We start from the raw sequence: 280,586 nt of genomic DNA, 5'->3' as shown, positions 1-280,586 counted from the left end.
AGTACCTCCATTAAAATAAATAAACCTAATTACCTCCCCCCTCAAAAAATAAAATTAATTAAATAAACAAAGAATGAGGAAATGTCCACTAGAAATATCAAAGACCCCTGAGTCCCTGAGAAATCTGGGGCCTGATGCAGCCTGTCCCTAGCTGGGCCCACAGGACTTCTTCACGGAGCACCCTGTGCACTGAACATTCGGTGCGTTCATCGCTGACCCTCTCACAGGCTGAGAACCCCCTGAGATAGTAGAACTGCTCCAGAGAAGCACATTTTCAAAAGTTTTATATCTTATCAGAACAAAGAACATTAAACAAATCAGGGATATATTCCTTCAAGGTTTCAAAAAAAAAAAAGACCAGCATTCACACAGCAAGTCAGTAGGGCCTCAACACCTGGGAAGAGAATCTTTCCATCAAAGGAGGACCAACACCGGCGTCCTAGGAAGGGAGGCATTTAATCTTTATTTTTAACATGGACTTTCTTTACTTCTGGTCAATGCACCCCTTTCTTTAATAACCAAAACATATGTACAATGTGTGTTCGATGGGCCACAAACAGGCTGATCTAATTAGCATCAAATTCGAGTTAACTCATGCATAAGGCAGAATGACTTCTGCACACCTCAATATGGGAAAATTTTCTTTCATCAACTGTATGAATAAACCACAATTTACCCATTTCTCCGCATGGAGATAGGCTATTTCCACTATTTTGCTATTGCAAATGTGTTCCTTACGTATGTCTCCTTGTGCACATGTTCACATTTTCCTAAGACAGACTTCAGGAAATGAAACTGCTGGTTCAGAGGTATGGGTTTCTTCAGTCTTTGTAGGCAGCGCTGAATTGCTCTCCAAAACAGGTGTCTGCCTTACATCCTCGTCTTCAGATGTCCTCTGCTTCTAGTCCTGGTGTGAGCGGGGGCTGCCATGACAGTGATCACCTGGACTGCCCTGTGACTGCCTGAGGAAATCCTAGAACCCAGACAGACACCAAGCCTGAACCTTGTGGGCAGCCCAGGGAAATGCTAAACTTGTAAACAGCCTCTGGAGGAACACAGGCACCACGAGCATTTTCTCCTCTCTGACCTCCAGTTCCTCCCTAATAAACAGGCTGTGAATTAGGAGGCAGGATGAGCCTGGAGGGTGCCTCACCCATAGATAGCAGTCCCTTTGCCTGACCTCCCTTCTGGCCGCTCTTCATCCTTGAGTCTTTGCTTCAGGAGGATCGGGACAGCCTGACCCACACTCTGCCGACAACCACAGGGTTCCTCCCTCTGGCTACAAGACAGCCCGCAGCCCCTTCTTAAGTGGCTCTGGGTGGCCCCACCCTGAGGGGGAGGCTCAGAGGACCCAAGCTGGAGCAGCTGAGGCTTGAAATGCAGGAAGAAAAGTGACAGATAAGGACAGGCTGACAGAGCACCCAATCCAGGTGCTTTTGTGGCCCCTCCCTCTCAGGTGGTACGCCCAGGTCACAGTCCCAAATCCTGGGTCCTGTGAAAGGGAAGCCCGGGCTACAGCCTCAAAGGACACCCTGCAACCCAGTCTGCTCATGGGGGTGGACTGAAAACCGCAGGCGCGGGACAGACATTCCCATCAGTGCTCCCTGGGCAGAGGCCCTTCGGGGTCGACGCACTTGTTTCTAGGCCAACGTGGAGAGGTCACTTAGTTCCTCTCTCCCTCCTCTCTCAGCACTTGAAGCTGGTGGCAAGGGCCCTGGAGTCAAATGCAGACTCCGACAAGTTCTAATAGAGGGGGTGACCTTGGGCAAATTACTTCACCCCTCTAAATTCCAGAATACCAATCTGTAAAGAGGGGAGTCGTCCTTTCTGCTTCATAAGGTTTCATCTAAACCAGTCAGATGTGGAGTGGCTAGAGATGTGTAGGTCATTTCCACGTTGAATAAAATAGAGAGAACGGGGATGCCCAAGATCTTGTCCATGTTAACTGGGGAACTTAGGATCGTAGGACCTCCCTCCACCCTGCCCAGAGGCAAAGCCTGGACACCTATTCCAGGAAGCCTGCCATGATTCCTCGGGAAAGGCGTCCAGCTCTTGTCATCTTTCAAGATCACAGTGCCCCAGGAGCATGCTTTTCTCTTGCAGCCTGGCCATCTACTACCTGAACTCAGTTTCCAAAAGCCTTTCCCGATCTAATGCCCAGCTGAGGAAGAAAATCCAAGCGGTGAGTCTGATGGGAGTTTTCAATCAAAAAAAAATGTTACGTTTTTGGTTTTTGCTGATTTGCCCTGTGAGCCTGTTATGGAGTCCAAGCTCATACTGCTCGCCACACGACTGGCCAATAAATTGAGAGCCAAGTTGTTGGGGGCAAGAAATGGCAACTTTATTCAGAAAGCCAACAAACCAAAAGGGTGGTGGACTAGAGTCTTCGAGAACAATCTTAACTCAATAAAATTCAGGCTGCTTTTATGTTAAGGGAAAGGGAAAGTGGGAGGGTTCACGATCAAAGGACAAAAGCAAAAGTGCAGACTTCTTGGAGCCACTTGACCTTCAGGGGAAGCATAACATTTCTTCTGCTTTCTCATGCAGGCTGGATGAAGGCTCTTGCAAAAGCTTCAAATTGTTAGCAGTTATTTTTAATCTACTATTTTTTTTCTCTTTTCTTTTTCTTTTTCTTTGTTTTTCTTTGCCTTTCATGGGGGTTTTTTGTTTGGTTTTTTCTTTCTTTTTTTTTTTTTTCTTTCTTACTCTACCCTTCTTCTCTCTGCTTATTAGCAAGTTTTCTGGGCCAAAAGCAAATTTATCTGTAATAAGTAGTAGCCATAACTAGCTCAGGACCGTAAGATGGGGACTTAATGAGCTATTTGGGCACAAGCAGCACTTCTCGAACATTTACCTCTGGGTGGGCAGGGCCGGAGGACATGAGCTCAAGAGTGAGGGAGGCAGTTCCCACGCGGTGTTAGTTCTGCTCTTCCTCGGCTACGAGCCCAATTGTGTTCTTTAAATGACTTTCTTCTAAACCAAATCCAAAACTAGCCGTATGCGAGGAAGCAACCTTGAGAGACCTGCATTTATATTCTGAGGGTATTTGGGAGTACATGACATTAATGACTTAAATTTTGAGAGGTTGCAGAAGTACAAGAGAAACTCAATGGATTCACCCAATGTTCATATATAATAAAAACCAGTACCCACAATAATTTTTACAGATTAAAACTAGTACTAGAAATATTAAAGAAAATAGTATTGTCAAAACGACATATTGCTCGTGCCCCACGGCCCAAGTTGTCACCTAAGTCCCCTCCATGCTCAGGCAGCCTGTCTCAACATCAGCTGACACCCTGACAGCCTCCGCTCACCCAGCCCCCACCCCGACCTCCTACACACGGTAAAGGGTGGACCCCAACTTTCCCTAAGCCCTGTCCTCCTGGCTTCCTCGCCTCCTCTTCTGGAACTTCTGGAACTTTCATCAGCCTCACTGCCAGTTCCCCACCCACAGTTCCTTCTGGTGCTCCCACTGTCCTCCTGCCCAGGTACAGAAAACCACTGAAGTACCACACTGGCAGAGTTCCTGTCCTGTCCTCCTCTGGCCAGATGTTCTTTCAAATGCTGTGCAAACCTGAGTCCCAGGTGCCTCTCCAGTCAGTGGTGGGGACCAGAGCCGGCAATTTAAGGTGATTGCCCTCTAGAGCTCACCATCCTGGGCTCTGAACCTCAAAACCCCATTTCCCTGCAGCTCCGTGAAATTGAGAAGAGCCACAAATCTGTCAAAGGCAGAGCCACAGCCAGAGATTCAGAGGAGACAGCTAATGGCAACTCCAAAAATTCCACCCAGCTCCAACTCCCCAAAGAAGGTAAATTCTATTTCATGATGGTTGCTTTTTACAAGGCTACCTGGGAAAGTATAAAGAGCATAGGCTGTGGAATCAGATGGATTTGGGATTGAAATCAGACATCTGACCGTATGAAGTCGGGCAGATTAACATAAGAGCAATCATAGCGCCGACCTCGTGGGATGGTGCAGATGAAATGAGATTATGCCTGTGATGTGCTTCACAGACTTCCTGGCATAGAGAAAGAACTAATGAATGTAAGCTGGTAGGAGGAGGAGGAGGAGCTGTAAAATGGGGGAAATACCAGGGATGTCTCCCCCATTCTATCCCCTGAGTCTCTCACTACATTTTCTAGGGTGACAGTTCCTTCTGTTCTTCGTTATTCTGTCTTCGTTTCTTGGATGATTTTGTCTTGTCTTCACTTTCCCTCCTGAGTCTGTCATTTCCCACATCATCTGCTCTTAATGTCTGGCTACTTAACCTGATGGAGGAGCACGATGGGTGTCCCACCCAGATCCCTTTAAGATGCTTGGAGGTTGGCTGACATGACTCGCAGCTGCCAGGGATGGAGGAGGTGTTTGTTTTCCACGTTGTTTTGAGTGTTTTCTTTGGAAAGAGACACGGGGAGATTTGCATCTGGGAGCCTCTACTCCCACCAGAACTAGTGTGTATTCTCTGAAAGAAGAGCAGGGCTGGAATAGCTGGAATAACAGGGTGAGAAAAGGCTGCATACGTTCCAAAGACGGTGTCACCAAGCTTCAAAGGGGAGTAGTCACAGACCACCTCTCTCCACCTTAGGAGTGAGGAGGGATCAAACTGAAAGAGACCAACCATCTCTGAGCAGATCCCGTCTTCCAAGGATTGCTCCTGTGTTAAAATTTAACAGAGTCAGTATCCTGTAATGTTGGCCTTGGATGAGGCTGTTGAATGAGATGCACAAGAAAAGGCTGGTAGTTTAGGAGTTAGACTTTTTAGTGCAGAAATTACTTATCACTGATTTGATGCCTTTACAAGACATCACAAGACTCTAGGAAACAGAACCAAGAAGAATTTAAGCCCATAGCACTAATTCCCTGAGATCCAGGAGTGCAGAAAGTGACTGGGGAGGCAGATTAGGAGAAACAAGGGCACCTGTGTGCAGACCTTTGTTGATCCTGGGATGGTACTGAAATAAACCACAGACAAGTGGATGTAGCCAAAAGAGGACAGGAGGTCTGTGTTAACACAGAACCTACTCCCGATGCGTCTCCAAAACATATGGAAGGCTTTTTAAAGCCACAGATGCTCTTGTCAGTAAGATCAGCTGCAGTCCAGCCATCGATGCCCTGAAAGACTGGTTCAGAGAGGAAAACCACTTAGTGTGGAGCTGAGGAAAATGTTTGAAATCACCTAATCACCTAGTTTTTCCCTATGGGGCAGGAAATGGAAAAAAGGTGATATTTTGTTGTAATATCACCAACAGAAACAAGATCAAAAATGAAATGGACATGTTTGGACACTGATGGAAGGGAAAAAAAATAGGTTTATAAAACATTTTCTCTGAGAAACCAGGAAACTTGCATTGGTTTGACAGTGGTCCATTGGTGTCCCCAGAGTCCCAGCATCCCTGTCTACTGCACTCACTCCTGTCCCTCCTCTTTGCTGGCTGCTGGTCTAAAGTTTGCCCCTCTCCAACTCTGAATGTTTGTTACAGATGTAAAGCTCTTTCCTTCGATTGTATGCTGATGAATCACCATTGCGGTATTTGATTTTTAAAGCAATGAAAGCGTATCTGAACACGTCGGTGGGACTAGGGTGTGGGGGAGTGCTGAGGAAGGTGGTCAGCCTTTAACCTAGAAAACTCCAGCAGCCTCTATTCCTGCCCTCATTTGTCTTCTCTTTCTTGAAGTATTCCCTAGAATGACACCAGCTGCTGTAACAGAAAGGCCTAAGACAGCTCATGGCTCAAACACAATACAAATGTACTCCTCGCTCAGCGTAAGGTCCAAATATGTTTCCACCTGATGGCTACTTTCTCCTCAAGGGATGATGTGGGGAGCCCTGGCTCTGTCCATCCTGTGACGGCACCTGCATCGAGCTGGGACGGGGAGGAGCCTAGAGGACACACATGGACCTGGTGCACATCAAAGCCTGGACTTTGGCCACAGATCACACCATCCACAATGGAAACTTACTCCATTTCTGTGGCCCAGGAACTGGGTTTGGTGAAGAACAAGCCAGGAATTGCCCCCAACTTGGAGTGAGGGGAGGAAGGAAACAGTGAGTGAAAGAGCTGGAAATGGATCTGAGTTCCAGGAGCACTGTCCTGGGGTTGATCCAAACAGCTTCCACAAGCCTTCCTCTCGTCATATCTGACCCTGGTAGCTGCCTGTGAGGCTGTTGTTATTATTGCTCCAATTTTATTCTCAAGAAAAACCAGGCTTAGAGAATCTAGCCTAAGAGCAGCATTCAAAGTCTAGTTCTCCAGCCAGCAGATCCTACTCGTCCAACACGTCTGTTTATGCCAAAGTTAGGTCAAAGTGCCCCTAGATGCCTGAGGGTGATCCCTTCTCACATCTCACATCTCACATCACCAGATCGGACTGAAATCTACCTACAGCACAGGGCAGCTCCAGAGAGGTCCAAGTCCATACCAGGAAGCTGTAGGGAAGCCTTGCACATCCTCATTCTTGTCTTGTTCATTTTCCAGGGACCATGCGTCACTCTGCCAGCCAAAGCCAGACCCTCAACCAGAAGGCACAGGGCCCTGGGGCCTCCAGTTCTGCGGGCAAGGCTGTGCCGCCCGCCTCTCAGCACCTTCCTATATCTCGGCCCCCTGGCGCCAGACCAGGCTCTGGCCAAGCCCGGCCTCAGGCTCATCCTTGGAGGTCAGCCTCTGGAAAGAGTGCTCAGAGACCTCGCCACTGACCACGGGGACTGGCAGAAGCCGCGTCCTGGGGTTAATCCTCAGGCCCCATCGGCTCACAGCCCCCAGTCGTTCTCTCTTCCTCTCTTCTCTCATCGAATGTGGGAACTTTGATTACTCGATCTCAGGCCTTGTTGGCTACCAAAACAGAAGGACCATGGCTTCATCCACCCTTTAGGAGGGCGGGGCCTCCCCAGTTCCTGGCTCAGGCGGCTTGGACCTGCACTCACAGCAGTTTCCCTCGGCTCCAGACTTTGCGGGGAGGAGCTGGGCCGGGCCCACCATCATAGGCTTTTCTCACGGAGCTCATGTTGGGACCCAGGCTTCTGCCAGCGCCACCTACTGGGCAAGGCTTGGTGGCTCCTGGGACCCTCAAGACGCAGGAAGCTTCCAGCGAGCTAGGAAGCTGGGTAGAGGAGGAGGGCATAAGTGAGAGGAGGGGTGTTGATGTAGGGTGCTTTACAGCTGGGATGCATCGTGAGAAAACAGTCTAAAGGTTCCCTTCATCCCTGCATTCTCGGGTTTGACCTTCCAGCTCATTCCATCTTAAAGCTTCGCTATTCAGCCTGTCCAGGGGTCATCAGGCATGAAAACCATTCTTCTTTCCTTCCTTCCTTCCTCTCTTTCTTTCTTTCCTCAACTCACCTAAGAATGACTTGAACTAGAAAGTCTATTTAACAGTTTCTCCAGAGAAATGTAACTGGTATCTTACTGGAATTACCCGAATCTGTCTGTGCATTCCGTACTGGAGGGAAATGAAACAGACCCCGAATCTTACCTGTCAGAGGCAGTTTTACAGGCTGATCTTTCATTTCTAATAACCTACACGCTCAATGTCCATAAGGAGCTCCACTGCACAGAGTCGTGTAGGTAGGAACACATTTCTAGTGAAGATCAAGGGGACGCCTGATCGCCCTGTGACTCACACACTCACAAAAACTGGAAGTGATGCACCAGCCAGTAGGCGGACCTGGGCAGGGTACCAAGTGCATCCATGATACTGGTGATCCTCGACTCACATAGGCTTTGTAGAGCCCCAGCCAAAGCTGGCGCACCAAAGTTCCACATGCTCTAGAAGGGACAAGAAGGAATAAACCCACCACACAGAAAGGAACATTAGTCTCTCTCGACTCCAGCAGAAAGTGGAGGAGAAAGTCTCCCTTGAGAACTTATATCCACAAGGCAGCCCTCACACAGAGGGTCTAAGTCCCCATGCCAGCTGTGTGTTTAAAAAAACTCAAATGGAAAATTTTAAGTGATCTTAAGTTAATAGTGCCTCCAAGAAAAGGGGATGGGTACAAAGAAACAAAAACCAGCCCAACAAGTAGAAAGCATATAAGACAACAGAAATAAATCAAAATATATCAAGAATCAAAATAAATGCAAATGGACCAAACCCTCCAGACAGAAGACAAAAATTATCAGATGGATATTTTTAAATTCCATGTGCTATTTCCAAAGGATACATTTAAAACCTAAGGATAGGGTGTGTATGGACTTTACCCCTTTTGGGTCCAGGAAATACAGTCTTCAAGGGCAAAATCACCAGGTGTGTGAGTGTAAGTTGGAATTGATTTTGAGTGCTGAGGATTCCTACTAAAGACAGCTGTCTGCAGTCTTGTGCCAGACTTGTGGAAAATGTAAAGAAAAGCCCAAGATCGTAGCTGGGCAGGTGAGGTATCTAGAGCGTGCCCGATCTCTCTACCGCTGACTGTGTCTGGAGAATGAGCCATATAAACCTAACCTCCAACTTCTATTGTGAAGTTTCAACAAGCATCTGACGCACGTGAGACTAAGTGCCACGCATTAGGCTGACTGCTCAGTGAGTAACAGATGTCAGCACAGACATCCTCAGGCTCGGCACTGAATGAACAAAGCTTTTCTCCTGGACTCCTGAATGATCTTCCTAGAATGCTTCCCATTCTTGCCTCTATCTAAAGCAATGTTGCATATATGTGTAACTCATTACCAAAGAATGTTGCAGGGTTTCTTTGGCCTAGGAATTGCTAGAAGCCTCTGAAATTTGATGTGAAAAATTCGCATCAAATGAGTACAGCGCCGCCATCTTGTGGTTGCTTCATGCAACTTCCTTTCCTGACGCTCTCCAGTCCCTGGTACATTAAACCGCACATTCACTTCCGCAGTAAAAACTCTGGGTTAATTTACACCAGAATGACACAGTGAGCCATAGGCTGCGCTAAGTAAAAGAGGAATGGATGCTGTAGTGTGTTGTCCTTCCCAATGGATGAACACAGAGAAAGAAAAGGCCCACGTGACTTTGCAAGGCTGGAGCCTGGAGCACCCCCAGGAAACCCGCAACTCCCGGTCGACTTGCTGCCCAGGCAGGACATCTTCCCAGCTGGAATTTGTTGGGAAATCTGTCTTGCATATCACCTTCCAACTACTCTCCAATCAAACACTGCTTTATGGAGAACGAGAGTCTCACCAGACCCAAGCCATTCATCCAGACTTTGTTCAATGTTCGAGGTCTTACCTACAGCCTTTAGTCTTGTGACCGACTAGTGACCAGGGTGAGTCTTACGTCTCTAGCAGTTTCTTCTCTTCTCTCTGACATTTGCTTCCACTAACTTTCCATCCTCCATCTCCAAATGACCTACACATCTTTCTATGAATACCTAAACTCCCTTCCAGCCATGAAGTCTTTCTCGGGAACCCTGGCCCGGACTGCTTCTGGTCAGCCTCTCACACTGCTGCACTTCCCCACTTCATTATTACAGTCTCTGAAGTAAGAGGTCATGGGTTAGTAGTAGCACTGCTTTTATTATCCTCCCAGGTCCCTGCATTGCTTATCCTCTTGCTTAAGATCTCTGCCCAAAATGTTGCCTCCTCACTGCCAGCCTCTGTAAAACAATGCAACATTCTTTAACACTTACAAACATTTGATGCATGGCATATTTTCTTGATTTTTGTCTCCCCCTGGGATGTAAACTCCATGTGGGTAGGGACTTAGTTTTGTTTATTACTGTATCCCCAGCACCTAAAAAGATATGTAGCATGCAATAGGTACACAAAAACTTTTTTTAAGTGAACGGAAAAACTGATTGATTCTGTAGCTTCTTGAACACCGACAGCTATTGCTAACTCCTCATCTGCAGATGTTAGACCACACAGTCTCCCAAGGTGCCCACTAACTCAAAACTTGCCTGTGTTCTCAGAGTCCCCAGAAAAAGACCAGCTGGATTGCACAGCTTAGTCTGGGTTCTGAGAAGGTGAATAGATGTAGCTCTGGGCTCATTTCTCTGCTCACTCCTCCCGCCACCCGCCACCACTCCAATCTTACTGTTAGTGAAGTGTCTGCAGCCTAAAATGAGTCTCCTGGGTCCAATACATGTAGAGTGATGCCAGCTCTCAGGGCCACACCAGCACTTACAGAACTAGGCTGAAGCTGACAGAAGCCGGAACAATACAACCACAGTAGGAAATCTGAGGTTAGGAAGCCCAACAGCTCGGGTACCAAAAATTGTTCTGATCAACAGCATCTTGCCTCCTCATCCAAAAAGTAAGTAATGTCCTCACCAGTGCAACATCAGATGCAACCATGCAGTGATGGGTGGCTGGGGTTTTTCGAAGAGAAAGAGGAGGAAATAACGCTTAGAAAGCCGCAATGGAACGCAAAGAGGACTTCAGCCTTTAATATCCATCTGAACAATGTATGGGTCATAGAAGCAATCATAATTGAAACTAGAATAAATTTGGAATTGAATTATCATGAAAATACTGCATATCAAAATTTGCAGAATACAACTAGAACAGCACTTAGAGGGAAACGCATATTGAAGAAAAGTTTCAATGAGCCAAACATCCATATTAAGAAATGAAACAGAGAACAGCAAAATAAAGCCAAACAAGTAAAAGGAAGGAAATAATAAATATAAGAGCAAAAACTAATTAAAAAGAAAATAAACATACAACAGAGACAATCAACAAAATCAAAAGTTCATTGTTTGAAAAGGTAAGATTAAATATTTTCTGACAAGACTGATGAACTAAAAAAGAAGATAAAAATAAATATTAAGGATAAAAAGATCACAACTTTAGATGCTGCAGGAAACATAATGTTCTCCAGTTCAAATTTACATTTTAGACTTTGTCGGCTACATATAGCCTTTGTTACATACTATTTTTTTTAAATCCTTTAAAAATATGAAAATCGTTCTTGGCTCTTGGGCCCTACAAAAACAAGCCATAGGTCAGATTTGGTCCCAGGGTCATAGTTTGGCTGACTCCTGCTCTAGGGGTGGGACACTCAGCCCAGTGCAATGGTCATACAGCACAGGAAAGCTAATCCATCATTCATGAGGGAAGGGCTAGGATCAAAGTTGCTCTGGTAATGAGCCTGGTCCTCCCTGCCTGTATGTGGCAGGCAGGTGATCCCAACAACCATGCAGTGAGGAAATACACGGTGTCACCTGGCATGGAACCACTAAAGGCCTGAAGTAAGGAGACCCAGAGCTCAGAGATTTTGAACATCTGGCTGAGATGAGTGTGTCTCAAAGGATAGAGTGCACAGGCCCAGGGGCCAGTCCCCAGCAGCATTTTACAGCAGGGCTTGATGGGGTCCCAAGACACAGCACAGGAACCTGAGCACAAAGAACTGAGATGTCCCCCCTTTTCCCTCAGCCAGACTATGAGAGTGCTCTCACAAACCCAGTGCCATCTGGAAAAGAGCTGGAGAGAGGACATCTGAAAGGCTCTTGGCAACACTGTTTAAATCAGAAAACAAACGAGATAGCAATCATTGGCAAGTTTACACAATGAACATATTTTCCAGGTTCTGATGTTTAATCAGTAAACTGTCCTTCTACTGCTACTAGAAGTTGGAAAGTGGAATGCATAACTGATTTACCATGTGAAACTCAACTGTTTAGAGATGCCCTGTCTACATGTGTAAGTTAATGGCTAAAGTGATAGAAATGAATCAGAGCAGCTGGATGTATAAAAAAAATGGGGTTTTAGTAGACTCTAGGGGAGGTGATGGGAGAACTGGGACTCAACCGATTAATAAGTAAAATGAAATGTTGTCGTGCTGTTTACTGATAAAGGGGACAAAAGAGCAAGATGAAAGTCCACTAACATTTGTTGAGTTCCTACTACATGCCAGGTACCACACCTGCGTCACATCTGGCCTCTAGTAGACGTTCAGTACAATGTTTACTGAAGGGATGAATGGCTCCTCCATCTTCATTCAGCAAAAGAAAGTTCAGAAAGGTTGGGTGATTGACTTAAGGTCACACGGTAAGTAGCAGCGCTGGAGTCTGAACCCAGTTTTGCTGACTGAGTAATATCTACTGCTGCTTAACAATGCATCCCAAAACTCAGTGAAGCTACCAAATAGCTCAAAGGGAAGGGAGGTATGGTCTTTGACATCACATGCCGCAGAGATGCCCATCCAGGTCAGGATTAGGAAGCATCAGGGGAGACAGTTTAGTAAAGAGAGGGAGGTAAGGAAGCTGAAGAAATATTTTTAATGTTCATGCCAATGTCTGCATCTAATCATAAGCCTTTCTGTCTTGCTAGCTGAAGTGCACTTTTCTTTAGCCACTTAAGTTAGCGAACTGCTTTAGCACAGTTCCTTTATAACCAGAGGACTCAAATCTATCCAAAATATGACTGTGGTCAACTTTGAGCTCAGTGACTCTCAGGCTTTTTCTATCTAATCCCCAGTAACGTGCATTTAAATAACATTTATATGCTAAATATATTTGTACCTGTCTATGTGTATGTTTATACATATGTATACGTATGAATGTTGAACCGAGACAAAAGTTTTACAAATCAATACTCCTTATTCTATGTAACATACTATTATTTCCTATATTCTTTCAACCTACTTTTTTTTAATGCTGGCCAGTAATGTCTAAGTTAATTCTGCAATTCATTAATGGATTCCAACTTCTCCTTTGAAACCCCCTACTGCAGGAGATAAACACCTGTAACCCCAGGAATATTTAGGATTAAGTATAGAAATAATGAGGTAAATCAAAGTCACAGCATCAATATTTTCCATTACATTTCCAAAACTTTTATTTAATTTGGCATTTATAATGTTTCGGAAAATTTAACATACTGATGTAGTAATTTTGGAACTTCATTCCAAAACGTAAAAAGGAGTAACTGATTCCGACTCATCATTGGAAGTGGGTACATGTAATAAAATTTAAGCACATTTGTAAGGAATATTGAGACTGAGACTTTAAGATTAATCAACCAATATTTTAAAATTTAACCTATTAGGTTTTAAGAGTGAGCTCAGTATTTGGATTTTGTCAAGTAGGTGAACTGCTTAAGAAGAAAATATCTTAAATTTATAAATGCACTTCAGCTATGGGAATTTAAATTATAAAAATCCCCTTAAAATATCTTTAAATTTACTAGCATATATACTATTTGTGGGTAACCAGGTTTTGTTTATTACTGTAACTCCACCATTAATTTTTATAGCAAAATTAATTTCAAAATAGTCGCCTGAGTGTCCAAAGCCGCCCCCGAGGACAGGGAAGCAGCTCCAGTTCACTCAGAACTAACCGGCGTTAAGAATTCAGGGCCCTTCCCCAGGGCCAGCAACACGTGGCCCGGCAAATGGAGCAGGATTCTGTCCAAGCAGGGGAACGAGAAACCGACCTAGAAGGAAGTGGGGTCGTCCTTCTTTCCTACTTCATCACCTTCCTCCCTCATTTAAAGTAAGTAAAAATATAACTTAAAAGCACAGAGCCAGTCACGAGGAATCACATTGCATCAGGGTCTGCCCAGCGCGCCCCAGGCCCCGCTTCCGCCCGGGTGAGGAAGGGAGGGCGTCCAGACCCCGGGCTCCGGAGAGGGATGACCACGAGCAGCAGGTGGGGAGGAAGGGGTCCTGGGGCGTGGGGTGCAGGGCGGGCACGGGTCGCGAGGTCCGCGGCGCTGCGGCAAGCGGGCTCCGCAAGTTTCCGCTGGGAAAGGTCGCCGCGGCCCGCGCTGGGCCTCCCGCCCGGATTTCACCCAGCTCTGCTGCCTATAATTTATATGATGAAAACATGAAGGACTGGACAGTTATCCAGAAAAGTGCCTTTCCAAACCGTTTGGCTGCCTGCAGGGCCCGGCCCGGCCCGAGCGTCCAAGGTAACCGCGCCACAGCGGAGACCGGAAAAGGCCAGCCCGCCCGCGCTCGCGCCCCAGCCTCGGCCCCGCGGGCCGTACCACCCCGGCGGAACCCCCCACCGAGGCCCGGAAAGGTATCGTCCCCGGCTTCTGATTGGCCGACGCCGCAGGGGCGTGGCCTCCGGAGCCCGGTTCAGCGCGCCAGAGCCTGCTCGCCGCAGTGCGAGCCGGGCCGGGAGCGAGCGCCATGGTGAGGAGTGGTTGCTGGGCGCGGGTGATGCGGAGGCCGTGATTCGGGCCTGAGTTTGGGCTGGAGCCCGAGCCGGGGCCGGGGTCTGCCCCGGGAGCCGGGCAGGGCGAACTCGGGGGCCCCGCTAACGCTTACGCCTTGTCTCCCTTTCTAGGTGCTGCTACACGTGCTGTTCGAGCACGCGGTCGGCTACGCGCTTCTGGCGTTGAAGGAGGTGGAGGAGATCAGCCTGCTGCTTCCGCAGGTGGGTGGACGCGGTGGCCTCAGCAACTGCGCCGCAGCCCCTCGGGCCGCGCGGGCCCCAGCATGCACTGCGCGCTCCCACGTGGCCGGCCGCGCGTTGTGGGGTGCGCAGGGCCCGAGGGCTCGGGACCAGGGGGTCCTCACCTGCATTTGTGATTAGAATCACATTAGGAGCATTTAAAAGCAAGCCTGAACGCCGCCCCATACCGAAAAAGCGGAACCGGGACTTAGGACCCATGATGCGTTCGGCTGGTACTTTCGTGGATTCAAGTCTGAGAGCTGCTGCTGCTTTACTGCGCCCTAGAGGCAAAAGCAAGGGAAGGAAACCACCTACTGTTTCTCCCCCCAGGTGGAGGAGTGCGTGCTGAATCTGGGCAAGTTCCACAACATCGTTCGTCTCGTGGCCTTTTGTCCCTTTTCCTCGTCTCAGGTTGCCTTGGAAAATGCCAACGCTGTGTCTGAAGGTGAGTTGGCCACTGAGTATTTTAGAGAGAGAAGCCGAGATGTAGTTTCTGCCACTCTTGTCCTCCTAGGCTAGGGAGCTTGTGATAATACCCAGTGGTACCTGATGTGAACAGGTTGTAATTTTAAATAGCCTTCACAGAGCTCAAGGTCTGGTGAATATGACTAAATGTTACATTTAAAGTGCACAATCCAAGATGTATAGGCTTTATTTCCTGAGGGCACTGTAATAAGTGGCTTTTTAAAAATTTTTTTAAATTTTAGTTTTGGGGGGATAGGTAATTAGGTTTATTTTTTAATGGAGGTACTGGTGATTGAATCCAGGACCTTGGGCATGCTAGGCATGCACTCTTATCACCAACCTATACCCTCGCCCTGATAAGTGATGCTTAAATGAAATCTCGTAGCTGGCAGAGGCTGGTAGGCTAAATCCAATCATGTAGTTCTCTACTTCTCTGTTAAATTGACTGGAAAGGGTGATTTTGATACCAAAAGCCAAGAGAAAGAGGTTAGGTCCTAGAAGGCAAATTGGATACTGACTACTTTGTACTGTAGGTATGCTTTAAGCTTTCATACTTCCGTTACTAGGCCAGAATCCTTTTCTTCCTGTGCAGGCTTTGCAGTGATGACGTGAATCTGTCAATCCCCTGAGTGTAATCACTGATGTCTCCATGTCTCTGAGCAAAGCCTGAAGGGGAGGGATATAGGCATGCCATCCTAGCATGCTCTGTGAGACCAATGTCAGATAGGTCTCTCAATCGACAGTTGAGGGGACAAGGATCTCTTATGATTTAAGCATCCTTCCGCATGTTAGTGGGAGCTCTGTTCTTTGCCCTGAGGTGTTGTTCATGAGGACCTCCGCCTGCTCTTGGAGACTCACCTGCCAGCCAAAAAGAAGAAAGTACTCTTGGGGGTTGGGGACCCCAAGATTGGTGCTGCTATACAAGAGGAGTTAGGATACAACTGCCAGACTGGAGGTGTGATAGCCGAGATCCTGAGAGGTGAGACCACCCACTAACATTCTTTGGAGGGGTGGTAATTAGGTTTATTTTTTAACGGAGGTACTGGGGATTGAACCCAAGACCTTGCACATGCTAAGCATGTGCTCTACTGCTGAGCTATGCCCTTCCCCCCATCTAACATTGTTGACATTTTGGGGTAAGGGTCTTCCAGAACTTGTTAGGGTGCTTAAGGTTGCTTCTGAGAAGCCCTCCTGTTTGGCTGGTGCCCATGGGTGCAGGAGCTTGTTCAGAGTCCTTTTTCCTTGCTCACAGTCTTGCCTTCCTCCAGGAGTTCGTCTGCACTTCCACAACCTGGTGAAAGGTCTGACCGATTTGTCTGCTTGCAAAGCGCAGCTGGGGCTGGGGCACAGCTATTCTCGTGCCAAAGTTAAGTTTAATGTGAACCGGGTGGACAATATGATTATCCAGTCCATTAGCCTTCTGGACCAGCTGGATAAGGACATCAATACTTTCTCCATGCGTGTCAGGTAAAGTGCAGGGGCAGCCCCTGAGAAACAAGGTTTTTGGTCTGTGGTTTAGCTAATTCTGAATCCTGAGATCAGGACTGGCTCCTGTGGGTAGAACCTGTGGGGTAGGGCTGGGCCTCCTGGTGCTTACCACAGGCTGTGTTCTTACACCGACTGTATAGAAAGAGGAGGCAGAGTGAATCCACCCCATGTACACCTCAGCCCAGGCCCTTTGCCTGGTCTGTATTGTGAATGGGGGGACATGGAGTTAAGGTTTTGGATCTATCTTGTTCCCTTTCCTCCGGGCAAAGAGTAGGTATGGAGAGGGCTAGGCTGTAGCTTTATTTGAGACGTGGCAGCTGGGCCAGGGAGTGATTGTGGCTCGTTGCAGGGAGTGGTATGGGTATCATTTTCCCGAGCTGGTGAAGATCATCAATGACAATGCCACGTACTGCCGCCTTGCTCAGTTCATTGGAAATCGACGGGAGCTGAATGAAGAAAAGTTGGAGAAGCTGGAGGAGCTGACAATGGATGGGGCCAAGGCTAAGGCTATTCTGGATGCCTCGAGGTCCTCCATGGGTCAGTACAGAGCCTGGCAGCCAAAATAAGGTACGGGGCTCTGAATACCTGGCTCCTGCATTCACACTTGGTGTCCCTTAGGCATGGACATATCAGCCATTGACTTGATAAACATCGAGAGCTTCTCCAGTCGTGTGGTGTCTTTGTCAGAGTACCGCCAAAGCCTACACACTTATCTGCGATCCAAGATGAGCCAAGTAGCCCCCAGCCTGTCGGCCCTAATTGGGGAAGCGGTGCGTCACGGGGAACACGAAAATGGGGGATTAAAGAATTACCGTGCATATTCATACTGTTATACTTGCTGACCCGTCATATCTTCCCCAGTTGTACTTGATGGGGAGGAGGTGAAGCAGGATTACACAGTTGGTAGGTTGGCAGTTCCAATTCCTCTAATTCCTTGGCTCTTTCTCCAGGTAGGTGCACGTCTTATTGCTCACGCTGGCAGTCTCACCAACCTGGCCAAGTATCCAGCATCCACAGTGCAGATCCTTGGGGCTGAAAAGGCCCTGTTCAGGTACCAGTGAGGGCACCTGCCCACACTCAGGTGCCACTTCTGGTGCCCATTGCTTGTTTGGGGATCACGGTGATGGCTGACCAGGGCTCCCTGACCTATACAGGCCTCTGCTATGGGGGTGATGGCCAGTCCTGGTGTCTGAGTGATTCCCTGGGCCCAGCAAAGGGACCAAGTTTCCAGGTCAGCGACACCACTGGATGCCTTCCATCTGCCTCTGGGAGCTGTGGGTTGGCATGAGGTGGGGTAGAGACCCAACCTGGCCTGAGGCTCACTCTGGAAACTGGAGGGAGAAGGAAGGGGAGGCGCTGCCTTGGCTAACAGGGTTGAGATTTCTGATCTTAAACGTCTCCACTGAATATTCTTCTCCCAGAGCCCTGAAGACAAGGGGTAATACCCCAAAATATGGACTTATTTTCCACTCTACCTTCATTGGCCGAGCAGCCGCCAAGAACAAAGGCCGCATCTCCCGATACCTGGCAAACAAATGCAGCATTGCCTCACGAATTGATTGCTTCTCTGGTATGGGTTGGGGGGGTTGGTGGTTGGAGGGAGGGGAGGCCGACTACCTTAGCAGCTTCTACAATGATGGCAATATTTTTCGTCAACAGCAGTTCACCTAGTGAGTGTTGATACACTGGGTCTGAGTGGAGCTGAAGGTAGAGGGAACACTGGGGGTGGGGACTCTTTTGTCACTTTGCAGCCTGACAGGCTTTGTTTACCCACATACACATACATCCAGAGGTGCCCACCAGTGTATTTGGGGAGAAGCTTCGAGAACAAGTCGAGGAGCGGCTGTCCTTCTATGAGACTGGAGAGATTCCACGAAAGAATCTGGATGTCATGAAGGAGGCGATGGTGCAGGTGAGTTTGAGCTTTGCTATGTGGGGGAGAAGCAATGCTGGCTGTTGGAGGTGATGAGCTCTCTTAGCCTGACCTTGCAGAGTGGAGGCAAAAAAACTGATTTAATGAGCCTGATCCAATAAAGCCAGGAGAAGCCCCAGAGCCAAGGTTCCTGAGAGCCTTTTCAGCACTTTTCTTTGGCCAGGCAGAGGAAGCCGCTGCCGAGATCACTAGGAAGTTGGAGAAACAGGAGAAGAAACGCTTGAAGAAGGAAAAGAAACGGCTGGCTGCAATGGCCCTGGCTTCTTCAGAGAACAGTAGTACTCCGGAGGAGTGTGAGGTCAGTAGGCAAGATTCTAGGTGTAGGATTTTCAACAGCAGAACAAAGGATATGCCACCTCAAGTCATGGTCTGGAGTGCAGGCTTTTGGACTGAAATAAGGACCTGAAACCTGAAACTATGTCTTGATTCTATACGAAGGATATAGGTGCTGAGAGAGCTCACTCAAGAGCCCAGGGAGCTGGTTGTAGCAGCACTGTTCCTTGGGCGAGTGTGTTCTGTCCTCTGCTGCCTCCCAGGAGTCCTCAACCAGGAGTAGTGTAAATTCCTGCTCCGCTTGTTCTCAGATGTGTCCAGAGGTGGTAACATTTCATGGTGATGAGGGCAGGGAGGTCTCCATTGAACCATTCTCCCTGGGCTTGTCACAGTACCCAATTTGCCAGTGTTCTGGGGTCCCCTCTGGAACCTTGCATGGTGGGGTTTTCTACTTGATGGGCTTAGGTCATTGTGTGTTCTCTCCACCCTCCAGGTTAGTCGGTGGGGGGCGGGGGGGCACTTCCAGGCCTATATCCATACAATTAAAAATCCTAGAAACAGTGGGCAATTTTAACACCACTTCCACAGTCTTTCTGCCCTGATTACTTACCAGCTGGAGTTTCAGTGGGGGGGGGGTGTTCATACAGTGAATGACACTGCTCCATGTGCGTTTTCCCCTTTCCCCCGTCAGGAGACAAGTGAAAAACCCAAAAAGAAGAAAAAGCAAAAGTCCCAGGAGGTTCCTCAGGAAAATGGAATGGAAGACCCATCTGTCTCTTTCTCCAAACCCAAGAAAAAGAAATCTTTTTCCAAGGAGGAGCTGGTTAGTAGTGATCTTGAAGAGACAGCTGGCAATGTAAGTCTTCCCAAGAGGAAGAAATCTTTCCCCAAAGAGGAACCGGTTAGCGACCTTGAAGAATCAGGAAATAAGAGTGTCCCCAAGAAAAAGAGGAAATTGTCCAAGGAGGAGACACTCAGCAGTGGACCTGAGGAGCCCGCTGTTGCCAAGAACAGTGGCTCCAAGAAAAAGAAAAAGCTCCGGAAGCTATCCCAGCAAGACTAGGATGGACATTTCCTGCAGAGTATTCCCCAGCCCATCCCCTATATCCCAGTAAATAAAAACAAGTTCAAAGTTCACAGTTGACATACCATGTTTTATTGAAAACACCTTACATGGGTGTGGGTGGGGCCTATGGGTAGGACAGGGCGCCAATAACAGCCTCAGTGAAGTCCTGGCAGGTGGCATAGCCACCCATGTCAGAAGTTCGAACCTGTAGGGGAGAATTGCAATCATCCCTGTGGCCTGAGCCCCACCCCTAACCCCACCACCACCTAACAGTCCCCTAAGGAAGCCAGCCCCAGACAACCTAGGCTCTGCCCATAAGGTGATTATGGTCTAGAGGTTTAAGGGCTCTTCTCTGGTCCACTGTACTGAAGGGAGGTGTGGTGTGGTCCTTGTGAGGTTGGAGGGAATAAAGGACTCTAGCCCCCATAGGGGTGCAGGTGGCCGATGACAGACTTGATGAAGTCAGTTGTGGTGCTGTAGCCGCCCATGTCTCGAGTCCGTACCTACAGCCACCACCGGCAACAGCCGTGGGGGAGAAGAGAAGAGAGCCCATGAAGGCGGAGGCAGGGCAGTGTGATGGAAATGGAATCCAAAGAGGGAAGACAAGGCCACAAAGAAGCAATGCAGCAGAGACGCAAGGAGGCGGCCAGGTTTAGAAAAGCAGACCAGTCCACTCCTGTCTTCTGAGGGCCAGAGCCACTAGTGAGCCCCACTGCGGCCTGGGTGAGGTGGGAGGCCGAGCATGAGTGAGATGGGAGACGTAGATCAGAGCCGGGAGGAGGATGCCGAGGAGGAAACAAGACCAGGTAGGAGCAAAGATGGCAGGGAAATGGCAGATGAGGATGGGCTTCCAGGTGTGGAGAAAGTGACACTGGTGCCTCATCCTGCCAACTCTTCTCCCTCTGCTCCAACATCCCCCCAGAGGAAAAGCTGCAAGTTCTGCATTAAGATGGCCAATTAAAGAGCCAATGGATGGAGCAGGAAAGAGAAAATAGCAGGTGGGAACCAGGAGGCAGAGGAGACCAAGAGGATGAAACAGCCAAGAGAAGGGAAATGAACAGCCCTGATAAGAACGGGGCAAGATCAGAGAGCAGATGCTCTGGGGACCCGGAGGGAAAAGAGGCCCCAACTCAGGTTCCCCAGAAAGTAGTGCTGAGGCCCTAAACCCCACAGCCTTTCTAAACTCACCTTGCCAACTTTGATCACCTTCTTCACCGCATCTGCAATCATGTTGGAGTGATGCTCGAGACTGTCAATGTGCACAGAAAGAAACTGAGAATCCCCGCTCCGTCGTGCCCGATTTCCCAACCTGTGCTCCCTGGGACAACACCCAGAAGCCTCCCACCCACCAGGACCTACTTAAGGTGTCGCAGCATGTTGGAAGCTGACAGCAGCATGGCTGTGGGGTTGGCTATATTCCTGCCCACCGCCTGGGCAAATGGATGCCGGGCGCCCTGTGGAGAGAAGAGCAGCCCAGAGTCACTGGGAGCAGACATTCTGCAGAGACTGCAGTCAGGAAAGGGCATTAGAAGAAAGGTCAGAGGCACTGGGAAGATGCAAGGGCTGGGGACAGGAGCAGGCCAGGATCACAAAGGAAGGGGACACACTGGGGGCGAGCTATCAGGGGGACCTGAGGTCAGAAGAAGGGCACACAGAAGGCAGAGGTGACCTCACTCACCATCTCAAAGACTGCGTACTCTGCACTGTAGCTCTCCCCAGGGACCACACCAGCTCCCCCAACCAGGCCGGCTGCCAGATTGTCAATAATGTTCCCGTAGAGATTGGGCATCACCAACACATCAAATTGGTAAGGATTCTGCACCAGCTGGTGGGGAGGGGGGCAAAATGGTGGGCACAGAGAACAGAAGTTAAACCCCACTTGCTGCCCTCACTCAGCACTGAGAACACAGACAGGGGAGGCCTCACCTGCATGCAGCAGTTGTCTATGATCATTGTCTCGAACTTAATCTTGGGGTAGAGTTCAGCAACTTCCTCGCAGCACTGCAGGAACAACCCATCCCCGAGTTTCCTGTCCATGAGCCAAAGGGAACAGACTCAGCCAAGAAAGTGCAGGGGGCTACCTTCCCAGGAACCCACCCCACACAAATCACATCCCTCACATGATATTGGCCTTGTGGACAGCTGTGACCTTGCTCCGCCCCTTCTTAGTGGCATAGTCAAAGGCGAACTTCGCTATCCGCTGAGATTTGGTTCGAGTGACAATCTTCAAGCACTCAATCACGCCCCTCGCACTCTGTGTAAGAGAGAGGCAACTAGGTGACACTGGAAAGGAGGCACAAAGGAGCTCCGCCTCTGTCCCACCTTCACCCCTGCCCTCACCTCGTGTTCCAGAGAGCTGTACTCCCCTTCTGTCTGCTCTCGAATGATCACCAAATCTAGATTGTTGTGTCGAGTCTTGTACCCAGGAAGTGACTTCACGTGGACTACATTGGCAAACAAGTCCAACTTACGCCTGGGGGTGGGGCAGAGTCATGAGCACTGTGCCTGGGGCCCCAGTACCCCCACTGACCACGGGCCCTCCACCACCTACCTCAGCCGCATATCATAGGAAGCTAGTTCCCCCTTATACTCCATTGGGGTATGGATCTTTCCTGCATAAACAGAATCACGGGGGAGAGCTGTCAGTCACAGGCCAAGCCCAGGGGAACCCAGACTGGCAGCCAATCCCCTCAGTGACATAATGCAACCCAGACTCCCATCTCCCACTCCCAAACAAGTGGCTCTTAAGTGCCTCTGGAGACAAGGGGCAAAGGAGAGTAATATACTTAGAGTGAGAAATATTTTGTCCACTGTTTTATTTTTAGTTACTATATTTCTATGTTGAAACTTTAAAATGACCTAAAAGGGGAAAAATTTCTCGTGTTACCAAAGAGCCTGGGTTCAAGGCTGAGAAACAATGCTGGGGATCTGTGACCCTTCTGGATGTTTCTGTGTCTACTATTTGACATCTTTCCAACAAACACTGAGTATCGACCATCTGTCAGGCACTAGGGATAGTGATCAAAAAACACAACACACAACTCCTGTCCTCAAGGGTCAAACAATGCTTTGGGGAAGACAGTTAATATGAAAGACATGATAAATACATGTGAAAGGTATTAACAACATGCCTAGGAGCACAGAGAAGAAATTCCCTCTGGTAACATCAGGCAGTATCATAGAACAGCTGGTACTTCAGCCAGAACTTAGGTTAAGTGAGTGTACTAGGTTGAATGGTGACCCCCAAAATGGTATGTTCATGGCCTAACCCCCAGAACCTGTAAATGTGACCTCATTTGGGAAAATAAGTGTCCACAGATATAATACGGATCTTGAGATGAAATCATACTGGATCCGGGTGGGTCCTAAATCCAATGGTAAGTCCTTATACAAGAAAAGGAGAAACAGATACACAGACACAGAGTGGAGAAAACCATAGAAGACGGAGGCAGAGATTGAAGTGATGCATCTACAAGCCAAGAAACACTGAGGAATGCCAGCGGCTGCCAGGAACCACCAGCAGCTGGAAGAGGCAAGGAAGGATTCTCCCCAAATCTTCAGAGGGAGCTCTGCCAACACTTTAATTTTGAGATGCTGGCTTCCAGAACTGTGAGAGAATAAATTTCTGCCATTTTAAGCCACCAGGTTTGTGATAATTTGTTACAGCAGCCCTAGGAAACTAACACAGGGAGGGAGGAAGGTTCTGGCAGGGGGCACCAAAAGGAGAACACTGTGGGCGGAAGGAAAAGCAGAAATCAAAATACATGTATTTGAAAACTAACACAGTCTGGTGGGACCAAAACACAGAACAAGTGTTGTAAAAATGAAGGCAGAAAGGCCAAGGGTCAGCTCATAAAGAACTTATTTTCCTACACTAAGGCTGGGCCTGGCAAAGTCATGCGGGTCTTTCCAAGAGAGGAGACGGAGAGAATGGACTGTAGGGGCAGAAGTGAAAGCCAAAAAAATCTAATGAGGCAATTACAGTAGGGAAGCAGAAAGAAAGACAAAAGAAAAGAGGCAGCTAGAAGTGGCATTCTAGAAACACAATTAGGACTTGATGGCTCACAATGTAGTCCCATGACAGACCCCAAATTCTTGGGGCCTTCCTGCGTAGACATGATCTCCCAACTCCTGGGTTCTCAAGGGAGAGGAACAAATGGCCACCAATCAGTGGTGGGAGCTAAGGAGAGTTAACGGATTAACATGTGCTGAGGAAAGCTTAATGAACTTTTATTCGTTAGATTTTAAATAATTCTTTCGGGATAGCAAGGTAGCACACATACCAATTATGGCCACTTTGTTCTCCTTCATGGAGCTCAGCACCTGCTCCAGCTTCTCCTCAGATGCCATATTCTGCACCTCGCTCAGGTGATGTTCCTGGAACTCCACTGGGACAGAGGCAGCCTTCAGGGACAGGTGTCAAAAATCACAGTCAGGATCGAATTAAGCCCTTTCCAGCCCACACCATCGTCCCTGCTGGCTGATTCCTCCAGGGCACTCACCTTGAAAACCTCCTTGACAGCGTGCATCAGCTCAGGCCCCACGCCGTCTCCAGGCAGCATAGTCACGGGAAAGGCGCCCTCCACCCTCACGTCCTCAGCCTGCGAACGGAGCCAGCAGAGAAAGAGCTGGGGCGGGGGCAGGCGTGCTGGGGGGAGGGAACGGGACGGGGAGGCGGGGTAGAGGCCAGAAAAGGAGGAGTGAGGGGCGTGGGCGAGACTGGAGCCCAACTTGCGATTACCTGGCTGCGCGAGGCGGCTTGCGCCACGGCCGAGGTGCACAGGCTCCTCCATGCTCCGGGGTTCGGGGCAGCGACCAGCGCCTACGACAAACACATAAGCCTGTGAGGTCGGGTCTGGACTCCTCAGATCCCGAAAACTTTTCTGAGCCCGGTACAGACCCGCCGCTCTCCCGCCCGCCCCGGCGTGCCCCGACCCTCACCCGGGTCAGCCAGCGGACGCCTCTGACGGCCGCCATGTCCTCCGCGGGAAGTCGCGTGGGAAGTGACGCTGGAAGCCGGCGCGGCCGGGGACCTCTATTTCCGGTCCGGCGCGGGTGCGCGCGCTTCTCTCTTTTCCTCCAACCGAAACCTCCTGCCCGCTTGTCTTCCTCCTCTTTCATCCTCTTCTGTTCACTCTTCCCCTAGAGGCTGATGCGACGCACGACCACTTTGTCAATTGCTTTATTTTCAGTTACCGTATGTAATTTATGTTGAAACTTCAAAACATCTAAGGAGATTTCATTTTTATCCAGCGAGGACCTGAGTTTAATAACAAGTTGAAAATCGGTATTGGGGAATCTGTCTTTTCTTAATGTTTTTGTGCCTACGTATTTGTCACTCTTTTAACCAATTTTCACTGAACAATGGTATGTCAGACACTAAAGGCATTAACAAATACCATACAGTCCGTGGGAGAAGGTGTGTGTGTCTGGTTTCTTCTGTCTCCTAGCCCATCAAGTTTCCTTGTGGTTTTATCCTATGTGTTCTTGTTCTTTGCTCTGTAAGTTATTTCCCTGATAGTATATCCCAGACCTGAACTCCCCTGAGCAGGCTCGTAATTGGAGACAGAAATTACTTCAAGCATGTAAGTGTGACTGAAAGAGAATTTCAGGCTGATTTTTTTAATTCCAGTCACGTGCTGTTTACAAATGACCTGCTTAAAACAGATGACAGAGGAGGATTTGCCTAAGCCAGTATTCTGGAAGTGTGGTTTTGGATCACTTGTCAGTTGTTTAAAATGTAGACTTATGAGGCTCACCCCAGACTTGCTGAATCTGAATATCAGGATTCAGGCCCCAGAAAATACATGTTTAACAGGCTCCCCTAGATGACACACACCACTAACTAGGTTCTTTGTGACTTGTATATCTCATCCATCCGAAAAGGTGCAGGGCATTCTCCCACCCAAGGGAGAGAATGCAGTCGTTCTAATTTGGGGGACTAAGCACAGTTTTTTCCACATTCTTTTAGGCAGGACATTCTCTACAGTTGTAGGGTGAAAAGATTTAAATTAGATAATAAAAGTGTAAGAAACTTGAACAAGGGGAAGCTATAGCTCAGTGGTAGAGTGCACGCTTAGCATGCATGAGGTCCTGGGTTCCATCCTCAGTACCTCCATTAAATAAATAGACCAAATTACCCCCAGGAAAAAATACATAATTTTTTTAAAGAAACTTGAACAAATGAAAAGTGCTGTGTAAGTGAAAAGCTGTTAATATTATAGCTAATATAATTTGTCAATGTATAATTAATAGAACATACTCCTCCATCTCCACAGTCAAAACTAGAGAGCAGCACCATCTTGCCTCCACACATTCCCTAGTCCCAACGTCCACACTCCATCTGCCGTCACCACCATTTTTCTCTTCCAACTATTGCTCTTTCTGAGGGAGAGAAAGTGGGAGATTTATGGTTTTTTGAAACTATATTTTCCATTACTTTAGGAAATTTAAGATGGGAAAGAAGAGAGCTATGCTATCTTGATCCAATCTCTGATCATGTAATTTTCATTCCAGAAAATACTCATTTTCTTGAGGGTAACTACAGCATTATTTCCATCCCTAAATTCTGCACAGATCTGACAAACAGCATCTGCTAGTTGATATAATGCCATGTGGCTGTCAAAAGGGTGAAAGGAACTGATGAAGTGTACCAGTTGACTCAGGCCGAGGAAATGGGATCATCACCGTCTGAGGCTGTTGTGTTCTTCCTGTGAACTTGGTGAGCTTTCCTGGACTTCAAGTCCCTATTAAGACATCTCTCACTGATACTACCTGAGAAGAGGGACATTTAGTCAGGACCCTTGAAAGATACCCTGAACCATACTCTTGGGAAGGTGAGAGAGGTTAAGCCATCTTATTCCTTCTAATTGTTAGGAAGCATATATGAGCATTCAGTATGAGGCTGGGTGACTTAAATGTCAGTTTCCTAGGCCTATAAATTCTCCAGTACAGGCATCCTAACCTGAGGTCCACAGAGCTCCAGGCATCCATAAATATAAATCAGTACCATGAACTTGGATGGGGAAAATCAAAAAATCACACCTTTATTCTCACTAGCCTCTAACTGAAATTTAGTGTTTCCTTTCATTATGAATGTAAAGTGAAGTCATAGTGCTACCTGTAGTTCCCTTAACTTTGCCACTAAGAGAAATTATATTTCATATCACATTTCAGTTGTGGCAGATATCTTGAAATATCATTTACTCTCATCCCTACTTTGACATTATTTAACCAAATGCTAGATTTTGTTATTGGATGCATTAATAAAGCAGCATTCATTGTACCATATTACAAAGTGAGTTTTAAAAAAGTATTATCATCATTATTACTATATATCAATATAATGAGTTTTCTTTGTAATGCTATTTGTTTTATTTTATGCATTTAAAGGCCCTTCTTAAGAAGAGGGCAGGGGATGGAGCTCAGCAAGATGTAGCCTCAGCTGGAGTCTACCTCAGCTTGTTCTGGGGAGATCTGAAGCAGGAATGATGTCTCAGGGTTGTCTCAATTTGAGGCAAGACTTAATAACCCTGCTTCAGTCCTGCATGGCCTATTCTTCCAGGCATCTCTGGCTCATGGAGGCTCCATCTGGCCATGGACAATCCTCCCAGGGAAGAGGGTAGCTGTGAGCAATTAATGACCAACACCTGAAGCATTTAGGGGACTGGATGCACCAGCTGGCAAAAAAAAAGAACTGGACAAGGCAGCTACTACCCCGCGGAGGTGAGAACAAACATGGTGCCCTGCGACACAATGAGGAGAGCAGGTCTGTTTGAGGAAGTGAGGTACAATGAGGAGTCGTGAGTAAGACTGGTTCAAGCTCTAGGGCTGGGAGAAATGGAGAGGGATTTCTGAGCAGTACTAAGGATCCTGTTGGAATGATGACCATGAATTTATCATGGTATGATTGTGTGTGATTTCATGGAGAAAGCCAACACTTGGGTTCATCGAAAGGTGTATTTTGAGGGGGGTGGGTATAGCTCAGTGATAGAGCGCATGCTTAGCATGCACAAGGTCCTGGGTTCAATCCCCAGTACCTCCAGTAAATAAATAAATAAACCTGGTTCCCCTCCCGCCCCCCCAAAAAACCAAAAAAAATTTAAAATGTGTATTTTGCCACAGAGAGGTACAAGGGGGTTGAGGGTGTTGGCAAAATGGGATCGGGAGGGAAGTGAAGACAGACAGAAGAGAGCTAATGGATAGACAGGTGGGAAAAGGATCAACAATCCCCAAACAGCCAGAGTGGTGCTCATGGGAGTCACTGGACACGTAAGATAGAGGGAGAGGCGGATGTCTCCACTAGCCGTTTTGGAAGTGGAGCGGATGCCAGTGATAACGAAGTTCCAGGTTTCCCGAAGAGAGCTCGAGGAGACCCCTGCATAGAAGGACTCAGACCCACAATACTGGATGTGTCATCTGTGTCACCGTGGGGGTCACCCAGGATGGTGCCATCGGCGGAGGCAGGGGAGAGGCTAGGATCTAGGTGCCAGAGTCTTCTCTTGATAAGCAAGAGCAACCAGGAGGTCAGAGATGGCAGAGGATGAGAAAGATGATGTCAGTGCCTGGAAGAGCCCGAAAGTAGAACTCTTTTTTTCCTGTTAATTTTAATACAAAATTTTGCTTGGGTATTTTTAATTGGACAGTAGGTAAATGATTACATTCCTCTTTTTTTTAATGTATAAATTATAAATAAGGCCAAAGTTTCTTACCACCCCAACCACAGCCCCAATCCTTTTGCCCTGTCTGCAGAGGCAGTTGTCTCCTTTGAAACCTTTTTCCTGTGCATGCACACTCTTTACACACACGCAATGTATGGTATTGTTTTTAGTGTATGGATGTGTGCTTCAGAATAAATCGTTTCATGCTCTATATACTTACTGTCTTATAATTTATCTTTTTCCCTCAACACAGTGTCTTAGAGATCCAAGATACCATGGTTTAGAAAATGAGCAGACTCTTTGTTTTATTTTGCTGAGTAGTATGTGAATTTAGTAAATTTATTGAGCCTTTCTCAAGTTGATGGATACTTAAGAGGTTTCTAGTTTGCTGTGTACATCTCTGTACGATTTCCTGTGTACGCATGATAAATGTTACAAAGTGCATCCAAAGCACCTGTATGTTTCCATTATAAATGTGTTCTGCTGCAATAAACAGATAACTCATTAAACAAATAAGGGTTATAGGGGTTTCCCCTCTCATTTCTGAAGGTAAGGAGTTACTGAAATTGGTCGTGCTGTGTATAATGCGCCCTGAGATCCAGGCTCTCAAACTTTTCACTCTACTGGCCTTAGTGTGTTGTCTGATATCCTCGTCCTTGGTGCCTCATACTCACCATATGAATGTTGCAGCTCTGGGTATCACTTCTGCATTCAGAGCTGGAAACGGGGAGAAAGAACAATCCCAGCCACAAATGCTCCTTCTTAGCAGAAATGTGAAGGCTCTCCCAGAAACACTCGCAGCAGATTTCTACTTAGGTATCACAGGCCAGAATTAGGCCAATGACCTCTCCTACTGCAAGGGAGACTGGGAGAGAGGGGAAGAGGTTTTTCCTGACTGGCTTAAACTAATTCTTCACACTCCGACTGCAACTATTTGGGAACACTGCCCGTGTGGCTTAACCAAACCAGTGTAATGTTGATGCAAATTAGATTTAACAGTCAGTCTTAAACTGGAATGACATGTGACCCATTGGGGTGTATGTTTGTATGTGGACCATGGAGTGTCTCTCTATTCGGAATGGGGATTACTTTTTGGCCCATCCATTGCCTCCTATAATTATTGGCATTGACATCAAAGATCAGCAGATTAGTCTAAAATTCACTGGTGAGAATTTTAATGGATAATAACCTGGGTTTAGACTATATCCTGGCTGTCTGAAATAGACCTGCTGATCCCCTCGGAACTTACTCACAGGTGACTGAGTCTGGGACCCTGGGTGGCCTGATAGAAGCCAATACTTCAGGTTAGCTTCATCTTGCTGCTTGAAGTTCTAGTGATAGTAGCCTGAACTAAATTCTGTCTGAGACAGACTGAGCAGCCCAACCTCTGTTGACTAGATTTATCAGAGTGACGAATGGAGTGGCATACTCATGAATATTAAAGTTCATCCAAGAATGCGTAGGGCCAATTGTTGAGACAGTTTGGATGCCATATGCCCTGTACACCACTGCACGTTTTTAATGGGGCACGCCAAGAATATAAGGCCCTGAACACTCTGCTTGTGCTGTTTCTCAGGGTTGTGTGTGCAGACAGCAACCTTGAAGAATGAAGTAATACCTCTCTCCAGGACAAAGAGCTTACTTATTGCCTTCTCTAAAAGAGATGGGCTCCCCATTCACGTGTTCCTCAGATGCAACACAAACCCACTGTATGCACAGCACCCACAGGGCTCCTCCGCATTGTCCCTGCAGGGCCTGGGGGCAGGGATGGGCAAGAGGGACTGGGGCGAACATGATTCCTTTGCTACTTGTGGCTTTGAGTCATAAAGTTCTTTGTCTCTAATCCAGGAATCTCATGTCTTCTGCCAGCATCCATGAAAACAGTAACGGGTTAACTTATTAGCTTGAAAATAGGGCAAAATCAAATTCAAAATACTTACATGTAGTGGGGTGAAAAAGAATAAACAGTAAATGCTGGAAAAGGCCTTGGGAGAAAGGATGTCCTGGGGTGTTGCCTTAGGATGCCCAGGCTGCCATAACAAAGTACCACAGACTGGGGTCTTCAACAAAGAGAGTTCTTTCCTTACAGTGCTGGAGGCTGGGAAGTCCAAGATCAAGGTGCCAGCCAATTCAGCTTCTGGCGAGTGAAACCAAGCAGGACCCCATGAAGCTTTCCTGGTAGCAGACCCCTCCATGTCCCCTGTTTCTTGTTTGCAAAAAAGAAGGCTCTTATCTCCCAGACTTTCCTGTATTCCCAAGAGCAGATCACTCATTTATGGTTCTGGAACCCAGGAGAGGAATATATTGACTGAGAGAGTTACCAGAGAGGCTGCTGGGATGTTGGAAATGGTTTATATCTTAATCTGGATGGTGGTTATATGGGTACATATGTGTATAAAAATTGACAGCAACCTTGAATTGTTCCCTGAGGATGCAACACAAATCCACTGTTTGCACAGCACCGACAGGACTCCTCCACATTGCCCCTGTGCAACTTAGCAGGGCAAGGTATATTTGTGCAATTTACTGTGTTATGCATAATTTAAAAATAAAATAACATTTTTTAAACTTAAAAAAAATTGGGCCTTGGGTCAAATTGATCATCCGTATATATTTCACTGACATGAAATGATCTTGCTAGTAGAAAGAACTGCCCACAGACAGCCTGGTGCAGAATATAGGACCCCTTCATCCATCACTCTTGTTCATATAAAGGGAGACTTCTATCACTGGGGCCCACACCGGGGTGTGCTCGAGTCAGCCTGCACGGGCTCTGGAGGAACTTACTGTGTCTGTCTCTTCCCAACATACTCAGTAACATCACGTTGGTAGATTGAACTCAGTCATGGTGGGAACCTATACAGCATGAAATTGGTAAGTGCTATAAATCAGGTTTATTTACTTATTTTTTTGAAAGGCAGTTGTTAAGCCCTTCTCATCACACTACTGGAATTTTCAAACCCCCGGCTCACCCACAAAGTAACAAGCTGAAGATAATCAGGTGATAAAATTTAATTACATTAAATATAATAATAGTTAGACAATCTTGTTGACTCCTGTCCTCCCAGTCCTTTCCACCATGTGGTGTGTTCTGAGAGCCTGGCTCCAACTGGCCGAGCATCACTGAAGAGTGAGAGGGAGAGGCCTTGATGCTCTCAGTCCCAGGAGCTAGCCTGGGTGACAGGCAGAGCAGGGATAGGTGACAGACGGTAGGTGTGCTGAGCCCACCCTGTGGGACCCCACTGACCCAATCCATCATGAGTTCCTGACCTCTACCACCCAGACAAGTATTCGTTCCACAAATATTTGTGCATTAGGCACTGTTCTGAACACAATGGATACAGAAGAGATGCAAAGAGCCAAAACTCCCCATCTGCAAGAGCTGCAGGCTGGTAAGTGACAGTCCATTTCTATTAAGATATATCTCTCTTCTGTTCCTCTCACTCCCCTTTGACCTGCCTCAGCTTGTCTTTATGATCTCTTATCTGACCCGTTCCTATCCAACTCTAGGTCCTAAGGGAAGATTTAAGTTTGGGGGAGTCTGAATCTTATACAACTGGGGGGGGGCTCTTTAAGAAGAAAAATACAACATTACAAATACACGACTATATATGAGCATGGGGACATATTGTAAGGAGCTCTTGGGCCTTGGGAAGGGCTTGTGTGGATGAGGATCCCTGAAGCTTAAGCCTCCTGGGGAGCCAGCCTCTGCCCAGTCCTCTCCCCACTTCACCCTGGACAAGGTAAACAATGGCCCCCGTCACCTACCCCCTCCACTTCCCTAACCTCTACCCACCCAGCTACACTTCAGGGGAGATGGCTTCCTTTCCTGATGACCCCACAACAATCAGAAAAGAAATTTGATCTTGTCTCATAAATTATACATATAAAATTAAAGTATGCACTAAATATGGCTGTTTACATAGTTTGATGAAGAAACAAAATGGCTAGGGTCATCCCCGAAGGCTTCTGGGTGGGCATGCTCTGACCCTCAGCCCTCCTCCCTGCTCACTAAATCCTCTACAATTGGAGGGGGGCAGAATATATATAAAATACATCAGATTTTCTGCCACTGCCTGTGGGTAGCTAAGGGGCAGCCTTCCGGGGGTAGTGTTGGTGCTGTTACGGCTTTAGGTTAGAAACCTGCAGGTCCTGGACCCTCTCTGAAGCTGGAAGATGAACAAAGGGTCCGCCTAGTGCAGATCGTGCTCCACCAGGGGCATGGTTCCCTTCCTCTTCCTCAGTGAGGATTGAGATGGAGACTGGTTGCCTTTGGGATGGTTTGTGATTGGTGTGGACAACTCGGAATATCAAGAGGACATGCAGCCTTGGCTCCAGCCCAGAGACTGAAGATGGGAGTACCACTCTCCTGCCAAAGTGTCCACCATTCTGGCTCCCACTGCATTGCTACTTAACATGGACCAACTCAGCCTACATGGATCCTAAGGCTGATGAACACCTGTAGTGTGGGTTTTCCTGAAGCAGTTGAGACCTCAGGAGGTGACACGGAGAAAGGCTAAGAGCTGGGGCATGCCCACCAGGAAACAACATGGGATGGCCCTAGCCACTTCTATTTCTTCATAGAACTATGTGAACAGCCATCTTTAGTGCATGCTTCAATTTTTAAATTCTTCCTACATTTTAATTCCCATCAGGGAGGTTGACTTGAAGCGCATCCAAGTGCCGACTTGACACTCTGGGCCCTCCAGGGGGCGCTAAGGCCCAACACACAGCCTGGCCAAGAGCGCTTCTGCTTAATGCGCCACTTTGGATCCTATTTCTATGGTGTTGCACCCCCTTCTGGAGAAAAAAAGACAGAAGTGGGGAGAGTTCTACTGATTTTTAAAATATTGTTTTAAGGCTAAGGCCTATGGGAAAAATTCCAAGCTCCTCAGCATGGCATTCTAGGCACAAGCATGATGCTCCAGGTGCTAAAACTTCTACCTTGAATCAAGTGCAGCAAACCCACTCACTCAGCTCTGCCAGTCTTTACAGATGCTGGTCCTTCTGCCCAAGACTCCCTTTGCCCCTTTCAGGCTCAGTCCTTCTTCTATGATGGTCCCAGGACTTGCCCCTACGTCTTTAGCAGCCCAGATCACTCTGGAGTGACACTGAGTGTTTTTACAAGTCTTCCCCACCACACTGTGGTACCCATAAGGGCACGGCCTGTGTTTCAGTCTTTGTTTATTCCCTAGCGCCGGGACCACGGCAAAAGTTCCTCCCATGGTGTGAGCTCAAGTGTCCGTGATGGAGAAGGATGAGGTCAGAGGCTCTGGGCTGGCTGTCTGGCATGAGCCTCAGCCTGGGCCAGAAATGACTGGCATTCTCGGCGGGCTTCGACCCAGCATCCTCTACCTGTGACCACCACCGCTCCAGCTCTCTGTGAACCCAGCTACAGCAGGCCCCCAAATTCCTTTCTCATGGAGAAGCTACAGCAGTTTGAGAGAAGAAATGTGTCAAAGGAACTAAGAAAAATAATACAAAATAAAAACACACACAGAGTTTCAAGAAATAGACTTGCTGGGTCTAAAGCAGAAACACTTACCTCTGACCCCCAGAGCTGACCCCAAATTTTCCCAATGCCTTTTACCTGCTGGGCCCAATGGGTACCCCTTGGTCCAGTGGCTCTAACCCAGAAGCCTTATTCTGGGGCTGCAGGCCCTGAGAAGCCTCAAACAGCATCCCAGTAGGGGTTTCTTTCTAATCTATATGGTTAAAATAGAATAGAAACCCACGCAAGTCAGGAGCCCATCCAGACTGGCCTCTGCTCAGTGCCACTTTCCTGGGTTGAGTGACTCCCCTTTTTGCCCAGGTTAATTCTGAGAACCTCTCCTCCAAATCTACCCTGGGAAGAGTCTTCTAGAACCATGAAGATCTGCAACACTAAAGCCTTTCAACCATCATGAAAAAGAATGTGGACCCCAATGCATCCCAGAGAAGAAAGGTGTTTCGCAGTAAAGGCATAGCAGCTGGGGGACAGCCGGAGTAGAGGCAGGAGTTGAGAGGTGGGACCTGTGTCTGCATTTGGGAAACAGTAAGCTCTTCTGTGTCAGGCAAGCAAGGGACTCGCACAGCAAGGGAATGGAGGGAAGGCTGGCAAGAGCATTCGGATCAGGCATCAGAGGGCCTAGACTGTCCCTAAACTGGGTCCCCAAATGTCTACTTGGGGAGCCACGAGAGACACTTGAAAGTTTCTAAGCACGTGATGGCCTGATTTTAAAAACTATGGCCAGAGGATGAAGGGTGATTGGGGGTGGACATCTTGGGGCAGGAAGAGAACTAAGGAGGCTGTCATCAGACCAGGGCAGATCCCTCTTTCAAACCAGGGTGGAGTCCAGTGGAGGACAAGTGTTTCATTGTTAAAGATATTCACTGTGGGCACTGGGTGGGGAGGAAGACGTGGAGGGCGAATCCTTAAGATTTGAGACAAAGAGGTGGCTGTGGGAGGGGCGAGGAAAATGCCAGAGATGAATTCCTGAGCCCCAAACCTGGTAGGCATCAGGAAGAGGTGCCATGGGCAGACACAGGGGAACCAGGAGGAAGAGCTGGTTTGTATGGACTGGGCATGAATATGGTCTGGGCACATGGAGATGAAGCACCCCAACCTCAGCTCAGGGGCGCAGCTACTTGAGAGAGGGCCGCTGTCTGGAAGCAAGTGCCCCCCTCCTCCCCAAGGGTCAAGCCCAGCTCTGTCCTCACCAGTGGATGTTCAGGACTGACAGAAGCAGATGGGGGCCCACCCTAGGACATCATTTCCTCAAAGATGGCCTCTGAGACTGTGGGAAAGCATGAGTTCTCCCGAGTGAAGGAAGGGGAAAGGGAGCAGGACACAGCAGGCTGGGGCATGGAGGGGTACACGAGGGGAGACAGTGTGCTCTGGTCACCAGGATGGTGTGTGGAGGAGGGGGTGGTGTGCAGAGCCCAGTGAGGCATGGGGGTCAGAGGGCCTGAGGCCGAGAGAAGAATAGACAGCAGCAGAGCTGGAAGGGAGCCAGACCACTAGGGCTGTAAGAGCAGCTCGCTGGGGGCCGGCAAGGCAGCCTCGGTGGAGTGCGCTTGTGGACTCTCTCAGAAACAGGAGGAGCTCCAGTTGGAGGAGGAGGAGGAGGCAGGGACAAAGGAGTGTTCTTTGAAGAATGGGGAGGTCTGAGCAGAGGAAAGGAGGATCCGCACGCAAACAGATCAGATGGGACAACATCAGGAGGTGCAGAAGATGGGACAAAGCAAAGAGGTCGCTGAGTCCACATGCTTCTCCGGATACAGGGGTAGAAGAGAATGGCTGAAAAGACCAAGAAAGGTTGAAAACCATGGACAGCTGAGAAAGACAGCAGGATTCTGCCAAGATTCCCTGTAATCTCTTCACTAAAGAAGAGGTAGGGTATCTGCGGGAAATTTCGAGAGCCAGATGCAGGTTTGAAGGTTGGACAGAGGGGTGGAGCAAGTATGGAATAGCATTCGGGGTTTCTCTAGAGCAAAGCTTCTCATAGGTAATGTGTATGCAAATCACCTGGGATCTTATTAAAAGGCAGGTTCGGATTTAGCAGGTCTGGGCTAGGCCTAAGCTTCTGCATTTCTAACAAACTCCTGCTTAATGCCAAAGCTGCTGATCCAGGGACTACATTGGGAGGAGCATGGATTTAGAGAGTCAGATAAGGAGATGGAATGAGACTGGCTTAACAATTCACTTTAAGGAGAGACCTACCTTTGACAATCTCACCTGGGATAAAAACAGACGTCTGGGTGGGAGTGACAGCCCTTGCAGGTGATGGAGAGGTGGGCATGGAGAGGGAAGGATGGTAGAGGACAGAGGTCAGAAGGAGGTGGGGTGCCTCTGGGATAGTAGGAGGCCCAGCAATGTCCCTGGGACCCATAATTTGGGTCCATGTTGGGTGGATCGCTAACTGCACACTTAGAGGCCCCCCAAAAGAGTATGGGAGTCAGTTGAGGCAAGAAAGTGGTATTCCTGGGGTGTCTGAGAGTGAAGCAGCAGGCTGGGCGGGCCACCCCCATGCTGTTCTGCAGGGAAGTGCTGGACTCATTCTGGGCTTGCTCAAAGCCCGGCCAGGATACACCAGGCCAGAATGTGGGGAGAGGGGCAGAAACGGCTCAGCCCTCAGGTCAAGGGTGGGATGGTTTCTGCGAGGAGCTAAGAAAAGGGGAATGAAATCAGAGAGGGAAGATTCTCTGGATGGGGAGAAAGAGGAAGTCTGAGTCCACAAGTATCCAACTTGTGTCAGAAATCAAGAGGTTTCTAAAAGGCACAGGTTGGAAACGATAATGCTTTAGTTTTAGGGAAGCCAGGGACTGGACTAAGGATGGCGAGTGCATCGACGCCGCTTGGCATATCTGGGGCCCAGCCTAAGAGGAAAAGGTTTGAGCCCTAGGCTGAGGTTAAACCGAGGTCAGGCTTGCCAGGGGAAATGCGGGGAGGGCTGCCAGGGCGAGCAATGAACACCAAGAGTAAAAGCTTGAAGGCGTCAAAATGAGCAGCAAGTGCAGGAACTGGGCGTCGGTGTGGAGAGTACGGTGGGTCTTGGGAGACGAAGATGAGTCGCGAAGAAGCCGGGACTTCGTCCAGTGGCGACCCGGAGGCAGTAGACGTTGCTGAGTGCTGCGCGGCACGATCCTCTAGCTTCGGCCGGGCTCCCCCGCCGCGCAGCCCCGTCTGCTCCCTGTCCCGGCCTCCTGGGCGCCGCCGGTCCCTCCGGTTCCTTCCCGTGGCCTCGGCCAGGCCGCAGCCCCCAGCCCCGGCGACCGACTCGCCAGGGTCCGCCCCGCCGCGGCGGCCCGGGCCCGGCCGCTCCTCCCCCGATGATGTCACGTCCCTGGCCGCCCCTCGGCCGGCCGCGCCGCCCCGCCCCCGCCTCCCCCGGCCCCCAGTCCCCTGGGCCCGCCCGCTCCCGCCATCCCTCCTCCCGCCCGCTCTCCCTCCCTTCGGCTCCCGCTCCCCCGGGAGCGGCGGCGGCGGCGGCGGCGGCGGCGGGATGGCCCGGGCCCGCGGCCAGGCCCGGGGGAGCAGCGGGCGGCGGCGGCCGCGGCGGGGCAGCGCGGGAACCGGGCCCCGGGGGGAGTCGGCCGGGCTGCTGCTGCTGCTGCTCCAGGTGCTGCCGCCCGGGGCTGCGGCAGGGCCGGGGCGCCGGGGCACGCGGGGAGCCGCCGCCGCCGCCGGCGTCTGCTGGCCCGGCGCTGCCCCTGCCTTTCCCCGGGACGCGCGACTGTTGCTGCTCCTGCCGCCGCTGCCGCCGCTGTCGCCACCGCCGCCGCCGCCGCCGCCGCCGCCGAGCTCCGCGCCCGCAGCCTCCGCCTCCCGGATGGTAATCAGCGCCCCACGCCGGCGCCGCGGGCGGGCGGGCGGGTGGGTGGGAGGTGGGGGCGGCGAGGGGGAAAGGGCGGGCAGCCCGGCGCCCCCGCCTCGCCAGAGGCAGCCCCCGGGGGCGCTCGGGCCCCCCCTCCGACGACCGCGGCCCTGGGCAGCCGCCAGAGCGCGCCTCTGGGGCGCCTCCGCGCGGACCGGGTCTCGGCTCCGCTCCCCGCCCTCCCCGCCCGCTCGCAGTTCGCCCGCCGGCGCTCAGGCCGCGGGGGAATCCCTCCATCTCCCCGCCCCGCGCCCCGGGAGGGGAGGGGACAGCGCCGGCGCTCGCGGACCCGCTTTCTCCGAGGGAGCGCCCTGGAGGCTAGCGCGCACTGAGCCACCGGGACTGGCGCTGCGCTCCTGTAGGCGCCCGGTGCCGTCGGGCGGGCGGAAGCAGCTGAGACGCCCGCAGCCTCGGCGGGACCGGATCCCCAGCGGTGGGGGCGCCCACCGACTGCGCGCCCTTATGTTCCCTGCTCAGGACGCTCTGCCCCGCGGCGGGCTGAACCTGAAGGAGGAGCCACTGCTGCCCACCGGCCTGGGCTCGGTGCGCTCCTGGATGCAGGGCGCGGGCATCCTGGACGCCAGCACCGCGGCGCAGAGGTAAGCGATCGGACGCGACCTGGCTCGCTCGGGTTGGACGGCTCCGCGCCGCCTTTGCTCAGCTTGCTGAGCTGCAGGAGTGAGAGGGTGGAGGGATTCCTAACTCTGGCCGGTCCCGGAAAGCTCTCGCGCCCACCCTGCCCTGAGCGCCTGTGATTCCTCCTTTGCTTGTGGGGCGGGCCGGGGCGTGGCTTCTGCCTTCACTCCCGGCTGTCCTGGCTCTGATTTCTGACTGTCGCTTGCGGGCCAGCCGTCCATGGCTGAGAAGGAGGTCTCCCGGCTACCCGCAGTCTCACAGCTGCCAGCCGTCAAGGAACTGCTGACCCCTCCTTCTCAGGCAGTCTAACTGGCCCTCCTTATCCAATTCCACTGATCTCTGCCAGGAAAGGCACAAAACCCAGCCCCCTTTCTGCTTTCCAACGCCCCTCAGAGTTGGAGGATGAGGATGTGCAGAATTGGAGAAGCGGCTGGGGGCTGAAGAGTGGGAAAGAAATGAGGTGGGCAGTTGGCTTGGCTGGAATGACTGGGGCTGAGAATGGGGCAGAGCTGCTCAGGTCCCCTCCCTCCTCCAGGTGTTTTTCTGGCAGGTCTTGCGGAAGGCAGGGGTCGCAGAAAACCCAAAACCCACGTTCATCCCCTCTGACTCCTTTGCAGAAGTCTGGGAAGGGGGCCTGGGTGGGGGATGGATTCCTGGATTTAGAAAGGAAGTATAAAGGTTTGTTGACCTGCCTCCCACAACACCTGGGATCCGGGCTTTTTTGTATCCCCAGTTGTGAGCAAGGGGAGCTCAGGTTTAGATATCCTACCTGGAGTTCTCAGTGGCTGGAACTAGGGAGGTGCTGCCTCTGCAGACAGCTGGGGCACCTGGGAGCTGGGCTTCCCAGAGCTCTCCCGCAGTCTGAAGAGGTTCTACTGGGGAGTTACCTGGACAGAACAGGCCTGGACACCAGCCACACATTCATATCCCCAATCTTGTTCAGGGGATACCACCTCACCCCTTAACAGACACACACCTTGTTTCATGTGCAAACAGAATGGTGTTCCTGCAACTCCAGTGCTTTCATGACTCGAGAGTGAGCGCCAGGGCCTCTGGACCTCACCTCTTCAGGAACAGAAAGGGTCTTGCCTCTGGATTAATTTACATACCTTTACTCATCATATAACTATATTCCAGAAAATAAAAAGGAAAACAGAAAACAAAACCCCACTTCTCTAATACAACTACTGTCAATATTTTAGTGTATTTCCTTCCCATCTTTCTTCCCATTAACATATTTTTTCCTGTGTTATACATACAATTCTGTATCCTGCCTGTTTTTCTGTGGGTTCTGGTTTTTTATTTAACTTGAGATGGTCAATTTCTTTGTCTTTTTTTCTCTACTACTGGCTGTGTGGTAAGAGTACGTGGAGAGTTACAATGGGGCCTCAGGGTTTAAGATTCCTATTTCTCTCTGACCCACCCCTCTGTCCCTGCCAGCAGGTCTGACAGGAGGGAATGGAGGGAGGGGTGTGGTGGGAAGGAGGCAGTGCCCTTATAGCCTGTGAGGGGGCAGGAAGTGTGGGGACAAGGCTCTTCCCCCAGGATCAGGTGTCAGCAGTGTTTTCTGCACTTGAGAAAGAGGTCTGGAGTGGGATGAGGTGTCCAGTCTGAGTCCCCAGGGCCACATCACGGGGACTCAGAAGGCCTCCCCAGTTTGAAGAGAGGCATATCTTCAGGCCTGGTCTGCTTGACATCTCTGTCTCAGACACAAGTTGGGAGCCCCAACACATTTGATTGCCTCTGGGCACCTCCTTCCTAGGGGAGCAAGCTACTCGTTTCTCCTCATTTTTCCCGAAGTGCTGTCATCTCGTTAGTTGGTTCTTGACCCCACCCCACTGCCAACTACCCCCACCCCACATCAGTCCTGCTCAGGTCTTTCCATCCTAAAACAGCAAGGACAGAAATTCCTTTCCCTGCCCCGCCCCCCTCTTCTAACACTGCCTGACTCCACTTGCCTGGGAGAACCCTCCCACCCCCCGGAGGGCTGCCTGGGGTCTGACAGCTGTCTTTGGTGCGCTCCTGGCCTTCACCCCACAGCCTCCTGGTTGTCAAGGCTCCCGGCTCTTCCCTCTGCAGTGCCCATGGCCAGCTCTTAACCATGACACACTCTTGTCCTCCATGACTTTCCACCCTGGCTGGAAGGTTAACCTCCCCTAGTTTACCACCTCGGCCTTCTAGCCCACTGCCCCAGCCTCTCACCATGTCCTCAAAACCTGGACGGGGGCCAAAGCAATATTTCCAGAGAACTTTTCTCTGATCATGCTTCTCCCCAATTAAAAACTTCAGGGACCCCTACTTCCTCCCAGGCATTCAGGATTCAAGACCCATCACAGTCTGACCCCAGACTTCCTCTCAGCCTCTGTGTGATACTTGGCATCCAACAGTGTCGCTTGAAACGGTTCCCCTGCCCCCAGCACCCACACACCCACTGAATAAAATCTTAACAGCCTCCAGGACTGCCCCCTCCCCGCCCCAGCACCTTCCCAGGGGAACTGTCCTTAGTGCTGTCCACGGATGCTTGTCACAGGCCACAGTCAGCTGTGCCCTGCCCTTCCCGGGCTTCCTCGCCCTGCCAGCCCACCCCTTCCTTTAGGGCAAGCATGGGAGCTTGTTCATTCTCGCATCCACAGCACCAGGCTCAACAAGCTCCAGCAGTCAGTAGTGGGCAACGAGTATCTCTGAAGGAAGCAGGACTTAGAAGCTTCCCAGATCCCTTTTGGTGGGGCTCCGCTTTCCACACTGCTGGTTTCCAGGATCTACCTGACCCCAGGAACCAGGTCCTGGAACAGCCGCTGCTTCCCAGCCTCATAATGCCAAAGTCTGACAGAAGATGGAGAAGGCCCCAAGCCTGCTAAGATCTGTGAGGGAGGCTCTGCCGACAGGAAGGAAAGTTCTGAGCAAAAGAAGGCTAGGGAGAAAGAGTGCATACCCATACACTGGTGGCAACAGGGACGGCGAGTGCCAAGGGCTGGCAGGTTCTTCCTAGTGGGGAGCTCTGCACAAGGACCCCTGGCCATTGCTGTGACTGGCCTTAAGCTGGGCCAATAGGACTTTATATCCAAGACCCATATTCCAGCTCTAGGCCACCTTCTCTGGACTCCCCTGCAGACCCACATCCTCTTGCTGGGGTGCTCAGCACAGAAGCAACTCTCCTCTCCTGACTCCCAGCCTTGGGAGACTCGGAGGATCCAGGTCAGCCCTCCCCATTGAGCTGGTCCCAGAACACTAGCAGGGCCCTATGAAGGAAGGCGGCTGGGGCTGCCTTTCCTGTAAGCAGCTGCAGGCTAGCCTCCCTGCTAGGAAATGCTTTTGTTTGCTTTAATAATTAATAGCCGTTCCTCAGGCTGGGACCTGGCAGGCAGGCCTGGGGGTGGGTGGCGAGGGGTGGGCAGAGAGAAGCAGGGTGGACAGGCTTTAGGCAGAATTGAGAGCAGGGGGAAGTGTGGGAGAGCTGGCTGGTGAGCTCCTTCTCCGCCCCCCTTGTCCAGGGACCTGGTGGCTGGGGCAATTTCTCGGAGCAGGTGAGCAGAGCCTCTGCTGGGCAGTGGGAGCAGGGGATACTAAGCAGCCGCAAAGCTCCCTCTCCTGCAGGCCCTTCTGGGCAGCTGCTTCTAGGCGCCAGGTCCTCCTCTTGCCCACACCATCACATCGTCGGAGTGGCTTCACCCCAGTGAGCTGCTACTTTTATCTTCCCAGGCTCTGGGCAGGGCTAGGCCAGTAGATCTCAGCTGGGGTCAGGGATACTAGGCCCTGCTTGAGGATTATGAGCAGTCCCAGGGGCCCAAGAGATGCCTGAAGGGAGAGCCAGGGCCAGCAAGATGCTTAGAAGAAGAGTAGATGCAGAGGAGAGGAAGGGGAGACATATGTAGGCATGCGAGGATGGGAGAAAGAGGAGCTGGATTTAGCAGAAACGGTAGGGGAATCTGAGACAGAGGATGAGATGAGGAGATGTGCACTTTTCCCTCCTTCCTCCTGGATGGAGGGATGAAAAAGAAGCCTCCCCACTGCCATCACTGTTGATCTCAGAGCTTCTCTCCATTTCCCCAGGTTCCCAGGTCGAGCAGGCCCTAGCAGAGGCATTGCTCAGAACTGCCAAGGCAGGCCAGAGTTAGAGGGTTGGGGGAAGGCAGAAGGCCTGAGGGTGCCTCTGTGGGGAGGCCAAAGCTCCAATCCCGGCCACTTGTCCTCAGTGGGGTTTGAGATGCTTGTTTTAAATTGCTTGTCTTAGGGGGAGGGTGTAGCTCAGTGGTAGAGCAAGTGCTTAGCATGCGCTAGGTCCTGGGTTCAATCCCCAGTACCTCCATTATAAATAAATAAATAAATAAATAAATAAATAAATAAATAAATAAATAAATAAAGTAATTAATTAATTAATTAATTAAAAAACCCTAATTAACCCCCCCAAAAAACAAAAATAGATTGCTTGTCTTTACAATAAGCATGTAGTTGAGGATGTGAAGAGTTAACGATGACCTTCTGAGAAGAGAGCAGAGCCAGACTGTAAGGAACCAGACAGCTGTGGCGAGATCCCGCAGGTGCTCGAGAAGGGTCCAGGACATCCTGCTCAGCCTTGCAAAGGAGTATCTCCAGGGCCCCTGGACGGTCCCAGCAATAGCAGCCAGATAACCGCGGCACCCCACATGCATCCCCTTGTGCTCTGGAGCACAGGCCACCTGAGCAGCTCAGGCTGTGAAGGTCAGGTTGCCCTTGGTGTTGACTTTCACCTGGATTCCCAGCACAGGACCCAGGAAGCCCACACATTCCCATGCTTGCTACGAAGCAGATGTCCTGCAGCCAAAAAATAGCTGCAAAGCTTTTGTGTCACGGTTGCATTTAATCTGGGGGCTATTTCAGAACAGAAGATGGGAAGGGGTCATTGGGCCATGGTAGAAATACAAAAATGAGCACTTTTTCCTCCCACATCTGGGCTCTTCGGTACAGGAGCAAATGCCCCGCCACCTCAACACCCTCCAGAGTGGATGGGAAAGTGTTTTGAACATTTTGGTTGAAGACAATCTTTTTAAGAAAGCAAGGAGATGTGTAGTTCATTTTGGAGTCTCACAAAAGTGGTTAATGTGGCTGTTTTCAGCACTCAGCTGCATTTATCTAGAAAAGGCGCATATGGGGCACGCTTTGTGCGCTAATCATGCTAAGTGAATGAGACATTTCTGAATTATATGCTCCAGCAATACGTGTACCAGGTGAGGCAGTTCTCATGCGTATCTGCCAAGCTGCACGCAGGCCCTTGGGCTGTAGCTTTGCTGGCTTCCAACACACAGCGGGCTTCTGGATAGTTGGTGGTTGGTACCCAACCCACATCCCCTGGGGACCTTTGGGAAAGGGTCTGCTTCACCTGCCAGCATCTGCCTCCTAAGACTTTCTTACACCACTAGAGTCTGCTCTGCCCACCTGCACACCAGATCAGAAGCACCTAAGAAATGACGTCTTGGAAACCCTCAGCCAATGACTGACTGGGGCTGGTGGACCAAGACCTCCCCCAGCCCTCTGATGGGATAGCTGAAGCACACGTTCTAGACTTGTTTCCAGAGCTGCAGCTGCCCACAGTGGTAACTCTGGGCTAACGCACCCATTAGGGACTCCTTTCCTCCCCTCTCACTCCCCATCCCCACCAGAGTTTCCTGGGATCACCTCCCACACAAACTTTATATATTTGAATCCCTGCCTCTGGGTCTGCTTCCCAGGAAACCCAGATTAAACACTAACCTGTGCAGACCGGGGCTCTCCTCCTGCCTCCCTTCTCTCTTTTAGACAAAGGATTCCTATCAATAGACATCCTCGCAGTTTCTCCCCACACCCCAGTGGTTGCCTTATGAACCTCACTTTGGAGACCACAAACTCAGAGACATCGGCCTTCATCCGCATCTCTGTCTCTAAGCCAGTATGGGAGCACAAGTCTGCTCCCAGGATGCCCCAGCCCCCTCTCAGACCTCTCCATGGCCCCTGGCTCTACCTTCTGAGTTTTTTGAGCATATCTATGTTTCTTTCTGTTCTTTAATCTTGGTTTGTTTTCTCATTACAAGAGCATCAGCTATTCCCAAGGGAAGAAGAGCAGAAGCCTCCCTTTTCCCCTCTCAACCCTCTCCTCTGGGGCTTGCAGCTCCGTTCACACACATGCAGTGGAGGTACCTGGGGGAACCAGGAGAAGGAAGGCACAGCCCAGACCAAAGCCTGGCACTGTAGCTGCCGGGTTAATCTTCACGTCATTCTCCGTCTCGTGTTCGTAGAAATACGAGGATGTCTTTAAACCAAACTTTTCCTGTTTCACCTGGGTCTTCTCACTTGTGCCTCAGGGGTAGGAACAGGGTCAGCAGAGGCATTCACAGAGCAGGTGTCATCCGGGGCGTGCCCAGCAGGGATCTTGCCCATTCTGCAGTCCTCTCCTGGTCTGCAGGGGCCAGGGCTGTTACTTATGTTGTTCTGTTGTTCATGACGGTGATCCTGTCCCAGAGCTGTAAACTAGCCACCTCTGTCCCACTGCCTTGCATGGATGGGCGTGAGCCCAGAGGGTACTGTGCCTCGAATCCATTAGGCAAGGTGGGGAAGGGAGGATGATGCTGGGCTGCCTCAGGGCAAGAGGGACTGAGCCTGCTCCCACTGTTGGGTAGGACACAGTGCACCCTCCGTGCCCCGCAGCTAGCAGCCCTAGATACTGGTCCACAGATCCCAGCAGGGGTGCCTGCTCCCTTTCCCCTCCCTGGGCCCCCCGACCTCTCTTCCTGGGAATCTGCTCCTGGGAGAGGGCAGGCAGGCCTTGTGCAGGGAGCTTGGCTTGGGGCTTAAGCCAGACTTCCCAGGTCTGGTCCTTAGGAGCCTGGCAGGAGCTGGCAGGCAGCTAGGATCCAGGACTGAGTGACATTTGCCAAGAGCGATGGATGGGAAAGGAAGCTCAGGCCAGCATCATGGGTTTACTCTTGGCCTGGGGAGTGCAGAAGCATCTGTGTAGAAAGTGGGTGTTGAGCAGTCCAGGGGACTGTGTTACTACTCAGCGTCCACCCCCCTCTAAGGCCTCTTTCTCTCTCCATACCCTCTCTCCCCACTCTCTGAGCCTTCCAGAGACCTTTCCTGGGCTAGATGACTGAGTAAAGGGCAGCGTGATTTGGGATGGCCCCACAGCCCACCCCCTTCTGGCCTTCTCTACCCCCAGGCGGTCCTGAAGCCTGTCCCTGGGGAGCCTCTCTCCCCCTAAGCTGGTCCTGGGGGCCCGGAGGGAGGAGTCAGGCTTGCTGCCTCATTAGCATATTCATCAACAGTAATCAGGGACCTGCTGCGATCAAAGCCCTCTTAGGGCTTCCCTGCCTCTTGGCAAGTGGAAAGCTGGAGGGTTGAGGCCTGGTCTTGAGAAGACTGTAAGCCTGAGGGGGAGGAGAAGGGAGGGACTGAGGGACGAAGAGGAGGGGGTAGGATGACCTGGGAGTAGAGAGAACCTCTGGTGAGGAGGAGAGGGTATTGATGGCCCCCTCCTCCTTATCTTCGTCAGGGACAAGCAAGACTCATCACTTTTGGCTCCAAAATCAGCATTTCACATGGCCCACTGAGGCTCCCAAGCAGACTTTCAGGAGGAAGAACAATGTTCATTTCATTGTGTATGTGTTTACTGCAATCTGTATGAATTAAAAACACAAACCTCTCCAGCCTGTGACATTTTAGATATTATGGCTTCGTATGCAGCCCAGTAAGATTTAGTTGACTTAAAATTATGTGAAGAAAAACATTAAGTAGTGATGCGTATGGCAGACGGTCACAGTGACACGTCCCCACTGGGACTCTGGTCTAGATGGCTCTCAAGGCAGTTACATCCTCGATCTCGCCTCTGCATCCCTGCAGCAGCCTCTCACTTTCCCACACTGTGCCCTCCCTGCCTGCAGCATCTTCTAAGCCCTGCCTCGCTTCAGAGCCTTCTGTTGGCCTTTAGTCTTGTTTCCCAATGTCTCTCCACAGAAGTACTCTGTACTCAAGTAACCATGGCATGTTAGTCAACCTTCTCTCTTCCCACTTCACTTTTTGAAATCTGTGGTCCAGTGACACTAACTCTCACATCCACAGCCATTTCTTATGCTGTTTGTTCTGCCCTTTTGCCTCCTCCTCCTGTTGAGCTCCTGTTCATCCCTCAAGGACCAAGGGAAAAGCCATCATCTCCGTGAAGTCTTCCCTTCACTTCTCACAGAATGAATGACTTTTTTCTTCCTTTGCTTTTATCATTTTTTATATAGTAACATCTTTCAGGGAGCACCCAACACTCTGTCTTGTGTTACTGCTCTCTGTATCTGTCCTCCCGCCCCTTCCAAGCATTTCACTCCAGCCCCACGTGGTACCACGTGACCAGTGCTTCGTATATCTTTGGGGTTCAGGGAATACTTGATGAATAGGGCTTGGTTCTTCTCCTCTTCTTGCTCTCATCCAGGCTTTGCTTCTGGGACTGGTTTCTGGCAAGGCCACACCAGAAGATCCTCCTGCCCAAGGGAGCCAGTGGCTGTCTTTCCCAAAGCATAGAGGCAGGTCCCTACACCTGGGGTGGGCATCCTCACCTTCAGCCATAACCCAGGGTCCAGGTTGAGCAGACTGGCGGCCCTGAGCCAGCTGGATGTCTCTGAGAGTCTGACAGACTTTGTCATCTCCCAGGCAATGCCTCAGGCTCAAGAGCACAGCTGTGAGCTGGGGTTCAGTGGGATATCTGTTCCCAAACTTCCCAGCTGCCCCTTGAGGCCCCAAAGGGCAGTTACAGGAGCCTCTGGTCAGTAGACGGGTCGCTTGTACATCTGGTCTTAGAGATCAGCCTTTCAAAATGCGAGGCCCGGGGAAGAGCCCGGGAAGGACCTGGCAGAGATGCCTCCGTTGCCACATGCTGTGCTGTTCGTTCCCACTGGAGCGGGCCTGAGTGACCTCAGGGCTGGGAGGCCTCTGTCTGGAGCTGAGATGGCCCTGGCAAGGGTGGAATGGGCCCGTCCAATTTCTTGCCCAAACTCTAGACACATCAGAGCCCAGTCCCAGCCAGCCCACACCCCGGGACAGAGGCAATGGGGTCTTTCTCCCAGGAGGGCACTGCCAGTGGTTTCCCAGCAACTCTTCTCCCACAGTGGCGTGGGCCTGGCACGAGCACATTTTGAGAAGCAGCCTCCCTCCAACCTCAGGAAATCCAACTTCTTCCACTTCGTGCTGGCCATGTATGACCGGCAGGGGCAGCCGGTGGAGGTGGAGCGCACAGCCTTCATCGACTTCGTGGAGAAGGACCGAGTGAGAGGCTCGTGGGCTCGTGGGCTGGCTGGGAAGGAACAGGGCGGGGGTGGGGAGGGCTTCAGGGATCCCCTCCCACTGGGGTAGACGATGGATCCGTGGTGGAGGAGCAGAGAAGGGGTAGTGAACAGATGGAGGGAGGGAGGAAGGTTGGTGGAGGTGGCTGGAGGATCCCTGGGAGCACCGAGCATCCTCCCCACCGTGTCCCCACAGGAGCCTGGGGCTGAAAAGACTAACAACGGGATCCATTATCGCCTCCGGCTGGTGTACAACAACGGTGAGTGAGGCCCACTGCCCACTGCCACAGCACCATTTGACACCCCGCTGACAGGGTGCAGGGCGCCTGGCTCCATCTGGGGAGGGTGTGGAGTGTGTTCAGTTATCAGAAGCCACAGGGACTCCCCATACAGCAAGCCCTCTCCGCCTTCCCACCTTAGGACTTCGGACAGAACAGGACCTGTATGTGCGTCTCATCGACTCCATGTCCAAGCAGGTGAGGCGGCCCAGGGGATGCTCAGGCCTGTCCAGCCCCTTCTCTGACCTCCATCTCCCATGCGGTCTGAGCAAGCATGCTTGGCCCTGCCTTCAACCCTTCCATGCCCCTCATCCCCACCAGACTAGCTCCCCCAGTTCTCACCACAGCCTGCAGGAGGAGGTGTGGCGTTTGCCCTGTGGACTAGAAGAAGGCAGTATTTGTACAGGCTTTGTGTCAGGTCCTGTTGCCTAGAAGTCCAGCTTAGATGGGGATCCAGGTGCACGTGACTTATTGAGAAGGGGAGAAGGTCTCAGAAGGGGAAGGAGGAAAGCAGGACAGAGCAGGGGATACTCAGCAAGGATGTGATCTCAGCTAGATCCACAGGGAGCCCTGGAGAAGGAATAGCACCAGAGGTGTTTCCCCTTGAGGCAAAGAGGCCAGGATTCTGTCCCCTGTCCCAGTCACTGGCTGGGGACCACTCCCAAAAGTACAGTGTAACCTTCCAGACATTTTCAGGTGAAGCAGCTCCTATCTGCTGAGAGCTAACACTACCGACAGCTAGGGGATGGGTGCGCTGGCCCAGTCAAGGGGACTGGGTGGGACCCCAGAGCTTCTACGGCAGACCCTCAGCACCCCCAGGGCAGCTGAAGCCCTGAGGGATTGTGCAGGGGCAGAGCCCCTAGCCTCGGGCTTTTCAGAGAAGTTGTGCCTGCTGGTAAGGAGCGGAGCTGAGTCTCAGGTGGGAAAACCAGGGGCCTGCAATGCAAGGTAGAGACTTGGACTTTCCCCCGCAGACGTCTCCTGGCAGCCCCCACCCAACCCCAAGGCAGAGAGAGAAATGGTGTTTTTCTAGAAAGCCCGTGGTCGCCATGGTGCAGGAGGCAGACCAGGCAGTAGCAAAGTGGGATGGCATGGGGGTCGGGTGTGGAAGGGCTTGGGGGATGTCCAGAGAGAGGGGGACCCCACAAAGGAGGGATGGCTGGGAGGCCCAGAGGTTATAAAGTGGGAAGCCAGATTCGCAGGTTGGGAAGCTCACTTCCTGCTTCAGGGCTGAGGAGAGGCTGGGAGACTGGTGGGAGGCTGATCCAACAGTCCAAGAGGCAGACTCCGGCCTGGCCTGGAGAGGTGATAGGGATGGGGAGAGAGGCTGAGGAGCTGGTGGGGCAGCCCAGAGGGACAGTGCTTGTGAGAACAGCGGGGCTGAGGGTGTGTCCACCTGCCTCCCCCCCTCCCCCGCAGCTGACTTTGGTCGAGGTCATCTGGGGACCTCCCTGGCCCCTGGGGCAGAACTGGCTCCGGAAAGAACTGCCTGTGGACAGACAGGATCTGTAGACCTCACGCCACTCTTGCCTATTCTTGGGGGAGGGGGTCCCGGTGTGGGGAGCCAGGCTCCCAGCTCCCACTTTGCCCTGCAGGCCCCCAGAGAGAGTTGTAGGGTGTCATCCTCCCTGGGGGCAGGGCCTGTCTCCCAGTACCCAGTCTGGAGAGGAGCCTCCGTCCCACAGTCTGCATCCTTCCCCTCCCCCAGGCCATCATCTATGAGGGACAGGACAAGAACCCCGAAATGTGCCGAGTGCTGCTCACCCACGAGATCATGTGCAGGTGAGAAGGGCTGGGTCACGTGCACCTTGCCCCTTGGCCACGTCCCCAAGGATTCCCACTGGGCCCTGCCCACCACCGCTGCCACCAGCACCCTCCCCACCCATCCCTAGGGAAGCCTGGTGTGGGGAGGTGATTAGGCAGGAGTGAGGCCCCTGGGCACAGTGCTGGCTGAGGAGAGGGTCCTTGAGGCCCCATTAGCCTGGCCTGTTTATGTGGCTTCTGCGAGTGTTTTTGTAAGAGAGGCCTCCCGCTGCTGCTGGGAAGCTTAACTAATAAAGCTCAGGGGAGGCCTTGCAGGGGAGGTGGGGGCAGGGCCTGGGCCCCTGGGTTAGCTCAGGGGCTGGAGGAGGAGACTGCTGCCTCTTACATGAACTTCAGGGCACCGCCTGGGCGAGTAGGGTGGAGGTGGGGGGACACAGCTCTCGGCTCCCCCTCCCCATTCCCCCAGAGCTCGGCCTTTCTAGGCAGGGGCCCCCCAGGAGATGCCAGTCAGACGGGGTCCTCCGAGGCAGAACCTCGTGCTTGGAAAAGAGAATAGTGTTCATAAATCTGGTTGGGACAGGCTGCCTTTGGGAAGGGTAGTGACCAGGAGGGGGCTTCTGGAGCGCTGATCGCACGGTATTTCTTGGTCTGGGTGCTGGTTCCACGGGTGGGTTCACTTTGTGATAATTCACGAGCTGCCTGCTTACATATGAGCTCTTTTCTGTAGGTAGAAAAAGTAGACAGTAGGTGGCTAGCAGCCTGCCCTTTCCTGGATCCTCCAGGAGCAGCATGCCTTTGGGACAAGGGTTTCCTGGCCAACCTTATCCCCAGGGCTGGCCTCTGCAGGTCCCTGTGAAAGACCCTCACCGCCCTTCTCCCCCAGACCCCTAGGAGTGAGTCCCTCTGGCCCAGAGATTCCATACTCAGAGACAGGAACTCAGCATCCTCACCCGGGGGCCACACACACACACACACACACACATACACACGTTGTAATCTCCCTCTCCTTCACCCCCTTTCCTCCTTCCCTCCCTCCTCCTCTTTCCTTCAGCCGGTGCTGTGACCGGAAGAGCTGTGGTAACCGGAATGAGACACCCTCAGACCCGGTCATTATCGACAGGTACTGCCTGGGGGAGGAGGGCTGGGCCCTGCAAGGCCAGGGTGGCTGAGATCAGCCACAGAGCACAGCGGTGCCCACCCCCGAGTTGGTGGCTCTGCGCAGAGAGAACGGCCCCCTGAGTGAAGCCCCTGGTGGCACACTTAGGAGTTGTGTTCCCTGATGGAAGGACCAGGACCAGGGAGGGCAGGGATGGGGAGTGGGAGAGGCTGCCAAGGCTGGAGGGGCTAGCCGAGCCTGGCAGGGAAAGTGGGGTCTAGTCCTGGTTCCACCTCCGTGAGTTGACTCTCTGAATGTCCGTTTCCTTTGTTTGAAAAATGGGGAAATACTTGGCAGGTTTCAGTCATAGGATGTCAAGATGATGCAAGTGAAAATGCATTCTCCCACCATGATTTTTAATTATTTTTTTGAATAGGAAATGCATATATAGGGTATAAAATCTGAAAGGTACCAGAGAGCAAATGATGAAAAGTAAGCCTGCCTCAGCCCTATGTAATGTACACACTCTTTTTTTCCTTACCTTTTTTTTTGTAACAATATATCTTACAGGCTATTCCCTATTGGAACATAAACCCTGCCTTATGCTCCTTTTAATGGATAAACCATTCACAAAGGGCAAAAATTCAAGAACTTTAAAAGAGCTGACAGCAAAGTGTCCCTCCTCTGCCTCTGGCCCATCCATTGCCCTCCAAATAAGCGAGCATTGTTACCCATTTCATCAGTATCCCTCCTGAGATGGTCTGTGCCAGAAAATGCAGGCTTATATTCTTTTTCTCACCTTTCTCTTTATTTTTATAAAATGGCATACTAAACATACTTTTTAAAACCTTTCTTTTTCTCTAAAAGATTTTATATATATATATACACACACACACACACACGTATATATATATCAGGGAGCTTATACCAGGACACAGTAAGTCTCCTTATTCTTTTTTTGCTATTGCAAAATATTCCATTGTATGGATGGACTATAGTTTCTTTATATAGTCTATTGCTGGACATTTCAGCAGTTTTCATTTCTCTTCAGGGGTAGAATATGCTGCCATGAATTACTTTGTCCATGTGTGAGTTTACATGAAGGATGATACAGAAGCACAATTGCTAGGTCAAAGGAGATACGCATTTCCACTTTTGATAGTTATTGCCAAGCTGCATTCTGTAGGGATTAGACCAATTGATATTCATACCAGCTATGCTGAGAATGCCTATGACCACGCTCTGGCCAATTAGTATGTTGTTTATCCATTCAACAAATAGTTTTTTAACTCTATTCTGTGCCAGGGTCTCTGCTGTGTGCTGTGGATTAAGCAGTGACCAAAATAGACCAAAAAAACCTTGTGTTGATGGGCTTACGGTCTAGCAGGGGAGATAGATATAAACTAACTGAATGAATAAAATGTATAGCAAGTTAGACGGTGACAATATCTAAGGAGAAAAAGGAAGCCATCAGGGAAGATCAGAGAGCTCTTAGGAAAGTGATAGTGCAATTTCAGAGTATTTAAGGATGGCCTTGCTGAAAAGATGACATTCGAACCAAGATCTGAAGGAAGTAAAGGAGTCAGCCAAGTATGACTCTGGGGGAAGAATGATCTTGGCAAGAGTGTACCCGTCGTGTTTAAAGAACAGCAAGGAGGCCCGGATGACAGGAATCAGGGGGACAGGAGGAGACGATGTTGGGGATACACTAGGTGGGGCAGGAGGAAGATGAGACCATGAAGGGCCTCGTGGGTTGCACGGAGGCCATGCTTGTTGGCCGTTGTAAGGACTCTGGCTTTTATTCAGGATGACATGGAAGCCATTGAGGGTCCAAGAAGGATGGTCCAAAAAACATAGCTGGTTTATATTTTGACACGATTTTATCTCTAGTTCCTGTGTTGACAGGGACCTGTAGGAAGCAACAGTGAAGGGAGGTGAGATAGGAAACCATTGCAGTTATCCAGGGGAGATGCTGGAGGCTGTGACAGAGAGGGATGTTACAGAGGAGGTGGTGAGAAGTGGTGGGATTCTGGATACACTTCATAGGCAGAACAGATAGGATGTGTTACAGATGGGAAGACAAGGCAGAGCAAGAGAAGCCAAAGAAGGATCCAAGGCTTCTGACATGAGCATCTTTAAGGGATGGGCTCCTATTGACTGAGAAGGGAGAGATTTCAGGAGAAGCAGGTTTGGGAGGAGGAAGGTCAGGGCTTTGGCTTTGGATGTGTTATATTTAAGATACTCGCTAAACCTCCAGGTGGAGATGTTGAGAAGCAGCTGAAACCATGAGTGTGGATCTCAAGGGGAGGGTCCAGGATACGGAGGTAGATTTGAATGAATGAAATAACTGAGGGAACTAGTGTTGAAAGAAAATAAAAGTCCGAGAACTGCGTCCCAAGGTGTCCAGGGTTTAGAGGTCATGCAGATGTGGAACCAGCAAAGGAAAGTCAGAAGCCACAGCCAGGAAAGTAAAAGGAAAATCAGGGGAGTGGAGTGTCCTGGAAACCTCTATAGAAAACCTGTTCTGATAAACAAAATGTGGTGTAGCCATACTGTGCAGTATTATTTGGCCATAAAAAGGAATGAAGTACTGATACAATGTGGATGAACCTTGAAAACATTATACTACATGAAAAAAGTCACCAAAAAAACCCATGTTATATGATACCATTTATATGAAATGTCCAGAATAGGAAATCTAGAGAGACAGAACGTAGATACATGCTTGCTTAGGGCTGCAGGGTGTTTAATCAAGGGTGTGGCATGTTTTTGGGGTGTGTGTGTGTGTGTGTGTGTGTGTGTGTGTGGTGATAGAAATGTTTTAGAGTTGAAGGTTGTGATGGTTGTACATGTCTGTGAGCATACTAAAAACCATCAAATTGTGTACTTTAAATGAGTGAATTCAATGATATATGAATTGATCTCAATAGAGATGTGATTTTTTAAATGCAAAAAAAATATCAAACTATTCCAAAAGGAGGCAGTTGTCAGCTGCATCGAATGCTCATGGATATGAGAAAAAGACTAAGAATTAACCATTAGATTGGTGACCTCAACAAGAGCTATTTCAGTGACTAAAGGGGCAGAATCCTGATACGGGGATGTCTAAGAGAGAACAGGAGAAGAGAGATTAGAGACAGTGGCTAGAGGAACTCTGGAGTTTCACTCTAAAGAGGTCAAAGAAACAGGCTGGTGGCAGGAGCCCAGTGGAAGGCTGAGAAAAAAACATAGCTTGTTCATATGCGGATGACAAAAACCCAGGAAGAAATGGCAAAATGATGATGCAAGAGGTAGAAGGGGGAATTGCTGAAGCCACCATGTGTCCTCTAGTCAGCAAAGGGCAGGGCATCCCCTGCCCAGGTGGAGGACTGGTTTGAGCTGGGAGCCCAGATAAGTATCCATGGAAACAGCAGGGAAGACAGAACCTGGGTGTGGAAAGGGGTACATGGGAGTACCCAACAACACCCATGTACCCAACATAGGAGCTTGCCAACCTTCTTTTCTGATTGCTTTGTTTTCTCAGTGAGATGGGAGGATGAGGATGGAAAGGGTGTGAAATAGTTGTCCAGAAGAGTGCATGGACCATGGAAATATTCTGTGATTGCCAAGCGGCACTAAGGGCTTGCTTGGAGATTTGTGGTTATAAATTTAAAGTGAGACATTTCCCTAGCCACGCTGAGCCACATAAGTGCAGGTGCAGAACAGGTGAGTGTTTGCGTGTAGCCAGAGCGAGGGGTTTGCTAGGTGACTACAGGGAAACATGAGAGAGCAGAGAGTGAAAAGTGTAAGGGCTGTTTACAAAAATGGGGCAAGAAATTTAAGTTGGGTAAGGAGAGGTGCAGGGGAGAGTAAAGAGAAGGCATGATGAATGGAACACAGGTTATGATGGAGCCAAAGAATTACTGGAGTTTAGGTACTAGACAGAGGGGGGCGAGCTGGAGGTTAGAAGGTGGTCAGAGAGTGGGCTGTCTGTAGGTAGGATTATATGGAATTTGCATTTATTGGTAATGTGTAGCCAAGGGAGACTGGAGACAAGGTCACTGGAGGAGAGAGACTCAAGGAATGAAGAGGAGAGTGTGTTGGAAGAATTACCTATATTGATACTGAAATCCAGGAATTATGATTGATTTTAATGACTTTTTATAGATCCTAGAGACTGATCCTTTGTTGGGGAAGTAAATATCAAGTATCTTAATGCCGCTGAACTTATCAATCTTTTCCTCCTGGATTTTATTCTGTGTTTTATTTTAGAAATCTTTCTCTATGCTGAGTCATAAAGATAGTCTCCTATATTTTCTTCTAAAGAGTTCACAGTTTTTCCTTTCACATGTAAGTTAGTAATCCCTGTGGAACTAATTTGGGGGCATGGTGTGAATTAAGATATCAATGGACTTATTTTTATTTATGAATCACTAATTATTCTGTTATCATTTATTAAATAGCTTATCCTTTCTTACTGAACTGTGGTGCCATCTATGTCCTAAATCGATTTTCCTTCTATTTGCGGATCTGTTTCTAGACTCTTTGTTTTATTCCCTTGATCTATTTGATAATCTCTATGCTAACATGACATTGTTTGAATCACTACAACTTAATAACTGATATAGACAAGTGTATAGGGCAAGCCTCCCCTCCTCTCTTGTTCATCAGGGGAGCACTGGCTATTCGGCCTTCTGTGTTTCCATAAGAATTTTAGAATCCACCTATAAAGCTCCATTCAAACAAACACACGCACATCTTTGGGGGTTTTGATTAATATTACAATTAACTTATACATCAATTTGGAGGAGAATTCACATCTTTATGCTACTGAGTCTTCATCCATGAATACAATTTATCTCTCCATTTAGGTAGATCTTCTTTAATGCCTTTCAATAAAAGTTTATAATTTTCTCAATAAAGGCCACCTACACTTGTTGTTTTCATTCATTCAATAAGTATTTATTCAGCATCTACTATGTACCAAGCACTGTTCTAGGTTCTAGAGATGCCACAGTAAACAAAGCGGACAAGAATATCCATACTCATGGAGGGAGAAGAAACTGGGGAGTGGGCAATAAACAGTAATTATAAGTATGTTAGAAAAAATAAGTATGTTAGAAGATGATAAGTGGAATGAAAACAAATATATATACAGGGAAACATAAGAGGGCTAGAGTGGAAAGTGTAAGGGGTGTTTATATATATATATATCTGGGACATTATGCTGTAGACCAGAAATTGACACATTGTAACAGACTATTCTTAAATTGAAAATAAATAAAATGCTTATTCTCTGCACACTTGCAGGGGGTAAAAAAAGATGATAGGTGGAAAATACAGAGAAAAATAAAACTGATAAGAAATTTGGGGGTAGAGAAGGTGTGATTTTAAATGGAGTGGTCACAGTAGGCCAAAATAAGAAGGTGGAGTTTAAGGAAGGACTTGAAGAGGTGAGGGGATGAACCATTTGGATGATCAACTGTAGCTTATTTCTAGGTACAATTTATATTTGTATTGTAAATTGTATCTTTTGTTACGTCTTCTTTTTGTTGAGATAGAGAAATGCAATTGATATTTGCATGTAGATCTTTGTCTTTGGATTCGCTGTTTATTTAATTTTCCTGTAGATGCAGACATCTTATGTAAACAGTGACTTTAATTTTTCCTAGCCAATCTTTATGTATTTTGTTTCTTTTTCTCACTTTACTGCACTGACTAGAACCTGAAGTTCAGCCTTGAGAATGTAAACAGTGGTAATGGGCAGTCTTGTCTTGTTCTTTATTTTAAGGAAGTGTTTCCAGTGTCTCACCATTAAAAGTGTTGCTAACTATAACTATTTGGTAGCTATACTTCATCAGGTTAAAAACAGTTGGTATGAGAGTTTTTTATTTTTTTGTTTCTTTTTCATGGACAGATATTGAATTTCCCATGTTGCTTTCTTCTACATGTATTGCATTGATTATATGGCTTTTCTCCTTTAAACTGTAATGCACTGAATTTCATTCATGGATTTTTTTTACTACTGAACTACTCCTGGCATAAACCTAACTTGATGATGATTTACTATCTTCTTTATATGCTTCAGGATTTGCTTTGTTAATATTTAGGATTTTTGCATTTATATTCAACACTGATTGGCTTGTAATTTTCTTTTCTTACAATGTGTTTGTATGATTTTGACAATCAGCGGTATACCGGCCTCAAACAATTAGATGGGGCATGTTCTTTCTTTTACTATTTGCTGAATAAGTTTGTATGAGTTTGCAATAATTTGTTCCTTGAAGATTTCTTATAATTTGCTTTTAGTTTATGGGGTTGATGAAGAGAGGAGTTTTAAGCCATTTATTTAAATTTTAATGATCATAAGACTATTCAGGCCTTTCTGTTTTGGTGAGTTACATTTTTTTAAGGAATTTGTACACTGTACCTAAGTTTGCAAATTTGTTTCCATAACGTTTATAATGTTCTCTTATCTTTTTGGTCTCTGCTGTATCTTTAGCTGTGAACCTTTTCCATTCCGATATTAACTGTGTCATCTTTTTCTTTGATGAGTTTTGCCAGCAATTTTTCACTTTCACTAGTCTTTCCTAAAAACTGTCAGCTCTATCAGTCCTTTTCTGATGTTTTGCATTACATTAATTCTGCATTTATCTTCATTATCTCCCTTCTTAATTCTTTGGGTTTATTTTGTTGTTCTTTTCTCATTTCTTAAGTTGGATGTTTAGTTCATTAATTGTTGACCTTCTTCTTTACTAATGCTATGTCATTTCCTTAAAATACTGCTTTTCCTGTACCTCACATTATTATATGTCACGTTTTCATTATCACTCGGTTCCAAGGATTGTTAAATTTCCGTTATGATTTCTCTTTCAATACATGGGCTGTTTAGAAGTGTGTTTCCTTATTCTTTACCTGCAAATTAACTTTATGAGGTATAATTGGTATATGATAAAATATGCGTAAAGTATACAATTAGAAACGTTTTGACATATGTATACACTGACGAAATTATCACCACAGTTGAGATAATGAAGGTTTTCTTCATCCCTGAAAGTTTCCTCATGCCCCCTGGACTCTCCCCCTCCCTCCCCTTATCTTCATCCTCAGGCAAATGTTGATCTACTTTGTGTCATGGGAGATTTGTTTGCATTTTCTAGAGTTTTGTATAAGTGGAATTATACCATGTGTGCCTTTTTTGTCTAGCTTCTTTAGCTCAGTATAATTTTTTTCATTTCATCCATGTTGTTGTGTTTATCAACAGTTCATTTCTTTTTATAGCTGAATATATTCCTTTGTATGACTATAGCAAATGTGTTTGTGTCTTCATCTCTTGATAGACATTTGGATTGTTTCCAGTTTTTGTCTATTACGAATAAAGTCTTATAAACATTTATATATAAGCCCTTGTATGAGCAAGTGCAAAAAATAATTAGGAGTGGAATGGTTGTTGGATCATATGGTAAGTGTATACTTCGTAAGTAATTGCCTATTTTCCAAAGTGGTTGTACCATTTTACATTTCCCACCAGCAGTGTATGAGAGTTGTAGTTCCTCTACATTCTCATCAGCACGAGAATGATCTATGCTTTTAATTTTAGCCATTCTATTAGGTGTGCAGTGGTATCTAACTGTGGTTTTAATTTACATATCCCCAATGACTAGTGATGTTGAACATCTTTTCATGTGTTTATTTGCCATCCATGTTTTCTTGGGTGAAGTGTCTTTTCAAATTTTCCACCTTCACCCCCTCCTTTTTATTGTGTTATTTTTTTTATTACTGAGTTGTGAGAATTCTTTATACATTGTGAATAAAAATCAGATAAATATTTTGCAAAAAATTTTCCCAGTCAGTGGCTTGTCTTTTCATTCTCATAATTGTTTTTTGAAGAGTACAAGTTTCTAATTTTGATAAAATCCAATTTATAATTTTTTTCTTTTGTGTATTGTGCTTTTGGTGTCATAGCTAAAAATATCTTTACCTACCCCCAAGGTCACAGAAAATTTCCCCTTTTTTCCTACAAGTTTTGTATTTTTAAGATTTACATTTAGGTGTAGGATCCACTTTGAGTTAATTTTGTACATGAAAGAGAAATATGGATTCAAGGCGTTTTGTTTTGCAATACATACATATTCACCTGTTCCAGCATTATTTCTTTTAAACTTTGTACAAAATCAGTTGTTTATATATGTGTGGGATTATTTCTGGACTCTTTATTCTGTTCCATTGATTCTTTGGTCTAGCTTTTATGCCAGTACCACACTGTTTCAATTACTGTTGCTTTATAGTAATTCTTGAAATCAGGTAATGTAGGTCCTCCAACTTTGTTTCTTCTTTTTCTTTGCAATTCCATATGAATTTGAGCTAGTCAATTTCCGACAAGCCCATTGAGATATTGATTGGGATTACTTTGAATCTATAGATCAATTTGGGAAACTTGATATCTTAACAATATTGAGTCTTCCAACAGATGACCAAGGTAAATCTCTCCATCTAAATCTTTATTTAGAGTTTCCTCGATCTCTTTCATCAGTATTTTGTAGTTTTTGGAGTACAGATCTTTCACATCGTTTGTTCAGATTTATCCCTTAGAACTTCTTTATTTTGATGCTATTGCAAATGCTGTTTTAAATTTCAGTTTCCAATGATTTGTTTCTGGTATATATAAGCATGAATTTTTGTATAACTGATCCTGTAGCCTGCAGCCTTGCTAAAGTCACTTCAGTAGTTCTAGTAGCTTTTTAAAGAGTCCATCAGATTATCTTTATAGACAATCATGTCGTCTGCAAATAAAGACACTTTTCATTTATTCCTTTCCAATTGGGATGTCTTCTATTTATTTTTCTTGCCTGGATATACTGGCTAGACCTTCCAGTAGTACAATGTTAAATAGTAGTAATGGCGAAGATGGACATCTGTCTTGTTCCTGATCTTAGGTGGAAAGTACTCAGTCTTTCACCATAATGTATATATGTATTTATGTATGTATGTATGTGTGTGTAGCTATAAGTCTTTCATAGGTGCCTTTTATCAGGTTGAGGAAATTCTCTACTATTTTTAGTTACTGAGAGTTTTGATTTAACATCCAGAAATGGATATTAGATTTTGTCAAGGGTTTTTTCTGCATCTAGTAAGATGATCATTTTTTTTTTAAGTTTAATATGATGAATTACATCAGTTGGTTTCCTGAGGTTAAACTAACCCTACATTTCCCAGGTAAACCTCACTTGGTCATGGTGTAATATCTTTTTTATATATTGTTGGACCAATAATAAAATTTTGTTTAGAGTTTTTTCATTTATATTCATAATGAATATTTGTCTCTAGTTTTCTTGTAACTTTTTTGTAGGGTTTTGGTATCAGATATGCTGATATAATGACCTCATAGAATGAGTTGGGAGGTAGCTCCAATTCTTCAAATTTTTAGAAGCATTTGTGTGGAATTGTTATTACTTCTTCCTTAAATGCTTGGTAGAATTCACCAGTGAAGCCATCTGAGCCTGGACTTTCTTTGTGGCAAGTATTTTAACTGTAATTTCAATATCTCTGATAGATTATTCTATTATCTACTTTGTCTAGAATGAACTTCGGTAATTTGTATTTTTCAAAGAATTTGCCCATTTCTTATAAGTTGTTGAATTTGTTGGCATAAAATTGTTCATAATATTCTCTATCCATTTACTATCTCTAGAATCTGTAGTGATGTCACCACTCCTATTTCTGATGTTGGTAAATTATGTCTTCTCTCTCTTTTTTCCTGATCAGTCTGGCTACAGGTTTATGCTTTTTATTGACCTTCCAAAAGAACCCATTGGTTTCATTGATTTTCTCCATTGCTTATCTGTTTCCTATTTTGATATTTATTAGTTCTTTTTTTCTGCTTAGTTTTGAGTTTAATTTCCTCTCCTTTTTCTACTTTCCTAGAGTGGAAGCTGAGGTCATTGATTTAAGACCTTTCTTTCATCTAAAACAGACTTTTAGTATTATACATTTCTCCCTGAGTACTGCTTTAGGGTCATACCACAAGTTGTGATATGTTGTGTTTTCATTTCTATTTAATTAAAAATACTTTCTAATTTCCCTTTTGAGTTTTTTAACCCATGTACTATTTAGTTTCAAAAATTGGGGTATTCTCTTAGGATCTTTCCATTTTTGATTTCTAATTTAATTCAATCGTTATCAGAGAACACATACTTTGTATGACTTGAATGCTTTTGAATTTATTGAGACTTGTTTTATGGCCCAGAAAATAGCCTAACTTGGTAAATGTTTTACATGACTTGGGAAGAATGTGTATTCTGTTGTTGTTGGATGTAATGTTCTATAAATATCAAACAAGTCAAGTTAGTTGATAAGTGTTGTTTGAGTCTAGTATATCCTGACTGATTTTCTGCCTATTTTTTCTCTCACTGAGACTAAGGTACTAGAATGACCAACTGTTATTGTGGATTTGTCTGTTTCTCCAAATTGAGGCTCTATTAGTCTTGCTTCACTTAATTTGAAAAACTGTTACCAGGTACATAGATATATAGGATTATTATGTCCTCTTGTTTAATTGGCCCCTCTCTTATGAATTCATGAAATCTACTTTGATAATAATATTGTCATTCCAGCTTTCTTTTGACAATTATTAGCATGATAAATCTTTTCTACTGTTTTACTTTCAAGGCATTTCTTATAGACAGCATATAGTTGTCTTTTTTTTTAAATCTGATCTGATCATCTCTTCCTTTTAATTGACATATTTAGACTACTTACATTTAATGTGATTATTAATATGATTAGGTTTGATATTTGCTTTCTATTTGTTCTGTCTCTTTTTTATTCTTCCTTTTTTCCACTTTCAGATTATTCAGGGGTTTTTTATTATTATTCCATTTTATCTCATTTTTGGCTTATTAACAAACCTGTTTTGTTACTTTAGTAATTGCTTTAGGATTTAAAATACACATCTTTAACTTATTGCAATCTACCTCCAGTTATACCACTTCATGCTATTATTATGAATGTAATTTTTATATATTTTATATAATACAGAGTACATTATTTTCATTTAAACAATATTTTTAAAGAGATTTAGATTATATGAAAAACATGTTATATATTTATCCATATAGTTACTATTTCTACTGCTCTTCATTTTTTCCATAGATCTAGATTTCCATCTGGTGTTATTGTTCTTATGCCTGAAAGGCATCCTTTAAAATGTCTTATATTTTTTGAAAGATATTTTCACTGAGTATAGAATTATAGGTTGACAGTATTTTTTTATTGTTGTTTTTGTTAATGTTGTTTTAAGATGTTGTTCCACTGTCTTTTCTCTGCATTCCCAATAAGGAATCTGATACTATTGTTGTCTTTTTCCTCTGTACCTACCATTTCTTTTTATCTTTGGCTGCTTTTAAATTTTTTCTTTGTTATTCATTTTTAGCAATTTGATTATGATGTGCTTTGGGGTAGTTTTCTTTGTGTTTCTTGTGCTTGGAGTTCATTGATCTTTTTGGATCTAGGAGTTTACAGTTTTTGTTACATTTGGAAAGTTTTTTTTACCATTATTTCTTCAAAAAAATTTTTGACCCTCCTCCTTTGGGGACTCCAGGTACCCAGATATTAAAATGTTTGAGGTTATCCTGCAGCTCACTGAATCCTTTCATTTTCTTGGATTTTTTTTTTCTGTTTTTTATTTTGGATAGTTTTTGCTGCTGTGCCTTCAAGTTCATTAATCTTCTCTTCTGAAATATTTCATCTGTTGTTAATCCCTTCTAATATATTTTTCATCTCAGGCATTGTAGTTTTCATGTCTACAAGTTCGATTTGTATCTTTTTGATATCTTCCATGTCTCTGCTTGAATTTTTGAACATGCCAAATACAATTATAATAACTCTTTTAATGTCCTTTTCTGGTAATTCTAACATCTGTGTCTATTCCATGTCAGTTTCACTTGAATGGTTATTCTCCTCATTTGGGATCTTTTTTTGTGGGTGTATGCATGTTGGCATGCCTGTTGTGAATTTTTCCTTATTGTGTGGTGGATATTTTTGTATTCCTGTAAATCTTTGTTCTGCGATGCAATTAAATTACTTGGAAATAGTTTGATCTTTTTGAGTCTTGCTTTTACGATTTATTAGATGGGTTTGCAGCAATACTCAATCTGGAACTCATTTTTCCCCACTACTAACGTAAGTCATTCCTGAGTACTCTACCCATTGTCCCGTGGATTATGAGTTTTTTTCAGTCTAGCTAGTAGAAACAGGCATTATTCCCATCTCTATGAGAGCACCGACTGTTCCTTTTATTTCTTTTGAGTGATTCTTTCCTTGGCATTGGTTAGTTTCCTCCAAGGGGACCCTTCGCAAGTTTCTGATTTCCCTTTCTATGCACTTCTCTCATTTGTGAGACTCTCTCCTATGAGTCTAGCTACTGTGATCTCCCTGGATTCTCAATTCCATCTCCTCAACACTAGAAGTTTGTTGTGCTCTGTCTCAGTTCCCCATGCCTATGCTGAAGCCTGGAAACTCTCAAAGCAGTCTGCTGGGACATCTGTCAAATCTACCTCATCTATTACCCATCTTTCAGAGGTCACTGTCCTTTGTTGTCTAATGTCTCAGAAAATGTTGCTTCGTGTATTTTGTCTGGTTTGTTTTGTTTTCCGACCACAGATAAATGTGGTCTGTGTTACTCTATCTTGGCTAGAAGCAGAAGTGTGTTTCTTAATTTCCAAACATGTCATACTTTCCTAGTTATTTTTGTTACTAATTTCTAACTTAATTGTGAGTTCAAGTGGGTCTACCATTTTATATATGCCCACTATATCAGGGTTGTTAATTGTGTTGTTCAGATCTGTCTTCATTTATCTTTGTCTGCTTGACCTATTAAAAACAGAGAGATGAGGTTATAATCTTCAACATGAACTTTCAGCTTACCTTTTTAGGTTTAATCAGTGATATCCCACATAGATAAGCTAAAAGTTCATGTGAAAGATTAATATATAATTATGTATTATATATCTTATTGACTATTTCATTATGTATGGACAAGTTTTAAAATCTTATAGCTTCCTCCTGAATTGAACCTTTTATCAATATTGATCCTTTATTTGTAATAATATTTTTGCTTTAAAGTTATTTTATCTGATATTATTTAAAGGCTCTCTCAAGTTACTTTTGGTTATATTTGCCTCATATGCCTTTTTCCATCCTTTTATTTTCAACCGTAATGTGTCCTTATGTTTCAGATATTTCTCTTTTAGCAGTATATTGCTGGATTAATTTTTTTAATCTAGTCTATTTTTAACAGGTAAGTTTAGCCCATTTACTTTCCTGAGATTATTTATTTCAACTATTTTCTATCATCTTGCTTTATGCTTTCTGTTTATTCCACTTCTTCTATGTTTCTTTGTTTTCCTTCTTACTATTTAAAAATTGAGTATTTTGTTTGATATAGTGTATTTCTTATTCAACTTTTTCCCATTACTGGCTTAGAAGTTTATTTTCTTCATTTCTATGCTTTTAGTTATTACTCTTGAAATTTACAGTATAGTCTTAACAAAGTCATAATTCCTTTCCCAACTTATTTTAGGATCTTTGACGGTGTACTGGAGCTGGCTCATACTGATCCACACAAGCTAATTGTTAGCATCTTTTCTCAATCCTGTATTTAGTGACATCACATTGGTTGCTTGAAATCAGCCATGGTGGAAATCAACAAACATTATAAATCAGAAGGCTTTCCCTCTCTGGAATTGGTTGTTAAACATTTACCAGCACACCACTGATATTAGACCATTCTGTTACCCCTGCCCCATTTATAAGCCATGTAGTACAGATTTTTAATTGCTTTAAAATTCTACACTTTGTTATTATTCTTTTTGTTACATATGAACAATTTTTCTTTAGATTTACTAAGTTTTTTGCTCTACTCTTCCTTCTTTTATCTCACAACTTCTTCTGGGGTCATTTTCTCTCTTTCTGAAGTACATCTTTTAGGAGTTTGTACTTTAGTGAAGGTCTGTGGTGGTAAACAGCATACTCACTTTTGTTTTGCTATTAATGTCTTTATATCACTCTCTTTCTTGAAAGATGGTTTTCCTAGCAACACAATTCTAGATTGATAATTATTTTCTACTTAGCACTTTGAAAATATTTCCATTATTGCTGTTGAAAAGCACAGCACAGTTGGCATTCTATTGTGGGTAAACTCTTTCCCCTTTCTGTGTATAAGAACATCTCTTTGTCTTTGGAGTTCTTCAGTTTCATTCTGTATGTGTTCTGCAGTTTCATTCTGTGTGTAGTTCTGGATTTTTTGAAAATCCTGCTTAGTATTTGCTGACCTACTTGTATCTATGGATTTATATCTTTTATCACTGCTGGATAATGTTAGCCTTTGTCTAACATTACATCTCATTCATTTTCTCTCTTTTCTCATTCTGGCACTCCAAATGACACCCCAATTTGGACTTTTATTCTATCCTCCATATAGCCTAAATAACTTTATGTTTCTAACCTATTTTTCTCTTCATACTACATTTTGGGTAATTATTTTTATTCATCTTCCAGTTCACTAATTCTCTCTTTAGCTGTATCTAAGCTATTGTTTAATTCATCCAATGAATAACTTCTAATTTTGGTGATTTTATTTTTCATTTATAGAAGTTTTATTTAGCTCTTTTTCAGACAACTTGGGTGGTCGCTTGTTGCTTACTCATTTTTTAAAATTAACTTTATATTTCTTTAAAGTTGTTTTGCTTATTTGACATTTTGTATTTGGTAAGTGCAATACCTGAAGTCCTTGGGGTTCTAAATCTGTTGTTTATTATTTCTGCTGACTCTCATTCATGAGGCTTGTTTCTTGATTTGGTGTTTTTGTTGTTGTGGTGTAGTGATCATTTTAGCTCATATTTTATTGAATCAAATCAGGTCCAAAATGGGGTATACTTTCCTCTGGAAGGATCTGTGTTTGATTCTAACAATAATAGGAAGTACTACCCACCTGGGACCTTTTTGGATTCCTCCAGGGCCCTCCTCTGAGGTGTCTCTGTTCTCCCTCCCCATGTTTATATTGTCATTTGTCATAGTACAGCCTTACTATTTGTGTTAGCTTATAATTCATGGCTCTCACTCAGATTTTAACTCACTTGTTTTAGTTTTTAATATCCTTGGAGATTTTCCTTATTTTTTAGATAAAAGCTCAGGATCTAGTTGTAAGGAAGTCACTTCAAGATATGTAGTCTGCCATAATGCTGGAGGAGGAAGTCATCCATTTGGAATTTACTTTGGTGAAAGGTAGGAAATATGGGTCCATCTATATTTTTTCTGATAGCTGCTAGTTGTCCCAAGAGTGATTACTGAATAATCCATTTTCCCCCACCGATTGTAAGTATCACCCATGCTGCAGTCTAAATGTAATAGTGTGTATTTCTGGACTTCCCATCCTATTTCATCATACCTGCCATCTCTTTATTGACATGGAAATATGATGCTGTTTTAATTTGTGAAGATTTCTAACATGTTTTAGTACCTGGTAGATCTAATACTTCCTCCCCATTTCTCTTATATTTTCCCAATTATTCTTAATTATATTTTTGGTATTAACTTTACAATTAGATTGTTTAGGTCACCAAAAAATTACTTCCTGATGTCATTTTTTAAATTATGGTGAAAAATATGTAATATAAAATTTGCCATCTTTACTATTTTTAAATGTACAGTTCAGTAGTGTTTAGTATATTCACATTGTTGTGCAACAGATCTCCAGAACGTTTTCTTCTGGCAAACCTGAAACTCTATAGCCATTAGACAGTGACTCCCCATTTCCCCCTTCCCTTGTCCTGATAGCCACCATTCTACTTTCTGTTTCTTTGAATTTGGCTACTTTAGATACCTCATATAAGTAGAATCATACAATTTTTATCTTTTTTTGTAACTAGCTTATTTTTACTTAGCATAATGTTCATCCACGTTGCAGCATGTAACAGGATTTCCTCCCTTTATAAGGCTGTATAATATTCCATTATATATATAATACTCCATTATGTATGTATGTGTGTGTCTATAGTTTGTTTTGCTATTCCTCCCTTACTGCCTCTCTTGTGTTAAAGGTTCAGCATGTGTGTTGGGGCATACCTTCAGTTGCTCCAGCAGTTTACAACTTTGCCTTAACCTTTACTTCCTGCTTGTACAGGGTTTCAGGCTCAGCTGGAGATGAGAGACTAGGGCCTTCAGAGATCTTTCCTGTACGTGTGCTCTTCCCTGCATGTACACATGGCCTTCTAGACATCCAGGAATATATAAGAGCTTTTCAGAGCCCTCTATGAACATCTTATTCCCACTTTTTTCTTAAAAATTTTTGGCCAGACTCTTGTTTTCTCCAAACAATACATTGCCTCAAGCAACAGCAGTGTTAAACAACTGCCACTTGTTTTCAGCAAACACCCTCAGGATAGGGCATTTCCCACTAAGACATCTCTGAGTCAGGTCAAATAACAAGTCCTGCAAAGGGGGCTGTCAGACTAATCACATAGTGACATTTGGCTGGGAATACAGCTTGTTGAGAAGCTCCAAACTCAATCTGTCCCTTCTAGTGGCTACTAGGCCAACTACCATGGTCGCAAAGACTATTGCACAGCTGGGGAGAAGGGGATGGGAACAGGACAAATAAAAATACTGCAAAGCTCTCTGTTCTTACTAAGATTCAACCATTTTTCTTGAATAAATATTCCTTGGATTGTTGCAAACCTTTTGTTAATTTTCAGAGTTCTGAAAAAGTTGATTTTGACAGTTTTTGCCTGTTGTTCCTATTGCTGTGTGGAGAAATGGATTTTTAAAATCCTTGCTCTGCATTTCTCAAAGTTCTATTCCTGAAATTGATATTTTTAATCTAGGTACAGAATTTTACATTGTTCTCTGTTAAAAATGATGTAGGGGCTTCGGCACAGCATTCATCCAGTCATAGTAATCTTGAATCAGTGAGCACCTGCTGTGGGGCAGGCACTATGATAGATGCTTGGGAAAAGAGAAAGAAGTTTAAACAATAATTCCTGCCCTCTGAAAGCTTACAGAGCAGTTGAGGAGACAAAATATAATTACATAAGCCTTTACATAATGATAAAAGGAACTAGAGGACAGGGTAAGGCTTTAAGACAACACTGTGCAAAAGAACTTTCTATAATGATATAATGTTGTGTGCTGACTAATATGCTAGTCAATAGCCACATGTACCTATTGGGCACTTGAAATGTAGCTACTGTGACTAATGACTTGAATTTTAAATTTAATTTTAATTAACTCAAATTTAAATAACCCCTTGTGGCTACCTTATTGGATATCACAGCTCTAAGACTAAATATTTACGTGATAGGCCAGGATGACTGTGGTACAGAAGTGGGTAGGGAAGACCCCGTCCCATGGGAGGCCCACAGCCCTCCCCCTCTGGCTCCTGTGGGCTGCAGATACTATGGGCTATGGATACTCTCTGGCATGTAGTTGTGTCTGGTGCACAGTGGATATTGTACAGTGACACTGTTGAAATAGGTGGTGTCTGCCACCAGGCAGAGGTAAGCTCTAGTCTCCCCTGTTGTGGGCAATTAGATGCCAAGCCCTCGGTCAGACACAACCTGACAAATGCAATTTGATGAGAAGGGGTTGTGGGAGCTGCAAAGAATCAGCTCTCCTTCCTAGCCCAATGGTCAATGCAATGTTCACTGTTTTTCTCCACAGCCACAAAACAAGTTCACAGAGGCATCTGTCTCCTTCCATGCTTTTCACTAGGGTCTCTGTTTCCACACCGATGCTGCTTCTGTCTAGGGCCCATTCTGACAATTCCTCTTAGGGAACTGAGTTCCTAGAACCTCACTGCTTGGTCAGTGCTGAAGCGGGACTGAGGTTTTCCCTCTTGCCTGCAGAATGAACTGCATTTCCTTCCCCACTCTACCCCTTTCAGAGTGGGGAGCATTTGAGGGAAGGAGAAGCAGAAGGGGTTCATGAGAGATTCCCTCACGTGCCCTTGGGATCCTGTGGGCTGGGATGCCAGTCACAAGGATGAGGATCCCCCAAGTTACCCTTCCTTCAGAGCAAGGACTTATGGGAAGACATCTGGGCAGCTGAGGCCAAGCTCCCAGTCAGAGTGGCCCCCGTGCTGAGGCATGAGTGGAGCTGTGGTCAATGTCCCCAAAGGATATTGAAGGAAAGAGGGAGTGCAGACATGAGCAGACCTGGGGACTGTCAGAGGTGGAGTGGGAGGTGGCTAGTGAGTGAACTGTCTGCAATTTGATGATAAATTCTTACCCTAAAGGGCTATTCAGTGTTGAGGGACTCACACCAACCCGGACTGTCTCGCTGCCTTCGTCATATGACTTGAAACACAGTGTCACCTCCCTCAGCTTCAGTCTCTTCATTTGTAAAATGGAGCTAACTCTGTCTGGGATGCTATAAAGTTAGGTAAGATGCATTTATGCAGGGCCAGCATAGTGCTTGCTGCAGTATTATTTCACCCTCCACCCACCCTCACCTCAAATGATCACCTTCGAGAGTAAGTACAGCTGAGCCTAGACAGCAGCAAGGAAGTTCAGTTGGAGCCAAGGAAGGGCTTCCTGACTCTGACCACAGTTGGATGAGCAGGAGAGGAGTGTGAGCCTCTGCCAGAGCCCTGCGGGGTCTGAGCTGGGAATGGGTCCTTCTCTGAGTAGTTTGGGAACAACACTCAGCCTTCTGTCTGTTCTCTCTGCCTTGGGTCTCTTGGCGCATTGTGGAAGGTGCCAAGCCTTGCCAACTCCCACCTCTTCCTCACGTGACTTACAACTAGGGAGTGCCGGGGCCTCTGGCTTCAGAGGCTGACTCACCCACCCAAGGCCAGAGGAACACACAACTTCTTCTTCCTTCAGTCTCCGGACCCTCACCTTCCCCTTTACATCCCCAAATCACTCACAAGCACACCAGCCTTCCCTGTGACTTCCATCTGCCCATCCATTCCCCAGTCCCCCAGCCCTCCTATTTTTCCTCAATCCCACATCCTCTTCTGTTCTTCCCCTGGAATCCAATATTCTGCATTCAGAGGAACTGCCCAGGGCTGAGGAAACATGTAGGGGATGTGTGTGTATTTGTGTGTCCACACAGGGACAAAGAGGCTTCATGCTCAGGTGACCCACACTCCAACCTGTCCCTGAAGCACCACATGGGGTGCCCAGGGCCTCCCATCAGCATCCTCTTCGTCCCCCTTCCCCTCCCCTCAGGCCCCATTAGGAGAAAGTGGAGTCACCACCACTCATGGGCAGCTGGGGGCCCCTTAGCTGTCTCTCCACCTCCTCTCCCGCTCTCCTCAGGCCCCATGCCCAGCCCCGAGGTTTGGAGAGCCTAGTAAGTGCCCTATCAACATGTTAATCAAATTACTTAGGAGCTAAAATTGACGCTGTTCATTAATTATACAAGATTATGCTAATTGTGCATGCAAATGCATGCAGGGGAACAGAAGGTGTTCAGGCGCATGGTGGGCCATTAGCATAGAGGATGGGGTGTGGGTGCATTGGCATGCTAATGTATGCGCCCCAGCTATTTATAGTCCCCCAGCCCATCTGCACTGCAGCCACCTCTGCCCCACATGGGGATCATGGTGGGGAGGCCAGGTCCAAGCCTGGCAGGTGGCTATGGCCCTGGGGATGCTCAGCCTTGGCTGTGGCCCCAGGCCACGACCAGGAAGTAGCATGGGCCACCACCACTGGGGTGCCACCGCCACTGGGGCCACCCCCATTTAGGCTTGGACTATCACACCAGCCTCCTCATTCGCCTTTCTCTGGCCTAGGCCCTTTGGTGCCTAACTTTCCCTGGAAGCAAACTGACTCTTCAAAATGACACAGCCAATAAGGGACCCTCTGCTGAGTCTCCATCACCCACAGGATCCAAATCCTGCATGATTTGGTGCCCACTCCCTGAGGCTCTGGTGCATAGCTGTCCTCCTCGGTCTTGTCAGGCACCGCTGGGCACCAAGCATGCCATCTACCCTTGGCAGGACTGTTATTCCCTTTGCATGGAGGGCCCCTGCCTCTTACTTCTCTGTGAGGAAAAATGCCCTGGGTCCTCCAAGACCCCAAATGCCCATGATCACATGCAACTTCTAGGAACCCTTCCACCCCTCCCAGGCAGAGTGGCTGCTGCAGATTGCACTTGGCAAGTTATCCTGCCGGGCCCACCATTCTATCTTCTGGCTGTACTTCGAGTTTCTCTCTTTCCTGCTGGATTGTAAGTTCCTTAAGATCTTGTTCACCTCTAGATTCCACTGCTTGTCACATGGAAGGTGCTTAATACATCTTTTTTAATGGTTGTATTGAGGGAATGAGGGAATGAGGGGTCCAGCAGTTTGCATCCTCCTCTGTCCTTGAGCTGGGAGCAGGGAGCAGGGAGCAGCAGAGAGCCGAAAACTGCGGAGAGCACGGACCTTGCCCCAGATGTTCCATTTTCAGAGGCTCATGAGCCCAAAGGCCAGGTCTTTGGGGTGAAAATGAGTGGAGAGCCCCCTCTCCCATTTCCCCATCCCAGGCTTCAGTGCCAACTTGGCACTGGAAATAAATGTCTAGCTTTACTCTACCCTTTGCTCTCAATCTGTTTTCTCTCCCAAGCCTTCACAGGACACTTGTTTTGAACACCTGTCCCAACCCATGTATCTTTTGCATCACTTCCTCCTTCTAGGTCTGCACTTTGTCTGATATGGTAGCCAAGAGCCTCATGTGACTATTTAATTTTTAATATTGAAAATTTAGTTTCTCAGTCACACTAGCCCCATTTCAAGTGCTCAGTATGGTTAGTGGATATCATTTTTGGAAAAGTTCTATCAGACAGCTTTATAACCTAGATACCCTTGCTCCTGACAGTCCTGTAGCTTCAGGCGCCGTTGGGCTCAGTCCAGCTTTTTCAGGTCTTAACAGCTTTCTCTTTGTAAGTGCAGACATAATTTCAGCTCTCAGTAAGTATCTCACAGGGATGTAGTGAGGGAAAGGCTGGTAGAAAAGTTCTATACCTTGATTTCTTAGGATGAGATTCCTAGAAGCAGAGCTGGAGATGGGGAGTCTTGTGAAAGTGATTTATGGGAGGAGAGCTCTGGGGAGAAAAGGAGTCGGAGGCAGGACCGGGCAGGAGAAGGAGCTTAGCGAGGAGATAGTCTCAGCTGAAATCTAGCATCAGCCTGCTCCTTGGGGAGTGCTGAGTGTGAATAGCGCTAAGAGTTGGTTCTCCTTGTGACGTCAGTCTTTCTTCGGCTGTGGGCTGCTGGTGAGGAGCATATGCTTCTGGCTGAGGGCAATTCTCCCGAAGTGGGAGCAACTGTGAGTCCTTTACAGCCAGCACACCCAGCAGCTGCGCACTGAGGGGATCCAGCCAGGCACCAGTCCCCATGATACCTGGACCCAGCCTTCCAAAGAGCAGCTCCATGCCGCTCTCCTCCCCACCTGCTGAGAACCCAGAGCTTAACAGTGGGCTCACATCCATCACCTCCATATTTTCCTTTTCGATTGTCTCTAGAGTAACGCCACGTGCGAGGGGAGCTTTCCTTATGCAGTGGCATCACATCTGAGAAGTTATGTATAGGTCAAATGTTTGCACTTGAGTCATATTCAATCCAGCATTTGCTTCTTTGGTAGGGACTATTCCACTGACAAGGAAGGTTCATTTTAATTTCATCTTGAGTTGTGTTTACAGGGAGGAATGAAAAGCATTTATAGAAACGATTAGAGGGCTAGACTACGTTCAGGATGTGGCAAAGTAGGTGTTCGGTGAACTGCCCTTTCAGGTCCACCCTAGGCGTCAGGGTCCTAATGCGTAACTACCTCCTTTTAAATGCTTTATTAGCTGGATGACCACTGTTCACAGCCCTTCATCTGGTCTTTTATTAAACTTTTATTATGGAGAATGTTGAACATATGGGCAGAATGGAATAATGAACTACATCTGTCCTTCGCTGAACTTCAACAATGATCAACTCTTGGCTCATCTGAAAGTCCTGATCTTGAATCCTGAAAATCTTCTCAGACTGAGAGCAGCTGTCACAATAGCCAAAGGCCCAAAACTAGGGGCAAGGGGACCTGAGTCTCTCCTGTGCCCCCCTGATGCATTTGTAACCTTGAGGAAATCCCCATGAAGTGGCTAACCTGGGACCTGCATAGCTTGCGTGCCTCTCAGGGCTGCTTTTGAAGGAAAGCTTGCTGCACAGTCCTGCAGGGGCAGCCTTGTGGCTGAGGTAGGGTTGGACTCTGAGAACTCCACTTGGAGGGACTTTTCCATGACTCTTGTCAGTGTCTGTGGTTCATAAAGTCCCGGGTTTGTACCATGACTTTGGCGTTTACTGTGACTTTGTAGCTTATCCTTGCTGACCCTTGGTTTTCTCATCTGTAGAGTGGGAATGATTGCAGACCTACCCACCACCTCAGGATTATGAGAGGATTAAACCAGATAATGCATGTGGTAGGCTCTGCAGAATTCCAAGCACTTGCTAAATGCTCGATAGATTAGTTCTGGATCACTTAAAAATTTTTTTTCCATCATTTTGCCTTTTATTTGTAACTCATGCTTGCATTTACGGTGGTTTCTTCTAGTAATTCTAATAGCAGCTCCTAGCACTTGACCTTTCACTGAGGTCCAAATGAGGAATCTGTGCTCCTAGAGAGCCTCGTGGCCACAATAGTGTTGGCACTGGGCACAGGTCCTTGCCCCAGGGCAGGGGATATGTAAAATGCTCACCCTCACCCTCACCCTCTTGTCAACCAGCACTGCTGGCTTGGCCTCATCTTGCTTCCCCAGCCAGGGAAAAGGGGCTTCCCAGGCTTTCTCCAGCCCATAGGGCAGGGGGAGGAGGGGTGACGCTCGGAAACACCCCTCATCCAGGCTTGGGGAGTGGAGGTGCTTCCATGGCTACAAGCAGGATTTCACAGCCCCTCAACAACATGCACATTTTTTCTTGCCTTAGGTCCCTGTAGGGTGTCCCCCTACATCTCCCCCTCCCACTGGGTTCCCTGAGCCTCCCCATTTCCCAGCCCCCACATCTACCTCTGCACAGATGTGGTTTGGAAGATCTGCTGCCCCTCTTTCCTTTTCCCTAACTCCATTCTTATCCTTCCCAAACTGCTCTGCATTGTCCTCCACCCCTCAGTGTGGGACAAAATGTCACCCCATGATGCCAGCCTATGGAGAAGTCTCCTGGACTGTCCCCACGTTATCCTCCCACCCCTCCCTCCAGCCTCCAGGAGTGTGGATGGGTGTGTCTGTCTCCCAGTGGTAGGAAAAGAGGGGCCCAGAGCCCCCTTCCCGAAGCTGAGGGTAGCCAGGCACTGTTGGGAGGAGGGAGAAGTCGGGGCACTACTTTCGGTTCTCCTAGACCAGAGCGGAAGTGGTCCAACTCCAGGCCCCGTGATGCAGAATTTCTGAGACTAGCCTTGGAGGAGAGGACCTTTTGAGTGCTAGTTACCCTTGTTGAAGCATAATCTTCAAAATGTTAGAAATATAAATCTCATTCAAATTGTTACTGAGCATGTGTTGAAGTTTTCTGTAGCTTATTAATGAAGGAACCAGCAGGATGGCAAAGCTGGTTCCAAGAAGGCTAAAAGAAACTGACATAAACATTATATATATGGAGGGAATTGAGGGCGGAGGGAGGGAGGGAGAGAAAACAGGATATGTGAAAAACACCTGAATAAGAATGCCAAATTAGACACAAAGCCAGTTAATGTCCATAGGATAGTAAAATTATAAACCTTAGGGTTCATTTCTCTACCGAACAGAAATTATTTACTTCTCCCAACAAAAATCATTTGCATCTTATCAGTTTTCTGCAAATTAGCACCTAACTTTACAGAGTCTCACTCCAGTTAATAGCACATATGAGTTTTTTCCCCAAGAGAATCAGCTAATTATTAGGTGGCTTTGTTAACATAATACTCTGGAACAGCATAGTCCAATATAAATATAATGCAAGCCAATATGCATTTGTCACTTAAAGTTTTTTAGTAGCCTCATTTTATAAAACAAAAAGAAACTGGTAAAATTAATTGTGATTGTATATTTTATTTAACCCTAGATACCCCCAATATTATTTTGGCATGTAATCAATACCAAAAAATTACTGATGAGATATTTTTACATTCATTTTTCCTAAGTGTCTGAAAACCAATGCGTACTGTGCGTTTACGGTACACTGCAATTCAGACTAACCATATCGCAAGTGCCCAGTGCCGCGTGGGGCTAGTGGCTGCCTTACTGGATCCTTCGTCTCTAAAGCAGTGGTTCACGAACCTTAGGGTGCATCAGAATTACCTGCAGGGCTTATGAAAACGCAGATGGCTGAGCCCCACCCCCAGAGTTTCTGAGTCAGGGGGTCTAGGGGGCGGGGCCTGAGAGTCTGCATTTCTGTCAAGTTCCAAAAGGTGCTGCTGCTGCTGCTGGTCTGGGCACCACCCTTTGAAAACCACTGTTCCAGGATGACTTTGAAAGATCCCACAGTCATCTTTTTGCCTTATTTTCAAGTTGTAGATAATTTCGTTTAACAACCCTGAAGCTGGTGGTGGGGCCACAGGCTCTCTGCAGTGTTGGCATCAGCTTGGCCCCTGACTGGGCGTGTGCTGGCTGGGGGCAGCCTCACCGACTAGCAGCTGGTAGTGGATGAGAGTTTCAGCTGCTCCACCACCGAGGGTGCCGACAGTGTGCACCGCTGAGCTAGGGGCTCCGAGGGAAAGAAAAAGGGGAACTGACCCTCATACCACCCAAGAGGGCCCAGGCCTGTGTGGCTGCTGTTTACTCAATGCCACTGTGCAGATAATGCCAGCCAGACTCAGAAACTGGGATGTCGCCGGACAGACCCGCATAGATGGAGGCAGGGCTCTGGGGTTCTCAGGGAGGGGTGGTCTCCAAAGCCTAGAAAGGCCAGAAGAGTTTGGCCAGACAGGGAGTGGGAATTGGTGTGGACTCAAAGGACACATGCAAACTGTACTGGGAGGGGAGAGGCTGGGACACCTGCCAGGCAAGAGCTGTGGGAGGGGCAGATGAGATGGCTCCCCCAGGGATCCAGGACCCTGCAAGAAACAGCAGCCTGAGGCCTTGGGAGGCTGAAAACGAAGGCTGTCCCAGAGGCAGGACTGGAAGGCCCCTCAGCAACCATCAATTACTACTCCCCTGCTCCATGGATGAGGAAGGACCCCAGAGATGTGAAGGCATTTACCGCAGGCCACACAGTGAGTCGGGGACTGGAAAGCTCTCATGTCCAGCCCCATCCCACAGTTCTGCAGGTTTGGGAGTGGGTTGGGTGCAGTGGGCACGTGTGTGGACGTAAGGGAAGTGTACGTCCTTTTTGGGACACTCCCGTGCTTGTTGCATCATTGGTGATATCCAAGGGTTCGCATTAATCCCCTTCAGGACAGGGACTGAGTCCTATGTTTTGCCCTCTTCCTTCTAGCACTTTGTAAGGGAATCAGCACACGCATGTGGGATTTAAATGAAATGGTGTGCACCACCAGGGGTGTCTATACTCCACGTCATGTAAATGTGGGACATGCATGTGGTGACTGCTGTAGGCATAGGGGTATCTACACCACAGGGTGTCTTACAGGGACACAGGGAGTCACCGGAGTGTCCACACTGGGCAAGTGTACCATTTGGGAATATCTGAGGTATCTGTACCTTGGGGCGATCTACTGAGGTATACAGGGCATCTACACTGTGGTGACTACTGTTTGGGGGCATATAAGCTGTCTGCACTGCAGGACATCCTGGAGGGGTGGATAAGGTGTCTACACGTGTATCTGCTGTTTGGAGTCTTACGAGCACCTGAGAATGCTCAGCGGGGATGTATGGAAGCTCCCAACTACATGAAAGTATTCTTTGGGCGGTGTCCACCGTGGATGGAAGTGCATGCTGATGTAATGTCTCTATGGAGAGAGAACTGAAAGGGCTCCCAGAAGGGTACCCACTGTGTGGAGGAACCTGACAGGGGATGAGGATGAGAGGTAGGACCGAGGGGAGATACATCTCCTGGAAAGCGACTGCTGCCAACTCCCAACAAGGGGTGGCCCCCAGGGGACACCTCTGTCCAGGGGTGGTGCCCACCCCTCTCTGCATTTGGGCACCTCCTCTTTTGGGACTAAGCTTTCAGAGCCTGACACAGATTGTACTCTGGTTTCATGTTTGTAGAGTTTGGAGGCAACTCCAATAAGTAAAATGGACATAAATTTGGTGTTCATTATGGATGGCAGTTGGTGAATGGAGGAAGCTGCCTGGAGGAGCTCATAAAGGTGCCCAGGAGGCTGTGCCAGGTGCCTGGACCCCCATAGAATTTAGCCCTGCACACTACAGTGTGTAAAGGGCATCTCCCCAGATACTCACAGAGTCCTATAGGCGCAAAGGCAGATTATTGATAGTATCTTGAGTTAACTAAGAGTACAAAACCAGAGTATTATCCGCGGTTACATCACTGGGGGGTGGCAGGACCAGTCAACTGCCTGGAAGGACTGGAGGATCAAGTTCACATGTGTTTGTCTAAAAAGCAGTCACATCACTGCATACAGTGGGCTTTTCTCTAATTACTGGATGTGAGAAAGAAGATGTTCACTGTATCTGTGCGTGTGTCTGACAGGTACCCCATGTGTATATGGTGCTCCATGTGGTTAGGTTTTGCTGTGCGTATAATGGATATAGAGTGTACGTGAGGGAGATCTGTTTGGGGGAGATGTGCTGGGGCAGGGGGTCTGCTATGTGTGAGCAAGATTTGTTGGGGGGATGTGCTGGTGAAGGAGGATGTGATGACGGTACAATATTTGCAATGACTGTATTTCAGATAATTATATACAGCATAAAATGGTGTATTAATGTACATCCTCATGGTCTTTCTGTGCATGTACTGTGTAGGATGGGCATATACTGCGCACGAAGGTATAGACTCTGTGCAATTTGTGTTCCACGTGTGTTACGAGTATAGGCTGCATGTGGAGCACATATCGTATATGCTTCTACACGGTTGGACCCTGAGTCGTGGGTCTATGCTGTGATGGCTGTATCTTGTGAGGAGTCGCATATAAGGCAAAAACAGGGTATATGTAATGGAGCTACTGTTTATGACGCATATACAGCTTGTGGCTGATGGGTATACTTTGGGGGAAGGAGATGCCATGTGATATGGATGCTCTATATGTGTGGGCTTTTTCTATGACAAATATATATGGTGTGGGATAAGTTTACAGTGTGACCAGCTACCACATAATGGAGTATACATTGTGTACTGGGTCTAATGAGCACTAGGTATATATAGTATATATAAGGGACATATTCTTAAGGATGAATGTACTTTGTGTAGATGTGATGAGTATATACTTTGCGAGACAGTTAAGCACCGTGTGATGTATGCACTGTTGGTGGTGGAGGGGTGTTCTAGCTAGTGAAGTCTTCGCTGGGACAGGTCTACTGCATGTGTAACAGGTACCCTGTATGTATGCAGCTTATGGTGGGAACATAGGGTACGGGCCTGCGTGTGAGAGGGCGAGCCACCCTGCTGGGTGGGGGCATGGCAGGAAGCTATTGGATCTTCATCTGTTTCCAGAACCCCCAGACCCTTGAGTCCACTGACTCCTGTTGCAGGTTCTTCCTGAAGTTCTTCCTCAAATGCAACCAGAACTGCCTAAAGAATGCGGGGAATCCCCGAGACATGCGCCGCTTCCAGGTGGGTCCCCTGAAAATCTGCTCCTTCCTGATTGGGGGAGAAGCTGTGGCCCTGCCACCCTAGAAAAGGCCCCAGGGGCAGATCTCTGCTCAGACCAGTGGCTGGGGGCCTAGTGTCTGCTGGGGGTGGGGCAGCTCCGTCTCAACTTATGCTGGCTGCCAAGGGAGGCTTCATTAGAGTCCCACTTAAGGAGATGCTAATTGTGACATTTTTACATGATTAACGACCCAGCTAATTTGCATAGCATGAAGCAGAGAGCAGCTGCCCTTAGCGCATCCCCAACCTGCACACCCCTCCCAGTGAAGGGTAGGGGGGAGAAGGAGATAGCCCCAATTTGCTCCCAAGGCTGGGCAGGCTCCTGCTGATGGCTTCTCAGGCTAACGCTGCCAGCCCTGGAATCAAAACTTTCACCTCCTCTTGCCTAAGACCCATTCCTGCCTTGGAGCCCCAGGGACACAGCCTGAGGTGCATATGGGTACAAAAACTGTAGTTGCTCAGCCCCAGGAGTCAGAGATTTTTTTTCAGGGCTTTTGATTTTTCTAGCTCCTAGGGATCAGTTCCCCTGGGCAGCCAGAGATTGTGCATCCAGGTATGTCACCTGACTCAGCTGGTCCCCCTTCCACCAGCTCAGCCCCTCAGGGGCTGAAGCTCTTTCCCAAGCTGGTAGCCCTGAATTCCAGCATCCAGACACCAGCTTCGAGTTGCCAGTGCCCCATAGCAGTCCATTCCCTGGAGCCCCAGCCAGGCTGGCCTCGGCTCTCCCCACAGGTGGTGGTGTCCACGACGGTGAGCGTGGACGGACACGTGCTGGCCGTGTCCGACAACATGTTTGTGCACAACAACTCCAAGCATGGCCGCAGGGCGCGCCGCCTGGACCCCTCCGAAGGTCAGGACCCCCGGCCCAGCCCTGGCTGCCACGGGCCCAGCCAGCCCCAATCCCCACCTTGGTGCGGGCCCCTGACCTGGCTCCTCTCATGCCTCCCAGCTGCCACCCCCTGCATCAAGGCCATCAGCCCCGGGGAGGGCTGGACCACGGGCGGCGCCACCGTCATTGTCATCGGCGACAACTTCTTCGACGGGTTGCAGGTCGTGTTTGGGAACGTGCTCGTGTGGAGTGAGGTGGGCCACTCCCGCCAGTCTCCCTCCGGGCCTGGGGCTGGGCCCTCCCCTCGCCGGGTTGGAACCTGCAGGCCTCCCCTCTCCCCTCGCAGCTCATCACGCCCCACGCCATACGGGTACAGACGCCCCCGCGGCACATCCCCGGGGTAGTGGAGGTGACCCTGTCCTACAAATCCAAGCAATTTTGCAAGGGAGCCCCTGGCCGCTTTGTCTACACAGGTAAGGAGTCGGGCGGGGCAAGGGAGGCCCAGGGTTGCGGGAAGGAACGCCAGGCACACTAGCCCTGGCGGTGGCTGGGTTAGTGAGGATCTACCATGGCCACGCCCCTTAAGCCCCTGCTGGGCTCTTCCCACGCCCTACGACGCCTCCTCTCCCCCACTTCTTTCCCTGCACTTTTATGTTTCCCTCCCTGGCCTCCATCGCCTCAGTCCCCTCCTGGGCGAGAGCGCCCCCCACCCCCACCCCTCCCTGCCTGGACATTCTCTCCGCCTCGGTCTTTCTCGCCAGAACGACCCCGCCCACTCCATCTTCTGCTCCCCGGTGTCAAGAATATCTCCGCCGGGATGTTTATTTCAAAGATGTCCCCATATAGCTCGCTGCTCCCCGAATCTTCCCGGGGCTCTTGGTTCCTCCAAGTCACCCTAGGCTTCACTCTGCATGCACACGAACACACACACACTTACCTTGCACGAAGCCAGTCGAGAAGTTAACACAAGACAGGAGTGAAAGCCACTCCCTGAAGATAGGGTGTAATCCCCGATCCCGGCTGGGACCACTGGCCAGTATCCTCTCTACCTCCAGCCTCCGGCACTTCTCCCCATTCTCCCACCCTACCCAGCAGAAATTCACCAAGCTCTTTGCGGGGCACTGGACACTCATTAGTGATTCTACTTACTGTCGAGGAGCTCCAGTATGGAGTGGGGGAGTGAACACAGCATGGGGTGGGTGGAAGTTACACGGTGGAGGAGCTGGCTGTCAGAGAAAACCTCCAGGAGAGAGTGTGGGCTAAACTGCTAAGCTGGAACCACAGAGGTATTCGAATAAGGAGGTCGAGATGGAGAAAGAATGGCAAGTAGGAAGACTCAGGAATCAGTGCCTTATGTCTGAGGGGAAAAGAAAAGAAATTCATTACATCTCAAGTTGGAGGCAGAGAACGCAGGTAGTATTTTGAGGCCGGTGAGATAGGTCCAGGCTAGGCTACTGGAGGAGGAGAGGTTGGGGACTCCCAGAGCCTGGGCTGCTGCACCCTCCCCAGAGCCCTGGAAGCGGGTCAGCCCCTTCCCTGGGGCACAGGCATACCTCTAATGGTCAGGTGCTGCTGAGAGGCCGCGTGAGCTGTGATAAATGAAGATGGTTGGGGTTTTTTCTTTTTATATATATGTATACACACACATGCATACATACTTATATACATGTATATGTGTGTGTGTGTGTGTGTGTGTGTGTGTGTACACACACACACCCTACATACTTTACTCCTGATAAGACCAAATGCAGACAGAAAACTCTCCAGTCCTAGTATTAGTGAAGCTAACATATACACAGTTGCCTTTTTTCCAATCACAAATGGGATGGTACAGTGTATATGTGTTGATGACAAGCAGCTGGCACATGGCCTGGCTCAGTAAACATTTGTTGAATGAATGAGCAAGAAAGGAAGCCTTTCCGAACCTCGCTGACCCGTGTGCCTGAAGTTTTCCAGGAGGCCTGGGCTGGACTTGGGGGAAGGGGTCTGCAGCTAGGCTCCTGGATCGGTGGCTGTCGGGCTTGGCTCTGCGTGGGCGGGCCGGGAGCGGCGTCCTCCAAACGCCGCCCCTCTCCCCAGCCCTGAATGAGCCCACCATTGACTACGGATTCCAGAGGCTACAGAAAGTCATCCCCAGACACCCCGGAGACCCGGAGAGGCTGCCCAAGGTACTCAGAGGGGCGCGGCGGGGTAGGGATGAGGGGGTCCGGTGGTCGAGGGGGAGGAGGTGGCTCCTGGCTCCTCCGCCACCCGCAGGAGCCACCCCTCCGTCCCTCTGTCTCCTCCCCTGCCCCCAGGAAGTGCTGCTGAAGCGGGCGGCCGACTTGGCGGAGGCCCTGTACGGAGTGCCCGGCAGCAACCAGGTATGGCGCCTCTGCCCGCCTCCCCGCGCCGCCGGGCCCAGGGCTGCCCCTCTCCGGGCGCCCGCTGCTGCCCCGGCCGTACCCGCTCTTGTCTTCGCAGGAGCTCCTCCTGAAGCGCGCGGCGGACGTGGCCGAGGCTCTGTACAGCGCCCCCCGCGCGCCCGCGCCGCTCGGACCCCTGGCCCCCGGCCACCCGCACCCCGCCGTCGTGGGCATCAACGCCTTCAGCAGCCCGCTGGCCATCGCCGTCGGGGACGCCACGCCGGGGCCAGAGCCCGGTGCGTCCCGCCCTCTCAGCCGCCCCCGCCGCCCCCAGACCGCCCCTTCCCAGCCCGCGCCGCGCCCCTGACGGCCGCTCTCTCGCAGGCTATGCGCGCAGCTGCGGCAGCGCGTCCCCCCGCGGGTTCGCGCCCAGCCCGGGCTCGCAGCAGAGCAGCTACGGCGGCGGCCTCGGGGCCGGCCTCGGCGGCTACGGGGCGCCGGGTGTGGCCGGCCTCGGCGTGCCCGGGTCCCCCAGCTTCCTCAATGGCTCCACGGCCACCTCACCCTTTGCCAGTGAGTGTCCCCTGCCCTGGGGAGGGAGGGACTGGGCCCTAGGGAGCAGAATGGGGCTCAGCCCGGGCCCCTCCTTGCCCAGGGAGGTTGGGGGAGCTCCTGGCACCTGTCCCATGAGCTTCAACCCTGGCCTTGCCCTTGGAGGCAAGGGCAGTCCTACCTGTGTGCGACCTCTCTCTGCCTCAACCTTGGGACCTGGGCATTTCTTGCACCTTTAGCTCTCTTTGCTGACCCCAGGTGTACACATCGCTTCTAGCCCTCCCCTCCTCCTGAAACGGGCTTTAACAGGGGGACATCCGGCTTAAACTTAGTGGACTGCCACCTTTCCGTCTTATACCAGGACTTCTGGAGGAGGCTGGTGCCCCCTGCCGGAAGCCTGAGGGAACTCAGGACCAAAGAAAAGTAGGTTTCCACCTGGCCCCACGCCCCCCAGGAGCTTCAGTCTGAACGGCAGGCAGGGATCCAGGCAAGGATCGGAGGAGGGAGGATGTGCTCCCAGCCATCTGACTGGGCAGAGAGAGCGAATTCGGTGTAATCAGATACCTGAATTCAGAGTTTGTCCAAATCAGGAGCTGTCTGACACTCAGCAAGTTACTTTACTTCCGTTTCCTCTATGTAAAATGGGATCAGTATCACCTGTTGCCTAGGGTTGGTCTCAGACCTGAAAGTGCCAACTGCACATAAAGGGCCCAGACACCATTCAGAAAGAGTGTGTGACTTCATATCCCAACACTGACTGTGGGCACTAACCGTCTTATGTCTGGCTTCTTGGGGTGGGGACCTGTCCCCCGTCTTATGTTTGCTATAAGACCAACATAGCTGGCCACCTGTCTAGCCTTCCTTGCCATGACCTGCATCCTGGGTACTGCTTTTTTTTGGCCGTTAGCCTGTCTCTGTCCCTCTGGCCTGGGCTCAACTTTGAGTGTCTTCTAGTGTCCCCACCAAGATGCCTGTCTCCCCTTTGCTCAGGCCAGGCTCCACGTCTCCCCCCTTCCCTTCAGTTCTGGACAGTACTCATACCACCTCTCTCAGGGTGCCCCCCAGACTTGAAGCTGGTGGAATTTGGAACACTAGCCCCACTTCTCCACCACACCCACAGTGCAATCAGCAGTGGAGGAACACACTGCCCCAGTGGGCAAATCCAACCACCTGGGGTTTTCCCACATTCAGCCTGAAGATTAAGGATTCTATAGCTGCTTAAGTCCCACTCCAGCATCAGCTGGGGACACACAGGACTGACCCCAGTGGGCAGTCCCATCTGGTGGCATTGTCCTATCCAGTCCCCATCCACTCCCCTTGCACACGGCACTTTGTAACAAAGCGCCAATGGGCATCATTCTCACTGAGTTTGCCAGGACATGTCTGGAATGACATCCAGAACTGTCCCTGGCAGAGGCTGTCTGCTCAGTCTTCTGCTTCAGCCACCAGCAGCCCTGGACTGACCCGCAACTTCCAGTACTACCCAAGCTGCTCAATGCAGCTGTAAGTGCTGGGCCTTGAGAGATATAGTACATTTTCTGGCATTTGTCTCAAGCCTTCCACGGAGCTCCATAGCCCTCACCAGCTAGCAGTGAGCATTGCTTAAAGGTGATGATGATCCACAGGGCTGAATTCTTTTGAAATAGAGGCAGCTGTTTAAGGCATCACTGTACCAACGAGGGGCCCATGGAGGTGTGTTCTGAAGCCAAAAGCAGCTTTCTCAGGTTACTGATTTCTTTCAGGAAGCCCCCACCCTCACCCCATTGCCAGCTGCTTGGACAACACTCAAATCACAGTCTTATTGGTCTTTAAAAGAGAAAGGCAGGGAATTGGATTCAGAAGAGGATGTGGAAAGGGAGATTCAGAGATGCCCTGTGCAGGAGCCCTGGAGGAGGAGGCTGCAAGAAGGAGGGGCAGGCAGAGGCTGTGTGCAGGAGGCTCCCTGACTATTCCCAGGAGAGCAAACCACAGCCCCCAGAGGGTAGGGGTTAAAGAAGAGGATCTCTGTACCTTTCTTTAAAATTGACCGGCTGGAAGAGAGAGATACAGCAGGTCTCCAGGACCAGGGCTGAAGATGACAAGGACCTGTCTTAAGCCGGAAGAGAACAAAGTGTCAGGGGTTGGGGGGAATGTAATTGGTAAGGGGAACATGTTTGTGGAGGGAGTTAGGGTTCTTGTGTGAGCTGTGATCCTGGACAGAGGGGTTGTATAACAGGGGTCTATGGGCACCCCCAAACTTCATCCCCGACCACTTGCCCCAGCCCTGCTATGAACCCTGACCTTTGACTCTAACCTTGATATCCCAGGGCCCATCAATGTTTCTTAGCATCTCAGAATCCCTGTGGTTTTCAGCAGGAATCCTAATCCGTTCCATCTCTGGCTCATCCCTCATCTTTGTGGGCACCTCCCAGTATTTGGTTTTGTTGGATGTTCTGGTTTTGCTTTTTTTTTTTTTTTTTTACCTAGTCTGGCCTTCTCATCTCCAGCCCTGAAAAAGGGTCTCCAGAACCCCTAAAAAGGCAAGTGCTAGCCCACGACCCCAGAGGCTCCAAGCCTGCCTCTAGCCTTGATGCAATACTGGTCTCCCCAGGAGCCTCACAGCTCCCAGTGAGCTCTGAGCCCTGGTCAGCAGCCCACACAGGGCCCACTGCTCATGCCAGGGCCACAACCAAGCTGCTCACTCTGGTGCTGTCTCCCTGTTGTGTCTCCCACCACCTTCCCTGCTGCACCTGCCCCTCCCCGCCCCGCCCCGGAGTCATGCCCTCTAGCCCTCCGCTGGCCGCTGCCTCCTCCATGTCCCTCCCTGCGGCTGCACCCACCACCAGCGTCTTCTCCTTCTCACCTGTCAACATGATCTCCGCCGTTAAACAGAGAAGTGCTTTCGCCCCCGTGCTGCGCCCACCCAGCTCCCCATCCCAGGCCTGCCCCAGAGCCCACGGAGAGGGGCTTCCGGGTGAGTACTCTGTGTAGCCCAGCTGGGACCTGGCAGGACAGCTGGGCTTGAGGGGCCACTCCATCTACATCTTACTCGAGTTTCATGCTGGTTGACCAGTTCTCTCTGAGGAAGTCTTTCTGGACCCCACCCCCCTGGGCCTCATAGCTAGGAGTGGTCCCACTCTGGTTGCTATCAAGTGACCACTTGACCAGGGGGAAGGAGACTCAAATACCAGATGGAAAAGGTCCAGAAACCATCCCACGGTCTCACTCCCATCCAGTTGAGCCCAGAGCAAAGACCCAACACTCAGAGCTGGAGGAACCCCACCATGGGCTGCATGCCTTTGACCTGTGCCTCCCTGTGTGCCCCAGAGGGTAGCATAACACTGCTGAGAGAGACTGGGTCAGTCACTAGATGGAAGGGGACTGACCCTAGATAGGGTTTAGCCCAGCTTCACCTTCCTCATTTTACAGATAGAGAGTTAAGACCAGGTCACCTCTCCCATAGCCCATTACTGAAATAATTGTTCTTTGCCATTTATCAGTCTCCTCCAAGTCAACATCCAACTTAACAAAGCCTGGGTTCTAACCAAGGGTCTATGTGGCAAATCAAAAAGAGTAACATCCCATAGAATAACTTGACTTAGCGTGGGCTAGTATGATGCTCTACGATGCTTTTAAGTGGTACACAGTCATATTTGGCTTTGTTTCCAAGTTGTGGATATTTTTTCTTAACATAAGTATATCTGGAGCTTAAAATGCAGGGGATAGAGAGGACACAGGGCCATTTCTCCTGCAGTGAACCATGGGGAGGAGATTAGGCAGAGCCAAGGGTGATGGAAGTGAAGCATTTTGTGGAGATGCGGGAGGCAGACTTGCTGCTACATTAGGTGTCACTCCTGGAGGCCGACCTCTTTCCTTTTCTGTCCTGATACACGGCCACTTGCTTCTTCCCCTTGAGACAGGCCCTCGGAAGGAGACAGGGCTGGGAAGAAGAGCCCAGAGTCATCTCGATTGAGGAAGCTGGGGGAAGGGCTTGAGGCTGCACCTCCTAAGAGGTCTGGGGGACACACCTCACCCAACTGTCTGCAGCGCTGACCCCAGGCTGGAGCTGGGGGTGGCTGACTACCTTCAAGACCCTTGATAGCTCTGCCCTCAAAAAGTGCTGTATGCCCTGCATGCTGCCCCCAGTCAAGAGGGGCACAAGCGATAAGGTCCCCAGGCTACACGTGGCTTACTGCTCTCCTCTTTGGTTCCTGCAGACCAGACTTTTGAAGATTCTGACAAGTTCCACTCTCCAGCTCGGGGGCTTCAAGGCCTGGCATACTCCTAATTATGGTAGGTCTCTGGCTGGGTCTTGCCTCCTCCTCTGGCCCTGGGTGGGCTTTCTCTCCAAAAGACTTCAGCAGGGATGGGGAGTTGGGGTCCAGGTCTCCCTCTCCAGGGCCTATCTAGCCAGTTGTCGGGGCTGCCCAGCCCACCCCAGTGGCCCAGGCTGAACAAGCGGGGAGAAGCCGCTTCCTGTCCCCTTGCAGCCAGCCTTCCTCCAGGACCTTCATCTCTCCCTCTCCCCACCAGGTCTGCAGGTTTTGCCCCCACTGAACCTGGACCAGAGGTTCCTCCAGGATTCACACCCACTCCCTGGATGGCAGCACAGACTGATGCAGGGCCAGGGTTGTGGGCAAGCCTCAACCCCCAGGCCTGAACAGGGAGATGCCTTCCTCCCTGTGCTCAAGGGCCCCCCCGGGCCCACAGGCTTCTCTCACCTCCCTTTCTTGGGGCTGGTCGGAAGCCCCAGCACTGTGCTGATGCTCTTGGCAGGAGAGCATTCCGAGGAGGTGCTGGAATGCCAGGCCTCACTCACTGGGTTGGTTCCTCTGGAAGAGATGGACCTCGTACAGACCAAGGGCATCAGGTGACAGGACCATGGGATGGGGACTGTGGGAAAGAGCTCAGGGAGAGGAGGCCTGGGAAGGTCCTGCTTGCGTCCACCCATCTCAACCATCCCAGCATCCCAAGTACTCTCCAGGGCCAGGGATGGTGCCCAGCAGCCTCCAGAGGCCTGCCTAGGCTCCCGTGGAGTTTCTGATGGCCACCTGACCCCGTGGCTGCCCCACTCCCTTTGAGGCCTGAGCACTGATGTTCACCACCTCATGATTCCCAGTGGGGGCTTTGGGTGTAGAGGGTACAGAAGAGGAGGTGCCAGGCTCCCTGGATTGTGGACCTTGCTCCCAAGGGATGTCTTGTGGACTCTGGCCCTGCACAGATGATCTGGCTGGCCCCATAGAACCATGGAATGGGCCAACCGCCCCCGGCCTCATATTCTGCTCTGCTGAGGTTGGAGAAAATAAACCCAGATGCAGGTGGCCACCCAGCCTCTCTCGTCTGTTTCCTTGGCATGGGTCTGCTTTTCTCAGCAGTTCTGCAACTCTAAACCACGCCTCTGGGCAGCTTTCTTGTACCCTGGGCTTTTTCAACAGCTCCACATTTCAGCAAGTATTCCCTGCCCCATATCTGCTCTTGGGTGTTAGCAGGCCTGAGGACCCAGGACACAGGCTCAGCCTTGAGAGCTCTGGCTGGAAGCACATTCTGGACACTGAGGACCCAGGCCAGGACCAAAGTGGGGGTTGTCGGAAAGACACTGCTGGGAACCAGAACAGAGCAAACAATTCTACCCAGATGTACAGAGGCTCAGAAGTGAAATCCTTCCCACTTGGAGGCTGCAGGGCCTCACCCGGGCTGGGCAGGGCAGCTTTTGGCTCCTAGGGTTGCCTAATTGGGTGACACCCCAACCGTCCTCCATCCTCTCCAGGTCTAGGCACTTCCTGGCTCTCCTGTCTCAGAGTCTGGGAGGAGAGGTGGTAAAGAGGCAAGATTCCCAGGCTCACTTACCCACCTCCCAGGATGAATCCCAGTTGTCCCCCTGAGACATGTTCCCTAGACCCCAAAGTTCTAGCTGTCTGACGCTGGAAGCCACTTTTTGGATGCACTGTCTAGGGAGCCCAGTGTCTAGCCAGGCCTCAGGCTTTCTTCTCTCCCCTTCTGATAGTACTCCTTGGCTCTGGAAACCCTGTCCTTCTGACCCATGAGCCCATGCTCTGCAGCCCTCTGGACACACACTTGCCAAGGCAGATGGGCTGATCTGGTCCTTTAGAGGCCTCTGCTTTCTTCTCTTGTGTTCTAGCCAATCCCTGAGATTCATCTCACCTGGACCCATGACAGGGGTAGTATTGGGTCATCCTGCCTTCTTCTCAGTACTTGCCTGGCCTCCCCTCAGTTCCTGCTTTCAGCCCGTGTTGCAGAACCCTGGGGCCTGCCAGCCATGCCCTGCTCCATTTAGGCCCCAGGCAGTTTCCACTTTTCTGGGCCCTCGCAGCCTGAGTACCAGCAGGGCTCTCATCTGTGCCAGATGCAGGTTATTACTGGATGGTGGTCACATTCTGGTTCCTGGAATGGGTCAGGTGCTGTGATTGGCATAAATAAGTTGTGATATTTGTCTTCAAAGATCTCACGACTATGCTCAAGCCACCATTTGAGTCAGCACTGCCCACTCCCTCACCCACAGCAGGCAGCACTAATCAATTATGGTATTTACTATGGACTGAATCATGTCCTCCCAAAATTCATACGTAGCGCCTAACCCCACCCACTTTGTGGCTATAACTGGAGATCAAGCCTTCAAGGAGGTGATTAAGGTTAAATAAGGTCATAAGAGGGGGGCCCTAATCTGATAGAACTGGTGTCTTTGTACGAAGAGGAAACGACTCCAGAGATCTCTCTCCACCGTGTGAGGACACAGCAGGAAGGCGGCCATCAAACGGTCGGGACAAGTGTCCTCATCAGGAATCAAACCAGCACACACCACGATCTGGGACTTCTAGCTTCCAGAACCATGAGAAAATAAATTTCTTTTGTTCAAGCTGCCTCGTGTATGGTATATTGTTCTGGCAGCCCAGGCTGACTAATACGGTGTTCTTTCCCATGTCTTTTTTGGGGGAGGAGGTGGGGAGGTATTTAGATTTATTTGTTTATTTATGTAACAGAGATACTGGCAATTGAACCCAGGACTTTGTGCATGCTGAGCACACGCTCTACCACTGAGCTACCCTTTTTCTACATCTTAGTTTTGGTTCCCCTAGAAGCACAACCTGAGACAAGTTCCCTGCTGGAGAACTCTGGAAGAAAGTATAGAACACACCTCAGATTTTTCCCACCCAAGGGGCAAAGGATCTAGGTTATTGATCCTGGTGGTCAGAGGCTTCTGGGGCAGTGGGAGGGGAGCACTGCCTTCCTGCGCTTGCAGTTGGCCTCATGGGTGGTAAAACAGGTCCCAGAAGCTGGAGAAAGTTCTCAGGCAAAGAGATGCGGTGCTGGCAGAGCCAGACAGGTGTACACTGAAGAGGTAAAGATGAGGGGTCTGGATGGAGCACAGCAGTGTCTGCACTGGAGGTGGCCCCTGGCAGTCAGCCTGTGGGAGAGAAAGTGGTTTCTCCTAGTTAAAGTAAGTTGAAGACGGGCATAAATTTTTCATTATCTGCAGGTCCCACCTCTCCTGGGACCAGGTGACAGAAAGTCTGCCCAGACTGTTTCCAATTGAGGTACCAAGATGCCAGGTGACAAAGGGACCCTCTCAGCATCAACCCCCACCCCAGGCTTTTTTGCTTCAGAGCCAATGGGGATGGGAGTGAGATGGGGGTCAGAGGCTTGGTTGCTTGCCCACTAAGAGAGAGCAACCCCAGGAGAACCTCTGCTTCCCTCCTACATGTGTTTCCCAGCAGAAGCAGGCTGCCGTGCTCTGCGTCCTCGAATATCTTCTGGGGCTGCACCTGGCTCAGACAGAACCCCCTGGGGATAGGTCACTGACTCAGGGGAAGCACGCAGCCGCGCTGACCAGCCCTACTGCTGACTGTTCTACAAAGCATCCTCTGTCTTTCCAGCCCTGCCCATATTGGCGTGACCCTTAGATTCTTCCAAAAAGAAAAATCTCCTAGAAAGATGGAAACTGCCATATACTGGGGAAAGGATGGTCTTCTCAATAAATGGCATTGGGCCAACTGGATATTCCTACAGAAAAATTAAACTTGACCTCTACCGCACACCATGCACAAGGAATCAACACAGTGTTGAATAGAAGTAGTGTTAATGGACAATCCTGATCTTAGAAAGTAAACCTTTTTTTTTTTAAGTTAACTTTTAACATTAAGTATCATGTTCGGTTTCAGAGATACCCTATTCCTAATTTTCTTTTAAAAAAATTAATGAATTATGAATAGAAGCCACATTTTATGAAATGCTTCTGTGTGCATACGTTGAGAAAATCATACTTTCTCCATTATTTTGTTAATGTGCTGAATTGCATTCATTGTATGTCTAATGTTAAACTATTGCATTAGCTGTCTAATTGTATGTTTAACAGTAAACGCACATATATCCTTTACCCTGGGTATACCATTTGTTAACATGTGGCTCCATTCTCTCTCTCTCTTTCTCTCTCTCTCTCTCTGTCTCTCTCTCTCTATTTCTTTCTCTTTTCTTTCTTTGTACTCTTCTCCTAGAAGACACCCATTGGCCCTCACTCCCCACTTCTCTTCAAGAAGCTAGGTTTCTGGGAAACAAAATGCAGAGACCTGCAGACCACTTCAGTACTTCACTGTCATGTTACTTTTTGCTACCTTTGGGACTGGGGGAGGGAAAAACACAAGAAAAAAAACAAATCAATCCCTCACTAAGTCATTCTACCTAGCCTGTCTCTCCTCAGCTGAACTCTCAGCTCTGGGTCTCTGCTTTTGGAGTTCCAGAAAGGCACGAGTGGAGGAACCGCTGCCTCCACTCACTTCCCAAAGGGGAAGGTGTCCAAGCCTCTCCTCCCCGAGCGCCTTGCCAGGGAGATGGGGTGGGGGCAGGTTCTGGGTTTAGAGCTGCAGGGATTGCCAAGGGGAAGGGGGGGCCTTCTGAGTACACAGACACCCCCCTCCACTGGAGACAGAATGGAAGGAGCTTCGTGACTCTAAAGATGGAGAAGAGGCTTCTCAGCAGGGCAATATCAGAAACAGGACCGTTTTTGCACACTCTTTTTGACTGCTTTATTCCTTGAGAGAGAAAGAGCCAAGTGTTTAAAAGGGGAAGGAAAACACCGTCCAGGAGCAGGTCTGTTGTTCCCTGGCGCCCAGCATCCTGGCCTCCTGATTCTCCAGAGTCTTTCCTTCCTGTTCCCTGCCAGCCTGGGAGTGAACGCTGCTCCTGAGGCACACTTGGCTGTGCAGAGGGCCCCTCGGGCTGGGCTGCCAGGGCTCCCAGGCACGGTGTGGATTCCTCCCCATGGCCGTGTTGTTAGGGGCCATTTGTCTGTCCATTTGGCACCAAGGCCAAGGGCCATGCTGTAGTGGGCAGCCGTCCAGTGAGTCCAGTTCCTGAAGGCCTGCCTCGGGGTGGAGGGGAGGGCAGGAAAGCCCTCTGGCCTGGGTCCCTTTCCCTGTCCCTGTCGCCTCTCTCGGAGCCGCGCTCACCCGGGAGCCTAACCCTTCTCCGCACATCCACCCGCTAGCTCAGGGCCTGAGTCCACCTTCAGGTGGGTGGAGGAGGCTCTGGCCACTTTGGGGCTGGCACTGATTCAAGCAGAGCCAGCTTTGGCTTCTGTGGTGAAAGCGGGTTTGTCTGGGCTGTTCCCCAGCCCTTCCTGGAGCGGGGCCTAGAGGGCCACCTCCCAAGACAAACTGTGGCTGCCAGTGGAATGTGGTCCAGGGGCTGCTCAGCCAGCCTGTCAGAGGAGCCTCTGCCGGTTCTGCAACGTGGAGCCATCAAGGGTCCCCAGGATCAGGTCAGGCCAGGCCAGAAGCAGGTACCAAGAGGCAGGTACCAAGAGGCTACCAGGCATCTCTCTGCCCTTTTTTGAGTGAGGTGGGGGCATCCCCTCTCTTGGTCTCACCTAAAAACCAAAAACCTATAATCAAGCTTTCAGGTTGACAGAATTCTTCCAAATCCGCTTCCTTCGGGGGAGCAGCTCAGTAGCAGCAGGTGGGCGATGAGGGGTTGCAGGGAGCTGTGCGCACGTGCGTGCGTGCGTGCGTGTGTGTGTGTGTGCCTGTGTGTGTATGTGGATGGGGGCTGCCAGGACAAGATGAAGGACAGCAGCAAGGCCTCTCCTTCCCTCATCTCAGTCCAGGATAAGGAGGTAACATTGCCATTAGATCCATAGCTTATGCAGCACTTGCCATCAGCCATTCCCTCAGGCGGGTTCCCTGGAAGCAGAGCCTGGAGTGGTGGTCGGGTGCACGTGAAAGTGCTCCCTGGAAGAAGAGGGCCGAGGGGGACAGACTAGGGCAGCGGGAAGAGCTGAGTAAGAATTGTGGTGTCAGTGGAGTCTAACATCACGCCACAGGGAGCCCTGGAGCATGAAGGGCATGACAGTTGGACCCTCTTTGTGGCAAGGAGATGGCTCTAATACCCCGTGCCAGTCAGTCATCGGCTGCAGGCTGCCAGAGCGGGGGAGAGCATGGAACCCCTGGTCCAGCAGCTCCCCCTTGGCCAAGAGCAATCCTTGAGGGCAGGGTAGCAGTGAACATTCCCAGAGTTAGGGGATGGGTGCAGTGTGGGCGAGGAGGATCTGGTGAGACACTAAGGGCCTCCACTCCACCCATCTATCTAGTGTTTCCACGAGCAAGGGCCAGGCCTTTCTTCACGGCACCAGGGCTATTTGGGTGGTAAGGACCCCACCTTCTGTTTCAAGCAAGGGTTATAAGCAGTGTCCTGAGCTGCTGACAAACAAAGGACAGGGGTCTACCAGGGAGATCAGCTGAAGCTGTGCGGAGCTCTGTACCAGAGGTGGACACATAGCCAGTGGGGCAGCTGACTCAGTGGTGGTCCCTCATTGGGAGGGCGAAGGGTGGGGTCTACGTCGGCTCTGCTGATGTGAAGCTCCCTATTCGTTGCCACAGATGTCTCCAAAAGCTGACCCACCCTCTTGTGCCTGTCCTTGTCCCCCTCCCAATTCGGGCCCCATTTCCCTTGTCCTCTACCTCCCAAGTCAGGGGACCATCAGCTGGTCCCCTAGGAAAGGAGAGATGGCAGTCTTGCTGTCCATCTAGTCTCTTTCCAAGGTGTCACCTTGGCATCACCTCCTGTTTTCCTCAGGTCCTCCCTTCTTACACAGAAGAGCCAATTCCTCAAACAAAACAAAGACTACTGAGCCTGCTCTGTTCTCCCTCTGAGCTGCTGGATAGCGCGCTCAGTTCTCCCGTGGGCGATGTAGACACTACTGATCTGCTGGGGGAAGATCACAGAAATGAGAAAAGAGAGGAGGAGGGAAGTCCAAAGGGATGCAGGACAGCGCCCCGAAGGTAAAGACAGCAGTGGGCTCCACAGCAGGAGCCTGGGAAGGGGGCACTCACTCCCCAGGAAAGCCAGCTAGAGGGAGCCTTAGGCAAAAATGAAAGATGTGTGGAAAGTGCTTTATGCACCAAAAACAAACAAAACAAGCAAAAGAGCAGGAGAGACCCCCACATGGGAGGAGATGGACTAGATATACCTTCCCCTCTCCTTTCTGCTGAGTACAACTTAAAACCCTGGACATACATGAAACAAATTGTAAAAGGTCTCCGAACGGTGCAGACAAGGAGGCAGATTATCTGGGGACCTCAGTATCTCAGGAAAGACACTACGGTGAGTTCTGTGGGTTTTCTTTTCACCTCATGTATCCCAGGTTCGGAAATGAAGCTGGCAAACTCAGAAATGCCAATGGGTACAAAGAACATCAAAAGCCCCAACAAAATCCTGCTGTCTCTCTAGTCAAGAGACCAAGAAAGGAGCAAACTGGTAAGAAAGAAAATTTTAGACAAAAATGTTTCTATTCCAGCCAAAGCCCTGAGAAGAAACTGTAGCCCCACCTACACACACACCAGCAAACACCCAATGGGGAGCATCGGTTTCCACCCTGCCCAGGCTGCAAGGAGGTACCCCAACACCCTCACCAGCATTGTGTCAGAGAAGACCAAGTAAAGGGCCAAAATTTTCATCCCCACTGGCCGGGTATGAGGCCTCCCCACAGCCCCACTCTCATGTTCTCACAAGCTCCTCAGGGAAAACTGTGTGAAGCGCCCAGGCTCCACCCCACTCAGCAGTGACAAAGGGCCTCTCACCCTCCCTGCTGGGATGGTGTCACAGGAAGCCTAATGGAGAATTAGGACTTTAACCATGGTCCAGAGGTCAGAAGGCTATCTCCAACCCATGGTGTCAGTGGAGATCACACTTGGAGCCAGACCTCCCACCTCTGCCCATCAGTGAAAAGGAACACTGCCCCCCAGGTATCAACAATGGTCAAGTGAGAAACTTAGACTTTCTACCTCCACCTGGCAGCCCCCCGCCTTGCCCTGGCAGACGGGTAGCAGAAGAAGCCAGTTAAAACATAAAATTTAAATAAGATCTAGAGTCTCATAGCACAGTGCAAAAATGTCCACGTTTCAAACAAAACCATTCATTGAACCAAGAACAGGAAGATCGTAAAATGAACAGGAAAAGACCACCCACAGATGCCACATCAAGATGGCAGGGATAGTAGACTTCTCTGACAAAGATAAAACAATCATGATAAAAATGCTTCTGCAAATGATTACAAATACACTTAAATTAAAAATTGCAAAGAAATAGAAAATACCTGTGAAGAAATAAAGCACATGAAGAAAAGAGACAAATTGAAATATTATCATTGAAAATTACAATAACTTGAAACAACGAGCTCCGTGGATGGGCTCAACAACAGAACGGGGGACGCGGGAGGAGAGCATTAGTGGACAGAGGACAAAGTAATGGAAAGGACCAAATCTGAACAGAAAGCAAACAGACTGAAAAGATAAACAAGAAGCCCCTCAGAGACCTGTGGAGCTATGACAAAAGAGCTAACATCAGTTAATGTCACCGGAGCCCCAGAAGGAAAGGAGGAAGAAGGTAGGACTGAAAAGCACTTGAAAAAAATAGCTGAAGAATGTTCACTCCTCACTCAGGTCTTAAAGTCTCCAACTGCTGAAAAAGACCTTGTTTGAAATTGAATTAGTAACCTAACTCCATATATTTGTGTTTCTTATAAAGTTGTGATTAAAAGAACATCTGTAACTTCCAAGTTCCAAGAAGCCTGAGGAATTGGGTCACTATATTGGATGTGCTCCTGCAATCCTTCCTAGACGCAGTGTTTGGTAAGCCATAGTTTGACATTAAATTTTGAGTCTGTGGACTTGATTTTTTTTAAGATGTATCATAAAGCTACAGTAATCCAGACAGTGTGGTATTAGTAAAAGAAGACATGGGTACTAATGCAATAGACTAAAAATTCCAAAAACAGACCCACAAAAATATGGTCGACAGATTTTTAACAAAGGCATAAAGGCATTGCAATGCAGAAAGAACAGTCTTTTCAACAAAAAGTGCAGTAAAAACTGGACCTCTATTTGCAAAATAACAAACCTCAGCTTACATCTTACATACATAAAAATTAACTCAAAGAGATTATGAATCTAAAGGTAATGTGTAAAACTATAAAAATCTCAGAAGAATGGATAAAGATGTGGTGTTAAACACAGGAATACTGCTCAATAATAAAAAATGAAATAATGCCATTTGCAGCAATGTGAAAGGACCTAGAAATTATCATACTAAGTGAACTAAGTCAGAAAGAGAAAGACAAATACCATATATCACTTATATGTGGAATCTAAAACATGATACAAATGAAATTATTTACAAAATAAAAACAGACTCACAGACACAGAAAACAAATTGATGGTTACCAGAGGGGAAATGGGGTGGGGGAGGGATAAATTAAGAGTTCGGGAGTTACTATATATAAAATGGATAAACAACAAGGTCCTACTGTATAGCACAGGGAACTATATTCTATATTCTGTAATAAAACCATAATGGAAAAGAATATGAAAAAGAATATATATATAACTGAATCACTTTGCTGTATACCCAAAACTAACACAGCATTATAAATCAGCTATAATTCAATAAAAACTTTTTAAAAAACTCTCAGAAGAAAATATAGGAAAAAACCTTCATGATTTTTGGTTAGTCAAAGAATTACCAGATAGGGCACAAAAAAATACCATCTATAAAAGAAAAAATTGATAAACCAAATTTATCAAAATTTAAAACTTCTCTGCAAAGAACTCTAGCGAGAGAATAAAGCGACAAGCAAGAGACTGGGAGAAGATATTTGCAAATCACATATCAGACAAAGGACTTATATCCTACTCTCAACATTCAAAAATAAGAAAACAAACTACCCAAGTTTTTAAATAGACAAAAGAACCCTTTGTGGTCCGTATACAGGATGAACTGCTGCTTTCTTACTGCTTTTAAGATTCTCTTTTTGTCTTTGGTTTTTTGACAGTTTGATAATATGTCTAGATGTAGATCTCTTTAGGTTTATCCTCCTGAGAGTCCATTGAGCTAAAGCAAAAATTGAGGAACAGAAAAGTAATCGGTGGTTGCCTAGAGTTGGGATGGGAGGAGAGTCCAAATGTAAGGGACAGCACAAGGGAATTATTTATGTCTGTGTCTATGGTGGTGGTTCTAAGAATCTGTATATGTGACTCATTGAAGTATACATTTAAAAAGTGGGTTTTATTACATGTAATATTTTAATAAATGAAAACAAGTACTTTTTAAGTTTATAAAATGTTCACACAAAGTTTAACGTATATTTCTAAGTGAACACCAAAGGATTCCCACCAGATAAAGGAAATGAATATTGCTAACACTTCAGCAGTGCCCCCTCACCCCCGCCCCCGCCATGTTCACCTCCTGGTCTGTTACTCCATTGCTCCTCCCAGAATCAATCACTATCCTAACTTTTATCATAATCATGTCTTTGCTTTTATTATTTTATGTCTCCATAAACAATATGATTCAATTTTCCTTTGTGTTTTGCTTATTTCACTCAAAATTTTTTTTGGGGAATCATCCATGTTGTGTATAGTAGCTGTTTGCTTTCATTCCTGTATATAATTCCACTGCCTAAATGTACCATTTTCCATTCTCCATTCTACTCTTGAGGGACTTTTGGGCTGATTCCAGTTTGGGTCTATTACAATTAAAGCTGCTGTGAGCATTCATGTATCTTTTTGTACACGTGCAAGAGTGTCTCGATGTATATATTGTACACCCATGAATAGGGACACGTGTGCCTGCAGTTTTGCTAGATTAGGTGAAGTGCTCTTCATCTTGTGATATATGTCGGGTGTAAAGCAAAGGCAAACACCTCTAATGATACATGGCAGGCATAAATAAGGGTTTATTGGAGGAAACTTCTAGGCAAAGAGTTGGGATAAATGCATATAATGCCCCAAAGTCCCATTATCCAAAAGATAGCTTGCCAGCCAGGAAGAGCTGATCTCACTGTTTAAAAGCACCAGAATGTGGGGAAGGTATAGCTCAAGTGGTAGAGCGCATGCTTAGCATGCACAAGGTCCTGGGTTCAATCCCCAGTACCTCCATTAAAAAAATAATAAAATAATTGCCCACCTCCCCCGCCAAGCTCCAGGAGAGGGACTCCATTCTCATAGCACTTTACCTATTTATGAGGATGGTAGGAGGAACCTGGGGACCCCTTGACAACTATGTAATAGAGGGAGTTTCCGGCCAGGGAAATGTCTTGCTAGAAGTGGGGAAAATCCAGAGCTTGGAGTTCACATGCCATTTCGGTTATGCTGCACTAGCCCTTTCCAGGCTACCTAAGAGAGAAGGGAGAGATCACTGGAAACTTCCAGCAGTCAAGCCTGGGTGTGTTCAGTTATATCATTATATAATGTCACTTTGTCTCTGGTAATTTTCTTTGCCCTGAAGTCAACTTTGTCTGATATTAAGATAGCCACTCCTGCTTTCCTTTGTTTAATGTTTGCGTGATGCACCTTTTTATTCTTTTACTTTCGAGGTGTCTATATCTTTACACTTCAAGTGAATTTACTGTAATATATAGTCGTGTCATGTCTTTTAATCTGCTTTGCCAATAAACTGTGCGCTTCTGTGTACTTTTCAGTATATGCATTAAACTTCGATGAATCAAAACAATGTTTTTGAAAAGGTGATGCTTGGAGGTGGGGAGAAAAGGAGCAGAGAGATGGGAGATGTGGCACTAAATCCCTCTTAGTGATCTGAGATTGAAAATGTGAGAGGCAGAGACAGACATCTTGAGAAACAGAGACAATACCACAGCCCAGCGCTAGGCAGCGCTTACACAACAGGCTTCGTGGATATATTTGTGCCATATTTTGCCTGTTAGTATTTGCCCCATTCCTGCTCTTGCAAGCTCTCCTCCAAACTGCAGGGGGCTTAGGAACCTGGAAACTACATTTTGTGGGCTTCTTTGCAAACTAGGTTACGGTTAGATTTTTGCCAGTGGACTTCATATGTTGGAGTTTAGAAAGTGGAAGGAAAGGAAAAATTATTCTACTTCTGACTCTAGCCATGGCAGGTGACCACAAGTAATCACTGCTGGCCTAGGTGGCCACAGGTGACGGTGATGGTGGGCCCCAGCATCAGAATCAGCAGGGACAAGCTTATCAACACCAGACCAAGGGTGTTCTCAGCTTCCTGATTTCTAAGTTAAAAACTCCTCCATTTTTCTCACCCAGCTCTTCCAACATCTTTATATCCAATATCCAGCATTAAATTTCCCTCTGCTTGAAATACCTAAGGCAGGTTGTTCTCTTGGCAAGATATTGACACAGATCTTACCCTGCAGTCTGAAACACACTAATCAAATCCTGCCATTTGCCAACACTCTCCAAAAATCGCAGTGAAGCAAATTCAAATGCTTTCATCTGTTCTCTTTGGTTCTCTCCTTCATGGGCCTGTCCTTGGCCTCCCTTCCATCTAAACTCCAAGAACCATCACCTCCATCGCATCCTGACAGTTGAGTCCCCGTTGGTCTGCGGTGCTGTATTCCCCTCCCCTGTGTGCAACTCCCCGTCTAGGATCCCACAGCAGGCAGCCTCCGCCCTGGCACGCCTCACACTATACTTAACAGTCCCAGCTCTTGACTGCGAGCCCCAGGAGGTTGGATGAGCACCGTTTATCCTCGGCTCTTTACATGCTTGGCCCTGAGCAGGTGCTTACAGAACGTTTAACGGTACCACCAGCAGTGGCGCCTGCTGCAGAAGTTAAGGAGCTGATGAGACGAGTGCCTCTGCCAAGCCCTCGTTCAGTAAGAACCCAGGTGGGATCTGCTTTCTACACTTTTTCCAGAAGTCAGCTAATGAGAGGATGCAAGCATGTGCAGAATAGGACCCAGGAGGAGGGGATGTCAAGGCCTGGCCCAGGGGGAGGACCTGGGACACAGACACCATGGGAAGATTGGCTGAGGTACCACGCAGCTTTAATGAGCCCAAGCGCCTCTTCCCCCACTTCGTCCCTCCCCCCACCCCCGCCCCACCCTCGGCATCTCCTCCTTCAGTTCTGGACAGGACCAGCCTGCCCAAGGCTCTGGGGCTTTTCAGCTGGAGGTGTTAATTCTTCTGTCCCCTCAGCCGCTCCAGCCGCCTCCGAAGATCCGGGGGCACCTTGGCCCCAGCTGCCAGTAGCTCGCGAAGTCTCTGTTTGGGAGTCTTGGTGAGACGGAAATTGCAGGGCACAGGGCCCTCTTCAAAGGTGACCCGGCAGCTCCGTGTCACTGTGTGGTAGCCCTCAGCACTGGCGGTCACCATGTAGTCCCCAGGGGTCAGCAGGCGCCAGTAGTCCCCGCCCCATGCTGAGGAGAGAAGGGCAAGATCACAGTCCAGTGACCCTCAGCTTCTGACCGAGGCTAGACCCTCCCCCACCGCCGCCACCCCGTCCCCCCACACATACCTGTTGTTACATCATGGTTGATCCCATCCACCGCAATGACAGCATCAGCAATCCCGAGCTCTGTGTCCTTGTCCCTCACGACTCCCGCAATGCCCATGCGCACCTGCGTGGGAAAAGGTTATCAAATCCCCTTCCCTTCTGCATGAAAATGTGACTTTCAGTTCATTTTCTGGCTGTTCCCTGCAAATCGGATAGAGGCAGTATGTGTACTCCATTCCCAGGTGACAATACTCTGGTGAAAACGTCTCCTGACTGATAAATTGCATCTGGCCCGGGAGAACTAAGTACCCAGGAGGAGGGCATATCCTTGGGCTTCCCCAAGTTCAGTGACTCTTCTTATTGGACTTGTCATTTAGAACCTTGGACACTATATTCACGGAGCCATTTCCAGGGACATGAGTTCCTGTGGAAAGTGCAGCGTCTGTGCCAGGGCACCTCCTGCACTTGCATCATCTGAGCCTTTTCTCAGAACAGCTCTGGGTCGGCTCCATGGACCACTGCCTAGACTGCTGTCAGGTCTACTCTGACCCGCTAACAATGTCCGCCGCCGCCCTACTGGCAAACCGTGCTTCCTGTCCTACATCTCTCCGGGTCAGTCTGGTGCCAAGTGTGACCCACAGCACCTGTGAGTCAGGACGTTCAGCCTGACCTTAGGAGACTCCTGTTGGCAGCTGCAACTGACATGGAGAACAGAAGGGCCAGGAGTGACCCAGGCAGGCTAGGGGTTAGGGGATTTGGATCCCACCTGTTCCAGGTAGGTGAGAAGAGCATCTTTGTTGTTCTCCCATTCCTGGGGCAGCTCATTCTCGTGAGGGAACTTGTCACAGGACAGCTCCACAGTGACCTCAAAGCAGTTGGTGTGTAGGTAACTGAAGTCATTCATGCCTAGGGGTACCACAGACACTGGAACCTAGAGAGGCAGGATGGGAGCCCCGCCCCCTGGTCCCCTCCTCTGGGAGACACTTGCCGGTGACAACTGACACCGGCACTGTGACAGCCGACTGTCGTACTGGGGCAGAGTTAAGGAGATGGGGCTAACTCCACCCTCGGGCACATACTCCCAGGGACTGTGTGCCAGTCAGCCCCGTTGATGACGTTGCCATACAAGGAGAAGTCCTGGTTGTGGCAGGGTCGGCGATCTGGGTCCTGCATGACCCGATTAGTGCCGGCATAGACAGTGCTCAGCCAGCGAAACACAGCCTCATCTGGGGTAGGTGTGAGTTCGCGGGCCGCCCACGGAGTCCGAGTCATGTCGAAGGGGTAGGACACCACGAGCTCACCCCCGTGGAGGTTGGCGCTTAGCACAAAAGGGATCCGCTGCATCCACCTGATCACTGCCCGAGTTTCAGGAGCCACCTGGACGAGGACAGGTCAGGAGGAGCGGAAGACACAAAGGCCCCCAGGGTGGCCCTCCACCACTGCCCCCAGGATACTCACAGTGGCATTGGGCAGGGTGTAGTAAGTAGGCAGTGGCAGATGATGGTTGGGGACAGTGTCAGGCACTAGCCCATCATCCTCTGCTTCCCACAGTGGTGTGTTGAGGTCAGCAAAATTATGGTTAAGATCAATTCCCTGATGGTTCCAGCGGCCCTCTGCCCAGCCCACCATCTCCGAGCCCTGCCAGGGATGGGGTTTGTTCAAGCCAAGCAGGCTCCAGGCACCAGGGCAGAAGGAGCAGACTGGCCACGTGGCCTACCCGGCGGAAGGCAGTCTCATAGCCATCAGGGTTCATGGAGGGCAGCAGGTGAATGCGTGTCTCCGTGAGCAGCCGGGTCACCCGCGGGTCCCCTCTCAGGAACTCGCGGCACAGGAACTGCATTAGGAGCAGGAGCAACTCCCGCCCCAGGGCCTCGTTCCCATGCATGCCGGCCACGTATCGCACCTCAGGCTCTCCTGGGAGCACACAGGGACTTGCAGCTGGCTCCCGCCCCTGGCTCCCGCCCCTAGCCCTCCCCTCCCACCCCATCTGCCAGTACCCAGCTCATGCTCCCCAGGCTGGTCCGACATTTCCATCACATACAGCTTCAGGCCCTGATGGCTCTTCCCAATGCTGTAGACGCGGGTGATGTTGGGGCACTGCTCGTTCACCTGCTTCATCAGCTGGGGATGGGGCAGAGAGTGGTGCGGCACAGGGCATGAGAGGATCAGACCCAGATCACATGTGCCCATCAAAGAACTTCTAAAGCCAGTGGTGGCCCACTCAGATGGGGACACCATGGCACGGTACAGGAGGGGGCAGTAGCAGACCGGAAGGAAGGGTCAGAACAAGGGAGGCACCACAACAAGGGAAACTGGAGTAGTTTAGGATGAGATGGGGGAGGACATGAGGGCATTCACAGCAAGTTATGCCCTGGTGGGCAGGGGACCTGAGACGGGCAGATCCTCCAAGCTGGGTCATAGGGGTTATGCCTGACCTTCCTCATGGCCTTATAATCGTGATGCCGGAAGTCCAGTGGGTCAGAGGATCCCAGCATGGGGACCTCAGGGAACAGGCTGTTAGGATCTGCTAGAGGGTGAATTCACAGTAAAGGTTGAGTTCACAGTGGAGGGAGCACCCTGCCCATCCAGCCCTTGTCTGACTGCCCACCTGAGACTGGACAGGCCAGGATCTCTGCCCGGAGGCAAGATGCACCTCCCTGGAGCCAGGTCTGGGGCAGCAGGCGAATGAAGCGGGCTACCTGGGGCTCAGGCAAGAGGTTCAGCACTGGGGTCTCTGGGTCCGAGTTGGCAGGAAACACCTGGGAGCATCAAGTCCTTTGTCAGGGTAGCTTGAACCCCAGCAGCAGCCCAGCCCAGGACCCAGGGAAGCAGCTCAGGCCTCCCCATTCACTGAAAAACCCACACTGGTGGGCTTATCTGGAGACTTGCACTCTGTGTCAAACACAGGCCCCTGCCCACAGCCTTTGCCAACGGGCAGCCCTAGGCAGCCAAGCTTTCTGGCTCAGTCACAGCTCCTTGGACAAGTATGGCCACCTGACTCAGGAGCAGCCAGTCCTGAAGCTGGCCAGGACCTCACACTGTAGCCTGGGGTCAAAAGAGGTCCATGAGATAGAGAAGCCAGAGCTATGAGGAAGTGAGAAGTGATGCAAGGACCAGAAGCCCATTGCCAGAAGGGGTGTTTCAGCAGGAGACTGAGGCATGAAGTGGCACCCACTCCACGGAGAAAGTATTTGGGGAGGATATGTATATGGTCCAAAGCAGTGTGGCTCCTAAGGCTGCCTGCTGGGTACCATCCATCCTGACAACAATCCCCTTTCTCCTGGGATGCCCAAGTGGGCACCTATTCCTTGTCCTCAGAGGAGTCCCAGCCCAGCCCAGCCCCCTACAATGGGCCAGGAGCCCAACTCCCAGCATAAAAGGCCCCAGCCACCATGGGACCTCTCACCGCGTCCATCCCACTGCTGCGGTTCTTACTCCCCCACCAGGTCCGACTGTCATTGCTGAACTGGACCTTGTAAGATGTGACCCAGTCATACCTGGCAGGAAAGGTGGTGAGAGATCATGGTTGGTCCCCAGGACTCCCACCCCATCCCTCCTGAGTCTGCCCATGAACTTCCGGGCCTGGGGCTAGGCTGCCTCACCTCCAAATGGAGTTTCTGCCCTGGGTGATAATGCCTGAGAAGCGGGTGGGGTGCCTGGCGTCCACCTGAAGCCACGGCTCAACGTCCTGTTCCTCGGCACACCACGCCCCATCAAAAAGATCACCATCCTCCAGGCCTGACTGTGGGCACAGGACATAGTAATCAGAGCCAGGTGGGCAGTGTCGGGTAGGCCGGAACAGAAGGTGGGGAGGGGCAGGGAAGAAGGTGCTAGGGGTTGCCTTGCTCGGAGGCAAGGTTGCTGACCTGGATGTTGAGCCGTCCTCGGTGTGGTCCAAGACCAAAGGACTGGCTGCTAGATGCATCGAGCTGGTTATCTGAAACTCGCAGGGACTCCAGGCCCAAAGGGGGACAACCTGGGACAGGGCAGAGCAGCGAGATGGGACCAGAGAAAGAGTGGTCAGGGCAGGTGGGAAGCTGAGCCTAAGCTTGCCTGTGTGCTGGACAGGCTAGGGGCGTGTCTATGCCCGGGAGGCCAAGAGCTCCGTTAGTACAGGCCCGAAAGACTGCGGGTCTGGGCGAGGCCCCTGGAGTGGTGGTACCTGGTTCTTGCTTCTCAGGGAGGTCAAAGGCCCCTACAGGGCTGGTGGTCGTTGAAGGCCTGGCAGTCGTTGAAGGCCTTGCAGTCGTTGAAGGCCTGGCAGTCGTTGAAGGCCTGGCAGTCATTGAAGGCCTGGCAGTCACTGGCGGTATGGGGCGAATTAGCTTCTTTCGCTTCTTCACAATGACCTTTTTCTTCCTGATGACTCGAATCCGGATATGCTGTTCTGAGGTCCCTGGGGACCAGGGAACACAGCACCAGGGAAGGGAAGGATGGCAAGAAACCCCAGATGGAGAGGTCTGCCCAAGAAAGCCCACAAGCCCACAACAGACCCCACCACAAGTATCTAACGACCTTAGCATGAACTGAAAGGCCCGCAGTCTGACCCCAACCCACCTCTCTAGTCACTTCCCTGGCTCCTTCTCCCCTCTGACATGACAACAGGCTTGGCCCTCGCCAATAAAGAGCGACACTGCCCCAGGAGCTATTTGCTTGCTCCATAGGGCTGAATTTTTTCTTTACCTCCTTCTTTGCCCTGGCTGACCCCTCCCCTGTCATCCCATCCACCACTTCATTTTATTGCCTTATTTCCATTCTTCCTTCACATCTCAGCCCCCATGCCCTTCAAGGAGACTTCTTAGCCCCAGACTTGGTGTCATGCTCAAAGCCTCTGTGTCACCTCCATCATTGTGTCTGCCCACTAAGCTGAAATGTCCTGTCCTTCTTGGCTGCCCTCCTCTTCGGCTTTCCCTAATTCAGAGAAACCCTTCCAGACCAGTTCCACCTGCCTCTCCTGAGACGCTCTCCGTGGCTGCCATCCTCTTGCTTTCCCCTCCCTGCTCCCACATTTGAAAAGTTGGGAAGCCAGGCCACCTGCCTCTCAGCCTCCCTAGACAGTGTCCCGATCCTCCAGGCAGCCTCGCAAACCAGGCTGCTCCTCCTGTCCTCCGGCCCTTTCCTTCCTGCCCCCGCCCCCGCCCCGCCTCAAGCTCTTCCCACATAGTCTGTCTCGCTCCGCGCCTTTTAGTCTCCCTGCCTCTGTCTGCATCTTTCTCCCCTCCTTCTGGTTCTGGCCTCAGTTTCCTCATCTGTGAAAAGGGAAGGTTTGGGGCTGGAAGAGGCAGCATTCCGCTGGCTCCTGTCCCAGGCCGACTGACTTGGTTTGGCCGGGAAGTGAGGCTGCTGAGTCAGCAGCCATTGCACGGGGAAGGGAGTGTGTGTGAGTGTGTGTGCGCGGGGAAGGGTCGCCACACAGGCGCCGGGCAGGGAGTGGGGTGTGTGCGGCGTGGAGGGGTGTGTGTGTGTGTGTGTGTGTGCGTGCGCGCGGGCCAGGGAAAGGTCGGCACACGGCGGGTGGGGGAGTGGGGCAACCGACTTGCGGGAGAAGCGGGCGGTGGGTCCGGGAACTCACCGTTCTCCTTCCCCGCGGGCGGCTGTGCCGGGCTGCTACGCGGGGCCGGGGTCGAGACCGGGGCCTCGGTGGTCGCGGCCGGCGCCAGGCCCAGCACGGAGGCGCTGGGTGCCCCCAGACCTAAACCGACGGCAGGCGCGAAGGCGGCCAAGGCGAGCAGGAGACCCCACATGGCGGGGTTCAAGGTGGGGACGCGCGAAACCCTCGGCCGCTGGTGGGTTTACCTCTTCCTGCCGGGGCTCCGGAGCCCCCCGCCCCTTCCTGCCGCCGCCGCACGCCCCCTGCGGCCTCCGGCCCGCCCACAGCCCGCTCGCTGGCCTCGGACCCGGGAGGGGTGCCGAGGAGAGGGGAGGGGAGCGGGGGAGGGGAGGAGGGAGGGGAGGAGTGGGGAAGGGAGGGAAGGGGAGGGGAAAGGAGGGGGGAGAGGGGAAGAGAAGGGAAGGGAGGAAGGGACACGGGAGAGGATGGAGGAGGGGAACGAAGGGGTCGGCTGCCCAAGGTCTCTGCACCCACCGACCCCACCCCTCCCTCTTCGGTCCCCGAGCTCACCCGCTTCGCTCGAGTGCTGCCCCTTACAATCGGCAAAGCCCCTCGGAGCCCTCGATTCCCCGCAATCCTGTGAGGCTCCCGTCCCACAGTGGGCACCCGCTGTGTACCATGCACGATGCCAGCTGCTTTACACGTGGCCTCTCAAACCTCATATTACAAACTGGGAAACTGAGGCTCCAAGCGGCTGACCTAGCCGCGGCAGCGAAGCTTAGAACTTTGGGGAGGAAACTACAACTCGAGAGAAATCTATCCAGAGCCAGAGCCCCCTGCCGGGACGGGTGTGATAGACAGAAGAGTGAGGGGAAACTGAGGTGGCGGCTGGGGTACGGGTTGGGGAGGGCTGCCCTCCAGGAAGCCTTCGGAAGGACACCCAAGGGGCCCAAGCAGAGGCGGCGCTTCCCCCCTCTCCCCCGCCTCTCCTCTCTTTTCCTTTCCCTCCCCCCCCCCCTCCGCCTTTGCTCACCCGGTTGCCACGTTCCGGGGTTATATAACCCAAGATGAGGAGCCCGAGCCTATACCCAGCGGGCTGGGGCCGAGGGTGGAGGGGCGAGGCTTGGTGTGCGTCCTGCCCTCCAGAGCCTCACTCTCCTCCGGGAGCCAGCAGTTGTGGGTCTCTGTCTTCGGGACTAGCCCCCGATCCCCAGATTCCTGAGCGCAGGACCCTCCCCATCCCCCTCCGAGGTCCCCTTTGGCTTCCACACGCTAGGGTCACCTCCCCAAAAGGAAGGAATTCGTTCATTGTGCGCCTCTGGCTGGTGCTTTGCCCTTGCGAGGAGCCCGCCAGGGAGACACTGCCATCCCCATGTAAGAAGCGATGAGCAGAGATGGCCAAGAATCCTCTGGAGTGCGCAGGGCCTCTGAACAAATGTTTTTTGCAAGGCCAGTATCCATATGAACAATTTGAATTACCCCAAATCAGCGTGTCAGCACCGTTCTGGCGGCCTAATCTCGCTAGATCTCTCGAAAGAAATATGCGCTCTGGGAGTTAAGACCCGCCTCCAGTAAGAACGAGCCTCACAAACGCGAGTCCGGGAGCTCCGCCAGGCATCTGGTCCACCTCATGCTCTCGGGGAGGAGAATCCCCGAAAGCGAGTAACCGGAACAGGACGCCCGTAGGTCATGCTCCCGCCTTGGAGCGCCCCTCCTGGACGGCACTGCCAGGTCCCAGGCACCAGAGGGGGATCTAGAAAAACTCAAGGAGGGCGCCCTGACGCTGAAGGGCTGGGTCAGCGGCAGAAAGCCGGCCCGGCGGCCCCAGGCTTCACGGAAGTGGGAGGCCAGGAGAGGCTCCGGCGGAGCTAGAAGCGGGTCTATACAGGTCCTGAGGGCTGCTCTACTTCCTGTCAAAACCCAGTCTATCCACTTCCCTGGCTCGGATCCCATCCTCATCCAAGTTTCACAGAGGGGTGCGAGTGGGTCGAGGATGAACCCGACTAGGACATCTCAGCCTCCTGAGGCTTCCACGCCCTCCAAGCCTTTCCCCTACTCGCCACAGCAACCAAATCGTGTCAAGCTCCTCCTGACTTATATCCGAGGGGGCTCACCTGCAAGGTGGTTCCTGACAAGGTTCTTCTCCACCCACAACCTTGCCCATCTCATCACCCTGTCTTCTCCCGCTGGCTCATATCCCTCCAGCCACACAGGCATTCTAGCTTTTCCTCCCATGCACCAGCCCCATCCAGCCTCAGGGCCTTTGCACTGGTTCACCACGTTTGCATCCTCATCACTCTGATCACCTTTCAGGGTCACCTGCTTCCCTGACCGACCATTCTGACAAAAGTAAGCTCTGTCCTCCATACATACTCTTATCCTCTCATTCTGTTTTATTATTGTCTTCAAGACACTCAACACTATCTGAGATTATCTTGTTTTATTTGTTGTATGTTTACTGTCTGGTCCCCACCCCCATCTAGCAGGAGATAAGCAACCCCAGAAGAGCCTTTTGTACCCAAAATGTTCACAACTGTACCTCAGAACTTAGAACAGTGCCTGGTCTCCAGTCAGTGCTCAAAAGTATGTATATAATATATTCAAGTTTAGAGGGGACCAAGCAGGGCTGGAGGGAAGCTGACCTCCGCAACAATGCCAAGTTTTGCAGGAGTAGAGATGGCAGGCCCTTAATTGGGACACCTGCCCCCAAAGGGACTGGTGGGAGGGGGCACGCTTGCCATCTCCTGCTGATCCCGTAGGGGCTCGGGTCTGCAGAATGCTCATACCTCTTGTGTCCCCTGCACCCCTTCATCCCTCTCCTCACCCCTCTGTACCCCTTGCCTCTCTGCCCTATTGCCACCTTCAGGGTCCCTTTGTGCCCTCTGTGGCCTTGAGCCCCTCAGCACCTTCATAACTTCCTCATCCATTCTGTGCTCCCTGCCCAGCTGCTGCCTTTAGCCCTTGCTACTTGGTTACCTGGAGCTGTAAAGGTTCCAAGCCTGGAAGTAGGGTCTGAATGTGGCGGCTCCCAGGGTGCAAGTTGCACAGCCAGATCTCTAGCCCCAGGACCCAGGTGGAGCATTTCTCGTGACCTCACAAGAGCAAGGATATGGTGCAAAGCACAGCAGAGCAGGGCTCAGAAGACTGGATGGAGACACTTGCCCCAAAGGGATTTGGCTTAAGAGATGGTCTGGGACTCTACTGTCAGCTTCCCAGCATGGTCAGGTGGCTGGAGGTGAAGACGATAGATGACTCTGGTGCCACACAGGCTTAATGTCATATCTCACTTCTGCTGTTCATTTTGTTTGGGTACCCCTGGAAGTAATTTCATCTCTCTGAGCCTCAGTTTTCTCATCTGTAAAATGGGAATGATAATATTATCCTCTTAGGGTTGCTGTGATGAAGTGAGACAATATGTGGTTCCTGGGGACCTCTAAGTTAACCAGATGAATAACACAATCCTCTTGCTTAACACAGTACTCTTGCTCCCACATGCACGGATGGAATAAAACAATGTCAGGAGAAGAAAGGAGGCTATGTGTCCGGCTGCACAAATTGAAAAGAAGCCAAATCTATTGCCTTGCCTGTGCCTCCTAGTCTCCCCAGTAGGTGGTCTCCCTATGATGTAGGTGAGCATTGTTGGAGACTCCCATGGTACCTAAATGCACGGGGAGGCATCTCCCCTCACCGCCATCTCCACTCACCACTACCTCCTCCAGCTAGCTCTCTTGTACATCAATGTCTTCTAGAGCCTTGCTCCTCAAAGTGTAGCTAAGGACCAACAGCATCAGCATCCCCTGGAGCTTATTAGAAATGCAGAATTCCAGCCCCAGACCTACTGAACCAGAATCTGCATTTTAACAAGATCCCCAGGGGCTTCAACCCCAGGAGATTCATGTGCACATTAAAAGTTGAGAAGCACTAGATGGAGGTTGAGAGCAACTCCATCTAAAATGCATGAGATTCACAGCTAACTTTGATGATTTTTGACGCTGTTGCTGCAAATTTTATCTCAAGCCACAAGAGTACATCCACCTAACATTAGGAAACTGGTATTTCATTCACCCTAGGCAGGTATCATCCTGACCTGCACCATAGGACCATATATTGATTTGCTTTTTTAAAAACTAAATCGTTTTTTAATCAAAATACCACAGAATATAATTTTAAAGCGAAATCACATTTAGGCTTGTAATAGAAGACTGTTTTTTTGATTCTCTGTTCCCAAGTCACCCACTTTTAGTTTCGTTTGTTATTTTTTCCTTGTATTTACCTCCATGCTTCTATTGCTGTTTCTTGGATTTTTATGTTTAGGTGTTATCTGTAGACTTCCTGCTATGGAATTAAGGATTTAGCTTTCCTACCACCCTTCCCCCCAACACACACCAAAATACACCAAGATACACATTGTCTCCTGCCATCCTCCCAAAGAGGAGTTAATATTCAGTGTTTATATTATGTTTATACTATGACTATGTAAATATTATTGTTTAACTTTTTGTGTTCCCTGGCATTAGCAAACACTTTGATTCATGATTTATTTGGTTGTCTAGGGACCAATTGCTAATTCAATCCCAAAGCTTCCAAGGGAACTGAACATTTATTTTGCATATGTCTAAAAACAGCAGGTCATTGTTACCATTTTCTTCTGGAGACATCCTTCCTAGAGCATCTATCTTTTGATTCCAGGCTGGATTGCTTGCTTTCTCCGCCTGGAAACATAGCTGACATCTCAGGCCTTTCTCATCATCCCTCTTCAGTGTTTCACCTCATTTCTTAAATCCCATATTATCTTCCTTCTAAGTTTAATTCCTATTTTTCTGAAGGACATCTTCCAGCAGCTTCCTAAGGAAGTGTATGCAAGGTCAAATTTTTGAGACATTGTATGGCTTAAAATGTCTTTATTCTACCCTTACACTTGATAACCATTTAGACAGATAACATATTGCTAGGTTGGAAATAATTTTTCCTCCTAATTTTGTAGCCATCGCTTTTTCGCTCTGGGAAGAATCAGAAAAAGGCAACTGATGAATGCCTCAAAAGCTGTTGAGCCCATTAGCACCAAAGATGCCAAGGCCACCAAGCTTGAGTCTTTGGATAGGGCCCACTGGAGGTAGATACGTTGCCGAGTCCAAACTCATTCTGCTCGCTGCCCAACAAGCCAGTAAATCGGGAGATGCGGTGTTGGGGCAAGGAATAGCAGCAGACTGAGAGGACAGCAGACTAATGTCTTGGAGAACCATCCTGCTCTAGTCAGAATACAGGCTCCTTTTATACAAAAAATAAGGGAGGGGATGTGGTTGATTGTTGTAATCTTCTTGCTGCAGGCATTCTTTGTTCTTGCAGCCATCCCCAGGCGCTAGGTCATGATGTCCCTTTAAACCTCCAACAAAACAAAGGTTATTCCCTACTACAGAGATGCAGCTGGATTCTTGCTCTGTCTCCTCTCTTAGGGGCTGTATATTGTGAACCAAAAATACTGCAAACCATATCAGTAAACAAAGAACGCTGAAGCCATCAAATCATCAGCCACTGCCACCACCACCCCATAAAGACAAGCCTGCAGCCCAGCCTCTGCAGCCACTCACAATGGTGCACTCTGAGGGGACTCAATAAGAAAGGACAAGACTGGCCCTAAATAGCTAGGTGCTTGTCAAAGGAATGAGTTCAATGAGCCCAAATGTTTCCTTCCTCCCATACATAGAGAAAAGCACTAAATTCTTTAACTTGAGATGCCTGGTTTTCTTCAGATAACAAAGAATCTTTTATTGCTCCAACAACCTGGTCTTTGTTGTAAAGCTTCTATATATCCTAGCTCCTCCCCTACCTCTTCAGAGCAGACGTCAGAGCGGATCTGAGAGGCTGTCATCCCAGCTCGAGTCCTCCCGCCAAATAAAACATAACTCAACTTCTAGGCTGCACATGTATTTCAGTCAACAATATCCACTGTCCCCACCCTCTTCCCCATCAGTTTTCCCTCATAGTATGACACATGAACAACTATTAAATTCTCTCAATTATAACCCATTTCCACTCCTGCCTCTCAAGTCACTAAACCAAGATATGTTGGAAACTCTGCAACCATTTACAGATTCTCCGTGGTGAGAGGATCTTTCCCAGGTGACTGATACCCTCATAAATATTCATTTTCCTTAATTCCATACTCCAAGGGTATCCTTAACCTCCAGTTGGGGGTTTACAATGTTGTAGCCCTCTTACATTCACATTCTGTGTTCCATTTCTGGAATCTCAGTATCTGGAACACCTCCCACAAACCATAGTGCTTCAGACGCCTAAACAGCCCTCTCCTGTCCCACCCCCATTGAGCAGGCATGTGGGAGTGTGAAGGAAAAGCTGGGGTGGTCTAACAAGATAACTCACAGGTCTAGGAATGTGAAGGAGAGGCTGGGCTGGGCTAACAGGATAACTCACAAATCTAAGTATTGGAATACTGACCTGAGTTCTATTAGACTCACTTGTAAATCTAGGTTAATTAGTGTTGGTTTGCTGTTCATGTTTTTTGCTAGCCAGCTGGGTTTTCAAAGATACATATCTGGCTTTGGAATGTTGGTTTGCTGCCTCCGCACCTCCACTTTTGTGATGATAATGCTGCTAAAGCTGTTCCATGCCTATTGGCCTAATACCCCAAGCTTGTACTTTACCCTATAAAACCTCATGCACACGTCTTGGAGGTGCTCAGAGCTTCGGAGCAGAAGCCCCTCTGAGCCCGCTGGCGTAATACATCTGAGTACTCCAACCCTCCGATTGGTGCTTGTTTCTTGACCGGCCTGTCGTTTCCGTAACAGGAGCGCCGCCCCAGAAAGCCTCAGGTTGCTTCCTAGCTGAGTGTATCCCTGCATTCCAGGGCTGCAGTTCTGAAAAATCCCACAGACATCACCCTACTCTCAGGGGAGAGGAGAGGGGAGGGGACAGAAAGATCGAGTGACTTGCCCTTGGACACATACCCTTGGGAAACAACAAGACAAGGAAAGCAGCCCTTCCTCCCTTGGTCAGCTGCCCAAGTAGTGATGGGGTTAGAATGCCTTCCTGGCAACTCAGATCCCCAAGGGAGGGCCCTGGGGCAGTGAATTAGCAGATTTGCAAAAGCAAGAGGATGAGTCTTAATTCTCAAAAGTCACCACCCTCATTTTGGCTAAGCCCCACCTAAGCCAGAGCCATCAAGCTGTAGCCCCCTCCTTACCCCAAGGCCCCACCTTGCAATATGTCACAATGCCCCAGCTGCCCAGCCCCTCAGAATGGCTGACTGAAGTGGGAGGAGGTGAGGAGGGTATGGTGGGTGGGTATGTGGGGAGATTCCCGAGGAGCCCCAACTCCCCACCGCCTGAGCTCACCCTTGAGTGTCTGCCAGGGCCCCACCCCCTCCCATGCTCCCACCCCACCCCCACTCCCTCCAAGCACTAGTCCTTCCTGTAACCTCCATCTGCCTCCATGACCCAGCTCCATTTTCCCAGGCCCCAAGTCCTTGCCTACCCTATCCCAGCTTCTCCCAGGGGCCTGGGTGCTGGGGAAGGATCAGGTAGCCCAGTGGGTCTATGCGTGTCCCCCTGGGGCCCTAGCCCGGCGCAGCTCGTGGACAGGGTCCTAGGGCTGGGGGCACTGGGGCTAACAATTCAGGCAGTCTTTTCCACAACTGGCCTGGCCTCTCTGCTGCTGCTGCTCCTGGTCAGCTTCCTGGCCTTTGACCTGCTCCACCGGTAAGTGGGCAGCAGCCTGGCAGGTGGACAGGCGAGCAAGTGGTCAACCTCCCAAAACCACCTTTTCTCTACACAGGTCTGCCAGTCCCTCCCGGCCACAGCACACACATCTCATAAGGGGCCAGAGTCAGGGAGCTGGTGAGGGTCCGGGACAGCAGGAGGCTCTACTCCTGCCCACGGCGGCCATCACAGGACGACTCAGCCTCCAGGCGGCTCTGCTGCTGCTGCTCCTGGGCCTGGGGCTACTTCTTGGAGCCAGAGGCATGCCCTTGGCCCTGCTTGCCCTGGCTTTCTGCCTCCACCCTCGGACCTGAGAGCCCTCCAGAAATACACCAATTGTCCTCAAGCCTCCTTTCCTCCACCCTGAGCTGGGAAGTTGGGAGGATAACCCCCAGCCTGAACCTCAGGAGACTTCTGGCCCCACGATATGGACAGTGGATCCCTAGGTCTGAGTGTGAGGACATCAGTAAAAAGTGAGATAAAGGACAGGGAGCCCAGGGCAGGATGTGTTAGCCATCTCAGAGCCTGTAGGTTGGGGGCGGTCATTCTGGCTTCTGTGGTTCTGGAGAATGAGGGTCCAGAGAGAGAGCCTTGAAAAAGGGCAGAGTGGGACTGGATATCAGATAGCAGTGAAGGGACAGGGACCTAGAGAGGGCTTCCCACAAGAAAGCATGAGAAACTATATCTTTGGGTTCACGAGGCTCCTCAGCAGCCTGAAGTGTCCATGGAGAGAGGCTCAGGAAAGCCTCACACCCTACAGTGGTTCCTCTCTTGGCTGGACCCCACCCCAGCCTGGGTCACAATGGGGCTCCTCTGGGGAGGGTGGGGAGAGTAAGAGTGGGACTTCAAGGCTGGCTGCCAGGTTGTCCTGGGCACTGCAGGAAGCAACATGACTTAGGTGGCTCTTCCCAGAGGTAAGACCCAGGCCCCAGCTCAAAGCCCCACCCCACCCATGCTGGTACCCTCCTGACCCCAGCACCTTACCCGCCCTGAGGTCCCAGGCATCTCCAGGGCTGCTCCTGCAGCTGGCCTGGCCCTCTCCCCAGGTGCACCAGCCACGATGCAGCAGCTGCGAGTGGAGACAGATGCCATCGGGGCCGGCGAGGGGCCACAGCGTGCAGTGCCCTGGTCGACCTGGGTCACACGGGATGTCTGGGTGCGCTGGTGCATGTGCCATGTGCCCCCTCGCTGGACCCAGTGGTGGACCACATCAGGCTGGCGGCAACCACTGCAGCGTGTGCTGTGGGGTCTGGAGGGGATCCTCTACCTGCTGCTGGCGCTGACGCTGTGCCACGCGCTCTTCACCACCGGCTCCCACCTACTGAGCTCCTTGTGGCCCGTGGCGGCTGCAGTGTGGCGCCATCTGCTACCGGCTGTCCTGCTGCTGGTGCTCAGTGCCCTCCCTGCCCTGCTCTTCACGGCCTCCTTCCTGCTGCTTTTCTCCACACTGCTGAGCCTCGTGGGCCTCCTCACCTCCATGTCTCACCCAGGCCACGCTGAGGACTTGGACCAATAGAAGGGCAACCCCATCCCGCTGCTTGTGTCTGTTGAGCCCTGGCCTACGGCCTGAGGCCCAGGGGAAAGGGAGGGCAGTGGGCCCAGGGCCTTCCCGCCTCAGCAGGCCCCAGACCTTCCATCCCTAGCAGGGACTGGTCAGGGCCTGCGTGATGTTGCTGGAGCTGGCAGGGTAGACTGGCCTGACCTCTGGGCACCTCCCTCAAGCTGATTCTGCAGGTACTTGGTGTAGAGATTCAGGGATTTTGAGAATAGAGGTTAGGGCAGAAGGCTTAACCAGGGGCAGAGCCTGGCCAAGCTGTCAAGAGCTCTCACGTGCCTGCGGTGACACCACCGGGGCCCTCTTAGCGGCTGGCAGCATCTTTTTCTTGCTGAACTGGCTCAGCTTCAGATTCATAGAGAAACTTCCACCTGGGTGACCCCGGACTTGCCATTCCTCCCACAATCCCCTCTTTCCACTTCCCCAGGCTCTAGAAAGGGCCCACTGACAGAAACTTAGCTGGGAGAGGGCTGGTCAGAAGTCCTGTAAGACCTCAAGCCAATTCACCTCCCAGACCTTTCTGCCCAAACATTCCCCACTCCTTAGACTTCCTACCTCCTGCCTCAGTCCACATCTCCAAGTCTGGGAAATGGGCCAATCAGGATAGTGAGGTTCCCAGAGAGCACCTGCTCTTTAAGACTTTGGTGTAGAAAAACAAGGAGTCCCATTCCACCCACCTACGCAATGTGTGACCTTGACCAATTAATTCTTTTGAGCCTTGATATGAAGTGGGTCCTGTCACGGAGCTGTTGTGAGTCAAAGCCAATAATACCTATGTGTGAAGCACTTTGCAGGATATTGTATTGAACTCTAAAGAGCAGAAAGCTTCCCTAGGCCTTCAGAGAAATGTTCTGTTATGGATACAATTTGGGTCCTACAATGGTACACAGAGGATGCATTGGATGTGAACAAGATGTAAAAGGTCATGCACCATGAAATCTCAAAACATGCAGGTGTTGAACTCTTCTGATTGTGAAATGCTTGGGACTGGGGCTTGGTGCCAGAGGATGCTTGCACAGCTGTGTGAGTCGGGGAAGCATAGCTCATAGGTTGCTAAAACCAACCCAACAAGCTGCTTACAGCACCAGGAAGGCCTTGGAAGGTGGAATCCCTTGGTGCCCAGAATGCTGGTTGTTCATACATCAGCTAACCCTCCAAACAGAACAGTGAATGATCAGTTATTACAAGTAAGGCCCTTGATGGACAGGTAAGACCCACCCATCTGACCCCTACTCCACTCCTGAGCCCCAACTAGTCCCTGACCCTCCTCAATTCCTGCTCAGTCTTGACCCCACTGTGTATCTAAAATCCCTGCTCCTAAAGCCCGCAACCCAAAGCCCCCTCTCCTGCTACCTAAATACTCAGGCCCTGAAGACCAGCCCCTAGAACCCAGGTTCAGTTTTGCTAAAACCTGTTTGCTGTGGATTTTCATAACCCTGCATGCTACTAGTCAGATGCTTTCAGCATCAGTGTCTGAAACCCCAGGCACAGTCCTTCCTTTTGCCTTGTAGTTCTCCCTGAAAAAGGGCAACGCATGGCATGGAGCTGGTATAGCCTCGTGGTTAGCTTGGGTTCTGGTGTATTAGCCGAGGCTGGGTTTGAATACCAGCACTATCACTTTCTTTTTGGTAAAAATTGCTAAACCTTCTTGAACTTTATTTTTCTCTTGGTTAAAACCAAGGCAAGAACACTTTGGGGCCCCTGTGGGGCACTTGTTATGTGGGCAGAGTTTCTGGACTGACTCCTCACACCACTAACTGTAGCTGTGCTGTTACTATCGCATTTTAGAGATGAGAAGTCAAGCTCAGGATAGCTGCTTGCCAAGGGCAAAGCCAGGTTGTTTGAGTCCTTGTCCACCCTTGCAGGCTACTACAGGGAAAGCAGTGCAGGAAATAGAACCTAACTGAAGACCCAAGGGCTTCTCAACTCCTATTCTAAAATCTCCTGTTCAAAAAGAAAAAGAAAAACCACAAAAGAATAAAAGGAAAAAATAAAATAAAAATAGAATAAAAATTTAAAAAGTTCCTGTCAGAGATGAAGCCTGGATGCCCATCTTGAATTCATCACTGACTTCGCTGTGCACTGCTGGCCAGGGGCTTCACTCTGGTGCCTTAGGGCCATTCTGATTGAGAGAGGAGGTTTGGGCCCGGACCAGACACAATGAGGGGCAGGATTTTGGCAAGAGCAAGGAGAAAGCCTTCTTCCCTGCTCCACATAAATATATATCTTCTACCCTCCTGCTCTGCTGGTTCAGAGTAAAGTGGTACAGACAGACTGGAGCAGATGGGCAATACTTATGCAATTAGATCAAAGCAAACCCTGTGGCCCGGCAACACAAAATGAATTCTCCCAGAGCCCCATAATGGCCTTGCTCCTCAAAATGTGGTCCCAGGACCAGCAGTATAGGCATCACCTGGAAGCTGGCTAGAAATGCAGAGTCTCAGGCCCCACTCCAGGCCTGATGAATCGGAGCCTGCACTTTGGCAAGACACCCAGGCGCTACACATGCACACTGTTTGAGAAGTGCTGCAGGTGAGGGATATGTTTGAGAACGATGATTGCACTCTCACTGGTGGTGGCAGGAGATGAAAAAGGCAAAACACAGTGGACCAGCATGTGGAATGGAAGCAGTTAGAAGGGGCGGAAGCTCTATGCACTGATCTGGAAATGCTAGCGTTGCATGCAAAGAAGCTGAATGAGAAAGAGTACAATTCTTTTTACGCAAACTTAAAACACATTTTTGGCAGGACAAATAAGAACAAAAATTAGAATGGAACGGCCAACCCTAGGGCCAGGCAAATGGGAGTGCAGTATTAAGTAAGGGACCTTGCAGAAACGATAGAAAAATATCACGAACATAATTCCTGAAAATACTTTATTATTTTTATTAGGTTTATTATTTAAATGGAGGTACTAGGGATTAAACCCAGGACCTCATGCATGCTAAGCACACACTCTACCACTGGGCTATACCCTCCCCCCTGAATTACCTTCAATGTAGACAAAGTTTTCCATTTAGACTTAAAATGCTTAAAAATGTAAGCCTGGGAAGAATGAACATGCTGAAATGAAGATGTAAGCCCTTCCATTTGGGCCAAGAAGGGAAAGCTGTCCCATTGGCCTGAGTGACGTTGGCAGCGAGATCTGTTTTTTTGCCGTCCCTCCCCTACCCGACCCCGCAGTGCGCAGATGGGGTGGGGGTGACGAAACAGTAACCCGTGTGGCCTGGCCGGGAAAATGATCAAATCAAGTGGAGCATAAGGAGCGGAGGAGGTGTCAGCCGCGAGGAGCTTTGCAGGTGAGAAAGCAGAGAGGGGATCCACAGCGGCATACGCCGCCTAGGAGCGCCCGGTTGGACTTTCCTCTGCCCCAAGGACCGGGGAACAATGAGTAGGAGCCCCTGGGATGCGGGAGGGTCTGAGAGGACGGTGTTCGGGGGCTCATAAGACTGAGGTTTCACTAGAGATCGAGCAGGCAGGGGCCAACCTCGGGGGAAGGAAAGGGGTTCCTGGAAGGAGGAGGCTGCGCGGCGCGGGGGAAACCTGTAAGAATCAGCTACGGGAAGCCGGGAGGGGGCGCTCTCACCCAGACCCGTGTGTGCCGGGGAAAGCGGGAGGCTCCGTCCCAGCTAGAGGGTGAAGGGAGCCGCTGTCCTCATTGATAGTCCGTGGACACAGAGGAGTAGCTGGGAGACTGGGTCCTAGGGGGTGGCGGCGGCGGCCTGCGCTCCGCTGGGAGGTCGCCCCAGGAGCAGATGCGGGATGCGGGGTTCTTCGCAATCACCTGGGTTCAGGTGCGCGCGGGAGAGCAGTCAGGGCGACAGCTGGAGAGCTCCGAGCTGACTCATTGACCGTGGAGCAAGAATGGGGTGGGCTTGGGCCTGACGTTGGGAAGGAAATCCCAAACCCAGCTAGGGATCGGAGCGTTGCGGACACCCACAAGGGGAATGTGCTAGTGTCGATCCGGGTAAATCGACACACCACGCCCCGCCCCCACTGCCCCCGCCCCCGGAATCGCAGACTGCGGACTGATCCGTGCAAGGTGCGGCCCACTGGCGGAGATCTTAGCTCTAGCTGCAAGAGTCGGGCTTAAATTAAGCGGGGTGTGGAAAGAGGGAAGAGGGGAAGCGGTATCTCACCGGCCAGGACACCGGCAGTGGCGGGGAGGGTAGATCGTGGGGCCAGGAATGAGCATCTCCAGCCCACTGTCTTCACCGACTCCTCAAAATCTCATTAACCCAAGTCTCTAGCCTGGGTCCCCCAGTTAGAAATCCAGAGGCACTGAGGGCAGAGCTCATGAGAATCCTGGAGAAGGAAGGGCCCAATCCAGCTGGCTTCACGATCTCACCCACTGCTGTCCCAACCTTAGTCTATTATTCCGTTCCTCCTGGGGGTAAAGAGCTGTTTGTTGTGAGGCTCTAAACACAACCAACTTTGGATAAGTTATTTTCTGCTAAGCAGACATCTCTATTACCTTTCAAATATTTTCCATCTTAAAAATAAAAGAATTTAAGAGCTGTTGCCATTACCATATTTTCTGGCCGGTGTCTTCAAATGTCTAACCAAAACCCAATTTTTAAAATTGATATGTGATACTGTATACTTGAAAAATGTTTGTAACATATATGGAAGTTGTGAAGCCTTCTAAATGGAATACAACATCCATCTAAAAGCCAGATGTTATGAGGATAAGGCTTCCTCCTTTGGGTTCATCTTCTGACTGTACAAGCTGGGATTCCCAGACAATGGTATATGGAATTGTTGTTCACAGGCAACTTTGACTTGATTCCCACTGTCAAGAACCTCTTCTAAGTTATAGAAAAGGAATGAACTACTGATACAACATGGATGAATTTCCATGTTGTTCCATTAATCTCATTAATCAGACTGAATGAAAGAAGCCACATGAAAAAGAGTACCTGTGGAATGATTCCATTTCTGTAAGATTCTAGGAAATGCAAATTGATCTATAGTAACAGGACGTATGTCAATTATCAAGGGTGGCTTATGGATGGGGGTGGGAAGATGTGAGGAGGTGGTGGGGAAGGGAGGCAGGGAGGGCTTATAAAAAAGCAGAAAGATAAATTTCATTATCTAGATTGTGATGATGGTTTCACATTTATATATATGTTAAAATTTATCAAATTATACATTTGAAATGTATGCAGTTTATTGTCTATCAGTTACAGTTACCTCTAAAGCATTTTTTTTAGGTCCATTTCCTTACGATCAGAAAGAGTTTATCTTTCACTAATGTACATGGTAATGTATTTAAACACTAAAATGAACTCAGCACACAATCTATGCAATGAACTGGATAATGTAACAGAAAACAAGTTATCTATTTTTGTTGGGAAACCTCCAGTTGGGTCAAGATTTTTTGAAAAAAAATTCCCCAAATTTCTTTTCTTGAGACTTTTTGTTGGGCTATACCCACAGGCCTACAAGGCCTGTACTTGCCCAACTTCAAGAGCTAGACTTGAGTCCTTGACAGAGAAATCAACGGTTTAATAGATAGGGGTGGGGGTCTTCCACATCTGAAGCAAGGTCCTGGAGTGACTCTCCACCGTGTGCAGCAGACAGCAGGCAGCACAAGGCAGTCTTTGCTCCCCAGGGCAGGGGAGGTTAGCAGTTAATAGGGGGAAATTGATGTCACTGGTTACCAGGGAAAGCAGCAGAGGTGCACAACCCCTCACTGCCCCTTTCATAAGAGCAATCATTAACTGGGGCCTCGGGCATGTGCATACGAAAGTCACTCATGTGTGTAGGTGTAGGTGAAGGGGGCACTGGCTGAGCAAGGGGATGTACAGAAAGCAAGAGAATAGCCACCTTGAGTGGCCTGACCATACACTATTTTTCCCTAAAAAATAAAGGCTGGTGTCACAATCAAAGTGCCCATGTATCTTTTACTCCTTTCAGGAATATCTTGGTATGGCACAGGAAAGGATATTGGAGCCATTCTTTAGAAAATCAAGATTCTATGAATGAGAGGGAGTCAATTGTCTTCTTAAATGATTTGTCAATGGTCAAAATATAAATGGTTTTTGAGGCAATGAATTTTGAGTTCTGTCATACTTAATTAGCAAATAGTGTGCCTACACACTGGAGAAACGTACGTTTTTCATTGTTTTTACACCTCGAAACAAGAGCCAGGAAACAACTGAAATGCATGTAATGACTTGTATGTGGCTATTTTTAAAGTTTGTTTCCCAGTCACAACTGAATAAAATATATAACAGAGGAGTCAAGTGTCTTGAACTATATTCTTAATATGACAAGCTGAAAATAAAATAACTTCTCTCCATTTTATTCTTATGACAGACTTCAAATCTACATTGGGAAGCTGAAGAAAAGGTTATGAAACCTCACTGTGGGCAATGGGAGCCACAAAGAGAGATGGTGTGAAAATTAGGAAGGCAGAGCTAGAATTTCAAGGACATGGAACACACTGAACAGTCTCAAGGTGCAAACAGTGTGAGAATTTCAAAATTAGGATGGCGTTGGAAAGGGGAAAAACCTAGGCAAGGCTCAGTAGGGAAAGTGACAAGGAATTAGAGAAAAAGATGGCAAGCAACAGAGAGGGCTCCATGAGGCTGGGTAACTCATATGACTCTTACGTGTAAATCAGTCTGGGTGTAGTTTTCCCTAGCAACACTGAGAAGCCCCAGATTCAGAGATGCAGATGGAGAAAAGAGTTTTGTGCGAAGGCATGAAGGAATGAACAAGAAATTGGGCAAACTAATGAAAAGAAAAAATTAATTTTTGCAATAAAAATGATCTGAAATCTTATCTCATTAACAAGAGGCTTTCTTTCATTTCTGTATGTTGCGTTCCACTTTTTGCAAGCTCATTTCAGGCACTTTCTCATTTGATTCTCAACAGCCCTGACAATGGTGCTCTCTAAAGGTTTTTATTAACTCACATTCTCTATACCAGTTTCCCCAGCACGGGTGTGTGTTAACTTAGTAGCTTCCCTTCATTTGCACTTAGTAGATTTCTAGCAAGGATAAAAACTTTTCTGGTCTTCTGTCTCCATTTCCATTTGTGCAAGATGTTATACCCTTTGACAAAGTAAAATTTCAGTAACAAGTATGGAAAGTTAATGCCAGAGCTCTGCATCCCTCTCTTCCATCCCATTCTACTTGAAAATTACTTAGTGGGTCTCTGAGCTTCCTTATTACCAACCCACTGCCATGCTGCGCCCCCACTCCCCCACACCACCACTTAGCCTACACGATACCCCTGATGCTTAGTAGTCACCAACCTCGGGTCAAGACCACTTGTCAAAGCCAACACCCTATACTCTTTCTTAACTTCCTTAAAAAGTTTGGCCAAGCTCCCTACCCCCACCCCATGCTGAAATTCTCCCTCAGCTCCTCTTCTATGGCCCACCCACCAAAGAAGTTAGCCTATGATCACTTCGCTCCCATTGTACACTGTATCTATTAAATAGGGGGTTTCTAATTGGCCTCCCACTTGACCGTGGGAGCTTCTTTAGTTCCAACCACTTATTGAGTGTCTACCATATGCTAAGCATTGTGCAAGGTAAGGTATGTGCCTACCTCCAGGAGTAGTTCAACACTGAACGTACACATGAATGTGTGAAACCAGTATAGTTAAGAACTAGCCAGACCCAAAACTCCATATAAAATATTGGTAATTTTAAACCAGCCCTTGATATGTCCCAATCCCAAAGAGCTGCTGACAACAGGGGACCCCTCCAGGATCTTTGTTAAGTATGTGTGTGTTCTGGTGAGGGTGTAAATAAGTGTGTGAGACAGCAGGAAGGACTCAGCGTGAGTTGAAAAGTCCAAGGTTGGAGAGAGACCAGAGGCAGCCTCTCCAACTCTCAAGATCATGGTTTGGGAGATACACTCCCCCACACAAAAAGATGCCGCTCTGTTCTTCCATGCTTTTATTGGTGACAGCAATGGACAAGAACAATGCCAGGCACAGGAGACACCCTGGCCCAGCACCTGGGGTTGCAAGCAGGCCCTGCAGGGCCACTGTCACATCCACCCCAGCACAAGATCCAGTCTACACGGGCCATGTCCCCGAATGGGCAGGAGGCCGTCTGTCCAGTTTGTATGTGTGGATCAGCCTGTCTGAGTGTCTGAGCCGCTGCTTGCAGGGCACCCCCATCCTCGGCACATGGTAGGGGCTGTTGTGAGCACAGCGCGGCATCCCCCGGTGGACCACCGGGCCCCGATGCTGACCTTGGGGGATAGGGCTGGAGACTGGAGGAGGCAGGGGGCCAGGCACAAAGTTCCCTCCAGGACCACATCCTACAAAAGAACCAGCAGTTATCAGAGTGGGCTTCTGGCCAGGGTGAACCCAGCTCTGCCTTCAGGCAGTTCTGATCCTCCCGGGTGAGTTTTTCCAGGTGGGCTTCAGTTTTCCCATCTGCAAAATGGCAATACCACTTCCCTTACCTCCAAATCAGGAAATTGTGACAATCAATGAGCTAACTAATGAGTCTGCAGATGCTGTTCCAGACTCAGCTGTGACTGAACCCAATCCTGGGGGATACTCTAGGGCTGCCCAACTCCCCTCAGCCCACCTGGACATAGGAGGCTGGGCTAGGGAAGGTTCAATGGGAGGCTGGGAAAGGTGTGATGGGAGGCTGTGGAGGCACCTACCTAAGTGGGGTGGCATAGAGAAGTCTTCCGTTGGATTATAATTGAAGAATTCATGGGGTAGGAAGGGCTGGCCTGGGAAAAAAGGGGGATCCTGGGGCAGGGGTGGAAACAGAGGAGGCGGGGAGGGCTGAGGGAGAGGGTGCGGAAAAGGCATGGGAGGGGGCAAGGGAGAGGGCGGGGGCAAGGCCAGCTGCTCCCCAAAGTCTGGGGGCTGCCCCTGGCTCCCCTGGAAGAGATGCTCCGGCTCTGGCCAGTCTTCAGTCCATGGATCTAGGAATGGGATGGTTGTTTCAGGCAGGCCTGGGGAGCCAGGCTGCCCTGAACCCTGGCTGTCCACACGCCTAAACCTCTACTCCCGCCTCTTAAGAGAACAGGGCACCTTCTGCTTCCTGCTTCCTGAGGTTCCCTCCTCCCCTCTCGTTTCAGGCCAAGCCCAAGCTGTGCTCCTTCCTTCTTGCCTTTCTTAACAGGCAGTGGATCTGCCTTTGTTCTAACCTCACGCTCCCCTCCAGAGCTTTCTCCCTTTATTGTCGGCTCCCATATCTTTAGCTTTGGCCTCTTCCAGCTCCTCCCTGCAAACCAATAAATAAGCTCAGTCAATTTTCTCTCTTAAAAACAGAGATCCTGTCGCTTCCTTCTCACAGTAGTCCCTGGTTCCTTTCAAACTTCCACACACAGCATTCTGCCCGGTTGCCATTCCTTCATCAACTGCTCCCTGCCTCTTTTAACCCTACTTCACTCCTTCAACATTTCTCCTAAATGTAACCACTTCCTCTCTTCCTGACAGTCACACAACATGGTCAACAGCCTCTGTCCTCCTTGAAAGTGCCACCACCCTCATCTCCTTTTGTTTCCTCCATTGGCTCCTCTTCAGTTCCAGCTCCAAAACACGATTGTGGTTTCACTCCATCCGTTACGGTTCACATTCATGCCTTCAGCTGTCATCTCTCTGCTGCGCACTATGACTCCAAATCTACTCTACATCTCCACAGGAATGCCAAGAGATCTGCCCTGACCAAACTCACCAACTCATTCTCCCACCCAACTCTTCTTTTTAACGTTCGTACTTCTGTGGCTCCAAACTGGGTTTGGAAGACCAAGCCACCCCAAACTAGCCTTACAACCTTTAGAGGATCCCTTTCTTTGTTGCAGATCAATTCTCTTGTCTAAAAAAAACAAGGAAACTGAACCATTATACAATCAATTATTATATAATTTGCCTCCATGATGCTCCAACTCCAGGCTACCAAGTCCTGAATTTGACATTCTTGGCCTCTCTGTGCCCCGACGCCCTCTGGTGCTACTACAGCCTTCTAACATGAGTCATGTCGCCAATTCAATAAACACCATCCCATAGGCACTATATACACGACTGTGCTAGACACTGGGGTTGAAAGGAGTGAGCTGTCAACAAGTGAGGCAAGAACCTTGCCCTTGGAGGACATGATCCAGGGGAGAAGCAGACATGGAACATAACTCACGATGTCCCCTTTTATGGGCAGGCAGGAACTGAGAGCCTGATGGCACCAGCCAAGGGGCTCTGTTGCTTCTGCTACACTGCCTGGACTGCCTTTCCTCTGTTTATCTTTCTACCCCCCAAGTCCATTCCTATTTAAAAGTACCCCCATTTCTTTCCTGTTTATCTGTCTTTTGACATGCTGCCTTACATGCTTGATGCTTACACAAGCTCATTCACGTACACAGAGGTCACTATACCGCTAGACCACACAGAAACCCAGGGGAAGAGGAAGACACTCTCAGGGTCCGCAACAGTCCTTCAAGGGGCCTCTACTCCCTTTGGGTATCTCTGTCCTGTTACGTCTGAGCCTTAGGCTCTGAGGGCCCTTTTTGCATCACTACCCTCCCAACTTGTGGTAGGGCTCACCAGGGAGATAGCCACGCTTGGGCAGCTCCACACCCCAGGCATCGGCCACGTGGCTCAGAAGCAAGTGTGAGAGGTGGCGGTGGGCGTGCTGGTCCCAGTGGACCCCGTCCCGGTGACGGTGCTGAACTGCATGCCGGAAATGAAAGTGGAGGTCCAGGACATCGAAGCAGTAGTCCCCGGCCAGTGTAGCGCTGTAGAAGTTCCCTTCAACCACATCCCGCCGCAGAGAGCCCGCCAGGGGCTGGAGCTGAGTGAGAAAGTGCAGCATCCAAGAGCCACAGAATGAAGGCAGGATTGGGAGGGAGGGTCCTCTATGTACCAGTCAGTTGCCCGTCCTCCTTCCTCAGGGGCCCCGGTCACTTGCCTCAGGCAGAAGGAAACCCCCAGTGACACGCTCCCCTAGGGGCATTGCCATGTTCCACACCAGCAGGCAGGAGTCTGGCAACACCTGGTCCATGCGCACGAACACCCGCTCCAGGTTCTCTCGGTAGCTCTCCATTGAGCAGCGGCCATACCTGTTGGGCAGCACAAAGGGTGGGCAAGAACACAGGGATGGATGGCCTCTGAGCCATACCTCCACCCTGAGTCAGTACTGCCCTCTCCCCAGCCCCAACCTGGAGAGATCCCAGAGGCAGGAGTTGATGATCACCAGGTCTGGGGCAGGCCCATACGTCAGCTCCTCCAGGACTCCCTCGAGGTACTCAGAGTAAACGCGGGTGAGGAAGTAGAATCGCACAAGGTGGTGGCCAGAACCTGAGCAGAACTGGCGGACCTCCCGGTACTGCGTCCCGTTGTGCAGCTCGCCCAGCTGACCGCCAGCCACCAGCTGGTCCTGTTCAAAACTCAGCTCCCCCTGCCCACCCCCCCAACCCAGCTGGTCAGACCCCATACCAGGGAGGAGAACCCTACCAGGCCAGGGTCTGAGCTTGCCCACCACTGACATGGCTAGTAAGCTTGCCTCACCTTGGCTTTCAACTGGGCAGCTGTGAGCAGTGAGTCTTTCTGGAGCAGGAGCACCAGGTCCTTGTACACAGCCCGCTGGACTGCAGGGAGACAGAGATCCCAAGGCTGAGGCATGCCTCACTCCACCTCAACCCCTTTCAAGTCCAGGCCTCCCACCTTCCCAGGGCTGGGTTGCCTAACACCACCTTTGTGGACTGCTGAATAAGAAGCAAGAGAAAACGTGACGTTAAAAAGTCCTGGCACTGCCTCTGTTCCTTCTACCTATACGCCATTCCTCAACTTGATGCACAGTGACTCAAGATCACCTGGCAGAGGTCAAGTCATCCAAGACATACACAATCCACCGCTTCCATGAGAGAAATTGTGCGGGACTGTTAGGAAGAAAAATGCTAAGCAAGGATGGGGTGAAAAGCTTGACAGGATACATCTGTCAGGACACCTGTAGTACCAGCTGGGGAAATAAAGAGAAAGCCTACTGATCTGAAACTGACTAGGGATCAGGGAGGACGTCTGAGATAGAGATGATGGGTCCAGACACAGAACATAGGCTGCAGATGCGGCAACGCAAGTGCTATTCTAGAAGGGCACTCACTTGAGTCCCCCAAGATGACCACGAACTTGTTGTGTAGTAGCTGCTGGACTTCCGAGGCTTGGAAATGGACCATGGCGCTTCGCAGCGGGCGGCGAGGCTCCTTGTTCTCCAGACAGAAGACCATGCCGCCGCCAACTACGACGGGCTGTAGGGAGAGGCCACTAAGCCGCGCGAGGGCGGGGACTTAGGGCATGACGACCCCAGGGCCCGCCCCGGCATAAATGAGACTTGCGCTGGCCCCTCCGGGGCTACAGGGGCCGGGTGGCGGAGTTAGAGTGGGGCCCACAGTGGCGCCAGCCTCGACTACACCTGGCACAGGAGGCAGGAGGTCACCCCGCCCGCGGACCTCCGGGACACCAGGGCGCTTCGCGCGCGGCGCCGCCCCGCGCCCCACCACGTGCCCGCCCCCGTCCCGCGCATGCGCGCGCCGTCGTGCCAATTACCGAATCCGGGGGTTCCGCGCTGTTCACCTGCGGCCCGGGGAGGCCCACGTACTGCCCACGGCAGGCTCCGGGCCTAGCCTCATGTTCCCGCGCCCGAGGAGGCCGGTGGTGGGTTCAGCACAGCCCCTGCCCCGCAGAGCCCGTGCGTCCCCGTTAGCCGTCGATGCGCAGCCTGATGCCCAGCGCTCTCCATGCGTGAGTCGCAGAGGCCCCGACGGTGCCTCGGGCCTCCGCGCCCCGGGCGGCGATGTTCACAACTCTCACTTCCGGTCACCCATGTCCCGCCCCGCCCGACCCCCTCAACGCCCCAGGGGACAGGAAGGCGGCGGCGGAGGCCGCCACTGGGAGCAGGAACCAGGGCCCGGCCCACCCCGGCGGGCGCGAGGCCCGGGCGTGGGCGGGGGCGCGGCGGCGGTCAAGTGCAGCTGCCCACAGTGGTGATGGCCGTAGCGGCGGCCTCGCCACGTGACCCGGACGGGCGGAAGCGGAAGTGCCTGCCGGGATCCCGCGTTAGGTGGGTGTCCCCTCGGCGCTGGCCAGCCGCCGCCTGCACCAGCCATGGACTGCTACACTGCAAACTGGAACCCGCTCGGGGACTCGGCCTTTTACCGGTGAGCCGCCCCGCTCTCCCGGCCACGATCCGGCTTACCCTGCTCGCCCGCTCGGGTCCGCCCCTCTCCGACTCTCCCCGGGTTTCTATCAACTAACGAACAGCTGCCTGTGGCCCGGCCTTCCCCTCTCCGGAGAAGGAAACCGAGGCAAAGCCGGTGGTCACACAGGGGCACAGCCCAGCGCTGAAGCCCAGGTCTGTCGGCTCCCGGAAGGATGCTCAGATCATGTAGAGGGTTGCCGCCCTCGGGTGACAGTGAGTGCCTGGTCTTCTGCCGGGAAGTGCTGCTGAACCGTCAGACCAGAGGGGCGCTTCTAGGGGAGGCGGGGTCGCACGGCGGGCGGGGTAACTGTGCCTACCAAGGCTGGGAGGAGGCGAGTCGGGAGTGAACCAGGGGCAGCGCGAGTGAGGACCCCATGTTAGGGGCAGCCCGCTCAAGAGAGTTTTAGAGTCCTAAAACGCTAATCTTTCTAAAGTGTTGACTGATCATCTTATTACCCTGATTAGGATTTTTCAATGGCTTTCCTCCTTTGTTAGATAAAGTACAAACTTCTAATCATGTTGCATCTGTAAATCGGCCCTTATTTGTTTCTTCAACTCTCCTATCCAGATTTTCTGTTCCAGTTGCACAGAACAGGACCGCATCACACCAGGATGTTTCATGGCTCCCTGTGTTTGCACTAGCTTGCATTTCCTTCTGTGGGCATTTCCCTCTTTACCTCACTGGAGAGTTCTTGCTCATCCTTCAGGACTTAGTTCAAGAGTTCTTTCCGAAACTTTCCCTGACCGAATCCCAATAGAGTTGACGTTCAGTTGACTTTCCATTGGGTCTCAAGGACCCAGGGCTAGGGTCTGTTATGTATGGCACAGTAGGGCAATATCTGTATAGCTTTCTTCTGCTAAACCAAGTGCCCTGAGGGCTGAGAGCATATTTCTAGCATCCCTTTTTCTCCAATGTGTATGTAGAATAGTGCCTGTTATGTAGTAGTTGCCTAATAAAGTTTTAAAAAATACTTTATTAATTGCAACTAAAGATCACAAAGACTTCGAATTGCGGTCTTCTTTCAATAGTATACAGCTGTGCTAGTTAAACTGTATACCATTGTTATTCACATATTAAAACTTTTAAAAAAACATTTTTTATTGAGTTATAGTCAGTTTACAATGTTGTGTTAATTTCCATTGTAGCGCACAATTTTTCCATTTTACATGAATATACATATATTCATTGTCACATTTTTTTCCACTGTGAGCTACCGCAAGATCTTGTATATATTTCCCTGTGCTATACAGTATTATCTTGTTTATCTATTCTATATATGCCTGTCAGTATCTACAAATTTTGAACTCCCAGTCTATCCCTTCCCACCCCCCTCCCCACTGGCAACCACAAGTTTGTATTCTATGTCTATGAGTCTGTTTCTGTTTTGTATTTGTGTTCTTTTTTTTTTTAAGATTCTACATATGAGCAATCTCATATGTATTTTTCTTTCTCTTTCTGGCTTACTTCACTTAGAATGACATTCTCCAGGGACATCCATGTTGCTACAAATGGTGTTATGTTGTCGTTTTTAATGGCTGAATAGTATTCCATTGTATAAATATACCACCTCTTCTTTATCCAGTCATCTGTTGATGGACATTTAGGCTGTTTCCATGTCTTGGCTATTGTAAATAGTGCTGCTATAAACATTGGGGTGCAGGTGTCTTTTTGAAGTAGGGTTCCTTTTGGATATATGCCCAGGAGCAAAACTTTCTTTGATACATGAAATGTCAGCCCTTAACACTTCTGAGATGGACAGATGCCTTGTCGCAATTTTTAGAAATGGGTTGAATTTGTTGCTTAATTCTTATCTCTTATCATTGTGCCTGTACAATGTGAAAAAATTGCAAAAATTTAGTTAAAAATCAGTAAAGGCAGTAGGAAATAACAGTGATTTAAACTGTTTTTGTGGAGAAAAGATGTCAGTTGACATAGGTAGTCATGTAATTTAGTGTTTATCAGAGTGTACTTTCAAAAATACTAACTTGTATTACTTTTGAAAATATCTGTTGCCTACATGGGCTTGTTAAATAGGAGAGTGCTGAAAATGATGATCTCATTGTCACAGGAGTCCCATTTATCATATGGAGTCTTAACTTTGTTTACAAACCTGTAAAGTTTGAAATGAGTGTAAGCGCTGAGTACGGGATAGTCACGACCTGTATGGCTAGCCCACCCTTACCTGTGCTGTGCTGACAGGAAGGGGTAGAGGTGTAAGCCTTGCTGTAGAGGTTATGTTATTTTTGCTCAAAGATATTGAGCCTTCCTATGTACTAGACACTCTGCTAAGTACTTTATGTGTATCAGGTTGTTTAAGTCTGACAGCCCCATGAGGTAGGTATCATTATTTTAACTCCATCTTACTGATGAGGAAACTAAGACACAGAGAAGTTAGATGACCAAGTTACACAGGTAGTAAGCAGTGGGGCCAGGACTGGAACCCAGTCTTCTTCTAGGACCTGTGTTAAAGCATGGCATTTTTGTTTTTAAGCAGGAAATTAAGTAACGCGTTCTAGCTTCTCTACCAGAGTGGCAATATTTTAGGTGCAGACACTTGGTTTTATTTGTATTTGTGCATAGCCTTTTGACAGGACTTAATACATGTTCAAGTAAGTGAATGAATGATAAGCAGGTGGCAGACATTAGAGCCTTATCTACAGGATGAGATTCTTTTGCATTGGAAGCACTGTTCTGGAAAAATCCAATTTGGGAAGGCAAGGAGAGGAAATGGTGACAAGTTCTTATGGGGCTCCAGAATTTTAGCCATTTTTATTCTTAAAACCCAATTTGGGATAATTCTGTTAAATAATTTTGCCCAGCCCTTTGTCAGGCTGAAAGTGTATTGGCCAATAAAGAGACATAGATCCTGTCCACTCTAATAGAACTTACAGCCAGCAGGGGAGACAGTTGATAACCACAAATGAGTCCGTATTTGTTTGAGCACAATTGGTGAGGTAAGTCGGAGGTAAAGAAGACTTTCTGAAGGAAACAGTCCCCCCCTCCAGAGGATGAGTAAATGTAGGTGCAGGGAGTGGGATCAGAGAAAAGCATATACAAAGGTCCTGAGGCAGGAGAGGCAGAGACACTCTCCATGTTTAGGCCAAAGAGAACCATTGCGGCTGGGGGGCAGGACAAGAGATGAGACAGGTGCTTTTCTCTTAGGAGCCACACCCTGCAGGGCCTTATAGACCACCGTTGTTTGAAGAACAATGGAAAGCCTAAATGAACGGATTGGTGTGATTGGATTTGTGGGATGTGTGTATGTGTTTTAAGTTCCTTCTGGAGACAATGAGGGGATAAGTTGGAAGTGGCAAGAAAGAATGGAGGCAAGGGAGACTGGTTAGGAGGCTGGTGGAATAGACCAGGGAGAAGTTGATTGTGGCGAGCACTGGACGTGGAGAGAAGGGACCTGTCTGGGAGATATAAGGGGGTAAAATCGAAGGAGATTGTGCTGGGTTGCACTTTTAAAAGATTACACAAAGAGACATTTAATTGTAAACAATGAAATTATTTTGGCCTCCCCCGACCAGATCTACTGTTGTGTTCCCAGCCTGCTGAGATGTGCCCCATCTCTCTGACTTCTCAGAAGCCATGTGCTATCAATCCACACCCTCCCTCAGCCACAGGTTTCTCCAGCTGTTGGTGTCCACCACCCCCTGCGTCATGGTCTCCTGAAATGCTGGCTACATGCAGCTTCCTAGGCCAAATCTACTCTGTTATCTGTGGGGTGGGTCCTGGGAATTTGATCTGTGTTTTAACAAGCAACCAGGTGTTTCTTTGCTGCAGGAAAATCTGAAGACTACCACTCTGCATTGTTTTCCACCATCCCTACCCCTAAAGGCTCCCTATCAGATCTCAAGGACTGTACTCAAGTCACTCCATCCTAACAAAAAATAAACGTCCCTGTTCAAGAAACAAATCAGTCCCTCCTCGTCAGCCCATCTTTTGCTCCCCTACCCCAAAGGTCTGAAAACTGCCATCTACACTTACTTCCACTTTCCCTCTTCCCACCCACCACTCACTCTGGTCTGATCACCCTGTTCTCAGTGACATCCTGCTTCTACAGTGGGCACAGCTCAGGCCTCATGTGAACTTGACTGTCTGGAGCATTGGATAGAGGTGACCTCCCTTCTTTCTTGGGATTTGTATTTAACCCTTTAACTATAAAAATTTCAAATGTACAGCAAAGGAGGAATAGCAGAATGAACACCCACAGCCATCATTTAGGCTTAAAAGTTGTCATCGTGTTGCAGTACATTTGCTTTAACTACTTTGTAGGTTAAGGGCTATTAGAAGAAGGTCCAGTATACATAAATGTACAGAAAGTAATGCAGTGGACATCCCTGTGCTTAACACGCAGCTTCAGCAAGTGTCAGCAGCTTGCTGTTCATTCTCTTTTCATTTTCCCTTCATCCTCCTCCCCCCACAACACACACATACTTTTTGAGACCATTTAAAGACAAACACAGATGTATCTTTTCAATCAAATACATTTTCTGCTATAGTTTAAAATAAATTACTCACATAACTTCACTGTGCATTACTTTGGAAAAAAAAATGACAGTTGCCTGTAAAACTGCAGTAGTCTTTCCCACCAAACAAAATTAACATTTGATATCTAACAACCAGTTCTTACTCAGACTTCTCCAGTTGTCTTCAGTATCTTTTTATCACTGGTTTATTCAAATCTAGACTCAGATAAGAATTATTCATTTGCTTCTCTTAATTAAGTCTTAGTTAAGCCTCTTGTAAACTTGAACATTGCCATCTCCACTCTTCACTTCTACCTCTTGTTTTCATGACAAATTGGAAGGGGAGTGCCCTCTGCAAGCTGGGGTTCTGACCTCACTAGAGAAAATTTAGTTGTAGCCCACTGGGTGGTGGTTTGCTTGGCCCAGAGCTGTTCCACAGTCACTGGGCAAGCAGGACGCAGGCATCTCAGGCCCAGATAGGGCACAGGGGAGCCAGAGCTGGGGGCCAGGTTCAGGGAGTTGCACAGGGAATGGGAGCATCACTGTGAGCAGGAGACCCGGAGCACGTAGTGTCTATGTGGAGAGAGGTTCAGGAAGGTGGACGCCAGTCCAGGCCAAGGCTGTGTGGTCACCGAGGGATAGTGTGTTCTGGGCGCATGGTTGGTGCAATGTCACCAGATGTCCTCATAACCCACACTGCTGACTGATCCTGTAGATGCTGCAAACAGCCGGAGGGCCCCTTCCTCCTGCAGTGTCTCTGTACTACAGCGCCCTCTACCGAGAAGCTTAGCATCTGGCTCGCTGTGGAGCACGTATTAAAGGGTGAATTTGGAACTGGGAAGCAATACATTGATAACTGACGTGGTCCACCCTTTGGCTGCTCGGCTTCCATATGCGTCCTCCACACACTTTTGAACTCCTTCACAACAACCAAACAACTCTGTATTTCTGCTCAACAAGATACTACCATCCTTCTTACAAATAAACTACTCTTTCCCAAAATGAGAAAACACAGTCTTTGCACTGATCACTGTATTAATTACCCCTCAAACTGAATTACAGTCCCACTGAATATTTTGTCACCTAAAAATTTAAATTTGTGTATAAAATAAAAACGGGAAGACGAGAAGACAGTGGCTAGTACATACATAGAAACACAAGCATACAAGCACAGAGAAAATACGCAGAGTGCCTGCAGTCACTTTGTAATTGGTCACCAGCTCATAGTTGATATCTTTGACTTCCTTCTTCAGCTGCCCATCCCATATTTCCCTTACCCTCAGCCAGAACCTCCAGTGCTCTGGGTTTTTTACATAATGAAGTGACCCAAACCTTCATTTCTCAGTCATTTAAAAATTTTTTGGTTGCTGATGTTTTTCATTAATCTTTACTGTTAGACATGGAAGTCCTTAGAGGTGTCCTAGATGGTCTCCTGGGTTTCAGAGATAGTCCTCCTTGCCTCCATTGTGTAGCAGCAACTTGAATTCCCCTTGGCAATCAGGATAATCACTTCAGTCAGTAAATTAACCCCATTTTCTTGCCTGCTGGTTCCATCGTATAAGGAGCCCAGAATGGCAAGGTGGAGCTCTTATCTTCTGAGTCAGTGAATCCATCGGGTCCCCTGGTGGAAACATTCTCCCCTTAGGGACTAATAAGCTCTCCAAACCAAAAGATCTCAAAGTTGCTGGAACTGGAAGCAACATTTTAATAAGAGAATCATTGGGTGTAATAGTGAGAGCACCCACTCCCACTTCCACTTGTTAATTCCAGGTTCCGTGTATTCTGACTGTGGAGGTGATAACACCATGTCATGGTCTCTGATACAAAGCATAAGCTTGCATCCTATAAGACAGTGCCTCATACTTTTAGAATATTGTCTCCCAGTTGGTGCTGTAACTGAGTCGTCATTAAATTTAGGACAGCCACTTCTGGGTAATGGGGTATAGGGTAAGAGTAGTTGATTCCTTGGATGTGAGTCCACTGCTGTACTTAAATTTGCTGTGCAGTGAGATGCTTGATTAGATGCACGGCTTTGCAGGGTGCTATCGCGGTAGACAAGACATTCTGTAAGTGCACAGATGGTGGATGCTAGCAAAGGCATTACAGGGAAGGAAGACACATCCACACCCAGAATTTGTGAGGACAGCTCTTTGCCCATGATGGAAGAGGTCCAGTGTAATCAGCTTGTAGACTGGTACCCCTGGGAATGATGCCATACTGGGGCCATGTGCTCGTCTCTGCTATTGGCAGATTAACCACTCAGCAGTAGTGTTAGCCAGGTGAGCCTTGGAGAGGGAGGTTCCCAAGACATCTACCTCAAGTGAAGTCATCACAGGGTTTTCAGGCACAGGAAAGCTAGTCTCGTGAGACACAAAAGGGCAAGCTACTTCCAGTGGTGAGGAAGACACAGAATGACTTGGGGGTTCAAAACTGTCATTCTCATCTGAGTCTAAACAGATATCCCCCTTCCAAGTTTCAGAATCCCTTTCTTTCCTAATTAGTACCCTGACTTTTACATGAGAAATGGTGTACTGGGGAATTGAGCTGTCAGTTTAACAACCCACACAGCTAAACTCTGCCTTTGATTTTCAGAATTAGCAGCTGTGTCACTGCAAGAACTAAGAGACTTTTATGCTGTCACAGGAGCTTTCTGCTTCTCAGACCATGATTGGAGCTGAAAGTTCATGGACCTAAGCTTGTCATTTTCTCTTTGTAAATGTTCAGGTGCACTCAAAATAACCCTTCTACACCATAGCCTGTATAATCATCATTACTGCCATATGGTCAAGCACAGAGGTCACTCCCAAAGGACATATTTGACTTGGTGTTTCACCACAGTGAACTGCAGGCTTGATTAGTTGTGATGCTTCTGCAAGCAGTGGGCTACTAGCATCCATTTCCCATTGCAGAGAACTCAGCACTGCACTCAGGCCCAAGCATGTGACCAAGCAAATCCCCAAATCCCATCTTTAGAGTTTTGTCTCCTGGGACCACTCCCTGCGCCAGTTAATCTGGGTCCATTCGGGAGACTTAAACCAGGAAAGTTTAATAAATATAAGGAATTATTAAACTGTGACAAAAGAGTAACTGTGAGATATAGGAAAACTTAGACAGTGACCTAGGGCTAAGGGAGAGTACCCCGAGAAAGCTAAACTTGGAAGGGGGGCCCTTCTCCAGGCTGGGGTTTAGACCGTGAGACGATACAGTTGCAGCCCACTGGATGGCAGTGAAGCTCACTGGTTTCCCCAGAGCCAGAGTTGGTCCATAGTTGCTGGGCAAGTAAGACGCAACCCTCTGGGACTCAGTGGGTAAGAGGACACAGGCAGTCTGCAGCTGGTGGCCAGTCGTGTGGGTGTGCAGGGGCAGTCACGGAGCTGATGCAGGCAGCCTGGAGCACTCAGTGACTGGGTGCATGGTTGTGCAGAGGGGTCAGTGGAAACACTCAAGGGCACAGGCAGGGTAGCCAGCAGCCAGGCATCTCGTCATGCTAAGGAGGTAGGGCCTGGCGTGGTGGCGTGGGCAGGAGGTCAGGAACATCGTGCCTGTCCAAGGAGTCGTGAGAAGGTGATCACCAGTCCGGGCCAGCCTTGGAGGTTGCTGCATGGCTGGGTCAGAGCAACACCAAATGTTCTCACACCCTGGCGCAGGCTGCCTGCCCTGCTGCAAAGCAGCGGGAGAGCCCCTTCCTTGTGCTCTCCAGCACCCTCTATTGAGAAGGCTTAGCCTCCTCACTGTGAAGGAGTAATGCTTAAAAGAACAGTTATCCCCAGAACACGTATGGAAGGATGAATATCTATTTCCCCATCAAATTTCATCTAAGGATTTTAGTAACAGAATGTCAAAAAAATGCAAATGGGGTTAAAAAGTTCAAATACTGCAAAAGTATATAGCCTACATATTGTGAGTCTCCATGTTTCCCAGCCTCATTTGCCACCCTCCCTGAAGGTAACCAGTGTCTCTGGCCTAGTGTGGAGGCCTGTGGGAGTTTTTCTATATATTTACACACATACATGTGATTATATGTAAATATGCTTGTCAAAAATATTTGCTCAGTTTTTATTGCATAAATGGATTCATATGGTTCTTAATGAGCTGCAGCTTCCTTTTTTTTTTTTTACTTAACAATGTATTTTAGCGATCACTTCATGTCAGTATACACAGTCACCTTGTTAATAGTCGCATAATATTCCCCAGAATGGGCATAGAATAGTTTATTTAACCAGTCTGATTTTGTTTTTGTTTTTTTTAAAATATGAAACGCTTCACGAATTTGCGTGTCATCCTTGCGCAGGGGCCATGCTAATCTTCTCTGTATCATTCCAATTTTAGTATATGTGCTGCCGAAGTGAGCACCACCAGTCTGATTTTGAAGGAGTTTTTTTAAACTATTTTAAACAGTGTTGCAGTGAATTCATACCTTTGAGTACTTGTGCAAGTAGTCTTATAGGTTAGACCCTTGGAAGGAAATTGCTAAGTTAGAGGGGGTACGCACTTACCAGTTGGATAGTGTTTCATTTTCTGTAAGGGCTGAACCATTTTATACTCCCAGGAATGTGTAGGGAAGTGTTCATTTTCCCACATCTTCAACAATATTATATGTTATTTATTAGCCTCTTAATTTTTGCCATTCAGATGGCTAAAACATGGAAATAAATTTAAAATTCATTTTTACCTAGTCATTAGTATGTCTGTTCATATCTTTGACTATTTTTCTATTGTGTTGTTTCTACTAATTTGTGAAGAAACTCTTTATATGTTCTCCATGTTAACCCTTTGTTACAAATGTGACACATCTTACAGTGATCATTTGACTTTTATGTATTAATTTTTAATGTACATATTTTAACTTTTTACGTAATAAAATCTATCTGTCTTTTCCTTTGTAATTCTGGGTTTTGTGTCTTGCTCTGAAAGACTTTTCTGTAGTTTACATAATGAAAATGTTAGCTTACATTTTTCTCAAGTTTTTTTATGTTTAGTTTTAAAATATTTTCACATAAAGTGGTGTATTATTAGCCCTTGGCCATTTTTCTTTTACTTTTATTTTCACTTTTTACAATTAATTAAAGCCTTTTGTATTTTTAAGAACAGTATTCCTTTTTCATGTGTTACTTTTTTTCCCTTTTTGTAGTTTGTCTTACTACTTTGCTTTTGATGGACTTTTTAAATTTTAACTATTTTAATAAATAACCATTAATGTGGTTTAAAAACTCAGTTTCATTCCCATCTCTACCCCTCTTCAACTGATTCCACCCCTCACCTGCAAGTAACCATTGTTAATTAGATTCTTAGAAATTTTTCCAGTTTCTTTTTTTAAATAGAAGCAAATGTAAATATATACTTTTTAACCCCTCTTATATAGAAGTACACAGAAGTTCTTAAGTTTTATTTAGACTCATTTGTTAGTCTTTTTCTTAGTGACTTCTAGGTTTTATATCATATTTAGAAATTGTTTCTACTTTATAAAAATAAGCAAGATTTGTTCTGATGTGGGTTTATTTTTGTTAACATTTAAATCTTGAATTCCATCTGGAAAATATTTTATTGCAGAGATTAAATAATGAAGTAGTATTTATTGGGGTTCTTCCCATATGGCCCATTGTCTCATTTCACGTATCAGTTCGCACCAATTTGAAATGCTGTCTTTCTTACATACTCTATTCCCAGATATTTTTCTGGATTCTCTTCTGTTCCATTGATCTGTTTACTTACTCCTGTGCCAAAAGGAGTTTTAATTAACTTTAGTTTTTAAGTGTATTTAATTTCTGATATATATCTGTTCTCACATTTTCAAATGTTCTTACGTATTATCCAGTATTTTCTCTCTCAGATGATCTTTTTTTCCCCACCGATGAACTATAGAATCAGTTTGTGCTTTCCTCCCCACCCAGAAATTGGGGTGATTTTTATTGGAATTCTTGCGCACTTATAGATCATTTTGGAATATTTTTCCATGTTTTCTATATCCTTAAGTAAGCTTTGATGTGATTTTACAAAAAAATTTTTAGTAGGTCTGTCCTTGGGTACCTTATAGTTTTATTGCTATCATGATTAGAATCTTTTTAAAATTATGTTTCTAATTAGTTCTCACTAGCCTATAGAAAACTAACTGGTATAGAAAATATATTGATTTTTGTTGATCACTTTCTGAGCTCTTTAGTCATTGTTCCATAGACTGCTTTGGATTTTCTAAGTACACAACCTCATTATTTGTAAACAGTAGCAATCTCACTACTTCTCCAAAATGGAAACTTCTCTTTATTTTTTTTCTTAAATTATGTTGACTAGAGCTCCAAGAAGGATATCAATAGAAGGTGATGATGGGTCTCTTCCTGATCTTCAGTGGGAAGGCTCCTGAAATGATACTAGCTGAAACACCCTCCTTCTCGAATGTTGTCTTCTCTTGTTGACCTGGATTAGTGCCCACTCCTTCGCTGTCCCCTTTTCCCCACCTTCAACCATCAAGTGGTGGCATTCCTCAAGCCTCCTACTCCGTCTTCTCATGCAGCACACACTCTGGTGATCCACACCCATCTCAGATTGCGGTCGTCTCGTGCCACTTTGTAATTTCAGTTGCCTCCTGTAAGCCAAGCATTCACAGGTTGGTATCTCCAACCCAGGACTCTACCCAGCTCTGGACTCACTAAAGAGCTCCTCTTTGCTTTCTTTCAGGCATTGCTCACTCAGTACCTCTAAAACTGAGTTCAGTATCAACAAGCATTGAAGTGGACGCCTGGGTATAAAGCCCAGGGGTCAGATTCAGTGTTAAGAACCAGAAATAGAAGAAAGGCTCCCTAACCTGAGAGGCCCTCCTGAAGAGTCTTATTTCCTGCTAATGCAGGCGCCAGCTGGCCGCCCCCGCCTAGTCCCACCTCAGTCTGCGTCCTGGCTTATTGGCCGTACAGCCTGCCCTGCGGCATCCTCTGCTCCCTTACCTGCTGTCCCTAAGCACGCGTGTGGTCAGTTAGCCTATATGTTTCCAGTCACCCCCCTCTCCCTGCACATGGGGGTCCTCCTCAACTTTCCTGTGGAAGACGAATGGAAGCTTTAGGGGCTCCTCTGTGGCTCACCCCATCTGAGCGCAGGGTCATGAGACTAACCTCTGCTCGCCTCTGTGTGGGCAGGAAGTATGAGCTGTACAGCATGGACTGGGACCTACAGGAGGAGCTGAGGGACTGCCTGGTGGCTGCTGCGTCCTATGGGGGCCCCATTGGTAAGTCGCCCACTGCCGTCTCATGCTCTGGGACCACGGCGAGAACTCAGAGTCCTTGATTGCTGGTGGTCTCTCTGTTGGGTGGTTCTTGCTGGCATGTGCTACCCACCCCCACCCACCCTACTGAGATGCTTTTAGTTCTGGTTCTCCTGAGGCCTGCTGCACATGGGGTGGGCCTAAGGAGCTAGTTGTGAACTAGTTAAGCAGGCTACCTAAGGCCTGCCTCACACAGAGTGGGCCCGGGCAGCTAGGGCAGAAGGTTCCTTCTCAAACTGCAGCACTGCTGAGGAACCCCTGGAAGAAGGAGAAGGCTGCCAGCATAAGGCCGGTTCTCGAGATCTACTCAGCTTCCGGCGTGCCTCTGGCCAGTCTGCTGGTAAGCACCCTGCCCTGGGGCTGGGGCCAGGGGTTCACCCTGAGGATGGCCTCAGGAACCTCCCTCTTCTCTGCAGTGGAAGAGTGGGCCCGTGGTGTCACTGGGCTGGTCGGCCGAGGAGGAGCTGCTCTGCGTTCAGGAAGATGGTGTGGTGCTGGTTTATGGTCTCCATGGTGACTTCCGGAGACACTTCAGCATGGGCAACGTAGGGGCCCGAGGGGCTGGGGAAGAGGGATGGAGTCTGGGGCTCTGAGTCTCCCTTAACCTACGGCCCCTCTCTCCAGGAGGTGCTCCAGAACCGGGTCCTAGATGCCCGGATCTTCCATACTGAGTTTGGTTCTGGGGTGGCCATCCTCACAGGGGCCCACCGCTTCACCCTCAGTGCCAACGTGGGGGACCTCAAACTCCGCCGGATGCCAGAGGTGCCAGGTGAGCCCACAAATGTGCCTCCAGACCATGGGACCATCAGAGGCAGAAGCTGTGGGCCTTGGTCACCCTGTGGTTGTCCTGTTCCCTGGCTGCAGGTCTGCAGAGTGCACCGTCATGCTGGACCACGCTGTGCCAGGACCGAGTGGCACACATTCTTCTGGCTGTAGGACCTGATCTTTACCTCCTGGACCACGCAGCCTGCTCTGCAGTGGTGAGGGGTCCTGCGTGGGAGTGAAATGGAGGGACTGGGGGAGGCAGTGGGGAGGTTCTGAGAAGTCAGTATCTCTGGTGTCCTCCTGGCCCTGCCCCAGACCCTCCCTGGCCTGGCCCCAGGAGTGAGCAGCTTCCTGCAGATGGCTGTCTCCTTCACCTACCGACACCTGGCACTCTTCACAGACACAGGCTACATCTGGATGGGGACAGCATCACTCAAGGTGTGATCCTGGGACAACACAGGGGCACCATGCCTTGTCCAGGAAAGATCTGTTGGGGGTAGGGGAAGGGCTTTTCAACCAAACTGGCGACTGCTGGGACATGGCTATGACATTCCCTGCACCCTTTCAGGAGAAGCTGTGTGAGTTCAACTGCAACATCCGGGCCCCCCCGAAGCAGATGGTCTGGTGAGGATGGGGGTGTTATGCTAGGGGTGGAAGTGGATGTAGCCTTGTCTCCTGGGACATGTTGATTCAGCCTGTCTACTGACCAAGCCAAGTGAGCTTATCTTCTCTGCCAGTGCACATTTGAGGGAAACCCCAACCCACTGTGGGCCCCAGATGCCCCTGGTTGCTGACAGCACAGGGTGAGAGGGAAGCAGACAGATCAGCCAGAGGAATGGGATAAGGGACAGCAAGCATGTGCAGGGCTAGACCCAGGCAAAGTGATGTGGGAGACATGGCTGTGGGCCAGGCATCCTGTGCGTGTCCCAGACATTTATGTGTGTGTGTGTGTGTGTGTGTGTGTGTGCGCGCGTGCGTGTGCTGCTGCCCACAGGTGCAGCCGTCCTCGCAGCAAGGAAAGGGCTGTCGTGGTGGCCTGGGAGAGGCGGCTAATGGTGGTGGGCGATGCACCTGAGAGCATCCAGTATCCTTGGAGGGCTGCCAAGGGTTGGGGGGATGATAGCCTGCCCTACCCCATCTCTTCGTGCTCTTGGGAACCTTGACCAAGCTTGGGTTTGTGTTGGATGAAGACTCCTACCTGGTGCCTGAGCTGGATGGGGTCCGCATCTTCTCCCGCAGTACCCACGAGTTCCTGCACGAGGTTCCAGGTGAGGCCCTCACAAGGGCACTGGGTGACCCAGGGCAGGGGCCCCTGGGCACCACGGCTGCCCTGGGCTAGTGCCGCAGAACAGGATCAGGGCATTGAGGCAGGGCTGAGGCTTCCTGCCCCCTTCTCCTACTTACCAACTCCATTCCTCCAGTGGCCAGCGAGGAGATCTTTAAAATTGCCTCGATGGCCCCTGGAGCGCTGCTGTTGGAGGCCCAGAAGGAATATGAGGTAAAGCCCTGGCTTTTCCCCCGGGCCCCAGGATGCTCTCCTTCCCCTCCCCCTTCCCCTGATGGGCCCAGCCCCTGCATCCAGCTGCCACCTGTCAGGACAGGGGTCCAGCTAGGACACTGGGCTGGGCTGGGCTGGGCTAGGGAGGGTTGGCTCAGGTAGATGGAAAAGACATAGTGTCCTCTGTGTGGTGATAGGGAGGGGCAGGGAGCCCCCACTATTCCCAGTCTAGGCACAAGTCAGGGCTACTATTGAGAGGTCTCAGGGCCCCCCATAGGCTATGGTGGGCTGATATGGGGTGGGGTGTGGGCTCCGACCTCTGCAGCCCGCCAGACTAGCCCATTTGAATCACAGCCCCAGAGGGGTGGGGGCCAGACTGGCGGTGTTCCCTGCCATGACACATTGTCTCTTGCACCCTCCCTCACCCCAGAAAGAGAGCCAGAAGGCTGATGAGTACCTGCGGGAGATCCAGGAGCTGGGGCAGCTGACCCAGGCCGTGCAGCAGTGCATCGAGGCCGCAGGACACGAGCACTGGCCAGACATGCAGAAGAGTCTGCTCAGGGTCGGCCCAGGAGGCAGGGCTGGAGGGAGGGCCGCTGGGCAGGGGTGGGCTGGCAGAGGGGAAGCTCTCCTCTCTTGCCCTCTGGCTCTTCTCAGGCGGCCTCGTTTGGAAAGTGTTTCCTCGACAGATTTCCACCAGACAGCTTCGTGCGCATGTGTCAGGACCTACGTGTGCTCAATGCTGTTCGAGACTATCACATCGGGATCCCCCTCACCTATAGCCAGTATCCCCAAGTGTGCTGGAAGGGTATTTACTGCCGTGGGTGGGGGGAAGGGGCTGGAGATGACGCCTAAAGGTCCTTGGCACGTAGGGCTCGTTCCCCTGCTGGAGCCTTAACCGAATGAAATACAGATACAAGCAGCTCACCATCCAGGTGCTGCTGGACAGGTACAGCAAGCCCAAGGGTGCTGGGAGGGGCTGCAGTGGGCAGCATTACAGCGCCGGACGTGCTCCTGTGGTCACTGCTCCTGACCCCTTTCCTTGGGATCTGGGAGGCCCGAGTTCGAGGCTGGGGCCACTCTGCCCTCTTTCTACCCACCTCACCCCCGGGCCCTTTACCCCCCTTGCCTGCCAGGCTTGTGTTGCGGAGGCTTTATCCTCTGGCCATTCAGATATGTGAGTACCTGCGGCTTCCTGAAGTGCAGGGCGTCAGCAGGATCCTGGCCCACTGGGCCTGCTATAAGGTGAGGATGTAGGACAGAGTTCAGTGGCATTTAGGGGCTTCTAGACCCTGGTGAGGTGTAGCAAATATGAAGTGTAGACTGAAAGGGTGGGTCCTGATGGAGGCAGTGGGAGTGGGGGCTAGGAGATGAGAGCCAGGTGTGTGTGACACCCCTTCCCTCTGCAGGTACAGCAGAAAGACGTGTCTGACGAGGATGTTGCGCGGGCCATTAACCAGAAGCTGGGGGACACGCCTGGCGTGTCTTACTCAGACATTGCCGCACGAGCCTATGGCTGTGGCCGCACGGAACTGGCCATCAAGGTAGGTGCCTAGCCTTCCCCGGATGCTCTGATGTGGGTAGTAGATGCCCCCAGGCCAGCTCCTTCCCGCTGTGCCTTCCTCCCCACCCGCAGCTGCTGGAGTATGAGCCACGCTCCGGGGAGCAGGTACCCCTTCTGCTAAAGATGAAGAGGAGCAAACTGGCACTAAGCAAGGCCATCGAGAGTGGGGACACCGACCTGGGTGAGCAGGGTTTGGGTGAGGGCAAGGCTGGGGTCTCTGAGGAGGGCAAGTGGTAGTAGGGCTGGAACCCCCATCCCACCTCATCATCCCATAGTGTTCACGGTGCTGCTGCACCTGAAGAATGAGCTGAATCGAGGAGATTTTTTCATGACGCTTCGGAACCAGCCCATGGCCCTGAGTCTGTACCGACAGGTGTGTGCGGTGGGCAGGGTGGGACTGGAGGCTCCGAGCCCCTGAGTTGGCCTTGCTGACTGCCCGCTTGCCCGTTGCCCCAGTTCTGTAAGCATCAGGAGCTGGAGACGCTGAAGGACCTTTACAATCAGGATGACAACCATCAGGAGCTGGGCAGCTTCCACATCCGAGCCAGCTACGCTGCAGAGGAGGTCTGAGGGCCACGGGGCGTGTGGGGCCCACGGGCTGGCTTCTCCTCCAGGTGTCTGGGCCTTGAATGTGGTGCACACCCCATCTGATCCTCACTGTTGAGGAAGAGCCTGAGAAGACATGAGGCCAGGATGGGGGTTGGTCCCAGAGGAGCCGGCCTTCCTGCTAGGGACACTAGAGCAGTGTGCCCAGCGGGTGAGGCTGGCACTGGCGACCCTGGGCACAGGGATGGGGAGAAAACCATCACCTAGGTGGGGAAAGCTGAGGTGCTTTGTGCTGTGAGCTCAGGTGTCCCTTCTTGTCCTGGTAGCGCATTGAGGGGCGAGTCGCAGCTCTGCAGACAGCAGCCGACGCCTTCTACAAGGCCAAGAATGAGTTTGCAGCCAAGGTCTGGCCCCTTCTTTTCTGCGAGCCTCTTCTTCTCCCCTCCCAGTATCCCCCCATTGTCTCTCTCATTCCTGTCCTGCCTCATCCCTGTCCCCAGGCCACAGAGGATCAAATGCGGCTCCTACGGCTGCAGCGACGCCTAGAAGACGAGCTGGGGGGCCAGTTCTTAGACCTGTCTCTACATGACACGGTCACCACCCTCATCCTTGGCGGCCAGAACAAGCGCGCAGAGCAGCTGGCGCGTGACTTCCGCATCCCTGACAAGAGGTAGGAGAGGGCCCGGTCGGCATGTAGTTCCTGGGATCCCCTGGCCCCTCCTGCAGCACCTCCACGCCCAGCTTCCCCACAGGCTCTGGTGGCTGAAACTGACCGCCCTGGCACATCTGGAAGACTGGGAAGAGCTAGAGAAGTTTTCTAAGAGCAAGAAATCACCCATCGGCTACCTGGTGAGTAGGGCCCACCCTCCACCCCACCTCCAGTGAGGGAGGGTCCTCCTGGGGAGAGGACCAGGCTCAGAGACAGGCTGATGGCCTGTTCACGCATCTGTTCAGCTACTCCACAGAGTTAGTGGGTGCTTCCTGTGTATGCACGTTTGTGGGCCAGGCACGCGGGAGGTGGGCCCAAGTCTGCCTGCAACTGTTGGCGGTAGGGAGAATCAGCTGCTCTTCCCAAGGAGGACCATGGGGGACACCATGTGCCTGAAGGAAAGTCCTGTTGGAGTGGTGGTGGAGGGGCACAGGGAGGAAACATTTGCGAGGCAGTGGAGGATGTTGATAGGTTGGTTTTCTGTGGCAGGCGGTTCAGAGGTGTGGCAGGTGGTTCAGAGGTGTGGCAGGTAGTGGGGCTAAGGGCAGCCTGGGAGGACAGCTAATGCCTGCTGTGAGTGGGTAGCAGTGGATGGTGGAGTGGATGCATGGAATTGTTGGGTTTCAGAGCTCCAACAGATCTTTGGTTTAGGTCGTTTCTGCCCTAAGAATGTTAGGATCACAATACTGTTGTGTGTGTGTAACTGTTGTATGTGTATTTTGGGCAGGGTTGAGGGGTATAATGTGGGGTATAATGTAAGGTATACATACTGAAGGGTATAGTGTAGCTACTGGGCTTTGTTCATAAGAGAGGACAGGAGGGCTCTGCCTTATCTTTTCCCTTCACCCTCTCCCCCTCCTAAGCCCTTTGTGGAAATCTGCATGAAGCAACACAACAAATACGAGGCCAAGAAGTATGCCTCCCGTGTGGGTCCTGAGCAGAAGGTCAAGGCATTGCTTCTCGTTGGGTGCGTCTGCCGAGGGCCCCGAGGGTGCTGGGTGGCTAAGCCAATGGGCTGATGAGAGGCACGGTTTGTGCCCCTGGGCAGCCCAACAACGTCTCCCCTCCTGCTCAAATCCCAGGGATGTGGCTCAGGCTGCAGACGTGGCCATTGAGCACCGGAACGAGGCAGAGATGAGCCTCGTATTGTCCCACTGCACCGGAGCCACGGACGGGGCCACAGCCGACAAGATTCAGCGGGCCCGGGCACAGGCCCAAAAGAAGTAAGGGGCCTGTCTGCACATGTCCCCGAGCCCTGGGCCTGGCAGAAACGTCACTGCTCATCCATCTCTTCTTCCAGAACAAAGTTGAGGAGCTGGGGTGTGGTGGGAGCTGGGGTTCTAGTTGTAAATAAAGCTGAAACATTTTAGAGTGCTTGTATTGTGCAATCCAGCCTGAGCGAAAACAAGCTGGAGGCAGAACCATCCAGACACCTCAGGAGCTGAGGGCTCCTGTGTCGGGCTGGAGAGGAAGCTTCTCCAGCGATAGTTACAAGAGACCTGCCCCCCTCCACAGTTACTAAGGAAAGTCCTCACAAGCACACAGGCCCTAGGAAGATTATGGGGAGAGATGACATAAAATGTAATGAACACCAAGTCATCAAGAACCACACTGAAAAGCATTGCACGTGTACACACACAAACACACACACGAAACTTGCTAAGCACTTTAGCTCTGTTTTCATTTATTTCACAAGACAGCCCTGGGAGACAGGTAATACCACCCCATCTTAAGAGAAAATTAGGGATTGAGGACTGGGGAGCAAGTATGTGGCAAGACTGGGATTTGAACCCATATTGGACATTTGGGGGCCTTAGAGCTGCTCCTTGGCTGTTGTGGTAACAGAGGAGGGATGACTCAGCCGGACCTGAAACAGGGCCCTCTGAGCCGGGGATCCTGAGGCTAGGCCCCTGGTGTGCACTCCAGTGAGGAGTGGAGGACTGATGAGAGGTGTGCAACCGCTGCATTGGAGGGATCAGGGAAACCCTGCCTACTGGACAGTGGGGAGCAATTCCTGAGTGGTCTCTGGGCTGAAAAGAAAAAGAGGATGGCGTTCTCCTTTAGGCAATTCTGCCAAGGAAGGGCTGCAGACTGGCGACCCTTGGCTCCACCCTCCCCCCCGATGGAGGCTTCACCCCTAGTCAGTAGGAATGCCTTCATGGCCTTCAGGGCTCCCAGTCTGTAGCCTCAGTCTACACTCCAGTGCACCTTGGCTTCATGCCCCAGCATCCCTACCTAACACCGAGGGCATTGTCTTTCTTCTTGTGGCCCCCTTTAGTCTAGAAGGAAGACAAAGGAGGAAACCAAAGCCCAGAGAGAAGGCAGGCCTCCCTGGAACTTCTGGCTTCCCCTCTTTAACGCCCCTAGGACTATGCTTAAAAAGAGCGAGAGACTCAGCTTGGTAAGGTGTTTCTTTTTCTTCCCCTACCTGGTTTGTAAATGTAAATTTGTGAAAATCCTGCAAGGGGATATAAAGCAAACTGTAAGACAACCATGTATTATGCTCACCTCTTATTATATCGTTCAAGAATTTGAACAAGATAAAACAAGGGATAGTGCGCCTGCCCCACAAGGTCTAGGCCATCAGCTGAAAGACAGGTTGGGGGTGACTTGGCAGTGGGGCCTGGAATCTAAAGGCTTGTTAACTCACATGTCTGGCAGTCGAAGCTGGTTGTTGACCTTAGTTCTGCCAGCCAGAACACCTGCAACCTGCTCCACCTCACAGCATAGCAGCCAGGTCCCAAGGACAGCATCCCAGGAGAGCCAAGCAGATAGGTACTGCCTTCCCTAACCTAGTTTTGGAAGTCACACAGTATTACACCTGTGTTTGCCAAGGCAGTCACACAGGCCTACCCCACCCAATTCCAAGGGGAAATAGATTCCACCTCTTAATAGGGAAGTAGCCAGGCTCTGGAAGAGGGTGTAGAACTGGAAATGTGGTCAGTTTTTGGAATCACAATCTGGTACTACCTATAAATCTTCTCTCTCAGAATCAACAGACACCTGGGGAAAGGAAAGGAGATTCTCAATGCTGGAGATTGGAGGAGAATTTTTTTTCCTCCTCAGTCTTGGCCTCACAATTCTTCACTGTCCTGGTAGCTCTTCCACGCCTTTAACAAATGTTTTCTCCAGCTTTCCTAACGAAAAGAGGTTTGGTACCATCCAGTCCTCTCTCTGGAAGGGGGGCGCTGGGCAGTGCATTTAGAATGTACACAATAAAAAGCCTATGTCCCCAAAGTAACATACAGCGTAGTTACTCATGTGATATGCGAACATTAAACACTGTACACATGAACTTTAAGAAATATGTGAGAAATAACAATAATGACATTTATACAAATAGTGTTTACAACTTTATACAAAGTGTGTGTGCCTGTGGAGAAGCACTGGAATTTTCCCTGGGAAGAGTTGTTTGAAAATTAAAAGCAGTTTTGTATAGTCTCTTGTAGAGTTAAACATTGCTTCCCACCCCCACCCCCACATTTTATCATGAAAACTTCCAAATATACAGCTAAGTTGAAAGAATTTACAATGAACACCTGTATACCCACCACCTGGAGTCTACCAGTAACATTTTACTAATATGCTTAATTTTCATACATCTGTCTGTCCATCTGTCCATCTTATTAATCCATCTTATTTTTGATGCTTTTCAAAGTAAGTTGCAGTCATTCATTTACCTCCCTCTGAATACTTCTGAATGTATTTCAGTAATTAGAATGCAGTTCATTGTGTGCTTTTTTTTAAAAGACAAAAATCTGTATGTGATGCTCAGATCCTAACTACGTTTGCTGAGTTTTGACAAATGCATACACTTACAGTGATTATTTTAAAAACAACTTGTTCGAGCCTCACCTGGAGCACCAAAAAATAAAAAACAACTAGTATTTATTTTTCAAATCCTCAGTTGCTCAACCATAATTAGTGTAAAATGCCTTTCTCTACCTTGAGTGATTTGTACAACAGGCTTGGACCTACAGTCACAGGTAGAGTAATCTTGGCCAATGGAAGGAACTAGGATTGAGCCTGGGACCAGGATTTGGGGCCTCGGGTCAGAGAATTTGGAAGCATTTCTTCTGGTTTAGGATATCATTGGCAGCCCTGGAGTGAGAGTCAGGGCAAAGGTTCCTATAAGCCACCTTCTCAGGGTAAGGAGGCTGCAGTCTCTTTTGGGTATAAAACAGCCAAATGACTCTTGGGTATAGACAGTGAACGGCCTGGGAAGGCACCTGGCTCTCATTTACTTCAACCTGCTATCTTACTGCCTTGCTTTATTTTCATTACAGCACTTAGGAAATGTTCTTGTTCATTTGTTTATTGTCTGTCTCCCCATCCAGAATGTAAGTTCCTGAGAGCAGAGACCTTTTCTGTTTTATTCCCTGCTGTGTCCAGCACATGGTCTGCACTCAATAAGTATTTGTTGAGTGAATGACTCATTGTTCCATTTATTAGATGGGGAAAGGAGGCCCCAAAAGGGGAAGTGACTTGCCTAAAGAAACAGGCATCCTTTACTCCCATCCTCCAGCTCTCCTTCTAGTCCAGTCCTTTTCTCATAAACCTGTGACTAGGGTCTCATGTGGGGTGGCTGAAAAGTGCCTACGTGTAGGGTGTGCTCTCGTCTGCTGGGACTAAAGCAGGACCAAGAGCAGGGCTTCGGCCTCCTCTCTCCTCACAAGAAGTCTACCTCTCTCAGCTCCTCTCTTCTCTCCTCCTCAAGGAGAGCGCTTTGCCTTGTGGTGATGGAGGTAAGCTGTGGACACCTGGGGCATCAGTAGGATGAGAAGTCTGGACAGATCTCTACAGGTGGGCAGCTGAGGATGGGACTCTGTTCTCTCCCGCTGCAAATAGGGTCTGTGTGGTCACCAAACTGAAATTCCCTTCTCAGGGTCTCGAGGATGAAATATGCAAGGCCCTGTCTCTCCTTGGTGTGAGGTCCTGTCACCTCTGCACACACACCACAGATGCTCTGACCACAGAGCAGCTGTCTCATGGAGAGAAGGAACTGCATTTCCTGAGAATGGGTTACTTGCCAAGCTGTACATGCCTGCGATTCTCAGAACAGCCCTGGGAGGTTCCAGGAAGAGAAGCAGAGGGAGACTCAGGTCAAGCAGCCAATGGCAAGGCTTGAAACCCAGGGGCTCTCTGACTACCACACTCAACCACAGCATTTCCCTAAGTGTGGTCAGATTCCATGGGGATACTTCAGATGAGCTCAAGGATGAATGCTTTTTATTTTAATAGCTATTTTAATGTAGATTAGGAAATATAAGTAGCATGTCAAACCCTTTTATGGTAGTATTAAGTAAAATCAGAAATTAAAAAAAATTAACCAAAAGAAACATATTAAGGAATAGTAGTGTAGGTTAAATGTAGGTAAAGCAAGCCTAGTGGAGTTTGGTTCTGGGTGCTCCTGTCCTGGTTACCCAGGTACCTCCTGCACTCGCAATCATTATTTTTCAAGATTTCCAAACAGTTAAGTTCGGACTTATTCACTTTTCCTTTCAGTGTGCGGATAGTGTTGGGGCTTCCTGGGTAACTGGTTGGTGTGCAGAAGGACCTGCCCTCCTTGGTGCCCCTGGGGTCCAACAAGAGATCGGGGGTCTGTCAGGCTGAGGCGTCTTGGACTCAGCCATTTCACAACACTTCTGGGTCAGCCTTGCTGAGAGGCAGCGGGAGATACAACTGCTACTCAAGGAGGACTTCCCCGTAAGGGAGGAGATGGCCTGAAGGAGGCCCACTGCACCCCGTATTCCCTGGCCGTGGCTCTGGTCAACACATACTTATTCCACAAACACCGAGGGGAGCAGGGTATAGAGAGTCCTAAACTGGCGCCCCAACTCGAGGTGGTGGGGGGGACTGGAGGTGGTGGGAATGCCAATGGCGGTGAATGACAGCTGACATGGACTTCTCCTGCTCCGAAATGTCTCCGCCGCATCATCCCTGCCGCGAATAATTGCCACCAGTCACAGGCCCTTCCCCTTGGGGCGGGCCGAACCTGGGACTCTGCCCGGCGACGGGTGGGAGAGGGTGGCTCAGGGGCTGCGGGCCTGGAAGAGAGGCTCCGCCCACCCCAGGCAGCGCGGGCTCCAGATCAGGGATGAAGGGTACCCCAGCAAGCTCCGCTTGCGCACTGCTGTGCAATGTCTCCAGCCCACAGACTCGCAGCCACAATCCCTGTGCGGTTCCTGCTTGGGGACTAAACCAGGGGAGTGTCTCAACCGCCACCGACCAAGACTAATTCATCGGCCTTCAGCCGTGCATCCCCAAGTCCTGCAGCCTGGGGACCTGCTGCCGCCCAACATACGGACCACTTTGAGGCGCCCACGTGCGGCAGGGAGCGCTGGGAAGGAGGTCCGCGCCTTCTACCCAGTTCCCTACCCCAGAGGGAGACGCATACATCTCCCTGTCCTCTCTGCACTTTGAACCTCCTCTCTCGCTAGGCCTATCGCAAACGACACCCCCACTGCAGAGCAGCGCGTGTAGTGTTTCTACCCGCCTCTGTGCGAGCCAGGCCCCGGTACGCCCATCTGGAAAGCTGGGAGATTTCCCTGCGGCTCGGTGGGGATGGCGTGGGTTGAGATGATGTAAAACGACAGCCACGGTACTAGGCCTCTTCAAGGGGCTTTGTAGATACGTCTCCCTCCCCAATGAGAGCCTCCGTTCCTTAAATATCTTGCAGCAATTAGAAAAGGAAGGAAACAAAATCTGAATGGAACACGTCTGGAGATTGGAATGGAAAGACGACTTCTGAGTTCCAGGCTGCCCTGGCCTCATTGGTGTAATTTGCGTTTGGCCTCAGTTTTCGCATCTGTAAACTGGGAAGAAGGCACACGTCCGGGGGCTGGGACTATCGAGAGGCGGAAGGCGTTGGTGCATGGACGGCCAGTGCCCCTGGAGTCCGGCTTCCCAGAGGATTGTGCCGCGGTGGGGCGCACATCTCCCGGGCCACGGGTGAGACCTTGACGCCTCGCTACGCGGTTCTGCGCCCAGGATGGGCGGGCGGGCGAGCGAGCACTCGGAGGCGCGCAAGGGCGGGGCCCGCGAGGGCCGGGAGACGCCCTTCCGGTGTGGGCCAACCAGCGCTCGTCTCTGAACCGCCAATGAAGAGGCGCCTTACAGCCAAGGCCGGGTCTGGAGCGAGGCTGCGGCGAGTGCGGCGCTGACTGAGGCGCGCGCGCGCGATCCCGCTCGGACCCTGGGCTGACGCCGCCATCACCGCCGCCCGCCCAGTTGCCCCTCAGCTGCTACCCCTTGCCATGGAGGCGAGGCCGCCGCCGCCGCCGCGGGGCTCTGAGCCGCGGGCCGGGCGGCGGCCCTGAGGGTGTGTGGCGGGCCGAGACGCCGCCGCGGCACCGAGGCGGAGCCGCCGTCCGCGTCCCCAGCGGTCCCGCCCAGCGCCGGACTTGGTGAGTGTTCGCGGCCGCCGCCGCCCCTGCGGGCTCTGGGGGTGCGGGCGGCCGTCGGGCGCGGGTGGGAGGGGTCCCCGGCCGGAGCACAAATCCCTCTTTTCCGGGCAGAATCCATCCGGCTTCTCCAGGGATCCCACATCCTCGTGCTGTCCGTAGGTGGGGGGGGGTCCCCGGAAACGCGCCCCGGGGCGCCGACCCCTCTCCACTGCCCGGGAACTTTGCGTCCGTCCTCCTGGGCCCAGGTCGGGGCGCTGCCATAGTTCATTCTGAAAGAAGAAACTTGGACAGTGAGAACACAGTTTGCTCAGGTCCATTTAATGGGAAGAAAGAGGAAAACTGGCATGAGAAAATTTGCTCTTGCAGTGACCAACTTTTCCCTTGAAGCCCCCCTGGCCCCTCTGTTTTCCGTCCACTCCCAGCAGTTGAGGCCGCTTAAGAAGGGAAATCGGGACTCGGAGCTGCCCAGAATTCAAAATGAACCAATTGGGAATGCAGATCCCCTCCCTTTTTACTTTGGTAAATAACACAGAAAATATCGTTTTTTGAAAAATTATTTCCCAGTTGTATTTCCTGAAGATGAAAATAATAGTAGCAGATTTGAGCCCAATGTTGAGGGGTTTTGTTTGTTTTTTGAGATCAGTGAATGATGTCTGTAAGACAGGAAAGGAGGAATGTTCAAAACCTCTCTAGGCAAGGTGAATGCCTTCAGAAGCCTGTGCCTAGGGTAGGGATTCCTGCTCTTGAACCAGTCACATTTCCCACAAGAGCTCTCTTCGCTTTCCACCTGTTTGCTGTTAAGGCAGCTCTAGAACCAGAAGATGGTGGGCGAGGAGAGGACTGGCGGTGGAAAATGGGCGAACATCTTCCAGCCTGGCCACTCCTTTAAAAAGCACAGATCTGATGCTGTCACTTGTTTACTTAAAACTCCTTTGCCTTCCTTTTCCCATGGGATGGATGAAGCCCAAAATGCCTTATCAGGTCATACAAGACCCTTGACAGTCTTGCCTCGACTTACTCTTACTTTTAGCTTAATCCTTCAATTCTCCTTCCCTTCATCCCTGTCTCTGGCCTTTCAGAGTAGCTTGATGGCCTGTTTACATATTTGGATGGTTTTGCTTGTGTGAGCCTCTTTCCTCCCCCTTTACTTGGCAATCTCCACCTCTTCCTTTAAAGCTCTTCTCGTTTGAGAAGCTTGATGAGGGCAGGAGCTGTCTTATTTAACTGTCCATCTCTCATGTTGAGAGATTTCTTCCTCCCAATTGTCTTATAGGTCCTGTCCCATCTCTTCCTCTTTATGCCTCTGTTCTGTTTACTTCCAGGTACCTACTTCCTGAGAGAATCTTTCCGGAGTGTTTCCTGCTTAGAATGCACACTTAGGGCTTTTAGTATCTTGATTCCTTCCCATCTCTCCATGTTCCGCACCTCGCCATCCAGCCCCCATAAGTGATCAGCAGGCAGGAACTGTTATATCCCACAGGTCTTCAGTCTGCTTGACTGTCTCTAAAAGGCTGAAAGCCCCATGTCTCTTTTTCACCTTGGCCTGCCTGAAGTGGCCTGTAATATGTGTACTTGGAGGCACGGTGGGGGATCCAGGAGACTGTTTACTGGGTACCTTTTAGACACTTGTTTACCATCTAGGTGAAATAGAACCAGAAAAGCCAGTCCTCTGATTTAAGTGCATTCATGTAGTTCTATTTGCCCGGCAGAGTTTTGGAGATACAAAATAAAACTGAGAAAGTCACATCTTTTCCTTTGAGGGGCTCACAGTTTAATGCAGGACAGGTGGATACAAATACTTATTCACAGGGGCTATGAGCATATATGATAATAGTAGCTATTGTATTTGCCTTGTGTCAGGCTAGGTAATGAATGAATAGTTTAATCCTTTCTACTGTCGTGTAGGGGCTTATTCCTACTAGGCAAGGGTGGAAACTGAGTCCATACAGTGTGCAGATGAAGGAATAGTTAGGATTTGAATCTTGGTAGTCAAGAGTGTCTGCCTGGCTGGATAGACAGCATTCCTTTCCTGGGTAGGAGGGGGCCTTTGGGTCATGAAGGATGGATAGGAGTTTATGTGTGGTGGACAGAATACAGGAGAGAGGGAGCAGCATAGGCAGATTTGGAGGTGGTAGGAACTCATTGTGCTTGGGGAGCAAGGAGAGGTTAAACACAGACGGATTGGGTAGAGGGAAGAAGGAAAGGAGAAAGGAGATAAGATTAGGCCATCTTGAAGGCCTGTGTGTGCTGAGTTTAGGCAGTGGAGATTTTAAAGAAGGATTTTAGAGAAGGTTCAGGGACTTGGGCAGACTAGGCTTTGGAAAGGTCATTCGGGGGCAGTGTGGGGCCAGAAGCTGATGCCCCTCCAATTTAGGAGGCAATGACCAGACCTCACAGAGGCAGAATTGCAGCCCCTGAGGCCCAGAGCAAGGCCTAAGGAGATACTGCTGAGTTTTGGGAAAAGATATGTGTGAGAAAAAATTCCACCAGTACCAAAGTGTAGAAATGTCTCCCTTCTACCCTGACCTCCCCAGAGATGGTTGAAATTTCCAGTTTCTGTGGCCTTACATAGACACTATTCCTTTATAAATGTGTTTCTACCTATCCATCCTCCTACCCCATGGTACAGACCAGTCACACCTTGCTCTTTTTTACTTAACATATTTAGGAAATCATCACATGTTAGTATATATAGAGCTGTCACTCTTTTTACTGATGTTCTTTTACTTCATTGTATGGCTTCCCCATAATTTGTAACTAGTTTTTAGATTGAGCAACATTTAAGTTGTTTGCAGATTTTTCTTTTATAACATTGCAATGAATATCATTCTACGTACTTTGTTATGAGCTCATGTGTAAAATTATCTCAATAGTGTATTTCTCAAAGTGGAATTGCTGGATTAAAGGATATGTGTGCATTTTAAGTTTGCAGACATGTGGCCAAATTAGCACTCCGTGGAGGAAGTACTAATTTATCCTCTCTCCAAAAATGTGGATGGAACTCAACAAATCTTCATTGGAGTATGCATCAGGATGGCCTGGGATGTTTTTTCAGATATGTGCCTCCTTTTCCCTCACCTAACCTCCTCCCCCCATGTGATTCTAGCGTTTTTCTTTCAATTTACAGAGGGAGATATTGAGGCTTAGAAGGATAAAATGACATGTGCAAGACAGTATGTGTGGGCAGTGGTTGTATTTTTAAGTAGCTCTGTTATTTGTATTTGCCCAGCACCTTTCATTGGATGTGCTCAAAGTTGATTTGTAAAATTGTTGCATTATTTTTCTCCACCTTCATGTGGAAAAAATGAGTTGTAGGTGAAACCTGAATTATAAGCAAGAATCTGGCCAAATACAGAATCTTGTCTTTTTATTTCTAATGCAATAACTAATAAATGTTCCTTAATGCCAAGCCTGAATGAATTTTTAAGTGAGTCTGAGTACAACAAAAATAACAGTAGTACATAACTAATTTCATACAATTGAGCAACAGACCCACAAATAACCCAGCATTAAAATTTGTCTTAATATATTCTCTGTAGAAAGGAGAATCCATTAAATGTGAAATTGCATTTACTTTACTCTAAATTCATATCCATTTGTGTCAGTGTATAGGCATTTTTATAAAGTTATAACCTTTTATATGTACTTAGCAGGTACATATGGAATATGACTTTTGTATTCTTAAATAACATCAAATAGTTTATCTTTGCTCATTTTGTTTATTATTTTAGATCAGATAATAGTGTTCTATGCATTGATAACCATAGTTTGTACAGTCTTTTGTATGTTTGTGTTTTGTTTGTTTTTCAGGGGGGTAATTAAGTTTGCTTATTATTTAGCAGAGGTATTGGGGATTGAACCCATGAGCTCATGCATGCTAAGCATGCACTCTTCCACTGAGCTATATCCTCCCGCCCATGCAATCTTTTAAAAATTTTCCGTTTTCCCCTCCTTTCTAATATTATAAATGGTACTTATGAGCACTCTTGTTTAAATAATTCCTTTGGATTATTTTCTTGGACTCTTACCCCTTAAGTGGGTTCAATCAATGAGTCAGGATATGGCTTCAGTGCCGAATTGCTATCAGAAAGGTTGAACTAGTTTACAACACCATCAGCAATTTATGTGGCCCTATTTCCTGACAATACAGCTAGTGCTGTTAGAAACAAACCTAGTATTTTATTTTATTAATTTAAAAGAAATATAATGGTGATTAAGGAAATTAAAGATGATTTAAAGAACTGGAAAGGTATCCCATGCTCTTGCATTGGAAGAATTAATGTTGTTAAAATGGCCATACTACCCACAGCAATCTACAAATTTACTGTGATCCCTATCATATTACCCAGGACATTTTTCACAGAACTAGAATAAGTAATCCTAAAATGTGTATGGAATCACAAAAGACCCAGATTTGCCAAAGCAATACTGAAGAAAAAGAAGAAGGCTGGAGGAATAACCCTCCTAGACTTCAAACAATACTACAGAGATACAGAAGACAAAACAGTGTGGAATTGACACAAAACAGACATATGGATCAGTAGGACAGAATAGAGAACCCAGACACTTACAGTTAATTAATCTTCAACAAAGGAGGCAAGAATATACAATGGAAAAAAAGTCTTTTCAGCAAGTGGTATTGGGAAAACTGGACAGCTGCATGTAAACCAATGAAATTAGAACACTCCCTCACATCATACACAAAAATAAACTCAGAATGGCTTAGAGACTTAAATATAAGACAAGACACTATAAACCTCCGAGAAGAAAACATAGGCAAAACATTCTCTGACATAAATCTTAGCAATATTCTCTCCTAATGCTGTCTACTCAGGCAATAGAAATAAAAGCAGAAATGAACAGGTGAGACCTAATTAAACTTATGAACTTTTGCACAGCAAGGGAAACATAAAGAGAACAAAAAGACAAAAAGAAAATATTTGCAAATGACGGAACCAACAGAGCTTAATTTCCAGAATATACAAACATCTCATACAACTTAATAATAAAAAAACCAAAAACCCAATCCAAAAATGAGCAGAAGACCTAAACAAACAATTCTTCAATGAAGACAAATGAACAATAGACATATGAAAAAATGCTCAATATCACTAATTATCAGAGAAATGCAAATCAAAACTACAATGAGCTATCACCTCACACCAGTCAGAATGGCTGTCATTCAAAAGTCCACAAATGATAAATGCTGGAGAGGGTGTGGAGAAAAAGGAACCCTCCTACACTGTTGGTGGGAATGTAGTTTAGTGCCATTATGGAAAACAGTATGGAGACTCCTCAAAAAACTAAAAATAGATCACATGGTAATATATGATCCAGCAATCCCACTCCTGGGCATATATCCGGAGGGAACTCTAATTTGAAAAGATACATGCACCCCAGTATTCATAGCAGCACTATTTACAATAGCCAAGACTTGGAGACAACCTAGATGTCCATTGACAGATGACTGGATAAAGAAGTTGTGGTATATTTATACAGTGGAATACTACTCAGCCACAAAAGGAATAAGATAATGCCATTTGCAGCAACATGGGTGGTCCTGGAGATGGTCGTTCTTAGTGAAGTAAGCCAGAAAGAGAAAGAATAATACCATATGATATCACTTATATGTGAATCTAAAAAAGGAAAAAGACACAAATGAACCTATTTACAAAACAGAAACAGATTCATAGACATAGAAAACAAACTTATGGTTACTGGTGAGGGGGAGGGGTGGGAAGGGATACATGGGAAGATAAAGATTTGCAGATATTTAAAATAGATAAACAAGTTTCTGCTGTATAGCACAGGGAACTATATTCGGTATCTTGTAACCCATAATGAAAAAGAATATGAAAAGGAATATATGTATGTATATAACTGAAACATGCTGTACACCAGAAATTGACACAACATTGTAAACTGACTGCTTCAATAAAAAAAAAATGTAATGGTACTTTGAATTAGGTTTAATTTACATTTCTTTAGAGAAAGAGACTAGTAGCTCATTTAGATTTTTGAGTAAGTACAATGCTGTGATATGTATCATATCCAAGAGTTATGTAGTTAAAGCTAGCTTGTTTTTAAAGAAGACATAGTTGATAGGACAGAAATATTGTGGAAATTTAGCATTAGATCATATTGGTATGAAATATAAGACTAGGTGCTGTTCAGTGGAAAACACCGTTCTGCCAGGAGTTAGAGATACCCCAGAGTAACATGGATGCGATATCTGTCCATATCTGCAGTAGATATTAATCACCTTATGGTAATTATAGGTGTGATCAAAGGGGAGGAATAGGATGTCTTGGGAGTGCCAGAGAAGTTCAACAGTTAAACAACATTTGCAGTATAAATAACAGAAAGACCCTGAGCTGGAAGGGGTTTGGTACCTTAGGGCAGTGCTTCTGTAACTTAAATGTTCACATGAACCATCTGAGGATCTTGTTAAAATGCCAAGTCCTGATTTAGTAGGTCTGAGGTGAGACTTGGAATTCTGCAATTACTAACCAACTCCCTGATGAAGAAGATGCTCCTGAAGGCAGAGCTAAGCCATTGAAGGATTTTAGGGAGGAGTAAGCTGATCTGATTTGCATTTGTGGAAAGTTCAGTGTGGCTGCCATTCAGAGCAGTAGTTATCTTTTTTTTTGGAGCAGGGAGGTCAGAGCGTAGTTTTCAAAGTGACTAGATAAGATATTGGGATGCTGGAAACAAATCTTAGAACTTTATTATTTTTTATCTTAAAAACGATAAAATGTTACATTTAGGGACTGTCACTGGCATCTTCTTGAGTCTGTAGGTCAAACAGTGTTAGCATGTTAACACTAGAACTTTGGGTGTCCAGGAATAAGAGAAGGTGAGCGAGCAGTGAGCAAGCAGAGCTGCATTCATACATTTGCTTTCAGTGTATTGCAACATGTTGATAACAGTTTATATTACCCAGTTTTCATTAGACTAACCTCCACAAAATGGACAAGTAGCTTAAAATGATTCCTGCCAAAAAGCCAGTGACTGAAGAAAATATTAAAAATGCAAGCACAAGAAAACAAACAAAATGTCAGAGCTGACTCTTGTCAGCTCCTGTTATGAACTCTTGGTGAGCTATTAAATCAGATTAAGTCAGTCAGCTCTTACTACATTGGAAAGTATCAGGAAGCATGTTTGAAAGAGGGATTTACATCCTCTGTCATTAATAGAAATCTTGCTTTAAGTGTATGTAGAACCTGAGATATTAAATAATGAAATATGAGGCTATCAGTAGTACCAAGACATTTGAAAACTAAGTGTAAAGAGAATCTCTGCATTTTTTTTTCCGCCAACGATTTGGGGGTGGGGCGAGGCGGCACCTAGGGTTCGTGCTTGCCTGCTTGCTTGCCTGCTTGCTTGCCTGCCTGCCTGCTTGCTTGCTTTCGTGCTTGCTTGCTTTCGTTCTTTCTTTCTTTCATTGGGTATTGAACCTAGGACCTTGTGCTTGCTAAGCACACACTATTACTGAGCTATTCCCTCCCCTTCCCCAATGATGTTTAAAGTCATAGGCTATTCAGTCAGAGGCTTTACATAATTTTACTAACATAATGATTAAAGTATATATTTTGAGGTTTCTTGTTCTTATAAAAGATAAAAAGGCACATACTATTGACAGGTTTTCCTGTCCACACTGCCCCCCCCCGAAAAAAAAGACTGATGTAGTATATGGAAAATAATATGTTAAAATGCATACCTTTGTCAGTAAATACTCTTATAAGATGCATAGAAAATGTTGCTGACAACTTGAACAAACAATATTAGGACAGACTTTACAGTGTGGATGGCTTGCTATATGGTTATAAAAGTGTAGACTCTTCTGACATGCCTTAGTATTTGCTAGATTCTCTTTTAATAATTTAAAATCCAAGAAAAGTCACTTCTTTTGTGATCTTCTGGAGGAAAGTTGTACTGGAGAAGGCATTCTTAATAGTAAATGACTGCCTTCATAACACTGCTGCATGGAATAATTGTCTAAATCTAAACTACTGGTAGAATAGCCACTTTGACTGAATTAAAAAATGAAATTCATTCGTTGCCTTTTCGTGAACTCTAGAGGCTGATTATCATTTATTGGTTATCTTGTGGTGGAGTTGTTGATGTTATATATTTTTCTTTTGCCAAAAGAAAAAGCCTAATTTTTCTGTGATAAATGGCTACGTAGTATATGTTGTTTGAGAAATTAATATCCTTAATCTGCATCTTCAAGTAAAGATGTTATTTTAACAATGAGTGAGAAAGTAACTGCTTTTTTCTTAGAAAGAAACGTGCTATGGAATAGCATTTTTCCTGTAATTAATAAAATAAGCTTTATTGAACTATATTTTACACACCATAAAATTCACCCCTTTGATGTGTACAGTTCACTGGTTTTTGTATATTTGTGGAGTTGTGCAGCCATCACCATTATCTAATTTCAGAACGTTTTCGTCACGCCAAGGAGAAACCCTGCGTCTGTTACCTTCACTCTCCATTCTGCCCTCCCTCTTACCTTTGCAACTATCTTTCTGTCTCTGGATTTGCCAATTCTGGACATTTCATGTAAATGGAATCATAAAATGTAGCTTTTATGACTGGCTTCTTTTACTTGGCATATTTTGGGGGTTCATCCGTGTCATAGCATGTATGAGTACTTCATTCCTTTTCAGAGCGGAGTAATATCCATTGTATAGATATACCATATTTTGTTTATCCGTTTATCAGTGAATATTTGGGTTGTTTCCACTTTTCGGCTATTATGAATAATACTGCACTGAACATTGATGTACAAGTACTTGTGTGGACATACGTTTTCATTTCTCATGGTTATATATCCAGGAGTGGAATTGCTGGATTAACTGGTGATAACTGCTTAATTTTAGAGGAATTGCCAAACTGTGCCGTTTTACATTCCTAGCAGCAATGCTCAAGAGTTCCAGTTTCTCCATATCCTCACCAACATTTGTTATGTTCTGTCTTTTTGACTACAACTATCTTAGTGGTGTGAAGTGATAGCTCATTGTGGTTTTGATTTGCATTCCCCCAGTGACTCATGATATCATTGTGATTTTGTTACACCTATAAAAAACTTACATTTTTACACTTGAAAAACTTAGAAACATAAACTTCTTACCTGATAAAAATCTGCAAATGTATTTCTACAGACAATTCCAGATGATCTGATGAAACGAAGGACCTAGGGATTGGTCATCAGTTACTATTAAAACTATTAGGGAACTTCATAATAGAAGGATCAAACTGAAGATCTTCTGATCAGTCATCTCTAAAATGACTACAACCAAATTTTTTGTTCCTATGATGTGATCTGATAGGAAAAATATAACACCATTCATTAAATAATTTTACCACACCAAAATCAAATCAGGCCTAACTGATTAAGCTTCTAGATCTATCAGTCAGCTTACAAAATGTAATTGGAAAATTCAGAATGTGAGAAATCCTGTAGGACAAATTAACCTAGTTACTTCAAATAAATGGCAGGAAATAAAAAAAGTGGAGAAACTATTATGGATTAGAAAAGATTTGAGACATTAAATGTAATGTGTAGACTTTGTTTAGATCCTGTTTCATGCAAACCAACTGTAAAAAGATTTATGAGACCATTGGGAGTAATTTGAATACCACCGAATATATTAGGTGATTTTTAAACAATTATTTTAATTTTTTTAAAGATATGATAATAGTATTATAGTTATATTAAAAGGAAAGACTCCTTTCTTTTAGAGATAAGTACTGAAGTATTTATGGATGAAATGATACAATGTCTGAAATTTGCTCTAAAATAATTCACTGTTTCTGGTGGGTTATAGATTATTTACTGTATATTGGTAATTATTGAAGCTGGATAATAGACATATTGGGGTTTATTATAGAGTTTGCTCCTGCTCTCAGTTTTACTGGGTTTCAAGTCAGTTTGTTAGAAATAAAAAAGTAACATCTTCTGGCTAGTTTTAAAGAATAATTTCTCTTTCTGGGGAAGATAGACATTTGGTAGCTAGATTTAAAGGGAGATGTTTGTATAATTGGATAGGGTTGGAAAAATAAATATCATAATTTAGTAAGCACAACCATAGCGCTTCTTCCTTTTGGACCCATGTTTCTTTTTGACTATGACAGCCATTAAAACCAAGCATTGACTTGAAATCATACTTTCAGATTGCTTTGTCATAAGTTTTAAAATGAGATTTTTCAAGCATTGTGAGAAATATTTGATCAGATAGATCACACTAAATCTTTTAAATTTTATATTAATATCTTAGTGATAGCAATGATGGTTTTTATACTTATGCATATAAAGCCCATATTGCAAATCATTATTTTATTACATTTGGAAATGAATGAGTGTTTTGTGGTGTTCATATGTATTAGTACCTTTGTCATATTCATTGGTGAACATATGTTGGGGATGTGCACATTGAATGATTGGCTGGGTATGCAGTGAAAAGGTTTCATTGTCATTATTGTGGAGAATGAATTGGACAGAGTATAGAGACTAATTTGGTGATTGTTAGAGCAGATTTGGCCAGGGATGATGGTGTTCTGGACAGATTTTGGGATGGGGGAATGGTGATGGGGATGAGGATATGTGGATAATTATGATTAAGCAGTAGAAGCATTAGTAGGGTTCCAGAGTTCTGGCTTTTTGGAAGTGATGATTGTTAGTGAACTGAGCTTTTGTGTGTGGGATGAAGTTAAAACCCGACTGCTATAAATTGTTCAGTAGTTTTCAAATCTTGATTGACAAATAGATTAACCAGCAATTAGTTTTCAAATATTGGTTGACAGGTGGCTTAATAAAACATTGTAAATGCATTAATACTACTCATTAATAAAGGGAATGTCCTCCATTGATGTGTCAACCGTACATCAGTATGTGGAATGGTTCCAGGACTTCCACTGACCTTCTAAAAGGGAAAGTAGGGGTGTGCGTGGGAGAGCTTCCACAGGGATGCTTCTGGTCTCCTGGTGCCCCTTTCCATGTCTCCGGTGATTTGAATGCTTTACCCACCTTTCAGGGAGTGAGGCCAGTCGCTGAATCAGAGCTTCTGCCTCTCTCTGTATGAGAGCACTGCTCTCTAGTGCTCCTTGCTTCCCACCTGGACTTGCTCACTTTGTTAATAGGGGCTGAATTTACAGTGACTTCCAACGTGTGTTTCTCTGTTTCTCCATTTTGAGGTGTTAGCCTGGCCCAGGATCTTGGTGCTAGGTAGAAGTCATAGAAGATGCTTTCTCTTCTGTAGTTTGTGCCCTGACAGCAGTAGTGCTGTTGGTAGCAGTTGTAAACGTCTAAGGCAGTGATTCTCGGTAGTGGCTGGCTGTGATGGGGAGGAGGAGGTAAATTTGAAGAAGAATTTTTTTTTTAATGGAAAAGGCATGGCTTTATGTTTTTTAGTCTGTGCATTTAAATTTTTTGCTTCATTTAAAAGCATGTATGCATTTGAATGACTGATACGTGTATGTGATAAAATATTCAAATATTAGTACTAAAAATATACAGTAGGAGGTAATTCTCTCTCCCTCATCTTCCAGCTTACCCCTTCAGCAGCATCCCCAGGTACTCTGAACAGTACTTGTGAAACCTTTCAGAAACAGTACATACCCATACAATACGAGAGTTACTTAAGGTTGACATTTCTACCAATATTTCCTACTTTTTCACTTGCACTCAGTTTTCAAAGGTACTACTGTGTAGAAGACTGTTGTAGAGCAAGTAGTGGTTAACAGAGCACTTTGGTTGTGTGTGTTTTTTAACGTCTGAGTGGGGCTTTAGTGCTCAGAAGGGACTACTTAAAATTACTTGGGTTTCAAATTAATACTCGATTTACTTAAGTGGCAAATTAAAAACCTAATTTTCCGTGAGTCTTGTTATTGTACTTACAAGCATTGTAATTTTTGTATGGAAATAAGAACAGTAACTTTCATTTGCTCTTTAATTAATGTTAATTCAAGCTTGACTGATTAGATTCCTCCATACCCCTTTGTTAGTGATTTTTTTAGATATTTAAAATACATTTATACCATTAGTCTGTCAAACACAGCCAGTCCTTGACAGGTCAGAGTTACTGCCTTAACAAGCAGAGCACTTGAGCATTACTAAGAAATTAAATTTATAAATGTAGCAAAGCAGGTTCTTTTAAGATTTTCAGTGCTTTTCATTAGCTGAATCTGAATTACCACCATTTAAAAAACACGTATCCTAAACTTAACTCCGAAGAACCGTGAACTTGGTACACATCATCTGGTTACTAACATCTTTTTCTTCAGGAATGGCCATGTCACCCAATTAAGGAGGACAGCTTTTCCACCCAAGAGAGCCAGGGTTACGGGGCTGAAAATAGACCACAGTGCAGTTATCGGTCAGAGGTTCAAGACTGAGAGAAGAGAGCTCAGGGCTCTGTGTTACCAGGATCATTTCTGCTTAACAGGCGCCCTTCCTGTGTTAGAGCCCCGAGTTTTCTGCATTAGTCGGGGAGATTGATGTCTGGCATTTGTTTTGTGATCCCCTATATGTTTTGTTTTGGCTTTTTCAAATTAACCTCTTCCCCTCCCCCAAATCAGATTGGATTTTGTTTTTCTTTCATATAGTCCTGTCAGGCCTTGTAGTTATTTTAATTTGGGGAGTTGGAAGTGACTAGAGTTCGTATCCCACACCTGCAGTGCTTTGCGAAGTTGGGCAGAGTAACTACTTGCCCCTTCTGACACTGTTCCTTCACCCAGTGAATTGGTTCAGCAGCAGTACGCTCTCATTGCACGTGTTAAGGATTAGACAGTGCGTGTCAAGTGCTCAGCAGTTCTTAGCATGTAGTAAACTTTCACTAGAGGTTAGGAAATACTATAATGTTTTTGATTCTATTTGTCTTTTCTCCCTAGTGGTTGGGATATAGTGTAGCTATGTACTTGGTTACAGAGTTATTTTTATCTTCTGGTTTCAAGGAGGGGAAATGTGGACAGGATGGGAGAGGGATGAGAGAGGGAGAAGAATTGAGTAAATGTGATAAACTGTACAACGTTTGCTCCCTGAACCATCTTCCCTGGGGTTTTGTGACACACTTTCCTGGTCTTTCTCTGCCTCGCTATCCACTCCTCAGTTCCCTTAGGCCTCTCTTTGACCACTCTTTGACTTGCCAGAGTCCGTCCTTAGCCCCCTTCTGTTTTATCCTACACATTCTTCCTGAAAGCACATCCCTAAGCCCGTGCTTTCTGCTTCCAGCTCCTTGCTAATTAGGAGAAAATTTGTCCTCATCACTGGATGGTAACCAACTGGCCATCTCCATTGGACTGTTTCCCAGGCACCTGTAACAGGCTCAGAACTGACCTCAGCTTCCCTTTAATTGTATTATTTTTGTGTTCTCTGAATGATGAATGGCCCAGCTCTGTAACCCAAACCAGAAACTTGGGTGACGTTGTTCATCTGGTTGGTGATGTATTCCTGTCTGTTTTAACTTTAATATTTCTTAAATTTGCTGGCTCTCCCCCATCTTTTCTGTTCCTTGGTTCTGGTTTCTTCTCACTTAGATGGCTGCTGCAGACTCCCTGGTTGTCTGCCCATTATTATTTCCTCGTTCCAGGTCATTTATCACATTGCTGCCTAGAGTGATCTTTTTGACTTCTTTATCTAATCACAGCATTCCCAGTTTAAAATCCTCTGGATAAAATCCAGACTCCTCCTCAGAGCAAGCTTTTGTGATCCAGCCCCTCTTAATCTTTTAGTCTTACCTTTTCCTGTGCCCACTACATCTTGACCACGCTGTTCACCTTGTCACTAAGAATTGCCACACAACTTCAGTGCCCATGTTTGTGTGTTTAAGATCATTCGTTGTCCACTTCTTTATTTGCAAATAAGTCGTTTGTGTGACCAGTCACTGGAAGGCCAAGTAGTGCTGAACACACTTGGTGACTTTTTTGTAGTTGTTTAAAAGGGAAAGCGGTGGGAGAACCGGTGTTATATATGACATGTATGTTTAGGCATGCCTAGCTAAAAAAAAAAACAAACCAGAACAAGCTGTAGTAGTAGTCAACGCAATAGCCATGTTCTGAGTGGTGATTTAATTCCAGCATTAAATCTATTGTTATGTATTTATATTGTTAATTTGAATCTCATTAGTTTTATATTTTTATACTTAATTTGTGAATTTGTTTTTATTTTATAGCTGTATGATAGCACAGTGTTATATTTATTCTTTAATAAAAAATTTTAATTAGCATTGGAGGTGTGTTAAGAATTTTGTTTTCCTTTAAAAGGGTCTCTTTATCTCTCAAATATGAGAAACGCTGCAGTAGTGATTTTGTTTTGATCTTATTAATAGCTTTGGTCATTCTGAGCGGAGTCCGTGGGTGCTCAAATCAGAGGCAGTTTTCTACACACCATTTCTCATAATTGAATTTTGTTGCATTAGAAAAAAAACTTTGAAATCATGAGTACAGTTGCTGATTGATAGCAAATCCAGCTTCCTTTGAAGGAGTCTGAAGACAGCACTGCCCTGAATAGATTGTGACTCCATCTCTATCTGTATGGAGCAACTGCAGGCAGAACTGAGTTGGTTATCAGCAAAGAGTTCAACTGCTCTAACCCACAAGTGAATGGATAGACCAGGCTCCAACCCTCTCAACAACTGAAGAGAGCATGATTTGAATGAGTATAGTCTGAAAAAAATGTCAAAGTTGCAGTCCTTGTTATCCATCTTAGCTATAGAAAGGTATCAGTATTTCTAATCTGCCTAGTTTCAGACAGCATTATTTTCTGGTGAGTCCTCTGGTGAGGATAGCTCTTTTGGAAAAGGTAATTCTAGAAAACAGAACTGTGCTGTTTAAAAAAATTGTTGAATATTAACGTCGAGCTCAGAATGATTATTTTCATTTTAAAATTGTTGATCCTAAGTTATTTTTTGTGTTAGTAGCTTAGAAGAATCATTTTTCTATTAAGGTAGTTGTTCTTGACATCAGAACAATATTTATCAGCCTAGAAGAGATAACTTCTTTTTTTGTCTTTTACATTTCAAATAATTGTGATAGAATTTTAAAAGAAGGATGCAAGATTTTATATTCTATGCAGTGTTATCTGATCTGGCAGGAGTCTGTTGAATTCTACCCTGTGATTCTTAGAACGGCTTGGCTGTTGACACCATTTATCAAATTGAGGATGTTCCCCTCCATTCCTTGTTGCAAAGAGTTTTTAATGAATGATGTTAAATTACATCCCATACTTTTTCTGCATCTATTGATATGCATATATTTCTTTAAATTGTCAATATGATGAATTACATTAATCAACTCTTCATGAGAAAATGCTATTTTATTCTTCTTTTAAGCTCATTTTATCAAATTTTTATTATAAAATATAGATAACAAAATGTACCATTTTCACTATTTTTAAGTGTTCAGTTCAGTGTACATTCGCATTGATTGTTGTGCTTTTGTCACCACTATCTATCTCCAGAACTCTTTCATCATCTCCAACTGGAACTCTGTACTCTAAATTTAAACAGTAAGTTCCCTGTTTCTCCCTCTCTGTAGCTGTTGGCAACTACCTTTCTATTAAGTAGTTTTAAAATTAAACACAATTTGGTCATGATGTGTACTGTATTATCATTTTTATCTTATACATTGATGGTATCAGATTCCTGATATTTTGGTTGGATTTTTTTTCAACAACAGTTCAGACTATTTTCTAATTTCCATTGTTATTTTTCTTCTTTGATTCATGGATTATTTATAAGTGTGTCTTTTAATTTTCAACCATGAGGGTTTTCTTTTTTATATGAACTTACAGATTTAATTGCATTGTGGTTAAAGAATATGGCCTGTATGATTTTAGTCCTTGGGAAATCAATATTTATTTGCTGTTTGGCCGAGTATATTCTTCACCCAGATTCTACATTATTAATGTTAAATTATTAACATTTTATCATAACTGCCTTATCTTTGTCATTGTATCCTTCTAGCTATACAATTTTTCTGAATCATTTGAGAGATAAGTTGCAGACATAAGGCTCTGTAACCTCTGAATCAGTATGTATATCCTGAAAACAGAAGAGGATACTGCTGCCTAATTCACAGACACCAACCACTCAGATTTCACTGATCTCCTAGTTATATTCTTTTCAGAAAAAGGAAACAAAACCCCAAAAGATCAATAATAACCCAACTTTCCCCCCAAAAACAAAAACAGAAAAACCTCTTCCCTTTCCCCTTGTCTTTCCAATTCAGAGACCATCCAGGACCATGCCTTGTATTTAGTTATCATGTCTCTTCAGTTTCCTTCAATTTGGTATTAAAATCATCTTGTTTTCAATGAGCTTGACATTTTATAAGAAAAGGCCATTTACTTTGTAGAGTGTTCGTCAATTTTGCTTAGTCTGATGTTTCCTTATAAACAGATTTAGGTTATGCATTTTGGGCAGGAATACCACAGACAAGATGAGTTCTCACTGCATCATATCAGGAGGCACATGTCAATTTGTCTCATTCTGTTATGTTAAATTTTATCACTTGGTTAAGATGTGTGACATGTTTCTACACTGTGAAGTCAGTTCAAAAGTGTTTTGCACTTGATAATAAGTAAATATTATACCTTTTGTGGGATGATACTTTGAGGCTATGTAAATAGTTCATTTCTCACCAAATTTTTACCTACTAGTTTCACCATCCATTGATGATTTGTGCCTGAGTCAGTTATTACTACAGTGGTTACCATATGGTGAAATTTTAAAAATGTCATCATTCCTTCTGCTTTCATCATTTGGCATTTCACTGTAAGGAAAAGCTTTCTCTCCCTTTTTTCCCCCTTTTTTAAAAATAATTTAAATGTATCAGCATGAATTCCTGGAACCTATTATTCATTTATTGCTTATTCTCATGCTCAAAATTGTCGCAGATTTGGCCAAGGGAACCTTTTCAAGCTGGCTCCTGTGAACTTTTCTCATGTCCCCATCAGTCTGATCACTTATGTTTCTTACTTTTTGGCACAGTGAGATTTTCCATGCGCATGTTTCACTGCCCCAGTCCTGGAATCAACGATTTCATCAAGAAACTCTGGTTCCTCTTATTAGAGGATGCATTTAGGAAACAAGATCTGAATGCCAGATATGTTCTTTGGGGTGTCATTGCTCTTCAGCTCTATTAGAGGTCAGAGATAGGATATTGTTTTAAAATGTACCTGGGATTTAACTTATAGATATGACTGATTGATGACATGAAGAGGTCAGTGCCATTAAAGAAAATTTATTATTCATGGTTCCCAGAGGCACTGTGCTATGCAGGGCCACATGGGAGAAGCACCAGGGTCAGTCAGGAGGCAAGAGTGAGGGGAAAGTATGGATGAGAGCCTTTATCACTGTGGTGGTGGGAATGTCCCCTATTGGGCAGAAGTGAAACACACATGTTGGGATTTGTGGTTGGAGGGCTTGAAATACATTTATACATAATACATACATATATATATGTATACAGAAACATCCATATCTGCCTATAAATATTGGGTTTTTTTTTAACATTTTTTAAATTGAGTTATAGTCAGTTTACAGTGTGTCAGTTTCCAGTGTAGCGCACAATTTTCAGTTATACATGAACATACATATATTCATTGTCACATTTTTTTTTCGCTGTGAGCCACCATAAGATCTTGTATATATTTCCCTGTGCTATAGACTATAATCTTGTTTATCTATTCTACATATGTCTGTCAGTATCTACAAATTTCGAACTCCCAGTCTGTCCCTTCCCATCCCCCTCCCTATAAATATTGTTGGAAACCATGATTTTGCTCTGATACCTTTAATTCTCTTTCAGTACCACGGGTTTTTTCCTAGTCTCTTCTCTTTTCTGAATTCGTATCACCTTTATCTGACATCTAGAATCTCACTTTCTGTCTTTTTTTGCTCCAGCCCCCTTGTGGGTAACAATCTCCTGATGGTGAGGGCCATCTCACTAACCCTAGCCCCACTGAAAGTGCTGGCTGAGTACCCCTGTCTAGTTCTAAAATGAGCAAAGACAGTTCTTACTTTGCTCAGTTCCAATATGCATGAATTTCTGTTAACATAGTTTAACTAAATGACAGTTAATGAAATGCAAAGTATAACTTGTGACCAGGAATAGCTTCTCTAAAACTTTTAAAATTTACTCTGACCCTGTAATAGCTGGTTAATACCTCCCTAGACATTATTCAATTGAAGGTAGCCTTTTTTTCCCAAGGAAAATTACAATCTTTGTGCTACTCTCAGCTGAACTTTACATAGCTCTGCATTTCCCTCTGTCAGTTCCTCTTGAAATAGTGGGTGGATAGCAGAAGAGAGGATATGTACAAAAATGTATTTTTAGTTCTCTTGAACAGAGGGGTTGCTCCAGCCATTGCTGTTGATGACAGGAAGTATATTTATAGCTCTTGGGAAGTAGGGTCCTGGTTTAAGAAAACCTGAGAGGCTGTACCTAATATGTTTCATTAAAGCTCATTTGTGCTTCATAGGAAATGAAGTTGAGATGAATGGAATCATAACTTATGAAGTATAGTTATTTTCATAAGTATTTTCAGTCTGCTCCTGAATTTGGAAGAACTTTCCATTTTGAAATTTCACAATTTGTAACACCTAAAATAAAGGACATTTCTAGAGTATACAGGATGTGTGTGGAGAGTTCAGATAGTATCAGGCAGTTGTATAGTTGAGAAGTTACCAAACTTTGTTCCCAATTAGATATTATTCATAAAGTTTTTGCTGGTACAGCTTCTATTGTAATATTCTTTTAAAGACTGAAACCAAAAATAATTGTTTATAGATCATAAGATAATCTCTGTAAAACCAATTTGGGGGTATTCCACTAGGCACCATGTAACTTTCTCATAAGTATGATTGGGACAGGACTTTTGCCATTGATTATCACGTACAATGAACACATTAAACTCAAGTTAAATTATTCTGAAGCTTTTCTTTTTTTTTTTTTTCCAACGAAGCAAAAGAGTTGGTTTCCAGGGATACATCTTCTCTCTTACACTGGTCTCAGATTGATGCAGTCATGGAAACCAGGCAGTAAACTCATTCTTGGCAGCTGCCAGCACTGGTCTGATCCTTTCGTTTAAAAGCATGGAAGTCTTTAATAATTCATTTTGGGGAGGTTGGTGCCAAATGATTCCAGGTCATCCCCGAGTGGGGGTGGGAATGTTATCAAATACATTTAAGTGATTCGGTTAAGACAGGTTGCTAAACAAAACTGCAGTGATTTAACAAAGATTTTTATGTTTCATTTAAATTGGACTATAAAATACAGAATTACTAATGTTTAGTCCTTTTAAAGAATATTTTAAAACATTCCTAAGCATAATTTGAGGATTTTTTTTGTTTTTCACTTTATGAATTTAAAATGTTAAGAACTGTAGATATGCTGAGCTTTCTTTAGCACAATGAAGATTTTCAACTGACCCACTAAAGTCTGTCCACTGATGAAATGAAAATAGGAAATAATGTGCTCTTCAGAATATTTTGTGGATTCTGACTGCCTTGGTTCAGATTTCCATCTCTGCTACTATATGTGTAACCTTGGTGAAGTTACTTAACCTTTCTGTGTCTCACTTTCCTTTCTGCAAAATGGGGCATAGTAACATCCATTTTCATAAGGTTATGGTGAGGAGTAAATGAGCTAAATTAGGTAACATGCCTAACTTATAGGGAGCATTCAGTAAGTTTTGGCTATTCTATTTATACGTAAGAAATAGAGTTATTGATGAGGTTGTAAAGGCTGAAAAATAAATTCAGAGGTTTGTACTGAGTTCATTTATGAAAGACCTTTAAAGGAAGGAAGATGTTTTTTGACATAGGTACTGTTGTTTTTTAAATTGAAGTATATAGTCAGTTACAGTGTGTCAATTTCTGCTATACAGCATAATGTTTCAGTCCATATGTACTATTTTTTAGGTTAACAAGGGTGATGGTGGATTTAAGAATCTCTTCCCTATCCCAAATGAATAAACCATCTGTTTTCTTGTCTCTTTTAAAGATTTAGTATTGGGTTTACATAACTTAGCAAGATACTTGTCAATTTGAGAACCAGTCATTGATTGTTTGATTGCTGCATGCTAGGTAAGTGCTAGGATTTTAAACGTGAATGAGACACATCCTCTTCTTCCCTGGACAGCTTCCTGTTTTGGAAGAATGTGGATGGAGAACAGTGAAGAAGTGAGAATGACCTATTCTCACAAAACTTAATTCTTTATAAATTATGTTAAATGCTACACTAGCAGAATTTTAAATTAAAAAATGATATGGTGATAGGAGAGAGCACAACTTAACTTAAGAAATATGCAAAACTAATATGAAGAAAACTATAAAGCTTTACTGAAGGATTTTTAAAAGATATAAATAAATTCAGTATTTATGCTATGTTCCTGAATGTGAGAATGTGAGACTTACTTATAAAGATATTGTATAGACATTAGTGCTCCTCAAATTATTCTACAGCTTTAATGCATATTGTTTGTAAGCCCAATAAGATGAACCTTTTCGAGAGCTTGACACATTGTATATACAGTTCACTTGGAAGAGTAAATTCGGTAGTTGAGAAAATTTTGAAAAACTTTGAAAAAGAACGATAATTGGAGGGCAGTAGAAGTGGGGAGGGTATGTGACACTGGACCCTCCAGATAGTAAAGTATATCAGAAAGTTAAAGATATTTAAGACAGTTTGGCATTAGAATAGGCAAAACAAGTATTTAGGGCAGAACAGTAAGTTCAGAAACAGACCTGGACTGTATGGGAATTTAGAATGTGATAAAAATAGCATTTAAAAATCAGAAAAGAACAGAGTAGTCAATAAATGGTCCTGCAACAGTGGGCTGTTTGGGGGAAAAAGTAAATAAAGATTGCTAATTTAGACTATGCTCAAATAATCACCAGATTATAGAGTATACTTAACCAGATTACTGAATTAACCACATTTTTCATTCTTAAGAATGTACTGAGTGATTTCTTAAAATAAGCTGAACATTCATGGCGGATAGACTACTCTTGCCTTCTGCAGTCACTGGTTGAATTTATACTTTCAGGAGTCAGTATGTTCTAAACCTGGTTTTATGCCAGTTATACTTAGTATTATAATTTTGTAGCCTGATTAAATATTATAAACCAAGGTGGGGGAGGGTAAAGCTCAGTGATAGGGTGTGTGCTTAACATGCACGAGGCCCTGCGTTCAATCCCTACTACCTCCATTAAGAAATAATAAATAATAAATAGATAAACAAACCCCAATGAAATATGAATATAAAAATAATATGTTTTTGAGAAAGTTAAGTTGAAAATCTTGAAAGGATTGGCTAAATACACGTCCTTCCCCAGCCAGATTAGTTTTGGGCATGAACACTTTAAAAGATTAAGGGAAAAAAATCATAAAAATCTTATTAAAGTTTCTGTGCTCAGTTGTCCCACGTTTTGTCTAAGTTCTTGTTTCATTCTAGAGAAATTGAAGTTTGAAATCATAGATATGTATATGATCTATGCACGAAAGAACATGTGAAACATTAATTGGTAGATCTGTACTCAAAAAGATGTCTTGGCATTCGACCAAAATATTGGCAGGTGAATGTACATGTATTTGTTTTAAGTAAAAATCAAGTATTCAAGTTACATACACTTTTTTTTTGATACCTGATTTACTATATTTTTTAATGTAACCAGTCAGGCCCAGGTCTTATTTGTGGCAGATGTAAGTTTTTACCAATCCTTGGAGGAACTAGAGGAGATGCTTTTCTATGCTTAGGCTAAAGAAAACTTTCTCAAAGCAGCAGTCATCAGACAAGGGCCAAAGAGTAAATATTTTAGACTTTGCAGTCCAAAAAGCAAAATTGGGATTCTTATGTAGGTACTTTATAACAAGAGAAAACACATTTCCACGAATTTCTTATTGATGAAATTCAAATATAATAATAGTAATAATAATAATTGTTACTCAGTACAACTTTTTGTAATATAGGTATACTAATGAGAAAAATGGACTCCTGTCTTAGGTGATACATTTTGCTTAACTGAGGTTCAGAGTTAGTGTTTCCTGTCATCAAAATTGATTGCAAATGCTTATCTGTTAATGCTGATCTGTAATGAGATTTTACATATTTCATCTTTGAAAATATCTTCACACAGATGCACAGCTAAATACTGATATCAGCCCCCAAGCATATGATTTTAATTGTGCATAGTAATCACTTGGGAAGCATTTATAGAATTATATTAGATTTTTCTTTTAGTATTTGCCTTTTAGCATATCATTACATTGCAGATTAATTATTTCCAATTGAAGGTTAGGTGGAAGTGCCATAATTGCACTGTTAAATAGATTTTGAAATACAGAAATTTTCTTTGCATTTGCACTGAAGTCCTAAAAATGCTTCCAAAATTGTAGTTTGAGCTAAAAATATATATCCACTGCAAATTTGTTTGAAAATGGAGATCTCACTTCTTGTTTTAACTTTTGACAGCACAGGAAGTGTATAAAGCAGCTTAACATTACTTATGATTCAAATATTTTTGTCTAAATGACTTAACTGCAATTTAAGTTTCACATGTAAGTCCTGTTCTGTCCTATGATGTTAGGTTGAATTTATTAAATGTTATATAATCTGCAGCAAAAGCTAAGTTTCAAAGCTATTCATTTGTAATAATAGTGACTGAGAAAGGTCTTATTGTTCTGAAATTTCAATCTCAGCCCCAAGCTTTAAAAAAAATTCACAGTGAAACTTTACTACTGCTAAGCCATCAAACTGCCGTGTAGGCAGGCAGGACACGTTATTCTGCTTCTATTTGTGACAATGTCCATGACAGTGAATGAAGTTTACCATTGACACTCTTGGTTCAGTAACATGATAGATTCACATATATTCCAGAGTACCTGCTGATAAAAAATATAATAACAATTATCTTACATCTTCACAAGTTTTGTAAATTACCCAACTAAGCCTTTTCCTACTCCACACATATTTTTACAAACATCATCAGTTATAACTCATCTTAGCTAATTCTACTTCAGGTTATTCTGAAGTAGTATTTTCTCAACTTTTGGCCACATAGACTATTCGTAGAAGCTGATTCTTCACAAACTATTAATTTGGCTTTGACTCCTTAAGTAAATAACATCAGCTAAGCAATATTAGTAACATCTAACTCATTAAGCAACAGGGACTCTACTTGAAATCATTTGCCTTTTTTTTTTTAATAGATTATTAATTTTACTCCCACTGTCCTCAGCTTTTGGAGCAACTGGTTTTGCTGTAAGTTTATTTTCTCTGAATACATTTCTTGAGCTCCTGCAGTCAAGCATGATTTAATTAACTCACAGTCAGCAAATTACTTTCCTTTCTTGGCTAAAAAATGACCCTCTTGGAAACTTAACTTTGGTTACAGCCTCCTTTTTTTTCCTTCTCTCCCTCCCTTTCTCCCTTCCCCCTTTCCTTCCTTCCTTCCAGAAATTCTGCTGTGATGAGATATTCTGCTTTAAAATTTCCACTTTTCCTTACCATTGCTTTCCTGTGAATTGGAAATATTGAGATGACTAGTTAGTCTGGTAATGTTGTTGTATAGAGAGTTCTTCTAGCACAGCCATAGTGTCATTGCATAGTAAACACAATGCTTTCCCATCCGACTTGATAACAAAATAATCCACACTCTCCACCGTGCTTTAAAAGTATGACAAAGTCCACTTTTCTCTTCTTGTTTTGACTTGATGACTGTGCACTGGTAATAAAAAAAAAAACGCTACCACAGTATGTTAATATGTGAATGTGGCACTTGAAACACTTTGACTTGTAACCTTGTCACTGTGATTTGTAGTGCACTGAGGAGCAGTGCAGAGCTCTGTGAGCACCACATATCCAGGAGCCTCTCAATTCTGCCATTGTAATGTTGAAGCCAGCCGCACGTAGCCAACTTATAAATGAGTGGGTGCAGCTGTGTTTGATACTATTTGTAGACACTGGAGTTTGAATTTCATGTAGTTTTCACATCATGCAATATCATTCTTTTGATTTTTTTCAGCCATTAAAAAATACAAAAATTTTTCTTAGTTTGCAGGTCTTACTGAAATCAGGTGGTATGCTCACCTGTATTTAGTGTAAAGCATTACAAAGCCAAATTCAAGAAGGGAAAGATTGCATAACTCAACTGCATAAAAAGATAATACAAACAAAACTAAAAGATAAACTGCAAATGGGGGGAAATATTTGCAATCATATGTCAGGGAAAGGTTAAAATCGCCCTAGTATGAAAGAATACCTGCAGATAAGAAACAGACCAATACCCTATTAGAAAAATGGGCAAGGACAGTTCACCAAATAGATACAAATGTCAGTAACTATATGAACTATTGATCCAACACTTAACCAGGAAACACAAGTGAAAACATGGGAGGCTTTCACTTTGTACTTCATGAACTTGAGTATTGCTTGAGATTTTTACAGCAAGAAGATACTGTATTTATCAATGTTTATAAAGAAACCAGAAAAAAGTTTTCTTGTAATTTTTGAATTGCTGCTTGGTTTTCTGTATTCTTCAGTGGAGATAGAAGAGGAAGAGTCCTATGCCTTTCCTGCCTCTGCTACACTGTACATGTTGCTTTGGTTCAGAAGCCAGAGCATGTGGAATTGAGGCCCCAGAACATTCCCTCATTCTGGTCTTGTGTATTGTCTTGCGTGTTTTATTGGGACATGTTGGGTGCTGCTTGCATTGATGGCTTGTTGACTTCGAAGTCTAGAGTTTGATTTTTCCAGTGAAGCTGGAACTTCGGTGAATACATTAAGCATTATATAAATAATTTTGATTTCAAGAGTTTTGAGTTCCTTTAAAATTTTATTTTTATTGTTTTAAATAGTTATTAATAGAAGCAAGGGGTTGGAGAGAATTTTCCTAGTCAAGCCTTGTTTAAAATAATTCTGCTTGTAATAGGATTCTGTCTTTTCCTAGATTTGTTAAATGTTTCTAAAGATGTTTGGCATAGGTGTTAAATTCGTGGGCCTGTTACATACAAGCCAGTTTTTTGGGGGGAGGGTAGGGATTGGGTTTTTGTTTTTTTCTTTTTTCTAGTTCTGAATTGTCAGTCATAAACAATAACAGAACCTGGTAGATGAATGACTGCTACTGCATTTGCTCAAGGCAGTAGGTTATCAAGGTGAATCACAAGCAATGAGAATTTTACTTTGCATTTTTTTTTCGAATCTGGGGTTTTGAAATTTGATGTGTAGGAAGCGTGCTGTGTTATTCTTTTCCTGTTTTCTATGTAGATGATTTCATTATATTAGACTTTGACTTTTAGATCTTGGTTTAAAATGCTGTTGACTTACACACAAGTGGTAAGTATACTTCATGGGGAAAAGGAGTAATATGCTTATCTTGAAATAAGCTGATTTGATCAGGAGGAACCTTATCCTGGGCATGGCAGGAAATAAACTCCTGACACCAATTTATATAAAGTATAGCAGCTGTGATAGGGGAAGATGAGTAGCAGAGGGAGTAAGTAAAAAGTATAAATTATAAGAAGACTGGGAGAAAGTGACTTTGTGATCTAACTGTGAGACGGAGCGGGGAATATTGGGTAGATATGTACATGTCCCTAGCTATTTGAGGAAGGCATACTTCAAAAAAGTAGAGAAGATATGGGTATAAATCAATAGGAATGATATACCAAAAGGAAAATCAGTTTAAAGAAAAACAAAAACTGGCCTCAAACTAAAGATAAATGACTTCTTTCTAATAATAGATATTCAGACTTGAATAAGAAATTAGAAGATAGGAGTTCTGAAAAATATACAGAACTATTAGTCTATTAGCAAGTATAGAAAAAGTAAAGTAACTTGTTTTAAAATGTATTATTAAACTAATTCTTAATGAAAAAGTTCTGTAATCTTTCTTTTAATCTAAACTCTTTTAATCTAGTCTGACAAGTGTGGGCACACTTGTGAATTTGATGGGACTTTTTTTTTTTACTCCAGTGCTTATTTTACATCACATTGCAAAAGGGATATTAAAGATGTGACTAAGTTACTAATAAATTGACTTTGTACCAGTTAAAAGGGAGATTATGTAGATAGGCCTAACCTGATCACATGACCCCTTAAAATCTGGCTCCAGAAGTCACAGCAAGGAAGAGTCAGAGGATTTAAAACATGAAAAAGATTCAGCAAGAGGGAGATTTTTCCACTGCTGGATTTGAAGATGGAGGAGTCTGTATGGCAAGGATTACAGATGGCCTTTAACAGCTGAGGATGGCCTTTGGATGAGCAGAAGAAACAGGGGCCATAGTCCTATAACTACAAGGGACTGCATTCTGCCACAGCCATGTGAACTTGGAAGAGGATCTTGAGCTCCAGGTGAGAACACAGCATGGCATAAATCTTTATCCTTGTGAGATCATGAACAGAAAAACCAGCCATGGTGTGCCTGGACTTCTGACCTCTAACTGGCAGTTTGTTGTGCCTCTGGCAGTTTTCTCTGCTTTCTTCAGAACTTAGCTAAGCTTTTCAAAGGATGTAAGCATTTATCCAATGTTTTTAGATTTTTGTAGTTGGAAGGTTTTAGCAGATTTTCTAGACTGCTGTATTAGAAGATAAAAAAGATAAGTCTGTGTGCTTTAAAAATTGAGTTTTAATATTCAGAAATATTGGGTGTCAGCCAGAGTATGAAATTACCTTTTACATATTCATTTATTTCCAATTTTAAATGGTAGCTTCCTCTTTGAAAAAAGAGATTAAGAGCCTGATTTTCCTGTCTGTTTCCTGAGGAAGCAAAAAGGCAGAAACTTGGTGAATAGCAAGACCAGTGGTTGCTATAGTAATCATGGGACTTCCTGGCAATGGCTATGTTAACAGTGGGAAATGGAACCATGGCAGTGTTCTCTAATTTGCTACAAGATTTTGCTTCTCATCTTTAGAGTAAGAAGTCCTGCTCTATCATGGAATTGGCTCTTCCAGTTTATTTTATTTGTTGTTAGACAGTGATTAGAAAGCCTCACTGGCTGTGTACATTGCGCTATACTTAGCAGTTTTGTAATTATATGACAGTTATGATGCATTTCAAACAGGGGCTTTGAGACTTTCCATCTAGGTCCTTCTGGAGGAAGCCCTTTTCCTCCAGTGGCTATTGACATACCTTGGTTATATAGACCCTATTCAACTAGTGGGTGAGAACATAAATTTTGGAATCAGATATACCTGGGTTTGAGTCTCAATCTTGTCACCTACAGATGTTTGGTAGGTTATTTAATTGTTCTGTCCCTCAGTTTCTTCATCTGCAAAATGAAGCATCTATTTTCTGTGCTTGTTTTGAAGATATGTTAAGTAATGTACACTGTACACTTTGACACAGTGCCTGCCACATACTAAGCATTAATAAATGGTTATTATTCTGATCCTGGTTAAGCTGCTGCTTTTAGATGTGTCTGGTAATTTCTTTTAAAAAATGTTTTTTAGCATGCCTGGTTTATCCTTCTTTATTTGATAACTTTCAAGATTTGATTATAGTTGAAGGTGCCACTTAGAAAGGACCCAGCCCAAGTGGTAGTCAGCCACTGTAGCGGCATCTTCAAGGTTCGATCAAATTGGTTGTTTCAAAGACCCACACAGCATTTCATGGCCTTGAAAAGCAGAAAAAGCACCAGAAAACAGGAATTAAGCAGTTACTGGAGCATTGACCAGTAAGGATCACTATTATTTATTCTTAATAATGAATATGCTACATGTTTGCCTGAGCCTTTATTCAGTGCGTTTTAAAATTTGCTGTGTTTTCCTTTTCCCTTTAAACCTTACTGTTAAGTTCAAGAATAAGCTGAACTAAAAAGAAACTGTCTTAGAATAAAGAAAGATTCAAGATAGTACAATACACCATTTACTCTCATGGTGGTGGAATTTTCTCTGTGTCTTGAACTAGGGGAAAGACTTAAAGGAAAAAAGAGCTCTTTTATAGCTTGCTTGCAGGATTCTAGGAGGGACTCTGCTCAGCCCTGTGGATATTGTTAAGACGTGTTTCTTACCTTCAAGGATCTTACTGTCAGTTGAGGGAGGCCATATATAGTTACAATAGTTTGTGACAAGTACTTTACTGGAGGTAATGATTGACTCTTGTGACTAAGGGAGAGGAAGGAATTGGGACGACTAGGGTCCCTGGCTTGGGTGAGGGGGAAGACCGGAGTTGGCAGACTGACCTACTGACAGGTTTCGCACAGTCCACAAACTAAGAATTGTTTTTTTCATCTTTAAATGGTTGAAAGAAAGTCAAATCAAAAGAAGAATGATATTTTATCATATGTGGAAATTATATAAAATTCAACTTTGTGTTCATAAATAAAGTTTTATTGGACTACAGCTTTAAACTTTACCTGTTGTCTGTTGTGGCTCTTGTGCTACAACAGCAGAGCTGAGTAATTGTGACAGAGGCATGAGGACCTGCAAAGCCAAATGTTCACTAGCTGGTTCTTTACAGAGAGTTTGCTGATTCCTAGGGTAGATAGTGATTTTTATGCACTGAGTTAAGCAATTAAGGAGGAACAGATAAAAGAAAAGATGACATATTTCTATGAGGGTTGGTTATTTGAATCAGAGTTACTTGTGAGCTACACAGGCCTAGAAGTAAAGGGCATATGTAGATCTGGGGCTCTGGAAACAATTTGAGGCTGGAGATAGAGGAAGAAAAGGTGAGATCCAGAAAGCCTGATAGAGGAGTGATTCTCAGTCCTGGCTGCACATTGGAATCACCTTAGGTACTTAATTTAAAACAACCCAAAAAACCCAAACACACATTGCCAGGGACACTTTCCACCCACACCCTCTGAAATTATGATGTCCTTGAGCTGGGGCAGTGGCAGGGGAGGAGGGCTAAGGAGCTTCCCAGCCTTTTCTAAAGTGGAGCCAGCTTTGGGAACTGCTGGTGTTGGTGAGGATGGAACCAACATTTGAGGGGCAGTTCTAGATCGACTGAGAGGAAACGCTGATCAAACGATGATGGGAGTTGCATCAGTGATCAGATTCGCAGTTTGGTGTAATCAGTAAGGACTGAAGTCTCCTTTGGAGATCACCATCGACTCTGTCAAGAGCAGTTCCTGTGGAGACCGAGTGAGCGTGTGTATCAGAGGGTTTGTGGTTGGGGAGGAGAGACACTAAGTGTACATTGAGAAGATGGGCAAGGAAGGAAAGGGGAGAAAGTGATAGCTGGAATGGGGAGACATTGGAGATTAAGAGGGATTCTTTAAGATGATAAAGGCTTGTGTCTATTCATGTGCTGAGGGGGTTGGCACTCAGAAAGGAAACTGCCTGGAATGGCGGTATCAGATGCCACCATTCAGTTTTCATAGAAAGAGCTAGATTTTGAATAGTTCTTGGAATAACCTTGTTATTTTATCTGTTTTGGAAACATATGTTTAATGTGCTTCCTGCATTTGGACACTGCTAGTATAGCTGGAAAGAGAAGTGGACATAGGCACTGAGACACAAGGCCAGGAACTGTTCTTTGCCCATCCTGTCTAGGGCACTGATCTCATCTGTGAGAAAAGGATGGTGAACTGAACGGGCTCCATTGTCTCTTCTAAAGGTCTTTAAACGAGTACAAATTTTAATTAAACAGTAAGGAAGACTGTGAAATGTCTGTAAAATCATATGAAATGTCTGTGAAGCCCACTGTCTGACCTTTTAGTTCCTTAGTACCTGGGCATATGTTTTTATGAAGAACCCCAGCAGTTTGTTTATGACTCACTCCTCCATAAATTTGGGTACATTGTGTACAAAATATACCAACTTATCTTACCATTAGAGTATTTCCTCAGAAGCAGAATTTAGTATAGTTTTCTTTTAATTTTTTTTTATTATGTACAAGTCATAGAAGGAATACTTAGATAGTGCAGAAGTCCCACCATTAACATTTTGATTTATTCATTGGGAGTCTTATTTTTTTCCCAGTTTTTTTTTCCCTCCATCGATGTAAATAGTACACTTAATACATGTGCTAGTTGGGTTCTCCAGGAATCAGATTGAGACAGAGTAGGAGGGCAGAGGGCTTACTGGGGAGTAATGCCTATGAAGAAAAAGAGAAAGAAGTAGGCTGGACATGAGAAGCCACCAGACTGCAGCGCACACCTGACAGTCTCTGCCGGCCCAGACTGCCTCACAGAGGAGCATCTTACTGGTTGGAAAGGGCTAGACCATTGTTCCGCCACATTGCCCAGTCTTGGCAGGGGAGGGGGCAGTCCCAAGGAAAGGATGCCCTCTGTTTGAAAGCTGAGGTGGATTGTAAAGGGGTTAACAGCAGGAAGCTGTCAGCTAACCACATTCATCACAAGTAGGCAGTAAGTCCCTTGTTGAAGAGGGATCTGAGCAGTACATCTTTGTGTCTGCCGGGACATAAAATGTTCCATCCGGCTCACATCTATTAGGATGGCTACTATCAAACAAACAACAAACCAGAAAACAAATGTTGATGAAGATGTGGGGAAATTAAAACCCTGTGCACTGTGGGTGGGAATGTAAAGTGGTACAGCAGCTGTGGAAAACAGTGTGCAGGTTTTTCAAAAAATTAAGCATAGAATTACCATATGATCCAGCAGTTCTGTTTCTGGTATATGCCCAAAAGAATTAAAAGCAAGACCTTGAAGAGATATTTGTACACCAGTGCTCATAGCAGCATTATTCACGATACCTAAAACGTGGAAACAACCCAAGTGTCCATTGACAGATGATAAATAAGCAAAAGTGCAATAAACCAGTAACAAATACTGTATGAGTCCATTTATATGAGGTACTTAGAGTAGTCAAAACCATGGAGACAGAGGGAATAGTGGTTGCCAGGGGCTTTGAGGGAGGGGAGTATGGGGAATTATTGTTTAATGGGTATAGAGTTTCAGTTTTACAAGATGAAAAGAATTTTGGAGATAGATGGTAATGTTGGCTGCATAACAATGCGAATGTAACTAATACTACTGAACTGTGCATTTGAAAATAGTTAAGGTGTTGGAAGGAGGGTATAGCTCAGTGGTAGGGTGTGTGATTAGCATGCATGAGGTCCTGGGTTCAGTCCCTGGTCCCATTAAAAATAAATAAATAAACCTTATTCCCCTCACAGGGAAAAAAAAAAACTCAACCAAACAGAAATGGTTTAAGGTGGTAACTTTTATGTTATGCATATTTTAACACAATTTTTAAAAAGTGAAAAATGCTTCCCACAAAAAATTAATCAGTCAATCTGAGAAAGAGATGGGAAATTTTGTTTGTGCCAAATTTGAAGATTACAACCTGGGAAGAGCATCTCAGAAAGCTCTGATAACTGTTTCGCTGGTTAGAAATCAAAGCATAGTTTTATCAGTTTTTTGAGATAGAGTACTCTGCATTAAATGATGTATTTTTGACAGTTTACATAATCCAGATCTAAGTGGATCATCCTGGTTGGTCATGTGACCCCTACAAGCTCAAGAAAGAATGTTATCTTTTAAGGAGTCTTGGTGCTAGAAGAATGTTGCTCTTGATGGTTGAGCAGGTATTCCTGCCGATGGGCGAGGTTTGGTTGATGCATAATGCAGATACACAGTGCACAGTGGGGTGAGAGAAGGTCAAAGGGCAGAGAAGACTTTTTTATGTTTAAATTTTTCTTGTCTTACCGTAAAATAAGAATTTTATTTCACACCACTTTTCCTTTATTTCCTTTATTTAACATAAGTGGGTTATTTTGTGATCTTCATAAACTTTTTAAGATGGATACATAATATTCTAACAAGTGCTTACTTAGTTTATATATCCATTCCCTAGGTTTCTGAATTTTCTATATTAATGAAAGTACAGCAATGAATATCTTTCTATGAAGTTATTTACTGTATTTAGGATTGTTTTCTTTGAATAGACATGCAGAAGTTAAGTAGATTGAAGAGTATAAACATTCTTAAGGCTCTTCATGTTGAAAGCTCTTTCACAGTGTCGGTGCAAGGTATAAGCAGCCTGTACTGTCTGATCCTCAACAGCTTTGGAACTTGTTTCTTTTTTTTTTTAAATTGATGTATACTCAGTTACAATATGTTGATTTTTGGTGTATAGCATAATGTCCCAGTCATGCATATATATACATATATTCGTTTTGATTAAAGGTTATTACAAGATATTGAATATAGTTCCCTGTGCTATAGAGAAGAAATTTGTTTAGCTATTTTTATATATAGTGGTTAACATTTGCAAATCTCAAACTCCCAAATTTATCCCTTCCCACCCCCTTTCTCTGGATCTTGTTTTCTTAATCTTGGCTAATTTGTAGCTGAAAAATGGTCTCTCTTTGTTTCTGACCTACAGTACTGTATGGTCTGTGGAGGGCTGTGAATTGAGGGATTTGGTTAACTCAGTACTCTGTCCAAAGGTCCAAAGGGGAAGAGAAGATAATAATAAGAATGAGGACTCCAGAATCAGATTGACCAGGTTCAAATCCTGGCCCTGCTGCTTACCACCTTGTGGCCTTAGGCAAATCTCTGTGCATTAGTTTATTCATCTGAATAATAAGGATAATGGTTGCATCTGCCTTATAGGGCTATTTTGAGGGTTAAATGAGGTAGAACACATGAAAACAGTGATGTCTGGGCCATTGCATATGCTTAAATGTTAGGTATTATTTCAATATAAATTTGATTATTTTAATATCTTAAGATTTAGAATAGGAGAGAACATTAAATTCAGACTCTAGTCTTTTTCCAAGAGAGAAAACTGAGGCTTAAAGAGGTTAATAAATTTGACCTGGGTCACATAAGCTTATAGATTGCAGAGCTTGGACCCGAAGGTGGGTCTTTGACCAATGCAGGGATTTTCAGCCTTTGGGGATAATTCTTTGTTATGGAATGGCTGTCCTGTGATTTGTTAGATAATCAGAACTGTCTTCAGACATTGCCAGATGTCCCCTGAGGGGACCTAATGGTTCATAAGCCACCCTACAGTAGAACAGTCCAGGTTTTGGGATTAGGGAGGAAGGACGTGAATGCAGTTCTTGTGAGGTCTTCAGTGATCTGAATAGTTAATTCACTATTTAAGATGGAGCTTTGTCCTGTGGCTCCTGGAATGTTCATCATATTCTATGAGACATCTTGTTAGCGTGTGCTCCTCTCCCCAGAGCAACCGGTGGTATTCAAATAGGGCTGTTTTATCTTTCTAAATTTTTTTTTCCCTTTAGTTGCAGGTGGCACGACTGAAAAAAAGGTATTTATGGAATTCCAATGAGTGGTGATGGATGATGCAGTTCAAATAACTAAGGTAAGAGATATAAAACCAGAGCTGCAAGGAGATTTTGTCACCCAAGTTAGTGTCCTCATAAAATATAGCTGAAAGCAGATTCTCTCCCACTCCATTTATTTCCAAGCTATAAGAGTATAAATAATATTTTTGTAATTAAAAATGTTATAATTATTCATCCTTTAAGACAATGATTCTCAACCTGGTCATGAATCAGAATCACTTAAAGACCTTTAAGAAGTGAAAGACCAAAATCTGTGCCCTGCTGTCCTGCCCTTGTTGAGTTAGTTTCTGTGAGTAGAGCACAGGTGAGTCTGATATGGATCCTTGTTGAAGAACTAATGCACTGAGTCAAAGAATACAATACTCGGTCTATGTAGCATTAAATAACAACTTGTGTTATAAAGGAAAAACAGGTCTTCGTTATTCAGCTTTCCCATTGCTCTAAGTTTTGAGTGGCAGTGTAAACGAGGACTACAGCTTTGGAAAACTGTTGAGTAATTTCTTCAACGGTAAACAAACATACATGTATCCAGTAACCCAGAAATTCCACTCCAAGGTATTGAGAAGTGAAAGCATGTCTACATAAAACTTGCCTGTGAATATTCACTTGTACCTTTACTAATTATGGCAAAAAAAAGGGTGGGTGGGGAGTAATCAAATGTCTAAAAACAGGTGAAAAGATAAATTATGATATAGTCATGCAATGGGATTTCTACTCAGCATTAAAAAGGAATGAACAACTGCACAACAACATGGATGAATCCTGCAGATTTGAGTGAAGGAAGCCAGACCCAAAAAAGTAGTTTTGTGTTTAGTTGCCAGAAGATATGACGATAGAAGTCAGTCTAGTGGTTCCTCTGGCAGGAGGTGGGAAAAGGTATGAGAGAGCAGCATCAAAAAGGTTTTACATGTTAATGTATTCATATACATATTTTTTCTTTATTTCTTGCGGCAAAATACACAAAACAAAAAGATCACCATTTTGATCAGTTTTAAGTGTACAATTCATTGACATTAAGTAAGTATATTTAGAGGGAGGGTATAGCTCAGTGGTAGAGTCTGCGCCTAACATGCACAAGGTCCTGGGTTCAATTCCCTGTACTGACATTAAAAATAAATAAACCTAATTACCTCCTCCCACAAGAATGAATGAATGAATGAATGAATGAATGAAGTACATTTACATTGTTGTGTAGCCATCACCACCAACTATCTCTCAACTGAAATTCTGTTCCCATTAGACACTAACTCCCCATTTCTGCCTCCCCTGAGTTCCAAGGACTAAACTAAAAATTTGTAAGTTTTAAAATGGGGCATGAGAGGAAGGTCATAGCCCAGATTTCAGGTGACTCCCTGAGATGTGCCCCACCAGGTGAGGGCTCTTGGCTTCCGCAAGAGCAAGCCATGGTAGCATAAAAGCAAGTTTATTTAGGGAGATACACACTCCATAGACAGAGTATGGGCTATCTCAGAAGGCGAGAGGCCTCGAGGTGTGGGGGTGGTTAGTTTTTAAGGACTAGGTAATTTCATATGCTAACAAGTGGAAGGATTAGTCCAGCTATTTTGGGGAAGGGGTGGGAATTACCAGGAATTGGGCCACCGCCCACTTTTTGGCCTTTTATGATCAGCCTCAGAACAGTCCTGTGGGTGTGTCATTTAGCATGCTAATACATTACAATGAGTGTATAATGAGGAGGCTCAAGTTCTTCTGGAAGCCTTTCCACCATCTTTGGCCTAGTAGTTTCGAATCAGTTTTTGTGGTGTCCTCAATGGCTGTGTTATTCTTTCTACTTTCAGTCATCAAACAATTTTAAAAACTCAAGCAGAGAATTGTTTAATTTGTGCATATGTATTTATGCATGTATATATATGCAATACATGTATAACATGTACCTGTGTGTGCACACCCCCTTTCTACTGCTCTTTATTCTTGGCGTTTGAGATTTCTTTTTGTTATCATTTGCTTCCTAGCTGAAGAAATTGCTTTAGCCATTCTTTTAGAGCTATTTTGCTGACACATCATTTCCTTCATTTGCCAGTGTCTTTATTTCACCTTCATTCCTGAAGGATATTTTTACTCTGTGTAGTATTTTGGCTTGATTCTTTCTTTTAGCATTTGAAAAATATTGTACACTTCTTGTGGCTTCCATGGTCCCTGATGAAAAATATGCTGTCTTTCAAATTGTTTTTCTCTTACAAGTAGTGCATTGTTTTTCTCTAGCTGTTTTCAGGACTTTGTCTTTGGTTTTCAGCACTTTGAAGGTTTAATATCCTTAACTAAATTTGGAGAGTTTTCAGCCATTATTTTTCAAATAATTTTTCATCTCTGAGTTCTTTTTTCCTCTCATTTTTTTGAGGACTTTGGTGGAATAAATGTTAGATCTTTATTATTTTCCCGTAAGACTCTGATACTCTGTTCATTTCTTTTTAATCTCCTTCCTCTCAGTGATACAGATTGGACATTTTCTGTTGATTTGTTTTTAAGTTCAGTGATTGTTTCTTCTGTCATTTCCATTCTGCTATTGAGCCCATGCAGTGTTTTTTGTTTTTTGTTTTTCAGTTTTAGTTATTATATTTTTTAAGTTCTAAAATTTCCACTTAATACTCTTCATGTCTTCTGTTTACTGAGTATGTACAATTTCTTTTTGGAGGATTTTGAGGATATCTGCTTTAAAATCATTTCCAAATAATTTAAAATCTGTATTGCCATTGCCTTTTCTTCATTCAAGTTGAAATTTTCATGGTTTCTAGTATGACAAGTAATTTTGGATCACATCCTAGACATTTTGAGTATTCTGGTTCTTATTTACATCTTTTTATTTAACAGGCAGTCAACCTGTTTGGGTTTAGAACATACGCTGGCCAACTTGTTGCCTGTGGTTCAAAAGTCAGTTTAGTTTTCAAAGTCTTGCTATGCTATTCTGGTCTGCCCTACTTGTGAACTATGAAAAGACCAACTTGAAACCTGGGCGTTAATTTCAGAACAGTATTTAGTACTGAAACGTTTTGCTGTGTTTCTGATCACTCCTACACATGGGTCACTGAGGGGTATGTCTAGGATTTTGTATCGATATTTATAGAGGATTCAGTTATCTAGCTTCCTTTTTATCATAATCTTTCCTTCATTCTCTAGTTGAGCTGGGATTGGAGCTCCACCTTGTTGTTCCAGGGTGGAAATGGAAGACAGGGCTCCACCCACATTCTCTGAAGCTGCAGCCTGGTGGGGGTGGGGGAGGTGCTGCCTCATTAATACAGGGCTGGGTTGGGAAACAGTTCCTGGTGGGAGAAGGAGGGGTGCCACTTTTTTGTTGTTTGCTTGGAATAGGACAGATATCGTCAAAATACTTCCATCTTGCTGTGCCGCCCTTTTCCTGGTCCTGTGTCTAGAGAAAACAGGCTTTTCTTGGCACTTTTTAATTTGTGCTCATTGGTATTTTCAGGTTATGAGCCTCTCCAGAGCTCAGGGCAGGACATGTTAGAAGTCAAATCAAACCAAACCAAACAAAAAATAGGAAACTTCCTGCTAGATCAGTCCTTGTGTCCCAAGGTCCCTAACCAATCTACCTTCTTTTTTCTTCTTTTTAGAATGTTCTGTCGATTGCTTCATGAATTTTGTCTGGGGTTTTTTTTTGTTGTTGTAATTAGTGGGAGAAATAGGGTGAAATAGGCTTATTTCATCTTGTCCTGAACTGAGAAGTCCCTGTTTCATTTTTATATTATAAACATTAGTTTATGGACACTAGGTTTTCCCCTATGTACTTTTTTTCCCTAAGTACACAGTCTTGCATCTGCAAATAAGTTTTGGGGTGTTTCCCCAATAATTATATCTCATTTTGTTTTTTTACCCCATTAACTAGAACTTCTAGAACGGTGGTCAGCAAACTGGCCCATCTTTTATATTCATCCTACTGCTTGTTTTTGTTTTTTTTTGTTTTTTTCTGTATGACATACGGACTCAAAGTGGGCTCTACATTTTTAAGTGGTTGGAAAAAGACTCAAAAGAATAATATGTGAATATTATATGAAATTTAAATTTCAATGTTCATAAAGTTTCTTTGGAGTACAGCTGTGCTCATTTATGCACATATTGTCCATGGCTGCTTTTATGGTGCAACAGCAAAGTTGAGTAGTTGCAACAGAGACTGTGTGCCAGCCCCTGTTGTAGATTACCAGATCATTGTAGTGGCAGTCAACATGCTTTTCTTACCCTGGTTTAATGATTTCAGTGTTTCGCTTTTCAATATGTCATTGGCTATTATTTTGAGATCATTTTCTCAGCTGAAAGATTCTTTTGTTTCTGGTTTCTAAGGATTTTTGAGAAGTTGCCCTCACAAGTGTGATTCTTTTCCTTCATTCTCTGACTCATTGAATGGTACAAGCTAGGTAAATCAGAAACAAGTAGCATTTGACACCTTTCCCTCAGCTCGGGAGCAAATTCTTTATCAAATTCTGTGCAGTTTACCTCCTAAATATCTCCCTACTCGTAACACTTTTATATCTCTGCTAGTAACCTAGCCTCCTAACTGGTTTACCCACATCCTGACTTCTGTGCTCTATACCTATCCAGAGTGTTCATTCCAAAATTCCTGCCAGGTAAATCACCCTCTAGTAGAAGCAGAAGTCATACATCTGTTCTTCAGAGGCTTCTTAATGCTCTTAGGTCAAAGAAAAATCCGCCTTACGTCGTCCTGACCTGCATACATCTCCAGCCTTCTCTGGTGCCATGCTCTCCCTTACTCTTTGTTCTCTAGATACAATGGCTTCTTTTAGGCCTTGCACCATTTCTGAGACCATTGGCTAGAATAGAGTTCCACAGCCTCCTTGCCTGCTTAACTTCTATTCATCTTTGATATTCCAGTTCAGGAGTCAGAAGTCCTCAGGGAGCTTTACTGAGCTCCCTGACTAGGTTAGATTTTCTTATGGGCTCTTAGAGTCCTGTAATTCTCTTCTCACATTTATCTGTTAAGTGAGTTGTTTAATGTCAGCTTTTTTGCTGCTAGACTGTAAGGTTCATGAGGGCAGGTATTCAGTTAGGTTTTGCTTACTGCTTCATTTCTAGTATCAGGACTAGAACCTAGCACAAAACGAGTGTTCAGTAAATATTTTTGTCTAATGAATGCATTTTTAAAAAATCAAGAGTTTTACAAGCAGCTTTTCTGGCAATCATCAGGGTAATCATGTGGCGTTTTATAGTTTGAATTATTTTTGTGGGGATTTTTATTAATATGTTTCCTGATAATAGACTGTGGTTCAATTTCTGAAGTAAGCCTTCCTCAGTCATATAGTATAATTATAACATATCCTGCATTTTCTTGGTTAGAATTTTAAGATTTTTTTGCAGTTACTTTGTGTGCATGTACATGCGTGCACACGCATGTGCTTTGTCAGATATTGATATCAGAGTTATCCTAGTATTTTCATGGTTTATTTTATTCTGTTCTTTCATTGTCAGCTTTTCTATATCTTTATGTTTTAAATGTTTCTTGCAAACAGCATATAATTGGGTTTTATGTTATTAGGTCATATAATTTCATATTTTAATTGGAGCTTTTAATTAATTTAATGTGATCAATATATTTGAATTTAAATTTGCCATCCTTGCTTTCCATTTGACACATCTGTTCTGGGTTCCTTTTTCTCTCCTCTCTTGCTTTTTGGATTAATTGGCTTTTTTATTACTATTACAGTTTTTTTCCCCTCTTTGAAGTTATAGACTCTATCTATAATTTCTAGAGTGGTTACTCTAGAGATTATAGCAAGTAATCTAGGCTATTAAATTAATATTAATAGTAAATCAGTACATTGGTTCTTAAGCAATACAAAGATTTTGGAACATTTTAAATTTCTTTAATCTACCCCCATATATATCTATTTTTGTTATGTATTTTAATCATATATGTTTTAAACCTCAGAAGACATTATTGTTTTTTATGATTGGTGTACATTTAGATCCACCCATGTAGTACCACTTTCATTTTTCTTCACTCTTTCTGAATCTTTCGAGGATTATTTTCCTTCTGCTTGAAGAATGTCCTTTAGTAATTTCTTACAATAGTTTTGCCAGTGTTGAATTTTGTTCACTTTTCTTAGCCTGAAAATTTTTAAATTTCATCTCAAGATTCTTAAAAGATATTTTTACTGGGTATAGAATTCTAGATTGGCAGTTATTTTTGCCCTTTGAAGATATTCTTTCCATTGTCTTTTGGCTTCTGTCTGTAGTAGTCAGGCTTCTACAGAGAAACAGAACCAGTAGGATACGTGTACATGTATATATAAAAAGATTTATTTTAAGGAATTAGCTTACCCACTTATGGCAGCTTGGTAAGTTCAAAATCTGATGAGGGGTTGGGCAACAGGCTGGAGATTCAAGAAAGTTGAAGTTTGAAGATAGTCTGCTGAAAAATTCCCTCTGGTTCCAGGGAAATGAGCCTTTTCTTCTGTTCAGGCCTTCAGCTGGTTAGATATAGCTCTCTCACATTATGACAGACTTTACTCAAAGTCCACCAGTTTAAATGTAAATCTCATCCCAAAATACCTGCATGGAAACATCAGACTAATGTTTGACCAAATATCTAGGGACCATGGTCCAGCCAGTTGACACATAAAATTAACCTTACAAGTCTATCCCTTGTCAACTTGGTACTCAGATGCACTTCTTAAGCCATATTTAATCTCCAAATAAAGACAGTAGCAAGGCCGTGCTTCCACCACCATGTGATACATCTATCCTGCATTCAGTCAAAAAATTAGTACCCCTTTCTCAGAAGAAGATACAAGTCTTTGGATGATGTTAACTTTTCTCCTTGATATCTTGTAGCTTAAATATTGAGATATAAAGTTAACAATATGTAAATACTATGATCAGCTGTTTACTCTTAATTTTTTTGAAGAAAATATTTCTATATCTATTTTCTGTTGCTGCAAAGCCAAAGATCTCCAAACTTAGTAGTTTAAAGCAACAACCATCTACAAATAGTCCTCGACTTATAATGGTTTGACTTACGATTTTTCAATTTTATGATGGTGTGAAAGTGATATAAATTCAATATAAACCATATCTCTAATTTTGATTTTTTTTTTCCTCTGGACTAGCAATATATGGTACAATACTTTCTTGTGATGCTGGACAGCAGCAACGAGCCATAGCTCCCATGTCGGCCACATAATCACAAGGATAAACAACATATACACTTAGAACCATTCTGTTCCCATTAAACCATTCTTGTTTTTCACTTACAGTACAGAGTTCAACAAATTACAGGAGATACTGAGCAGTTTATTATAAAATAAAATGTTGCTCAACTGTTGGCTAATGTAAGCACTCTAAGCATGTTTAAGATAGGCTAGGCTATTGTGTTTGGTAGGTTAGATTACTAAATGCATTTTGGGCTTAGGCTTTTTTCAACTTACAATAAGTTTATCTGGACATAACCCCACGAAAAGTCAAGTAAGATCTGTAATTCGTTTTCAGTGCTGTGAATCAGAGCCTGTGCTGGGTTTGCTGTTTGGTTCCTCTGTGGTCTTGACTGGAATTATTCCTACAGCTGTAGTCAACTGGTGGTTATTCTGGAGCTGGGATTGTCTCAAGCACATGTCTGGCTATTGCTGTTAACTTCTGCTGGGGCTCTCTATGTAAAGGGGTCAGCCAGGGCTTCTTCACATTATGGCAGCAGTGTTCCCAGAGAGCCAAATGGAAGCTGCAAAGTCTTTTAAGGCCTCAACTTCAAAGTTATGCCATCCCTCCCACTGCATTTTATTGACTCAAGCAAGTCATAAGGCCAGCTCAAATTCAAGAGTTGGGGAAATAAATGTTATCTTTTGGTAGGAGGAGTACCGAAGTCTCATTATAAAAGGTGTACACGCAGGAATTGGAGGGATGTTTGTAGCCACCTTTGCAGTCTGCCACAGTATTTCTTTTTTTTTCTTCTGAATACTTAAATTTTTTAAAGAAAGAAAATTCTTATATTTTCAGAAGTATTACTTTGTTGTATGTAGACACAGACTTCCGTTTTATTTATCTGCTTGTGGTTCCTGAAATTTCTTAAGTCTGTGGCTTGATGTCTTTTGTCAGTTTTGGAGAATTTTTAGCCTTTGTCTCTTCAAATATTTCTTCTGTTTCATCTCTCTCTTTCTTCTTGACTGGGACTCAGATTACATGTGGGTTAGATCATCTCACTTATATTCTCTGTAGTTCATATCCTCTCATCTCTTGTGTATTTTTGATCCTCTTGCCTCCCTCTACTTTATTCTGGATACTTCTTTTTGACCTATCTTTCATTTCATGAATTCTCTCTTCAGCTGTATTTTATCTGTTCTTAAATCGTTCTGTTGAAATCTTTGTTTTTAACAGATTTCTATTGAAATCTGTTGTATTTTCTCAGTTATAAAATTTCTATTTGGTGAGGTGTTGTGTTTTTGAGTTCTACCATTACATTTTTAATAGCATTGACTCTTGGCTGAAATTCTCAGTGCTGTGGTACCATTCTTGTCTGTTTTCTACAGATTCTCATGTTATTTCCTCACGGACCAGATGTTATATTTTTAAAGCTGTTTGTAGAAATAATATGAGACCCAGGATGATATCTTCTTTTAGAGGATTTATATTTGTTTCTGGGCTTGCCTAGGGGTCAGGAATTATTTTAATCCAGTTTCAGTGATTGAGTTACTTTTAAGCAGGGGTAGGTTGACTTCAGTCTACTACGTGGGATACCTGTTATGTGTGGGAAGCTTTGCTAGGTGCTGGGTCGGTCATGTGAGCAAAGTAGACATGGTCTTTGATTCACATAGAGCACAGTCTTGATTATAATTGACAGGTAAATACATATGCAATTAAGTTTTTTGAAAGCAGTGAATAGACTGTTATGGTAATGAATATCTGGAGTGGAGAGGGAGTGAGCATGGTCCTATTAAACTAACTGGGGCAGGTTTTGTTTAAGCTGAGACCTGGCTGATGTGAGAGGATCAGGAGCAGAAGCTTTCAAACAGCAGCAGTGCCAGTATAAAGAATGAATGGCAAGAAAAAAATGGGGAAGGAGAAAGGTGGGGGAGAGAGTTGGGATTCACTTAGAACCATAACAGTGAGTTCTGGGGGACAATACCCACACCTTCACCCCACCACACCATTTTTCTTTCGTTTCCCTTTAGAAAGATGAGTGAATTGGAAATTGACAAATCTAGGTTCTAGATCTAGCTCTGTGATCTTTGACAAGTACACCTAATTCTTCATTCAAAGCAACATGGAGGGAGAGGAGAAGCAGAGGACAAATGTGGAGGTGGGATGACTAGTAATAAAAGGAGCACATGAAGAGAGAGACCATGTCAGATTTCTTTGTATTCTTCACAAATGTTTTCACTGTTTGGCATGTATAGTAGACATTCTACACCTGTAGACTCAGCAGAATGAGAACAGATCAGATCACGTTTTTAATGGGAAATTAATCATAGAAGAGAAGAATAAGGATTTTCCATTTTATTCTTCAACTGAAAGGAAAGAGTAAATGAATCAAAATGAAGAAAAGTCATATTCATCTACCTCCTGGATGAGAAGAGTTTTATTGGCTAGCCTGAAATGTGTGGGTAACATGAGAATGGTGGGTGAGAAAACACTTGAGATGTGAGCGCCTCAGGGACAGGAGCCTCTCTCTCCTTTGCATCCCCACCTGGCACAAGACAAGGAGTTTAGCTGAACAGATTAACAAATGAGTGGTTCCCTGCTTTGAAGCAACTTTGGCTGTCCTTACCTTGCCAGACAGGTTTACCATCCATTTGCTTTGTATAACTTCCAGGAAGAAGTTAAGAAACTATTTCCTCTTATAATATTACTAGCCCGAACTTCTGATCTATCTGATTTATGGATTATAGAATTTAAATTTCTTCATAGCTAGCACTCAGAGAACGTGTTGTTACACTGAGATAAGCAAGATCATACTCATAGAGCCTTGTGAAATGTATTCTGCCTCTGGCCGTAGGCCCTAGGTCTCGAGCTGAAATTTGAGAGGGAAAGATGGAAACTTAGTAGAGTTATACTCCCTGTTTCTTAATTTTCCAGCCATTGTGTGAGGTTTCCTTTTTCTAGAAAGAGACTAATTTGGAATAAGAATGAATTCGCATCAGTAAAAGCAAAGCTTTAAGTAGGTCATCTGACTTTGCTTTTGTGCTCCACATTCACTCTGGTTATAAAAAGGCCTTTCATGAATTTTCTAGGCTTTCATCACTGCCAGACTCTCCACAGGCACTGTGAAAGAATTAAACTACCCCACACCCCCCATGCCTGTCTCATGGACTCTTTCGTAGAGTACACACTGCACTGTGTTTAGCTCAGCAGGAGCTCTTTGCAGACACTGAATATATGAACAGTCCTCCTCCCAGATGAGAGAATTCAGTATTGATTAGTGCCATAGCCACAAAAGTCAGTGTCCACCAGAATCTAATAGATATTAGTGACTTGCAGCCTGATTTTTGCCAAATTAGTAGGCCAAAGTTTGTTTATGTTAAAGTTATAAGTAAAATTGGCCAGTAGATAATTTCTGTCTAATCAGTTGGATAGGAGGTTGATGACTGCTTCAGACAACCGACATCCTATTAATTAACTTTGTAAAAGAAGATAATCAGCGCTGAAATAGTTTAAGTTTTGCCTGCAGGAGTAGAGGAGGAAAGTAAACATGGAAATTTGAAGGGATGGTAATGAAACAGCTTGTGGCATTACTGGGAGTAGTTAAGGATTTACATTTTACTGGCATTGAGACCCGTATATCTCAAGGAAACTATAACTACAGTTGGTTCTTGGTCAACATGGGTTTGAACTGTGCAGGTTCACTTATATGTGGATTTTTTTTCAATAGTAAATACTACATGATCCACAGTTGGTTGAATTCCGAGGGTGAGGAAACACGGATATGGAAGGCCAACTATCCAGTATATGTGGATTTTCAACTACATGGTGGGTTGACGTTCCTAATCCCCATTTTTTCCAAGGATCAACTCTATATAAGAGTTAGCCACTTTTATTGATTTTTTTTCAAGGACTTCAGCCTGTCAGTTACAATGAATTTCAAACAGTTCTGGTGAAATTAGTCTCTTGAGGGCTTTCCAGTTTATTTACTCTGTTGTTCCTACTATAAAATATTCTCCAATAGCTTCTGAGTTTTTAGTCACTTAAATCCTTTATTTTTTCTAATCGTTAGTATCTCCTATCAAGGCTAGACTCTGGTTCAGCAGTTCAGCTATTTTCTTGCTAGTACTCAACCCTGTTGCTTATAGTTCTGTTACATTGACCCAAGAAAACTTTAATTCTGTATCTTCTCCAAAACATCCCTGCTTAGAGCATTTTTTCCTAGGCCCTTAGGGCTACCCACTGTCAACATTTACTGCCATTTTCTGCAGCAGCAGTATTAGTCTTATCAACTCTTAAAACTTTATCCCACGATCTCCTCTTTTTTTTGCTTTTAATTTTGCTATGTACTTCACAGAAAATTTTGAAGATTAAAGCTCCCTCACTTTTCTACCAGTTCTGTCTCTTTATTTTTCTTGTATACCTTCCTTTTCTTTCTGTCTGATTCCTTCTTACCAGCATTTATAATTTATATGATAATATAAATTATCATAATAATTTTATATGATTTATATTATGATTTGTTCTCTTAACCTAGCAAGCACTCTCTTGAGTGCAAATCAGTGGCTATTTTTACTGGGTATAAAAACTTTTATCTTGTCACCTTGATAGCCCCCCTAATAATTTGCCTATGTGTTCTTATGGATTTTCTATGTAAATGATAATATTTCCTGAAAATATGTAGTCTTACCTAATTTTTATGATTCTCATTTCTTTTTTTTACTGCAAAGGCTGGGACCTCTCATACTATTTTTCTTCTTTCTTTTTTTTTTATTGAAATATAGTCAGTTTATAATGTGTCAACTTCTGCTGTACAGCATAATGGGTCAGTCATACATACACATATCTCATATATTATGAATAGAATAGTGGATCAGCTTGTCTTATCCTTATGTTAAAGGGAATACTTTCAGTGTTTCCCCATTGAAGATGGTAATTGCAAGGTTTTGTTGCTTTAAAATAACTTTTATTAGGTTAAGAGGTTTTTCTTCAATTCCTAATTGAGAGATTATTTAAAAATCATGAATTCATGTGTTTTAATCCAGTGGTTTTTCTACATTAATTGAAATGATTATATGATCTTCTTTAATATGGGTGAGTTATATGTATAGATTTCATGTTAAAACATCCTTGTACACCTTGGATAAACTCAAATTGATCATAGGTTACCTTGTTTATATACCAAATTCAATTTGTTAATAGTTTGTTTAGGATATTTGAATCTGTGTTATTGAGTGGAAGTGGGCCTATAATTTCATTTCCTGTAATATTTTTGTGCTATTTTAGTGTCAGGTTTCACTCACCCTTTAGAATGAGTTGGGGATTATTTCCTCTTTTCTGCTCAACTAATTCCAGAATGATGTTTGCTAGCACCCATGTGCACATGGTGGAACAGGCTCCCCCCAAATGGCTGCTACCAGTGTCTGTGTCCCCAGAGTGAGCTCTAGTTGCCTCATGCCTCTCTGGGAGGCTCTCCAAGATGAGCAAGTAGCTCTGTCCCAGGCTCCTTTCAAATTACTACTTCTGTCCTTGATCCCGAAGCATGAGGCTTTGTGTGCACCTTTTGAGAGGTTATTTCCCATAGCCCTCTGGGACCTCCTGTAAGTAAGCCCCTGGCCTTCAAAGCCAAACTGTCTGGGAGCTTGTCTTCCTGTGCAGGACCCCTGGGCTAGGGAGCCCGATGTGAGACTCGGACCCCTTGCTGCTTGGGGTGAACCTCTGCAATTATAGTTGTCCTCCTTTATGGATCTCACACCCATCTTGTGTGGTTTCCTTCTTTATTTCTTTAGCTGTAGATCTTTTCTGCTAGATTCCAGTCTTTCGCATCAATAGTTACTCTTCAAATAATTCTAATTTTGGTGTGCCTGCGAGAGGAGGTAAGCTTAGTGTCTTCCTAATCCACCATCTTGGCCAAGCTTCATCCCTGGTTTGTTTCTAAAATTTATTTTATGCATATAACCTGTACTATATTCTGATTTCATATATCCAATAGTTTACTCCAAGGTATGCTTTAAGCAGAACAAATACTTTCCCATATTGTCCTTTGTCTTGATCTGCAGTATGTTTATACCAAACTGTTTTGTTTAATGAAGTAATGTAATTGACCTCCTTGCCTCCAGTCTCATCTTTTCTCTAGGCCCCAATAGGTGTAACTCGAAGATAGAATTTAACAACTTCTTGCAGCATTAATGGTAATTTTCATTGTCTTCCTAAGTTTATCTATGGAAACAAGCTTCTCTTGAGAGCTTCAGACTCTGCCCTTTATTTTGGACCTTTATTGCACTTTCTCTCAATAGAAGACCTATAATGAAAGTTGATTTCTTTGTTCCAGGACTTCTTCAGAAGCCCTTCAGCAGTTTTTCAGATTCTTCTCTCTCACTGGCAAGGATTCAGTGTGCTGTTCCTGCTCCACCCTCCCTTGGTGGCATGTATCAGTTTTTTACTCATCAACACCCACCTACTCCTGCCTCCTGTGCTTGTCACGTGTCTCCTGCCTGGCTTGCTCACTGCTGCTTTTGTCAGTCTTAACAGCTGTCTTCTTCCATTCTTTGGCTTACTGCCTGACTTTCATGGCAGCTGCTCTGTCGTTGCCTGTCTGCCATTCTGCTCCTTCTCCTACCCTTCACCCCCACCACTTCCCCATGTAGGTACAGTATGTCCTGTAGTGCTGGCCATTCTCAGTGTTCAGAACTAAGCTCATCACCTTCCCTGTGGTACATCCCAAAGCGATCATCCTCCTGTTTACAGTATTTAGATTCCTCTAAGTCAGACACCTGGGCCTTTCTTACCTCTGGCATCTCCTTGTTAAGTCTTCAGTTCTGCCGCTGTAAACTTACCAGCCCTGCTCTGAGGTCCTCCTGGTCTGTTGGCTACATTACTCCTGAAGGCTTTCGTCAGCAACCCTCCTAACCTCAGACCACACCACTGTCTACCCTGCTGTCAGTCATTGTTTTTAAAACCCGATTGTTATGGTCACCCTCCCTGTGTTAAAGCTTCTTTTGGTTCCTCAGTGTGTTCAGTGGAAAGTTAAAACTTCTTATTGTGGCCTAAAGGCCCCTTTGTCATCTGTTCACTGCTGCTTCTGGCCTCATCTCCCGCATTTCTTTTACATATCTTCACAGACCTCAATCTTTCATGTCTGCCGTTTTCACATTCATTTAGCAGATGTTTATTGAGGTCCTGTTTGATGCCTTACCTAGTTCTTTAGCCATTTCTGGAGCCAGATAGGCTTTTTCAAGCTTCAAAGACCTCTCTGCTTAAAAAAACTGTTTCTTGTTTCGACCCTTCTCTTGGCTAACTGCTTTTTGTCCTCCCAAGCTCATCTCAAGCAGTAACCCTTCTAAAAATTTCTTCTCTGGTCTGTAGTTCCAGCATCTCACTTCACTGTTAACTGACTAGCCTTATGCCAGGTGAATTTTTCAGGGTTTGGATAGTTTATTTGTGCCTCACTATTGGTTCGTGAACTCCTTGATGATAATCTATATCTAGTCCATATCTAATCTGTCGGTATATTCTCAGTATCTGGTGAAACAAGAAAGGAAGATCATGAACTTTGGAGTTTTAAAAGCCCTGAGTTTCATTTCCGGTAGCCACTTAATAGGTATGTGGCCACGAGCAAATTCCTTAACCTCTGTGATCTTTAGAGTCTTCATTTGTAGAATGGAAAAACAATATCTAACTCCTAAATTGGTTGGGGGGATTAATTTGGTTAAAATACATAGAATGCCTAGTACAAGTGCCTACCTGCCTACCACACAGCAGGCAACCAAGGATGTAGTTGTAAAAATAGTTTTTCTTCTTAATAATAAATAATAAAATGTTGACTGAGCAATTGGCTGAAGGAACTGAACTGAACTCTCCTTCTAGGTGCCTTTTCTCGAATCAGAGAGCTTAAACAGCTCTCGAAGAAGACCCTGGCAGAGCTTAACAGCCCTAGCTGCCATTTCTTTGTTCCTGCCACACCTGGGAGACATCCTTCAATAGTCTTTAAGCTTTTGAAAGGTCAAATAGTGCTATGTAAAGAAAAGTCAGGTAGACTTGGATTTGAAATCTACTTCTACAACTACCAGCTATGTGACCATCTCTCAGTTTATCTTCAAAATGGAAGTAAGAGGAGTATCTCTCTTGTAGATGGCTGTGAGATTTAACTGAGAGAAAAGGCCAGATATTGAAATAAATATGTACCCGACCCTTGATCATATTTTATCAGTACTAATGTATCTTTGAATAGATGGACTCTGAAGGGAAGCTGTCAGAGCCTGAGTCTAAACTCTGGGGAATGTGCAGATTGGCTGAGCTCCCCTTTGCTAGTGGAAACTTCATAATATTGATTCCTTATAACATTTTTTCTTTAGCAAATGTAGGCAGCATTGTGCTTCCTGGCAAGAGCTCCTTCCAGAGCACCCTCAGCATTTCTCTTCCTCATCCATCACAAGTCATAATGTTAGGAGTTGGTCTTCTTACCCTATAATTATAACTGTCTGTATCGGGATTAGGGTTGGTTGCATGTATCAGAAAATATATTTTTCTTGTGTATATGAAATCTGAAAGTAAGCAGGGCTAGTGTGGCAGTTCAGCAGTGTCATGAGAGAACCCAGTCTCTTTCTAGCTCTCTGTTCTGTTATCTTGAAAGTCACTTCAGAGTCTTAATGGCTGTTCCTGGGACTCTAATCATCACATCTAAATTCTAGATTACAGGATACAGGACAGGGAAAAAAGCTGCCCACCCTCCCTTTTAAACTACCTTCCTAGAGCTCTCATAAAATACTTTTCCTTTTACCTCCTTGTTCAGAACTTAGTTACTTGTCCACGCCTAGCTGAGGAATGGGTGTGTTCTCCTTAGTACTAGCACTCGATTTTCATTCTTTCTTTGTCCCCTTACTCTTAGGTGAAAATGGCATGTCTCTTAGGACCTCAGGGTTCATTGATGGGGAGTGTATGTCTGGGCAAGGAGTGTTTTTCTTTGGCCAGAAGCCAAAAAAAAAAAACAAAACAAAAAACTTTCCGTAACAGATATGTAGTATGGCTCTGATGGTTCCTTCATCTTGGGTGCAGGATACATATTTCAAATAATTCACCCCTGAAATGTGTGTAAGCATGTATAATTGATTGTTTATAAATTTAACATCCAAGGTTTCTGTGGTTCAAGAGAGACTCCCTATCCCACAGGTAAGCAGCATGGTAAATTGTGGTAACACCAATATTAGCATCATAGGGTTGGGGAGGATTAAGTGAGAGGAGGCAATACAAAACACAGTGCAGGCTGGGCTTTGAGATGGGACAGCAGTTGTGAGTGATTTAACAGTTAATGAGCACTGCCTACCACCCATGTCCCCGCTGCAAAATTCAGACCCTCCTCATGATTCCCTGGAGAATATCTCAGATCTCTGATGCTGAATTTGAATTTTACAAACGTTTAGGAAATGTTCTTAGACACTCGAATATCAGGAAAACAATAATTGTGATTTCTCAGAACTTCCTTTGTTGTTTGTCCTAAGGCTTTTAAGAATTGCTAATGACATCTTGGTTTTCTTCTGTTATCTGAATGTTAAACTGCCCTGATTGAGTACCCTAATGTATGTGCAGTGGAAACACATTTTTTTAAGTAAGAAATATCTTTGTAATGAAAAAAGAACTGCATATTAGCCCTTTGGGTGTGGTGGGGTAGAGAAAGAACACAGTGTGTGTGCCTTTGTGACCAATAAATTAGGGAACTACCCAGACCTTCATGACTCATCTCCCAACGCCTCCCTGTTCAGTTATTCTATACTCACATACCAAAGGCTTACGGTACGATTCACAAGTGTTTTTGAAAAAATGGAAAAATGTATAAGCTCGAGTTTTTTCCATTATTTGGCTTTCCTGAAATACATAATTCTGTCCTTACTTAAGGCACTGTTGCCCAATCAAAAATAACATATAAGAAAGAAGATCTCTAAAGAGCCTCCTCATTCTGTTTAACAGCTGCATAGTATTCTATTTATGAATATGCCATAATTTATTTAATTATGTCTCCCTCTCCCATTGATAAACATTTAGGGGTTTTTTTTTTGGTTTTTTTTTTTTTTTTGGTCTTTTTGTATTGCAAACAGTGCTGCACTGAGTAATCTTGTACATAAGTCACTTTTAAAGTGTATCTGTAAAGTTCTCAAGTAGAATTGTGTCAAGGGGTTGGTACTTTAATAATTGAGATAAATATCTACAGATCGTATGAGAGTACTTGTTCACACAAACCCTTGCCAATGTGGTGTTGTTAAAGATTTTTATATTTGCCTGTGTGATAGGTGAAAAATGATACCCTAGTATAGCTTTAATTTGGCTTTCTCTGATCATGTGTGAAGTTGAGCATCTTTTAAGAGGACTATTTTGTTTTCTATAAATTGTCTGTTTCATCTCTTTTGCCATCTCTTAATCTTTAATTAAAGGCTGTAAAAATGTTAAAAAAAAAAAAAAAGGAGCCCTTTATATATCAGGGAAATTAGACCTTTGTGAATGAGTTTGAAATACTTTTAAAGAGCTCATTCTTTTAAAATATGGAGGTAGTTGTTCTAGTGGAATGGTGAAAAAGAAGCCAGATTGCCATGGAGACAACTCCTTCTAGAAATTTGGCTGTGAATTGGAGTAGAGAGAATGCTAGCTGGAGAACTGAAGTAGATTGAAAAGGATTCTTCTTTTCTTTGAGAAATTCTTAATTGTGTTTAAATGCTGTTATGAAAGGGAGGAGTTAAATCTAGGAGACGGTCGTAGGGGATCTATAGGACAAGGTTCCTAGGGGACTGAGATTCGTGGGAGGAATTGCAGAGAAGGAGGAAATTTGTAAACAAGGTGACTATGCGTTAAGGCTGTGCTGGTCTGGTGGCTTTTGTTTTCTCTAAGGTGAAGGTAAGGCCAGTAGCCAAGGATGTGAGAGGAGATGTCTGGAGAGGAGAGGAGGTTCTCTGAAATCATTGTTGTGGAGGACTGGGGAGGGAAATGAGTAGGGAAATACAGAAAGATTACAGAAAGTGTTCAGAGTTCCACTGAGGCAGAAATACTGGTATCAATCTTGTGGGTTGTTTGATTTTCTTAAGGAGCATTTGGCATCCAAGTGTAGGGCTGACAGTTGGATTAGTTCAAGATTTGGGGTTATTTTCCCCATGTAGGAGTAATAGAAGAAAAATGTAGCTAAAGAATTTAGGATATTAGCAAGGGAGTGAACCGACACCAAGTTTTCTTGGTTGTGTAGGAAGGGAAATAAAGACTGGATGAGATACTGGAAAGAACGTTCAAGGGAGGTTCAAGGGACACAAAGCCTGGAGGAGGTCAGAGAACAGATGCAGTAGACATAATAGAGTGAGAACTGCGAGGGTAAGGGTGTCGGCTGCAGAGCGGGAAGGTGGGGTTCAGTGGGAGAGCTTTTCCTGGTGCTGACAAAACCTAGAGGGCAGCCATTGTCATGACCAGCCCCCAAGGAGTGGAGGGATAAGGTGGTTGGAATTGAAGAAGTCAGGGAACTCAGAGGCTTGTCTGGATGTGAATTGTGGTGACTGTCATCTCTGGGGATGTTGAACAGTCTTCCAGTAGAATATCAGGACTTTGGGATGGGAAGAAAACTGTGAGCCACTTTGCAATGTCGTCAGTGACAAGTGAGTACCAGGAAAAGCCCTCAGGAACAAGGGCTGTTAGAGCAGACTCCAGGAAGAATGGTTTGCATATGGCATCCTTGGAGACTGAGGAAGCCTGTATCCTGACAGCTTTGGATACTCGGAATAGAAGACCTGGATACCAGAAGAGGAGACGTGAAGCATGGGTGTGGCTGAAGGTTAGTCAGGCGGTCAAGAAGTCACAGGAATTTACCTGAGGGTCTTCATATTCTCTGGGAAGAATGAGATCTTCACCATGATTTTCCTGGTTGTGATCTATGGATTTATCTTGTTAGTGACATGGATCTTAAATTCTGACCGAACTCTCCCTAGTTTCTGCATACAAGTCCTCTCCAACTTGGCACCTGCTATGCATTTGTTCTTTTCCCTTGTATCTTTTGCTGCTCTTTCTTCCGCACTTTCCTTCTTTTAGTTTTGCTTCTTATATTCATTCTCTGTAGTGAAATCTGTTTTCTTTTTAACTCTTATTGATTATTTTTATTTATAAAAAGATGCTCTTTATCTGAAAAATCTTGTAAATACAATATAAAGAACATAAAAATCAGAAAGTACTGTGCCAAAATGTTTGTAGGTTTTTCCTTCCAGTCTTACTTTCATGCCTATACATTCATATGCATATATACATGTATAACTTTAGTTGAGATCAAACGGTAGATTTGGTTTTGATCTGGCTTTTATTTTTAAGCTTAAAAATGAAGGGTTTGTTCTATTTTCTTAAATTCTTTGAATGTAGCGTATCAAACAGCAACAGTTATCATCTTGAATAGCAGCATAATACTAATTAGCAACTTTCCCCTTTTTTCCCCACTGTTGGGTATTTGGATTGTTTCTTCTGTTTTTCCACTTAGTGATTATCTGTATATCATTTTAATCTGAGTTTCAGATTATTTACATTTATTCAATAATAGTAACTTGAAAATGGATCAGAGAACAATGTGGACACCTTTAAGATTCTTGTGTAATCTTTCTGGAAAGGAGTTTGTTATTATAGGCTAATAGGCCTTCCCACCAGCATTTGAGTTCTTTTCTTGAGACTCTTGCCGGCTTCAATATTTCATGTCATTGATCTTTTCTAATTTGGAAAGTAAGTAAAAATGTTCTCTTATTATATTCCTTTGGTTAGTGGGGATGGTCAACACTTTTTCGTATATTTTCTTAACTGTTTTTCTCTTCTGTAAAATACCTATTTAGGTTCTTCACATTTTTCAAAATTAGTCTCAAAGTTATATTATTTATAAGATAAGAGTTCTTGTTTTAATCCTTTGTCTTACTTGTTATAATTTTCCCAGTTCAGTGCCTTTTTAAAAAAAAGAATAGACTTTATTTTTTAGAGCAGTTGTAGGTTCAGAGCACAATTGAGCAGAAAGTATAGAAAATTCGCAAATATTCCCTGCTTCCACACACACACACTCGTCCCCCACTGCTGACATCCTGCACATTTATTACAGTTGATGAACCTATATTGACATCTTACCACCCGAAGTCTGTAGTTTACATTAGGGATTTCTTCTTGCATTGTACATTCTGTGGGTTTGGAAAGATGTTTAATGACATGTATCCACCATTGTATTACCATACAGAATAGTTTCACTGCCCTTATAGTCTCTGTGCTTCACCTTTTCATTTTGCTCTCCTCCCTAACCCAGCAACCACTGATGATTTTACTGTCTCCATAGTCTTGCCTTTTCAAGAATGTTATATAGTTGGAATCATACAGTAGGTGGCATGTTCATATTGGCTTCTTTCACTTAGTAATATGCATTTAAGTTTACCCCATGTCCCTTCATAGCTTGACAGATCATTTCCTTTTCGTACTGAGTAATATTCCATGGTCTAGATGTACTGTATTTATCCATTCACTAACTGAAGAACGTGTTGGTTGCTTCCGAGTGTTGGCGGTTATGAATAAAGCAGGTTTTTGTGTGGACATTAAGTTTTCAACTCTCTTGAGTAAATACCACGGAGTGCAATTGCTAGGATCATATGGTAAGAGTGTGTTTACTTTTGTAAGAAACCACCAAACTGCCTTCCAAGCTGGCTGTACCATGTTGCATTCCCACAGTAAGTGAGAGTTTCTGTTGCTCCACATCCTCACCAGGATTTGGTGTTATCAGTGTTTTGGATTTTGGCCATTCTGATAAATGTACAGTGGTGTCCCATTGTTTCAATTTGCAGTTTCCTAATGACATATGTTGTTGAGCATCTTTGCATATGCTTATATGCCATCTGTATATCTTTTTAAAAAATTCTTTTTTATTGTGTTATAGTCAGTTTACAATGTTGTTTCAGTTTCCGGTGCCATCTGTATATCTTGTTTGAGGTGTCTGTGTAGGTCTTTTGACCGTTTTTTAATTGGGTTGATACTTTTTTTGTTGTTGTTGTTGTTGAGTTTTAAGAATTCTTTATTTTGGATAGCAGTCCTTTAACTGATACGTCTTTTGCAAATATTTCCTCGCAGTCTGTGGCTTGTCTTCTCCTTTTGACGTTGCCTTTTGCAGAGCAGTTTTCCATTTTAATGAAGTACAGCTTATTGATTATTTTTTTAAAGGCTCTGCCTTTGGTGCTGTATCTAAAAAGTCATCACCATACCAAGGTCATCTACATTTACTTCTGTGTCAGCTTCCAGGAGTCTTACAGTTTTGCATTTACATTTAGGTCTGATTCCTTTTGAGTTAATTTTTGTGAGGAGTGTAAGGTCTGTGTCTAGATTTTGTGTGTGTGTGTGTGTGTGTGCGCCAAACCATCCCAGCACCATTTGTTGAAAAGACTGTCTTTGTTCCATTGTGTTGCCTTTGCTCCTTTGTCAAAGATCAATTGGTCAAATTTATGAGAGTTCTGTATGTGGGCTCTCTTGGTCCCAGTGACCTGTTTGTCTGTTCTTTACCCAGTACCACACTCTCTTATTTACTGTTGCTTTCTTATATTACTGTTTGCTTTTATAGTAATCCTCCAACTTTCTTCTGCTCCGTCAAGTGTTGCGTTGGCTATTCTCAGTCTTTTGCATCTGTATATAAACTTTAGAACCAGTTTGTTGATATCCACAAACTAGCTTGGTAGGATTTTGACTGAGATGGCAGCAAAACCAGACTGGGAAGAACTGACATCCTGACAAGATTGTCTTCCTGTCATTAACGTTGTTTATGATTGACTTAGTAGTGTCATTTTTTTTTTTTATTGTCAGATAATCCATTTTTACCTTTGTGATTTATTCCTTGTGATGTGTTACATTACCTTTATCTTTGGAAGATCCTTCCTCACCCTGAGCTCATATATTCATTTTTTCCCTTTTAAAACGTGTTTCTAAGCATTTAATTCTTCACCCCATCTGGATTTTATTTTGGTATAAGAAATGAGGTGGTGGTCTAACCTTCTTCCCCCAAATACATAGTAATTTTTCCCAAAACCATTTCCTGTTGATTTATCAAGAATAGACACACATACACACACAGTAATCAGCGTTCCAGTCTGTTTCCTAACCCTTATGGAGGGAACTGTATGCTTTCCCAATTTTAGATTATGGTCACTAGGGAACTGGTCAGATCTTATATGGCTGTACCATGGGAAGGCCACCGGCTGAACCCAGGTCTCTGCTAGGTATGGTTGCTGGTACCAGAGGCAAATTCCTGGGATGTTTATTTTTCCATCCTCCCTCGGAGATTCTCCTGTGCCTCTTGGGGAGGCATGTCCTGATTCCCTTGGAGAATCACTGCTGTATTGAATTACCTCTAGGTTGTGAGTCTGAGTATTTTGCTGCCTGACTGTTTCCCTAGTACCTAGCTTAGTAAAGGGCACAAACATCTGAATGGATGAATGAGCCACTAATACCAGCGGGAATGTCACGGTCCTCTGATACGGTTTGAAGCAAAATTAAGATTGAGAACACCTGTATAATTTTTGCGTTGGAGGGCATTACATTGATGCAATCAGCTACCTTCTCCATACTTGTCATTTTGAAGCCACTTAAGCTGCACATAGCAATTACTTGGGGAGCTTCTAAAAGGATTGCTGCACCCCCAGAGATGTAGTCTGGCACAGGGGCTTTTTAAAGTTCTTTGCGTGATTCTAAAGTATAGCCAAGGTTGAGAATCACTGCTCTAAAAAGTGTTATTAAGTCTTACTTATATTTGTGTAAAGATTCAGTTAATTAATTGGATTCCTGGGCAAGTGTGCCAAAAGATCGATTGATCCTGTGTGTACACAGGATCACAGCTAGAAAGATTTTGCTCCTTTGATGAGTAGTTTGGGCATAGTATTATGGGACCTTACCTAACATGACTCTCTATTTTCCAGGTCAACATGGATATCTGGTTCCTTCTTGTTCTGCTTGGCAGTGGTCTGATACATGTTGGTGCCAACAACACTACTATAGGTAAATTGCCATTTAATAGGACTAGTATTTGGAATAGAATTTCTGTTTTAAATTTAGTGACCCAAATATGAAGGCCTTAGTGGTATAAAAGAAAGAGAAAATACTAAAGTTTTACTAAAATCGGTGGTAAAACAGGTATCTTTGGAAATCCCTGAGTCATTTCGTATGCTGAGGATTGTTCTATATACCACATGCTCCTTTGTTTGTTGTTTGTTTTTGAGGGAGAGAGAATTAGGTTTATGTATTTATTCTTTAATGGAGGTTCTGGGAATTGAACCTGGGATCTCATGCATGCCAAACATGCACACTGCCACTGAGCTATACCCTCCCCACCACATACTACTTTAAATAAAGAGATTATGTGTTCATTCCTGGAAAGTGAAAAAAAAGGAAAAAAGAATTTGTTGTACTTGAGATTCCTGTATATTGACTCTGAGAAATTAAGTAGAGAATTCAGTTTCTCCCTCCCTTTAACAGTAGTCCTTTGGAAGTGGAGAGAGAGGGTCAACATTAAATAAAAACACGCGCGCGTGTGTGTGTGTGTGTGTGGTCTTTGGTCTCCGAGTGTTTGAGAGTGTAGTAAGGGCTTGCTGCCTTTGTGCCTCATAACTTCTGAGCTATCAAATTCTTTGTTCAATGTTTTCTCTTTTTTTTGGTGTTTGTAGTTTCACCTTCAGTAGGTGTTACAAGATCTATTAAAGTATCTACAGCAGAATCACCTAAAGAAGAGACCACAACTTCAAATCCTACTTCTTCAGTAACTTCTCCTTCTGTGGCACCAACATTCAGCCTAAATCTAACTCTGGGACCCACCTATGTAACCACTGTCAATTCTTCAGACTCTGACAATGGGACCACAAGAACAGTAAGCACCAATTCTGTAGTCACTACAGTTTCACCAAATGGAACATGGCTTCCCGATCAGCAGTTCATAGATGCCAGGACAGAACTTTGGGAAGGGAATGCCAGCACCGCAGCAACCACTCCGGAAACTTTTCCTCCATCAGGTACTAGAGATGGTTTCTATTTGTTCTTTCTTTTGCTCTTTGAGTTTATTTACCATTTTATTATTTTGGGGTTTTCTAGCCATAAAATTTCTTGAAATAGGTAAAATTGCCCACGGAAAGTAACGAAACTTAGATACAGGGAATTCTCAGGAATGTCTGGTTAACGTAGAGTTAAGAGGAAAGTAGATTCTGGAGGATGTCTTGCTTTGCATGGGATCCTTGTTAGATCGGGGAGACTTAATTGTGTTAAAAGGTAGAGAAGAAGGTTGAAAATACAAGAGAAAGAGGGGAGCTGATTGATGATGCAAGAGACTGAAGATGAAAGGATACTGAAACTGAGTAATAGGATTACCCTTGAAAAGGAAGGGATCCATGGAGACCATGGGAAGAAGAGTAGGTCTGGGTGTCCAACCAGTTAGATGGGAGTGGAAGGCCTGTGGCTGGGAGTGGAGTTAGGAAAAGGAGGTCAGGGAAACAGTTAAGTTGCAGTGCCAGTTTGTTCTGGGCCTCAGCCCAGCCCACTTCTCTCCTTGAATCAGTCACTGATTGAAGTGGAAGTGGGTTCCAGGATAGAATCAGAGACCTGAGTCTGAGACCAGGCTGGGTAGGGCAAGTTTCTGACCTTTTTGAACTTTAGGGTCCTGGTCTATAAAAGAAAATTGGGGGCCCCTCAAAGGACTTCTGTGAGTAGTAAAGGAAATTGTTCCTTGAAAGCTGTGTAATTCCTTTTCCTAGCAAAAATCACTGTTCATCTTCTTTGATCTCATCCCCTTGACTCATATCTTTGTTAGACAGTGAGTGACCCTAGGTGGAATCACACATGGCCCGTGGGGGCATGTTTGCTGAACTGAGTCTCATTTGGTTACTGTAGATGACACGTTACAATTCAGACCCTATACCTGCCAGCTTTAATCCCATATTTTCCACTGTAAAGGTTATGCAGCATTTGCAGTTAAGAGCACAATCTTCTGAGCCACAGTTCTTGAGTTTGAATCCCAGCTCTGCCATACACTAGCTGTGTGATGATAGGCAAGTTTATTTAACCTCTGTACCTCAGTTTCTTCGTCTGTAAGTAAGAATGAATATTAATGATAATAGTGATTTAATCTGCTTCGTTAGGATTAAATCAGTTAATATGGGTGAAACATTTACAATGGATCCTGCACATGGTAAGCACTAATTTTAAGTGTTAGGCATTATATTAAGTTTCATAGAAGTAATTTCTATGAAATAGCCAATGGATCCTATTACGTAGGTTCTGTTTTGTGTTTGACCAGTGAAGGAATTTTATGACGATGAAACTGTAACTTGGGGAGTGTTTTTTAAAGTATAGATCATGACTGATTCATGAAATCAGTTAGTGGTCCACCACAAATTTGTGTGTATCTGTGTTAATGGATGGTCCTATTCCATTTCTATTCTTTGCATGTTACATATATTATTTTGTAAAACTTTTTTCAGTTATATGCAAACACATAGTGAGTAATGGTACAAATGTACTTCTTTCTATAAATTATGGCCTTTGCTTAGAGAGGAAAAACAAAATAACCTGTACAAGCTGAATTAGTAAATGGAAAAGGTGAGTCTCACATAGGCCTGACTGTCTTTCACAGCATATGTTCTTAACTTCTATTCTGTCCAGTCTTTCATTTACCAATTCTGTAAGCTGACCAGGATAATTATCTCCTTTTAGTAGATGCTTAAAGTAAGACTGTAGAGGTTAAATGTTTTGCCTTAGATCTAAGGCAAGTAGATCTGTCAAGTAACAGGTTAGACCTATTTCTCACTTTTGTGGTCTTTCCATACTGCTGTTAGGGAACTGCAGAGTTTTCTGTCATCTGTCCTGGGTTCAAATTATGCTATGACTGAGAAACCAGTTATTTATAGTTAACACATTTCCTATCTCAGAGGAGATGAGACTGTTTCACTGGTGACTTTTATTCAAGATCAGTAAAAGGAAAACTTCGTTGTATGTCAGGATGTCACACTCTGAAATCCAAATTCTTCTCATCACTACCATTTTACCAACTCTCCTGTAATTGTTACATCATAATTTTTGGTAAAATCAGTATTTGATGTTTTATGTTACTATGACTATGTAAAATTATTCCCTGCTGAGCTGTAGGTATAATGTGGTTATTTTTTCTTTCTTACACAATTTTTTTTCTGGATTTAATAATTGCCTTTTATTTTTTTGTTTGGTTTTCTATTTGCTGTTGCTGTCCAGTTCTTCCCACACTTTCCATAGCCTCGTAATACAGTTTTCCACAAAGTCAGACCTGTTAGATAATTGTTATTTCTTTTTTACCTGTAGATCTTCCTCCTGAGCCCTCCGCTGTCATGTCCTAGTCAAGTCTAGGCTAGTTGGTCACCGGGGCTGCTGCTCAAGTGTCAGCCTGTGATTTCCCTTCTTTCTTGTTCTGGAAATTCCCTTTGCTGCTTCCTGGCTTCCATATTGTCTTTTCTCTTGGATTACCCCATCATTTGGTAGAAATGTCGCCAAGTAGCTTCCTGAGAAAGAGGTCCATGGGAGGTAAATTGCATGAGACCTTACATGTCTAAAGATACCTTTAAGGGTGTGTATAGAATTTGAGGAAATATTTTTTTCCCTAGAATTTTTAAAGCATTGCCCTAACTGACTTCTAATTCCTAGGCTTAGAGGCTGCTGTCCTGATTCCTAATTCTTTGTGTGTTTTTTAAGATCTTCATTGTTGGTACCCTGAAATTTCATAGAAATGTCTTGATGTGGGTATTTTTCATTCATTGTGTTGGGTACTTGATAGGACCTTTCGCACTTTAGTCTTTCAGTTCTGGAAAATTTTTTTACATTCCTTCAAAAATTTTCTTCCCTGTTCCATTCTCTCTGTTCTCTTCTAAAACTCTTACTATTTGGATATTAGATATATCCTGAATTCTTTAATCTTAGTTTTTCTTTCCTGTTGACCTTTGCTTTGAGTCTTTCTCTTTTTTAAAATAAGCAAGTATAAAACATACGTATGCATACATACACATGCATACCTTTTTTCTTTCACTTATAACACAGATGATTAATATACAGTGTACATTTCTACACTTTATTTCTTTCGATTACCCTGTAGTAAGGAGCTGCTTCATTGTGTGGCTTTACCTTGACGTGTTTATCCCATCTCCCCTATTAGCCAATGTTAAGGTTAGAGTACTCTTACAAATAATAGTTTGTCTATTCAAGCATATATGAGAATATAGGTAGGATAAATTATTTTAAGTGTGTATTTGTAAGTTTTAATTGGATATTGCCAGATCTTCTCTATTGGGAAATACGTTCTTGTAAGCTATGTGTCAGAGTGCCTGTTTCCCTACACGTTTCTTCAGTGCAGTAAATTATCAAACACCTGGATCTATGCCAGATTGACAGGTGAAAATTAATATCTCAGTGTAGCTTTACTTTGCATTTCACTGAGTGAGGCTGAACATCTTTCCATATTTGGAAGGATCATTTATATATTTTTTTAGAACTCTGTTGATATCCTTTACCCGTTTTTCTTATTAGCATGTCAGATTTTTCTAACTCATTTGTAGAAGCTCTTTAATGTTAGGGAAATGAGCCCTTTGCCTACTTGGGATAAGATTGCAGATATTTTTCCCAGTTGGCCATCTAGCTTTTTTGTGTTGCAGAAGCTATCATTATCGATTTTTAATTTTTTTAATTAAAAAATTAATCAGTTTTAACTAAATATTTTCTAGATATTAGATCATATATAGGAAGGCATTCCTTACTCCAGTATTATAAAATAATTTTCTTCGTTTTTCTTCTAGACCTTTATGGTTTCGCCTCTGTGTGTGTATGTGCACGTGTGCTTAAGTCTTTGAGCCCTCTGGAATTCATTCTGATGTTAAGTGTGAGCTGTGGATCTATTTTTTTCTGAAATGGTTGATTTTCCCCAGTACCCTTTAATGAATATTCTTTCTTCACTAATTTGAAATGCCACCTTTATCATATATTGATTTCTGATATGTATTTAAGTTCCCATGTGTATTTGAGTTCTCTTTCTGGGCATTTGTATCTTTATTAATCTTTTTCTCTGTCCATGTACAGAACCCTACTGTTTTAATAATTGTAAATTTATAAAATACTTAATATCTGATAAGGTCAGTCATCCCTTGTTAATCTTATTTTTCAGAATTTTGCTAGCAATTCTTGGTTATTTTTCTTCATGAATGTTAGAATAACTTGTATAGCTGGAATACAGTTTTTATTGATCATGTTAAGTTTATAGATTAACAGGGACAGTTGATATCTTTAAGGTTTTTATCCAGAAATGCTGCATATTCCATTTGTGGGAGTCTTTTATTTTGTATTTCTTGAAAGTGTTTTAAAGTTTTCACCACTTGTATTGCACATGTTTTGTTCAGCTTATTTCTAGATATTTCAAAGATTTTTCTTTTTATTTTATTGTTTTTCTTTGTTTTTTGTTAGTATAGATGGAGTGTTGTGTCTTCTAACTGGCTGTTGTTGGGAATATGAAACCTACTTATTTTTTTAAAATGATATGCAACATTGTTTTTGTTTTAGTGTACAACATAAGGCCATTGATTTTTGTAGGTATATTTTATACTGGCCGTCTTAGTTTCTTTGGTGGTTGACATACTTTTCTTCATTTATCATAAGTCTTCAAATCATCTCATTTGCAAATATCTCTTCCAGATTTTCAGATCTCTTTCTTCAGTTTAAATGGATTAGTGAATACCTGCAGAACAAAGTTAGACAACAATGGTAAAGGTAGATAGCCTTGTTTTGTACCTGACTCTAAGGAGGATGCTCTCAGTGGTTTTTCATTAAATATGATGCTGACTCTTGGGTTGAGATAAACATACTTATCGTATTCAGGACTTACCCATTTATTCCTATTTCAAAGAGCATTTATGTCAAGAGTTAATGCCAGTTGCCTCTTGCTCATCATCAATGAGCAAGATCTGTGTGATTTTTTTTTTATCATTTCCTATGGTGAATCATATTAATAGATTTCCAAATTTTGAACTATTTACATTCTTGCAAAAACAGCTCAGCTTGGTCCTGTATTTTGTTTTGTTTTGTTTTGTTTTCTTTGGGGAGGGTAATTAGATTTATTTATTTCATAATGGAGGTACTAGGGATTGAACCCAGGACCTCCTGCATGCCAGCCATGTACTCTACCACTGAGCCACACCCTCCCTCAGTCCTGTATTTTTCCTGAAAGAACTGTTGCAATTTGTTTGATATTATTTTATTTTGAATTTTTCCATTGACATTCATAAGTTATTTCTAAATGTGATTGGTATGTGTGTTTCCTTTGTATGTATGCTGTTGTCAATAAATTTTGTCAGTATTTTGTTTTGCTTCATAGGAAGAATTGAAGTTTGCCTAGAAAATTGCTTTTTGTTCAGGTTTTCAAACTTACCTAAATGGAATTGAGGAAAAGTCATCCCCTAGGGTTAATTTCTTACAAAGCTATGAATATTTCTGATTTTATATATTTAAGGGTTTTTTTCCTATTTAGGTTGACTAACCATATATCTATTTCATGATTTGTTACTTTTTTCTTCCAAAGAACCTGCTATTGTATATTTATGAGTTCTGTCATTTTTCAGTTTTTATTTCCTTAGTTTCTTTTATTCTTTCTTCTTCTTTTCTCAGACTTATTTTGTACTTTTTCTGTCTTCCTCAACTGAAAACTTCATTTATTTTCATTCTTAATTAATATGGATTCAATGCTACAGTTTTTTTTATAAGCACAGCTTTAGCCATATCCCATAAATGTTCCTATAGGTAGTTGTATTTGTTAGGGTTGGTCTAAGCTGCTCTGACAAAGACATACCAAAATTCGTTGACCACTTAAATCACTGAAGACACAAAAGTGTCTTTCTCCCCAACTTTCACATTCCAGGGGTAGACAGGGAGCTTTGCTCATTAGAGACCAAGTTGGGTTTTTGTTGTTTTGGTTTGTTTTGTTTGTTTTGTTTTGTTTTGTTTTCCATCCTGATGGTTGCCCTCATCTGCCTGGTCAGAGATGGCTCTCATCATTGGGTTCTGGTTCTAGCCCCTGGGAAGGAGGAACAGAGAAAATAGGTATGATTTCTTTTCCAAAGAATGTTACCTGAAAGTTACTCTCATCACTTTTGCTCATATGCCATTGACTGGAATTCTTCATATGACTACACCTAGAATCTCAGAAGTGTAGCCTCTAACTGGACAGCTTTGTGCACGGCTTAAAAAAGGGTGAGGGTGGTTCTATACCAAAGGCAAGAAGAGGAGACAGATATTGGGGGAGAGTTGGTAGATTCTGCCACAAGTGTGATTTGTTCTTTTTTAAGGTATTTTGCAGTTTGGTTATGACTGTAATTTTCAACTGTTTTCTTACCTTGTTGATTTCTAGTTTTATTGCATCATGATAAAAGAATATTGTCTGTATTGTTTTTGCTACAAGGAATTTATAAGGGTTTATGGATTCTATAATCCTTTGTAAAGTTTCTCTCTTTTAGTATATAGAGTTTGCTCTGTACCAGTTAGAGTGTATTATCTATTATCGTTTTGGTCTTTTGTATTTTTAACTTAATCTTGCCCTGTTGCATTTTAATGGCCTAAAAAATATGAAGACCGCAAGTATCACTGTGTTTAGACTTCTCTTTGTGTTCCTGTACTTTTTGTGAATATTGATGCTGCCTTGTTTTTAGACTCGGAGAAGGACCAACCACTGGTAAAAGTTAGTGAATCTAGGCAGGCTTGTTTCCTAGTTGTTGGAGGGTACTTCATTTTAGCTCCAACACATCAAAGGGGAAAATATTCATATTCCTAGAGCTTATTTTGTCTTGCCTTTGATTGAACAATAATGTTTTTCTTTAATCTGAGTGAATGTTTCTATTTTTTACTTATTACGCAGGTAATTCTGACTCGAAGGACAGAAGAGGTGAGCCATTCACCTTATGCCTGTTGTCCTTTTCACAGTGACAACATCTGTTGTGTTTCCTCTGCTCACAGTCTGTGGTAACCTTGTGCATCTTTGGCTGTTGTGTGTTTGCTCTTCCTTAAGTTGTTTACATATTAACATCATGGAGAAGAATAACAGAAACAAGTATTCATTATGTTTTTAAATGTAGATTACAAATTCTAAAATCTGTGATGTACCATAAACAGTTGTATCTTACTTTATCACGCTACCTTGTTAATATTACTCTTTGGTGATACTAGGCCATAATTTCTATGCCATCGTTAATTTCTAATTTCTAGGCCTTAGTTACCATTAAACATCCTAACTTTGTGTTGTTTTTTCCTCAGTCTATAAAATGTCAACCTTTTGTCACTTTATATGGATTTTTGGCCCTCTAGCGTAAAGTCCCTGTGGCTGGAGCTGCTGCGTCGGTGGTCTGATACGCAGGACCGCTGAATCCCTGGTCACAGGAGAATAGAGCAGACAGGTACTCATGTGTAGCCAGCAGCACATTTTGCTTAGGATAACGGTAAAGCTACCAACAAAGATTGTAAGAAAGGTAGATCATCTAACCAGCTAAGAACTGGTCATTGCATTTGAGCTTGGAAAATGTTAAATCTGTGAAGCAATTTTTCTCATTTTGATTTCCTATTTTATCAAGTCAGACTTTTTGAGATTCTTTTTCTTATTCCAGTACTTAACCATGCACAATTTTTCCTGCATAAGTAATGGTACACTTGAAGGTTTATAAAGTCCCATTAAATAGGGAACATTTGAATCAGAAAAGGAGATACTCTGTACAGCAACTGCTCTTTAATTTTAAAAGATTAAAAATAAAAAAGAGAAGTAGGTACGCTAACTCTTTATATTTTGTCCATCTGCCACTGTATTTGGTGAGGAACAGTGAGGTGTTACGCTGTGTACAGGTTTCCCTGGACGTTCCAGCTCTCACTTTCTTAAACTCAGGAACTAGATTTGATTAATGTAGCATCCTTGCAGATCACGTTCACTTACCAGATTCTGACTATCAAATGTAGAATTTAATAGATTTATATATATACTTATATATTTTCCCTGTTTTACCTAGGTAACTAATATGGGTTTGAGTAGCTTCAATATTATGATTAAAAAGAAATAAATTACTTACTATATTTAGATTATTATTAATTGTGACATACTAATATAATAAATCTTTTTAAGTTTACAAAATAATTTTGTATAAATGCCTTTGATCAAACAGGAAAATAAAGAGGCATCCATATTCTCAGCAGTCTCTAAAGCCTCATGTGTGATGATGATTATACCAGAGCATATATTTAGAAGTATCGCTGTAAATTTTGGTTCATATTCTAATTTTAAAGCCAAGTGCCTTTTGAGAAGTGAGGCTATTGTTTTGAAACATTTGCATTATAATGTGTTTTCTAAGCAGATGATGTCTTATCCAGATGAATTAAGGGCTATAAATTTGAAATGCATTCCAAATTATTTTAGTAGAGCCAGTCTTTTCCTAATTTTGAAAAATATAAATAACGTAAAATTTACCATTTTAACCACACAGTTCAGGGCCATTAAGTACATTCACATTATTGTGCAACCACATCAGCACCATCTATTTCCAGAATTTTTTAATCATCCCTAGCTAAAACTCTGTAAACCATTAAGCAGTAACTCCTCATGTCTCCTTCCTCCAGCCCCTGATAACCAGTGTTCTACTTTATGTCTCTAAATTTTTCTGTTCTACATGGGATAGAATTTAAATGGAATCGTACAATATTTGTCCTTTTGTAACCAAGTTTTCGTTTAAAATTTTACTGGTGTTAATTTGAGTGATTTCTGTAACATATAGTAATGTATTAAATCCAGTTCTGGCATTATCTACCAAGTACTCTTCACCATGAAGTCAGTAGTCATGAGCATACTCTCCAGTCGTTTAGTCTTCACTAGTTTTACATCTCAGTTCTATTAGTTTTGTTCTAGGGGAAACAGACTCTGAGACAAAGATTCTCATGCAGCACCTTTGAGGCAATGAAGATGAAGGCAGTAGAACTGGATGGAGGGAGGTAATGAGATGCCATACAGTTAGAGCGAAAGCAGCAATGGCATCAGCTAATCCCACAGGAAGCTCTGGAGGTGGACTGGGGTGAGGGGAACCTTTCTCCTGGGCTTGGTTACTCTCTCAGGCCAAGAGCAGTTCCTAGGGAAGAACTTGACTGAGAGCTGTTAGCCATTAACCCTCCCAGCATCTGGACAGGTAGACTCTTCGGTCCTGAAGGAGAATCTGTAACGTCTACTGTTGTTCCAGTGAAGTTTGAGCAAAATAGTGATGCATGCTCCCATTCATGAGTAGAGTTCCCCATCAAAGAAAACGCTGTTGAATGATTTTGATACATGTATTAAGGCCGGGGAAGTGAGGGGCATAGTGGAATATTTGGGGAGGTAGTAAATTCAGTGGTTAAAACTGGGCTCTGGTGCGAGACCATCTGAGTTTGTGTGTTGGCTCTACCACTGACCAGCAGGGCGGGGTAGATATTTAATTCCCTGTGCCTCTCTGTGCCATCTGCAAAGTAGAATGGGAGCAAATTTCCTTCATAGGGTTGTTGTGAGGAATGAAGTAGCTCTGAACTAGTGCTTGGCCTAGTGCTAGGTGGGCATGAAGCAATTGCTAAGCACCTCCCACCACCTCTCTGACTGTCATTGTTGATTAGGTAGGAGACTGAGGTGGTCAGTGATCTCAGTCATTCAGCTGGAACGTGTGGGAAAGGGCACTGTAGGCCTCCCAGGGCAGGGTTATCTTGTAGCTTAACTACCACAGTTGTAGACATCAGCTCACCCTCTGCCCCTGTACCTTTTAAACAAAATTCTGCGTAAATGTGTCTCATCCTACTTTTCATTATAACAGTTTTCCAAATTACAATTTTCACATGAAGACCTTATAACTAGCATTTGTTACATAGCAAGAACATAGGATAAAGCTGTTTTGATCCCACTTTATTTTAGATGTGATCATTTCTATATCTGGGTTTATTAAAAATTCTAGAATAGTACCCTCTTTTTTTAACATTTTTTATTGAGTTATAGTCATTTTACAGTGTTGTGTCAAATTCCAGTTTAGAGCACAATTTTTTATACATGAACATACATATATTCATTGTCACATTTTTTTTTTTGCTGTGAACTACCACATGATATTGTACATATTTCCCTGTGCTATACAGTATAATCTTACTTATCTATTCTGCATATGCCTGTCAGTATCTACAAATTTTGAACTCCCAGTCTGTCGCTTCCCACCCCCACCCCCTTGGCAACCACAAGTTTGTATTCTACGTCTATGAGTCTGTTTCTGTTTTGTATTTATGTTTTCGTTGTTGTTGTTGTTGTTCCACATATGAGCGATCTCATGTGGTATTTTTCTTTCTCTTTCTGGCTTATTTCACTTAGAATGACATTCTCCAGGGACATCCATGTTGCTGCAAATGATTATGTTGTCATTTTTATGGCTGAATAGTATTCCATTGTATAAATATACTACATCTTCTTTATCCAGTCATCTGTTGATGGACATTTAGGCTGCTTCCATGTCTTGGCTGTTGTAAATAGTGTTGCTGTGAACACTGCGGTGCAGGTAGAGTAGTACCCTCTTAATATTTGTGAAGAAGGAGTCCTCAAAAGCTATAGGGTTGTAGAACCAGGCAGGATAAACATTGTACTGCACCTTAAAGTTTCTCAGCTCTCAGGTCACCTGCTGTCCCTGGCTTTCTCCTTCAGTACTTTGCTAGAGTTGGAGTCTAGAAAGGGGTTGACATTCTCATTGAAGAGCTATTTGGGGATTATCGTAGTAAATGACATTATTATATAAACTCCACTTATGATGGCTTTCCCTAAGTACCTTTAATAATGTATTCATTCAGCACCTATTCGGTGCTAAGGAGTCCAGAAAGAAAAAAACAGAAAGGTTCCCTGTCTCGGGGAAGAAACATGTGAACACCAAGAATCAAAGTCCACACAGCTATGTTCTGTTGGATATACCATACAAAGTGCCTTGAGGAGAGCTTAAAAGACTCATTATACCTGGGGAATTGGAAGGAGGCGTGAAGGCGAGTTTGGGGCAGTTTAAGTCAATATAGTAAGGGAAATGAAGATGCACTGGATAGGGTCAAAGTAAAGGAAACATGAAAGAGCAAGTCATGAGTTTGAGGAGCTGTACACAGTTGATGTGCTTGAGGTGGGAAGTGGTCAGAGGCAGCCTCAGCGGCAGTCATTGAGCTCGGGAGTCACCTGCTGATGTTAAGAAGGAAGTGGCATGGTCAGATTTTTGTTTTAGAAAGATAACTCCTGAGGCCCTAGGGAAGATGGATGGGCATAAAAAAATGGTAATTTGGCCCAAGACAACAGTGATTGGGTTCAGCCCAGAGGTTTGGGGTTCTTGAGGAAATTGATGACTTTTGCTGTTTTTAGACCACTTAACAGCTTACAAGGAAGTGCTTAAAACATTACAGCTCTGCCTCTGAGAGTTGATAAATACTTCTATCAAAAAGTGTAGAGACAAGACCAAAAATAGCTTTAGGAATTGAGGCTAGCGGACTATGACTTTTACTTCATTGATTATTTTTGCAGTTGATCAAGATATGTCTGCGTCCTTGGGTGACACACTTGTCTACATGTGAGCCCTTAGAATAATGTAACCCTTTGTTTTCTTGGAAAAGGGATATAAGCAAATAGATAAATGTTGTACCAGAACACCATTTTAGTACTTTTAAAATGCTACCCCCTGGCCTGAGTCTAGGAAGTGAACTTCTGTTAGAATGGATCATTGGTGAGTGGGGCCTGGGAGTGGGGGCAGCAGGAATGGGTCACTGTTCCTGCCTTGCCTGCATCATACGTCGCCACCACTCCAGAGGGCCCTGAGACGACAAGGCTAATAAGCACAATGAGATGACGAGTCTGTCCACTTTAGGAGAAGCCCTCGGAGGGTGACTTCATCCTGAGCCTGACTCTAAGCCTGAGATTTGACACCGGGAGCTGTAAATTCCCTCCTGTTTGCTTAATAGATCTGTGACTCCTTCCTTCACGCAGATGTAGGGACATCTTTACTATCTGCATTGTCTTTAACCACATCAAAGACGTGAGTGTAATTCAGATGTCAGGAGGTAAAATCAGACTTTATTATGATAGAGGACTGTTTTGACATGAAAGCTTGGGGAACTTAAAATGTTGTTTTTCCAACAAACAAATTCATAGAAAAAAGATCAGATTTGTGGTTACCAGAGGCAGGGGGTGGGGAGAGGATAAATAAGTTCTAGGGCTGTAGTGTACAACATGATAAATATGATTAACACTGCTGTATGTTAAATGTGAAGGTTAAGAGAGTAAATCCTAAGTTGTGTGAGTTCTCATCACAAGGAAACAGTTTGTTTCTATTTATTTAATTTCGTATCTATGTCAGATCATGGATGTTCTCTAAACTTACTGTGATGTATGTAAGTCAGATCGTTATACTGTACACCTTAAACTTTCTGAATTTCACTACTCTTGGTACCTCATATAAATGGAATCATACAGTATTTGTCTTTTTTTTGACTGGCTTATTCACTTAGCATAGTGTCTTCAAGGTTCATCCACATCGTAGCATATGTTTCCTTCCTTTTTAAGACTAAAAATATTTCATTGTATACATATACCACATTTGCTTACCTCTTCATCTGTCAGTGGACATTTGGTTGCTTCTACATTTTAGCTATTGTGACTAATGCTGCTATGAACATGGGTACTCTTTTGGGCATATACCCAGAAGTGGAATTGCTGGATCATATGGTGATTCTATATTTAAATTTTTGTGGGACTGCTGTACTGTTTTCCACAGCAGCTACACCATTTTACATTTCCACCCACAGTGCACAGGGGTTCCAATTTCTCCACATCCTGGCCAACACTTCTCATTTTCTGAGGATTTTTAGTAGCTGTCCTAATAGGTGTGAGATTGCTCCTCATTTAAAAAAAAATTGATGCAGTGTCTTCTTGCACAAATTGCGGAGTAGACCAATCAGTGGTTCTCAACTCAGGGTGATTTTGCCCCCAGAAAACATTTGACAATGTCTGGAGGTGATTTTGGTCCTCAGTTTAGGGTTTGCTACTGGCATCTAGTAGCTAGAAGCCAGGGACATTGTTAAACATCCTACGGGGCACACGACAGTTCCCTGCAATGTCCTTAGTGTGAGGTTGAGAAACTCTGGTATAGATAAAAGAAAAACTCGGTTACTCTGTTGCTGTTAGAGTGAAATAAGTACACGGGGATTTACTGTACTGTTCTCTTTACTCCTGTGTAAATGTGAAAGTTTTCCATTACAAAGTATACATGCAGCTTGTATTTTTTAAAATACAGAAGCCATCAGCACAGCTCCACTCTGTGCAGAGTGCTATTTTCCCCACTGAGTCTGATGAGACACCACAGCTTGTTGCTCAGCCTGTGGGTGCACTGGCCCCGGTTGGCGAGCCTTTGGTTAAATATCCTGCTACCCCGAGGCCTGCTTTCATCCCCAGTCCCGGCTGACTCTGAACTTGAGGTGTTTCGAGGCTCAGGCTGGCAGAACTAGTACTTGCCTTCAGCTGGAGGTCCTTCAGCTCTGATTGATCTCTTCAGCACTCCAGTCCCATCTGCTTTGTCCCTCAAAGTTTCTGGTCTACTCATGCCATCCTTTGCTGCCTTCCAGACGTGCTTTTCATTTCATTAGTATTTTTATAGTTCTTCTGTCATTTCAATGTCCTTTTGGGAAGAGAAAGAAATACAGTTATGGATTCAGCCCACTATCCTGTCTTGAGCCAGATTTCTCGAATTACCTTCTTTTAATACCTAGTATACAGCCCTCTGTGATTGGCATTTAACAAAGACATATTTAGCAAGAAATCATCGATTCTTTTATTCATTCACTCAGTGTAGTCCAGTGTTTGTTTAGTGCTCACTATGTGTGAAATTCTGTGCTAGGTGTTGGGTGTATGGTGAGAAACAAAGCAGATATGTAATCCTTGCCTATGTGGAATTTATGATATAAAAGGAGAGACACTCATTAATCAACTATACTCAAAAATATATCATTACCGAGTGTGAGAGGTATTATCAAGGGAAATAATAGAGTGTTCTGTGAACCTAATAAAGAAAATAATAACTAACACTGACTGCTTACATAATATGTGCAAGTTACTGTGCCAGGAACTTTATGTGGATGATCTCATTTAATCTTTAGAGTAACTAATTTTAGAGATAAGGAAGCTGAGACTTAGGGTCATAACTTAGTTTTAAGTCAGGAAAGACCTCTCTGGGAAGAGTACACTTGAAATGAGTGAACACTGGGTGACCAGGAATTAGCCAGGCAAAGGATGGAGGGAGGCTATATAACAGCAGCAGGAATAACATGTTCAGAGGCCCAAGGAAAGAGTGAATTCAGCACGGAAGGATGCCAATGGCTGAAGTTTAGTGAACAAGGGAAGAGTAGGAGGAGAGAGAGAAAGCAGGGGCTAAATGCGGAGGTTGTTACTGGCCAGGGTAAGGATATTAGATTTCATTCTAAAGGCTTGGAAACCATCGAACGGTTGTAAGAGGGGAACATGATCTGATTTGCTTTCTTGGAGATCACTCTGCCTGTTTGTGGAAAATGGACTGGCAGGGGACAGAGGCTTAGTGTGATTCAGATGAGAGAGGACACAGATTTAGACTAGAGTGATGGCAACAGAATGGAAAAACGGGCAGACAAATTTGAGGTGTTGGTTTTAGCCCTAAAACATACTACTTGCAGCTGGGTTGGATGTAGGAGATAAGCATGAGGAAGAAATTAAGGGCATTTCCACATTTCTTACTTGAGTGACAGGGTGGGTAGATGACAATGCTAGCTGCTGAGTGGTGAGAGAAACTTTTTTAGACCCAGGAAGTTTGCATTGCCTGTGAAATTTAAAGTGGAGATGATATTATAGGCTCAGAAGAGAAAGTTCAGAGAGAGGTCTGACCAAACAATGCAAATGTGGAAATTGCTAGCATATTGTTGGAGCTTGCAGCCTGATCTGATCAACTAGATAGAGTATAGAGAAGAGTGCCGAGACAGAGCCCTGAGGAAGTCGGGCATTTAGAGATCTGCTTTTAGAAGAGAAACAGCTAGTGAGGGAAAATCATACGGAGCAGCCAGGAAATAGAAGGAAAACCAGAAGAGCGCTTTGTTGTGGAAAGAGGAAAGTTCTTCAAAGAGGAGGGAGTAGTCAGCCAATTTGAATGTTCATTTTAATGTGAGAATTGCCGTCAGCAAAGAAGCATAGTATAATATCTCCCGTCTCTTTAAATAAAACAAACAAACTTTCCACCCCACATCTCCCTCCAACTGATGCTTTTCTCTGCATCTCTTGATGGTAAAAGTCCTCACTTCAAATAAGGAACCGGTATCTCCCTGTCTCCTCTTTTCATCTTTATTTTACTCCATTGGTTTTCTCCCCAACTGCCTAACTGAAACCACTCCAGAAAAGGTTGCCAGTAGCTGCCCTCTTGTCAAAGCCAGTTTCACTTCTCTGTCTTCATCCTACCTAATCTGTTGGTAGCATTTGATTGAGTTGATTACTCCCTCTTTGAAAAACTCTGTACTTGGCTTGCATGACCCCACATTCTGCTGGATTACCTCCTACCTCATGACTGCTGCTTATGAGTCAGTTTAACTAGCTGATCTTTTAAAAGAATGTAAATCCAGTTATCTCTCCCCTGTTCAAAGACCTCCAATCACATAGTGTTTCTCATCACATTCAGAATTAAATCCATACTCATTACCATGGCCTACAAAGCCCTAGGTCTCCTGGCTCCTGCCCACCTCTCCAGCCACGTCTTGTACCAAAACTGGTCTTTGTGCTATTTCTTGAACCCACCAATCGCCAAAGGATTCTTACGCTTGTTCCCTGTGCCTAGAAAGCTCTTTGCACAGATCTTTGTGTGGTGCACTTCTTCACATTATTTAGACCTCTGCCCAGTATAACCACTTCAGGCCTTCCCAAACTACTCTAAAGTAGCCAACCACTGCCCCCTCCCCAAAAATCATCACTTTCTATCCCCTTACACTTCTTTTCTTCACGTCACTTGTCCGTGTCTGAAATGGTTTACTTGTTTATGAGCAGTTTTCCCTTACTTCCCCCAGAGTGTAGGCTCCCTGTCACTTGCCTGCTTGATCACGTCTGTACTCCCAGCATCTAGAACAGTGCCTGGCCTACGGTTGCTGGTCCATAAATATTTTTCTGGATGAATGCTGCCAAGAGGTTGAATCAGATGACAGTGGGAATGTTTCCATTGGCTTTGACAATATCCCATTTGTTGGTGTCATTGACCAGCAGTTTAAATGGAGCACTGTGGGTAGACGTCAGAGCAAAATAGATCGCATCCCCAGAGGTAAGGGGTTAGAGAAAGCAGTTGTTCTGTAAGGCAAGTCTTGTGGGAAGTCACTGTGGAGAGAGACGTGGGGCTGGCTGTTGGTGGCTGGAGGACAGTAAATGAAGTCAGGGAGACAAGTCTTTGAGGTGACGATAATAGATGTAATCCAGAGCATATGTAACAGGGTTGACCTTTACATGGGGAGACCTGCTAAAGAGAATGGAAAGTGTTTCTGCTCAAAGGGATGAAAAATGGTAAAAATAGGTACAAACTCAGACTGATTATGTAATTCGTGGTGGGGGCATGAGAGTGGCGGAGGAGGAGGCAGCGGCCGCTCGTGGTCAGCTGCCTTGAGGCTAAGTGTGAGGTGGCGAGGAAGCCAGGCCCTGTGGAGTGGAAACGGCAGCAGTGGAAGGAGGCAGAAGACAGTGCCCAGCGTTTCTGGGTATGTAGTGCGTAAGGATCTAATAGTGTCTCTGTGCCAGGAAGCCGTTTGGATTTATGTTAGGAAAACTGTCTTTTTTCCTTCCTCTCCCATCTTCCTCTAGATGGAGCCCATTGAGCCTGGGAGAAAGTACACTGCTGGCCTTGCACACCCAGCTGGCCATCAGGCCTGGATGTGTTCATGCTTTCAAATCTTTGAGTATTTCTTACATGTTAAGTACTATTTTTGTTTTAGGCTCTATAGCAGTGAATGAAACAGTCTCTACTTTGAGAGAGCTTTTATTCTAATGCAGGGAGACAGTAAATAAATGCATAAGTCAGAGATGAGGTGGGCACGTCACCCGGGGCCCTCACCCTACCATACCTCCCTCTTCACCCCGTAGCCTTGGGCTGACAGTGGGAGGTGTTCTCTTTTCTCTGTCCCTCTCCTCATGCCGTGTCATCTACAGAAGCACTGGAGGAGCCCTTCTTCCTTATCTGATGTTTGCCTGAGCAGCTGATTGAGCCCTCCATTACATAGAATGATAATGACATCTTTTGTTTTCTTGATTTCAGATGAGACGCCAATTATTGCAGTGATGGTGGCCCTGTCCTCTCTGCTAGTGATCGTGTTTATTATCATAGTTCTGTACATGTTAAGGTGAGCGTGCTAATGCTTCTACATTCCCTTGGACTCAATACCCCAGGGTCTCAGTAAGCCCACACAGTCCAGAAGACAGTAGGATAAAGACACTGAGAAGATAGAGGGGAATGACTCATGATAGTTCTCCTCCCCTTTGCTTCCGTCTGTCCCAAGTCCAGTCCCCCAGCTGTAGTTTTACCTAAAGCCCAGGGCAGCGGTTTAGAGGTTGAGGGAAGAAGCCACCACCTGTTACTACTGAGAGGTGTTTGAAGATCTTCAGATCTAGCGCTATTGAAGCAACCCCTGAAAATGCCCCAGTGGAAATTATGTGCTCAGTGAAGGCCTACTTTATTTCTAGTTGGGGCTTTGTCCCCACACTCCTCTAGGATCCCTGACCCTGTCATGCTGATCTGAACCATGTGAGTTACAGGGTTCCCCTTCTTGACTTTCTTTTAGTGCCCTCTGGATATTACTCCCCAAATAGGGAGCAAAAGCCAGGGAGGGGGGAACCCAAGGGAGGGTAGAGGGAGGTGCATTTGCTCTCTTTCTGCTGAAGTCACCACCCTGACTAATTGAGTTTAATCTGCCCTTATCTGTGGCTTCAGCTGCTCTGTGCTCCCTCTGTTCTTCTGCAGGGATGAAGAGAGGGGAACCTTGTAAACCACTACAATTTGTCATGTGTCTCACCTTCTTGTACGAGAGTTGCACCCACCCAGTGTGAAGCTCTGGTTGCACTGGGAAACAGCAGGATTTTGTTCGATACATTTGAGTTTTGTTTGATACTCTTATCTCCCCCCACTGTATTCTACCCACACATCCTGTCTCCAGCTGGTGTGGCTGTGATCTCCAGTAAATCCTGGACCGAGCTGCACAGAGGAGCCGTTCAAGCCAGGACGTACTTGGGGCTACCTGGGCTGGGTTCTGGTGTGTGAAGGGTGAGCAGGAGCATGCTGAGGTGCTCAGTCACCATGGGATGGAGCTGCCTCAGCGTGTGCAGAACCTGTCTCTAAAAGAGCCTGTTTTAAAGAGAAAGGAAAATGTCATATGATATCACTCATCTGTAGAATCTAAAAAAAAAAAAAAAAGGACACAAATGAACTTATTTACAAAACAGAAACAGACTCACAGACATAGAGAGCAAACGTATGGTTACCAGAGGGTGGAAAGCAGGTGAGAAGGGGTAAATGGGGAGTTGGAGGTTCGCACCTCTCGGGGGGTGATGGACATGTTGGGTTTCTTGATTGTGGTGGTGGTTTCACGGATGTGCACATCTGTCGTAATTCATCAGATTGTGCGTCTGAGGTATGTGTAGTTTACTGTTCAAAAATTATACCACAATAAAGTTGTTTAAAAAATGAATAAAACCAAACAAAAAAGAGCCTGTTTTCTCGGTAAAGGATATTTTAAAAGGCTGAATTGATAAGTGGAAACTACAGAGCCAATGGTTGGTCTCTCTTGGCTCTGTGCTTAGTGTTTCACTGTGAACATTTTTTCATTAGGTTTAAGAAATACAAGCAAGCTGGGAGCCATTCTAATTCTTTCCGCTTATCCAATGGCCGTGCTGAGGATGTGGGTAAGACACCCCTTAATGACGTGGGGAACCTTCATGGAGAAGAAAATCAAGAAAACAGGCACTTCCCAATTCTAAAAGGAAAGGAAACAAGAGAGGGAGCAGCCCTAGTGTTTGGATGCCTGGTCCATGAGATAGAACCCCTAATTTAGTCTCCAGAGAAGGGCTGTGTCCCTGGGGCACCTGACCAACCTTCCCCCTTGTGCACTGCAGAACCCCAGAGCGTACCACTTCTGGCCAGGTCCCCAAGCACCAACAGGAAGTACCCGCCCCTGCCCGTGGACAAGCTGGAAGAGGAGATAAACCGGAGAATGGCTGATGACAATAAGCTCTTCAGAGAGGAGTTCAACGTGAGTTCTTTGTGGAGGCTGGTGTGTCAGCAGGGAGGAAGGCAGACCTAAGGTCAGGCCTTTTGAGTCATGGGGTAGAAAACAGGTTTCTAGTGGGTTAAGAGGTGAGAAATTTTTTACCAAATTCATCTGCCTTCTTTCCTATGTGATTATGGACAGGAAATGAAAAAAGATTTACCTTACCTCTCTCATCTGCCCATCCATCCGTTCATTCATCATTGCATCTGCTACTTTGTTTAATAAATACTTATCAAGCATATGATATGTGCTAGGTGCCAGGAACTTGCTGGGGACCAAAAACAGATCTAGTCTCTACACTGAGGGAATTTGCTATCCAGTAGGGAGATCTCCATAAACTAGAACAAAAATAACTATATAAATTGAAACAGCAACATAGGGCATGAAGACTGTTGGAGAGTCATAGGAACCTGTATTAAGAGGTGGCCTATTAGAATCTAGAGCAGGGGGCCCAGGGTGTCTTAAATAAACAATAGGAGTAGATCAGTGTGGCAAGTGAGGACCATGGCAGACTGCAGGGCCTCGGGCCTCGTCTTGGGTAGTACATAGGTTTGTATGTTTCCTAATTCCCTCAAGGAAACAGAACATGTTTGTGAATCTACCAGTTAATGATTCCAGTCCACCATTTCTGATCCCAGGTCATAACTTCTTGAAAGAAATTGTGTTTTCATTGAGACCTAATCATAGGAAAGGGCACCGGGAAAATGGGGATGGGGAACATTCCAGGCACTGGAAATACCAGGAGCAATCTGTCTAATAAGGGTGGCTGAGGGAAGGGCACATTCAAAAAATAATGAAGGGCTATGAGTGACTGAAGGGCAAACTCAAGGGAGTAGTAAGGGATGAAAATGTGAAAGAAGGCTGGGCCAGACTTTAGATTTTATAGATTGTCATGAGAGAAGTGGAAAGCCACAAACCAACTAGATTTGTATTTTGGAAAAAATAACTCAGGCTGCTAGTTAGAGAACAGCCCATGGGGAGGCCAGGATAGAGCCGGTAGTCCAGTTAGGGGCTGCAGCAATTAAGACCAGAGGTGCTGATAGGCTGACATAAGTGGTAATGATTAGGGAGAGGGGAACAGATTTAAGGACTCAGAGGGACAGTTCCAGGGTTGGCTAATTCATCCACTTGGGCACTGTTAAACTCTCATTCGCCTTCATACCTTTCCATTCAGCCGTGTGTCGGCTTTGTGTCTTAGCTGGCTCCCCTCATGATGCCAAAATGGCTGCCCCAGTTCTAGGCACCATATGGAGGTAAACAAGATCCAGTGGGAACAGGATCACTGTTTCTTCCTGTGTATCTCCTTTTACTGGTGAGGAAAACTTTCCCAAAAGCTTCTGCAGACTTCTCTGGTCACGTGCTCCTCCTTAAGCCAGTCATAAGCAAGGGAGAAATAGGCTTACCGCAGCTGGCTGAGACCAGCCAGAATATTTCTGAGAGGACAGGCAGGTAGCGCACAGAACAGAAGCTCTAGTAGCACGGAGGGAAGAAGGAGTGGTTACTGGGTGGGTGGGTCACCACTCGTATCTGTCCCACCACTGGAGGGCTTGGGAGAGTGGAGAGTGATGTGGTCAGATTTGCACTCTGAGAAAATCACTGGCCACAGTGTGGAGAAGGGATGGGAAGGAAGCAAGAGGTGAGGCAGAAGATTATTTACCAGGCAAGAACTAATGGAATAACTTGGACACTTTCTTCTGGCTGTTAGAAAAACAGCACCATTCAGTGCTTATTTTTGATCAAGAACATGCATCTCATCCCACAAGAAGCACCCCAGCCTCAACACTATAGCTGGATCTCCAGTAGGCACCCCACTGTTTTGTAATCTGTGGTGCCAACTGCTCCTGGGTAATGGGTATGTGACCCCATAGCCATACTTTTTCTGTGAAATGAGTTCTTTGTTTAGAGGTACTTCCATGAGATCCCATAATAAGGCATTCCCCTGAGTACCTGGATAGAGGTGGTATTCCTAGAGGCATGGCAGGCAAATTGAGATAGATGTTGTGGCAGCCACTTGCCATGCTACCACGGCCGCTGTGTTCATGGGTTCATTGGGCCAGCACTGGGGTGGTGAGAGAAAGGGTTCTTGCAGTGAGTGCCACCTGGTGAGCATACACTGGAGCATAAATAGTTCCTGTCTTTTGTGTCCCAGCCACCTACTACCCAGGGATTAGCTTAGAGACCGACATCCAGTGAAGTAGATAGTGTGATACCTTGCTTGAAGTCCTGTTCACTGGGTGGATTTCTGTTTTATACTCATTCAGAGTTATACCTTAAGTAGATTGTCCTGTAACAGAATGGTCTAGCATGTCTCACAGAGCTACTTGTACACTAGGCTGGACTTTTTTCTTCTTCAGTCAACTGTTAATATCATCAGGAAGTCAGAGTAGGCGTGTAGCAAGCGTTCTGTACACGTCACTTTCAGCTGAATTCTACACAGGTCCCAGCTTATGACTTATTCAATCACATAATACTTAGTTTATGATGGGCAGTTGAAGTTGTATGGATATCCAGTGTCCCATGGTCAGGCTTACAGTCTCTACCAGAGCCCAGTGCTAAGCTAGGAACACAGTCTTGCTGACAGGATCACAGTCTTGTGCCCAAATTCAAAGATTTTTCATTATGATTCTCCTGCTCAGCCTTAACCACAGACACTATGGGCCCCATACAATCTACCAGAGCTAATTTCTCTGTGGCCTGGATCAGCTAGAGAGCCTTCTCTCTTCAGATCACTCAATAAATAAGTCAGAGAAAGACACCAGCGTGTGATACGCTATCTCCAGGATCCAAAATTGCCAGCAAGCATCACTCCTCCCTGAAGTGGAGGGGGAACAAGCAGCAGCAACTTGTCCTTTAAGTTGGAGGGGATGTCCTGACATGCTGCAGGCCTTTGACTTTCAGAAAACTTGAAGGCAGGCCACTCTATTTTTATTTCTATGTTTAGCATATGTTTCTAAGATACATAATATCCTGTCAGCTTCATGGCATCAGTATAGTTGTCCAGGTGATGTCCTGTGCAACAGTGGAAAAGAATCCCAGTGAACCAGATCACAGCAGAAAGAGGTCAAGATGATTTATCACTGAAGCTGCTCCTGCCACGAGAAAGGGAAACTGCTTCGTGTAATCTTTGTACGTCACAAAGGGGAAAAAAGTACACTTGCTCATTAATAGTTATAGTCCAGGTGCCAGGAAGGTAGGCACATCTGGAAGAGCGACTGCAGATCTGCAGCTCCACGTGGTCATCTATGATACCAGACTGACATTCTTAAAAGCTGTCAGCTCGTCTGTTTGGTAGCTTGCATGGGAAGTAATAGGAAGCATCAGAATAGCTAATACTAGTAGTTATTGAGCACTCACTGCATGCCATCACTAAACTCAGACGTGTAAATGGATTATGTCAGTGTTATCCTGAAACTTTCAAGTCTCCTGTAGCACTTAGACTGTCTGTGATCCACCGAGGGACCTAGCCTTTTGGTAAGAGAGATTATTGCTCCAGCAGCTTGCATTTGCTCTTGCTACTATAATGGTCCCTGTCCAAAGGGTTAGAGGACCAGTGTGGTTATTCTGCTGCTTGCTGTAGAATTCCATTCTAGCCATACACTGGGAAAAAAGTTCCTAACGTGAGGCCAGTTCAAGCCAAAACTCCTTCCATCTCCTGGCCTGCAAGAGGCTCCATTCTAACCAGCATAAAATAGTGGCATTCTGGGTTCCCAGGAATTAGTTAGCTGAAAGCCAGAACCTAGTAGACCCCAAAAGGTGTATTTCCCTTTACCCAGTGGAGATACTGTGGTAAATGGCACAGATTCTGAAGGGACAATGAGGAGGAAGGTTCGTGGTATATGAGAGTTGATGTGCTGTGGCAGGGTTCTTTCTTAGACGTGCCCAACATTGAAGGGTGGTTCTGGGTCTTGAGCTGACTGAGGCCCAGGAGTTAAATGAGAAGGGGCCCTTCTGTAGCTTGGGAGTCTAGTCAGGCCCCTTCAGCTGACCTGAGCTGGCTGCCTCCTATTTCTGTTATTGGGAGCGTCACAACACATTATCCACAACCAGAGATGTCTGAGTCCTGGTGAACCTTGGCCTCTGAGGCTTTTTTCATCCCACTAAGATTAAGAATTCCATATTGGAGATGGCTTCTTCCAGCTGGGCCAAGGAGTAGCTGCATACCTTGAAGGACACAGGCTGTGGAGTTGGTGTCTTCTGGATAACTGAAACCATGGCAGGTCCAGAAACTGATGCCCAGTTCCATTTCACTAGCATCAAAAAATAGTTCAGCTCTTACACTCTCACAGGGAGAATGAACTGTGTACTGGCCACATATGGAGGCATTGCTTTAATAGTCTTATACTTCAAGTTAAGGTCTAGAAAAACTCCAGCTGTGAAAGCAGTATAAACGGATTCTAAACTGTACCTCATCTGTTAGGTTCCCATGCCTGTAGAAGCTGTCAGCTCATCAGGTGATACTTGATTTGTTCAGTAAATTATGAACCTGGAAAAAAAAATTAAAGAACCCCATTTTGAAGCCAGTGTCTTCTGAAAGATTCAAGCGCTTTCCTCGCCAGTGCACACCCTCTAGCAAGGTGTGCGCTGTGACCCCCATCAAGGACATGGGGAAGGTGTCAGTAGGAAGGTTGAGCCTGTTGGATCCCGGGTGACACTGATCTCTTTGTGCCAAGGGCTTTTTGGCTTTTCATTGTTACGTAGCTGAATCCAGCCTTTAGTCCGGGTTCCCACTGGCCACCCCACCATTAGAACCGTGACCAGTTTCCCAAGCTGTTACACTAACTGCAGAAGTTCAGTTACCCACACCGTAACTAGAAATTTGGCCCTATTCAATAATTATGCTCTTCCCTCTTTGGCCGAACATTTCCAAAGTCTTTATGAACAACTGTTCCTATGATTTTTGATGATACAACTCAGTGAATTCTTGCAGTTTCTTCTGGGTATTAGTTCTTTGCTTTTCTACCTTCTTTCAGTATTTTTCCCTCCACATCTTGTTATGCTTAACATCCTCATTATCCATGAGCAGTGAGAGCTGGGCTGTGGGGCGGTTTTCATCATGAAAACAAGATGCAGTAGAGAGCATAACAGAGGTTTTTAGAAGTTGACTTTCTCCAACTCCTCTGTTTCCTTTCAGCATCATTTCAGTTATCTCATTTTAACTTAATACCCTGTCTTTTACATGACCAGCCAACGAAAGATGTGAATTCCATTGGCATTTAGCAACTAGCAAAATTCTGAAATTCTAACATTTGATACAGCAAAGTACATAGCACGGTCATACAAGGGCCCAGAGTCTTGTGCCATTTTTGGAGGATGAGTATTTGATGTTGGAGCTGGGCTTTTTCTTGTTTTGTTATCTAAAATTGTCAGAAGTAATCCTCAGTTTCAACATTTCTCATCTCCCTTGAATTGGAACTCCCACTGTCCCCAACCCCTTTGCCATCAGCTAGAACACATCCTAGGTGACTGCAGGCCAGTAAGTGAAGTGACTGTTGTACAGTTGTGAAGTGTGAGTGGCTTGCTCTTTCCCATAATGAAAATTGGTTGACAGTTCCTTTCTTTCTCTTCATCTGAACGCAGTAATCAGGTTCACACTACCCACATTTCCCTCATCAGTCTCTTTAACAACAACCCCACTGTTACTAACTGCTAAATGAGTTAAGGTACTTTATTTAAAAACAAGAAAAGTCAGCTCAACTAAATTAAGCAAAAAACGAAAACCCATCAATTGGAAAGACACTGGGGAAGCTGGCAGAATCAAAGATGAGGTAGGCTACCAACCCTTGGGCAAAGCATGTCCTATCTTGGTGGGTCTGGGGCCCTCTAGGAAGCCTCTGCTTCCTCCTGGGCCTCAAAATCCTAGGAAAGAGAACCTAGCTGATACAGTGTAAGTTCGGTGTGACTGTGCTTGCATTAGTTAGCCCTGGAAGGGAAAAGGAGGAATAACACATAGGAATGAACATGCCAATTTGTGTCTACTATCATAGAGTGATATTCTTAGAATCATGGGGTGAGAAAGGCCTTCCTAAACCAAACATGAAATTTAGAAACCAGAATGGAATAGATTGAAAGGTAGTAAATATATTAAAATGTTAAATGTCTCCATGAAAAATTACACCGTAAGAAAGTGGCCAGCTAGGGGAAACTGTTTGCCACAGGTAGACAGAGAATTTTCCGTCATATATATAAAGAGCTTCTCCAGATGTGTAAGAAAAAAGTAAACGCTGCAGTAGAATAATTAGCAGTTCACAGAAGAAAAACAAATGGTCTATAAACACATGAAAAGAAGCTCAACTATTACCTAGTAATCAGGAAATCCAGATTAAAACTAACCAGTATTTGGGGCCTGTTAGATTTGAAAATTTTAAAAGGTAGATATCAAGTATGGGCAGAGGTATGGGGATCAAGACACTCTTACACGCAGATGGGGGGTTTCAGTTCATACAGCACTGGAAGGATGATTTGGCAGTATCAGCCAAAGTTTAGGGACTTACCCCATCTGACCTAAGTTATGGGACTCTAACAGAAAACCAAATATATATATACTTCTACAAGGATGTCCATTACAGCATTATTTATAATAGCAAAGAAAATAAGATGAAAAGTATCAAACAGTAGAATGCCTAAATGATTTCTTGCATCTATTATGAAATTCTGTACTATCATTAAATAAATGTGTTGACATAGAAAGACATGGGAAAAAACATATTTAAAAAAAACCTGTCTGTGTATTTGTGTGTGTGAATGTGTGAGAATACTTTTTTTTTTTCCTGGAAGAATACTGTGAACTGAGAGCAGTTCTTCTACAAGGCAGGTAGAAGAGAGGAGGGACATGGTAGGGAACTTCCACTTCCTGTTATTTGACTTTCTTTTACAACAAGCATATTTTTTAATAACATTTTGAAAAATAGACTTCAAAAACTTCTAAAAGCTTTTTTAATACAGTGGGGGGAAAAAGAGCTAATAAGAGTTTATTAACTTTAGCATAATATCCATTATGCTTTAATGGATCTGTAGCATGTAGAATAAAGAGTTGGTGTCCCCAGCTTGAACTGTGCCAAAAGTCTTGTGGTCAGGTCTCCATGAAAAGGAACATCATTAAATGGGAAGTTGTTCTGGAGAAAAACTGGACCATGGGGGTGAACAGCTGAAGGAACAATACATGTAAGGACATGACAGCTGTTTTCAGATATCTGACAGGCTGAAAGGAGCGTGTGTAGCATTTCTATGAAACCCCACCATGGTTGAAAGTTCCAGACAGTGGCTTTTGTCCTAAAGTTATAAGCTGGAAATTTATTGACCAGCATTTGTCTTAGAAGGAAGCACTGAATTTTTTAAAAAGAAACACTTTGAAAAGCCACTTACTGAGTTCCTTAAAGCATATTTAAGTTTTGAAAAATAAATAAGATTTAGTTAGCTCCTGAGATGAAGAGGGTGGGGAGACAGCAAGGGAAAGAACTGGAGGCAGTGAGGTGGTCAAAATCTGTGCATTGTGAGATGTAGAACCCCCCACCCCCACTCAGGACCCTGCATCTTCAGTAGAGACAGCTTAATTCTTGGGTTTCCAGGTAAAGAAGCATGTGTGTGTAGTCAGGAGACAGGATTGTGTGGCATCTGAAAGGAGCAGAGGCAAAATAGCATCTCCATTGATGAGTTGTCTCCAAATAAATGAATTGGAGCCAAAGGCCTTTGGGAATTAGTAGTAACTATGTCATAGGCTTTGGAATTTGACAGTCCAGGGGATTGGGAGTTCAGGACTTCAAGGGGCAGAGAAGGTGCCAACTGACACTGGGTTTTACACTAGTCAGCATAAGAGAAATACAAAAGAAATTGTGTATCTGGGTGTTAGGTCCTTCCAAACAGAACTGGTCCAAGGTGAGGTAAGCTGTCTTGGAAGGTAGTAGGCTCCCCAACACGGCAGAGTGTTCACGCACCAGTGACTGAGGTCAGAGTATTTGTAAGGGAATTCAAGCTTTACAGTGAATGAGGTACAGTACTACACTGGAGATGTCAGGCAGCGCAGTAAGGCAAGAAAAGAAATGAAAGATATTAAGGACTGGAAAGGAAGAGACAAAATAAGTTTTTCACAGAGGAGAATCTTGTCCTCAGAGAAATCCAAAGACTCATCAGGTACATTATTAGAATTAATGTTATTTTAGCCAGGTTGATAGATAGAAAAACAGTATAAAAAATTAATGCATTTCTATGCGTAAGCCACAATCAGAAAATATAATAATTTTAAAAGATGCCATTTACAGTAGCATCCAAAATGTAAAGTACCTAGGAATACATTTAACAAAATATTTACAAAATCTTTGGAGAAAATCATAAAAATGTTTGAAGACATTAAAGAAAAAAGGCCTAAATTAGTGAAAGAGATAAGATCAATGGATTAGAAGGCTCAATATTGTAAACTTGTCAATTCTCCCCAAACTGATATATAGATTCAATGCAATTCCAATAAAAATCCCAACAGGTTTTTTGTGGAACTTGACAAGCTGATTCTAAAATTTATATGGAGGAGAAAAGATTCAAGAATAGCCAAGACATTCCTGAAGAAGAAGAACAAGGTGAGGAGACCTGCCTTACCAGATATAAAGAGTTATTATAAAGTTTAGTTATTAAGACAGTCTTGTGTTGGCACTGGGATAGACGGATTGACCAGCAGAATACAGTAGAGAACCCAGAAGCAGATTCGTGTGTAAACGGAAACCAATTTGTGACAGGAATGCTGTTGTAGTTTTGGTGGGGAAAAGAATGGTCTTTACAGTAGAGTGCTCCAACAATTGGGTAACCCTATCGGAATAAATGAAATTCAATTCTTGTCTCATACCAAACACAAAAGTCAATCCCAGTTGTTGTAAACACTGAAATTTGAAGAACAAGATGCAGAGACAATAATGTAGGAAAATATACTATGATCTCACAGTAGGAAAGTAGTCTTAAGACTTAAAATGTTTATAAAGGAAAAAATTGACTACATTAAAATGCAAATCTTCTGTCTGTAAATAAATGCCATAAAGAAAATGAAAGGGCAGGCCACAGACTTGGTAAAATACTTGTAACACTTCTAACTGATAAAAGATGAGTGTCCAGAGCACATAAAGAACTCCTACAAGTTAGTGAGAAAATAATCTAGTCAAAAAATGCGGAAAACACTTGACTAGATTCTTCACGTATGAAGAAACCCTGTTGACCAGTAAACTATGGAAAGACAGTAAACCTCATTAATAATCAGAGAAATGTAAATTAAACCAATATTTGATACATTTAAAGTCTGACAGTAGCAAATGTGGATGAGGGTACAAAACTAGTGGAACACTTTGCATTGCTGGTGGGAGTGTAAAATTGTACAGCTACTTTGAAAAACAATTTGGCTTCATCTGGTAAGGTCAGAGATACTCACACCTGAAACTCTTGCACATGTGCACAGGGAGGCACATGGCAGTTACTGCTCAAAGCAGGATTATTACCTGTAAACAACCCAAATATTCATCAGTAGTAGAATTGATAAATAAATGTTGATTTGGTCTTAAATGGAGCACTACAAGATGAATGAACTTTGGCTACATAGAACAACCTGGTTGAATCTTCAGAACATAATGTTGGGCAAAAAAAAGCAGGTCACAACTTGATTATGATTCCATTTTTATCAAAGAATAGACCAAATATAAAAATATATTAAGGATACAGGATGTATGGGATACAAATAAAGCAAGGGGCTAATGAATACAAAATTCCAAGTTTACTTGTGAGAGAAGGAAGAGGATGTGATGAGGATGGGCCCGAAGAGAACTTCTGAACTAAATCGGGTGGTGGATGTACTTTTTTTTAAATAAATATAAAAATTGGAAAAAAATTTTAAACTGACACTTAAAAAAAAAAAATGCCTTAGCCTTGCTTCCCCAGTAAAGGGATGAAATGGTCTTTGATGCCACCTAACGTTTGCAGCGTATTTAACATCTTAGGCTCTTGGTTCAGCTGTTTCTGCCCGGCTTTCCAGGCTAGGCTTCTCAGAGTAGAAACTAAAAGGGGTCGGATTCCCCTTGTTTTCATCCCTCACCTAGGCTCTACAGTCTGACATTGTGCATCTAGCACAATGTTCTCTGGAGCAAACCCTTTATTTTATCTTGCCAAACAGTGAATGGCTCCTGTTTCTTCCTAACTTTCCTTTTAGGAGCCTCAGCCTAGCTGGCGACCCATGTTTTCTTCATCGTGACTGGCGGGGGTTGCTAGGGGTGCTGACTGGGCTTTGAGGGGCTGGCATTGTCGTTACTCTCCCTGAGGACTATTTTCAGGAATCTTGTTGTCACCGCCTCTGTTCTACGTCATTTGAGACAAGGGATGTCCAGGAAGAACAGTGCCTCAGGGTTACTCACGAGGGCTTTTTAAAAACTTGTATCTCATCCTGCCCTGTGCAAGATGGAAACTTGTGGAAATCTGGCCTATCTGGATGAAAAGAAGGCAGACTGTGGGTGAACTGGGAAGTTGCATTTCTTAGTATAATAACATGCAGAACCTCCAGGGTTTTAACTGAAAAGAAAATCTCTTGAGTAAGTGAAGGTAGATGAACTTTGAGACCTTGACTCTTGTTATCTTAGGGTCTTCCGCTTTAATTTTTCCTACCACTATCTTGCTGGTTCCCAACAAATTTATTTGCTTCTTCCTGACACTCGTGCTTCCACCTGGCAAAATTGGTTCCTTTTAGGCTGGCATTTCTTTTATTTAATCTTTTTAAATTATTATCCAAGCTAGAAACCTGAGAGTCATCCTTAATTCCTGTCTCTTTCTCTGCCCAACTTACCTTCTGTTCACTCTATCTCTAAATCTGGTAATTCTGACTTTATAATATATCCCAAATGTATCTGTTTCCTTGTGCCATCATCATCCCACACTTCTGTTCTTACCTTCCTCCCAATCCACTTTCCATATAGCGGCCTGAGTGATTCTTTAACCCATAAGGTGGATTGCAGTTTAAAAACCTTGAATGATTTCCTCATGCACTTAAAGTAAAATTCAGACTTTCTATTTGGGGACCTACATGGACATAATGATCTAACCTTGTCAATCTCATCTTCTCCCCCTTCCTCCTGACATCCCCACCAACCACACTGTCTATGTAACACCCTTACTGGCGCTTAATTTCCTCACACAAACCAAGCCTCCTCCTGCCTGTGGGTCATCACACATGCTCTTCTCTGTGCCTGGAATGCTATTTTCCATACTCATCCTTTCTCACAGAGACCTACCCTTAATCTGTATTGGGATATTTCTTGAGCTTTCTGATATTTTCTATAATAGCATTCTGTTCTTCTGTTGCATTTTTGGTGGTATATAATTCTGTATTTATTTGTCTGATGTCCATCTTGCACTCACAAGTTTGTATTGTCCATGAGAGCAAGAACTGTGTATATGATTGATTCACCACTGTTTGCTCTGTGCCTAACCTGATACCTAACAGATATACATTATATATTTGTTGAAAGAATTAATGAAAAATAATACATGAACCATAATTTACTTAACTGTTCCCCTACTGCTGAATACTAAGGTTGTTTTCAGTTTTGGGTCATCCTAAACAGTGATGAAGTAAATAATTTGAACATAGAGATTTTTGTTTATTTAGTGTAGAATCCAGAGTTGCTAGGTCAAAGGGTAGGAATATTTTTAAGGCTTGTAAAACATTTCCATATAACTTATCTGAAAGGTTGTCTAGGTTGGAATTTTAAACTACTTCTCTTTTTGCTTTTAGTTTTGAATATATAGAACACAGAAGGAGAAAATAGTTCAAATAATAAAGTTTAGCTTCCTACTCCTATGAAATTAATTTATTGAGTGCTTGTTCTGTGCCAGATGTGAGATTATCTTATTTACTCCTTATGTAGCAGATATTGTTATCCCAATTTTACGGGAAACTTTGTCTAAGAAAGCTTAACAGATCTGCTCAAGTTCATACAATCCAGACTGTCTCATGTCAAACCCTTTATATATGTTCACATCCCTCCCAGTGCTAGCTGATTTACGTTTGCTCCAAAACTGCTACAGACTCAGTATCACCGCAGCCAGATCCTCTGCTTCCTAACTGCTGCTGCATCCATGTGAAATGCCCTCCTCACCCACCCACCTGTCCTTGCTTCCTGACCACATGCTGCTAGAGCCTGGACTGCCATACCCCGCAGTCAGGCCCCTAGTTCAGCTCACCGTCCAGAGCCCTCCTGTGTGGTGTACTCTGGGATGCATCACTTCCTTAAATGTCCACAGTCCTATATACTGGGGTGGTCCATTTTTCCCAACATTGTAACAGGCCCCTAACCACGTAGTAATATAAAGAGCATGCTGCGCTCTGGGGATTCAAACTCTGAGGAGCTTGGATTCTATTTAGAGGCAAGGTGCACTGTCTGTATTAGGCTACAAGTAGTCACCTGGGCCCATTTTTTCCCTGAAGAAAAGGTAGAACTTACTGCCAGGTCAGAGTATGATGCAGCAGTTTGTGTGTTTGGTGTTTTTCCCTGTTAATAACTCCTAATTTCTCTTAACCTTTCAGGCTCTCCCTGCTTGTCCTATCCAGGCCACCTGTGAAGCTGCCTCCAAAGAGGAGAACAAGGAAAAAAATCGATACGTAAACATCTTACCTTGTGAGTGTTTATAGGGTTTATTGGGATGTAACCTGAAACTGCATCTGTAACCAGATATTCTGAGGGTAGAAAGAATCTTGTGATTGATCATAGGAAGGCTGATGATAAGAGTAGGGTCAAGACTTTGGGCTGAAAGAGGCTTTATGGCTCCCAGGGCAACCCAGGTGCTCACCAAGTCAGTTGGGGTACTTCACTAGGTTTTTTGTGGTGGGCCTAAGGTTCGTGGGAGTTAAGGAGAACAATTTCACTAGGACTAAATAGGAAGTGCATGATGCAAAGAAATTCCAATTCTGAGTTATCATAACTCCTTCCCAGAGTTAGCCATTGCTAATCAGTTTATAGCCTAACAGACATTTTTTCTAGGCTAGTGATCTCTAGAATGGAACATGCATAATCCAGTGGGATGTGACAGCAAAATGTTTGAACTTTGCTTAATTTTTATAATTACTTTCCTTTTTTTTTTAATTCATCCTTTAAAAAGTTCCTGGTATATTTTTGGGTGCATAACACATTAAAGACCACTTACTAGGCATTTACAGATACTTATGTCTTACTCGTGTATGAATGTATGTATATATTATATACATTTTAAAATATAATTGGTATGCTGTGTACATTGCCCTGGCTTTTTCTCTTTTTTTCCCAATATACTTTGGAAAATACGTCAGACGGAGAAGGATAAATACCATATACTGTCACTTATGTGGAATCCAAAAACAAAGTAAACACCATAAAAACAAACTCATAGATACAGAGAACAGATTAGTGGTTACTAGAGGGGAAGGGAGTTGGGGATGGGCGAAATGGATGAAGAGGGTGTTTCCTGTATGGTGATGGGTGGTAGCTAGACTTGTAGTTATACAGATGTCGAACTATAATGCTGTTTACCTGAAACTAATGTAATATGATATAATATAGTGAAATGTAAAAACAAAAACAAAAAAACAAGCCTACTATATATTGACTGTTGTTAAGAAACAGAAGTATTCACTTTACTTTTTATCACCTGCTTACTATTCTGTATTATGGATATATCTTTATTTAAGTTGGTCCTCTAATGATGGTTGGGATGTGTCCACATTTTTGGTGTTATAAATAGTGCTTCAGTGACATCTTTATACGTGTGTATGTCTGCACACACAGTCACAGATGCCACAACTGGTCAGGTTGCACCAGAACCAGTGAAAAAATAAAATTGGATTTAATTGAAAAAAAAATTTTTTTTTCCAGATGACCATTCTAGAGTCCATCTGACACCAGTTGAAGGAGTTCCAGATTCTGATTACATCAATGCTTCATTCATCAATGTAAGGAACTTGAGCTTTTCTCATTATTACCTTGAATGACCATAGGCTACCATCTACTGGCTCCTTCTCAGCTGCACATTAGGAGGAATATTTGTTATTTCAGGTTTTCCTTGAGGAATCTTAATTTTTTTAAGGGACTGAAAAAAATTTTTAATGATCAAACAGATAGTTTTAAATGTATTCTTACGTTTACCCTGTCATCATTCCCACAGTTTTCCCAAACAGAAATCTGAAGCTAAATGTATACTTTTCTGTAAGAGTCAATGAGTCCTTTACTGAGCTTGTTGAGATAACTAAGAACAAAAGCACACCTTGCCCTCTGTACTAAAAGTCAGGGAAAATAGGACAAGAATACCTGACACCAGGTGAGTCTGGTTAGTCATGTCTGCTGTGATGTGACAGAAGAGCTGAAACTGGAAGGAGATTTTTAAGGGCCATTTAGAGACTGTTTCTAGAGCTGGGGTGAGAGACTTGAGTATGTTTTATATGCTGTGGGGAAGGAGCCAGTAAAGAGAGTTTGGAAAGAGAGAGCAAGCAAGCCAGCTAGAGTGCATGCTTGACTGCTGAGGCAGGATGCGCGAGAAGAATGTTGGTGGGGTTTGTGCACCATGTTCACAGCAGCATTGATCACAATGACCACAAGGTGGAAGCAACCCAGTGTCCACCAGTGGAAGAATGGATGGGTAAAATGTATATGCCTGCAGTGGGTATACATAACCTTCAGCCTTAAGGGAAGAATCTCTGACACATGCTACGTAGATGAACTTGAAGACACTACGCTAAGTGAAATAGGGCAGTCACAGAAGGACAAATACTGTATAATTCCACTTAAATGAGGTATCTAGAGTAGTCAGATTCATTAAGACAAAGTAGGATGGAGGTTGCCGGGGTGGGGGGGAATGGGAAATTATCATTTTAATGGGTAGAGAGTTTCAGTTGCGGGAGATAAAAAAGTTCTGGAGATCGATGGTGGTGATTGATGGTTGCCCAACAATGTGATAAACTTACTGCCACAGACCTGTACACGTGAAAGTGGCTAAAGCAATCAGTTTTATGTTATGTATATTCTACCATAATTTTAAAATAAAAGAGGTTAGCGTTGAACATAAGGAAGGATACTTGTTCCTCTGAGATTGATGGTAAAGGAATATAGAGTAAATAGAGGTGGTTTGTAGGTGTGGGTAAATCAGGCTGAGGGAACCCCTCTGTTTTTTCTAAGAAGCAGAGTCAAGGTTATCTGCTGAAAGGGGGATGGGACTGTGACATAAAGAGTACTAAGATCAGTAGGAAAGAATACTGAAATCGGAATGAAAAAGGCATTTTTTAGATGCACTGAAGGCCTCCCTAGGATGGGAATCATTGGTGTCCAGGGGCCTCAGTTGTGTGATTTTCTCCAGCTGTACCCTAGGACTGGGAATATGCAGAAAGCATGTGGTACTCAGACAGAGGGGCTTAGGGAAGTCAGCTGCTGCTTCAAGTAGTCAGCCAACAGCTTCAGATTCAGTAGAGAAAGGAAGAGATCAAGGACTAGGTCTCAAGAAAGTAAGAGTAGTCTTGGGGTAAGAAAAGGAGAAGGATGGAAGAGCCAGAGACTGGTGGCTAAAAAATAGGCTGTCAGATGGGCTTGAGAAATAGAGCAGTCCAGGCAGCCTCACTAGAGTGGATTTCCTGAGTATGTTTCATAGCGTTGGTCATGTTTGTAGTTAGAAGGAAAGGAACCCTGGTCGAAGTGACTGACATGGTAAATAGAGAAAGTGGAGAAAGGCTAATAACCAGCTAGGATTCCCAGGACTTAGATCAAAGGTTGTGATGAAGAGGTTGGGAGGAACAGGTTGACTTTAATGTTATATGGACAAGCATAGTGGTATCGGTCAAAAGCTTTCCATCTGCAGGTAAGGGGACACTCAGCTAAAAGTGGTCTAGACAGGAACATTTATTTCTCATATAATCTGATGGCAGATATAGAGCAGTTCTAGAGTTGTCTTAGTCTGTGTCTCAGTGACATCATTAAGAAACCAGGTGTTTCCATCTTTCTACTCAGATATCTTCAGCCTGTCAGCAATGTCTCATGGTCACGAAGTGGCTGCAGCAGTTCCAAGCATTCCTTGTAAACACAACAAACAACATAGAAGAGGAGCGTTTCTGCATATGCTTTTCTCTTTATTAGGAAGCATGACCTTTCCCAGAAGCCTCTCCAGTACAGTACCCTTAATAGCCAGCAAGCCAGGATTGGATTACATGCTTATACCCTCTCTCCAGTCACTGGCTAAGGCATGGAGAATTATGATTTACCCTTCTAGGGCTGAGGAATGGTCCCCTTCCAAGCCAGTGGAAGGTAAATGTCCAAACAAAAGCATGGTTTTGATGGCAAGGAAGAAAAGGGAGGAATAGCTTTTGAGTTAGTAACCAGCAGTGTCTGTTACCGTAACCAGTTTGGCTCCTTCCCACATTGAAGGTGGAGACAGACAAAAGTTACTTGGATGTTAAGGCTGTTAAGCAGGTAAGATGGGTCTATTCATGGTCACGGTAAGCAAGGCACTAGGAGGAAACAAGCCTTCTCCTTTGGCCATGCTTAGTGGGAGCTCACAGTGGGGCATCCTTGATGGTTATTGGAGAGTTATTAGTAGGTACTATGAAAGTTTAGATGAAGGGAGTTAAATTTGGTGCACTTACGAACTCACTGAAAGTACAAAAGCAGGAAAAACCTATGATTAACCATGAGTAAGAGTCAGGGATTAAAGAAGATTTAGGTTCCACAGTTTATTAAATTCTATCAACAGTTTTTGATCACCTGCTGTGTGTAGAGAACTGGAGGTAGGCAGAGGTTACAGAGATAAGATATGGTCCCTAGTGTGACACACAGATAGATCGTTTTCTGTAGGGTGCAACTAGTATGCAGGAGGTATTGCCAAGTGCTTTGGGACTTAGAGAAAGAAACATTCAGCCAACCTGGTGACCCAGTAAAGCTTAATGTTAAAGGCTAAGTCTGAGTTCAAGAGAAGAAAAATGGGCAGCAAAAAGAGAACCATGAACAAAGTCAGAGTGGAAACAGTCTCAGTTATAATATACACGGTGAATCGTGGGGGATGAGGCTTGGGGGATTGGTAGGAACTCAATCTTAGAAGGTATTGAATGTCAGATGTGTCTATTGGGGTTCTTAATTACAGACAGCAGAGTCCACTTTTTGTCTACTCTTTTAAGCAGTAAGTCTTTATTATAAGATACTGGGTAGCTTACAGAACCAATGGGAGAGCCACAAGATGCTGCTCAGGGAGGAACGGCGCAGCTTGGGATGACCCCAGCTACCCCACATGACTCGGAGTGAAACCCCTGCACAGGTGCTGCAGGAGAACTCAGTGCTTCCACCGCCATGCCTGCCCAGAGACCAGATCTTCCTAGCACATCACCACTCGCGTTGCTCACTTCTGCGTCAAGTCTTGCATGGGACTGCTAGGAAGAAGCTAGGTCTTGTGCAGAACCAAGCTGCAAGGGAGTCTAGGGAATTCAGCTTTTTGTTGTTTTGCCTCTATAGAAAGAATGTCAAGCTAGAAGCTGGTGGAACTGGATGCTGATTGAGCCACCTAATGGTATCTGCAAAGTTTCATACAGCTAAGTGTTTTGATTCTAGGCAATAGGGTAACATGGAAAGGTGTTTAAAGACAAGAAGTGACATGGCCACATTTGTATATTGATCACTCAGGTTACCGTGTGCAACATGGATTTAGGAAGGGCCAGCTGAGGACTGTTACAATAGCAGGCCACAGAGGCTGAGGGTAGAGGGTTGGAAAGGAAGCATCAAAGTAAAAACTACTTTGGAGGTAGAATTTAGCAGGACATGGTGACTGATTGTATATGAGATACTCTGTAGAGTATACATGGAGTATAGGGTAATCCACGTGGATGTATCCCGCATAGTTGGGCATTGATCTGGAGCTCAGAGGACGTATTCCAGAGCCATGGCCTTGGAAGCCATTAGAGAAAGAAGAGTGAGCCCTGGGGCCCACGAGCCTCTGCCAAGACACATTGGGCAAGAGGTGCTCATTAGTGAGACAGAAGGAGACCAGGAGAGAAGAGCAGTGCAGAGGGCACAGAGTAAAGCAGGGAGAAAATGTTTGGTGGTCAGCAGGGTTAACTGCGTATGAGAGATCCAGTGGGAAAGAGGGAGCGGCTGTACCTTGGACTTGGAGTTTAGGGGCAGAAACAGCCTTTGCTGAAGCAAAATTAAGGCCATTTGTTGTGGGCTGCCAGTTACACTTGCCAAACTCTTTTTGTTCCTCCCAACATTATTGAGGTATAATTTACATAAGAAAAATTCAGACACTTAAAATGTAGAATTCAGTGATTTTTAGTAAGGTTACCAAATTAAGCTGCCATCACTGTAATTGTTTTAGAGCATTTTTAATGGCTTTATTGAGATGTTTAATTCCCAGTGTGGGCCCAGCCTCATCCCCAGATCCATTACATACGTTTCTAATGTGAAGGGTTCTTGTCCATTAATACCAAGACCCAGACTGACAGCTGCTGAGGAAGCAGCAGAAACACGGTCTAGCCTGGGAGTTGGTGTTTGGAGGTCCTTATACCACTGTTCATTAATAATTCACCTTGAAAAGACAACCTAGACCATGTAATCTTTGTAATCTTCGATTCCTGCTGTCCAAAATTAATCCCATGAAAATTTCTAGAATGCAAATCCTTGTTAATTGCCTGGGGCCTCTGTTAACTGGTTGGGAATATAGAGAATTTCATTCCTGTCAATTTTTGGTTTTCATTTTCTTTTTCTCCTCCATTCCTCCCCCACCCCACCCCAGGGCTACCAAGAAAAGAACAAATTCATTGCTGCACAAGGTAAAGTAAAATAATTTTTTGCTCTTGGTCTTAACCATGAGTGGGTTTGGGTTTTTTCTTCCAAATGCTAAGTAGATTAATCAGAGTACATTAGCTTTTCTGTAATTATTACCCGCTGAAAGAAATGTAACCTGCCTTGCAGGTTTATAACTAAGGACCTTCATCTTGATGATTTAGTATCCAGGGATCCTTTAAGAGAAGTTCTTTTCTATATGTGCATAAATAATACTGGTAAAGACTATATAACACACACACACAGACACGCACAGTGTAATGAGGTCCTCTATCTTGGGGCCCTTTGGGAACCTTAGGTTCAAGCCAGGCTGCTCAGATTTTGAATTTGGATTTACTCTCCAAAGAGGACTGGCCATCTTACGGGGTCCAGGCTGACTTATCTTCTCCTCCTATTCGTGGGCCTGAGCTCCTCCAGCATCCACAGACAAGTGGTCTAGGAACCCCCAGAGCAGGGACCCAATGCCATGGTCCTACATGTGCTCTGCACACGTTTCTACAGCCTGAAGTTCTGTACCAGTGTCCTCACCTTTGGGATCCTTGTGAAAATATCTTGATGTTTGCAGCACTATAGAGGAATTGATGTTATTTTGGTCCATCAAAGCCCACCTACCTACTCATGATGTTTCTGGCACTAACAACCACATGCAGTCTCTTCGTCTCTGTTTGTCATGAGGTCTTGTTGATGCTAAAGTACTTGTTAATTAAGATCACCTTTGATTTCCTGATGGGCCTTTTCTCAGACTCCTACCCTCTTGAACCTCTCTACAGTACTTCATACTCCTTGAAACTCTCCTCTGTTACTTCCTGGCATTCATCAGCTCTCGATTTTTCTCACTTTGTAAAATATTCTTTCTCTGGCTCTTATTCTTTCTACTGCATTCCTTCCACCAGAATGCCCTTTCTTACTGTAAAACTTCTGTTGGACTCTCATGAAAATCCTGTAATGATCTTTCGTTATCTGTGAAACAAGACTTCCTTAGCCTGGCCACCACCTCTTTAGATTCTGGTACCTTACCTATCTTCTGGCTCCATCTTCTACCCCTCCACGCACCCTATCCAGTGACTCAGTCAACTCCTTGCAGTCCCTGGGTGTCTCATGCGCTTTCTTGCTGCCAGCCTCCTGCCCCTCTGCTTAGAGTGCCCCTTCTCCTTATGCCTCCTTTTCCTTTTACCAAAGGGAATACAAAGTTTAAGAAAGTCAAAAGGTAGTACAAAGTCTTCAAAAACAAAGTTTTCCCCACTTTCCTCTTTTTTAATTTAGTGGAACCATTTTTATCTGTTGACTTCTTATCATAGATGACAACTTATTTAATCCTCTCACAAACCACCTCAGACTCAGTCAGACTTGCATGTCCCTTTTCCCAGTTTTCCCAGTGGAGTCAAATCACAATTTGGGATTAAGATAGTACTTGTTATTTACATTCTTATTACTATGCCAGTATTAGCCACAGCTGAAGCACATAGTATCATGATTTTTGGGGGTACAGTTTTGGTTTTCCTCTTTCCCAAGAGTTAATAATTGCCTTTCCCCTATTCATTTAGTTTTTTATATTGCTAGCACTGATTTTTTTTCCTGCAAACTCTTTGCTGGAAGTATATATTTTCTCTGATACCTTTAGATACATGAGGCTTAATTTTTTTTTTTAATGTTTTTATCTTGGGATCCTTCTAGAACCTTCTTCCGTCAGTTCTACTCTGGATTGGTTGCTCTCTAGCCTCTGACAGAGTAATTATCCTGTGCCTTCCCTTTACCAACACCCTGGGTGTTCTGTTAGCCTCTTTCCTGTGTTAGATCCCATTTTTTCCCCTCTCTCTTTGTGCCCTCATTGTTTAGAAATCTTCTAGTGGCTTTCTAGAAAGGCTGTTTGGGAGGTAAATTTTAAATTCCAGCCTGAGCAATTTACCCCACCCCTCTGGCAGATGGTAGACCCCTCAGAGCATGGCAGGAAGGAGTAAATGAGGTATAAAGCACACAGCTCTCTATCTGGCCCATGACATGGGAGTCATGATTTCTAGTCCTCAGCTGTAATATCCTTGGGAGCGATTGTTCACGTTCTCTTTATTCTGACAACCTCACATCCCCACTTCACTTCCTCGTGAGGTGCCTGGCGCGTACATGGTGGATACGTGGGAACTACTCAGTTAGTAGGTGGGTGGAAGATAGATGGATTGGATATTTAGCGGGGACATGTGGGCACAGGCTTCCAAAAGTCAGAAATGAATGTTCCTAATTTCCCAGTATCTTTCTTCCCTTGGGATGTGTTCTCATCTTTGCTGTTGGCTATTTTAGGACCAAAAGAAGAAACGGTGAATGATTTCTGGAGGATGATCTGGGAACAAAACACAGCCACCATCGTCATGGTGACCAATCTGAAAGAGAGGAAGGAGGTGAGTGGAGAAATTAAATAGGCTGGCTGGATGACCCTTCATACAGGTATAACCAGCAGAGGATCTGCTCTGCTAGAGCTCTGTGTTTGAACCTAGACTGTCCACCTGTTGTAGCTCCTGTGCCAGTCATTCATCCAGACAGAACCCAGGCCGACATGCCTACCACACTTCCGTGTGCCTGGAAGCCTCCGATGAACTCAGGGGTATGCCTAGGGCACACACTCTGCCTAGTAATGAAACATCTCACCTTGGATCCAGGACATCCTGGAAGAAAGGATTGGGTCATTAGCCAAGAAAAAACTCAGAGAGGCTTTTCTCCCCTGGCGTTTCTAGTCCCTCATTCCCCTGGGTTTTTGGTCCTCCTCCTGAGTCACCAGAGGAAGCTGTATGAACTGAGACCCTGCAGGGTGCAAGGAAATGTGAGACCCTGACCTGATTCTTCAGGCAGCTTTCTGACTGTTCCTTTTCTTTCTGTGGCTGCCAAGTCCATGCCTGGCCAGCTCCATCACTGGGCCACAGCCAGGACCAGTCCTGAGTCCTGGATCAGGTCCCGGAGAGGAATCTCAATTCATGACAGTCTTTCTCCAGGATGGCCTTGAGTCACCCTGATACCACACTGGGCTGTTGAGTGTGTTGATCAGCTTAGGAGGGATAGCTTTAGGGCTGGGCTTTAGATTCATTTTCTCCAACCCTACCTCTGGCTCTTAGAGGCTGTCCAAAGCCTAGTCACCAGAGAAGGCCTTGCGCCTCGTATGACAGGTTTACAGTCTGCATCAATCCACTCTGACTCCCTCACTGCAGGTTGCTGGTTCCCGGGCATCAGACAGGCTTGCCCCTAGAGCATGACCTGAGATATTGTGGAAGTGCAGATTTTGTCAGAAAAATGGCTTCCAGTTTGCCCTGAACAGAAGGAATAGGGTGGGAAAGAGTGAGAAGTATAGGGCTGGGGCTGTGGATAAGTTAGGAGATTGTGCTAACCTGAATGGGAGCTGAGGAACTTCAAGAAAAGAACAGTTAGATAAGTCTGCAGCTGACAGAGGTGAGAGAAGAGGCCATGGGGGCTTTCTGAGGACCTCAGTCTGGGCTTTCTTTTGTGGTCCTTTCCTTTCAGGCCCTTTGCATCTGCTGGGGGCGGGAGGTCTGAGGTCAGGGGGATGCATGTCTGTTTGTTTCCAGTGTAAGTGCGCTCAGTACTGGCCAGACCAAGGCTGCTGGACCTACGGGAATATCCGTGTGTCAGTGGAGGATGTGACCGTACTGGTGGACTACACCGTGCGAAAGTTCTGCATTCAACAGGTACTGCCTCCTGCCGCCTTTCTTAGTTCCATTTAGGATCTGCTGACCATTAAGAGGGCAGAACAGGCTGGGTCAATCCCCCCGTTACTCAGGGTGGTCAGGAATCACTGAGTGTGCAGCATGTTTGGACTCTGAAACCAGAGATCTAGGCTCCCAGGGAATTGGGGCTGGGTGGTCAAAGCTAAGGGAGGGACATTGTCATTATTGGGAGAAAAAGTATTACTGAGATGGAATTTGGTCATCTTAGGTATGAACCAAGTGCATCAGGAGGTAGTGTAATCTTCTGGGTTCTTGACTTACCTCTCCGCCTTTCTTACCCCAAAGGCTTCTGACAGCAAGTATGTGGTGGGCCCTGCTCCTGACCCTCCAGAGTGACCCTGGAGGCTTGAGCAAAGGTTGCCTTCAGCTGAGGGCAGTGTGGTGCTGTGAAAAGGGGGCTTACCAAGAGTCAGGAGACCTGCATTTTAGTTCTGACCCTGCCATGTACTAGTTCTGGGACCTTAATCAGGTCATTTAACTTCTCTGAGTTTCACATTCCACATCTGTAAGCTGTAAATAATAGAAACAGCCCTGCCTACCCCATGGGGTTCCTGGGAAGGTTCTTTGTCCATGGTTACAACTTCCTTGGGAAGTTTATACTCTCACTTCCCTATTGTCATTGACAGCACAGCTGGCCCTGGCCCCTAACCTCCGCCTCCTTCCCCTGGTGCTGCCCCACCCCAGGGTATCAGGACCAACACACGCGATCTCTTCATTTCACAGGTGGGCGACATGACCAACAGAAAGCCACAGCGCCTCATCACTCAGTTCCACTTTACCAGCTGGCCAGACTTTGGGGTGCCTTTCACTCCAATCGGCATGCTCAAGTTCCTCAAGAAGGTGAAGGCCTGCAATCCTCAGTATGCAGGGGCCATCGTGGTCCACTGCAGGTCAGTGTGGCCTAACCCTTGGGTCCCTCGCTCATACCATATTCTGCTCCCATGGCAGGAGCAGGGAAAGCTCAGGGGCCCTGGCTGAGGAGGCTGGTACAGAGCAGATGAGCTACTGGGGCCCCAGGGCAGCAGCCAAAGAAATTCCTCAAGTTTTGGTACTGGGTGCACTAGAGGAAAGAGGGAAGGGCAGTCCTCTAAGACTGGGGGTGGGGAGACCACTGCTGTGAAACCAAGAAGCTAGGTTGAGTGCTGCCTTGTGTACTTGGGACCTTCAGACCCTTCTAAGTGTCAAGGTTCCCTGGTCCTGTTAGCTAGAGGTAAGGAGTTCAGGTACAGTGGGGTTGTTGGCTCTGTGAGAGTCCCAGCTCTCCCCCGTAGAGTTAAGAGTTTAGAGGCTTGAAGAAAGAGCCCCACCCTGTGCTGCCCGCTCCTTGTAAGTTCCCACGAGGCATGCTAGCTGTCCCCGTAACACTCCTGCTTTCTGGCCACAGTGCGGGTGTAGGGCGCACAGGTACCTTTGTCGTCATTGATGCCATGCTGGACATGATGCATACGGAGCGGAAGGTGGACGTTTACGGCTTTGTGAGCCGGATCCGGGCCCAGCGCTGCCAGATGGTGCAAACAGACGTGAGTGGTTTGTGGGTGAAATGAAGGTGGGGGGCATTCCAGGACCAAAACATCTGCCTGCCTCATGGATTACTTAGCCTCCCAGGTTATTGTTACTGATCATCATGCAGTGTGATGAAAGACCCTTATATATTGTGTATTAAAAGAAACATGGAACACAGAGGAGTTGTGCCTAGGGAGATCAGGAAGATGGGGCAGTTGTCATTTGCACTAGGCTCTAAGGATGTCGAATAGGTCCTGAGGGAGGCAGGCATGTGGGCAGCCGAGAGAGCCATGGCCACAGAGTTGTCATGCAGCTCAGCCAGGTCCAGGAGCAGCAGTGAGATTGACTCTGTGGTTAGGGCATGGAATTCAAAGGGCACAGCACCGGGAGGGAGGCTGGCACAGGTCCTGTGGGTCACTAGAATTTGACAGCCCCTCAGTTTGTCAAATCTGTGCTGTCTAAAAAAATAAAAATAAATTTTAAAAGCTGGGGGGTGCTTTTAATCTGTCCTCTCTGAATGAGCAGGAGTTGGATTTATCCTTCTCTTCAGGAGGGTGCCAGAGTAGGACCCTTCCTCCCAAATTTAAGAACCTCCAGAGGGACTCATGCATTTCAAGTCCTGCCTTCCTGAATGAGAGCAGATCATTTTATCTCTGCTAGGATCGAAGAAGTGGGCTGGATGAAACGGGAGTGGGAGGGAGTGCTCTGGCATCTCAGGGACCGTGTTGTATATAACTGGGGGCTGGGGCATCATCCGCATTCCAGATGCAGTACGTCTTCATATACCAAGCCCTTCTGGAGCATTATCTCTACGGAGACACAGAACTGGAAGTCACCTCTCTAGAAACACATCTGCAGAAAATTTACAACAAAATCCCAGGGACCAGCAACAATGGATTAGAGGAGGAGTTTAAGGTGAGTTGGAGCTGAATCATGTCTTTCAGGATGAAGGATCCATGTGATCTGGGGAATCTAGAATGTTAGACCCCTTGTGGATTTACCAGCAAACAGTGAAGCCCCTTGTGAGATATGTGGGTGGTTAAGGAGGTGGGTCTCTGGCCCTCTACTCGCAGCCTAGTCATTCTCAACCCATCCTGCACGTTAGACTCATTTGGGTTGTGTTGGGGGGATGGGACAGGCAGTGGTATTTTTTTAAGTCCCCCAGCTCTCCCTCCCAGGTAATTATAACGTACAACAAGAGCTAACTTCTTCTGTAAAGGGCCAGATAGTAAATATTTTTGGCTTTTCAGGCCCTGTGGTCTCTGTTGCAACTACTTAACATGCTGTTGTAGGACAAAAGCAGCCATAGACACTGTGTAAACAAATGAGCATGGCAGTGTTCCCATAAAACTTCAATTGCATTGAAAAGACCAGATTTGACCCCTAGGCCGCAGATTGCTGGCCCCTGCTGTATGCCAGTGGGCAGTGGTTCCCATCTGGGGACATACCACACTCTCATCAATAAAAGTACCCCCAGAAAGCAAGAGATTCTGGGTTGTGATGGGGAAGACCACCTTCCTTAAACACTCCTCAGACTATAATATGTACACGAATTACCTTGGGATCCTGTTACAATGCAGGTTCTGATTCAGCAGGTCTTAAGTTGTGGCCAGAGATTCTAAATATATAACAAGACGAGGCCGATGTTGCTGGTTTATGGGCTACACTTTGAGTAGCAGGAAGATCAGGAAGGGACCTTGGAATCAGGAGAAGGGATGTACATTTGAGCCAGGTTTTCTAAAGAATCTCAGACAGCTTCTGGTGGTAGAACAGTGTGGAGAGAGGGAGGAAGGGCATACTCTGTCCTATAAGACTAGGTTCCTTGCTCCAGGATTATAAAGTTCCAGTCTAAGGGAATCCCAGAATAGTCTACAGAAGCCAGGAAAGCAGTGTTTCCCAAACACTCTTGGCTTATTCAGTGAGCTTCAAAACAGAAAAAACAAAAACATGTGGAGATGGAAGTCAGGGCTCTGGGGAGACCAGCAGTATGCAGCTAGGGTGGCCTGGAGATACACGTCCAGTGACAGACATAATCTTGTCAAGTTCAGTTACTGAGATCAGTTAATGTTTCCTTTCCTCTTCCCATTTCAGAAATTAACATCAATCAAAATCCAGAATGACAAGATGCGGACTGGAAACCTTCCAGCCAACATGAAGAAGAACCGGGTTTTACAGATCATTCCATGTAAGAGCCTTCTCCCCACCCCAAAGCCTTAATGCCCCAACCCCTTTTCCCTTCACCCTTCGCACTTCTCAGGTACTAGTTAATGATCATCTTGGAGACAGGAATTATGGCATTGCCTCTTACTGCTCCCAGTTCTTTAGTGGCTTCTGGAAATAGCATGAAGGCTAAAGGCTTTCTGCCTCCTGGACTAGGAACAGGCATGTTGTTGTCCAGCTGGAGTTATATCTGCCCAGGCCTGGGGTGGGGAGGAGAGACAGAGAGAGAGGGAGGAGAGGACAAGCGATGCTGGGGAGTCACAAGCCACTGTCCTTCTTGCAGATGAATTCAACAGAGTGATCATTCCAGTTAAGAGGGGTGAGGAGAACACAGACTACGTGAATGCTTCCTTCATTGACGTAAGTGGTGGCTATGTCCCCGGCACTCCCAACACTCCATGGGGATTCAGCTGGGTCTTGCAGTGCTGTCCTCCAGTGCTTGGAAGGATGGTCTTTGAGTCGGTCATCATATACAGAGCTGATACGCACCCTGCGCACTTAGGTCTGTCAGGCCCCCTAGAGCAGAAGGTTGGGGAACAGAGGGCAAACACCCAGTGTAATAGCTGGAGGGAAAGTTCACAGCACATACCACAGCCAAAGGCTGAAAACATTAACCTCTGGTTCTTCCCATTCCTGCTCTCTCCATCCTGAACCCAGCCCCACTTCCTTCGCCCTCATACAGAGAGACTAGCGTGCCAGCCAGGGTTTGTTCCTTGGCCAAAGGGGAGCTCTACCTGGGATGTGTTTGCCTCCAGGCAGCCCTCATCCCTTCCCAGTGGCCTGTCTTCTCCACTAGCCCCTCCCTGATTAAACTGCCTCCCTCCTACCATTGGCCTGGCCTTTACAGGGCTACCGGCAGAAGGACTCCTACATTGCCAGCCAGGGCCCTCTTCTCCACACGATCGAGGACTTCTGGCGAATGATCTGGGAGTGGAAATCCTGCTCAATCGTGATGCTAACAGAACTGGAGGAAAGAGGCCAGGTGAGCTCAAAAGGGTCCTGGGCTATGGGTGACAAGAGATACGTGAAAAGGGGGGTAGGGGGGCACTAAAAAAGAAAAGCTGGAATGGCCAGCACAAGTATCATCTCTCAGTCCACTGCCCAGTAATAGAAAGTGACCCAGTGGATATCTCAGACTCTGTCCGTCAGATTGTCAGGTTTTTCCATCCTTGAAGTGGACCTAGTGAGAGTGCAGGGCAGAGGGGCAGGAAGCATTACTTACCGGTGGAGGTGCGGGGAGGGAGGACTTGCACACACAGACTGTCCTGCCCTTGGCCAGGCCTGCCATCGTTGGGTGAGGCTCTTCCCCCTCTACCTACCACTGTGTGTCTTCCTCGGGCCAGGGGAGCAGGCAGTAGCTCTTGCCCTCAGAAGCTTCTAAAATGGATCAGAACAGGTCATAGTAACATTCCTTACAAGCCTCACTGGCCTCTAAGATAAATTTTACTTTCTGTGCCACCTCCCATTCCTCTTATCAAGTGTAGCTCCCAGAGGTGTATTAATGCCATAAGCCTAAATGATGCAGTGAAGGGGTGTCTCCATTTATCCAGTATGACACCACTTCCTACCCCCAGTTTAAATTCCCAGAGAAAAAGTCTGACCCCAAAATGTAAATTCTGTATACATTAAAATCCCAAAGGAATTAAAACTTTAATTTCTCTTCTCCCTGTTTAATTTTTCTGCCCCATCTTAACCAGAGGGGTCACCAACATGCTTGGTTAGGCCTGGGTTCCCTCATCAGCTGTAGTTTGGGCCATCGTCAGAGTGGGCAGAGTAGCCCCAGCAGTTTCTGCACAGGGTCAGCTCAACCCAAGGCCACATTCCACTTCTCCAGAGAGACAGTAGCACATGTTAGCCTTGGGCCCTTGCCCACAAAGCTGTATCCCCATCATGGTTGTCAGCCCTGGACCATGCAAGAGACTTAATGCTATCTTGGGGAAGGAGAGTAAAGGACAACAGCAGGAGATTCTCTGTTTTAGCTTCTTAGGGATCCCGTTACCTAGAGTCCGTAACCTATAAATCTAAGATTAAGCCCCCGCGCCCAAGCATGCTTCTACTAGACTTGAGCACCCACTCCTCATCTCCCATCCCTCACCCACAGATGACACCTGGCTTGCTACCCCTTTTTTGGTTCCTTTTCCTGTCTCTGTTTCTGGAGGCATAAGAGTGTATGTGGGTGATCACCTACCCTTGTCTTTGAGCTTCTCAGCTTCCTCAGCCACCCACTTCCATGGTCAAACCACGACTTTGTCATCCCCCCATATCTGCACTGCCTTTGGAATCTCAGCATCAGGCACCCTGCCCTGTTTACCATCTCCTGTCCTTCCACCTCACTGCTTCTCTTACTTCAGTAATTCTTTGTCTTTATCAAGTCCTTAGAGCCGTCAGCTCCTCCATTTCCTCAACCTGTCACCCCGATCGTGTCCCCACCTTTCTTCTTACTCTGTTTAGAGTTTTGATGACTTGTCATTATTATACTCCTTCCCTTGTTAGCACCTATTATTCCCTCCTGGTCTCTTACTTTCATGGCAAGGTCTCTGCTCTGTTAAATTCAATTAAATGTCTGCGCCTGGTAGCAGACATCACTGGAAGAAAACATGAGACAGTGCTGAGTGGTCTCACATTAAATTCATGACCACAAATCTCATATGGGTCATTAGTGCTGCCTGCCAATCCTGCTACCCTTCCTTCTTTCCTGTCCTCAGACTTCCACCATTCCCTCTTGCCTGTTCCATCACACTCACACCTTATCTCGTGATCTCATTCTTCTCCAAGAAATCAGACAAGAATGCTCTCATCTTCCTACCCCTCAAGTAACCAGCCTATTCAAATCGGTATCCATTCTCTTGTCTTCTCTCTGGTTGCAGTGGAAAAGTGTTCCTACATCTCAGTCCACCTGTCCACTGTGCCCTGGGCTCCTCCCCTCCTGTCTCCTCAAGGACGTCGCTGCTGTAATTATCTTCTCCCACCTTCATCAGTAAATAGTCCCCTCTCTACTCTCTTAGCCTTATCAGCCTATATGTTGTTAGATTCCTATCTTTAAAAAAGAAAGATCTCCTAATCCCACATTTCCTTCTGTCTGCTGTCCCAGTTCTCTGTACCCTTTCCCAACAAAACTTTAAAAAGAGTTGACCTTCTCCCCTCACGTTCTCGCCTCATCCTCTTCTAGGCTTGACTCCTCCAGGACTGCTTCAGCCAAGATCACCAGCGACCGCCATCTTGCCAGTCCAAAAGTCATTTGTCTTATCTTTCTTACTCATCTATAGCAGTGTCTGAAACAGTGGGTACTATATATGACTATACCTATATGCCAGGAACTCTCAAATCTGTCTCTCGCCCAGTTACCCCCACCTTCCCAGTTGTGGACTGGTATATCCACATAGCTACTTGATATCTTCACATGGGTGTCTGTTAAGAATCTCAAGCTTCATATGGTCCAAATAAAACTTGATTTCCTCCTTTCCCTCATACTAGTCCATCTCACCCTTAGCCATCTCAGTAAATTGTGCCACCTTCCACCCAGATGCTCATATCGGAAGTCTTGGAATTACCTTTATTCCTCTCCTTTCCTCACTCCCACAGCCAGTCTGTCAGTGAGTCCTGACATATGCTGAGCATATCCACGTCTCTCCAGTGTAACCGCTGTCCCCTCACACAGACCATTGTCTCTTACCTGCATCACTCAAGTAGCCTGGCAATCGGCCTGCTTCCATTCCCACCCTCTTTTAGTCATTTCTTCACGTGGAAGCCAGCGATCCTTTTGAAAATATAAATCTCATTATATCACTTTTTGTCCTAAAATCCTTTTTGGGTTTCCAGATCGTGAGAGAATATCTACCCATGAGATTTTCCAGTTCGTCTCTAGTCCCAAGACTTGAACTGGGTGCTTCTTCCTCTGTTTCCATTGCTTATTTTAAATCTCCTAGCTTCAATTTTCCCTCCTCCCCATCTTCCCTCCGCATGCAGAGTGGAGGGTGGATTCTGAGGTCACAGCCTCTGCTTCTTGAGAACAGGGTCCCCTAGTTGTCAGAGCCTTGCATTCCGCACAGTCCTAGTCTCCAGCTCTGTGCCCTCATGTCTCCATCCTCAGCAGGACCCCAGAGCATTGTCAGCCCTGGGCAACAGTGGGTACAGCCCCTGCTGGCCCCTACTCTGGATTCGAACAGCTCTTTCTGCCATACCCATCCCATGGCCATGAGGGCACCTCCTAGGTCCCATTTACGCCCAGCCTGCTTCTTCTGTGTTTTTATGCCCACACAGAGGGCTAAATTAAATAAGCCCTCACCTGGCTGAGTAGGATAATTGCCTGCCCCCAGTCCAGCAGCTTACTTCATATCATCCCTTAAATCCTGTCCTCATCAGTTGCCCAGGTGGCTTCCTCTCAGCACACCCTGGCTGCTTCCCTACAGCAGCAGTGTCGCCTTGAACTTCATTCCACGACAGCACTAGTCTGACTTCCTGTTCCCACCACACGTAATCCTCTTGGCTGGTCGTCTCCATTAGTCAGCCAGAGCAGGCTCCCCACTTGCTTTCACTGTTCACCAACTCCCTGTCCACAGTTTGAAGCAGGGACTCTGCATCCCTGGGAGTCCTCCTTCCAGTCGATCTGCCCCTTTTCTTCTCTGTTACGCTCATCTGTCTAAACTAAGAAGACCTAAAATCTGCAGGCTGTTAGCTGTGGGACCGCAGTGTCCTGCCAGTGCAGTTCTAGGCCTCTACTCTGCTGCTTTCGAGCCCGTTTGTATCTTAGTGCTGGGAAGGAACTCTGGTCACAAAACTCTGTCCACCCACCAACGCCCTGAAACCAGTATGGTCTCTGTTTAAGATGAGCCTAAATTAGATTTTTCTAAAGCTGTTCTGGTTGAGGAGAGGGCCCAGAGCCCTAACCCCCACAGTATCCCCAGGGCTCCTAGTGGGCACACATCGGAAAGCATTTCTTTAATCCACCACTTTACCAATCCTCTGCTTTAAAAGGAGCTCGGTGTCATTTATAAAGGGGATGATGAATAATCACATATGAAAAGCAAGAAAAGTCATCAAAATGGACTTTTAATACTGATTGTTTTTGGACTGGGAGACTATCAGGGATTTCTGTTTTTGTATTTAATTTCCACAAATCTTTTCTAACATAGAGTACATTTATGGTTTAGGACCTTTGAATTGCCAACAGTGAAATATCTAGGATCTCCCCCAAAATGCTCTAAAGAAATAGACAGTATAACTGTACTTTGTTTTATTTCTGTATTTACACCCTGGCTTGTTCTGCAGACATCAATCACATTCATTTACCAGATGCTTAACAGAGAGCCTGCCAGATGCAGGCGTGTGTGAGGTGCTGGGAAAACAAAGGTGCAAAGACGCAGCCTCTGCCTGTAAGGAGCCTGTGCAGGCAGGGGCAGCAGCAGACCATGTCTTGCTCACTAAGAAGGACAGAAACGTGAGGGCTAGTAGCCACTCTAAGACGCCGCTGCAGGCTAAAGAGTTAACAAGGAAAGGGGTGAAAGCACACCATGGCCTGGACTGTAGTGAAGCACCACGGCCGAGTGGGGGTGTGGCTGGGTTCAGTTTTTCTGGGTTAGCGGTCTGACATATATAAGCAACTGTAAAATGTGACAACACCCCAAGGGAGCCAAAAAAGAAAAAAAAAAAAAAGACCAAAAAACGGGGAAGGGGGCTTGGAATGAAGACATTCATTCCTTCCTCCACCCAGATGTTGAGCATTCGATGCAGCCGTGAGCTGATGGTCAGCGTTCTTCCCTGACCCTGTTAGTGTTGCAAATTAGACTATAAATAAGTAACAGCAAATGGTTAAGTGATTATCTCTGGTAGTGGAATTAAGTTGTTAAATATGGATGTCCTGGTGAGGATCAGAAGTTAATTGGAGTGATGTTAAGTAATGGAATGATCCTCTTGAGTTTTTGATCCCATGGGGAAGAATTGTGTCAGCCTAAGTGGCTGTATTGAGAGGAGCAGGCTGCTCATAGGGCAGCCCTGCCTTTACCTCACATGGTATTCTGAGCCCCTCACCCTTCCCATTTGTCCCCCAGGAGAAGTGTGCCCAGTACTGGCCCTCTGATGGGCTGGTGTCCTATGGAGACATCACAGTGGAGCTGAAGAAGGAGGAGGAATGTGAGAGCTACACCGTCAGAGACCTCCTGGTCACCAACACCAGGGTAAGGTAGCTACTGGGTGGGCTCCTCCCACAGGGAAAGTGGGGTTGCCCCTACCTCTCTGATCCTCGTTCTTCCAAAGGAGAACAAGAGCCGGCAGATCCGGCAGTTCCACTTCCACGGCTGGCCTGAAGTGGGCATCCCCAGCGATGGAAAGGGCATGATCAGCATCATTGCAGCCGTGCAGAAGCAGCAGCAGCAGTCAGGGAACCACCCCATCACCGTGCACTGCAGGTGTGTCCACCCTGGCCTCGGGAAGAGAGAGAAAGTGGTGCGAGGCAGGGAGGGGGACGTGATGGGAGCGGGTATGAGGGATTGAGGAAAGCCAGGTGAGTCAGTGAGTACAGGGCAGTCAAGTCTGATGACCAGGACAGGCCCAGATGATAAGAGAGGATCTTGGAGTTTGAGCTTTACACTGTAAGTGCTAGGGAACAGCAGTCTCTAAGGTGAAGATACTGGGCAGGGGAGCATTTGGGATGGTGATGCGGCACCAGAGAGCAGCAGGGGTGACTGACAGCGGAGAAGACCAGCTAGGCAGTGTGGGAATGAGGACCTGGCCTCCTTAAGAAGCACAGGAAAACCAGAATGGGCAACTCTATTGAAAACAGTTTGAAGAAAAATGAACAAGACTCCAAACTTCAGAAAGAAAAGGAGTCAAGGGCGTCTCCCAGGTTTGCGGCTGGGTAAAGGCCGATGTCACTGGCAGAAAGATAGTAAGGGAACTCACGGAAGGCGGGGGAGATTTTGTTTGGGGCATATTGTTTGAGATTGCACTTTAGAAAAAAAATTTACCGTGAGTCTGTGGTGCTTTTATAATTAGAGGGGAAAACCTCTTTAAAAAGGGAAGAAGTGGGGAAGTTATAGCTTAGTGGTGGAGCACGTGCTTAGCACGCACGAGGTCCTGGGCTCAATCCGCAGTGCTTCCATTAAAAATAATTAATAAACAAACAAACTTAATGTCCCCCCCCCAAAAAAAGCTTAAGATGAAAAAAATGAAAGGAAAGTAAGAATATATTGAAAACCTGCAAACTGGCTTTGAACATAGAAAAATGAACAAAGGAGCTTCCAGAAATATTCTTCAGCTGGCTGTGATGAAATACATAATTAACAAGAATTAAAGCACTGCTTATAATAGTGAAAGATGGTAAATAATCTAACAATGTATTAATAGGGAACTGGTTCAGTAAGCTCTGACATACCTCATACTACAGAGCTGCAAAAAATTAAGAATCTGTTTATGTACTGGTATGGAATAATCGCCTAGATTTATTGCTTGGTGAGAAAAGCAGTAGGAGACAGGGAAAGAATACATACATGTGTATGTTGGTATATGCATAAATTATCTCTGGAAGGACACACAAGGACCTGGTGACGTTGGTTGTTCCCAGGAGGAACACTGAAGGGTGAAGGAATGGAGTAGGAATAAGACTTTTCACTGTTTTGGACCTTTTTTGAAATTTTAAGTATGCTAATTTATTACCTATACAAAAATGAATTTAAAAAAAAGTTTTTAAGAAGAAGAAGCGGCAAAGTACATCAGCTAATACAAATGGACAGTAACCATGAAAAGACAATAAACATGCTGATCCTTATTAGAAATATGAGAAATGAGAATGAAAACAATAAAACATGGCTTTTTGCCCAATCGGCAAATTAAAAGGATTCCTTGACCTACCCAAAAATAAATACTTCCTTCCCCGCACTTTTAAATCTCCCACACTGCTCTCTCCCTTGGTCACCCTCTCTTGGCAAACCCCAGACTCCCTGGCTGCCCTGCGCCACGCACACAGCTGAATGTGGCTAAAGAAGAGCACCACGTTACAAGCCTCATTTTTCATTTCTGTGACCTCGTGGCCCTTAGTGCTGCCCCATGGTCCCTCTGCCTCTCCCACTCTTTTCAGGCCCAGCACCAAATCTGGCCTGCCTGGTTTTGTGGGGCAAGAGAACTATTGTCACATTTAAAAAAATTTTTTATCAAAAGAAGAAAATACTTCATGACGTGAAAATTGTGTGAAATTCAAATTTGTGTCCGTACATAAGGTTTTATTGAAACATGGTCATGCTTATATATCGACTGACTGCTCTCCTGTTCCAGCAGCAGAATTGAGACCATACACAGTACTCATCACCTCACACTGCTGCTCAGCACACAAGAAGTCAGAGTTGTGTGGTTATAACTTAACTTTCTCTTCCCAGCGAAAGCTAAGATCATTTTCTATTTGGCCGTTTACGGAAAAGCTTGCCAGCCTTTGTCCTGGATGATTATTTCATCCTCCTCTCAAACCTCCAATACCTCTTCTGTCCTCATATTTGAGAGATGACCATGTTTTCTATTTGCCTGAGAAAAGAGAAGCAGTCAGAGAGAATTTTCACCTGTTCCCACCACCACAGCTCCCCATCTGCCTGCAAGTGCTGTGGACCCTGCATCCCTCTTGTTCAGTGAATGAGTTATCTTACCTCTCTCTGAAGCCAGCTGCATTAGTCCTCTATTGCTGCATAATACCACTACCACAAACTTAGCACCTTAAAACAACACACAATCTTTGTGTGAGGAATCTAAGCAATTCTTAGCCAGGTCCTGTGCTTCAGAGTCTCACAAGGCTGCAGTCAAAGTGTTGACCAGGGCTATGGTCCCATCTGAGGCTTGACTGAGGAAGGATCCACTTCTGAGCTCATTTTGTTTTTCAGTTCCTCGCAGAATCTTGTATTTTGAAGTTCCTTGCCACATGGGCCTTCCCAGCGTGGTTGCTTGCTTCTTCCAAGCCAGCAAAGGAGTATTTCCTTACAAAACAGACATTATGTTCTCACGTAACATAATCACATATGCATAACTGTATACATTCCATCACTCTTGCTGTATTCTTTTGGTTGGAAGCACATCACAAGTCCTGCCACACTCAAGTGAAGAGAAACACACAAGTACATGAACACCAGGAGGCAGGGACCTTGGGGGCTAAGCTGAAGTCTGCCACATCCACCCCCCTTTTGGATATCAGTTCCATCCTCTTTTGTCTCCTCGAGGACCTGACTTCACTATCCTATGTCATCAGGTTTTCTTCTGGATAACTACTATCGTCAAACAAAAGTGCTATAACTTCTCCCATCTTAATATTTTTAAAAACTGTGGGCTCCAGTGCCCCTCCAGCTACCCCTCTATTTCCGTTTTCCTTAATAGTAAAGTTTCTCAAAAGATTTGTCCCTGCTAACTCTCCAGTTCCTCTCCTCCCAGTCTCTCTTGAGCCCCTTTCAGTTACCCTCTGACATACTCCATTGCAGCTGCCCTGTGAGGTCTCCCGTGACCTTCACATTGCTGCGTCCGGTGATCACTTCTCAGTCTTATCCTTGACTTTCGTTAGCATTAGACTCAGCTGACCACTCGATTCTCTGTGAAATGCTTTCATCATAACTTCTCTCTTGGTTTTTGTCCTCATTGGCTGTTCCGTCTTTCTCTTTTGTTGATTCCTCCCCATCTGTGGTCGAGGGCCAAGTCCTTGGACCTCTTCTCTGTCAACTGAGTCAGTCCCTTAGGTGAACTCATCCAGTTTCCTGGCTTTAATATCAACTCCTGAATCTTTACCACCAGTTCACCTTCTCCTCTAAACTCCAGATTTATATATCCAGTTACCTTGGGCATCTTCAGTTTAAAGGGATATTTCAGGACTGATGTTTCTTTCCAAGCCTGCTGTTTCCACAGCCTTTCCCAGATCAGTAAGTGGTATTTCAGTTGGACACTTAACTCAGGTAAGAAAGCCTGGAACCATCCTGTTTTTTCTCTCACATATGCATGCATGTCTAATGTTCTACCTGCAAAATAATTTCCAAATCAAGTCTTTATCACACGCTCCACCATGGCCCTCTGTCCAGGCCACCATCCTCTCTCCTCAGTAACTGTACTGCCCTCACTGGTTTCCCTGTTTCCTCCCTCCCCCTTCAGTTTGTTCTCAGTACAGCACCCTGTGAGTTCCTTTTAAAACTTAGTCAGACCTCATCACTCCTTCACTCAGAATCTTAACACTGGCTCACAAGGCCCAACATCTCTGAGGGCTCCTTGCCCAGGCCAGGCAGGGAGTGCACCAGGGGACTGGCATTCTCCCTGAGGGCTCTGACCTCACCCCGACCACGTCCCTCCCTCCACTGGCTTCAGTGCCTAGACACTCCTGTCCTCTGCCTGAGATGCTCGTTTCCAAGGACCATGTCCTTACCTTCTCAGGGTCTCTGCTCACATGGCACCTTGTTAGAGAGCCCTCCCTGACCGCCCTGTTCACAGCAGCACTTCCTTCCAGCCTGCCTTGAACCGCCGTTCCTCTTTTTCCTTTCCGGGTACTGCGTGTCTTACTGCCAGGGGATACTGCTACCCACCACAGTCCTACCACACAGCAGGCATGTGGTAAGGGTCTTGTGATGACAGTGAACAGGGTGGATGGTGTCAGGGTGAGAGTCTGGATTCGTGGGATTTAGGAAGAAAATGAGAGCCATGGAAAGAATCAGTCAACATACAGCAGTGCAGGGGGAGCAGGGCTTGTCAGGAAAAGAGCGGGCTAGAACTCTGACATGCACGAGCAGCAGGCCAGGGCGACCTAGGCTTGTCTGTAGGTGGACAGTGATGGGCAGTGCAGGGGGTGAGGGGGTGAGGTTCCTCACCACTGTTGCACGGGTGAGTCCTTCAGCAGGCAGAGTGGGCCGTGCAGCAAGGGCAGCAGGGGTGTGCCCGCCCCACCAAGAGCTGTGTGAGCCTGGGCTTATGTGGAGAGGAGCGGACGGGCCTCCTGCCCCCACCCCCAGCAGCCCCACTGGAGGACAGACATTCCCAGGAGCACGGGCCTCGGCCTTTATCTGCTCATCGCCATGGTCACTCACCTCCTGGGCACAGAGAGCCACTGCCGGTGTGATAAGTACGTCTGCTTCTGCTTTGTTACAGCGCCGGGGCAGGGCGGACAGGGACCTTCTGCGCCCTGAGTACAGTCCTGGAGCGGGTGAAAGCCGAGGGGATTTTGGATGTCTTCCAGACCGTCAAGAGCCTGCGGCTGCAGAGGCCACACATGGTCCAGACACTGGTATGCTGGCCTGCGCATTTACCCATGCCACCCCACCACTGGCAGCTCTTCTCAGCCAGGGCCAGCTCAGGGGAGGCTCTTCTGAGGGCCTGTCTGGCCTTCAGAAGACTGTAACCACAGACTCATCCTTCCCCAAGGTGCCTCAGACAAACAGAATAAGCTCTGGGGGGCAGGAGAGCATGGAGGCATATCATAGCCCCACACCAGGAGGAGATGTCAGTGGCCTCCGTGAAGGCTAAAAGGGGGTGCCAGGTGCCCCATGGGGCTCTTCTTTGCTTCTCTGTGGGTCCTGGGGTGCGGAAGACTCAGGAGTACCTCCTCTCCTCTGCTCAGGCTCCCTTTTAAGAGGTCTCCTGTCAGTCTAGATGACCAGTGACCGCCGAGCATGGGGCAGACATGAGGTCATATCTGACTAATGCAAATCTGGGCCCGTCCTCTGCACATCCAATCACTTGCTCTCCGTAGAATGTGGCTGCACTCAGCCCAGAGGGGGAATGTTGTCAGATCTCTGGCAGGGGGCTCAGGTGGAAATCCAAAAACATTCATTTCCTCTTAATTTTCATTTTTTTTTTAATGGGTCTGTCAGGAGCTGCAGGTGCATTGTTCTCTTCAGTAACATTGGCCTTTTCCCCTGCCTTTCACTCTCTAGGAACAGTATGAGTTCTGCTACAAGGTGGTGCAGGAATATATTGACGCATTCTCAGATTATGCCAACTTCAAGTAAGAGGCGATGAGGCCCCGTGGACAGGAGAACTGCCTTTAATATTTTGTAACATTCTGTTTTGTTAATATACCCCAAATTGTGTATATATCTTATAACTGTTTTAGAAATTGGTACATAGGCTTCTATTACCTACTAGGTGGAGATTTTATATGTAAATGTGTTAGCACTGATAGTCCTTTTTCCAATGTTTTATTGGGGAATTAAATAGTGTGATGTTTCGATTGATATCGTGAAATCCTCTGCCTGGAAATTGGGCTCTGTTGTTCTTGGGTTTATGCATCTTCTCCTAAAGGAACACAAACCCACTCCAGGTAGCTCAGCATCAACTAAGAAGAAAAGCACAAAGTTATCAGAGCTCTTAAGGAAATTGTTTGTCCTGGTGCCCCCAGTTCAGGCTGCTGTCCCCTCCCTGCTCTGTAAATAACCTCTCCCCCCTCCACCCCTGCCCACTCTCACACCAGCCACATCCCACCATGGGGACTGAAGAGACCAGAGCGGTATCTCTGGCACCACACTAGGGATTATCAGGTAATAAAAGCTTTGACTCCCTGAGGAAACGTCTCTCCCTTTGTCTGGGGTAGGGCAGTCATAGCAGCACTGGGGTCCTTCCAGGCCACTCCTGGCCGTGCCCTTACTGTTCTGTCTCACCTGGCCGCAGAGGAGCCATGGTCTTCCTGACTCTTTCCAACAAGCACAGCCCTTCTAGCTCTAAGGCAGTTGCCATGACCCTCCTTTCACTCCCAGCATACCTTTGGCGCAGTGGTCCTAGCCAGCCTCGCACCCTGGCGAAGATGGCCAGGGTCTTCACTGCTCTGTGTGGAGGGGCACAGAGGAAAAGAGGGGGGCTCAGCTTTGGGCTGAGGTCAGCTTGACCTCTCCAGTGCTTGATGATTTGCTGCAAAACTACCTGGATCGTGTCGTTCTGTTCAGAGTAAGTGTTTATCTGCACTTACTGTGTTAAACAGCTTCCATTTCCTTTCATATCTGTCCTCGTGTCCAGGACTTCTATTTGGTGGTGCCTCACGTGCAGAGACCAGCAGGGTGGGCATCTTACATCCCGACTTGATTTTGAGCCTAACACATTAGACAGTGTCTTAAATAAGGTGGATGTTCGTTTATTTCTCAGGCAACAGTCTGCCCAGTCTAGAGACCTAGTATCCTCCATCTGGTGGTCCCGGTGTCCCTCGGAATTGTTGTTCTCATCCTCATGGTTGAGGTCACTGTCTTTAGAGCAAAGGGCAAGATCATTTTCAAGAACATGAAGCAAAAGTTGCACTTTTCATTTCTACTCATATCCCATTGGCTAAAACCTAGTCATAAGACCACACTGAGCTACAAAGGGTGCTAGGAAGTGTGGTCTTTAGTTGAGGCACAGCTGGGAGGGTGGGTCTGTCCACAGCCCCTGTCCTCATGGTCAGCTCATCTTGGAACCAGGAGAGGAAACTGGCTGCCACGGCTGTCAGTGCAGGGCTGAGAGAGCCTTGCGGCCCTTGGGGCCTTTCTTGAGGAGCAGCAGCCAGCCCTGGGCACGTCGGGGGCTGTCGGGAGTGAGAGATGGCACCCCAGCCTGGTCCATGGAGGCATGCTCAGAGATCAGTGCTGCCGTGCTTCTTGGCGGAGATGGAACTTGAGCTGAACCCAAGGGATGCTGGAAATTCAGATGAGTGAAAAGGAGGAAAGATCAGTGGAGCAGCACTGCAGAGGGCCTCAGGGTCCAGCCAGACGAAGGCACAGTGGCTCCAAGATGGGAGCCAGGTTCTACAGCAAGTTCTATTCAAGATATCAGCAGGAAGCAGGGCACCGCGACAGACCACCTCTGGAAGCTTGCGAGAAGTGAGTAGTGTCAGTCTGTAGAGGCACTCGGTTCTCCTGAGGAACTCCAAGGGCAATAAACTCAAAATTGAGTAGTTTTCAAAGAAGCAGGGATAAATTAAGCAGAGACAAAAATCTAAGGAATTTCCAGTAAGGATGCCATGTTTGGGAAGAAAACTTGTCTCCTTGCAAGCTGCCCATTGGTGCCTCTGTGTGACCAAGTCCAAGCAGAGGAAGGAGGGCAAGTCTTGGGTCAGCAAGCCACATACTGGTGACACATTCTTACACCCTGCACCGCCTCCCACCTCCCAGCAGGCCAGGGCCTGTGTTGAGCAGCTGCGCACCAGTGTGGCCTGGCAGCTTTCTGCTGGGGTCCATGCTGAGTAGGTTGTGGGTGGGCCATTATTTTAAATATCACCTGGTTGCTAAACAGATATCTTCAAGCAGGAGTTAGCTCAGCTCTGCTCCCCATCTCTCCCTCGGCTTACAGGGTATATCACTCATCCCTCCCTCTTCATCTCTTTCTCTTCCTGTATTATTCAGGGCTTGCATGATTGCGAGACATTAACCTAACAGGGACTAGTCTAGGCTCAAAAGGAAGTGTACTGAGGCTCACGCGGCACAATTGTGTGGAAAGGGCAGGGGTGACCACTTCACCCAGTGCTCACCTCTCAGCCAGTCAGCTGGGACCTGTGGGGTTAGAGCAGGGGTGAGATTTCTCAGAAGGGGGAAGAGCAGCATCCAGCACAGTGGGCACTCAAAGCTTGGGGGCCTGCCACACTCTCACAGACCTTAATTCATCCAGGCAGCTTCATCCCCGGGCTTCCTTCAGTCTGTACTCCCACCCACCCAAGATGCCTGTCTTTTCATTTGGGGAAAAAAAAAAAGCACTTTCCTCAGGCCTAGGGTCTTCCATTCCCACACGTTCTTTTCTTACCCCTTCATCCTAAGCACTGAGCCCCGGGGATCCACCGTCTCTGTGTCCATTAGCTCCCACTCGGTGTAGCGACTGCCTCCTGACTACGATCCTTACTCTGCGGCTGCTCCTCCATGGTCCCTCCTCCACTGTCCCCTTCCTCAGGGGTGGGGCATTCCTGCGGTCAGTCTGTTGTGGATCCTCAGCCCTCCTCCAACCCTGAGCTCGCACTTTGAGCTCCAGGTCCACACATCCTGCTTCCTTCAGTGACCATGGGGTAGCCCAGAGGCACCAGTCTCAGGCTCCCCACGCCCAGGGGTTCACCCAGTCCCCAAAGCCCACTGCCCTTTCAAGCAACCTCCAGCATTCTCTGTGCCTTCTCCCACCGCACTCCAGGCCCACAGATCCCCCAGCATTTCCGATGTTGACTTTTCCCCATTTCGCTCCTTACCCCGGAGCACCCACTGCTGCCCTCCTGCCACAGCTCTCGCTAACTCTTCATCCTTCACCCAGACCACATGCTCAGCGGTGTGTGCCCCTCTGTGCTCCGACAGCACCTAAGCATTCAGCTCAAAGCCTCTGCTTTCCCACCTGACTACGCAGTCCCCAGACTAGCATGATGTCAGCTCAGGGTTGAGCATGAGTTAGAGCTCAGTCGTGAACAAATGGCTTTCTGTGTTCCGCTGAGAAGGACACAAGGATGAATTCCAGAGTTTATAGTCCGAAAAGGAACAGCAAGTATTCCTGAAAGACTATATTGACAGAAAGAAAAGGACTGGAGCTTTTCCCTGGGAAGCTTAGTTCTTGTTTTGACTTTTCAGGAAAAACCACAATCAAATTACAGAAAAAAATAAAGGCACCCTATTCCTCTTGTAAAATAAACACCAGGGCCTTTGAATAAAACATTCTGTAAGTCCAAACCAGAGCTAAGCTAGTGTCTTGTACTTAGAGTCATTTTCACTAAACCACAAAGCAAATGTCCTAAAATTTACTTAGTTAACTATTCCAAAAGGGATAAAGTCAGTTGCTGAAACAATTTCACTGATCATACAATCCGAAGATTTCTTTCAGGAAAGTCAATCTGAAAATTCACATGTGTGCTCCTGCCTGGGCAGCTGAAGTCTAGGAAGTGTGGTCCCAGACTGGAGCACATTATGTCATCTCCCCTCAGTCTTTGCCACAGGATTTGACACACCTGCTCTCCCAGTGACTGGCCACCACGATGCCCAGCCTGACGCTGGCCCTTCCATTTGCTGTTTAAATTGCTGTCCAAAGGCGGAGATTGGCTATTAACCCTGTAAACTGGCCTCTGCCCCCAAGGGACTAACGGCTGGCGTCAGAAAGCTGAGCTGACGCAGGCTGAGGCAGGAACCTGTTTCTCACATTCCCGGGCAGATCTGCCCAAATCCATGACTGGTTCTGGGTTGAGCACAGGATGGGAAGAGGTTGGACCCTTGGGAGGCAAAATTATTCCTACCTGCTACTGACAGAATCACAGAGGCTGCCCTGCCCCCTTAACTGGGCCCCCTGTCACGGGCCTGCTTGGAGAAGAGAGAGGCCACCCAAACCTTCCACCTGGAGTGACCCAGCCCTGGTGCCCAGGTGTGTGGATGAGGACGGTTCACTTAATCCATTTCACAGGTGGGCAAACACGCCCTTGGGAAGGGTGGTCATAGCTCTTCTCAGACCTCTTAACAGGCCGCTGGCCTCCCCACTCTTAGGCCCCAACTTTTCTACTGGGGAGAGCCCTGAGCTGGGTGGGACTCAGGGAGATTCCAGGCATTGCCTCTCTAAGGACCACAACTTGGGGAGTCACAGAGGGCCGTGAGGGCTTTCTAGACCTAAGGGCAGGAGTTTGAGAGTGCAGCCAAGAAAGTGGGAAGATGAGACTTGAGGGGCAGGGGCCAGGCTGATGGCAGGAGACCTGTGACTTCAGATCCCTGGGGAGATGCGATGAGGGAGCATATGTCTGGTGACCCCAGGGCTAGCAGCTGAACATACACTGGGAAGGGAAGGGTTGGGCGGCGAGCTTCTCCCCCTCCCGTTTGAGACGTCACTTGAGTCTGTGGGCCCAGAGCCGGGGGTGGAACTAGCTGATCAATAAATCCCCGGGGCTGCCGGCAGGGTTCCGCTGCTGCCCGGAGGAGCCACCTAAGGAGCCACTTGATCCACAGCTCTCCCTTGGTGAGTGAAGAGGCTGCCCTCCCCAAGGGCTGGAGCTTCATTCTGCGCGCATGGCACGCTGCACCTTCCCCTCCTCAAGTCCCTCTACTCCTGATCTGTGCCCAGAAGACCCCCTTTCCCTCATCTCCCCAGCAGCTGCCCCTTCTGCTGTGTGGGAGGGACAAAGGGTAGAAGCACTTGCCCCTGTAACCACCACACATCCATTCCACATGCCCAGCTGCCATGGAAGAGAGATAGCTACCCCCAGAGAAAGGGGCCAGAGCACCTACCAGTCAGGTCCCCCAGCACCAGGTGCCCTAAGCGCCCCCAGGTTGCTGCCTGTCTCTTGGAGAACACCCCTGACCAAAGTCTCCCTTCCCCTCTCCAACCTTCTCTTGCTTCTGGATTCCCTGAAGGAAGAACAGGTAGGCCTGGCCTAGTTGAGGGGGCCATCAGCTGGCAAAGCCTCTGTGCCCCAGAGGCTACGGGAGAAGGCTAGTTGCCAGGAGCCCTCAGGGTCTGGACCCCTGTAGTCCTGAGGGGAGGAGCAATAGCAGAAGACAGAAGGACATTAGGAGACACTAAGCTGCCCCTGAAATGCCAGCTGTTCAAGGGGACCCTGGAGGAAGAGGAAGGGGGTATGTATGAGAGTGTCAGACTCCTTAAGCACTGTCCACTGTCCATTGGAGCAGCCCTGCCATGGCCAGCTTTGGGCCAGGCCTCCTGTTGCTGCTGCTGCTGCTGATCACCCACCCTGGACCCTTGAAGGCTCAGCACTGGTCCCATGGCTGGTATCCTGGAGGAAAGCGAGCCTCCAGCTCACCCCAGGACCCCCAGCATGCTCCCAGGCCCCCAGGTGTGTTGAAGACTCTCCCCAGCCTAACTAAGAAGCAGGTTGTGCTGGTGGAGCTCCTTTTCCTACCTTGAGCCTTGGATGGGGGTGGGAAGGGTGGGCTGCAGCCTCGGTTTCCTTCTAAGGAAAGGTTCTGGGCACTGCAGCAGGCAGCCCAGGCCAAAATGCCCATGGCCTCCCAAGTGTCCCCTGGGAGGGCAAGACCATGGCCCGGTGGCTCCTCCGCAGGAAGCAGCTCCTGGTGCAGACACTGCTGGTAAGTAGGGTGAAAGGCCCTCAGCATTGGCCGCCAGAGGCCATCCTGAGAACTGGGGGCTGGGGGTTGGGGAAAAGGAAACGCCACCTGCCACAGCACCCCCTGGCGCAGCTGTTGGTTCCATCTGCTATCCAGTATCCCAGAATTCTAGACAATTTATAATAAGATACTATGTTAAAGTAAAAGAAGTCACTAGTGGAGTAGGAGGAGATAATTGTACTAAAGACCTCCATAAATAAGGCAGAGGCAGCAATGAGATCGCCCAGGCTCCTTGACAGTCAAGGGAAGCCAATGGGTCTCAGGGTGGGCAGGCCTGCTGCCAGTATAAAGAGGTGAGGGGTGCGACCCCACACTTTGCAATAGGGACCTGAGAACCAGACGGTCACTGATACATGCACTGGGAATGACTCAGAGATTGCAGAACTGCCCAAGGCCAATAGCAGAAGGCAAGTGTAGGGAAATGGTTTATTACAATTTTGAAAATTGTATTTTAAAGTGCACCAGGAGAGGAATGTAACTAAAGGAGAAAGGCCAAATCCCTATTAAGGCAAAACCTTATCGCCTAATTTAAGTCGGTGTGAGCTCAAGTTTTTATACATCAGGTTTATTTAGGGTGGGCAACGCCCGTGTGCCGGGGGGAACTGGAGAATATGCATGCTGAGTCCTCTAGGAGGCCAGGGCGCGTCCACAGGACTAGGCTCTGCGAGGCCAAGTCTTGAGGGGAGGAGAGGGGGAGGGAGCGGGCAAGGACGCAGCTCGGCAGTCAGGTGACCAGAGCGTCCGGTGGAATGACCGCCGCCTCCTTTCGCAGACCGGACCCCAAGCACCACGCCCCGCTACCTTCCAATAAAGGTGTGAGGTCCCCGAAGGTGTCCTCTCCTTTATCCCTGCTCTCTCCCACCCCCAGTACGATCCTTCCTCGCATGGGGGCTGGAGGGAAGCGGGCCCCACGGGGAGGACGCGTCCAGGTCCCGGGGGACGGGGCGGTCGAAGTCAGTGGGCTGGGCTGCAGGGGGCGGGGGCGGGGGCGGAGCCCGCGGACTACGCGTCCCGTGGTGCCCAGCGGCCACTTCCGGGCCCCCGTGACGCCCTGCGGCGCGCCGGAGGCGGGGCGGTCTCGCCATGCTGCGCGCGCTGAGCCGCCTGGGCTTGCGGCCCGCGGGCCGGCCCCCTGCCCCGCTTCTGCTGCCTGCGCGGGGCCGCAAGACTCGCCACGACCCACCAGCCAAATCCAAGATCGGGCGCGTGGCGACCCCATCTGCGGTGGATCCTGCGGAGCTCTTCGTGGTGACGGAGCGTTACCGGCATTACCGCCAGACAATGCACGCCCTCAGGTGTGTGTGTGACCGAGGGGGAGGCGGCGGTCGGCGCCGTTCGGCGTGTGCGTTGGGGCGGGCGGGTAAAGAGAGTGCTGACCTTGGGCGCGTCTCGGCTCAGGATGGAGTTCGTGTTCGAGGTGCGTAAGAAGGTGTATGAGGCCCGGTCCGGGGTCCTGGTAGAGCGCAAGGCGCAGGAGGAAGCCGCGAAGCACCGCGAGCTGATGGCCTGGAACGAGGAGGAGAACCGGCGGCTGCACGAGCTGCGGTGAGTCGGGCGGGACGCGAGGCGGGGCGGGGCCGCCTGGCGGGCCCGGGAGACCCCCCGAACCACGCCCAGCCCCGGCTTCTCGCCTCTCGCAGGTTAGCCCGGCTGCGGCAAGAGGCGCAGGAGCAGGAGCGGCGGCAGGCCGAGGAGGAGGCCCGGCGGGCCGCGGAGGCGCAGGCCTGGGCGCAGCTCAAGGAGCAGGAAGTGCTGCAGCTGCAGGTGGGCCGCGTCTCGGGGGGTAGGGGGGCGGTGCTCACTCAGCCTGTGCGGCAGAGCCCTGCGCGCAGCGAGGTGGGGCCCCGGCTATGTGCGGAGAGGAGAGACCTAGGTCTTCAGAGGGAGTTAAAAGCAAGGATTTGGGAGAGGAGTGCAAGGAGAGTGCCTGACAGGCACGAAGACCGGGAGATGAAAGTTGGCATTGCAGGGTTCAAGTGGCTAGCCGGTGGGAGGGACCCCCGCGTTCCACAAGGAGTTTGTGTCTTGCCTTAAGGGTGATAAGGTCACTGAAAGACTAAATGTTCTGGGCTAGGATGGTAGGTGTGAGACTTAAAAGCAGGGAGACCAGTTAGAAGTAATCCAGTGAGCGTGAATGAGGCTTGACTTAAAAGTAATAGAGGGAGAAGGACGAGTATGAGAAAAATTAAGAAAGACCTAGGCCACATCGAGGGACTGATTCCACCCAGTAGTAGATTGTCACAGCTGGAGTGCTTGAATTTTGGCCGAAATGTCCAGGGGGTGATTATCCAAGAAAGCTGCCTGTCACAAAGCTGCCTCATACTCTTCCACTGGGAGGTTAGTGGGACACTCAAGAGAGGACCTGGGCTCCAAACATCTTTCCCACAGGAGAGCTGGAGTCCTCCCTCAGTGAGCTAAAGGCCAGCTAGTATGTGCTGGAGGCTCCCATTCACCTGGCCTTCTCTCTTCCAATAGGAGGAGGCAAAAAACTTCATCACCCGAGAGAACCTGGAGGCACGGGTGGAAGAAGCGTTGGACTCCCCAAAGAGTTACAACTGGGCCATCACCAGAGAGGGGGTGGTAGTCATGCCACAGCACAAGGGCTCCTGAGGGCCCAATAAGGACAGTGCCCACGCAGGGGCCATGTGTGTATGGGGGTAGGAGGGTTGGGCCTGATCTGGAATAAAGCAGTTGGTATTTATGAAGAATGAGGCACAGCCTGTTCCAGTGCAGCTCTCACTTTCTGGCCTCTGCACCCACCATGAAGTCAGACTCCCACACACGGTGCCCCGTTCTGCACCCTTGTACAACTCTAAGCAAAGCACCAGACCTTAGGAGTTTCCATCTCAAAGAGAAGCAGACTGGGCCAGAGACCTCTCTAACAGCCAAGTTACCTCCCAAGTATCAAGGCAGTGGTTGGCAGATTGCAGTCCTTGGGCCAAATCTGGCCTATTGCCTTTTTTTGTAAATAAAGTGTATTGGAACATAGCCACATTGATTCATTGACTGTTTTCACACTACAATGGCAGAGGTGAGAAGTTGCAACAGAGACCCCATGACTTGCAAAGTCTAAAATATTCTTAATGACTTACTACAGAAGAAGCTTGCTGAACCCTGATCTAGGCTCCAGCCAGAAGTAGGTATCGCCCAGTAACTGAGACACAAAGTAACCACTGGCCAAAGACCTGCTTCTGCTTGACGCTGGGCTTTGCTGGCATGCCCAAGACACAAAAGGCAAGAAGACCCCATGTCTTCCAGTGACGCTCTCCACCCTTGGCCTCGGTAACCTGCACTTGCCCTGGCAATGCTGGCTTTTTTGGCTCACACACCAGATACCAGCAGAGGCTTGGTTAATCTTTATAAGGTCAAGCACTTGGACCAAACCCTATGGGTACCAGAAATACTTGTGGTTAAAGTTTACAAGGTCGCATAAGTGAGCACATAGATCCACAGGCCCTATTCAGACCCAAGCCCTCAAGGAACATCCAGGATGAGGTTGAAGAGACATGTTTCTCTCAGCCAGACCTTGTGTCCCTTTGCCACCATTCACTGAAACTTGCCCGGATACCACCAGAAAGCAGAGTCCTAGAGCTGCTTTCCCTAACTCCCATGTTGTAGAGAGGTTCTGGGACCCTCAAAAAAATGAAAACTTTAGGGAATATGGGCAATCTCACATTCAGGTGGGGAAGCAGGTAACAAGGTCAAGCAGAGGGCCAGTGGTTGTTGAGCCTGGGACCCAGCCCCATCATGGCACTGCGCCCCTGAGGGCAGTGCCCTCCCCCAGGCTGATAATTGCTGTACTCTGCCTTGGCGCAGCTCAGTGGATCTCAGGTGCTCAGCTTAATTTCTGGGTGAGAGCTGAGGGGCACACGTTGTAGACTATGGCTAACAACTATGGTTAGCAACTATGCTAACAGCTTTGGGCTGTGTTATGGTGAGGGGTGGGCCATCTAGTCCCCTGCAGTGGAAGCCTTTGGTGAGCTTTCACATGGGACACGGCCTGTTTTGGGAAGTCCAGTTTCATTCTTGCCAAGGCCCTGACCCTCTATCAGGGTCCAGACACGCATCTGTCTTCAGGTACACAAGACAGCATCATACCTTCTTGAAGCACTGTTTCGGGGCTATTTTTCCTTCACTAATGTCCTGCACAGGGCTGTAACTACTTAGCATTCACCGCTGACGCCAGTATGTCATGCAGAGCCACCTCTAAACCAAACCATTCAACATTTTTGTTCTCAACCCACAGCCATCTTACTGATTTAGGCACAAATAGGCAGTTTACTGGTACCTTCAGGGTTAACTCAAGCCCAATCCCGTGTGTACCTGCAGCTAATGGATTGTGAAGTGCTGGCAGGCTCACAGGTTATTTATCAGATCATAACCAGTCCAGGCTGCAGAGCTGTGTGGTGTCCCACGGAAGGATGCCTAACCTCCCGTAGAACCCTGATGATAAACCTGATGGGCACGGTCTTGCTCAAAAACACCAGGGTCTCTTCTGATTCCAAAAATGGTTTAGGTCTGCTACAGACAATGTGAGCCTGTACCTCAAAGAGAATCTTCCCTTGTTCAAGGCCACATGTATGAGTAGTGTATTTGAGGGCTACCCAGTAAATGCATTTGGAGCACAATACCCAAGTGTAAATGCTTTCACCGAGATCTGAAGAGGCTGCCATGCTTTGTGCATGGTGGGGTTTAGACGATAGACTGGGGTACTCTTTTTTTTTTTATTGACTTACTTTTTTTTTTTACATTTTTTATTGATTTATAATCATTTTACAATGTTGTGTCAAATTCCAGTGTTCAGCACGATTTTTCATTCATGGACATATACACACTCATTGTCACATTTTTTTCTCTGTGATTTATCATAACATTTTGTGTATATTTCCCTGTGCTTACAGTGTAATCTTGTTTATCTATTCTACAATTTTGAAATAGACTGGGGTACTCTAAAGTGCAATTTGTGTTTTACTTGAGAGAGGTGTGCTGACCCCCAAGAACTTTGCTGAGTGAGCAGTTTTTTCTTCAGGATTTGTCTCCCCCATCAAATATTTTTCTTTTTTTCATTTTAACATTTTTATTGATTTATAATCATTTTACAATGTTGTGTCAAATTCCAGTGTTCAGCACAATTTTTCATTCATGGACATATACACACTGATTGTCACATTTCTTTACCAAGACACCCTGGATTCTTGCCCCTTTCAATTCTCCAGGAAAAGCAGCATGATGTCAACGAGGTGGACCACCATGATGTCCTCAGGGTGCTCATCAGGGTCGTGCAGTCATTCACTCCTGGGCTGGGTTGTGCTGACACTGCTGCCGGGGCAAGGCTGGTGTAGTCCAAGTGGACAGGAGAAGAATGCATCTGCCACGTGAATGAGTGCCGGGTGCCTCCTTAATCTGTTCTGTCAAGGAGACCACACTAGACCTGAGTGAGCCTAAAGTCATTCCCCATATTTTTCCAGTACACTCCAAATTTGCTATGTGTGTATCCGATATTCCCTGAAATCTTTGGGAAAGTTCCTTCTGAACTTACCCTGTGGTTATTTCCCTGACACAAATACAGAAGTGAAATGGATACCTAGGAAACAAACCCAGCTGACTGCTGAAATAAGAGCAATTCTGAAATCTGACAGGAAGAGTGATGCTTGGAACTCCTTCCTTTCCAAATAGGGAGTCAAAAGCAATATTTGCCCCCCTAAATCCTAAGACAGGCAGGCATTTTTCTTGATGGGTGCTCTGATGTCTTTCCTCAGTGCAGGTAAATACCTGAGCCATAAATGTGGACATCCACAGCAAGAAGCAGCATGGTCTGGGTAAGCCCACGGTGCAGGTTACACGGCCGCGACAGCGAGACCCTGTAAGGAAGAGCACCCGGGCTGCCCCAAGGGCACAATACAGTGATGTGAAGAAGGGCGGAGCTGCATGGCCCCACCCTCACCAGTGCTCCCGGGTGGCTCTGCGGGTCACCAGGATCCAGCCACCTTCCACCATTCTTTGGGTATTTCCCCTTGCTGAGGAAAGTCTTATACTCACACTCTTCTTTTATCTTTTTAATGCTGGCTACTGGGGGAGAAGATGGTCTGGGAGTGGGGTTTTGTCTTGGAAATCTGTAACCGAGGTATGAAGGTCAGCCGGGGCCACTGGGCCTTTGCCTGTCGCTGCCGGAGCCCACGGTGCCGGCACTGGCTGGCCGCTGATGCTGCTGTGGGACCTGCGGTGCCCCGTGCGGGGACCCAGGGGCCATACTCATTAGCTTCCACCGCAGCTGCGGCAGCCAGAAGTGACTCAGAAGTTGAGTGGAAGTGTGGATTTGTCCCTCCTCTGGCCTTACAAACAAATCCTCTGTCAGTGACTCCTAGGTGATTGTCATTATGGAAGCCAGCTGGCAAGGGAGGCTGGGAAATAGGTGCAGCCTCCAGCCTCCTGTGGAACCGAGAGCTATGAGTGAATAATTGGTGTAAGCTGACTATTTAGAAACACTGTTTCTCCCAACTTACAGTATTTAGAATGGGACGGGCAGGATTGTTTTGTGAAGATTTTTTAAAATAAGGTGAAATGAAATTTGAGACAATATATTTTGACAAGGATTTATACTTTCTGCAATTCTGCAAAAATTATTAATAGCTACAAACAGCATATCACTAGCTTGTTTTTTAATCTGAGAAACATTCTGATTTTCTTTTTGCACAATCTGAAAAAAAAATACTATACAAATGAATCTATTTACAAAATAGAAAGAGACTCACAGACATAGGAAACAAACTATACCATTTTTTCTTCTTTTGTACGGATAACCCAAAGGTGACTGCAGGTGGTTTGGACCCTTTCAATGTTCATCTTTCAGTTCTAGGAAATTATCTTACATTTTTCCTTTGAAAATTTACTCCATTCCATTTTCTCTGTTCTCTTTCTCTAGAACTCCAGTTTGTTGGAACATTCTGACACTTTTAAAAATAATTTTGGCTAAAAGCAAACATCATTTAATTCCAACTTTTAATGATAGACAAATTGGTTTGTCAAGAAGAGTTTCATGTAAATTATTTGTAAATTAATTTTTGTCAGAAGTCATCATTAAAATACATATTTTTTAAAACAGCAGTTTATAAGCAGCTGTCCTATATCCGTTTTATCATCATTTATCAGGATTGTCACTTCCTTCTGTGAGACACACGGTTTTTTTCCTCAGAACATTTTATTGCTGCCTGTAACATTCAACACTTCAGAAAAAATTTTAAATAACAGATTTCCAGTATTTCAGTTATTTTCTGACCTGGCAAAATTTAGGTGTTTTGGGGGTTTGTTTTTGGATGACCTTTGCAAGTAGACAAACTGCTGTTAAGGGGATTTGGGGATGACTTGAGCTGACTGAGTCACACCCTGTGGCTTCCTGGGCCCTTTTGTGAGTTATAATAAAAATAAAATAAGACCTTTGTAAAAAATCTCCAAGAGAGATGGGAGTGTTTCCATGATTGCCACACTCACTGCTTCAATCCAGAACTTCATATGAATAAATTAAAAATAGAAAAATCACCATGCTGTATATAGCTTAGCAATTACAAGCCTGGTACAATCTGCCTGGGTTTGAATCCCAGGTTCCCCCTTCTTACTACTTTGAGTATATTTTGAAACATTTCTTTGTCTCTCTGTGTCTCAGTTTCCTCAAAAGTAAAATAGGAATAATAC

At 45.9% G+C, this 280,586-nt stretch overlaps 12 protein-coding genes, 2 long non-coding RNA genes, 6 other non-coding genes and 1 pseudogene across 35 annotated transcripts in view; 16 read left to right on the top strand and 5 right to left on the bottom strand.

Moving 5' to 3' along the window:
• The window catches only part of TMC2 (transmembrane channel like 2), a 56,883-nt gene extending 50,185 nt beyond the window's left edge, over positions 1-6,698 (top strand). The window contains exons 18-20 of the mRNA XM_006207316.3: positions 2,104-2,182; positions 3,695-3,812; positions 6,481-6,698. Of these exons, the coding sequence (XP_006207378.2) occupies positions 2,104-2,182; positions 3,695-3,812; positions 6,481-6,698 (415 nt within the window). The remainder of the gene's footprint in view (positions 1-2,103; positions 2,183-3,694; positions 3,813-6,480) is intronic.
• LOC140687396 (uncharacterized) overlaps positions 1-14,334 on the bottom strand; it is a 15,801-nt gene extending 1,467 nt beyond the window's left edge. Inside the window, exon 1 of one of the 3 annotated variants that reach the window (XR_012061663.1) lies at positions 14,180-14,334. This is a non-coding gene — a long non-coding RNA (uncharacterized lncRNA). Of the gene's footprint in view, positions 1-2,854; positions 3,037-14,179 lie in introns of those variants that run through there. The other 2 variants (XR_012061665.1, XR_012061664.1) reach the window with 2 other exon arrangements.
• On the top strand, positions 13,922-19,609 carry NOP56 (NOP56 ribonucleoprotein). Its single transcript, XM_072943929.1, has 12 exons — positions 13,922-14,044; positions 14,199-14,288; positions 14,637-14,751; positions 15,589-15,750; positions 16,040-16,238; positions 16,609-16,796; positions 16,878-17,029; positions 17,210-17,310; positions 17,681-17,829; positions 18,050-18,171; positions 18,356-18,490; positions 19,157-19,609. Exons 1-12 carry the CDS (start codon positions 14,042-14,044, stop codon positions 19,526-19,528), a joined length of 1,788 nt encoding a protein of 595 aa, XP_072800030.1. The 5' UTR covers positions 13,922-14,041; the 3' UTR covers positions 19,529-19,609.
• LOC116279150 (small nucleolar RNA SNORD110) lies at positions 15,367-15,434 on the top strand. Its single transcript, XR_004188506.1, has one exon. It is a non-coding gene; the product is annotated as a small nucleolar RNA SNORD110 (small nucleolar RNA).
• On the top strand, positions 16,352-16,483 carry LOC116279148 (small nucleolar RNA SNORA51). Its single transcript, XR_004188504.1, has one exon. It is a non-coding gene; the product is annotated as a small nucleolar RNA SNORA51 (small nucleolar RNA).
• Positions 17,373-17,458, top strand: LOC116279149 (small nucleolar RNA SNORD86). The gene has a single exon (XR_004188505.1). It is a non-coding gene; the product is annotated as a small nucleolar RNA SNORD86 (small nucleolar RNA).
• On the top strand, positions 17,888-17,958 carry LOC116279154 (small nucleolar RNA SNORD56). Its single transcript, XR_004188510.2, has one exon. It is a non-coding gene; the product is annotated as a small nucleolar RNA SNORD56 (small nucleolar RNA).
• On the top strand, positions 18,217-18,288 carry LOC116279153 (small nucleolar RNA SNORD57). The gene has a single exon (XR_004188509.1). It is a non-coding gene; the product is annotated as a small nucleolar RNA SNORD57 (small nucleolar RNA).
• On the bottom strand, positions 19,599-24,549 carry IDH3B (isocitrate dehydrogenase (NAD(+)) 3 non-catalytic subunit beta). 3 transcript variants are annotated; one of them, XR_001459340.3, is made up of 13 exons: positions 24,473-24,548; positions 24,273-24,353; positions 24,034-24,132; positions 23,815-23,935; positions 22,083-22,143; positions 21,872-22,004; positions 21,652-21,785; positions 21,458-21,560; positions 21,210-21,356; positions 20,891-20,985; positions 20,720-20,780; positions 19,833-20,034; positions 19,599-19,736 (listed from the first exon to the last, which is right to left on the bottom strand). XR_001459340.3 is itself a non-coding variant. In XM_006207318.3 (12 exons), the coding sequence occupies exons 1-12, from the start codon at positions 24,506-24,508 to the stop codon at positions 19,656-19,658; spliced, it is 1,152 nt and encodes a 383-aa protein (XP_006207380.2). In that variant the 5' UTR covers positions 24,509-24,549; the 3' UTR covers positions 19,599-19,655. The 3 variants fall into 3 exon arrangements, 2 of the variants coding, with proteins under 2 accessions (XP_006207380.2, XP_006207379.2); XM_006207318.3 differs by lacking the exon at positions 19,833-20,034 and having other exon boundaries at positions 24,473-24,549; XM_006207317.4 differs by having other exon boundaries at positions 19,599-20,034.
• Positions 24,550-37,083: 12,534 nt separating this feature from the next.
• EBF4 (EBF family member 4) lies at positions 37,084-87,342 on the top strand. 5 transcript variants are annotated; one of them, XR_012061661.1, is made up of 18 exons: positions 37,084-37,505; positions 38,025-38,146; positions 47,282-47,438; positions 47,652-47,715; positions 47,876-47,931; positions 49,442-49,515; positions 50,549-50,617; positions 78,170-78,251; positions 79,020-79,137; positions 79,237-79,370; positions 79,463-79,589; positions 81,196-81,284; positions 81,414-81,479; positions 81,580-81,757; positions 81,846-82,034; positions 84,885-84,966; positions 86,210-86,285; positions 86,526-87,342. XR_012061661.1 is itself a non-coding variant. In XM_072943926.1 (18 exons), the coding sequence occupies exons 1-17, from the start codon at positions 37,176-37,178 to the stop codon at positions 86,278-86,280; spliced, it is 2,124 nt and encodes a 707-aa protein (XP_072800027.1). In that variant the 5' UTR covers positions 37,084-37,175; the 3' UTR covers positions 86,281-86,285; positions 86,526-87,342. The 5 variants fall into 5 exon arrangements, 3 of the variants coding, with proteins under 3 accessions (XP_072800027.1, XP_072800029.1, XP_072800028.1); XM_072943926.1 differs by having other exon boundaries at positions 84,769-84,966; XR_012061662.1 differs by lacking the exon at positions 86,526-87,342 and having other exon boundaries at positions 84,782-84,966; positions 86,210-86,276.
• Positions 87,343-99,305: 11,963 nt separating this feature from the next.
• Positions 99,306-105,672, bottom strand: CPXM1 (carboxypeptidase X, M14 family member 1). 2 transcript variants are annotated; one of them, XM_031675074.2, is made up of 14 exons: positions 105,337-105,672; positions 103,927-104,160; positions 103,631-103,740; positions 103,367-103,506; positions 103,171-103,261; positions 102,373-102,523; positions 102,200-102,288; positions 101,762-101,885; positions 101,482-101,678; positions 101,223-101,402; positions 100,844-101,141; positions 100,531-100,670; positions 99,786-99,888; positions 99,306-99,687 (listed from the first exon to the last, which is right to left on the bottom strand). In XM_031675074.2, the coding sequence occupies exons 1-14, from the start codon at positions 105,506-105,508 to the stop codon at positions 99,446-99,448; spliced, it is 2,271 nt and encodes a 756-aa protein (XP_031530934.1). In that variant the 5' UTR covers positions 105,509-105,672; the 3' UTR covers positions 99,306-99,445. The 2 variants fall into 2 exon arrangements, with proteins under 2 accessions (XP_031530934.1, XP_031530933.1); XM_031675073.2 differs by having other exon boundaries at positions 99,378-99,687; positions 102,200-102,291.
• A 6,936-nt stretch (positions 105,673-112,608) lies between these two features.
• C19H20orf141 (chromosome 19 C20orf141 homolog) lies at positions 112,609-113,376 on the top strand. Its single transcript, XM_006207407.3, has 2 exons — positions 112,609-113,030; positions 113,107-113,376. Exons 1-2 carry the CDS (start codon positions 112,765-112,767, stop codon positions 113,342-113,344), a joined length of 504 nt encoding a protein of 167 aa, XP_006207469.2. The 5' UTR covers positions 112,609-112,764; the 3' UTR covers positions 113,345-113,376.
• Positions 113,377-113,868: 492 nt separating this feature from the next.
• TMEM239 (transmembrane protein 239) lies at positions 113,869-114,559 on the top strand. The gene is made up of 2 exons (XM_006207320.3): positions 113,869-113,944; positions 114,077-114,559. The coding sequence occupies exon 2, from the start codon at positions 114,091-114,093 to the stop codon at positions 114,544-114,546; it is 456 nt and encodes a 151-aa protein (XP_006207382.1). The 5' UTR covers positions 113,869-113,944; positions 114,077-114,090; the 3' UTR covers positions 114,547-114,559.
• Positions 114,560-116,633: 2,074 nt separating this feature from the next.
• LOC140687257 (uncharacterized) lies at positions 116,634-121,373 on the top strand. The gene is made up of 2 exons (XR_012061440.1): positions 116,634-117,883; positions 120,906-121,373. It is a non-coding gene; the product is annotated as an uncharacterized lncRNA (long non-coding RNA).
• Positions 121,374-122,484: 1,111 nt separating this feature from the next.
• Positions 122,485-127,492, bottom strand: PCED1A (PC-esterase domain containing 1A). 3 transcript variants are annotated; one of them, XM_072943924.1, is made up of 8 exons: positions 127,107-127,492; positions 126,664-126,808; positions 126,072-126,151; positions 125,723-125,871; positions 125,473-125,623; positions 125,109-125,355; positions 123,224-123,493; positions 122,485-122,869 (listed from the first exon to the last, which is right to left on the bottom strand). In XM_072943924.1, exons 2-8 carry the CDS (start codon positions 126,785-126,787, stop codon positions 122,622-122,624), a joined length of 1,269 nt encoding a protein of 422 aa, XP_072800025.1. In that variant the 5' UTR covers positions 126,788-126,808; positions 127,107-127,492; the 3' UTR covers positions 122,485-122,621. The 3 variants fall into 3 exon arrangements, with proteins under 3 accessions (XP_072800025.1, XP_072800024.1, XP_072800023.1); XM_072943923.1 differs by having other exon boundaries at positions 125,723-125,961; positions 127,134-127,492; XM_072943922.1 differs by having other exon boundaries at positions 125,723-125,961; positions 127,107-127,399.
• A 65-nt stretch (positions 127,493-127,557) lies between these two features.
• On the top strand, positions 127,558-145,931 carry VPS16 (VPS16 core subunit of CORVET and HOPS complexes). Its single transcript, XM_072943921.1, has 24 exons — positions 127,558-127,717; positions 139,356-139,444; positions 139,723-139,820; positions 139,897-140,025; positions 140,105-140,249; positions 140,345-140,460; positions 140,561-140,683; positions 140,814-140,869; positions 141,240-141,331; positions 141,421-141,513; positions 141,667-141,743; positions 142,174-142,305; positions 142,401-142,528; positions 142,657-142,692; positions 142,880-142,988; positions 143,153-143,287; positions 143,380-143,488; positions 143,583-143,680; positions 143,764-143,871; positions 144,180-144,257; positions 144,354-144,523; positions 144,606-144,702; positions 145,426-145,529; positions 145,645-145,931. Exons 1-24 carry the CDS (start codon positions 127,665-127,667, stop codon positions 145,787-145,789), a joined length of 2,520 nt encoding a protein of 839 aa, XP_072800022.1. The 5' UTR covers positions 127,558-127,664; the 3' UTR covers positions 145,790-145,931.
• LOC116279151 (U6 spliceosomal RNA) lies at positions 136,478-136,584 on the bottom strand. The gene has a single exon (XR_004188507.2). It is a non-coding gene; the product is annotated as a U6 spliceosomal RNA (small nuclear RNA).
• Positions 145,932-151,675: 5,744 nt separating the features above from the next.
• PTPRA (protein tyrosine phosphatase receptor type A) lies at positions 151,676-267,083 on the top strand. Of its 5 annotated transcripts, none has more exons than XM_072943920.1 (23): positions 151,676-151,968; positions 185,136-185,161; positions 208,241-208,319; positions 208,985-209,326; positions 216,223-216,249; positions 226,661-226,745; positions 228,227-228,300; positions 228,511-228,647; positions 241,207-241,297; positions 242,528-242,604; positions 247,413-247,449; positions 249,755-249,852; positions 251,029-251,148; positions 251,911-252,077; positions 252,572-252,707; positions 253,456-253,605; positions 254,782-254,875; positions 255,194-255,270; positions 255,758-255,892; positions 260,958-261,083; positions 261,163-261,314; positions 265,999-266,134; positions 266,784-267,083. In XM_072943920.1, the coding sequence occupies exons 3-23, from the start codon at positions 208,247-208,249 to the stop codon at positions 266,856-266,858; spliced, it is 2,409 nt and encodes an 802-aa protein (XP_072800021.1). In that variant the 5' UTR covers positions 151,676-151,968; positions 185,136-185,161; positions 208,241-208,246; the 3' UTR covers positions 266,859-267,083. The 5 variants fall into 5 exon arrangements, with proteins under 5 accessions (XP_072800021.1, XP_072800017.1, XP_072800020.1 ...); XM_072943916.1 differs by having other exon boundaries at positions 185,136-185,215; XM_072943919.1 differs by lacking the exon at positions 216,223-216,249 and having other exon boundaries at positions 185,136-185,215.
• On the top strand, positions 232,876-233,314 carry LOC140687501 (ATP synthase membrane subunit K, mitochondrial pseudogene; annotated as a pseudogene).
• A 5,365-nt stretch (positions 267,084-272,448) lies between the features above and the next one.
• On the top strand, positions 272,449-273,314 carry GNRH2 (gonadotropin releasing hormone 2). Its single transcript, XM_072944637.1, has 3 exons — positions 272,449-272,605; positions 272,728-272,858; positions 273,222-273,314. Exons 1-3 carry the CDS (start codon positions 272,449-272,451, stop codon positions 273,312-273,314), a joined length of 381 nt encoding a protein of 126 aa, XP_072800738.1.
• A 622-nt stretch (positions 273,315-273,936) lies between these two features.
• Positions 273,937-275,885, top strand: MRPS26 (mitochondrial ribosomal protein S26). Its single transcript, XM_072943915.1, has 4 exons — positions 273,937-274,192; positions 274,296-274,442; positions 274,538-274,661; positions 275,373-275,885. The coding sequence occupies exons 1-4, from the start codon at positions 273,981-273,983 to the stop codon at positions 275,505-275,507; spliced, it is 618 nt and encodes a 205-aa protein (XP_072800016.1). The 5' UTR covers positions 273,937-273,980; the 3' UTR covers positions 275,508-275,885.
• Positions 275,886-280,586: the final 4,701 nt, after the last annotated feature.

Source organism: Vicugna pacos, chromosome 19, assembly GCF_048564905.1.
Source record: "Vicugna pacos chromosome 19, VicPac4, whole genome shotgun sequence".
In the NCBI taxonomy this organism is placed as follows: domain Eukaryota; kingdom Metazoa; phylum Chordata; class Mammalia; order Artiodactyla; family Camelidae; genus Vicugna; species Vicugna pacos.
Note: the sequence above shows the minus strand (reverse complement) of the source record. Positions and strands in the feature narration are given on the sequence as shown.

Coding starts and splice junctions, on each gene's coding strand:
- NOP56 (XM_072943929.1), top strand. Junction 16,797..16,877: donor TGCCTCGAGGTCCTCCATGG/GTCAGTACAGAG, acceptor GGTGTCCCTTAG/GCATGGACATATCAGCCATT. Junction 17,030..17,209: donor CGGCCCTAATTGGGGAAGCG/GTGCGTCACGGG, acceptor CTCTTTCTCCAG/GTAGGTGCACGTCTTATTGC.
- IDH3B (XM_006207317.4), bottom strand. CDS start 24,508: ATGGCGGCCGTCAGAGGCGTCCGCTGGCTGACCCGG. Junction 23,936..24,033: donor CTGTCAAGGAGGTTTTCAAG/GTGAGTGCCCTG, acceptor CTGTCCCTGAAG/GCTGCCTCTGTCCCAGTGGA. Junction 21,561..21,651: donor GTCCACAAGGCCAATATCAT/GTGAGGGATGTG, acceptor GCTCATGGACAG/GAAACTCGGGGATGGGTTGT.
- EBF4 (XM_072943926.1), top strand. CDS start 37,176: ATGGCCCGGGCCCGCGGCCAGGCCCGGGGGAGCAGCGGGCGGCGGCGG. Junction 37,506..38,024: donor CAGCCTCCGCCTCCCGGATG/GTAATCAGCGCC, acceptor TTCCCTGCTCAG/GACGCTCTGCCCCGCGGCGG. Junction 79,138..79,236: donor CCGCCTGGACCCCTCCGAAG/GTCAGGACCCCC, acceptor CATGCCTCCCAG/CTGCCACCCCCTGCATCAAG.
- CPXM1 (XM_031675073.2), bottom strand. CDS start 105,508: ATGTGGGGTCTCCTGCTCGCCTTGGCCGCCTTCGCGCCTGCCGTCGGT. Junction 101,142..101,222: donor ACACCCTGCCCAATGCCACT/GTGAGTATCCTG, acceptor GTCCTCGTCCAG/GTGGCTCCTGAAACTCGGGC. Junction 100,671..100,843: donor CTGGCACACAGTCCCTGGGA/GTATGTGCCCGA, acceptor TGGTACCCCTAG/GCATGAATGACTTCAGTTAC.
- C19H20orf141 (XM_006207407.3), top strand. CDS start 112,765: ATGACCCAGCTCCATTTTCCCAGGCCCCAAGTCCTTGCCTACCCTATC. Junction 113,031..113,106: donor GCCTTTGACCTGCTCCACCG/GTAAGTGGGCAG, acceptor TTCTCTACACAG/GTCTGCCAGTCCCTCCCGGC.
- TMEM239 (XM_006207320.3), top strand. CDS start 114,091: ATGCAGCAGCTGCGAGTGGAGACAGATGCCATCGGGGCCGGCGAGGGG.
- PCED1A (XM_072943923.1), bottom strand. CDS start 126,787: ATGGTCTTCTGTCTGGAGAACAAGGAGCCTCGCCGCCCGCTGCGAAGC. Junction 126,152..126,663: donor GGTCATCTTGGGGGACTCAA/GTGAGTGCCCTT, acceptor GTCTCCCTGCAG/TCCAGCGGGCTGTGTACAAG. Junction 125,356..125,472: donor GGGGTTTCCTTCTGCCTGAG/GCAAGTGACCGG, acceptor TTTCTCACTCAG/CTCCAGCCCCTGGCGGGCTC.
- VPS16 (XM_072943921.1), top strand. CDS start 127,665: ATGGACTGCTACACTGCAAACTGGAACCCGCTCGGGGACTCGGCCTTT. Junction 140,026..140,104: donor GACACTTCAGCATGGGCAAC/GTAGGGGCCCGA, acceptor CCCTCTCTCCAG/GAGGTGCTCCAGAACCGGGT. Junction 144,258..144,353: donor AGAATGAGTTTGCAGCCAAG/GTCTGGCCCCTT, acceptor CCCTGTCCCCAG/GCCACAGAGGATCAAATGCG.
- PTPRA (XM_072943916.1), top strand. CDS start 185,189: ATGGATGATGCAGTTCAAATAACTAAG. Junction 228,301..228,510: donor TGGCCGTGCTGAGGATGTGG/GTAAGACACCCC, acceptor TGTGCACTGCAG/AACCCCAGAGCGTACCACTT. Junction 261,315..265,998: donor CCCATCACCGTGCACTGCAG/GTGTGTCCACCC, acceptor GCTTTGTTACAG/CGCCGGGGCAGGGCGGACAG.
- GNRH2 (XM_072944637.1), top strand. CDS start 272,449: ATGGCCAGCTTTGGGCCAGGCCTCCTGTTGCTGCTGCTGCTGCTGATC. Junction 272,606..272,727: donor GCATGCTCCCAGGCCCCCAG/GTGTGTTGAAGA, acceptor TTTCCTTCTAAG/GAAAGGTTCTGGGCACTGCA. Junction 272,859..273,221: donor TCCTGGTGCAGACACTGCTG/GTAAGTAGGGTG, acceptor ACTTTGCAATAG/GGACCTGAGAACCAGACGGT.
- MRPS26 (XM_072943915.1), top strand. CDS start 273,981: ATGCTGCGCGCGCTGAGCCGCCTGGGCTTGCGGCCCGCGGGCCGGCCC. Junction 274,443..274,537: donor CGGCGGCTGCACGAGCTGCG/GTGAGTCGGGCG, acceptor CGCCTCTCGCAG/GTTAGCCCGGCTGCGGCAAG. Junction 274,662..275,372: donor AGGAAGTGCTGCAGCTGCAG/GTGGGCCGCGTC, acceptor CTCTTCCAATAG/GAGGAGGCAAAAAACTTCAT.